Source organism: Natator depressus, chromosome 1 (assembly GCF_965152275.1).
Source record: "Natator depressus isolate rNatDep1 chromosome 1, rNatDep2.hap1, whole genome shotgun sequence".
NCBI classification, from domain to species: Eukaryota; Metazoa; Chordata; order Testudines; family Cheloniidae; genus Natator; species Natator depressus.
Window position 1 is genome coordinate 342,926,590 of NC_134234.1, and position 261,862 is coordinate 343,188,451.

The 261,862-nt window shown below is 46.2% G+C and overlaps 2 protein-coding genes across 7 annotated transcripts; both read right to left on the reverse strand.

The window, feature by feature from the left end:
• Positions 1–1,537: 1,537 nt before the first annotated feature.
• Positions 1,538–198,296, reverse strand: AHCYL2 (adenosylhomocysteinase like 2). 6 transcript variants are annotated; one of them, XM_074942741.1, is made up of 18 exons: positions 197,868–198,296; positions 63,819–63,927; positions 52,679–52,795; positions 38,062–38,205; positions 36,312–36,412; positions 34,610–34,712; positions 33,407–33,501; positions 25,794–25,900; positions 20,696–20,812; positions 17,839–17,902; positions 16,161–16,249; positions 14,463–14,533; positions 13,258–13,352; positions 12,155–12,253; positions 11,111–11,179; positions 10,946–11,024; positions 7,796–7,916; positions 1,538–5,632 (listed from the first exon to the last, which is right to left on the reverse strand). In XM_074942741.1, exons 1-18 carry the CDS (start codon positions 198,279–198,281, stop codon positions 5,626–5,628), a joined length of 2,001 nt encoding a protein of 666 aa, XP_074798842.1. In that variant the 5' UTR covers positions 198,282–198,296; the 3' UTR covers positions 1,538–5,625. The 6 variants fall into 6 exon arrangements, with proteins under 6 accessions (XP_074798842.1, XP_074798843.1, XP_074798844.1 ...); XM_074942742.1 differs by lacking the exon at positions 197,868–198,296 and adding an exon at positions 78,795–79,250 and having other exon boundaries at positions 1,539–5,632; XM_074942743.1 differs by lacking the exon at positions 197,868–198,296 and adding an exon at positions 69,826–69,958 and having other exon boundaries at positions 1,540–5,632.
• Positions 198,297–223,452: 25,156 nt separating this feature from the next.
• SMO (smoothened, frizzled class receptor) lies at positions 223,453–254,481 on the reverse strand. The gene is made up of 12 exons (XM_074942747.1): positions 254,133–254,481; positions 241,897–242,102; positions 240,025–240,234; positions 239,626–239,798; positions 239,035–239,254; positions 238,172–238,295; positions 234,548–234,640; positions 233,724–233,832; positions 232,667–232,852; positions 230,628–230,776; positions 228,734–228,868; positions 223,453–227,796 (listed from the first exon to the last, which is right to left on the reverse strand). Exons 1-12 carry the CDS (start codon positions 254,479–254,481, stop codon positions 227,174–227,176), a joined length of 2,577 nt encoding a protein of 858 aa, XP_074798848.1. The 3' UTR covers positions 223,453–227,173.
• Between the last annotated feature and the right edge of the window lie 7,381 nt (positions 254,482–261,862).

Sequence of the window (261,862 nt, forward strand, 5' to 3'; positions counted from 1 at the left end):
ACACGGATTGTTTTGCAAAAGGGCTGGGAAGGGAGGTGAGAGAATGGGAGCAAAACAAGATAATGGGTTTTTTTCAGACACAATTTAGCTTGTTTTCACCAAGGACAGATCAGGAACAGGAGAAAACCCAAGAAACCTACAACCAAAACAGTTTCCAGCTGCACTCAGACAGCTTCTCCACAGAATAATTGCAATCACTCCACAAAACACAGAGGGGATGGGAAGTTTAGTAGCCAGAACCCTCTCTCACAGGCCATCTCTGCAGAGACAGCTGCGGGCTGCTATATTGTACGGAGGGGTGGAAGCATGTCCAGAATTAAGGTTGCAATCAACAGTTCAGTATAAAACGACTATAACTTTGGCTTGGAAAATTGGTTTGGCCTGAGAATTGTCAGATCCACCCTGATGGCAAAGGAGAATATTTCTGCAAATCTTGAAGAAAATCAGCCCATCTGATTTTGAGTTGCAAGGACACTAAGATTTCCCTGATTTGAATTGTGTCGTTTTCCTATTAAACGACAATATTCTCCAGAAAAAGCAAGATGACTACTACAAAAATGGTCAATTTTACTCTTCTGCAGCTCTCCTAGTGCAGGTGACCCACCGCACTCACTGCTCCCCCAGTCCTGGGACAATAGCCCCCAATACATTCTTTAAAACAATGAACCACCAAGGCACCAATGTGGCCTTACTCTATGAATATCTCCAGACTGGCTGCTGTTACCCCACATTGTTTGTTTCTGATTATGAGAAGATGAAGGTATCTAATTTAGATGGCAAGCTCCTTGGAGCAGGTAGCCGTTGTTTTCATTTGCAAAGCCCCCTTCACACCAATGGTGCTGTCTACACTGAAGAGATGGCATTATGGGATCAGTGCACCCAGGGAGGAAAGGAAGGAGGGATATAGATGGGGCTGCTCCAAGTCAAGGCAGATCCTCTGTCAGAATCAGTCTGGAGGGCAAGTCCATGCACTGGGTAGAGGATGGAGTTGGCTGTGTAACACCTGGAGCAGAGGAATCGGGCTGGAAGGAGCAGAAGTGTCTGAAGAAACGAAAATCTGGGAGGAAGAATGTGACTGGAAATCTGATCCTGCTAAGCAGGGAGAGGAATCTGCCATTTCCAGCAGCGGAAGTTTTTATAAATCCACCAGTCCTGGCACTACAATATGTGGCTAGTGGATGGCTTCAACCCTTGGCAGAAGCAAGAGTGAACGGACCGTATACATTGAGGAATACGTGGACCGGGACAATACCTTAAGAAACAGATTGGCCCTGGAAATAGTCACAGGCTAGAAGAGAACATTAGTGGCCAACACAGTCATTAAAACTATTGGTGTGGTCCTGGCTGGTAGCTTGTAGTGTGACAAATAGCAAATGGAAACTTCAGAGACGACGACAGGCCCATTTTGGTACCTGGTTGTCACAAAAGCTGAGAGGTTCATAACCTTCCTTGCAACATACCATCCTGTTTCCAACCACTTCCAGGGTCTGCCGCATGAACACACTGCAGAGGCCAACTGAATTTTGCAACATTTTATTTGTGTTTTGAGATTACAGAGTCTTTATTGCTGATCTAATACAATCACTCAGACATTAATATTGAAAACATCCGTTTGAAAATGTTATAGCCTTAGTTTTTACTTCCTTACTGTAGAATTATGACAGATGATTGGGTTTCTTTTCCTGGCTTCTAAAGTTCAGAACAAAATTATTTTCCTTATAAGATTTTGCTGGTGTCGCCTATCTCCTTTTTCTAATATTTAAAAAAAATTGTTACATTTAAAAAAATCTGTTACACTAAATTTAGAGATGATCACGGAGTATGATTCCAGATTGATTAGGAAAAGCCAAGCAAGCAAAAAAGCTTACGAAAAGGCATAGCAACATGGAGAAAATCTGTAAAAGATCAGAGGGGAAAAAAGCCATTCAGAATGATTTTTTTTTCTTCTTATAGCTACACTGAAGATAAAATGAGCTTAAAATCAGCACAAACAAATTCACTGATGAGGACAGCACCACTACATGCTACACTAGTGACAGACTTGGAATAGGTAAGCGACCCTTCTGAGCTGCACCGTCGGGTCACCTGATGGAATGGTTATTGTCCTTGGGGCAGATTCCGCCTGATTTCTGACCCCATTTTTCCAAAGGGTGCCTGGATGAACATGTGACCCACAGCAGCATTTCCTAAGTGGCTTCACTCCAGAACACAGAGACAGACTAATGTTGTCACCTTCCTCATAAAATAAGAGAGACGAGAAGGCTGGTAGCGCCACTGTGCTGGTCTGGTTTTCTCGGGGAAAACTACGAACTGTTTCCACACATTAAACTAGAGGGTGCCCGAATGATGCCCAACAGCACTGGCCACTTGGAACTGATTACAATGCTCCATTTCTGTAAAGCACAGGGACTACACCTCCCAGCTTGCAATGCTCCAGCTTCATCTGAGCAGAAATCCATGCAGGGGCCTGCAGTCTCTGAGGCTGCACCTCTACCTAAAGGGAAAGAGTGGTCATGGGCCACACTTTGGGGTGCTCTGGTCTCCCAGTCCCTCCCCCAGACAGGCAAGTGAGGAGCCCAGTTCATGTTAAGCAATGACTGTCTCTGTCTGCACAGGGCATTCCCACCCACGCCACCTCACTTCTGCACAGCTAACTCTGTAAAAAGTGCACAAGTCTTGACTCAACTGTCTCTAGCAAATAAAAAGAGAAGGAACTTCCTTGTGTTCGTCAGTTTGGAACATTTGCACCCACTCTGTTCCAGCTCATTGATAGGAGTGTGCATGGAAAAAACCTCCCAAAAAAGATGGTGTCCTAAGATACCCTTAGCTAAGGCTGCACTTCGCTATCAGATTTCAAACCAGCATCATGGTGCTAGCCTGGGAACTCCCAGTAAGTGTACAGCAACTGCATGAATACTGTACTGCTCCCTATATGACTGAACTCAGGTCACAGAGGCGAGATGCAGGCTCACAGAGACAGTACGGCCTGGGCTGACGCCAAGCATTTGTCTAACAAGCAGTTTCACATGCCAGGCGTAACCACGTGAGATAAAGAACAGACTGATGTGTTGGATGCATCGTCATACATGGACACTGATACCACAAGAGATCCAAGGGAGGAGGAGAAGATAATGTTCCCAATTAAATCAAGGACCCGTGTTGCCCATCCCCCAACTCCTGGCTGCTGGGAAATGGTTCTGTGACTGGTTTAGTACACAGAAGAGAAAAGCCTCTCTTTAAGAAACTCTTTCCCCTTTATCCTTGGCCATTTGTGCAGCCCATGTATGCCAAGATCTTGAAGAGCTACACGGGTGGACACATTCCTGGGGCTTTTGCCCAGAAAAAGGCCCCATTCAGACAGTGCAATCTACAAGTGAAATCCTGGCCCTTCTGAAGTCAAAAGGGAGCTTTGCCATTGAGTTCCATGGGCCTGGATTTCACCCCACGCATCTACAAACAACCAAAGTGACTCCAGGATAAAGCTGGGTCACTGCAGAATAAAATAACTCAAACGACGTAAGTAATAAAAGTAATACACCCGACTGGCATCTTAACAATAATTCAGTGGTCTCTTCTGAAAATCTCAGGACCTGAATAAAATCAACCAAGAGTTGAAGATCAATTGATACATGACTGGGGATCATTCTATGATGCCTCCCTCAGACACAGCCTCATAAAACCTCCAACAGCTTACCTACAACTTTCTACCTAGGGCTCCATCCCTTTGGAGATTGAAAATTGGATTAAACAGCATACTAGAAAATTTGCTTTAAGAAACAACCGTGACATTGGACAAACTGACCCAGGAAGCAGTCTTCATCTCTAATTCTATGACTTGCCTGTAGACCACAATTTCTGTCTTTTGTGTGTGAGAACACAATGCCACAAAGACACCTCTCCCATTCATAATGGCCAAGGATTCAGAGAGGGCAAAAAACAAGGATCTTCACTTGATCAGGTGCCAGGGTGGTGAGCATGGTATATAAAAGCCAAGGCTGATAGGTCAATGCTTCACGTGGAAGTCTGGTATATACCACTTGAAGTAATTTTAAAAAAGAAACATGTCTTCAGTGACTCTGGGGAGATATGGCAACCTTAAAAATTACCTTGACACGCATGTCTGTGTTGTATGCAGCATCCAAACAGGACATCCTGGGCTAAAACAAGTAACAGGCATGTTTATCTTCCATCATTTCTGACTAATACAGCAAGACTTGACAAGATACTAATGTGACAGTGATTCTGAACTCTACTTATAACATCTAGATCTCAGGACAGAGCATACTCTATGGGATAATTACTGGCGCTTATTCATTTGTTCAGTGAATGAATTCTAGGGACCCTTATTTGGATTTATATTTGAAAATAAGACTCGAACAGCTCCGGCACTGGGAGTCTGGGAAACATTTCCCAGAAACAGGTGCTTTTATACACAGAAGTCACTTCCAGAAAGGACTGAAATACCAGTCGGAGAAAGACTGTGTCAAGAACGGTCCTCAGAACTGATCAGTTTTACTGCTTCATTCTGCAGCAGTGCGAACAACAAGCTTCTGAGTGTCATCTCGAAGACCTACCTTGAAATGTAAGCAGCATTTGTCGGCAAAGTCACAAGGCTGTTCCACAGGCATGAGCACAAGACGCCACACAACTGCTCCATGAGAAATACAGCTTTGGTTGAATTGAAAAACGTTGGCACTCATCAAAAACTGCAGAAAAATACTGCAAAGTTGCTGAAGAATGGTGTGTAATTGGGTCTTAGTCCACTGGTGTGAACCCTGCAGCGTTCATCGCTGACTGCTTTAGAGCAGGTGCATCTCTGCCTCATGGGCTCCTAACTCAGGCTGTGGGGTGTCCCCAGCTGATGCTATAAACTGGACTCTTGGTTACAGCTTCCCACAGTGCAAAGGCAAAGTTCATTTTGGCTTGTTGCCAAAGCCTGTCCTTGCACAATAATCAGAATTAGAGAGTTTTCCCCAGTGGCTGCTGGTAAGATTTAGTGTTTCACTACTAAGATAGCACCAGTCTCGTCAGCAATGTCTAGAGCAAACAGGCTTGTGCTAGTTTCATTTTAAAATGGCATGGAAACAAAATAACAGAGTGTGCTACCCTGCAAACTGACAGACAGTTCTGGGGACTGCCCCAGATTCTGCTTCCATGTAAGAAATGTTAAGGTACAAAGGAAATGTGCAACCTTGAAATTAAGTTCCTAGACATTAAGGTACTAAAGTAACGTGCAAGCTTGAAGTCTGATCTCAAATCTTGCCTCATGCATTGTCCTCCATTCCCTGTATATTAGAATAGACATACAGCGATAATGGATTACTTGAAGCTAACAGATACTTTGCAACAAAATAATTCAGCCAGATTCTTCTTTCCTCCCCTTGCTTCCCGCCCCCCCAAAAACAAAAACCAACTGTCTCACAGTCCCCTGGCAGTAAAAAACACCATTGGCAGAGGCCGCACGTACAGTACTCTAGTTTAATAAATAAATAACCTAACACACTGTCTACTATGTGAGCAAGTCCAGCTCTGATTTAAGAAGCTTGTACTATGTCATCCTGTACAATAGTTGAGAAAAGGCTTGGATTCTTGTTCCTTACTTCTTCGGATTACAGCTGCAGAAACCTAATACCTGAAAAAAGAAGAGAAATAATGTTCTCAGTTAGTGGTGGTGTATAAAACTGTACACTGTACATTGATTACTGCCAGGATTAGACAGAGTGTAATGATTTAGTGGGTATAAATCCAAAGGAGGAAGAAGAATGTTTAGGAGGGTATAACCTCTTCCTCCCTTAAACACCCCATCAAATTTAGACATCTTGTGCCACCCACAAGGCCCTTCAACTTTGCCCCAACATCCTAGACCCCTGGTACAATTTTCAAAAGTACCTAAGTCCCATTGACTTTTAATGACCTGATTGAAAAGCTTTAAGAGTGGATGGTTTAAAAATTGGAAAGAATGCCGAAAAGAACAAAGATTATTTCAGAGCTGGAGAAAATGCCTTACAGTGAGAGACTGAAAGAGCTCAATCTGTTAGTTTATCAAACAGAAGACTCAGAGGTGACTTGATTGCAGTGTATGAGTACATTTATGGGGAGAAAATACCAGGTATTAAAGGGCTCTGTAATTTAGCGGAGAAAGGCAACAAAAGCCAATGGCTGGAAGCTAAAGCCAGACAAATTCACAAAATAAGGCACAAAGTTTTAACAGTGAGAATTATTAACCACTGGAACAAAGTACCAAGGGAAGTGGTGGATTCTCTCTCTCTCAATGTCTTCAGATCAAGCCTGGCTACCTTTCTGGAAGATATGCTTTAGTCAAACACATGTTACTGGACTCGATACAGACATAATGGGGTGATATTTAATGGCCTGGGTCATGCAGGAGGTCCTACTAGATGATCTAATGGTCCCTTCTGGCTATAAACTTTATGGATCTAAGTGCTTACGTCACTGCAGAATATGCAGCATAGAAGTTTTTGAAAATTTCATCCCTTGTCTTTTGTGTGTGACCCCCCACGTCTCCTAACTTCTCTATATGCAAGGCTACCATAAGCACTTTGAGGCAAAGATTGTTTATGTCCTGTACAATACCCAGCACATTGTTGGTGCTAAACACATCAATCATATGTGAAACTGAGCAAAGGGAAATTTAGACTGAACAGCAGAAAATGGCTGATAAGATCTAGAAATGGTGAAAGCCCCGTAGCTTGTGACACTTAACATTGGACAGGAACACATCGCAGAATGGGAAGGAAGACTAACTGGCGTTTTGCAGGCCTTTCCCACCTCTAACTCTGAAGATAATTCTTTCTGTGTTTTGGGGCTGAGGGGTCCAAAGCTCCTATCAACACTCAAGTGTTGTGTATTGTACATTATTGTTAAACATTGGGGTTCCAAAGGAGCGTATTCCGGCACAACCCCATTCTGCAAGCTCACACTGATCTGTGGTGGTGCAAACCCATTCTCATCCCATCTGTAAACAGGGGCACAGGAACTTAAATGAATGAGATGATTTCCCAACAGTTTGACCTGGAAGAGAGATGATCTCAGGTGTCATAATGCAGCCTTTATTTTTTACTGAGCACTGTCAACCTATCCAGACCTGTACAGGCTCTGAGAAAGACAGTCCTTGTCCCAAGTGATTACAGTCCAAGGCCGACAGAAACAGCAGAGTTAAAACATTCTGAGGTACGTTTTCAAAGGCGCAACTGGGAGTTATGCATGTAAGTATGGCAATCTAGCCCACAGTACAATATATGAGGTTCCAGTGCTGAAGTCTGTACTTCAGCCAAGAGTCTTGCCACTAGAAATGCTTCCCAGGGACACTAGCAGAAACACTGCTTTGTACCATTTTGTGCTTGTCAGATTTTAAAAATAATTTGTCATTTGAGCTGGCTGGATGGTGTTACTTTGAGATTTGTCACTTTAGGATGACAGCTTCTGCCAGATACAATAGGCTGCCTCATTTCACACAAAGTGTTCTGTGCGTCAGAGCTGATCGTGCATTGTCTGATTTCCTTCATTCTGTACCTCCACCATTTTATATCATGTCTTGATGTACTGGGGCAATGGGCAATTACCAGGATTCCATGGTACCTGTGGAATTAGATGCTTAATTACGGTGATTCTTCTTGCTCATATATATAGGGTTGAGCTGATACCCACACATACATGTGTGCGCGCGCATATATTACGTTAAGAAAGAAAGAAAGAAAGAAAGAAAGAAAGAAAGAAAGAAAGAAAGAAAGAAAGAAAGAAAGAAAGAAAGAAAGAAAATGTTTGAAACCAGCACCTGTAGTAGTTTGGTTTGAAAGGCCCGTTTTTATTTAGTCCCAGGTATTTTGCTTGTTCATCTGTTAGTTCTGTCAGATGTGCATCGAACGTTGGAAGATGAAGACTTGCCACATACTCATCTGAAACAGATTCAACCCCTGGGAAATTAGCTTGAACACGGCAAATCCCCTGGGTCCCTCCCTCGCTGAAGGAGCTCTAATGTATAAAGCCCCAAACAGACTATGGGTCTGTCTACACTGCAATGGAAGCCCTGGCTTGAGCCTAGCCCCCTTTATATCCACACACCAATTATGTTAACCTAGGGCTTGAACCTAGGCTCCCAGGACTCTCCAGGGCTGGAGGGTGTGAGCCAGTGTTAAGCTGGAACCTAGGGTCTGAGCCCTATTGCTTTAGCTTGACTCTGATCCCAGAAGTCTTCTGAATGTACCCCAGAGTTCCTTGGGGCAACTTCCTTAGTCCTCTCTATGCCAAGGATCTGTGGTGCAGTCTGTTGCCCTCTCTTTCAAATGGACACCACATCTCCCTTTGCAAACGGCAGCAGCTCAGGTCAGCTGAAAACTGGTCTGCAAGCACACTACCAGACAGCCTGCAGGCTTTTCAATTGAGACTGATCAGAAGAAGCTTTTTGCAAAGAGAGCTGCTTCCTGGTCACAAGAGCACAGCCAGATTTTGGGGCATGCTGCCTGGGCGCCCTGCACGTCCAGCCCCCTGGAGGGCAGGGGTGCCCAGGAGTAAGAGCCAGAGAGCAGAGTGGGGACTAAGCATCTGCCCTGCAGAGAACGGGAGTGGCAGAGCTCATGGCTCAGCACGGCCGGGGAAGAAGGACCCCCAACACCTCAGCTGCTCCCCCTCCGTGCAGGCAGCTGCTTGGTCCTGCTCCGCTCTCTATCCCTCGCTCCTGGGCTCCCCTGCCCTCCTGGGGGCTAAGTGTGAAGAGGCACTTGGGCAGTGTGCACTGTGAGGGCAGTGAGTGGGAGCCAGCCCCAAAACTTCCGCACAGTCTCCCGAGAATCTCTTATCCTGGCCTCCCAAGGTGCGGTGGGGGCAGGGATAAGGGATCCCAAGGGGGTGCAGGAGCACGCTGCACCCCAAGCCCTGGGGACGCACTTCACCGCTCTGCAGCCAGGTTGGGGTATGTGTGTTTTTGTTCTGAAACCTACATTTTATGTCAAACTTCAAAACAGACAAAAATAAATTAAAAAACCAACCAACTAAACACCAAGTTTAGTGCAGTCATTCTATCAAGACAGGCACCAAAGGAGCTAATCATGCAGTTTATGTACTCGTGTGGGCACCAGAGTCCCATCGATAGCACCATCAGTTAGGAAACAGGGTGGGCAGTAGAGTTTTCCCATAATGCAACACATTTGTAGGGCTAGAGTGTCGACATGGGGTTAGGGTGCTATGCACTCGGGGACAAGGTTACTTTGACTCAGGTCTGTGCACTGCTATGTGGACACCAGAGCCCTAGGTTTGAGCATGGGTCAGAAAATCCTTTACCTAGGCTTAAAATGCAGTGTAGACGCTCAAGCCCAGGGTTCCCTGACATAGGTCAGCTGACCCGAGTCCCACTAACCTTAGGCTTACATTGCTGTGTGGACATACCCCATGTGGTCCATCCGGACCGCCAGTGGAGTTTTGGCCCTGTAAGAAGTGCAGTGTCTGGCCTCATGGGTGTTAACATACCACATGCAAACATGAAGTAAGAGAGGAGTTTTAAAGTATTTCTTTCTTCATTTATCTGCCTGAGTCAACTTTAGTGGGTGCATCAAGCATTGCAGGAGAAACGCTGGAAACTGGTGCTGGTGGCTTGGGCAGGGAAGTGAAAGAAGAAAGTTTTGGTTTTTTTTTAAACCAAAGCACTGCTGTTCACCTTTACAGGGAGAAGGGCTGTGTCATTTCCATAGATCTTGACATCAATACAAAGGACCTCCAAGCTGAATACAACTTATTATCCCTGAGAAAAATATCAGGTTTCAGAGTAACAGCTGTGTTAGTCTGTATTCGTAAAAAGAAAAAAGAAAAGGAGTACTTGTGGCACCTTAGAGACTAACCAGTTTGAGCTGTAAATCACGAAAGCTCATGCTCAAATAAACTGGTTAGTCTCTAAGGTGCCACAAGTACTCCTTTTCTTTTTTCTTTTTTTGAGAAAAATATGTGATTCTGCTAAACTCAGAAAAGAACTACACCCGCCTAGTTCAGCTGAAGGAAAAGAGTAAAAAAAAGCAGCTGCAAACTCTTACAGATCACACAGTGTCTCCACTGGCTACAGCAGGGCAATGGGAGGGTAGACTCCTGGGGTCTGCCATTGAATCACTGAGTGTCTTTGAGCAAGTCATTTGCCTCTCTGCCTCAGTTTCCCCATGTGTAAAACAGAGATAATGCTTCCCTACCTCACAGGGGTGAGGCAGCCTAATTCACACTTGTATCGATCGCCCTTGGAATCTCAGGTGGCAGGGGCTATAAAATGAAAAGTACGTTCCCCCTCGTTACCTCTCGAGCCTCCTAGTAATCCACACACAGGTTTTCCTGCTGAGATTTATCTTATTCTTGCACCACCTTCAAGCAGCGTTTATACACCTTTCAGATGACAGCAAATATTCATATCAAAACAAGAAAAGTTCTGGTGTCAGGAGACCCACGTAACGATGGGGAACTGCTCTGGGATTTCCAGATGTTTGGCTACTTGTGTAAGCTGTAGGATCGCTGCCATAACGAATGAAGACATGGCTGGATGTGGAAAATGGAAGAGTCTCTCAGGGAGACTGAATCCCACCCTGAAACTGAGTAGCTTCTTCACTACAATGAATGTGAATTAATTAGGTCTGACTCACTATTATAGTCAACCCATAACCTCACCCTGTTTTCTAACTGATACCCCTGTGAGGTAGGGAAGCGAGATACCATTTTATAGAAGACAGAGCAACTTGCCAAAATCACAGCAGCAGAGCCAAGAACAGAACCCCGCTGGCCTCCCCATTCCTGCTCTCACCACCAGACAATCCTCATCCCAAGTTAGGGGGAAAAACTACAACACAAAACCCACCAGAATGTGAGAGGACGAAGCCAGGTCTCCAAAAGCCACTGAGAGCCCCCACCCTGTTCCACCTCAGTTAAAGCAAAGACCAGGTGATGGGTATACCCTTACCCATTTTCTTAGGCAGCAGGTAGACGTCCTGTTTGTAGCGCCCTTCAGGGGCATTGTAGAGCTCTATCAAAGCCAGAGCCTGGGAATAAAACAACACATCTGGCTGAGTAACTCGAATGTACCATGGAGCAAGATACACCCCTTGCTCACCCAAATTCTGCTCACCTGAGTGGTTGCGGTGATGGACAATACAAAGGTGGGAACAGTGGAACAGCTCAGGTTCAACAGACGGCCCTGAGAAATAAAATAAATAAGCTCCTTAATTCACATGGTACCTTTCAGCCTGGAGGATCCCAAAAGAAGAATATAGAAACTGCTTCAAACCATCAATGAAATGCAGCCCTGCTGGGGTGGAGTGCAACAGTCCTGAAGAGCACATAGCAACACTCAACAGAAGGGAGAAATCCTGTTCCCAGTGGAACCTGCAGGGGGTTCTAGGGACACAGGTGGTAGAAAACTCAAACGGGACTTTCAATACCGAGGCCAAGCCCTGTACTTGTGTGAAAAGGGCCATGGAATTAGCTAACAGCCCGCACCGTCAGGAGCGCACCACTTTCCCAACCCCGTGCTGGGCACTGGCTCAGTGCCCGGGGGAGTGCCACCTGGTCAATCATCAACACCCCCATGGCGCTGCTGGAGCTTTCCCATCCAAGTACTGACTAGCCAGGCCCAGTTTAGCTTGTGAGAGTTGATGAGATCACAACCCGGTGGGAACAGAGTTAGGGAGAGAGAAAGACATGCATGGGAATGCAGCCACCTGTTCCTTTGTGAAAGCCACCGGAAATATTTGACAGGAGCTTGCTGCCTTTGGCAACTTTCTTAACAGTAGGTTGTAGCCCTAGGAAACCACCATATATATAGCTCATTGTCCCAGCAGTCCTCAACTGCATCTCTGCGGCTGAGCCATCAGTGATGGCTAAAAGCTCAGTCAAACGATTTCAGAAGAATGAAATCTGACAAAATACCAGCGGGTGGGCTGCTGCGGATCACAGGCAGAGCGGGAAAGACTGGAGCTGTTCGGACCATACAATATGCCAGAGGGACAGACACAGCAGGGCTTTAGGAGCTAACAAATCCTTCTACCCAAAGAGACACTGGTGAGCTGCTTGGGCCTATGCAGCAATCTCTAGAGGTTCTTGAGCTCCATGGCCCATTCAACCCTAGGCAGCCCACTAGGGTAACAGTGCCTGACCTTCATGTGCTACTTACCTCTGCCAGCAGCACTATCCTCTTCCCGTCTGGCCAGATGACATGGTCTACCTGAGATCTCACCCTTTCCCAGGTCAGCTCAGGCGTACGTAAGCTCGCCTGAAATATAGCATTTAAACAGTTCAAGCGTGGCAAAAATATCAGAAAATAGCAGTTACAGAGCAGCAAGGGAGCGGGGAAATAACACATATAATCCACTGACACTGTTCTCCAGGCCTGATCTCTGTCTCATATGTTATATGGGTCACTTATTAATTTATTGTAGGCTGGAGATCTAACAACAGCTGTAGTTTGAATTCTTCTGATTGCAAAGCTAGCTACAAAGCAGGATGAAACTGATTTACAATCATGAACATTAGGCCATCTTGTTGCGGGTGTCATCTTTCTTTCCAGCAACATGGTGGCTGGCAGCGGGGTACAGAGAAAAGGCGACTGTCACCATGTGTCTATGGGCAAAACAAGTCTTTCTCCTATGGGACTGCTTACAGCAACAAACACCTTCTGGACTGGCACCGCAAGGAAGAGACAGTCCTATTTTCCTGCTTAACTCCAAACACAGATGAGCAGATTTAAAGTTCTGAACAGTAATCTGCATAATTTGCACCTGGATTACAAGCAGCGTGCTGAATCCCACTCTGATGCAATTTTAAACCGACTTACAAGTCTCAGCAAGACCCTTAACGATTGAATAATGTGAAAGCAGACAGAGTCGTAGCAAGAGAAGTGCTGCTCTAATTAGCTTGCTACTGGGAAGGAGGAAAAAGGGCCATTCTACTCTTCCAGGTTTTATTTCTGAAGCTAAACTAGTGTGGGCTCAGCTCTTTTGAATCCTTTGAGGACATCACTGAAGTTACGAAGACATTTTTGGCAGCACAAAATAGTTGGTAGGGGTGGAGGTCTAGCTTATTATGCAGCCTTCTCATGCCAGCCAGTCAGAACAACGAGCACTAGTCAGGCACCGCTACTATTGACTGACTGATCTCAGAAGCTTTCGACACTATTGAATATGAGAGCGAGGAGGGATGAGGGGAATCAATGAAATGAATGTAAGAATGTAAGAAACCCCTCCCAGGACATACACCAGAAAACAGCCCAGTTCTTACCACATCAATTTCAGTGTTGGAATGTCCCATGTTACACACAATACAACTGTTCTTCATTCTGTCTAGATGTTCTCTTGTCACTACGTTCTTGTTACCTTTAAACCCAGAAATATATGGTAATACATACGAATGCTGACATAGCTACAGTAAGTTCACCAGTACAGCCCACTCCAACCAGCTGGGTTTTACTTGATGAGAAGTTTTGGAAAAAGGCATTCATTTTTTCATGAATTTTCCAAAAACTAGAGTAAAAACTAAATTTATTACATACATACACACAGAGACAGAGACAGACACACACAGTGAAGTAGGAACCTGGCTCTTTGGCCAGCAAATGAGAGGTATGCACGAATCTATTCAGATAAAATAGACTAAAAACCCTGCTCCCCAAGGAACTTCCACCCCAAATTCAAATTAAACTCTCTGGGGTTTGAATTAGCTCCCCCTCCAGTGCCTGCACACACTATATTCTGTTCTGCTGAACCATGGTACTTCCTGTTCCGAGCCACAGCCCAGAAGGACTAAAATAGTTTGAGCGTCCTCACTGTATTTCTGCAATGAGGAAGTACCGGGAACCTCTCAGAGAAGAGGATAGCAGTGAGCCTGCTCTCACAAAATGCCTAGCCCAGTTTTGCAGATGCACGAGCTTCTTGTTGTTCTAATGAGTGTCTGAACTCTTAGGTGCTTCGAGAAGACCAACTTTGTGAAGGTCTAGAAACAAGGAGGTCAAAGTCTCATGTACCGTAGCTGCTTATCACCTCATGTGAGCTAAGGTGTTCACCATACTGGACATACACAGCTCTCGGTTGTGGGAAGAGTCTGAAGTAGACTCAACAGCCTTCTGCAGTATTTACTGGGTGCAGGTAGCTGTGCTCTGGCCATTTTTCACAGCTCCATTGGCTGCTGTTCCCCAAGCTAAGCAAGCTAAAGGTGACAGATTAAGTGTGTTCCTGGACTGTCATGAGCAGAGCCAAAGCTCCAGCAGCCAATGACAGCGTATGGGTCTGTGACCAGCAACTAATGTGAAAGTGCCTCCTTGCTTGGCAGGCTATCATCGGCTGCTGGGAGTTAGCAACTTTACCAGTATCCTATCAGTACCCGTTATTTTTATTCTATCGCTGCCCAACTCCAAGGGGAGGGGTTTGACCAGCCTATCTGGTACACTTCACCTTACAGCTACTCCCACTGCCCTGTGATATACGTACCTGTACAGGTGATGACAATGTCAACTTGTCTGATAACCTCATTGAGTTTCACAAGGCGGAATCCATCCATACTGAGAGAGGACAGAGAAAAATGTATAGAATCTGAGGATTGGCTGAAACGTACCAGACTCAAACACCCCAATGTGAGTCTCAGCTACTGACATTAACCCTCTGGGGCCAGAGATTGGGAATGCCTGATGCAGCACACTGATGGATTTGTAGTAGCACCAAGAACAGTGCTGGCTAGAGGACCTTAAGTGGGGTTATGGGGAAAGTGACACTTTGAAAGTGACACTGTGGGGTTCCATGTTCTCTATCATTCCAGATCAAAGAGTTTCAAGTATATTCCAAGATGGCATTTCTAGCTGTCAACCCTGCAAACTGCACTTGGGATCTGAAAATCCATCTCTACAAATAATACAGAAATTAGGTCAACGTTTTCAAACCTGGCTGCCTAACTCCATACTTAGGCACCAAAATTAGTGGCCTAAACAGCTCTTACTGACTTCAGTGGCAATTGCAGGTGTCAGCATATCTGAAAACAAGGCCATATTTCTTTAGGATCCTAAATATGGATTTATGAATGTAACTCTAGGACTTCTGGCTTGAAACATCTGGGTTTAGATTTTTTCCCATGGTAACCACCCAATCCCCCTCATTAAAATCCCTCCTGCGATATTACTTCTATGATGCCCATGAGGTGTATGATCATAATTACAATAAAACACAAACATAAGTTGTTTCCTCCTCTGGGTTTCTCTGTGTCTCCCATCCTCTCTATGGCTGTCTTTTACAGGGTAAAAGGCTGTCTATCTTTGTGACTTGTACTGTGCTGGATATATTGTTGGTATGAAGCAATCAAATTAACAATAAATTGATGCATAAGACAGAAAGGTCACCAGCTCACTCCTTTACAGCTGGATCGTCTCTTGCAGGTTTGTGCATGTTACCAAGCAGATAGGATCAAAGATGCATGGATCAGCTCTGCTGAGTAAGCAAAGCCTATTAGTTACTTTTCTGACCATAACTGCACTTTGGAAGTTAGATGTTAGAAGGAAAGAAGCTGGTGTGTTTAACAAGGCCCTAAATCTCCTGGTACTTTGCAAAATGACTACCGTACCTTTCCAACCCCTTTTTGCTGCAGTTCTTAAGCATAAGTGGTATCTCCACAATAAGCCAGATTTCATTTGGAGAAAATGAGGCCAGAGATCATTGCAACACCCGCACATGAGAGGATAGCTCTGTGCTTTCAGCCCCAGTTACAGCACCAGGATTTGGAATGTATGATCTGTAACTGGATGATGTGAGAAACTGACATGTTCCTTCAGTGGACTCCCCCACTGAACACAAACTGGGGCAAAATATGATATTCAGAATTAAAATTCTAATATCATACAATCCATAACAATCTGGCAGTCTCACGGTCACTAAACCTTCAACTGCCTCTTAAAACGTCTGCTATCTGTCATAGTTGAGCTGGCTTATCAGTAGATAGAGATTAGCAGGCTGTTCCTGAGGAAAGTGACCCATTACTGATAGCAGCTGTGAGCAAGGGATCACCCTGAACCTGTGGAGCTGGGACAAAGTCATTTTCAGCACTCCTCCAGAGAGTGATTGACACTGATGGGATCCTGGCCCCAGTCTTACTCTGACTGAGTACAACCTATGGAAGGAACCAGACTCCCCACTGCCCCTTACCAGGCTTGCAGGGCACAGATGGGATCGATCTCTGTCACATACACTATGGAGCCCATGGCCTTCAAAGCAGCACAGCAGCCCTTTCCAACCTGCAGAGGGAGACGAGCACAAGGGCAGAGGATGAGATGCCAATAGTACCACAGGGCACAGTATAGTACAGCAAGCACAATGAAAATCTCCCCTTCTCTGTATTCAGCCAAGCCACACCCTGCTGCTGTATGATGAACTTAACACACGGGGGAAAAAAAAGTCCCTTGAAATATGGAGCATAACGAACTTTGCCGCAGTGTTGCCAGAGATAGGACCCAAAGCAAAACCCCAGAGCCAAATGCAACCCAACTTTAGATGAGGCTGGATCTGCCCCAAACTTTGTGGCCGGTACTAGAGAGCATTGCATTAAAATCCTGGATTCGGTTTAATTCCAGGAACGCGAGGGATCTGGATCAGGCCCTAATTTTAGTAACAACATAACCAGATGTTTGAAAAATTCCATTCTAGTACCACACAGTTCCTCTTCTTCATACCTCCCACCCCTAGAAAGCAGCAAGCCTGGTGCATTGAAAAAAACACCAAACTTCTCACTCTGGGAAAGTCTAAGGCCATGTCTATACAACTGATGCTACAGTGGCATCGCTATGTGGCCACCGCTATGCTGCTGTAACCGCATGGCATAGATGCACACTACAGTGACAAAAAGGGTTTCTCCACTGTTGTGGGAACTCCACCTCCACGAGTGATGGTAACTGGGTTGATGGAAGCATTCTTTCATACACCCAGTTGTGTCTACACCAGGGGTTAGGTTAACATTATTACAGTGCACGGGATGTGGATTTTTCACACTCCAAGCTCTGTGGCTATGTTGACCTAAGTTTTAAGTGCAGACCAGACCTAAGGGGTTCTTACAACCTTTAATCTATTTGGATAGCTCAATATCAATGTTTTAATTTCCCAGTGTTAACTAACTTTACCCTTTACACACTCAGGAAACCTCATAGTGGAATTCAAGGGCATGGCTGACTGGCCAAGAATTCCCCGAATATGTTTGATTGTGCAATCATTCCACAGGCTTATTGGAACATGTGATCACCAAGTGCACTCCACTTTTAGATCAGAGTCGAAGCCACCTGATGTTTGAATCATGTGAAATGATTTGGGGGTTCTCAGTCCAGATCAGAACACACCCCACTATAACAGCTACTAACTAGTCCACATGTTGGCAGCCCCAGCTGAGGGAGGGGTTGGAATATGGAGACCGAACTCCCCACTTTCATCTACAGAGATGATCCCTCCAGATCAGGTGTGAAAGCTCATTGGCAGGTCAACATTAAGATGGATTAATTGATCTTTCTTGACCATATTTCAGTGTGTAATGCCACAGCACACATCTCGCCCCCCGATCCCCCAGCATCAAATTTCTACGTACTTTTAAAAATCTATTGGTACAAGAAAAGAAAAATGCAGAGAAATTGTAACAGGAGAAAAACCCTTCATTATTGTCTAATTGGGCCCATTATTTTAGAAGCAAGTTTTAAGATAACTGCAGATGAAGACAGAAGCCACGGAGATACAAAGCACGCTAGGATCAAGCTACGAGAAGAGAAGCCCTAATTTTATGTGCAGCAACCACTCGATGTAACACACAAAGCAAATTCTGTGTGATGAAATATTAAAGTTTTACCTCTCCATAGCCACAGACCACCACTTGCTTTCCTCCAAACATCATGTCCGTCGTCCTTTTAAGGCTAAGAAAAAGTGCAAGAATTAAAACAACAGAGATTAGACGCAACCCCCAGTACCAGGGTATAAAACTTAACACAGGCCAGTATTTAATGGGCAATAATGATAACGTCTCAGAAATAAGACTAGTGCTGCTACAGACAGGGTTTTTGGGCTCAGCTGATGGGAAATTCCCTCTGTCAAAGCCTAATCCATGCCACAGACAACACTGCATTTGGTGGGCTGACCATGTTCCTTTGCAGGACCACTGGAAGAATCCCAGATTTCTGCGCCAAAGTATAATGGTCTAAATGGATACATGTGTAAATCCTTTGGATCTGAAAGGGAATTACAAGTGTGTATTTCACGGGCAAAATCTGGCCCATTGTTTCTTCTGGGGATGACAAAGTGGGAAACTCAAGGCCCCTCCAGAACCAGTCTTCCCCATGGTAGCACAGAGTGCTACCACCCAGGGCCTGGGGCTAGAACGAAGGAGAATTTTCTACACAATGGCACCCAGAACATACTTGCTAGGGAAGACAAACAGTGGTTTCCTGGCACAATCCTGATGATTTGTACAAATAAGACTCTTCCTTCCAGTCTGTTTCTTCTTAGCTCTCCCTAAGAGTGTCCTACATTACAGCCTATTTTTAGCATGAAAGTGAATAGGTTAGTAGTGTGGGGAAGGCAAAATTCCCTTACTTTCCCAATGAATTTAGACAGAAATCCCTGCAGATTTAGCTGCACTTTTGCACAGATTTTCTCTGGCCCAGTTTAAGACGTCTGAGAGAGGCTTTATCTTAGAGCTCAGTTTACTTACGTCTATTACAATACAACGTGACACAGCAAGATAATAAGGAGGTGGTTTTGAATGTCTACATTGCAAATAGTCACTGATCATTAACACATGCTACATACACACAGGTGCACCTAACTTCTCATTCTGTCATGCTGAAAATCTGGAAGCAATTCTTCCTTTGACTGTAAGACCCCTGGGGCAGGGACAGTGTTTTCATTATACTCATGTACTTTGTCCAGCACAATGAGACCCTGATCCCTGACTGGGCACCTAGGTGCTGCTACAATGTAAGTAACAGTAGTTATATAAAACAGTTGTATTAGCCCTAAGAGCCATTTAGTTTCACAAAACTACTTTAAAGGCACCCAAGAGACTCTGACATAAGTCATTCTATATCTAGTCACCTATATGCCCTGCATCACTAGAATTTGTAAAGGGCTCAGGAGAGATTGATTGTATTTGAACACCCTGGGAAGGCAGGGAAATATTATCATCCCTTTTTGCAATGGTGGATTGAGGCACAGAGATTCAGCAACCTGCCCAAGGCCACACAGCAAGTGTATGGCCAAGCTAAGAATTGAACTCACATCTTCTGAGTCTGAGCCAGTACCTTAGTCACAAGACCATCGTTCTCATGTCATCCAAGGAAAGAAAAAAACAAATGAAAGCACAAGATTCACTGATGCAGGAGGCTAGCGTCTACTGCTGGGGCTGGATTTGCAGTGCTGGACCCTAAAACTGATGGGAACAAATCTTCTGATTTAAGGCATCGGCTGATCACCACAAGATCAGAAGTGTTTCTGTCCCAGTTCCCCTGCACAGCGTGAGCGCTACTGATTAGGTACAATATTGGGGAATCTCTACCTTCCACTGAAACATTAGGTATTAGGCAATGAAGGACACGGGATGTTAGATTAAATGGAAAAATGGTCTGAGCCACTAAGGCAAATCCTGTGTTCTTACAAGAAATTAAATTTTAACATTTCCACATGACCCCTTAGAACATTAAGAATGGCCATACTGGGTCAGACCAATGGTCCATCTAGCCCAGTATCCCGTCTCAGACAGTGGCCGGTACCAGAGTTTCAGGGGGGTGTACAGGTCAGCGCAATTTTGGAGTTATCTACTCCTGTCTTCTCCTCCAGGCTTCTGGCAGTCAGAGGTTTAGGGTCACCACGTGCATGGGGTTACATCCCTGACCATCTTGGCTAATAGCCATTGATGGGCCTGTCCTCCAGGAACTTATCTAGTTCATTTTTGAACCCAGTTATACTTTTGGCCATCACAACATTCCATGGCAATAAGTTCCACAGGTTAGCTGTGGGTTGCGTGAAAAGGTATTTCTTCTTGTTTGTATTAAACCTGCTGCCTATTCATTTAATGGGGCGAGCCTGGGTTTTGAATTGTGGGAGAGGGTAAACAACACTTGCCTATTCACTTTTTCCACTCCATTCATGATTTTATAAACCACTATTGTATCCCCCCTTAACCATCTCTTTTCTAAGCTGAACACCCCTAATGTTTTTCATCTCTCCGCGTACGGAGCAGTTCTGTACCCTTGAGAATCTTTGCTGTCCTTTTTTTTTAAACCCTTTTCCGGTTCCACTGTATCCTTTTTGAGATGGGTGACCAGAACCGGACACAGTATTCAAAGGGTAGGCGTACCATGCATTTTATAGTGGCATTATAATATTTTCTCATTTTCTATCCCTTTCCTAATAGTTCCTAACATCGTCAGCCTTTTTGACAGTTACTCCGTGTTGAGCTGAGGTTTTCAGAGAACTATTCACAATGACTCCAGATCTCTTTCTTGAATGGTAACAGTTAATTTAAAACCCATCATTATATAGGTACAGTTGGGTTTATTTTTTCCAGTGTGCATTACTTTTCACTTATCAATTTTGAATTTCATCTGGCTTTTGTTGCCCAGTCACCCAGTTTAGTGGACTTCTGTCCATTCTAAACACACCCAAGCATGGAAGTCATACAGAGTGCTCTATTTAGTCAGGGAGCTACATACCCATCAAGAATGGATTCTCTGCAGCAGTAGAGGTTGTCAAACTTCTGTTTGGTGACAGAGTCATTGACGTTCATAGCTGGGACACAGAGTTTCCCAGCTTTAGATAACTGGTATAACCTGTAAGGAATTAGGGAGAGAACAGGAGAATGAAAAACAAACTGAGAAAGGTTTTCCTATGTTCTGCCTCCAAATGCTCTTACCTCTCTTGATTAGCTGGTAAGGAGTAGCACACATCTCCAAAGCCAAAGTTAGCATCTACCTGTGGACATCCTCCCAATTCTAGCATGGGAGGTACGTCCCTCATTTCGTAAATGCATTTATGCTTGTCCCCTCCAGAAAAATTGCCAGTACCAGATTAGAATCTAAAGCATGTTCTGTCCTTGGCTCCTTTACATTTTTATCAAGTGCATGACAGCATGCCTCTTCCAACTTCAGATCAATACCCTTTGGTGCCCTTTCAACGCAAAATATGTGTGTTCCTAAAGCCCTCCTCCCACATTTCTTACAATTTAGGTGCAAGTAGTAAGAGCTGGTCACAGCGAGAGACTTAAAACAGCCTTACAAAGTGCAACCACCAAGATGGGTATTTGGACCAAATCACTTATTTAAAATGGCACAGTCAGCACAGGTTTCAGAGTAACAGCCGTGTTAGTCTGTATTCGAAAAAAAGAAAAGGAGTACTTGTGGCACCTTAGAGACTAACCAATTTATTTGAGCATAAGCTTTCGTGAGCTACAGCTCACTTCATCGGATGCATACTGTGGAAAGCGTAGAAGATCTTTTTATACACACAAAGCATGAAAAAATACCTCCCCCCACCCCACTCTCCTGCTGGTAATAGCTTATCTAAAGTGATCACTCTCTTTACAATGTGTATGATAATCAAGTTGGGCCATTTCCAGCACAAATCCAGGTTTTCTCACCCCCCCCCCCCCCCCACAAACCCACTCTCCTGCTGGTAATAGCTTATCTAAAGTGACCACTCTCCTTACAATGTGTATGATACTCAAGGTGGGCCATTTCCAGCACAAATCCAGGGTTTAACAAGAACGTCTGAGGGGGCGGGGGGTAGGAAAAAACAAGGGGAAATAGGTTACCTTGCATAATGACTTAGCCACTCCCAGTCTCTATTCAAGCCTAAGTTAATTGTATCCAATTTGCAAATGAATTCCAATTCAACAGTTTCTCGCTGGAGTCTGGATTTGAAGTTTTTTTGTGGAACACAATGCCATCCACAGCCTCAGAAACAACTCTGACATCATAATCAAAAAGGCTGACAAAGGAGGTGCTGTTGTCATCATGAATAGGTCAGAATATGAACAAGAGGCTGCTCGGCAGCTCTCCAACACCACTTTCTACAAGCCATTACCCTCTGCTCCCACTGAGAGTTACCAAAAGAAACTACAGCATTTGCTCAAGAAACTCCCTGAAAAAGCACAAGATCAAATCCGCACAGACACACCCCTGGAACCCCGACCTGGGATATTCTATCTACTACCCAAGATCCATAAACCTGGAAATCCTGGGCACCCCATCATCTCAGGCATTGGCACCCTGACAGCAGGATTGTCTGGCTATGTAGACTCCCTCCTCAGGCCCTACGCTACCAGCACTCCCAGCTATCTTCGAGACACCACTGACTTCCTGAGGAAACTACCATCCATCGGTGATCTTCCTGATAACACCATCCTGGCCACTATGGATGTAGAAGCCCTCTACACCAACATTCCACACAAAGATGGACTACAAGCCGTCAAGGACACTATCCCCGACAATGTCACGGCTAACCTGGTGGCTGAACTTTGTGACTTTGTCCTTACCCATAACTATTTTACATTTGGGGACAATGTATACCTTCAGATCAGCGGCACTGCTATGGGTACCTGCATGGCCCCACAGTATGCCAACATTTTTATGGCTGACTTAGAACAATGCTTCCTCAGCTCTCGTCCCCTAACGCCCCTACTCTACTTGTGCTATATTGATGACATCTTCATCATCTGGACCCATGGAAAAGAAGCCCTTGAGGAATTCCACCACGATTTCAACAATTTCCATCCCACCATCAACCTCAGCCTGGTCCAGTCCACACAAGAGATCCACTTCCTGGACACTACAGTGCTAATAAACAATGGTCACATAAACACCACCCTATACCGGAAACCTACTGACCGCTATTCCTACCTACATGCCTCCAGCTTTCACCCTGACCACACCACACGATCCATCGTCTACAGCCAAGCTCTGCGATACAACCGCATTTGCTCCAACCCCTCAGACAGAGACAAACACCTACAAGATCTCTATCAAGCATTCTTACAACTACAATACCCACCTGCGGAAGTGAAGAAACAGATTGATAGAGCCAGAAGAATTCCCAGAAGTCACCTACTACAGGACAGGCCTAACAAAGAAAATAACAGAACGCTACTAGCCGTCACCTTCAGCCCCCAACTAAAGCCCCTCCAACGCATTATTAAGGATCTACAACCTATCCTGAAGGATGACCCAACACTCTCACAAATCTTGGGAGACAGGCCAGTCCTTGCCTACAGACAGCCCCCCAACCTGAAGCAAATACTCACCAGCAACCACATACCACACAACAGAACCACTAACCCAGGAACTTATCCTTGCAACAAAGCCCGTTGCCAACTGTGCCCACATATCTATTCAGAGAACACCATCATAGGGCCTAATAACATCAGCCACACTATCAGAGGCTCGTTCACCTGCACATCCACCAATGTGATATATGCCATCATGTGCCAGCAATGCCCCTCTGCCATGTACATTGGTCAAACTGGACAGTCTCTACGTAAAAGAATAAATGGACACAAATCAGATGTCAAGAATTATAACATTCATAAACCAGTCGGAGAACACTTCAATCTCTCTGGTCACGCGATTACAGACATGAAAGTTGTGATATTACAACAAAAAAACTTCAAATCCAGACTCCAGCGAGAAACTGTTGAATTGGAATTCATTTGCAAATTGGATACAATTAACTTAGGCTTGAATAGAGACATAGAGACTGGGAGTGGCTAAGTCATTATGCAAGGTAACCTATTTCCCCTTGTTTTTTTCTAGCCCCCCCCACCCCCTGACGTTCTTGTTAAACCCTGGATTTGTGCTGGAAATGGCCCACCTTGATTATCATACACATTGTAAGGAGAGTGGTCACTTTAGATAAGCTATTACCAGCAGGAGAGTGGGGTGGGGGGAGGTATTTTTTCATGCTTTGTGTGTATAAAAAGATCTTCTACACTTTCCACAGTATGCATCTGATGAAGTGAGCTGTAGCTCACGAAAGCTTATGCTCAAATAAATTGGTTAGTCTCTAAGGTGCCACAGACAGCACACTGACTGCAATGTAAGGCAAGTTACAACCATGCTGTAGTATGTGCTGTGTTGAACTTTTTTTACTGGCAATAGACAGAAATGCATCTCTCTATGGAAGTACTCAGCTATGATTAACTACTATGAGAGTGAAAACATAAACAAGATAACAAATCTAAATTCTAGACTACAAACAGGAAGAGAACCTGAAAGTATTCAATTTTTATGTGTAGGGCTTTGGAACAGAGCCCAGAGCTGGAGTGCAGAGCAGCTCCGGAGCAGTGGAGCTGCAGGTTTTTGCCTGGAGCTGGAGCGGAGCCAGAGCACAGCTCCAAAGCCCTGGTTATGTGTTCAAGAGTTGGCTGGTATCCTGCAATCCAGAATGTGAACTATCAGCTCTCTCACAAATATACACTGAGTACAATTATGCTTTCTCCAGAAGACTTTCTTCTTGCTCTCTACTGTTTACCACAACCTGGACAACACTTCTGTGCACAGACTGCCCAACTGTGTATTTCCTTCATTGCACACTCTGACCCATCTACAAGCCTCAAGTGTTAGCTCCCAGATACAGTGATTTCCCATACCAAATGCTTCAAAAACTAAACATGTCCTCTTAGATGAAGAGTTTTGTGTTCCCTGTGTGAGTCCCATCAGCATCCTTAACTCAGACCTTAGCCACTGAAGCAAGAATGCAGGGAGTTACCCTTAACCTTACTTTGCTCTCTACACATCTGCCTTGCCCATACATCTCTGACTGCCACTGATAGAATACTGTCAGATCAGGTCCTTTTCTTCACCCTGCCTCTGCTGAAATCTTAATCAGGTTTCAGCCAGCACTTCCTGTCTCCACAGTTTCAATTCCCTTTTTCACAGCATGCCTAGATCCCTATTCTAAACTTCAGCCAGTTTCGAGAGCTGCAGCCATACTATGCTCTCACTGCAAGGAAAAAAAAAAGACTGTCGCCCTCATCCTCTGCCACCTTTGCTAGCTTCCCATTCCTCCCTACTGTTCTGACTCACCTTCCCTACCTTGCAATCCATCGCCTCCTCCAACTGAAAACTGACTTGCTGATTTGCTCAAACCACACACTTGCTCAGACCTTCCTTCTGACTTTGTTAATCACTTCTCCCACCACTCCTCTGCTTCCATAGGCTGAGGTATGGGTGTCACGCATTTACGCTGACTTGTCTGTCTGGAATTCTCCCCCTCCCTCAAGCTATGGAGTCATTTCCTCCTACGATCTCACTCCTTCCCGTGCACTTCAGTTTGAGATTGACTCTAAGCTTCTCACTTTTGCCAAAGCCAACTACACTTTCCCCTTGCACTGTAACACCAATCCTCACTCCTCTTCTCACCGTCCCTTCCTCTTCACATCCCTGGCAAGGCAGGCACGTATTATTCCCATGTTACAGACGGGAAAAAGAGGTTAGATGTTTTCTCAAGCTCACACAAGAGTCAATAGCAGAATCAGAATGAGAACTCAGAAGTTCCTACCTCCTAGTCTCAGATTCAGATCATTAGACGTTTTCAAGTTTATTTTTAGATGGGGAGAGTAAATGTGACTTTTTATTTTTTAAGAGCTAATCCACAGCAACAGGAAACTACTGCAAGGCCGTATTTGTAGGATCCAAATCCAGGCAACAGGCTGAGATATGGTATGTCACAGCTTCTTGTGAGTGCTGAGTATGTGAGACACACACAGGATCCTTTGCCCAGAGGGCTATGTGCTTGCTGTGGATACAGCTCCATTACCTGTGGACCCCAGTCACGCTCTCTTCTACTATCCCCTTGATCTTCTTAAACATGTTGGGGTATTTCTTGTAAATCCAGTGGGTCAGGTCCCCTCCATCATCCAAGATCTGTAATGAGAAAGTTGCACCAAGTCACTGTACTGAAATCCAGCGAGGCCATTGACCTCCTTCGTTAATAACACCACAGGTAAATTATTCACTGAATTCCAGCTTCTGAAGCAAGTCCACATCTTGGTATCATGTAGGCCATAGGGCCGTTGCAACACCACAGACAAAGCCAAGACAAGGACTATTCAATGGAGCAATGACACTTTGGTTACATTTTTGTTTAATGAGGCTGGAGAGGGACTGCTCAGGCCCTCAGGATTTATCCTCAGATTAGGGACAGCGCAAACAGCAGCAGTGCAAGCTCCTCTCACTTGCTCCAGCAGGAGGGACCATCTCTGGAAGTGACAGGGAAATGTTTGTTGGCCACAGCCCAGTCTCTGGCCTTTCTGCTCCGACTGTGAACAGTGAGGCCAACTAATGACAACTGTAATAATAATTTTATATTGGGAAACCCATCATGTTTCACATAGGCCACTGAACAGTCTTTAGTCAATAACCTTTGGTCACACCGTACCCAGGCTGGATTTGAATTTGGAACCTAGAAATACCAGGCTTCCTAGCAGCTCACCAATCCCCTGAACCATCCAGTCCCTCCTAATGAACCACTTTACCAAAGGAGATAAAAGCCACACTATAAAAGACATTCCTTATGGAATGTGCTCCTCATGGTGCAATGTTAATAGCCAAACTTATTGCTTTATTAAAACAATTAAAATGAGCAGATCTGCTTATGCTGGTTTGATGCTAAATACAAGTTAAGTGCTCTCTGAAAAATTAATGCCTTACTACGGACCATAATTCAGCCTAGAATCCTAGAAATTAGAGATGGAAAGAGATCTCAAGCTTTCTAATCCAGTGAGCTATGGTTCCCTTGGGGACCCACAAAGGGTTCACAGGGGAGTGTTTGGGAATTTGTTTTTAATTGATATGCCCATTTTTGTTTTTTTTTTCTAATTAAGAAACTAATAAAATAAGCTTAACAATCACCTGTTTTACCTATGGGTCTGCGTCTTATGCTGCAGCTGCTGTGGTGCTGGCAGCCTCTCTCTGCCCTCCACTCCTACAGGGGGCTTCCAACAGGGAGACTTCCTGCTGTGGGACGCCTTCAGCAGGAAGTCTCCTGTCTGAAAGCCCCCTGCTGGAGAAGAGAAAGAAGGGATACTAAGACAGTGCTGCCTGCAGCACCAGCATCGGCCAACAGGGCAATGGGGCAGGGCAGAGGAAAAGACAGGTGCATTTTACTTTACAATGGGACAGTTTTTACTGAGTGCTAAGTCTACATGTCGCAAACGTTGGGCTGAAGATGATGATGATTTTAATGCAGTTAAGCAGAAAAGGAAGAAAAGTAGACAATACGATGATAACTAGAGGATGTTTGGATTTTCATGTCTTGTGTCCAGGGCCAGTTGCCAGAACAAGCTAAGAAGAATCAATATTTTGCACTGCAGCTACATGAATCCACAGACACAGCAAACATGGCTCAGCTTCTGTGTCATGTGAGATTTATTAAAGCAGGTGCAATAGTGGAAGAACTTTTATTTAACAGGCCCATTCTTGTCATTAAAATCTTAGGCTGTGTCCAAACAAATCAAAAATCCATATTTTCAAATGATAGCTTTAAAAATACTGATAAGATTATATAATTAAATAAGCTATGTAGTTGAATAAAGATGCAAAACTGTCTAGTGACCCTCTTGAAACTAGTGTCTGAACTCTTGTAGCTTCCTGAGTTGGTTAAAAAAAAAAAAAAAGGTATCTGGTACTGGGGAGCCACTCAATTTTAAAATATCTGTAGAGAAGCCACAGTACTGAAAAGTTTGGAAGCACAGTTCTAATCCACCCATGGCTGGTGTTATATAAACTCAACGTAAGGTAGCACATGAAAATGTAGTTACCAGGCAGTTACTAAGTACATGTAATCAACAATAATGATGTAGCACAGGCTACAATAAACTAGGGTGAATGTCCAGATACTCCTTGACATTAGTTGATTTTATTTTTAGGGTTTTCTGCGGCATACAATAGCATCTGCAAGATGGATCAAGGCTTTTCAGACAAAAATTTTATCTAACACAATGTGATTATAATCACTGTCTGCTGTCATGACTGGGACATGGGTGTGACCTTGTGGTCAAAGTAGGAGTCAGGCTGTGTCTGACTCCAGGGGATCAGAGTCAGAAATAGGCCAGAGGCGAAACAGAGTCAAGTGTCGGGAGGCAGGCAGGATCAGGTTACCAGGAGACCAGAAGAAGGAGACAAACTTGAGAGCAGAACCACAGATCAATAACCAGAGTCAGGTCAGTACAGGATTCCAGGAAGTGAAGCCAGGTGAGCAGGCAACACAAGGCACACAATCCAGAGCAACATGGATCCCAACTGCCCGGACAACTTCCTGTTCCTGTGCTGGGTTAAAATAGGGGCTGTGGACCAATCGGGGCTCCCCCAGTGTTCTGCCAATCATCTCCCAGAACTGTGTCTGAGCTCAGCTCCCATTCTGACAAGTTAGCAAGTCCCTGTGTGGCAGGCTAGACCCTGCTGGCACCAAAAAGCCCTAAAGACCAGGGTTCAAGACCCACGGTCCCTGATGTGTAGTGACTGGAGGGCCACAGAAAGGATTAGAAAAAGCCACCTAACAGAGATTCTCAAGTGGTAGATCCCTGTCTTTATGGTCCCCTTCCAAATACCCTGGCCCCAATCCCCACTACTTCCAATTACACTCTCTCAGCTAATCCTAACAAGTGCACAAAAAGGATGGAGAGCTCTGCACGCAATTCTGGGCTTGTATGTTGGGGTGTCTAAGGGATCCAGTATGTTCCACTAGCCCACAGCACCCCTCAACTCTGTGTGCTGAGTGCTCACGTTACATACAGCATGCCAATCACTGTCATCTCTGCATCCCAACAGCCAGGCAATAAAGAGCACTGCAGCACACTGTTACCAGAAAATTCTGCTTTGCTTGAGTCTCAAGATATGCAGCTGCACTCAGGTGTCTAGTCCCTTCTGTGATACTCCTGGGGTGAGTATACCTGGCTGGAATATAGAGCCATGACTGTCCTAAAGGATATTCAGGAAAAAGCCTTTTATTCCCAGGTTTATACTGCACAGGATTTCACAAGGTTTCCTCCCCCCACTGGGATCTAATTAAAAGGCTGGTTGCGGGGGGAATCACTACAGACAAAATTTGCACCTCCTTAACTCCTCCGCTCCCCTCAGCTAGCTCCAGGTAGGTAGCTGAAGTGACATCCCCAGCACAGCACATAATGAGTAACACATCAGAGTAGGAGACAGCTGCCAAATCGCAGAAGGAACACAAAGCGGGTTTTAATGAAAAGCGGATGATGTGCTGAGGGCCTGAAAGCCTGGCTCCCCACGCCCTCTACTGGTTCTGGGGCGTGCCCAGTTGTTTATTGGTGCTACTCTATACAGAATCAAATAATTGCTATACACTGCTTTGTTCTTTTTAACTCCATCCCAAGCACAAAATTCACTCCCAGCTTTTACAGACACAGCACACAATGGAATATCAGAAGAGCACTTGGCAATCTCCATCTAAATTTTCCTTCTGTGATAACATGGCTTGTGGTGTGGCTATTGAACCAGAATGCTGCCATCATTAGTTGTTTGTATAGTGATTTAGAAATGCGAAGTGCTGATTATTATTGGAGCCCATGCCCATAATCTCTCTCTCTCTCCTTTGATGATGAGCTCCTCAGTGCAGGGACCAACTGTTCCTTTCTGAATGTTTGGAAAGAGTAGCACATTGTCAGTGCTCCACAAAATATTACATAATAATAATAAACACCATCTCCTTTTCCTCTTCCAAGTGCTTTACAAGAAAACAAACTCCGGTGTGAACGGATATAATCTCCATTCTACATATGGGGAAACCGAGGCACTAAGAGGTTAAATGACTTGCCAAATCCACACAGGGTGGTGGCAATGCAGAGATCAGAACTAAGGAGTTCCTGACTCTCAGACCTGTGTTCAGATTACACCTTTCATTTAAAATCTAGAGATCTAATGGAATGAAGAAATTGACATGAGAGTGAAATACTAGAGATAAGACCCATTCTCCACTCTTGATTCCTTTCAAGCTACTCATATTTCACTGGGAGTACACACAACTACTGAATCTCTTGGTTTCATCAATCCTCATTTAATTGATAGGGCAGAGAGTCCTCTTGTGAAAATGCATACACAGAGCAGAATTCTGGCTTTTAGCAAGTTTCTCCTTCCTAGGAGAGTATAAGGTAAGAGGACATGAAGGCTCAAGACTGGGTCTCTGGAATGCCTCCACGGATGGCCACCTTCAGACAGCAGAATGTACATAAATTACTCTAAAAGCAAGATCCACCTCATGCTCATTTTCCTGTAGTTTCCTCATACATCTTCTTTATTTTGTTTCATTAGAATCCTTCCTAGTTATCATGTTAGCAAACCAATCTTCACCTGCATGACCACGCCAGGGAGGAGTTTTTCTTGCAAATCAACCTTTCTGAGCATTATCCCCATCCTGCCTTTCTGCTGCTACTTGCAGTCAATGCCAGACTTTTTGTTAGACCGGAGTGTTCGTATAGCTGCACTGTACCAATCCCCTCCTGATTTTAGTGCACTCAGCGTGGCTCAGAGAACTCTGAAGGGCCAAAACATGGTAACAGAAACATCACTGCATCTTCACTCTTCACTCTCTTCAAAAGGGACATTTATATCCTCTGGCACAGACAATTGCTGGGTCCACTATCCCAGCAGAGATCTAATCCACCCCCTACGTAGAAATACCTTCTCCTTTGATTTGAATTTTATGCCTCCAACAATGCAAACCTGGAATCCTGTTAGTCTCTCATTGCAGCTGCTTGTCAGACTATAAGGTTCTTTTTAAAATAGTAATTCCCAAATCTCCCCCAGATCAATTTGCTGTACCCTATTTCCCTTTCACATGTCTGTCCCCAGATGACTTATTTCACTTTGGTTCATGCACAGAACAGAACTGGTGCACTCTTGACTGGAGATTGTGAACAGCAGTGTCCACGGGTCTATGCTGATACAGGGTAGCATCTCGTGCTCCCATGTGAGGACATATAAGGAGATGCAGCTCCGCTGCGACTCCAATTCCTTTGCAATTGTGAAGCTGAAGACTGCCGCAGAAGGGAAGGAGGATGGGAGGTGGAGCACCCACAGGGACAAAACATCTCGAAGAACTCAAGTTAATGTGCAGGTAAGTAACCTCTCCTCCTGCACAACGTCTGCCCCTAAAGGTGCTCCACCGTAGGAGACTCCCAAGCAGTATCTGAACGTGGAGGTGGGTGCTGAGGAGAAATCCAAGACAGTGTGGAGGATGACATCACCAAAGGTAGTGTCAGCCCTGGAAGCAGGTAAGATTATGTAGTGCTTGGCATAAGTGTGAATGAAAGGCCAAGTTGCAGTCCCATTATGGGATGCGAGGTCTCCCGAGACTCAGCACTATAAGGTGACCTACCACTGTTTCTAGAGTTTGGTGGATGAGAGGGACTTCATCCTTTCAGAGATCTTGATCTCTGGAACTACCTCTAAGGCTCTGGAAGCCACCGGAGCAGGCTGAGAGACTGAGGGGGGAGGAGAAGAGACGGTGGGGGAGGAGGAAGCAGATCCCATTGCAGCTAGGGAGTGTTCTACTAAGAGAAGCTTCAACCTAGCCTCTCTATCTTTACAAGACCTGCCTTTGAACCCCAGGCAGATTTACGCTTTGACAGGATGTGTCTTGGAGACAACTAGAATGCCTGTCACTATGGGGAAATGGCACGTCTGGCAGGACTTGAACTGTGGGGTTTTAGGCATAACACAGGGAAATGCCGAAAGCACTAATGCAAGAAGTTTGTAGGAGGGGACCACCACCCCCTTCATGAACAAGCTGTGTTAAAACTGAGGAAAAATTAACCAGAAAATAATAACTAACTAAATAAAATAAAAAATAAATGATAAAGGGTAAGGAAAGCGGGAAGGTGTAAACAGCGGACACCACAACAGTGCTGTTTCAAGCTGCAGGCGGTTGAGAAGGAACTGGAGTGGCGGGAACTGGGTCTGTACCTCCCTCTATGCTCTCACATGGGAGCACAAAGCTCTGCTTTGCTTGAGTGCAGTAACAGCTATTTACAATTTCCAGTCACGAGTGCATGGGCCCATGCATATCCTATGGTGGAACACCCACAGGGGATATACTTGAAGAAGAATGCTCTGTTGTGTGGACCACATGAAAGAGCTCTGCAGATCCACAATGCCATCCTCACAAAGAGGAATTCTGAGAAGACATCAGACATCCTAACACATTGCACAGAACCAAGAAGCTGAGTCAAACTATCGTAGGACAAACGTGCCAGGTGCAGGAAGGGTTTTGATTTCTTGGACACCAACTCAGTGATTGCTGTCACTACTTATGGGAGCTTATTCCCCAACATAAGCCATTTATCATTTCTTTAATTGAATTTTCCATATGCAGATTTATGGCTGAGGGGATGGATTATCTGACTATTCCCCAAACCATCTAAAGGGGATGGAGAAAATAAAGTGAACACAGGTGTACTTAAAGAAAGAAAACTCTAACACATCCCAAATAATTCAATATGAGCAAACTTAAGCGATACAGATACATCACAAAATCCACCATCCATTAGATTGTGAGCTCCAGAGCCAAGGACCAGTCTCAAGTGTTGTAGGAATAAAACATCTGAGAACTGAAAACTATTCCACTTGCCAAGTTCAGGGTTCTGGGATTGCCCTACGCGCAAATATATCACAAGCCATTAAAGCAAGAAGCTATGCTTCTTACTGTTTTGCAATCTGATACAATGAGCCCAGGCTAGTTGTCAAGGTCTCTGGAGTCCTAACCCTGGCTCTGAAATGGAGGCCTTGTCTAAATGGGAAAGTTGCCCTGGTATAACCTAAGGTGTGAATTTAAGATGATCTAGTTGAACTGGTGCAAACTGCTGTGTGGACGCTTATTTTGTTTTGAATGGTTTTTTGCAGTTTAGCTTAACTCGACTGGGAACAGGTTTAAAAGTTATACTGAAATAAACTGCTCAAATGGAAATAAGAGCACTTATACAGGACTTCACACCAGTTTAACTACATTGGTTTAAAAACTGACTTAAGTAAAACTGGTGCAACCTTCCTGTATAGACAAGAACTGGACTGGCTCCATGTAAGGTCTCTTGCAAGTGAGTCAACCACCTCCTCCAATTCCCTACTTGTAAGACAGTGATAAGTTAATTCCCTATATTGTGAGGATCAGTTCATAATTGTAATGCACTTTGAAGATAAGTGCTACGTAGGTGGCAAGTAGAATGATTAGCTGTTGATGAAGAAACACAGAACTGTACATTCAAGGTTTAATAGGGAACATTTTAATAATTCCAAACCTTCTGTGGACCCTACCCCACCCTTCATCTCTCTAGACTATAGCTGAGACATCAGCCTTAATAACTTGTATTACATGTGCCAGATGTTTTAGTTCCTACCATGTTTTAGACCCACCATATTAGGCTGCCATCCTTCGACGTTGACACAGCGATCGATACACCACCAGAAGTCATCTTCAGACTCTCCCTTCCAGGCAAAGACAGGGAACCCTGACAGAGACAGGAAGAAAGTTCCATACTAATGCAACCTATGAAAGTGTCACTTGAGTGGTCCCCTAGCCTGGCAAAGGTGGAATGGTCAAGGTGATGCACTGCTTTTTGTCACCCTGAGAGTGCCCATATTGACAGAATCTGGCTGGAAGGAGCGCTTGCTCTAGGGGAGGTCTGGTTCTTGCCTCTTTTAGTTGCGGAGGTGCTGACATGGTACCATGGGCAGCAGACAGGAATGAGCCTTACTGGAGAGTGACTGTCTTGAAAGGGCTTTTCAAAAAGTCAAAGCTAAGCGTTCAGACCCTTCCTTTTCATTGTTGTTCTAGCCAGTCTTCAAATATACCATCTTGAGGGGGAGGACCCGATTCTTAATTCCTAGCTATAGTACAGAAAGCCATTTGCAGGGACAGTAATATTTACAGCATGTGCAATAGTTATTTACATATCAAAAGGCTGTCCCGGTAGCTTTCTTATACAGACTGCAGAGGGGGCTAGCAATAGGTATCAACTGTTAAGTACATTTACACTCCAGAGAAGCAAAATTTCTGGTTGTGATTTTCAAAGCAGAGCAGGGGATTGAAATGCATGAAAATTACTAGAAGATATGTAGTTCAATCCCCTGCACTGCTTTGAAAATCTTAACCTCTAACGCTAAACAAGCCACATGTCTTGCCAATGCTGCTTAGGCCAAAGTTTGATTTCCAGTTTCATTCCTTACACCTCAAATCCACAGAATTTTCTCTCCTTCTGAGAAGCAATATATTTGATTAAATCAGTATGAATGGCTAATACTCACCAGCAACCTTGCAAGAACAAAGCAGGGTGAATAGTCCAGCTTTCTAAGTAACTCTAATCAATAAATGAACATATGCAACCTTGCCTCATAACTTACCAGCCTACACACTTGTGTGAACATACAAGATGGAAGGGAGATGAATGAAGAAACACTGGAAAGATTTCAAGCTTCTAAAGGTTTATTTTACATTGAAGGGAAAACTATTTGAAAAAGAACACAGTACACTAGAGCAGTGTCCTCTTTTAAAGTATTAATATTTAAAGGCTGAAAGGAATCTCCCTAAAGCACGCTGAAGAAGGCAAAATCCCTTACCACTTTCAGCCAGGGCAGCAGCCACTTCATTGAGAGTAGAATAGATGTTGCAGGCAGCCCATCGGCATTGAGCACCCAAGGCACCAAGAGTCTCCATTAGTACCTGGATCAAAGAAAACAAGGACAGCCGTATTGGGTCAGACCAATAGTCCATCTAGCCCAGTATCCTGTCTTCTGACAGCGGCCAACACCAGATACTTCAAAGGAAATGAACAGAACTGGGCAATTACCATGTGATCCGTCCCCTGTCATCCAGTCCCAGCCTCAGAAGGTAATGAGTGATGTTGTTTTCACATGAATTGCACTGAATTAGGAGGCCTTTGAGCAAATATACTTTTACATGAAGCCAGATATCAAGCTCTGTAATTACTGTGAAACAGATTTAAATGGATTCACTGTAGTTTCTTTAAACATCGAGAGCTTGTCTACACGGTGCATTAGTCCTCCTCAGAGGAGTGTAAATTCCAGTGCTCACTATTGTGTTGTGCTAACTGGCTCACTTAATCCCTTGCTGGCATGCATTAAGAGCCCCCTCGTGTGCACTACTGAACTTTAGTGCATGCCAGCAGTGGCCACCTGGGCCAGTTAGTGCACAGCATGCCAGTGCACCCTGGCATTTAGTGCGGGCTAATGCAGCGCTGCGTAGACAAGCCCTGACAGAGCAGTCAGTGCTGTATGAAACAGAGACAGACAGACCGTGCATCAGAGAGCCTATCATTTAAAACAAATGAATACAAAAATAAAATAGTAATTCCAGTGCGCCTAGTCCATTTCATCCAGATATGGCAAAGCCCCAAATCCCAATCCCCTGCTCTAGTCATTAGAGCTCATTCCCTACTAGTGCTTGGAAAATTCAAAAATCCAAGAGTCCTGAATCACACAGTACCTTCACCTTTACCTTCACAATCACTAGATCCCACTTCCCTCTTGTTTTATTCTAAGATTTGTGGGGGGGTTTCTTAATCATCATTACTCACAGCTATGGCTCACAGACACACACATGCACTGCTCACATCTTAAAAGATGAGATACAGATAGACACACATCCTTATTAAATAGACCTTTACAGAAGTCAGCAAGTCTCCTTTTTAAAAAGCGATTTTGGTGAAATGTGCTGGATTGACATCTCTGGAGACTGAAGTCCTCTTTGTCCCCAAGAGCAGCTGCAGCACAGACAAAGAGAGCGCAAGATTCCCTGACACTGCCCTGCCAATGTGCTCCTGCCCCGCAAGGACAGAGAACAGGTTTCAGTCTTCGTGGCCTATCCATTCTTTGGCCTCCCTGCTGAGACTGCCAACAAGGGTATGAATTAGCGCCAATTGCATTGGTGTTTTTTGGGCTGTGGACTGCCATTGTTTGGGAACTGGACTGAGACCCACTAACCTGTCTCACACCGGTCACTGAACAGCCAACAGTAGGTAGCATTACAGTCACTACCGTCCTGGGCCAGACTCAGACAGGGGACCTGTCAGTCACTGGCAGCATATCCCTTCAGCTATCCTCCAAGTCATCCAATCTCTGGGAAATCTATTTTTCTCCAAACATGGCATTATGTAACTATGCCTATTTCAGGGAGACTATTTCCTAGGAGCACATGCTTTGTATACCAATGGAGTCACCCTTCAGTGGAATTTAAAGAGGCTTCTTGCTGAAATGCCCACTGCAAAGGGAAAAGAACTGAATAAATAAAACAGGGCCTTACGGCAGTCTGTGCAGTTATGTGCGTGCAGCCCACAATCTTGGCCCCAGCCAATGGCTTCTCTCCCTGAGCTCGCTTCCTTAAAGCCATAAGTGCAGGCATCTCTGGAAGGAAAGAAAAATCCATCATTAAAAAGCAAAGAAGAGTCAGTACAAAGAAGCAGACATCCAGCGCCGCTGCCCTACCTTGCCTTAGCATTTAAGATCTACGGTAATAAATCTGTGCAGTACTGCCAACCCCAAACCCTCAAAAGCCTGGAGTCAGGCCCCCCAAATCATGACATTGACTTAAAAATATTAAGATTTTTAAAAAAATAATTTGTTTTAGATTCTTTTTACTTGCCTTCTGGTGTTTAAGTGTTTAGGGTGCAGCCTAGTCATGGTTTCAAGCTTTTCTTTGCAGCCAGAACAGCTAGAAACGTACTGCACCCTCCCCAATGGAAGCTGAAATTTTCACATAATCACTTGTCTAAATGAGTTGGGGCTTGAAGAAAATCAAATATCACGAGACTCATGGTAAAATACAATAGTTGGCACTACTACTGTTATGGCTGTGTAAGAATTTCAGCCCCCGCCTAGAGAGCTGAGACTTGGATAAGCCCACTCTTTTTGTGACTACTCTCATCCTTGTGAACAATCTAGTAATTGGATTTGGTCCCCTTTCACAAGTTGTCTGAACTAATCAGCATTTTTACAACGTTGCCTATTATTTGTGAAGTATTTGATAACCGTTGTCTTCTGTTTGTAATAATGGGTCTTTGAAAATTCAATAATTTCTCTAGTGTGGGTCACTGAGATCACAGGATATGTTTTTTCTGTTCTACGATAGGCTAACCTAACTGTTATTAGCAGGAACAGTGCCAGAAGAAATCAGTGGGACACTGAACCTCCCAAGGAAAGGATGGGGAGCACTTTAAGGAGATGCACAGAGAGGAGATAAGGTAGCCTAAGAAATTTTAGGACACAAATATTTCCCTATTTTGTGTTAGCTACTGGAGCCTCTTGCCTTTTACACCTGGTTGGAAGTGTATCACGTAGCTCTGTTGTAATAGGGCAAAGAGAAGTTTCAGGTCATTTACTTGAACCCTTAAGTATAAAATGTTATGAGTAGAGCTGGTCAAAAAATGGACTTATTCTCTGCTCCATGGGAAATTTCAACAAATATGAAAAAATAGTTTGTCAAAATTTTCCCATGGAAAAATTAGACTTTTCAGGGAAAAAATATTTTGTCCAAAAACTGAAATATTTTAATTCAGAAACATTTCTGTGGTGTCACATGCTCTTATTCTCTGGGGTTCCTGGTCAGACTCCATTTCCCCATCATGCACCATGGTCTCCCTTTATGATGAGGAGAGGTAGTTGCATCAAGGGTGTATTGTGAGAGGTATAGTCTTGCTGGGGAAGCTGGCCCATAGTGGAGGATAAAGACATGAGGAAACACAACTGCAACTCCCATGAGGCACCAAGATGGAAAATCCAAACTGAAATATTTCTGTTTTTCACTGAAATATTTTGTGTTTAGAGCATTTTTTCTTTTTGACGAAAGATCAAAATGTTTTGCAGAAAATGGGCACTTCTCTGGGAAAGGTTCCTTTAGTCAAAAAACCCAATTTGCTGCTGAAAAACAGTTTCAATAAGCCCTTGCTATAAGCTCTGCAGGATGGGAAGGTATGAGGTACTCCGGATTTGAAGCTGTACAGGTGAGAAGTCCAGATCACAACAGCATCAAACTTGAGGAGCCTGCCTCCTTTTACCTTGTTCAGCAATTTCAATCTCTCGGCGCCCAAACTCTGCCTGCTTTATGTTTTTCACACAGAAATCGCTGCTGCCTTTGGAGTTCTTCTGTTGCTTGTCCCTAGGGGAGGTCTCATCATCAGAGCTGTCGGTGTATGAGGCAGCTGGAGAATGAGAGAATGAGGACACATAAGGCAGAATAAAATATCCCCGACCCCACCAACAAGCAAAAGAAGGGAATTTGTGGTGTGGAAGAAGTCAGACAATCTGCAATGGAAAGGGGGACACAGGTTCAAGTTACAGTAAATGTCCAAATACCTGGTCACTTGAGGGTAAAAATACTTCGCAATTATGCATCGCTCACAGACATGCCCTAGAATTTGTGTTCTTTCCAGTTTCGAGTTGATCAGCTAAATAGCCCAGATGCGTTTCTCTTGGGCAACAAGAGCATCTTTCTTCAACTGAGACCTCCCCTTCTGCTTCTACTGTCCACAACCTCAGGATCAATCTTCACCCGGAATTGCGCCCCCCCGCCCCCAGCCCCAGACCACAATTCCCATCACTACTTCAGCAACAGCTTCTCCTTGACTGTGCCAGTCTCTATTCATGTCTTCATCTCCTCTCACCTTGTCTACTGCAACTCTTGTCTATGGCCTCTCCAAGTTCCATCTCTCTACATTCTCCACCCACTTAGCCACTGGCCCCTCAGACTGCCTACAAGCCTGCCTATTATGTAGAGAGTTGTACACTAGGAACTGGACACAGACCCAATCTTATTACACGTTAGTCACCAAATAGTAGTTTGATAGTAAAAGTGCCGAGTCATGACTCATTTAAGGTGCCTACGTACAGTCCCTGGACTCACTTAGTTTGTAAGGCCTGGTCTACACTATGAAGTTAGGTCGATATAAATTTCCTTGTGTTGACCTATTTATGCCTGTATCTACACTCAAATTAATCTCCCTCCAACATAAGCGCCCGATTACAGTGACACAGTAAAACCACCTCCCCAAATGCCATTGAGCAATGGTCAATCTACTGAGATTGACAGAGTGTGAGTGCAAACATTGTGTGACCTGTATCAACCCTAACAGTTCTCCACGTCACATTCCCTGCAACAGTGATTGTTTTGGTCTCAATTGTGAACTGCATTGCTCAAGGTCATGCAGACCAAAAGCAAACCCCCGTCCCCCAAAAACCAGCCTGCATATTTTTGAAATGCCTTTTCCTGATTCCCTACCGTGGCAAGCACACCTAACAGCTCTCTCGTTGTGTGCAACGGCCCAATTGACCATGCTGGCTCCACACACTAGATGCACTCCTGCCTGGATAGACAGGAAGTACTGGATCTCCTGGGCCTGTGGTGAGAAGATGCTGTGCAAGCACAGCTACGGACCAGCCACAGAAAAAGATATCTACAAAAAGATTGCACCGGAGATGCAGGCAAAGGGTACAACAGGGATCAGCAGCAATGACAGGTGAAAGCAAAGGAACTGTGCCAGCATACCACAAGGCCAGGGAGACCAACAATCATTCTGGTGTTGAGCCGCAGACCGGCCACTTTTGCAACAAGCTGCATGCCATATTTGGTGAAGACCCCATCAGCACCCCACAAACCATTGTGGATACCTTGGAAGAGCCCAAGTCAGAGACTCCTGCTGTGAACAGTGAGAAGGAGGAAGAGGGGAGAGATTCCCCACAGTCTAGCCAGTCCAGCCTGCCGAGCCTGGACAAACCCGATGAAGGGGAAGGGACCTCTGTGTGCAGGCATTTTCCCTTACAGTGCTTAAATTTAAAGATGGCACCTGGTCCATCACCAAGTTGACATGACAAAGATACCAACTTGTCATTGCTTTACTCGCACAAGAAGAGGTAGCAGATCAACCAACAGAGGCAGAGTTGGTATCTGCTGTTCATTCCTCTGTAGGGTTAGGCATGGGGAGATGGAGGAGGGCCATGTGGAGTGTTTTGTTGATGTACACAGGAATGTCCCTTGTATCCTGAGAGATCTGAAAGACAACTTTCATGGAGGTACTCTGCAATTCTTTCCCAAAGGTTTCTTGGGATGGCTGCCTTATTTCTTCCTCTGTGGTAGGACACTTTCCCATGCTACTCCACAATGAGTTTGGCTGGCACCACTGCAGTCAACAAGCTAGTGGCATATAGGCCCCAAGGAGGGGGGGGGGGAAGGAGGGCCGGAAGCGAGCATCAGGACACCATTAACAGGTTAGCTTACTGTGCCTTTGTTACTCTCAAGAGTGAGATACCAGCTAAAATCACCACTGCTTGTGGAAAATAGTGCCAATATTCAGCTCCCCTGCCCTATACGCATATCCACGGAATAGGAACCAACACTGTATTGTTTCGTGCAATTGGATTTCCGTTCTTCCACCTTGCCCTGGGCGGGCAACACTCACCCTGGCTGGGACAGAGTGGTGCTGTGCAGAGTCACTCCAAAACTGAAGCGTCAATAGGCGTGTCTTATTAAACACTTTTATGAGAGTAACGGAAGGGAGTTTTGAAACATATCTTTTCCTTTTGACTGGATTTCCATTTTGGCTGGAAATCCAATGACACACCTGCCTGTTTTTATCAGCAGCTGCTGCCATTGCAGCCTTGAGGGGTGCTCCCTCCACAGCGATTGCATGCCGGCCCCTGATGAGGAGGAGAAGGAAAAGGACTAGGAAGGACATGTTCAGTGAGATCCTACAAGCCAGTGCTGCCTCAGATCATGATCAAAGGGTCTGAAAGGCCAACATGGCAGAGGGCATGGAGAAGGACGGAGCTGACAGGAGAAAGGCCCAGGAATCCCAGCAGGAAAAGGAGAAGGAGATGCACCAGGACACAATGGGGCTTCTCAGGTAGCAAACTGAAATGGTGCAGACCCTGGCTGATCTACAGAAATCCCACCCTTTGCAGTCCTTAGAGAACTCCATGGTAAGCAGCTCACTACATCTCCCAGCATGCCATGTGGCATCATGGGCTACGTCCTTATCCCTACCATTCCACACTAGGGGACAGCAAGGTAAACCACAGCTTCACATACACCAACCTTGGTTCTCACAGATCAGTGTATGTGTAAACCATAATGGACTACCGTTGTGCATTGAAACGGATAGAAATGTTTGCTGCCTTTCCAATATTAAAGTTTTCTTCTATTCATTCATGTTACAAGTTTGGGTTGCATGGCCTGGTGGTGTTTGCACATTGGTTTTATTGCACTGTTTTTGCTACTCCATAAATTTATATTTTTTGAAAATAAAATTATCTTTATTAGTGCACAATACATATTGCAGAATGCATAGCAGTACTCAAAGCACCCAGTACTTGTAAATGTACATCACCACAGACCTAGGTTCAAGAAAACACCGGCTCATATTTATAAAAGTAAAGCAAGCACTGCATAAATCGGTTCAGTAAAACACACAATCATCGTTATTAACGTACAGGAAGGACTACACAACTCCTAAAAGCATCCAAACCTTCAGGCCCAGAAAACACTCCAGCACAGAACACTGTTGTGGCTGACCATTTAAGTGCTCTTTCAAAGCCTCCCTCAACCACACAGCTCCATGCTGAGCTCTTGCAATGGCCCCGTTAAACTCACCAGACAGCTGTTCCACCTCCACCCTGCAGCAGCTTTTGCTCACAGACACTATGCAATACACAATAGGTAGCTATAACTATTGGGATATTTTTCTCACTGAGATCCAATCTAGTGAGTAAACACTGCCAGGGTCCCTTCAATCTACTAAAAGCACTTTCAACTGCCATTCTGCACCTGCCAGCAGTTGAATCTTTCTTAACAATCCTGTGTTCTTAAAGATGCAAGGGTCATGCACCTTCCCTAACCAGCCTACACTGATATCAGGGAAGTGTCCCTGGTGGTCCACCAACACTTGCACAACCACAGAAAAGTAGCCCTTTCTGATGATGTACTCATTGCAAGGTGGGCTGGTGACAAAACAGAGATGTGTGTGCTATCACCCCACCACAGTTCAGGAACCCCATTGCTGTAAATCCATCCACTTTGGCAATGTGCAGGACAAGACCCATAGTCCTGCGTGCAGGAGACAATTAATGGCCCCCACTTTGGATTTTCCACCTTCAAAATCATTTCCCACTGACCAGTAGCAATCCGGAGTTGCAAGCTTCCAGAGTGTGATCACCACTCACTTCTCCACTGTCAATGCAGCTCTCATTCTGGTGTCCTTGCACTGGAGGGCTGGGCCAAGCTCATTACAAAGATCTAGGAATGGAGTCTTTCGCATCCAAAAGTCCTGCAGCCACTGCTCATTGTTCCAAACCAGCTTTAGGATGCGATCCCACCAGTCAGTGCTTATTTCTCAGGCCCAGAAGTGGCACTCCACCGTCGCAACTGCTCCATGAATGCCACCAACACCCCTGAATGTTTTTCATTATGTCCCTTAGCAAACTGCCTTTGAAGAAATTGTCATGAACCCTGTTGTTGTGGTACTTCCTGGAGGTCTGCAAATACAGGAGAATTGTGTCCCATATTTGCAATGTTCATGAGAGCAGTGCAGAGCACTGCAGGCTCCATGCTTCTATCAGAGATGACTGACATGAAAAGCGCCATGCATGTTTGTGGGATTTTAAATGAAAGGCACGAAAATTATGAAATATAGATGGCATTACGGGACGGAGAAAGTTGCAGGCTGGAAATTTGACCCTTAGCTTTCAGAGATTCCTGTGCAACTCATTTCTACCTCCCATATTGTGAAAATTTCCCAAAAGGCATTGCACTGCACACTGGGATACCTACCCATAGTGCACCACACTTTGTATTGACACAAGCACTCCTGGTGAATACATAAGCAGCCAAGTACGCACACGCATGAGCAATATATTATCTTCAGTGATTGTACACTGATGTTACCTGCTTCAACCAAAGTTTGTGGTGTAGACATGGGAATGCGTTATCTGGAAGATAAATCCTCCTTAAGGAGATTTAAGACGGGAACAATGGACAGGAAGGTGATTGGATGTACAAGGGTTTTAAAGTAACTATGTTCAAAAGAGCAGGCATTTAAAAATGTCATACTCTCACTCTGCATCTCTGCTCCCCGTGTGTCAGTCTCAGCTGCTCACTTTATGGACATGAACAAGTGTTTGCTTCCTTTAGCTCTGCATAGCCCTTATAGCTACTGGAGAGCAAGCTTGAGTCTGTTTTGCCTCACGCATCAACAGAACTGTCCGCTCATTGGTGAGCCTTTGTCTAAGCACGGTAAGAGGCAGAAAGCCCCAGCTAGATTTTCAGATGCCAGGGGAATCTGTGAAGCTGACAGTTATTAAAATCACGTTTCGTCTCACAGCAAGAACACATGATTTCAGTGTTACTGAAAGAGAACCACTGCATCAGTACAGGATCCCACGATCCCATTAGCAAAATCTCCAAGGACTGGTAAGAGTCAGGGAGAAGTATTTCACCTTTCTATTTAATTATAAATACAAAACACCCAGTGACAAAAGTGTCACATGTTTCTTGTTTGCATTGTTTATACATTTTCTTTACTTGTTTTTCATTTTCTCTCCCTCACCCCAGTTCTATTTTTTCCTTTGCATCCAAACAATTTTCCTCTTCTTAAGTTGTTGATTCGCCTTCAAGTATTATCAGTGCAGGCCCCCTCCCCCACCTCTAGAGGTGCACCTGTGTTCTCCACAGAAGCTCAAAACCGTATGGAAAACTCAGCCGGGTGGAGTCAGATGCCTGACTCTGCCTGGAGCTCTGGAATACTTCATGAGAGGCTAGATAATGAGGCATGGCCCCTTAAAGTGCGCTCAGCTCCTTCCAGCTATTGAAGCAGCATGTTGGAACTCCCTCTCTTCTTTCCATAGCTCAATGAATATTGCTATGCTACTTATACTGTATAAGAAATAAGTATTATTATATAGAGTGGTCCTCTTGTGTTTCTGGCACTCAGAGGCACTCTTTATGATGCACAGGGCAAGGATCACAGACTGGAGTGTTGCCAGTGTTGTTCAGTCTATACGGGCCTTATGTCTCAGGCATGAAGAGACCATGAGTCTTGCCTCAGGTTAATCCTGATGGATAAAGCACTGAGGGCTTCAAGGATGAATATGGAGTCAGAATTGGTATCTGGTCCTTCCTGCCATTCCTGAATGCAGGAGAAGACAAAAATCCAGTGCCAAGGAATGCTCAGTGCTGACAAGGTCTGGACACTCAGGTGGGCTGCATGGTACCCCAGGTTTCTTAGGGCCAAGAGACAGAAGAAGAAAGATGACACACATCTTTCCCCTCATTCTCACTCTCAGAGGTCTAACGGGGATAGAAGACATACAATCACTGGTGCAAGAGGTGATGGAGATCAGAAACATCTGGTGCCTAAGAGATTCAGTTCCCCAGTGCCGAGGAACAAATCTTTGTCCCCAGTGACAGAATTCAAGACAGTGTGGAAATCATCATGGCTGGGGCCAATGACACACAAACCTTTGGGGGGGGTAGCTAATATTTTGAGCCCAGTTACTTGTTTGGCATCTAAGAGATTTATTGAGGACAACCCAGCTGGATCATCCCATCAAGGACAGATTTCTTTGATGACTCAGTTGGAGTCCCCCCCACCCCATCCCAATTACTAAGGCAAAACACGGGGTTCCACTAGCATCGAAGACTAAGATCTCTGATCCCTCAGAGCTGACCTTGCTGTCATATGAGGTGAAGTTTGAAAGCTGTGCCAAGAGCTCTCTGTTTCCCAAGCCTTACCCCGAATTCTTCTTGATTCCAACCTCGATGACAATTGTCTAAATACCTGGGTCGGTTCATCATAATTATCTGAGGGGACCCTTTGTATCATCTTATCGTTATGGAACGAGTTCCCTTGCACGATGCCAGGCTCCTTGAGCCCCTCAGCCCTAGGATCAACTGTCAAAGCAACATTCAGGGACCGGAAACCAAATGGAAGCCATCACCAACACATTCCATTCCAAAGACAAAGCATCTGGAACCTAGAACGATGGAACCTCCCCGCCTCATCTGCTCTATTCATAGCTAATACAGAGTTCTCTGTTGGTAAGAATGTCTTGGAGGGTATGTCTACACTGCAATAAGAGACCTGCAGCAAGGCCATAATTGGCCTGGGCGCACGGGGCTAAAAATTGCAGTGTAGATGCTCCGGCTCAGACTGGAGCCTAGCCTCTGAGACCCCGTGAATGGGTGGGTCTCAGAGCCTGGGCTTCAGCCCGAGCCCAAATGTCTACACTGCAATTTTTAGCCCAGTGAGCCTGAGTCAATTGACCCGGGCTCTGAGACTCAGTGCCATGGATATTTTATTGCAATGTAGACATATCTGATATGGACTTCTCAAGAACCTGATCCATACTGTTTGCCCTCCTCCCCTGATGGAATTCTCTACAGTTTCCCTCCAAAGAAATTTAAATCCTTTCAAGAGCTTTTGACAAGAATTGCAGGCACACTGGGCCACTGCCATAACCACCAGAAGAGCAGCATGGCTAAAGTGCTCTAGTCCCTCCACACAAATAACCCAGAGGGGAAGATCTTCCCTTTGAATGTTGGGAGCTTTTTAGTGCCTGCAACAATGAGAGCTTACAGAAAGTGAAAGATTCAAGGTTCACTTTGAAGACTCTGAATATATAAACCCTCCTTCAGAAGGAAGACTCCCTTTAGATACCACAAACAATATCTGTTGACTTCTCCGGACTGTCAAGAGGAAACCACACCAACGGTCTTCCTCTCTTCTGGCAAACACAGATCTCAGTCTTATTGTCAGATGCATGTGTCTTCATGCTGTGTTTCAGGCCCTCCTTCAAACACCAAGTAAAGTTTTGGAAGTATACTTGAGAGCCTCAGACCAGTCAACGTGGATGTAACAGACATCAACCCTGTCTCCACCTCGCTTCAGAGGCCACCTGTTCCCTGTTTTTGAAAACATAGAATAAAATTATCACAGACAAGTGGGTGTTGGAAAACTCTTGAAGTGGGTACACCATACAATTGCACTCCATAGTTCCGAATTATTCACTTTTTCCATCCCTCTTCAGGGACTGTTCTCGCAAAAAAACCCTATCAGAAACAAGAATTCTGCTCTGTTGCAGATTAGTGCAACCGACACACTTCCCAATCAATACTGGTGGAAAGTGGTTATTCCTCTTCTTTTCTTATTCCAACTAGACCTGGAGGGCTCCTTTCTATTATGGATTTTAGGGCATTCACTCAATACTTTAAGTTTTGGATTATGATTGTAGTCTCCATTACTTCCTCTTTAAATCTACAAGATTGGTTTGTAGCTTTCAGCTTCAAAGACACATATTTCTACAGATCCATCAGACCGTCACACAGGAAGTATTACTGTTTCTGAATCAATAAGGTTTGCTATCCATATGGAGTTCTACTTTTTGGCCTATGTACTGCTCAGCTGGTATCTACCAACTGCCTTGCACCAGGCTGTACAGCAGCACAGCTAAGACATCAATGTGACAGTGTATTTCTATACCTGGACATCTAATAAAGGCATTGTCACTACAAGAAGTTCAAGACCCCTTTCAAAAAACATACTCTCAATTTAGTCCCTGGGCCTCAGGATAAATCAGGAAAAGTTATTTTATTCCCATCTACAGGATCACATTCACGGACGCAGACACACACTCCACAACTACAAGGATTTACCTGACACCACAAGGCTTCAGGAGATACTCAGGACCAGAAAACTGTTACACGCTCCATCCCAGCATCAAGCCAGAACAATTGTACAATTGCTAGGATTGATGGCATCATGTATTCTGATTATTTCCTTTGCCAGATTAAAAATGAGACCTCTAAAAACCTAAAGAACATGGACTTGAGAAAAATAAACCACCTACGTTCAAGGGCTCTTTCAAGCCTCCAACTCCTGCTCCAGTTATCAGCAAAACAAGAAAGCAGACTGCACATACATATGCCGGAACTCAGATCAATCAGACTAACATAAAAGAAATTCCTCCCACATATACAAATACAATACTACAAAAAAACATAATAAATCACTCTTCTATGTCCGGAGGATTGTATTCACCAACACATCACATCACCAACTATTCAGCTCCCAGACAAGGAGAATACCTGGGCAGACCAACTCAGCAGAACAAGCAACATGACACACAAATAATCCCTAAAGACACACTACAGGCTTGTCCACACAATAGCTTAGTGTGTGGCAAACTAGGGCACTGTATGCTCACACCCTGGCTTGCTGTGCATTAAGGGTATGTCCACCTTCCAATTAAACACCCACTGCTGTCCCATGTCAGTTGATTAGGGTTATGGGGCTGTAAAACTGTGGTACAGACATTCAGGCTCAGGCTCGGGCTCAAGCTCTGGAACCCTATGGGTATGTCTACACTACCCGCCGGATCGGCAGGCAGCGATTGATCCAGCGGGGGTCGATTTATCATGTCTAGTCTGACGTAATAAATCGACCGCCGAGCCCTCTCCTATCGACTCCTGTATTCCACCGCTGCGAGAGTCGCAGGCAGAGTCGACGGGGGAGCGGCAGCAGTCGACTCACCGCAGTGAAGACACTACGGTGAGTAGATCTAAGTACGTTGACTTCAGCTACGTTATTCACGTAGATGAAGTTGCGTAATTTAGATCGACTCCCCCCCGCACAGTGTAGACCAGGGCTTAGTCTTCAAGACTTGTTCACTATTTCCCCATACCCCAATCTGTGGAACACGACAAACATCTTGTTGCAGCACAAGAGAATTGCAAATAAGCAGAATAGCGCTCCTGAGGAAGAACAAGTTGCAGTTCCCTGACAGTTATCTTCTCCCTGAATTAAAGCCATCAGTTTCTGCATGCCTTTTCCCCAATCCCCTTGATTCAAGTGTTATTAGAAAGATAAAAGACAAGGCACATGGTTCTACTGATAACATCAAACAGGACCAGATAGTTTGGGAATTCAGTGGAGTTGAGCCACCATTTTCTCTTCCACTGGTTCTGGATCTTTTAACATAACTGAGGTCTCATGCTTCACCCAGATCCAAAATCTCAGCAACTGGAGTTTTCATCAAACTTCTGCGAAAACATTTATCTTTCTTCCAAGGAGTCTCACAGTTGTTAGTGCAAAGCCTTCAACTAGTATGTAGCCAAGTGGAAAAGAGTCTCAGTTTTGGTGACCATCACAATATAACTGAATCTGCACCAGTGTTTCCCACGAGTGGGGATCTGTACTGATAAAAGGAGAAAGACGAATTACCTAAACTGAAAGTTGAGATCCACATTCCATACCCGCACTATTCTGATCTTAGATGGTCTGAGGAGGAACTTAGGTGACACAGGGGGTCCACTCCCCCTTATGCAGCCTCTCATGGAGTATCCCATGTCTCAAAGCATGTGTGCTGTGTCCTTCCAGTAGTCAGAACTTTCCAGAGGGATCCAAGCTTCAACGGAATGCTTGGTTATATCCCAAGAGAATATGGGAATTTGTTACTGATAAGCTACTCAAAGGACTCACGTTATAGGGATACAAACTCCTCTTTCCAGCGCTCCCACAGCCTTTCATTAGCATTTAGGTGTCAGTAAATCTCAACCAAGCAGTTAAAACCCTCTGTTCCGTACTGCCAGTATGCATATGGTCTTTTACACAGCACCCAGTGTGCTTGTAATTGACTTTTCTAGCCTCCCGCAGGCACTTTAGAACACCCCCAGGGGAAAAAGCTTAGTGCTGGTGCTGTCTGCGTGCCAGGCTCCCCAAGACCTGCTTGTGCCTAATCTGCTTATTAAGAATTATACATTACTGAAATTTCTCTGCAAAGGATCTGTCCCCTGCAAGGGTGTGAAAGGCAAGTCTGACCCTGCAAACAGCACATCGACGGCAAAACACATTCAAGGAGGTGAAGAACTAGAAGCCTATCTTTTAATAAAGAAAGCAAGTTATACAATATTGAACACTGGGATCAAAAATTTCAGAAGGATTAACTAGTTAATGCAGGATTATTTTCCTGAAAACAGCTAATCTGTCCAAAGGGTTTTTAAAACCGTATCTTGGTGTTACTCCTTGGGCTGAATGTACTTTTTGTAACCAAGCCTGAAAAACATAGGTAGTAACCAGATTTTCATACATGCTGCGTTCTTTCCTGTTAACAGCCACAGAGGAAGTTATGCTATGTGTGAGCCCTACTATCCTGTGGCACTTGACAAAATTACTGAGGTCAGGATCTCCCCAACACACATATTTTGGAAAGATACTAGAAGTCTGCAGGATCTATCTCCTAAATTTAATTTAAAGTTTAGGTCAGGACCCCCATTTAGCAATATACAAGTAAGCAAAACAAAGCTATGTGATGTCAAAGAAATGGCAGTTGCCAGGCAGTGTTATCCAATGGCCAAGAAAGGGGAAAACAGCTGCAGACTAGAAATGGTCTCAACTGGCAGGAACCAGAGGGGGATCGGAACTTTCCCAAAATTCAAGGATGCTCAGATTTAGGGTTTAGATCCAGGAAAATCTGATTACTGATACCACCAGACTCTTTTTAAACAGTGACAAAAAGAGGAACTAGGGTACATTCCAAAAAAGGGCACTTCCCCCACTAACCAATTAATCCCCCCTATGACCGGCACCTCCTAAAGATGCCTATTACAAGCTAATAGAAAATGTACCTTGTTCCTTTTCTGTTTGACCCCACTAAAGTTATGAAACAGCGTGAGAAAGAAATCAATCTCCTTTAATTAAAGATATTATTAACTTAATCTTATTTCAATAACCAATTTATGTGTGTAGTGTGCAGCACGTAAGCGCTTCAAAGCTCTGGACAAACATTAACTAACTAATCCTCATAACACCACTGCAAGGCAGGTAAGGATTATCCTGATTTTACAGAAGGGGGAAAACAGACACTGGAGATTAAATGATTTGCCAAAGGCCAAGCCACTTAGTCACTGGCGGAGACAGGATTACCACATGCAGACCACTAGGCTGTGCTGCGTTGCTACTGTGACTAATGCCAGGTCATACGGTTGCAAATAGCTGCCTTTCCCCCTCTTGCTGTGACAGCTAGCTGGGGAGACTGGCCGTGAAACTGTACTGTGAGCCTTTTGGCATACCTACAAGACACACAAGATGACTACCACAAGTATAAATACAGCCGCAACACTGAAAGCATTGCATGGGCCAAAAACTGTCTGAATTTTCTTTCAGTGAAATACAGGGATTGGATTTTTATATAAGTAGGCTTCGAAGTATTAGGTTTTTATTGGTAAATGTTGGTAAATGTCAATTTCACTGTACACACACAAACCGATAAAAAATATTTCAATAGATGATCATCTAAATTTCAAGATAGTCGAAGAAAGAAAAATGCTGCTGAGACTCAGAGTATGATTTAAGGATATTTACTTTGTATATTTTGACATTTGACATTGATAATGTGTTCTAAGAGTTATAAAGTTTTAATTTTTTACATCTCAAAGTCAACTGTCATTAAATTGTCTGCCCCTCCATCCCCCTATTTCCTACAACTCTTGAACATTTAAATAGATTAAGCATTTTTCCAATTTTTAACCCCAAAACTTTTTGCAACTGTGAACATTTTAATTGATAAAAATAAAAAAAGATTAAAAATAAACATCAATATTATCCATCATAATTACAAAAAAAAATCAAATTTTGCCAAGCCTATAAATAAGTGAGTCACTTGGCAAACAAACATATTACACCATACGCTGCTGGAGGTGTTTATGCTTTGTACTTGAAAGATACAGGAAAGCATCCTCAGATTGGATAACAAAGTGGGACGTGGGGGATAAAGAGGCAAATAATTGGCTCTTCAGAAGTATTTTAGGAGCCTCGGGGTTGAGTCACCTTTGTTAAGAGTTGGTTAGCAACAGCAAGAAAGCAGCAGACCCTAGAGGCAGGGAAATTCCCCCCAGACTTCAGTTTAGTGGTAGAATTTTTAACAAGGTACAACCATGAGACACGCCTATAGCACATCAGTGACCTATACAACTGGGAATCTTCTAAGGGATTTAAGGGAGTTAGGCACTCTGCTCAATTGCTGGGGACCTAACTCCTCAGGTCCCTTTGGAAATCCCAGCCTTAACTAAAAAATGATCATTTGATTAACTTGGACACAAGAGAGGTCTTTGCCACTTTAAAGAAAGCAGAAAGAATGATTATCATTGGTCATTAGTAATAGTGTAGTGACTGAAAGATGATATGTTGAGATGATTCTTCGGTGTTTTACACGAAATTAATTTGGAGGGTCTCATTCAGACCCATTCCTAGAGGGACTGGAGTTCACGTCACAAGAACAGCATAACTGCCGCCCATTCTGTGCAGAGGTGCCAGGACTCAATGGGCCTGTCAACTAAACTCCCCTTTTGGCTCTAAAATCCCTCTCTCCAGGTCAAGGATGAGGCACATTGATGGGAGTCTCCGCTACCTGCAAATGCAACTGTCCTCGGAACAGAGGGCTTCAGTCTCCAGGGCTGTCAACCCAGCACTTCACATTAGCACAAAAATGCACTGTTTTATTAATACAAATTAAAATGCTGATGCTGTAATGGGAGAGACTAAGTAAGATGGAGGAGAGCTCACAGGAAATCACTCAGAGCTCTTTCAACTATGGGTCTGGAGTACCGACAAATTGAAGAAATATTAGTTAGACTAATCAGACTAACATTAGTCTTTAAAAAATGACAGTCATACCAAATATTCACATTAGAATACTGATTAGCTCTCACAGATCTATATTAGAGAAATTCTAAACCTTAGTGCCAACTTAAAGCTTCAAAGGGGTAGCCATGTTAGTCTGTATCCACAAAAACAACGTGGAGTCTGGTGGCACCTTAAAGACTAACAGATTTCATAGAATCATAGAATATCAGGGTTGGAAGGGACCTCAGGAGGTCATCTAGTACAACTCCCTGCTCAAAGCAGGACCAATCCCCAAATAAATCATCCCAGCCAGGGCTTTGTCAAGCCTGACCTTAAAAATACCTAATGAAGGAGATTCCACCACCACCCTAGGTAACGCATTCCAGTGTTTCACCACCCTCCTAGTGAAAAAGTTTTTCCTAATATCCAACCTAAACCTCCCCCACTGCAACTTGAGACCATTACTCCTTGTTCTGTCATCAGCTACCACTGAGAACACTCTAGATCCATCCTCTTTGGAACCCCCTTTCAGGTAGTTGAAAGCAGCTATCAAATCCCCCCTCATTCTTCTCTTCCGCAGACTAAACAATCCCAGTTCCCTGGAATTTATTTGGGCATAAGCTTTCGTGGGTAAAAACCCCACTTCTTCAGATGCATGGAGCTAAATTAGACAAGCAATCAGAATTTTAGACAAGAAAAAACTTAAAGCTTGTGTTACCATGTGGGGTATAGTTAGATTTAAGAGTTCATTGAGACATACTTGTCCGTATAACTGGTATGGTGAACACTGAGTCTGGGCTAATATTTATACGGGAAGGATACAGCATGCATTGTTCCCTTGCACCTCCTAGGAACCCACTGTGAGGAAATACAGGCACTGTGGGAGAAATAGGTCACCCTCCCAGCCGCAGGGTGAGTGTTCACACAGTACAGGGGCAAAGCAGTGGATTATAGTATTGAGGAACGTGGCATCCCAAGTACAAACGTGTGGGTGAAAACCCTACTACACCTGGATGAGCTAGCCATATCTTCATTGCTTCCTTGGGGGCAGAGAGAGTTCCCTTGGCATTTGCCTCTGCTGAGTGTGGCAGGGAAGAGCCCACACTCAGCTGTTTGGGCCTCTCTTCTGCAACAATAGAAAGAGAGTCCAAGAATTAGAAAAAACAGCCTCAAGTCATTAATGATCAAGCCCACTTGTAACTAGGCTGCCCCCAAACTACAAGGTGAATTCTCCATCTATTATTTAGACAGTATGAAAAACACAGAGCCCCTACCCCCAAAACTTCGTAGTCTCATTCAGAGAAACTGAGACAATGGTCCAGATATGAGACACTGTCAGGGAGATCAGCATAGGTGGCTTCTCAGAGGAATGGGTTTTCAGGAGGGACAGGAGAGGAAGGACATTTGGAATACACAGCATGGGAGGATGTTCCAAAAGTAGGGGCAGCAAGACAGAGGCCATAAAGCCAAAAGTGGGAGAAGACAACGGGAAAGAAGTTAGTTATCCTTCTGTAACTGTGGTTTTTCAAAATGCTGTAGTCAGTGTGGATCCCACCGTAGATGCACATGCATCTCATGTATGCAAGCTCAGACTTTTTGCATAGCAAGCTGTCAAGGGAGTGTCCCCTGTGCCGCATCGCGCTTCTGTACAAGGGCATAAGGTGTGGGGCAGCCGCGACCCTATCTCAGTTCCCCCCAGTTCAAAGCCCATGTTGATGAGCACTCTGACTAGAAGGGATGGAGAGCCGGTTGTGGGACTTGCCCCAAAGACCATATCTCAAAGAACCAGTTACTGTAGGGTAACAATTCATTTGTTCTTTGAATACGTCAGTGTGGAGCCCACTGTAAGTGACTGGCAAGCAGTATCCTCCCTGGAGAGTGGGGATGAATACTTCCAGCTGCATTGGTCAAATAATGATTGAAGCACTGCCCTCCTCAACTTGGCAACAGACCTGGCTATCATGACACGGTCATAACACGGTTTAACAAAGGTCAGTGGGTTGCTCCATGGAGATGCCTTAGAGAGCTCAGATACTGGCACGGTTCCAAAGGAGGCTGCTGCTGCTGCCTGTGCCCTGAGGGAGTGCGCCTTCATTTTTGGAAGGAAAAAAACCAGTTACGCACCTTCTCGTAACTGTTGTTTTTTCGAGATGTGTTGTTCATGTCCATTCCAAGCAGGTCTGTGCGCGCGCATGTGCATGTTGGCCGGAAGATTTTTCCCTTAGCAGCATCCATCGGGTTGGCCTATATAGCCCTGCCGACCCGCCACCCCTTCAGTTCCTTCTTGCCGGCTACTCCGACAGAGGGGTAGGAGGGTGGGTATTGGAATGGACTTGAACCACACATCTCGAAGAACAAGTTCTGAGAAGGTGAGTAGCCTTTTTTCTTCTTCGAGTGCTTCTTCATGTCGATTCCAACCAGGTGACTCCCAAGCAAAATTAGGAGCTGGGGTCGGAGCTGTCCACTAACTGAAGTACTGCTCTACCACAGGCCACATCATCTCTGGCCTGCCTAGTAATCGCATAGTGTGCGACAAAGGTGTGTATTGATGACCACGTCGCTGCCTTCCAGATTTCCTGGGTGGGGACTTGAGCCAGGAAAGCTGTTGATGAAGCCTGCGCCCTTGTAGAGTGTGCCGTTATCAGGGGCGCTGGGATCCCTGCTAGATTGTAGCACTCGGCAATGCAGGCCACAATCCATGATGCAATGCGCTGTGTCGAAACAGGCTGGCCCTTCATCCTTACTGTGACAAAGAGCTGTACCGACTTCCTGAACGGTTTCGTCCTCTCGATGTAAAAGGCTAGCGCTCTATGGACATCGAGAGTGTGGAGTCTCTGCTCCCTGCTACAAGCATGAGGCTTGGGGTAGAAATCCATGAGGAAAATGTCCTGGTTGATGTGGAACTGTGATACAACCTATGGGAGGAAGGCTGGATGGGGCCTGAGCTGACCCTTGACCTTAAAAAACACGGTGTAGGGCAGTTCAGACGTTAGAGCCCTGAGCTCAGACACCCTCCGGGCTGATAAGAACATAAGAATGGCCATACTGGGTCAGACCAAAGGTCCATCCAGCCCAGTGTCCTGTCTACCAACAGTGGCCAATGCCAGGTGCCCCAGAGGGAGTGAACTTAACAGGTAATGATGTAGTAATCTCTCTCCTGCCATCCATCTCCACCCTCTGACAAACAGAGGCAAGGGACACCATTCCTTACCCATCCTGGCTAATAGCCATTAATGGACTTAACCTCCATGAATTTATCCAGTTCTCTTTTAAACCCTGTTATAGTCCTAGCCTTCACAACCTCCTCAGGCAAGGAGTTCCACAGGTTGACTGTGCGCTGAGTGAAGAAGAACTGATGTTATCACCACTAGGAATGCAACCTTGTAGGAAAGGTAGAGCAGGGAGCATGTTGCTAGAGGCTCAAAGGGATGCCCCATGAGCCTAGAGAGGACCAAGTTAAGGTCCCAAGCAGGAACTGGTTGGTGGGCAAGTGGGTACAACCTGTCGAGGCCCTTCAGGAAGCAACTGACCAGGGGGTTAGCGAAAACTGAGCGGCCCTGTACCCCCGGATGGAAAGCCAAGATGGCAGCCAGGTGTACTCTTATAGAAGACAAGGAGAGACCTTCCTGCTTTAAGTGGAAAAGATCATCCAAAATCTGGGGCACTGAGGCTAGCGCCAGGGGAAAGTTGTGCTGAGCTGACCAGATTGAAAATCTCTTCCACTTGGCCAGGTACATAGCCCTAGTGGAGGGTTTCTTGCTGCCCAGGAGAATCTGTCTGACTTGTTCTGAACAGCTCGAATGGATTCAGCCATGGAGCCTCCATGCTGTGAGATGTAGCGACTACAGGTTTGGGTGCTGGAGCTGCCCGTGATCCTGCGTGAGAAGGTCCGGGAAAAGTGGCCGGGTAATCGGGGCTTGCACTGACATGTCTAGGAAAGACGTGTACCAATGCTGGCGGGGCCAGGCTGGTGCTATGAGAATGACTCGAGCCTGGTCTCTGTGGATCTTGTGGATGAGTGGTAAGGGTGGGAAGGCGTATCAAAGTGGACCCCCCCAATGGACTGTGATTCTGGAAGGAGCATAACTGCGGACACTTCCTGTTGCGTCGCGTGGCGAAGAGGTCCATCAGGGGACAGCCCCACCTCTGGAAGAGCGAGGATGCAACATCCGGGCGAAGGGACCACTCGTGGCTGTGAAAAGACCAGCTGAGACGGTCAGCCAGCTCATTCTGGACCCCTGGAAGATACGATGCCTGTAGATTGACTGACTGCTCTATACAGAAGTCCCATAACCAGAGGGCTTCCTTGCAAAGGGGAGAGGAGCATGCACCCCCATTTGTTGATATAGAACATCACGGTTGTATTGTCCGTCATGACCGATACACATCGACCTGCCAAATAGGGGCAGAATGACTGACATGCTAGGCGTACTGCCCTGAGCTCCCTGACATTGATATGAAGACGGAGATCTGTCTGTGACCAGAGGCCCTGAGTCCTGTGGTCCCCCAGATGAGCTCCCCACCCCAAATCTGACGCGTCTGTCACTTGTGCTAGGGATGGTTGTGGGGCAGCAAAGGAAATGCCTGAGCACAGCTCCTGAGCATCCGCCCACCACAGGAGCGAGTCAAGGATAGAGAGAGGCAGGGTCACAATCCTGTCCAAGCTGTCCCTGGCAGGTCTGTACACTGACGCAAGCCATGACTGCAGCGGTTGAAGCCTGAGTCTGGTGTGCCAAACCACGTACGTACAGGCCACCATGTGACCGAGAAGTTTGAGACAATTTCTCACAGTGGTGGTGGGGAACTGCCTGAGTACCTGGATCATGGCGTCGAGAGCCTGGAATCTCGCCTGCGGGAGGAATGCCCTGGCTTTGGTTGAGTTCAGAACCACTCCTATGAACTCTATCCTCTGGACCAGGGACAGAGTCAATTTTGCCTCGTTCAGTAGGAGGCCCAGATTCTCGAAGGTGGCTCTGATGAATGCCACCTGAGACCTGGATCGGCCTTTGATCAGCCAGTCACTGAGGTATGGGAACACCTGTACCTGATGTCGCCGCAGAAAGGCAGCGATGACTGCCATGCACTTGGTCAAGACTCAAGGTGCTGCTGACAGGCTGAACAGGAGAACAGTAAATTGGTAATGGGAACTGTTGACCACAAACCTGAGGCACTTTCTGTGGTTTTGCGCTATTGCCATGTGAAAATACGTGTCCTTCAAGTCGAGGGCGGCATACCAGTCTGCTGGATCCAGTGAAGGGAAATGGAGGTCAGGGAAACCATGCGGAACCTGAGTTTCCTCATGAACTTGTTGAGGTCGCGCAGGTCCAGGATAGGCCTGATGGCCTTCGGTATTAGGAAATAGCGGGAATAGAAACCCTCGCCCCTGTGCTCCAGTGGAACCTCCTCCACCACCCCAGTGCTAGGAGTGATTGCACCTCCTGAATGAGAAGTTGCTCGTGAGAAGGGTCCCTGAAAAGGAACAGGGAAGGGGGGTGGAAGGGCGGGAGGGCACAGAATTGGATTGAGTATCCCCTCTCTACTGTGTGAAGCACCCAGTAGTCTAAAGTAATACAGGACCATGCACGGTAGAAAGGGGATAGTCGGGAGGAAAAGGTAAGGCGGTGTAGATCCAGTCTCTGGTCTGGTGCGCTGTCCTCGACCACACCTTCAAAAGGCCGATTTAGGGCCAGAGGGCTGCCTCCATGAGGATCACCTTCAGCCACTGTTCCCTTTCTTTAAGTGGTTCTTGGGCAGAACTCACAGCAGATCTTACAGTGATCTTTCTGATGGGTCTCCCGCAGGCACCAAAGACATGATGAGTGCGGGTCACTCTTCGGCATGCACTTGGCGCAAGCCACGCAGTTCTTGAAACCTGGGGACCGCGGCATACCACGGCATCAGGGCCGGAGGGAACCCCCAACTACTATACTAAACGATTAACTGGAGTACTACTAAGAACTAACTAACTATATACATGGAATAGAGAAGAAAACTTGCTGAGCAAGAGCCAAGGGAAGTTCCAGCCACTGTCACTGGCGATAAGAAGGAACTGAAGGGGTGGCGGGGTTGGAGGGCTCTATATTAGGCGCCATGAGGGCGTGACTCCAGGGGGCACCCAGGCCGACCCGACGGATGCTGCTAAGGGAAAAATCTTCCAGCCAGAGTACACGTGCGCGCACACACCTGACTGAAATCGACATGAACAAGCACTCGAAGAAGAACTATCTGATACCAGATAAAATTTGAGTGGACCATGCGATGTGTTTGTCTGTGATGAGATGGCTTGGCCTTTTGATGAACAGGATATAACCACGAATAGGTGAGGAGACAGGCTCAGTCATGTTATGGTAATAAAGCAAAGTTCTTGAACTATTCGGCGAGTGTAGCTGCTTCTCCTCTAGCATTGAGTGTTGTTTTGGGAGAAGACTGGCAGGTTAAACGGTTGATTCAAGTGAAATTTTCAGACCACTTTAGATATGAACTTAGGGTGTGGTCTCAACACAACTTTGTCTCTATGGAAGAATGTGTGAGGAGATTCAGCCATAAGGGCTTAGACTGGCTGACCTTCCTGGCTGAGGTGACAGCAACCAGAAAAAACTGTCTTAAGAGTAAGGTGGTGCATCAAGCAATCCAGCAGGAGCTTGAAAAAGAGGCTCCATAAATTTCAAGAGGCCAGTGGTGAGATCCCATGCAGGAACTGGGCCTCTAACATGTGAATAAGTAAACAGGAGGCCCCTGAGGAATTTTAATACCATTGCAGTTGATATTACTGCAAGGTGGACTTTGAGAGAACTAAATGTTAGTCCAGTTTGTTTTAAGTGCAGCATGGGGAGGGACAGCTCAGTGGTTTGAGCATTGGCCTGCTAAACCCAGGGTTGTGAGTTCAACCCTTGAGGGGGCCATTTAGGGATCTGGGGCAAAAAATTGGGAATTGGTCCTGCTTTGAGCAGGGGGTTAGACTAGATGACCTCCTGAGGTCCCTTCCAACCCTGAGATTCTATGTATTTCAGGATCCTTGGTATCAGGACCTCTCCTGGGTCCAGATTGTATTGGGTTGCCCAAGGAAAAGCCTTTTTCATTTGGAGGAGATCATCCTAGTACAGGGCTTAATGCTATGTATGAGAATTTCTTGAACCTGTCAAGAACAGTCCCTATCAGTAACGCTCAACCAGCTAACATACAAGAAGTCAGGTGCCACGACTACGGCTCTGGGTGCAACAGCTGACCATGATTCTGAGATTTCATGTTTGGGTGGACTGGGAGATGGATAGGAGGCTGACTGGACATTTGCAATAGGTCTAACAGCCAAATTTGCCTTGTCCAGTAGAGAGCTATCAGGGTGGTCCTGTCCAGTCTGATTTTGGATATTATCCTGGGTATCGGGGAATTGGTGGAAAGGCATAGAGGAGGCCTTGAGACCACAATAGCAGGAAGGTGTCTAGTAAGAAGCTCTCTCTGGAGCAGAAGTTCGGTCAGAAGTTCATGTCTTCTGTAATGAACAGATCTATTGTGGGAATCCCTCATTAGTGAAATATTGGTTCTATGATAGAATTGTATAGCAACCATTTCTGATTGGTTACTGCATGTTTGCTTATGGCAGACCACACCCAGTGGAAAGGGCGAGGTGACTTCCGAAGGTTATGCTTAGGGCCCTACCAAATTCATGGTCCATTTTGGTCAATTTCATAGTCATAGGATTTTAAAAATCATGAATTTCATGATTTTAGCTATTTAAATCTGAAATTTCACAGTGTTGTAATTGTAGGGATCCTGACCCAAAAAGGAGTTGTGTGGTGGTTGCAAGGTTATTGTAAGGGGGGTTGCGGTACTGCTACCCTTACTTCTGTGCTGCTCTGGCTCTGCCTTCAGAGTTGGGCAGCTGGAGAGCGGTGGCTGCTGGCCAGAAGCCAGCTCTGAAGGCAGAGCCACTGCCAGAAGCAGCGCAGAAGTAAGGATGGCATGGTATGGTATTACCACGCTTACTTCTGCATTGCTGCTGGCAGGGTGCTGCTTTAAGAGCTGGACACCTGGCCAATAGCTGCCGCTCTCTGGCTGCCCAGCTCTGAAGGCAGTGCAGAAGTAAAAGTGGCAATACCGTGACCCCCCTAAAATAATCTTGCAACCCCCCTCCCCCGCAGCTCCCTTTTGGGTCAGGACCCCCAGTTTGAGAAACGCTGGTCTCCTGCCGCGAAATCTGTATAGTATAGGGTAAAAGCATACAAAAGACCAGATTTCACGGTCCGTGACACGTTTTTCGTGGCCGTGAATTTGGGTCGGGCCCTAGTCATGCTCTTAGGACTGGCTCTGTTGCAGCCCCTGACAATCTCAACAAATTTGCTGATGCACTCTGGGAATGGGTGTGTCACCAATGAGGAAAGCTGGTGACGCCTGTCTCATTTGGGTTCTGCCTAGCATGATAGTGAGGCTACTTGGTGTGATAAAATCTGTTTCTCTGGCTAGGCTGGGGTTGATGACGTTATGGTTTGTGGTACAGGGCTGGGGTGCAGATCCCCAGGGAGCACAAAATGGCCTTAGAGTCCATTAAGAAGTGCAGAGCTTTGCCTGTCCACTTGTTGATTAGTTCCATGACTTCAGAGGGCAGTTCTTTGATTAAGGCCTGCACTTCCCTGGGCATGCCCAATGCCTGAAGCCATGATGCTCTGTGCATTGTCATTGTCATGACCCTAGATCTGACAGTGGTGTCTGAAGAGTCTATTGCCAAGTGTAGGGCTGCCTTGGCCACTAATGGACCTTCTAACTATTTATTTGAGCTCTTCCCTATTCTCAGATGGGACTGAAAAGGTGTCACCCTGTCCTAGGTCAAAATGTTATATTTGACCAGAAAGGCCTGAACTTGCCACCCATAGTGGGAGGAAGGCAGAGGAATAGAATTTCCTCCAAAACTGATCCAGCTTCTTTAGGCCTTTGTCCTTTGGGGTGCTTTTATTGGACTTGGATTGCTCATGCACAGGTGAGACGACCACAGAGCCTGTTTTGGGATGGATGTAGAAGTACTCAAACCCTTCTGAGGGGCTTGGTAATGCTTTGCTATCCTTCTTGGGTGAGTGGTAGGTATCATGGCAGGCATTTGCCACAAGACTTTACTGGGATCAAGCAGTCCTTCATTGGGTGAGAAATCCCCGCAGACCCAAAGATGTCAGTATGTTGAAAATTTTAGGAGATTTTTCTTGTATGACAGATGTCTCTATTTCTAGCATCTCTGCGATTGTCATAAGTAGTTCTTGAAATTATTTGAAGTCACACAGCACTGACAACAGCACTGATGACACTGCTGCATTGGGTGACGAAGATGAAAGGTTCTTAGGTGGTGAGGTAGAACATTGTTATTGCTTTTTCCCAAGACCCAGTGTTGATGGTCTGGCCAACAGTGCCTTTGGGGAGCATGATCACTCTCTCTCTTCCCAGAATGAGATGAGATTGGCTCCTAGAAGCTTACGAAGGCAGATCCCACCAAGCTCAACAGAGCCACAGCACCATGCCATAGAGTTATGGCAGGCTTATCTGATATTGGTCAGTCCAGTGACATTCCTGATGTGACGGTGGCTGAGTTCTGCAGGGAGAGCCAGAACTACCAAGGTCTTTCTATTATGTTACCCAGGGAACTCTGGAGAGAGGATTCTCTGCTCAAGGGAGGCGAGAACAAGCAGAGAAGAGGAACAGATCTCCTCTAGCGGCAGCACTGAGGAAAAGGACACTCTCAGTACCAGGGTCTGCTTCAATACTGCTTCAAGTATCTCAGTTCTAAGTTCTTCCAGGGGAACACTGAGCATCCTCAGTGAGTCTGCTGAAGGCATAAATGCCGAAGGTTGTGTCACTGATGCCAGTGAACTTTTCCTCTGTGCTTCAGTGGTAGATGGTCCCTCATCACTACCTCTCAATGCTGTCTGGGGCTCAGTGGTTTTCCTCCAAAGTCTTATGTGGCCTTTCCTTGTGAGAAGACACTGAGCTCCATCTGGAGTCTCTGTCCTTGTGTTCAGGGAAGCCTCTCTTGGTGCTGCACTTTGATTCTGGAGACGTTGGCTTAGAGTCTTTTCTCAGTGCTGTCTTCTCTAAGCTGGCTTTAGGCATTGTGTATCTGCTAGACAGGGTACTCAAGGAAGATGGTCGGTTCGTTACCTGGTGGGCTCTGGTACCTGTCTCCTCTAGGTCCAAAAAGATCTTCATAGTTTGTTCCAACAAATGACGCTTCTCTTGTGCAGTCCCACGGCTTGCACAGCTTGGAAGAGAATGAGCAGCACATCTGGCACCTACCAGGTATATGACTCTGTCACAAACAGAAGAGGCATCCACTGTGCGTATCTTAATGGAAGTAGCCTGCTACAGGAAGGGTAGGGCTTGAAGCCCACAGGTTTAGAGTCTGTCATGTTAAGGCATCCAGAACAGGGGACTCTCGCCATCAGAAATCACTCTAAATGGGCTGAGTTCATTCATAGCGGTTCTTCAAAGGAAGCAGAAGAGGTCTGATTTATTTATTTATTTTCAAGAATTCTGAGAGGCTTAGCTGGAGTTATAGATTAGTACACTGGAGACAGACTAGGTTGCATCTCACAGCCACGGACAGAAGGAACTGAGCCACTCCACCCTTTATGGCTTCATATGGAAGCACGTGCAGTTCCAATGGATGCTGCTGTTCATAACATAAGAACATACATAAAAATGTAAGAAAGGCCCTACTGGGTCAGACCAAAGGTCCATCTAGCCCAGTATCCTGTCTTCTGACAGTGACCAATGCCAGGTGCTTCAGAGAGAATGAACAAACCAGGTAATTATCAAGTGATCCAGCCCATCGCCCATTCCTAGCTTCTGGGAAAAAGAGGCTAGGGACACCATTTTTACCCATCCTCACTAATAGCCATTGATGGACCTATCCTTCAGGAACTTATCTAGTTCTTTTTTGAACCCTGTTATAGTCTTGGCCTTCACAACATCCCCTGGCAAGGAGTTCCACAGGTTGACTGTGTATTGTGTGAAGTACTTCCTTTTGTTTGTTCTAAACCTGCTCCCTATTAATTTCATTGGGTGACCCTTAGTTCTTGTGTTCAAAAGACTGATGTTGCACATGAGCGACTATAGTGGGATCCATGCTGACACATACTCGAAGAACAATTAGGACAGCTAATGTGGAGGAACACGATGAAATACAAGCACAGTTGTAAGCTGGGTGTGAAGTTGCACAGAGCCTTGGAGGGAAAGAGGAGGAGCTGGAAAGACACATGAGGGATTTGAGAGGGAGCAGTGGGGTTAGAGAGTCAGGGAAGCCTAAATCTGAGTTTTAAGCCAGACTCTGTGTAAGAAACCCATTTAGTGTAGCATCCAAGTGCCAATTGTATATGGAAAGAGGAAAACAGCAACACATTCTCTCTTCATCCCCTTTCCTAAACCTCATAGAGCAGAGGTGGACAAACTACGGCCCGCGGGACTCTCCTGCCTGGCCCTTGAGCTCCTGGATGGGTAGGCTAGCCCCCAGCCCCTCCATTTCTGTGCCCCCTCCCCCCGCCATGCTGCCAGCACTCTGGCCAGCTGCTCCTGCTGGGCAGTGCGGCGGCGGGGCTGGGGCTGGCTCTGGCTGGGGGGCAGGGCTGCGAGTTCCTGCTGCTCTGAGCAGCATGGTAAGTGGGTGGCGGGGGAGGGGAAGAAAGGTCAGGGGATAGGGGGCGGTTGGATGTGGGGGAGGTTAGGGCCCGGTCAGGGGCTGGGGAACAGGGGGGGTTGTATAGGCGTGGGAGTCCCGGAGGAGCCTGTCAGGGGGCGGGGGTGTGGACAGGTGTCAGGGCAGTCAGGGGATGGGGGGTTGGATTGGGGGTGGGATACGGGGGGGGGGGGTGGTTAGGGGTGGGGGGTCCCAAGAGGGGGCAGTCAGGGGACAAGGAGCAGGGGGGGTTGGATGGGTTGGGGGTTCTGAGGGCGGATGGGGGCGCGGGCCAGGCTGTTTGGGGAGGCACAGCCTCCCCTACCTAGCCCTCCATACAGTTTCACAACCCCGATGTGGCCCTCGGCCCAAAAAGTTTGCCCTTCCCTGTCATTGAGGTATGAAGGAAAAACTATGAGGCCCAGCAGACAAATGGACAAAAGAGCACTTGCAGCTTAAAAAGGCACACGGACAGAAGGGAGCCAGCAGCGGTACCTACCTGAGCTGTAGCTATCTGTAGATGATTGAGAGATGGAACGGGACAGAGAACGGCGACCGATTTTCGTTGGGCGCTTGTTAAATTCTTGCTTTTGGTCAGCAAACTGGATCTGTTAAGAAAGAACTCCAGTTACATGTGGTATAAAAAAATCCACTGCCTGACAGAGTAGTTGCCTAACGGCCTCAAAGACTACACTGGAGAGGGGCTACTTGCATTATTTCAGTGGAGACTGAGAAGCAGTTTCTATTAAATAATTGGGGGTGTTAATTTGGGCCTATCTTAGCACACATGGTATAAGCCCATTTGTCCTCCACAAACACTTCAAACTCATGTTTCAATCACTTTTACCAACAGGCGCACTAGTTAAAAGAATAAAGACATTTCTGTTCCAGTAACTAAAGTGCTTTTTCTAAAACTGAAAACAGTGCAGATTATTAATCGTAAAGGGGGCCCTCAGAAATCTGTAGAACTGAAGTGAAGATTATTTTATCAACTGCAGACCTGACAAGAAATATGGAGAGCATGACATGCTAGATACCTGCTGTGCAAAAGACCAAAGGTAGAAATAAAGCAACCCTCACAGCAATACATCATACACTGGATTATTTAAGATTTGCCATAGAGGATGTGGCTATCATAATTCTGGGGGTGACACTTGGAGAAACACCCAGCCTTTTGACTGCCTGGAAAGTTGGCATATCTGTATAAATGTGGTTGCTACAAAGTCAAAAAGGAGGACAAAGTAATAGCTGGATCACACAATAAAGTTGGTTTCAGAGTAGCAGCCGTGTTAGTCTGTATTCGCAAAAAGAAAAGGAGGACTCGTGGCACCTTAGAGACTAACAAATTTATTTGAGCATAAGCTTTCGTGAGCTACAGCATCCGATGAAGTGAGCTGTAGCTCACGAAAGCTTATGCTCAAATAAATTTGTTAGTCTCTAAGGTGCCACAAGTCCTCCTTTTCTTTTTACAATAAAGTTGGGATCACTTCATCTTCTCTAGGGTAGAACACGACAGCTGTTTAATAGTGTACAGGAAACTCTATGTAACAGGTCAAAAAGTGAAGGACACCACTTGCAGCTGAAAATGCCATAGGAAATTTACTTTGGCAAACTGTAATTATCCAAATTGGAATTTGGCCAGGAGACTGACGCTAACACTCCTAGAAACAATAAGAACGGCGATTCTGGGTCAGACCAAAGGTCCATCAAGCCCAGAATCCTGTCCTCTGACAGTGGCCAATGGCAGGTGCCCCAAAGGGAATGAACAGACGGGTTATCACCAAGTGATCCATGCCCTGTCACCCAATCCCAGCTTCTGGCAAACAGGGGCTAGGGACACCATTCCTGCCCATCCTGGCTAATAGCCACTGGTGGACCTATCTTCCATGAATCTATCTAGCTCCCTTTTGAAACCTGTTATAGTATTGCCCTTCACAACATCCTTTGACAAGGAGTCCCAGAGGTTGACAGTGCGTTGTGTAAAAAAATACTTTCTTGTGTTTGTCTTAAACCTGCTACCTACTAATTTCATTTGGTGGCCCCTTGTTCTTGTATTATGAGGAGTAAATAACACTTCCTTATTTACTTTCTCTATACCACTCATGATTTTATGGACCTCTAGCATATCCCCCCTTAGTCGCCTCTTTTCCAAGCTGAAAAGTCCCAGTCTTATTACTCTCTCCTCATATGGAAGCTGTTCTACACCCCTAATCATTTTTGTTGCCCTTTTCCGAACCTTTTCCAATTTCAATATATCTTTTTTGAGATGGGGAGACCACATCTGCATACAGTATTCAAGGTGTGGGTGTACCATGGATTTATATAGAGGCAATATGATATTTTCTGTCTTATAATCTATCCCTTTCTTGATGATTCCCAACATTCTGTTCGCTTTTTTGACTGCCGCTGCACATTGAGTGGATGATCTCAGAGAACTATACACAAGGACTCCAAGATCTCTTTCTTGAGCGGTAACAGCTAATTTAGACTCCATCATTGTATATGTATAATTAGGATTGTGTTTTCCAATGTGCATTACTTTGCATTTATCAACATTAAATTTCATTTGCCATTTTGTTGCCCAGTGCTCTAGTAATGAATGTAGTATAAATACATCACGGCAGGGCTCTGTATTTACCCTCTCCCAATGATTAGATGCTCAGTTAACTAATAAAATGATGGGAAGGGGGCAGTAACTGCCAACCTGCAGACTCAGTCTGGGATCTGAGAATCAAGCTGAGTTCTTTCCATATCAGGCATCACCATCAATAATCAAAATCCTACAGGCCAAGTTAGGCTCTTGACAACACCTTGGCAACCCTATTAACTTCAGTGGGTTTGCATAAAACTGACTGAAAGATGGAAAATAATTCTACTACACTGCACAGAAAAGCTTAGTCTCCAGTTCATTCTCCTAGAGTTGTCTTGACTCTACCAGGCTAACAGAAATCAAAACTTATTTTTAGTTCATAAAGTCAGCAGATCTGTTCTGAAAGCGTGTAGCAGACAGAGCTGCGAAGGTGGTGCCCGTTTTATACAGACACCGTGTACAGTAAAGCCACACTTAGCACCCTTACTTACAGAAGAGGCTCATTATCATCCTCTGCCAACGTGCTTCAACCCTTTCATGGATGTTACCTCCCGAAGAACACTGGAGGGGTGGGCGATGGGGAGTTTTTATTCCACCCTGTCCCATGTCTTATTTCACCCTTGATCTCTGCTGAAACGGACAGTAAGAGGGCCAAATATAACGGTGGTTTTGTGATGTGGCCATTTGCCTAATAGGGACTGACTGAAACCCCATTCCACACAGATGTTGGATAGTAATAGCTACCAAACAGGACCAGATTTTTTTTTACTGGCGAGCTACCAGTGAAAGCTCCATTGCCCACCGCCTATCCCCAGACCCTTCAAGTCCCTATAAAGGCATATCTTATAACTTTCAACAAAAGATTCTTTATTAAATAGAAGTTCAGTTCATTAAGAAAAACACAAAAGTAATTTGAACTTCTCATATTCCTAACTACACTTCTCTAGCAACCTTTCACCCAAAGATCACAAGGCACTCTGCAAGCACTGAGCTAACATCTGAGGTAGGGACTCATGTTTTAACAAACGGAGAAACTAAAGACATGAATTTATCTGACTCGTGCAAGGTTACACAGCAAGCCAGTGGCAGCATCAAGGATAGACGGTAGGCAGTCTACTTTCAGTCCTTCCCTGCTCTAACCACTATTACTATGCTGCAATTCAGCAAACATTTCAGCGCACATGTCTATTAGTCACAGATAAATTCACTTCCAATGTCTGAATTTTTATGCTAGCTAATTTTTAGCATTGATCCAAAGTCTTTTGTGTGTGTGTGCTAATGTGTTAGAACTCTCCCAGTGAAACTGGTAATAACTCTTCACTTGATAATTAAGAATAATGGGCCAGATTCTTTGCTGGTGTAAATTGGCAAAGCTCCATTGACTTCACTGGAATCAATCTGCTTCAACAGGGGATCTGGCTCAATAAGGTTAAGTATTTACACCTTCAGAACACTGTCAAACCATTAATTGTGATTATTAACCTCTTAGGATATTTTAAGTAGTTGGTTCTGTTTAGAGATTTCTCCTACCTGCCTGGAACTTGATTCCTTTCTGGGAGCAGCTCAAATTCAAGCACAGTAGCTTAAGCAGCAATGCTCTACATTGCCACAAGGGAGTCCTAAATTTACAGTCCTGATGTCTCACTCCTTGCATTAGCAAGTGCAGGGAAGCAGCACTACATCACTAAAAGTGACTCTGTCCAATTTAATAGGGATATTGACTAGGTCAGTCTGGACCACGTCATCCAGAACATGGCCATGACATGAAGCCTGGTAAGCAGGTAGGGATTATTGGAGCTGATTCGGTGATACCTCAAGTCTCCGGCAGGAATGCAGAGAACTGTTTTGGAACTTTGGCAAGGTCATTGGGCTAATAAAATTAGTATGCTGCAATCATGGCTATGGAAGAAAGGATTGCAAGAAGGTTTGCAACAGCAACCCAGGGTTTTCCTCTGATAATCCTAAAGCTGGTATTGCCTAGAATACTCAATCAACAATAAAATGTTACTGAACACCAGACAACAAACAGAAAAAGGCAAGTGGTCACTCAAATTAAGGTGAGAATCAGGAGTTGCACATCCAGCCTTCAAACAGCTCTACTCCTTGTGAAGCGGATTCCACGCACAATGGTCTACACATGCCCTTTTCTAAGAATGCTGTTTTTCTACAAGAATGCTCTTTTCATTTAAACAGATCACTCAATTAGTAGAAGAGCTTTACCCCACCAGATTATTGGCATAAAATGATGCTCTAGGAAAAGTTAGATATGCTGGAAGGCTAACAAGGATGAATAACTCTTCTTGCAGAATTCAGAAAAAAAAGCAACATTCTGTTAATATTCCCCTGTATCATCTGTTAAGGGATTTTCAATGCAAATGCTGTAAAAAGTGCAATAATATTTAGCATTTATATAGCATGTATAGAGATTTCAAATAACCTTTTTCCAAAGTAACACAGGAATGTAAGTGACTTGCCCAAGTTCACAGAGTAAACCAGTGACCAAGTTACGCAGAACTAGAACCCAGGTCATGTTACTACCACATCTCAGCTCTAACCACAGGAATGCCAACTCAAGCCAAGAGTGAGTAACTAAAACAGGGCACTGAACCCCAAGACACGGCACTTACATACCAAACCAACAGCAGCACTATATATAGCAATGATATGCCTTCCCAGTCGTGTTTTTAACTAGCATAATATTTCACTAAGTCCCTCTGATGAAACTATATCCTTCCACTCTCATTCACAGTCCTGTGTAGGTCAATAACTGGAATTTGGTTTCTATAGGACAATTACTATAACCAGCTCAGTCTGGTTGTACATTATATACATATTTCTTATGTATATGTATACACACAGTATGATGGTGATACACACATACATACACCATCATACTGTGTGTGCGTTTGTGTATATGTACAATTTTTTTATAATGGTACAATTTCTAGATCAGGACTGCAGTTCAGAATTGGAATCTCTGCAACAGAAATATGCCCTACCTAGAAATGTAAGAATTGAGATCTTTAAACGTCATTTATTGTCAGAACAAAATTCTCATTTAAAATTCTATTAATTCACACCTGTCCTCCATAAGGCTAAGCTACCCAGAAAGAGCTGTTTTCCTGCTGCACCCGAGACAAGCTACCACCATAACCTGTAATCAAGACTCTCCCTTGCTACTTGACACCAACAAAAGCAAGGATACTGATTACATGTAGAACCTGTTTAGACCAAGAAACAAAAGTCCCTCTGAAGGTAACAATCAATTTCCCAGGAGAGTTAGTTTTCAGGTGATAAATTCTAAGACCCTTAAAAACGACAAACACTTGGATTTAGGAGACTGACCTGCTTCGACCATCTGTGGCTATATATACACTGCTTCTAACAGCCATATAAATCTTTGGCAGGATGAAATGATTCAGGCTGGAATTCATGCCAGAGCCACAAGGGTTAATGATTTCTAAATGCAGGTGCATGCTCACTTCTTTTTAAAGAAGTGAGATACAGCTCCCCTCTTCCCGGGGAAGTTGCCCAGGAGCCCCAATTTAAGACCAGCTCTGCACAGATTTACAAAGCTCAATAGCAAGTATGGCCATCAGAAGTTCTGGTTTTCACATGCTGGTTTGCCCCATCCAACCTCCCAGCTCCAGATTTCCACTATACCTTCCCACAGGTGTGATCTGAAGAAAAACGACAGAACATCTCTAAAATAACCAGTTCAACTAAAAGCTGTGGCACTTAAACCCCTGTTCCTGAGAGGAAACAGCCAAACAAAGATGCGTTCTCTGGAGATTATGCTTCATTTACACCAGGTGAAGGGGCTTAGTCGATACCAAAAGTAAGTGACTGGGGAGAAAGAAACAACTGTACTTTGTTCTAGAAAGTCTACAATATGGTACCTAAAGGCTGCCCTCACCTGGGCTTTAATCCCTGAATCGCCATTCACATGGTACTTCTTCTTGTTCGGCATAGCGTTATTATCTACAGCTCTTCTGCAATCCTTCCAGTCCAGTGTAGTTGCTGGCCATTCATTTATACCTCCAGCATCAGAAATCCTGCCTGCTCTGGTTTCAAGTCTCTATTCTGTTGTGCAGGGAGGAGGGCAGGTAAGGAGCGGGCTACACTTGCCTGGGTTTCCAGCTCCCCCTCCAAAGGCCCATTTGGCAGGGAAGAACCCCGAGACTGAATGAGGCATTTCTGCTAGCATCTCACAAACAAGTCACACCATTTTCCCTTTTTTGTTTTACATTGAATGACAAAATGTTTCCCCGACCTCTCCCCCATTAGCAGCGGTTTCTAACATGGCCTGACTTGTGTGTGCATAACAATCGCTTACTTATCTAACCAGTACATTTTCTTGCTTGCTATAATTAACTTGCTAATTAGGCTCTTTTCAACTTGGGTTCTCCCCCACCTCCCTTTCCCAATGTCAGATGATTACATTAACAGAGCCTCATTAGAACAAAATTAACTCACGGGCAACTAAAACAATGAAGGCATTTGTTGGGTTGGTAAATGTTTTTCAAATGATGCCAACCCCCCATGGCAGCAAGCGCAGAGCTCTCTGTCCTTGGAAGGGTCAAGCCCTTTCAGAACACAGGGTCACTTGGGGGAATGACAAGACTAACACCTACCTCTTCCGACTACCTCTTTCTCCATATTACAGATACCCCCCAATGCAGGAGAGGGGAAAAGGAGAAGAAGGGACAAGACAGGCACAAAAAGGCACTGGCAAAGAGCACTCATACTAGTGTAGCACAGAGGGCACAGCTTTGTTACACATTTGCTAAGCAAGGATTGCCTCATTTGTAATAGAAGACTTGAAATGAGGCAGACTTTTATTTCTTACTTACTGGGTCAGATCATCATTCCACAGCTGGCTACTCTGAGCTGTTCACAGAACAATTTTGTCCCTTCTGGATGGGCTCAAGGCAATCTGCTACAGCGCTCAAGGCAGGGTTACTACAGAACTTCTATGTGTTTGTCCAGAACATTTTATACTGGGAGAGTCATAGTACATAATTGGATTAACTAATGGCAAAGTCTAAACAAGTGTGGCAAAATACAGCGAGTTTTCCACCTCCCCCCCACATCCTCTGCTATCACCAAACACTTCACTGAGTCACAATAATGGGAATTTGCTCTTCTATAGCACATTTCATCAGAGGATTTCAAAGCACTTAAACAGTATGAATCACAGCATCCCTGGGAGGTAAGGACATAAAGAATCCCCATTTTACAAGTGAGGAAACAAATATTCCCTGTCTCACAAAGATGATCTACAGTAGAGATGGGAATAGAACACAAGCATCCTAGCTTTAAGCATTAGACAACGCTCCACCACTATGAAATTTGGGTGTCATAATCTTCAGTTTCATTCATTGCTGAAAGTCAACTAATGTAGTTCTGGAGTGAAAAGTTACAGCTGTTTAATAGGACAAAGCAACACCACCCCACAGCTTATGACAAAGTGAAGAAATAGATTACATTCAATTGAAAATGCACAGGGGATTTGAGAGGCGCAAAACTATTACTCCAAATGGAAATTGCCAGGATATTGGGATTAACACCACTGCTGCATCTCAGGCTAGTTCTTCATGGCAAGAGAGGTGTGTTTTTACTATCTTACTGTAAAATCCTAGAGAAGACAGTTTTTTAACTTGACGTAGCTATTCAAGGTAAGCCATAAGTGGAGGGTATAAGGTTGACCTCCATTAAAGAGAGTGAAGTCAAAATTACCTCGTCTCCACTAAGATTTTACATCAAGAAAACTAACTTGAACAGCTCTTTCAATGTAAAAAACACTCCCCCCAGTGAAAAGAGAGCCTAAGGCGCCAAAGCTTAACAGACTATATAACCTACAAAGAAACTACTTAACAACTTGTCAGGAAAAAAGGTTGCAACACGCTTGTTCTTTGACGAGGTTAAAACGTAGAGAACCACATTCAGTCCTACTGAAGTCCAGTGCTGTACCACAGTTTGAGAACATGGTTAACACATATTTTGAATCATCTGTGCTACAAAGATTAAAGTGCCTTTAACAGTGCAATGTGCAGGAGGTCAGACTAGATGATCATGATGGTTCCTTCTGACCTTAAAGTCTATGAGTCTGTAAGTACAGGGGTTGTAATCTGGTCTTCCAACAATGTTAACATGGCCACGTTGTGTGTATGGAGTAATTTCTATTCCTGTTTGCTTTGTTAATTGTAAGTCTTAATATACTTATTATAGTATACCCATAAAAAACAGTAAGTAATATACAAAGGGGAATGCTGCAGGAAGAACTAACTTTGGAAATGTCTTGAGTGATTGATTTTGGAAACAGCGCCTGCAGGAATGCTCACTTTTTTCACTTAAAATCTCTAGTTTCTTTTAAGGAACAAAGGAAAAGAAACGGGGGCTACCGATTTTGTGCAGCCTACAAGTTCATGGGAATTTGCTAATGGAGCTTGTAAATTCCTTGCTCACAGCAAATGGACTTGTAGAAATAAAACAGGGCAAGCTCTAAATTACTCTACAGCTAATCAGAATGTAATGATCAGTAAGATCTCGATACATACCAATTTAGATGTTTCACAGTCTCACCTTTATTTTGTTATTCCTGTGAGAAACAAGGTGATAAGAATGTCTCTTTCCAATGGGAAAATTCCCAGCCTCTCAGAACACCCAACTGGGTTAAGTGATTTTACTCAAACTTCCCAAAAAGTTCCATCGAGAAGACAAACTTAAGGCAGAGAACAAGTAACTATCATCCAAAAATAGTTTAGAAAGTTACAAGGCTGTAAAAATAACAGGATTAAAATGGAAACTGTTTGGCAATCTCACCTATAGTGGTTATGACCAGCCTGAATTATGATAATACTTTGCCCTTTATAGCACTTCCTATCAGAGGATCTCAAAGTGCTTTACTTAATGCTCCCAGTGTTCCCATGAGGAAGGTATTACCCTATTAACAGATGGAAAAATGGAGGTACAGACAGGTATGCAACTTGCCAAAGCCCATAATGTGCAGAGACTGGAATTGAACCCAGGACTCCTAGCCCTCTGAAAACTCTGCTTTAACCAGTAGACTTGTGAAAAGTCCCCAGCCAAATAAGATCTCATCATTTTTCATGAAAGGAAAACCACATGACTGCAACAACACACAATAACCTGGTTACCAGGAGAGATGCTTTATATCCTGTTACACTTTCCTGCATGAAATCAGAGATGTGCGTATGGATGCCTGGTGCTAATAGCTGAGACACCTCCAAAACACACAGAACTGGCTTGCTGAGGTAGACACAATGCTTTTCCCTCCACTGTGACACAAACTCACTCCTTGCTTAGTGACAACAGCTGCCTTGCACAAAATGAGCTGTAAAATGTGAAGGTTAAGTTACTTCAGTTAACTTGTAACCCTGCCTCCTTCAACTATGTTCAAAAGACTTATGATTCATATCCTTTTTGAGGAGGGAGCTGTACGAGTGTTTCAAACTTTCTCATGCCTTAAATTAATGTGTAATCCTGACAACTCTACTTGTTGAGCCAAGGCCTATGCTAAAGCTTTAAGTGTTTAAGATTCCAGCCCTACAGCTAAAATGTCACATGGATTCTAACTCAGTAGATTAACGTGTAAATTTTAACCCTTTGCACTTCTGAAGCACAATTTGAACTTCTCCCAATAATGCATCTTATTATCCAGACATCTTGCAGTTGCCACATCATTTGCTGTCTGGGAGGCCATAGGCATCCATCTAGAGCAGAGGTCCCCAAAGTGTGGGGACCACCCCACTAGAGGGGCATGGAGGACCATCCGGGGGGCGCAGCAGGGCCCAGGCCAGCCCCCCTGGGGGCGGAGAGGGAGCGCCATCCAGCCCCTTCCCGCCCCCAGATCTATTCTGGTCCAGCCCCCAGCCATGTCCCCGGCTCCTGGCCCCATCCCTAGCCTTGGCCGCTGACCGCGGCTCCGTTCCCAGCCCGGGGCCAAGGCTGGAGGCAAGGCCAGGAGTGGAGCTCCTGCCCCCACTGCAGCCTGGCTGCAGCGATGCTCCCACCCCCAGCTGCGGCACCGGCTCCCGGCTCCACGTGCGCCTGGCCCCATCCACAGCTGTGGCTCTGTTCCCAGCCCAGGGCCGAGGCTGGGGGCAAGGCCGGGAGTGGAGCCACATCTGGCCATGGGCCCAGCTGCCCCCACCGCAGCCTGGCTGTGGCTCCTTCTGCCTCTGCCCCCAGATATGGCCCTGGCCCAACCCCACCTGCAGCCCTAGCCTTGATCCCCTTACTCCTCCCCCCAGCCATGGCCCCGCTCCTGGCCCCAGCTCGGGGGTGGGGTGGGGGAAGAGCATGCGGATAGAGGTATGGTGGGGGGGACCCGCAACCCTCAAAAGTTTGAGGACTGCTGATCTATAGTATTTCTAGTGTACCTAGAATCTCAGTGCAGTGATAAATGAAATGCAAATCAAATATTAGACCACTGCCTAGAATAGTAGAAACTCCAGCTTGAAAATTGAGTATATTCTACCACTTCACAGGAGACCCGGGATGGAGGTTGAATTTGGTTCTCAGACCTCTTGGATATCAGTGCCAACGGGGAGGTTGAATCGTGGTATATTTCAATCAAGCCCACCCTCACACCCAGTGGCTTGCTCAGACTACCTCTTGCCCAAAGAGGTCCTAGCAGACGAGGAGAACTTTCACACTTGGGTGCCAGGAAAATCCCTTCCCCTCACTGCCATTCCTAGGCTTCTTCACTAAAAAACTTCCCACCATGGCCAAATTGATACAGCTCTACTGGTGGAAGTGCTACTGGAGACAAGACTCCAAGCAGATACTAGAATTTTATCGCTATGTTCATACACCTGTTCAGAGCAGGCTCAAGTACCACAGGTAAAAAAGCTGCCATCCGATAGGCCCTGGTCTATATTACTGCTACCACCATAGCAACCGTGTTTGGAAGTGCACTGGTGGGAAATTTTTAATAAAACAGCTTTGTGTGGACAAGGCCAAAGAGAGACTGGGATGACGAACTACAAAAACATTTACAAATGGAGAAAATAGCTCCCCAAACTTGTTACCAGGTCTGTTTGTAGCGGCACTGTGACAGCTGAGGCCAAGTGGCAAGGTTCTTTCCATATTATTTCAAGTTGCTCAGGTAACAAAAGGGGGCTTTGTCTTCTCCAGTATAAAATCGTAAGATCATAGAAGTTAGAGAGAAAAACACCTATTGGGTCCTCTAGGCAGGATACATTTCCCCCAACAGTGAATGCATTTGATGTTGAAATGATACTACACTTGATCTTAGTCACAGGCCCAAAACCAGCAAGTTTTTCCACTTGTTTTGAAAGTGGTGGTGAAGTTCCTTTAATGCGCTTGCTACAGGCCATCTGCGTGCGTCGCCCGGGCACCTCTGCTCTTTGGACCCATATAGACACTATTCAACACACACTAGAGAGGAACAGCCTTTTCCCAGAGCAATGAGTTATCATTACAAGTGAAACCGGTTCCCTCTGTGTACTCTGAGCTATTGCCATGTCTTCAACATGAAACTGCTGAATTTTCAGAACGAATCCATTTGCCTGGTGTTGCTGGTGTCTCACCAGCATTACCACTGCACTGAGCATGTTTTTTTGCTGAAAACAAATAAGGGAACTTTTGCTGAATTTTAAAGGGCAGATCTGAAAATCCAATACTTGATTTTACAATTGCTGCAGGTCCCCAGCAGTACTTCTGATCCTGACCACACTGGGGTTAGAATCACATGAGCCACAACTGCATTTAAACAGGGTTTTTGCTAGCAGGATTCTTCTACCAAAATTTCCCTAGATTGGTGTGGACAGGGATTTGCTTAAGGCCAGTATTTAGACTAAGCTATAGGTTACCTGAGAGGTTATCTGCGATTAAGTCATGGAGGCTGCAGAAGTCCTGGAATCCACGACTTCCAGAGACCTCCGTGACTTCAGCTCATGGTGGCTGGAAGCTGCAGGGTCCCCCTGCTGCACACGGTGGCTGGTGGGGGGTACCGTGCAGCTCCCAGTTGCTGCGGGCAGCAGGGACCCCTGGAGCTCCGAGACATCGGTGACTCCAAACCGAGCAGCTCCTGGCTGCCACAGGCAGCGGGGGACCTTGGAGCTCCAAGCCTCCACAGGTGGGGGAGGCCCCGGAGCTCCGAGCTGGAGCCCCTGCAGCAGCCCAGCCTCCGTGGGTGGTGTGGGGACTCTGCAGCTCCCCATTTTGCCAAGGATATTTTTAGTAAAAGTCACGGATGTGTCACGGGCTTCCATGAATATTCTGTGACCCATCTGTGACTTTTACTAAAAATATCTGTGACAAATCGTAGCCTTATCTATGATACCATCTATGCACAGTCCAGATCTCCGCTTCATTGTAATTTCTACCATATTGAGGGTCACAGTTGTCCCCCAACATAGTTAACATTGGGTTCATTCTCCTCAATCATGTTCTAACCCTATTCCTGTTTTCTTCTTCAGCCCTGTAAAACTTCAAATGTATAGCACAATTCAGGGACACCTACATTACAAGACTGATTTAAATCACGTCAGGAGATTGCTGTGTTGCAACTGATTCCTCCAATGCAGTGAAAGTTATAATGTATGTGGGACCTTAAGCTTGGTTGTTGTACAACCAGTTTAAAATACAGCTTGGCTGACCCATGCGAAAGGGACTAAATGTAGGGTTAGTTAAAAATCAGTGCTTTATCCAATGTGGGGACCTGGGTTAGAACAGTGATTTTTTGTAATCCCCAAACTCCCTGAATCTTAACACCCCACAACTCTGAGAGGGGTAGTAGGTTTGAAATAAAGCACCAAACCAACATGTGAATTTTGCCGTTCAGGACAATCTTTATTTATAGTGTGGTTGGACCCATCCACATTGGCTTGGCAAATCATGTTATATCTGGGTTTAGCAGAGTTCAAACTGATTATGCGTGGCTGTTAAACACAACTACAAGCTCTTTGTATATGGGCCTTGTAGCACAGACTCTTTAAAATGTATTTTCTTCAGAAAAAATACATGTCCAGATAGCAAAGAGAAACTGTTAGAGCCCTGCTAGCAACCATCACATTTAAACTTATTTTTTGCTAGCATGGGTCAGATCCCAGTATGATTACGGCACTTGTTTCTTTGCCCTAAAGATCTAGAAATTATGAATGACCAAACTAAACCTAGTTCATAAACAGAAATCCCAATTTGAAGATATTTGAATCAGTATAAAATAGACACTTCTAAAGCGTCAAACGTTATGCCAAGTTTTATCAATGCTGACCTTCAAATGTAATAACTATTTCCTGACAGTGTGACATAAAATACAAGGTAAACTGGGGTAAAGTACAGTAGAGAATTTCACTCTGTAGAACACCAGCAGGCTGGGGAAAGAAAATGACAGGTTAATAATTACTGTAAAGCTTTTAGTGACTAGCAAAATGTGTAGAGAGGCTAATTAACACTGAATTATTCCAGAGGACTAACAAAGTTCAAACCGAACCAGAACAGATCCTCTGAAAAGGTATTTTTATAGCTTTGAGTATTTACATCAGACCAGTTCAAATACTGGGTTTTACCACTGGCTATTTGCAAAGCTTGTTGCTGCAACACATTTTGAAGTACCTACAGAAACCCAGATCTCTTGCTATAATGCTCTAAAACAAACCAAAGGCCTTTCTTAGGCTCTCTCTACACTGGCAACTGATCAACAAAACTTTTGTCATTCAGAGGTGTTAAAAAAACACTCCCTCAAAAGACACAAGTTTTGTTGACGAAAAGCTCCAGTGTGAGCAGTGCCTGCCGACAAAGCTGCCGCCGCTTGTTGAGGGTGGAAGTTTTTTGTCGGCGGGAGAGCTCACTCCTGCCGACAAACAGTGGCTACACTGAGTGGCTTTCAGCCGCACAGCTGTAGCGGCACAGCCCTGTCGCTAAAAGGTGCGTAGTGTAGATACAGCCTAAGAAGAGCTCATAAGAGTCAACTTTTCAAACAGAAAGAATTTTAGGTTGTAAAACATGAGTAGCAATCTGGGAAGGAGTAATAGCTCTTAATACGGCACTCTTTTGCACTAGGATGGCATAAGCATTTTTAAACCATGGTAGGTGCACAGACACTTTCTCTGGTGGAAGCTGTCCCCCAGACACAAGCTTTACCTGTTCAAGTGCTGGCTAGTTTTCAAAACAGAATCACTATGTTGTCAACCGTTTCAAGAACTCCTAGTGTCAAAGAAGCAAAGCAGAGAAAAGGTTATTTCAGTTCTCACTGTGTTTCCTCTCCTGCCCTCTTACTGGTTGAGGTGAGGTTGAGCAGCACATGTTGCTCTGAGGATCAGTTGCCTGCTTTAAAATTAACATTAGGGAAGGTAACACAGACATAAGCAACACAGATGCCATTTCAAAGATGGAGTCCTACTTAGTAATAAACATTAAGATTGCCAACGAAATAATAAAGAGTGTTTGCTATGCATATCTTGTTCTCAGAGTAGACAATGCAATGCACCCCAGAAGATTATTCTGCACTTCAAGTGGTTTTTCCTCCATGTATCTCAGATTGCTTTATAAACATTAAGTCCTTACACAATATTCCTGTGAAGTAGGAAAATAGTATCCCCATTCCATAGATGGAGACTATTTCTAGTGCCACTTGACCTTTTACAGTTAGACTGGACAGTATATGTACAATGAAGAATAATCCTGCATGGGCAGAGAGATGGGACTACTGGATCTTGCCTGCCTCTGACTTTAATGATTCCCATTCCTGGTAAATTTTATTATACTTGAGTACAATGCAGTAAAATTGAACCTGGCATAAATCCACCTGACAAAGAGAAAGTCCCTTTAGAAATCCAGTAGTGACCGATTTGCTATGTATTAACTAAAATAATAAACTATACGTCAACTCACCATCCACTCTGGCATGTGGAAAGCAGAGGTACCTGCGCTGCTGTCCCATTTCTCCATAGCTGAGACTTTTCAAGTTTGTTCTGTAGCAAAGGGAATTGCTATTTGGATGTGCAAAAAAAAAAAAAAAAATACACACACTGTACGCGCGCACTCAAACTCAAGAGCCAAGCTCCTAGCTTTTCAGGAGCTTCAGTGGCTGCACCCCCTTCCAGCACAGGCCTTCTATTCAAATCAACCTCATTAGTCAAGTGCTCAGACAGAAGATAGGCAGCTACACGGACTGATTCAATGCCTCGTTTCTGTTTGAAACCCTGGGCCAGATGACGCTCTCAAACACAGTTTCTCTTGTGGCTACTTCATACTTTCAGCTGGGCACTCCATGATGCACAAGCAATGAACCCCTCTCTCTACAGACTTTTAGCTCCAGTTGAGTGCAGAGTGCATGCCTGGCAGCCTTGCTTTTGTGTGTGTGATATCTATCAATGGCCTGCCTACGCCCCTAAGAATACGTCACCGAAAATGCTGATACCGTGATCAATAAGGATCAAGGTCAAGAACGCACTTCTATTTTTATAGCTCCTTTTTGTACTGTATTGTAAACATGTGTCTCCTTGAATATAGCTGGATACTTGATAGCATTAAAAGTTCATGTAACTCTGAACAAAATAGCATATGAGTGCCTCTAGCTGCTAAAAATGTACTCCTGGCAAACTAGCAAAACAGTGTATTTAAAATTAACCTCTAAGTGCCACAATTTTGTATAGAACACAGTAAATATTGTTTTTAAAGAATATATGCATTTATCAGACTCAGGGAAAAGCAGTGGAGTGTATTTACTTGTCCACAGCTCCCTCTGCTGGGTAACATGCACACCCTTCTTTTTGGAACTAGCTGAAAAACAGGTACTGTATAAACATCTAGCTGAAATGAATGATTATAAAGTGTTCTCATGTTCAGAAGAGCTATGGGGTCCAATGTTTGTTCACTCCACATTAAACTTGCTCAGTTCACAAGTAAAATTATGGCTTTGTGATCTGCTAATGCTGCACACTCAGCATGGGGTTTCTAAATTAAGTTGGGTCTTTCTGGTTCACTCACTACCAACATTTAAGATTCTGCAATCAGAATTTAGTGAAGAATCTATCTTCAATGCACAAATTAGAAAAGAATCCAGCTCATTATTCTGTAGCTGCAACGGTTCTGCAGGAGTAAAAAGTAGTAAAAACTTTCATCATTACAGTCTGGAGAGCCATGTCTGATTACACACAAAACAGATGTTGGAATAAGGTGTCAAACAACAGCGACATTAATATTTTATCTGTTATTGGCTTTTTATAAAAGAGAAATTTCATATAACAATGGCAATCTGGACTAACTAGCTAATCTTCTTACAGAAGCTAGTTTTCCAATTATAAGCTCCAAATTCCACCCAAAAGAAACTGATCCCCTTGAAAATTTCCATGCCATTTCTCATTCAGAGAGATTTATTTCTGGGAAACCCCCCAAAAAAGAGGTTTAAAGTTATGACGGTTGACTTTTTCTCATCTCTGAATTTTTGAACAATTTCCTAAGGTTTTTTTGGCACATCATCTCCAAAATGGCTCACACTACAAACTTACAAATGTGTTTTAGCATTGCTGATAAATGTCTTCCAGTGTTTGAACACATATTAGTATTCCAACAGCATACTTCCATAACAGAACAAAACAACGGGGCAATGTTAAGGTTGGATGGGAGCTGCAAATTGGTGGTGGGGGTGTTAGTGAATGATTATATGGCAGTGGAAACCTGGCTGGATATCTTTACTGTTCATACAGAGTTTAATGTGGATTTTTTTTATTTGATAGGTATAGAATTTTTGTAAATACAGTAATGGGGGCGGTGCCACCTTGAATCCACTGAAATGCTGTCAAATTTAGCTCTTCTATAACAAAGTTTTTTGTTTGTAAACAATACTTTAAGACAACTGGACAGCACTCTGGCTTCTCTCTTTCTCAGAGATATTGAGAGCTTCCCCTGCATGCCTCTTAGAAGTACCATGCAAGAGGATGAATACAGCACTTCACACTTACTCATTCCTCTCTCTTCCATCCTGCCCTCATTAGAGGGTATTTGGCTTCTGAAACCACCTTTTCTTAATTTTGCATTGCAAAGCTCACCTAAATGCCTGGGACAGTGTCCTGTAATCTACAGTAATTTTCCTCTCCTATCCTCCTAGTGTATCAACAAATTTTGAATGCCAAAGGTTTGGAGTTGCCAGGTCCTAGCTGAGACAGGGTCATCTGAGGCTAGGGGATAAAACTGAAACCCAAGCAGAGCATCTAGTATGTTTTGGACAAAGAGTTCTAATGAAATAGGGACAAATTCAATGCTGGGGTAAGCAGGGACAACTCCATGGAACTGGATGTAATCCTAATATGTCAGTGGTGAATCTGGCCCATAGACTAGATCAGGGGTCTCAAACATGCGGCCCGCGGGGTTATTTTCTGCAGCCCGCCAGCTCCCCGCGGCTCCCACGCCCCCAGTGCTTACCTACAGCAGCTCTGGCCCGGCGCACACTGGGGTCAGGGCAAGGCTCCCTGCCTGCCTGCCCCGCGCCGCTCCTGAGGGAGCAGGGGCACAGGGGTCTGTGTGTTGCCCTTGCTTCCAGGCACCGCCCCCCACCGCTCCCATTGGCCGGGAATGGGGAACTGCGACCAATGGGAGCTTCGGGGGAGGTACCTGGAGGAGCGGCCAGGGAATTAAGAATTAAGGAAGAATTAAACACTATGAGAATTAAGGAAACCCTGTCCTGACAAGTCTTGAGGAGCACCCTGTGTATGAAGGGGAATGGCGGGAACACGTACAGCAGGTGACCCATCCACGACAAGTGAAAGGCATCCACGATGGAGCCTGGGCTGTGGTTCAGGAAGGAGCAGAATCCCTGGCACTTCCTTTTGCCCCACCTCTGGAAAATTGAGTGAGCGATGTCCCATCTGAGGGACCACTCGTGTCCATGGAACGAGCAACTGAGGTGGTCTGCCAGCTTGTTCTGCATCCCCGGAAAATGCGACACCTGCAGGTGTATGGAGTGGGCAATACAAAAGTCCAACAGCACAAGGGCTTCCCGACAGAGGGGAGAGGAACGAGCACCACCGTGTTTGTTTATATAGAACATTGCTGCAGTATTGTCTGTGAGCAGCAATATACACATGCCGTGTATATTCAGACCGGCCTGAAACACTTGGCATGCCAGGCGAACTGCCCTCAGCTCCGTCACGTTGATGTGCAGCGATAGCTCTGCATGGGACCAGAGGCCCTGGGTTCTGATATTGCCCAGATGCACTCCCCAACCGAGCGTGGCCAAGGGAAAGCGTGAGGTGGGGTTTTGCGAAGGGTACTCCCACACAAACCAGCTGAGGTTGCAGCCACCATTGGAGAGAGTGGAGAACTTGAGGCGTGAGGGTCACGATTGAGTCCGATGGGTCCCTGCCTGGTCTGTGCACCTGCGCTAACCACGTCTGGTGCGCCATCCTCGTGCGCATCTTCAAAAGTTGGGCTTGGGGCTGGGGGGCTGTTTGGTTGAACCCTGACCTTGGCCCGAGGAGGATTGTGGTGGGCGTTTCCTGTTATTTCTGCCCCTCCTCCTAGGTGGATCCTGCCTAGAGGGTCCCAGGTAGAAACGGGACGGGGGCTGAGGTCTAAAGGGCTTTCTCTGAGGCGCTGGGCTGTGTAGCCCCAGAGACTTCAGAGTTGCCCATGAGTCCTTCAGGCTATGCAGACACGTGTCCGTATTTTGAGCAAACAGGCCCTCACAGTCAAAGGGGAGGTCCTGAATTGTATTTTGGACCTCAGCTGGGATCACTGAAACCTGAAGCCATGCACTCCGCCTCATAGCGATGGCGGTGGCCATGGTTCTAGCCGCAGAGTTCGCTGAGTCCAGGGCTGCCTAGAGGACGGTCCTAGAGACCACTCTACCTCCTCAAGGAGCGCACCGAACTCCCTGCGAGAATCAGCTGGGATTAACTCCTGGAATTTAGCCAACGAGCTCCAGGAATTGAAAGTGTAACAGCTAAGCACTGCCTGCTAATTTGCTACTCGAAGCTGGAGCCCCCCAGTCAAATAGACTTTACAGCCAAAGAGATCCAGCTTCTTGGCATCATGTGACTTAGGTGCGGGGCCTGGTTGACCCTGCCGCTCCTTGTGGTTTGCCACATCAACCACCAGAGTCCCCAGTTGGGGGTGAGTAAACAGATGCTCATAGCCCTTTTGTGGCACAAAGTAGCATCTCTCGACCCCTTTAGCCGTTGGTGGTATAGAGGCCAGGGTTTGCCAGAGCACCTTCGTGGTGTTCTGAATTGTCCTTATGAAGGGCAAAGCTACTCTGGAAGGATCCTCAGGGGTGAGGATGTCCACTATCGGATCTGAGTCCTCCATAACCTCCTCTGCCTGGAGGTTGAGGTTGACTGCTACCTTCCTAAGCAGGTCCTGGTGGCCTTGGTATCCATTGGTGGTAGAGTGGTGGAGGTGCCCGCCACCGCCTGGTCCGGCGAAGAGGAGGAAGAAGTTCCCAGGACAGGGTCTTCCTGCTCCTCGGGTTCTCTGGAGGCCGAGTCAGGTACCTTGGAGCACCCCGCAACCGGAGGTTCAGGGAGAGGAGAGGCCGTGCTTGACTGTGGCCACTCAACAGCCCTGTCCTGTAAGGGATCCTCAGGGGCCCTAGGGGTGTGGCGTGCCATCGACGTCGCTGATGGAGGGGCACCAGGGGCCGATACCATCGACACTGGCCTAGATCCCTGACCTTGAGCCTGGTGGTAGGCCCGGGGGGGGTCCAAAAAGGCCATTGCACTGGTCCCTGCCACTGCAGTGGCCAAGTGGAGACTCGTGCCGGTTATTCCACCGACCTACGGTGCCGGGACCGGGAGTGGCTGCATCGGGACACAGACAATTCCGCGTCTGACTCTGACAAGTATTCTGTACCTGACCATGGGGGAGTGGAGCCCGACAGTGCCAGGGAATGCTACCAGGGAGATGGAGATTGGCGCCGCAACATCATGGGCTTCCCCTGATGATGAATCAACGGCGGCGCTGCCGCCAGTGCCACCGGTGCCACCATTGGGGTGGGAGGGATAGCTCAGTGGTTTGAGCATTGGCTTGCTAACCCCAGGGTTGTGAGTTCAATCCTTGAGGAGGGATCTGGGGCAAAAATTGGGGATTGGTCCTGCTTTGAGCAGGGGGTTGGACTAGATGACCTCCTGAGGTCCCTTCCAACCCTGATATTCTATGATTCTATGATCGGTGTTGCGGCCAGTGTTGTAATCACCCGCGATGCTGTGCACGACGCCACAATTGGTGCCATCGCCATCACTACTGGCGGTGCCTGAGTTTGCGGGGCCAGGTACTGAGCCGTCATATCAATGAGGTCTCGAGCCGCCTCATATACGTCTGGAGTGGAGAAGAGATCAAGCTCTTCCTCCAAATCGTCATGGGTAGGAGAATCTGTTCTCGCCGGACTCAATGGCTCTGCACCTGGGGCCGGAGTCAACCGTGCCGGTTCTGAGGGACCAGACCTAGGGTGTCCCGCCAGAGGATGCACCCCTCTGGAATCCCCCCTCGGCTTCCTGCCCAGGGAACGTCCCCTGTCTGGTTTCTTTTTCTTATGCGGCACTGGAGATTGTAAACGGTGCCGCTGTGAGGCACTGGCCTTGCGGGCTGGGGAGCGGTGCCAGTGCTCCCTGGTGGAGTCCTTCCTCGGTGCCGGGACATCCCGCACCGAGGGTGCCAGCATCGGCTCAGGCTGTGGCTGAAGGGCCAACTCCAGCAAGAGGAGCTTCAGGCAATAGTCCTGCTCCCTCTTAGTCCTGGGTCTGAAATAGGGCACTTATCTGTCTGATGGCCCTCCCCGAGGCACTTGAGACAGGCGGCGTGCGGATCACTTGTTGGCATAGGTTTTGCACACCTCTCGCACACTTTAAACCCCTGCGACCGAGGCATGCCCCGGAGCCGGGGAGAGTAGAACGGGGCGGAAACCCCCCAAAGTACATAAACTAATCTAATCTACAACTATTAACTACTAACAAACAACTATGTACACTAGAAACCAGGGAACCACTAGGTAAGGCACTTGTAAAGCAAGAGACTAAGCTGTTCCAACGACCGTCACGGGCGGTAAGAAGGAACTGAGCAGGTGCCGGGTTGGCAGCGACATATATACACTGCCATGAAGGCGCCACTCTAGGGGTCTCCACAGCCGACCCGACGGGTTCCGCTAGGGAAAAGCTTCCAGCGAACGTGCACGCAGCACGCACACACACCTATTGGAATGCACATGAGCAATCACTCGAAGAAGAACCAGTGCTTCCAGCCCTGCTAACGCTTGCAGCTATTTCTCAAACTAATGCTCTCTCATTAGCCTTCAGAAGATTTAATTGGAAACTGATAATTGATTGCTCCTCTCAAACAGTGAAACAAAAAGCATCGGTTGAAAAGTTTAAAAAGAAATTAATTTTTAAAAGTCACTTGCGGGCTGACTATATGTATTAGTAACTCCAATAAGGAAGTCAGTATTATTCCACTGTGCTCAACAAACTAATGAAATATTAATTCAAAGAATTCTGAATCTGCTGCAAATCTTGACTTCTGCAATCATTACATTTTTGAATCATTAGTATCTGGTGTGTGTTTTTATATATTCTTGTACTCACAGAAAATATAACTCACGTAAAAACATCATACTTGGAAAATACTTCCAATATCAGATGAAATAAAATGGATTACTTCCAAGCCTTGTTAGGCTAAGATCTTTGTGCCAGGAACTTCACCTCCACATCTGTCTGTAAAGCACACAGAACACATTTTAAGCTAAATAAAAATAGTTCTACCACCATTTTCTTGCATGCTGGACCTACTAAACTTGCATTGCTTCCTATACCCTTATTTTAGCTGAGGAAAGGCATCCCATGATAGGAAAAGGCAGATAATGAATCCTGGTCCCCTAGATATCCTAAAAAAAAATCAGACCTTGAAATCTATAAGAAATGAACTGGTCTTAGTCCAGTTCCTACTGCAACATATCATAAATGACCACCACAAAATAGGTACCATCTTAGACAGCGTGAGCAAGCAGTTCAGTATGTTGGCAAAACTCCCATTGACTTCAAGGAGGGAGTTTTACCTGTTTAATGTACTGCAGGAGCCCACAGAGTAAAAGGAACAGAATGAGTAAGAATGCACCATGTTCCTCTTGCCCCAGGTCAAGGATAAGGCATTAAAAAGAAACTTGCCCTGCTACAGAACTATTCTGTGGATAGAGAGCTCCAGTATCCAGGACTCTTAATTTAGCATCTTTCATGAGTGAAATTCACCCCTGTGCAGAGAGCTACCACAAGCCCTAAAGTGCCCAAGAAACATCACTTTCTTTGTCACTCTGATCATCAGAAAGATGCTGAACCATATTCAGTAAATAGCTCTCTCAGTTAAATGAGCCTTGGACTAGCAGAACAGCTGAAGGCTTTAAAAACATTTGGTAAACAAAATTTAAACAGAGAGGTGAAATGCTCACTGGGAAGGACACCCAAGGACAGGCTTTCACCTAGTAGTAACAAGTTTGAGAGAGGAGAGGAAAAGTGATTCCAAAGCCTTATGTAAATAGAGCTTTAGAGCCTGCTTTAATAAACAAACACTTTCCCTGAAACCACAGAGGAAGACACGGCCTGAAAAATTAGAAATATTAAGAGGTCTCTGCTGGAGCTCATAGAAATTCTTGGCTCTACAGAATAACGGATCCAATCTCTGTTGAAAACTTGAATAAAACTTAATGACAGACAGAGTCTCTTCAGTAGAACAACCAAACAAGGCAAGCCTCAGTAAGAGATGTTTGGCAATTAAACAAGAAGGAAGTTTAACGTGAGAAGACAGGCAGTGAAAACTCTACACGGACACTAGGGGGTGCTGAGAGTCTGCAGAACAACAGCATTTATTCCTTATTTAATACATTCAACTTGATGGTTGCAAAAAAACTTCCAATTTACACCTTTCTGTGGGAACTCTGGCGTTAGGGGACAGCAAGCTGGGCAACTGACTGGGGCCCCATGCCACAGTGGTCCTTGCAAAGCTACAGAGCTCAGACTCCAGCTTCAGCCCCAGGTGGCAGGGCTCAGGGGCTGGGGTTTCAGCCCTATGCAGTGGGGCTTCAGCTTTCTATCCTGGGCCCCAGCAAGTCTAACGCTGGCCTTGCTTGGCAGCCCCCCTGAAACCTGCTCACGGCCCCCCAGGGGGCCCTGGTCCCCTGGTTGAGAACCACTGTCTTACACCATACAGCTCCACTTGGAGACATTTATCATTATGAACAGCACTGCTTTAATGAGAGAAAGGAGAAAAATTAATAAGGGCTCCCTCAAAAGCAGGCCATTACTCTGGTGCCAATCTACAAAATGAAGCAGGAGTGGGAAACTTAGTACCCATTGTGCCAACTTTAGAACGAGCCTGCATTATTTCTATTCAACAGATGAGATCCCAAGAAAGAGTACATTAAATGCTCAAACGCACACATTGTTTTCCCACCTGTTTGAGCAAGGTATTTGCTGTTAAATGGACTGGAACCCTATTACACATTTACTTTTAAATAAGTACTTTCAGTGTTTGTAAATTAATGATCTCCATGTACGCCATGCCAGTTCCAAGCTCTTTGGAACATTGTGGGTGAGGGCCTAGCTCAGAGAGCAACCTTCTTTAGGTGGGAAGCCTGAACGGCAACACTTTTCACAGAAAGTCCCACTTTACGTGATCCTGCTAATGGTGAGTTTGAGAGTCTATGTAAGACATTCCAGTAACTAAAATACTTAAAAGAAGTGCAGCAATTGCTTGCAAGAACATGTATGCAGGAGAATAGAGAATGGATTTTCTCTGTCTGTAGAGTCCTCTGCAGCTCATCTTCTGGACTCAGAAGGCCCACCACTAAACACAGTGGGGTTCAGCATAAGGAAATGCCTTCTACCGGTGCCAAAGACTTCCTCAATTAGACGAGCTGCCAAGCTAATGAACAGTTACATTTAGAAAATTAATTCTATTATAACTGAATAAATAAATAAATGATAAAGCCCCCACCTAGCTCTCCTGCAGTGCTTTTCATCCCTAGATCTTCTAGCACTTTACATAGGGGATAAATATCATTCCCATTTTACAGATGGGAAACTGAGGCACAAAGGTGAAGTGGTTTCCCCAATGTCACCCAGCAAGCCAATGGAAGAGCCAGGAATTAGAATCCATGTCTCTTAAGCCCCAGTCCAGCTAGCCCTACAATGAATGCATTTTGATAAATTACTAAAATCCTAGGAAGTACAACAGAAATTCATATGATTGGTTTGTCTATATATTCACCTTAAATACTTCATGACAATGAGTTTATAGACCAAGTCCAAATGCCCAATGAAAATCTAGGGAATCTAAGTGTATGTCACCTTTCCAGGGACATAGAGCATAGCCTATAACTTCTAATCACCAAAAAGGGCATTCAAACTCACCTTCCACCCATTCAAAACACTCTAACAAAATGATTTCAGAGGCCGAAAGAGGGCTAGACACAAAAGCTGTACCTCTCTAACTGGTATAGTTAAAGCAGCATAACTGGATGGAATTATATCAGTATAAAGGTGTTTATATTTGTGTAGTTTAGTCCCATATAGGAAGGGGAATAAGCTATGCTAGTATAACTACTCTGGTATAAGACAGTTTTATAACAATTTATCCACATTCGCATTACGGGTTGTACCAATGTAAGCATTTCACAAAAAATCCCACAGCCCTAACCAAAATAATTATACCACTATAAAAACTGTATAAACCAGAATTTATACACTAGTTACATTTAGGGCTTTCTAAACTTGAGGTTTTTTAACCTGAGGTTTACTGATTGCCATTTAACTTGAGGTAGTTAACACATTTTCAGAGTCTGGCCTGAATTTAAGCTAAGGGCTGGTCTACACTAGAAAATTAGGTCAACAGTTAAGGAGACATAAGTCCCCAGGTAGACAGTGCTAGGTCGATGGAAGAATTCTACCACCGACTTAGGGCATAGCTACACTACAAAATTAAGTCGACCTAATTTACATCAGCATACAACCGCCACAGTAATTACATCACTTGTGCATGTCTACACTTTGCTCCTTGTGTTGGTGGTGTGCGCCCTCATCAGGAGCATTTGCAATGATTGAACTGTCAGTGTGGGGCATTGTGGGATGGCTTCTGAAAGTCAGCAACAGTTGATGCCAGCAAGGCAGTGTCTACACTGATAATGCATTGTCCTAACCAGATTGACATTGACTCCATGCCTCCTGTGGACGTGGACTTAAGAACATAAGAATGGCCATACTAGGTCAGACCAAAGGTCCGCCCAGCCCAGTATCCTGTATACCGACAGTGGCCAATGCCAGGTGTCCCAGAGGGAGTGAACCTAACAGGTAATGATCAAGTGATCTCTTTCCGGCCATCCATCTCCACTCTCTGACAAACAGAGGCTAGGGACACCATTCCTTACCCATCCTGGCTAATAGCCATTAATGGACTTAACCTCCATGAATTTATTCAATTCTCTTTTAAACCCTGTTATAGTCCTAGCCTTCACAACCTCCTCAGGCAAGGAGTTCCTCAGGTTGACTGTGCGCTGTGTGAAGAACAACTTCCTTTTATTTGTTTTAAACCTGCTGCCCATTAATTTCATTTGGTGGCCCCTAGTTCTTATATTATGGGAACAAGTAAATAACTTTTCCTTATTCACTTTCTCCACACCACTCATGATTTTATAGACCTCTATCATATCCCCCATTAGACTCCTCTTTTCCAAGCTGAAAAGTCCTAGCCTCTTTAATCTCTCCTTATATGGGACCCATTCCAAACCCCTCATCATTTTAGTTGCCCTTCTCTGAACCTTTTCTAATGCCAGTATATCTTGTTTGAGATGAGGAGACCACATCTGTACGCAGTATTAAAGACGTGGGCGTACCATGGATTTATACAAGGGCAATAAGATATTCTCCGTCTTATTCTCTATCCCTTTTTAAATTATTCCTAACATCCCGTCTGCTTTTTTGACTGCCGCTGCACACTGCGTGGACGTCTTCAGAGAACTATCCACGATGACTCCAACATCCTTCTCCTGATTAGTTGTAGCTAAATGAGCCCCCATCATATTGTATGGATAGTTGGGGTTATTTTTTCCAATGTGCATTACTTTACATTTATCCACATGAAATTTCATTTGCCCTTTTGTTGCCCAATCACTTAGTTTTCTGAGATCTTTTTGAAGTTCTTCACAGTCTGCTTTGGTCTTGACTATCTTGAGAAATTTTGTATCGTCTGCAAACTTTGCCACCTCACAGTTTACCCCTTTCTCCAGATCATTTATGAATAAGTTGAATAGGATTGGTCCTAGGACTGACCCTTGGGGAACACCACTAGTTACCCCTCTCCATTCTGAAAATTTATCATTTATTCCTACCCTTTGTTCCCTGTCTTTTAACCAGTTCTCAGTCCATGAAAGGATCTTCCCTCTTATCCCATGACAACTTAATTTACTAAGAGCCTTTGGTGAGGGACCTTGTCAAAGGCTTTCTGGAAATCTAAGTACACTATGTCCACTGGACCCCCCCTTGTCCACATGTTTGTTGACCCCCTCAAAGAACTCTAAGAGATCAGTAAGACATGATCTCCCTTTACAGAAGCCATGTTGACTTTTGCTCAACAATTTATGTTCTTCTATGTGTCTGACAATTTTATTCTTTACAATTGTTTCAACTAATTTGCCCGGTACTGACATCAGACTTACCGGTCTGTAATTGCCAGGATCACCTCTAGAGCCCTTCTTAAATATTCACGTTACCTTAGCTATCTTCCAGTCATTGTGTACAGTAGCTGATTTAAAGGACAGGTAACAAACCATAGTTAATAGTTCCGCAATTTCACATTTGAGTTCTTTCGGAACTCTTGGGTGAATGCCATCTGGTCCCGGTGACTTGTTACTGTTAAGTTTCTCAATTAATTCCAAAACCTCCTCTAGTGACACTTCAATTTGTGACAATTCCTCAAATTTATCACCTACAAAAGACAGCTCAGGTTTGGGAATCTCCCTAACATCCTCAGCCGTGAAGACTGAAGCAAAGAATTCATTTAATTTCTCTGCAATGACTTTATCGTCTTTAAGTGCTCCTTTTGTATCTCGATCGTTCAGGGGCCCCACTGGTTGTTTATCGGGCTTCCTGCTTCTGATGGACTTAAAAAACATTATGTTATTACCTTTTGAGTTTTTGGCTAGCTGTTTGTCAAACTCCTTTTTGGCTTTTCTTATTACATTTTTACATTTAATTTGGCAGTGTTTATGCTCCTTTCTATTTACCTCAATAGGATTTGACTTCCACTTTTTAAAAGATGCCTTTTTATCTCTCACTGATTCTTTTACATCGTTGCTAAGCCACAGCGGCTCTTTTTTAGTTCTTTTACTGTGTTTTTTAATTTGAGGTACACATTTAAGTTGAGCCTCTATTATGGTGTCTTTGAAAAGTGTCCATGCAGCTTGCAGGGATTTCAATCTAGTCACTGTACCTTTTAATTTCTGTTTAACTAACCTCCTCATTTTTGCATAGTTCCCCTTTCTAAAATTAAATGCCACAGTGTTGGGCTGTTGAGGTGATCTTCCCACCACAGGGATGTTAAATGTTATTATATTATGGTCACTATTTCCAAGCGGTCCTGTTACAGTTACCTCTTGGACCAGATCCTGCGCTCCACTCAGGACTAAATCCAGAGTTGCCTCTCCCCTTGTGGGTTCCTGTACCAGCTGCTCCAAGAAGCAGTCATTTAAAGTATCGAGAAATTTTGTCTCTGCATTTCGTCCTGAGGTGACATGTACCCAGTCAATATGGGGATAACTGAAATCCCCCACTATTATTGAGTTATTTATTTTGATAGCTTCTCTAATCTCCCTTAGCATTTCATCTTCACTATCACTGTCCTGGTCAGGAGGTCGATAATAGATCCCTACTGTTATATTCTTATTCGATCATGGAATTACTATCCATAGACATTCTATGGAGCATGTGGATTCATTTAAGATTTTTAATTCATTTAATTTTACATTTTCTTTCACATATAGTGCCACAATTCCCCCCCCATCCATGACCTGTTCTGTCCTTCCAATATATTTTGTACCCCGGAATGACTGTGTTCCGTTGATTGTCTTCACTCCACCAGGTTTCTGTGATGCCTATTATATCAATATCCTCCTTTAACACGAGGCACTCTAGTTCACCCATCTTATTATTTAGACTTCTAGCATTTGTGTGCAAGCACTTTAAAAACTTGTCACTGTTTATTTGTCTGCCCTTTTCTGATGTGTCAGATGTTTCTCGTCTGATCTGGCACATACTTTATCCTCTTCCATCCTCTCCTCCTGACTAAAACCTAGAGAATCTCTAGCAATAGATTCTCCTCTAAGAGAAGTCCCTATCTGATCAACGTGCGCCTCTGCAGCAACTGGCTTTCCCCATCTCTTAGTTTAAAAACTGCTCTGCAACCTTTTTAATGTGAAGTGCCAGCAGTCTGGATCCACTTTGGTTTAGGTGGAGCCCATCCTTCCTGTACAGGCTCCCCCTATCCCAAAAGTTTCCCCAGTTCCTAATAAATCTAAACCCCTCCTCTCTACACCATTGTCTCATCCACGCATTGAGACTCTGAAGCTCTGCCTGCCTACCTGGTCCTGAGTGTGGAAGCATTTCTGAGAATGCCACCATAGAGGTCCTGGATTTCAGTCTTTCCTAGCAGCCTAAATTTAGCCTCCAGGACGTCTCTCCTCCCCTTCCCTATGTCATTGGTACCTACATGTACCACAATCACCGGCTCCTCCCCAGCACTACACATAAGTCTATCTAGATGCCTCGAGAGATCCGCAACCTTTGCACCAGGCAGGCAAGTCACCATACGGTTCTCCAAGTCATCACAAACCAGCTATCTATGTTTCTTGTCACTCTCTTGAGGGCACAAAATCACCAGCAGCCTCAGCCCCATGCCATCAGTCAGCTTAAATCTGTCCCTATTTTGGGATATAGGAATCTTAACAGATATTCCAGGACCAGTTTAAGCAGTGTATTTTCTCAGCAATAAAATTAATATGTTTTAAATGTGCATTGAACAACCAAAGTAATTTATCCATATAATGCAAGCCAGTAATTTCCTCCAAGCAGAAACAGATATTTAACTACAGCTATTAGCCTGTGACTGTCCACGTAATCCATTCTCTCATTCTTTGCTTTCTTGCCAAGTTTGCTCTGAAGGGTCTTGGAATTGCAGATTCTTCCCTTTCCACAGATATGGAAGCCTCTTCAGGGACCCAGTCTTGCCAACTCTTGCAATTTTATTGTGAGGTTCATGATATTTGGTGCTTATAGCCTCAGTTCCGGGAGTCATGTGATTATGTAAGAATCTCTTCTTTCGGTTTTTAAAAATTAAATTTCTAGCCCTCAGGGTTGCAGAGAAAAGTTTGAAGAAAAAAACCCAAAACAAACAACACAAACTCTAAAGGGATCAAAACCAAGAGGGCAAATAAAGAAAACACATTTTCAAGGAAATGTATCATGATTTTTTGGCAGGTTCAAGGCAGTTCACGGGAAGCTTTCTTGGACATAGTAAGATTTGAGGACAACAGGTCTAGATCTTGCATGACTAATCCAAAACTGCATGTCTTTGAAAGTGCCAGGGTATATTCAGTGCATACTTATAGAACTAACAGTTTATTTTATCCATTGCACAGTCTCATTTTAGAATTTTGTTATAAAGCTGCAAAATGGCACATGAAATAACTGTACAAGAACATGAGGAGAGCAGTTATTCTCCTGGTTGCTTCAAGAGTGATTAAAATCTAGGAGTTAACACAAAAACAAACAACTCCACCAGGCTTTTCACAAAACACATATCTACAGCAATAATTAGATTTCCAGATTTAATTTCTGGTGTGCTGAGACCACTATTTATCATGATGTCCTGTACTGTCTTGTTCCTTGAGTCCCACTTGTCTGTTATACTCTCCTGTTGTCTCTTGTTTTATGGATTATAAACTTTTGGGGGCAGGGACTGTCTTTTTGCTCTGCGTATGTACAGTGCTTATAAATGGGGCTCCTACTTACTACAACAATACAAATAAATAATGATCGTGATAATTTATAACATGATCTGGAATTCCCATGAGTTCCAAATTCCCAATCCTGACCCTGTTCTCCAACTTTTCCACCTTCCTGTAGAGTCATTTTACTCTCAGGTTTCAGAGTAGCAGCCGTGTTAGTCTGTATCCGCAAAAAGAAAAGGAGGACTTGTGGCACCTTAGAGACTAACAAATTTATTTGAGCATAAGCTTGCTCCTTTTCATTTTACTCTCAGTTACTACTGTAAATATATCCTCAGGGCCAGAGGTATTTTCCAAATCCACTAGTCTGCTATCTGGCTCTTGAAGTTTACAAACTCAGCCTCCAACTTGCTGTCAATTGTGAATAATGCATAAGAGTGCCCACCTTTTTGTGCTGTAGTTCCAGTCTCATTGTAACTGCCTTTGTAAGTGTTTCAATCCTGAGCAAAGACCTGATCTTTAAGAATACCAGGAGAAGCCACGCCCCCCACAGTTCCTGGTTTCTTGACCAAGCTGCTAAAGGTTTCCCGTTGGGCCTGAATAAGTGCCCATGCAGTTTCCTCTGACGCCAGCAATTCCAGTGAGCAAGTTTCCAGCCGCACACACAAAAGGGATCTCAGCACTCCACCCTTCGGAGTGAAAGTCTACTGCCACACTAAGGAGAACATGTCCAAAAGAAAAAAAAAAAAGTTTGAAGCACTCAAGGCAACCACAAGAATCCCCAACTTGAATGAACTTGGCCATGGACAGGCTGCTTGATTTAATGGAAAGCAAGGAATATTGCTGCCAAGGGCCAAAGAATTGGGAATTCTCCACAAGTATGACAAAGAAACATCCTACCTCAGAGAAGAAAGTGGCTGGAAAAGCAAGCCTGGGCCTAGTGCAAACCATATAAGTTTGGATTAGGGAGGTCTCAGCTGACATGGAAAGTGGTTATCCTATTGAATTTTATTTCAGGACAGCTTCCCCAGTGGTCGGATCTGTAATATATTAATTTTGAAACAACTTTAAAATGAAAAACTAAAGCTCAAGGTAAATGCATACAATTTGGCAGACGTAGGCATCATGGTTTTACATTCCTGCATAACAATTCTGAGCACTTGGGGAGGCATCAATTACTATACAACTGACTGCTACTATGCATCCTTATCAGGATGAGATTGTTCAACGGGTCAGTAATATCAAGGTCAATAGGGCTGGCCACCAGCAGTTGGAATGCTCTGCCAGGACACAAGTAGAGATGGGCCTGACTCAATGACCCTAGATCTCTAGGGAAATTTGGGGACCTGGAACCGAACATTGCATCAGGCCCATTTCTGTAGGAATGTAATGGTACAGTGATTAACCAAAAGTTAGAGAGGGGTATGATGAAGATACGGGACCTTCACATATAATGACATCTAAGGTATACAGAGTAATGCTATTGCACCCTTATGAGCAATAAGAGGACTGCCACCTGCAACCCTGGGAGCAAGGTGATCAATTCTTAAAATCCTTTTTGCAGAAAAAAGGAGATCAAAACAAGACTGTCACCATCCTGTACCTTCGTTCTTCACAGAGCAAAATTCAGCAATTAACAGGGAAGCAGACAGATCTGGCAAATACTGTGCAGTGGAATCTGAATTCAGTCCCTCACTCCGTAGGCTTGCAAGGGCTAAATGTGCTGCATGGAACATGTGCTCAACCCCTACAGAGAGGAAGAAGAGATTCACATCACCCGAGACACATCCATCTCCCACAGTCAACCCAAAAGCTTAAACTGACTGGATTCAGAAAGTCACAGCCAGTTCTGACCCAAAAGGACAGAGAGCAAATGGGGAAGAAATAGGGTTTCTGGAAGACCCCAAATCTAGGGGCAGTGAGCATATTTTGAGAGGGGTCAGAACCTTCATGTCGTCTTGATCCCAATTAAAGAAACTGAAGTTACACAAGCCAACACGGGTGGCATTCAAGACTCCATAAGTAAACAGCCAGCTAGTTTGAATTCTAAGGTGCAGATTTGCAGGTTCAGGGGTCCTACATGATGGTACAAAGTTGAGTAGTTTTGCTATTTCCCCACAAGTTGTGTTAACAGGGGGCTGTGAGAGACTGTTTCAATTCTTTACCGAATTGCTAAAAACAATGGTCAGCTCTGAAAGCTAAATATAGGCCTGGCTCTCAGGCAAGTCAATTATATATTTTGCATTTATTTTTCCCATAGTAAAAGGAGTAAATCTGAGAACAAAAGTCCTTCAGACCCGCACAGAAAAAGTCAACTTTCAATATTCTTCTGTTCCTACATGCAACGAACTACTGTACGGGTGCACATTCCAGTTAACCAGGATCGTACTGTCTCTTGTAGATGCACATTCCAGTTAACCAGGATTGTACTGTCTCTTGTAGATGCACATTCCAGTTAACCAGGATCGTACTGTCTCTTGTAGATGCACATTCCAGTTAACCAGGATCGTACTGTCTCTTGTAGATGCACATTCCAGTTAACCAGGATTGTACTGTCTCTTGTAGATGCACATTCCAGTTAACCAGGATTGTACTGTCTCTTGTAGAGGTTTACACCTCAGTACTACAGTAGCAGCACCAGGTAAGAACAGAGGGAGAACCAGGGTTCTACTGTGTCTTCCACAGAGGAGTTCTGTTCATGTAGGAATCTCAAATTCACAAAGCAAAAAATCAAGGACAAGAATTTTGCTTACTTAAAACTGAGAGAGTTTTTAATGGTAAAATAAAATGGCATCTATACCAATGCTTCACTGCAGGTTTCATTCTAATGCATGGGCTAGCTGTGGATTAAGTACGCTCAAGAAAGGAAATTAGCAAGGAGGTTAAATAAAAATCATTTAAATATTGTTGTATTACATCATTGCCTTCAAAGGTTTCAAAATGCTTGGTGTATCTGATGTTGGAAAAAGTAAATTGCTTCTGCACGCTGCTTGATTGCAAGTTATTTATAATGCACCTGTTCCTGAAGCTGAAACTGGTAAATATGTGCTTAAATACTCACCTTCTCTCATCAGTTTGTGTAAACTACTACATTGTATTATAGATCCCGGGTAGGATAATACTCTATATTATACTGAATGTGTCCTGGAATTAGCTGCTTATTTGGAGGAGATATATGATGGGAAAGAAGGATGTATGCTTGAATTCTGTATAGCACACAGTAATATCTTGTCTCTCTAGATGTCTGAGGTGACTCCCCAAACCTTCGGATATATGGCATTTCAGATGAACTGGGGAGCTGACTGTAAGCAACTGATACCGCTACATGTTGAGTTTTCAACCCAAGAGCACAGCGAAGGAAATGCTGGCCAGCTTTTTAAAACACTACGCACAGAGGCTGCAAATGCCGGGCATGACGTATTTAAAAGCTGATCAGCAGCCTTTTTAAGGTGGAGAGTCTTCGCACAGCCCCAGGGATACAGCCACAGGCTGAGACGCTATTACTACCATTTACAACATTCAATTCCCATTTTTTTAGATTCCCAGTTCTACTGATCTTGGCCAGTTTTTGTTTGACAAGTAGTAGGGTCTTGGCATTGTTTGGAGTTCACCCTTTTCTAAATGGAAAATGGTCTTGTGATGAGCCCTGGATTTGGACTCAGAAGACCTAGGTTAATTTCCTAGTTCCCACAGACTCACTGTGTGACCCGGGGTCAAGAAGTATAATCCCTCTTTTGCTTGGAAACTCATCTGTGTAATGGTGGTAATACTTCCATCTCCCAGGGCAGGGGTCTCCAAACTTTATGAGATGAGGGCCATATTAGATTTTTGAAGGGGCTTCGAGGGCCAAAGCGACTGTGAAAGAAATTAAATGTATGCAAATATATGCAAAATATATGCAAAATCGTTAAAAAAACAAAACTACTCTACTCATTTGGTTGGGACTGTTTGGTTCTATTAGTGCTGGAGTTAAAATTTAACCATTATGAAATTGTTAATTTCCATCTTCTTTACTCCATTTATTGGAGATGTAATCAAGAGTCTGGCTTGTATTTTTACTCTAAGGCAGGGGTCCGTGCCTGCTCAGCTGCAACTCTCCCCTAAGTTGGCTCCCCTTTTGGGGGGACACTGGCTCCCGGGGGCATTCACCCCTCCGCACAGCTCAGCTGAGCTACTCGCCCCCCACCCGCGCAAGCTGCTCCCGGCAGCCCCTCCCCCTGCCTGCTCGGCGTGCCTACTCAGCTGTTCGCTTCTCCCATTGGGAGGGCCGGACAAATGGATGCCCCAGGCCGGATCCGGCCCATAGGCCATAGTTTTGAAGACCCCTGTCATAGGGGAATACATTCATTAGCGTATGTGAGGTGCTCAGATACCACAGCGAGGAGCACCACAGTAAAGCCAATAAAGAGATATGATATCTTAAAAACTGAAAAATATAAAGCTGCCAAATGAGAACTGTCAACCTTAATTGCAATCTTCATCCTCAACATGGAGAAGTCTGCGGAGGAGGGATAGGAAGGAGTCAAGTAATACAGAGAAACTAAAGCAAAATTTGAGAGATGTCATGAAGAAATGCACGCATGCATAAAGAAAAATTCCTGAATGCGTGGAGCCAGCTTCCAAGCAAGGCTGTTGAAGACTGAATGAATCACTAAGGGCATTCAAGAACACGTTTGAGATAATATCCTCAGGTATACGAGTATTAAATAGACGATGAGCCTTGCTTGAAGAGCTAAACAGCCTGTTTATTAACTAAAAACAAGGGTGAAAACTGTTCTTTCTTATATGTTCCTTTTTTGAAAATAACAAGATCAACAAAAAGGAGTTTAACATCATGTCTGCATGTTAAGATAGGAACGTTCTCCCTATTTTTTGTTCATCTTCACTATGCACTGTTGTCTTTTTTACTATTCTTAGCACCATGGGCTTTAACCAAGAAGCTTATGTCAATTAAGCTATCTCATCTATGATAAGCATTACTGCCAAAAGTGGCCAAATATTCTAAAAGTCCAGATTGCACATTACTCTGAACAGTTCCCAAAAATCAGAGCAGAGAGACCTCTTTCCATTAAAATGAAATAGAGGGGCTGGGAGAGAGGGGAGATAATCAATATTGCTGCAACACAGCAGTGGCAGGGGGTAGTGGCATATGTAAGTACCAACAGTTTCATGTAAGAATGGATTATCAGTTGAGTAATCCTGCTGAAATGCATTTCCCCAGTGAAAAATTTGGTCATAGTAGCAAAGTGACTGCAGAATCCCAAAGGTCACTAGAAAGAAATCAAAGGAACCCCACCACTTCCATTGAGCAGTGAAATTTATCAAGGACTCAACATGCAGAACAATTGCCAGACTGGCCAGTCCTCCTCCAACGTCCTGCCCAACAAGCTGCTTCTACAATTATGCGAAAGAAACAGACCAAACATTTGACTTCTCCTCTGTTGCAAACCTCACCACAGTTCTCCATGCCTTTATCTCTTCCGGCCCAGACTCTTGAAATACACTCTATTTAGGGCTATCCAGGGTAGACTGCTTGCAGGCTTCAGCTACAACAGAATGCATCCACAGCAGGGGGGGCTGCTACCACCAGCATATAACACAGCACAATGGGCCCCTCCACTGTTTTTTTTCTTCTGAAGACAACTCAAGGTATCAAAGCCCCAAGAGGTACCTGGCAGCCTGAGAGATCCCATCTCTCCCTACATCTTGTGGCGTTAGTTAAAATCAGACAGGGTGCTCTTGTTGTCTAGTTCTGGGAGTAAAACTTCAGAGGATTTGTCAAAAACGGTTATCAATAGAGGGTCTTTGCCTGTGTAATTCACTCCATCTGACTGTCTTCCAGAACTTGGTGGCCTAAAGCTTATTTGTTAAGGCAGGGCTTTGACGATCATCGTGTCTGTAAGAGGATTCTTTGTGAGAGAGGAAAAAGGCAGAATGGTGCGTTTAGCCCATCCATCTGGCCAACTTACATACTTTGTTTGTAATTTGTTATGCACCCAGATGCTTGGTAGTAATGGTGTGTTAACCAATATGATAGGAGTAGACAAAGTTGCACATGATTTACTGAGATAAAAGTTACTGTCTTAGAACTGCACCACCCAGATATGAGCTTCTCATTGGGCAGCAGTACAGGATTAGCAATAGGTTCTTGGACAACCCACAAGAGAAAAGAGGGAAGGAGAATCAGTAAATGTCTACCCAAAAAGGTGGGCACAGCAGCCCCAATTATGCCCAACCTGAGACAGACTTCCTGAGAGTGGCTATAACATTTTTGAAGTTGGTAAAAAGACAAAAGTAAATTCTGTCAGAGGTCATAATGGGTTTATGCTAAGCCTGGTCTGTGCCCATCACAAAGGCCCATCACAATATGGCTTTTGTTCAGAGAGGCCAAAAACTAGAACAGCACAGAAACTGCAGGTCAAGAGTGAGGAACTATGACAGAGCTATGCACAGAAATTTGCTAGACGTGGGTCAAACCAGGGCTATTAGCTTTTTGTACAAAGTTTTAAATAAAATAGAAAAGAAAGTTAAAGAACTTTTCATCAAGGTTTTATGAACACACAGATTGCTAGGCTGCATCAGACCCAAATTCGATCAAGTGTAGGATCCTCTCTCTCACAGCGGCCAGTACCAGATGTTTCAGAGGAATTCGTAAGAATCCTACATTAGGTAGGTGTGTGGTAATCTGCCCCCTACATGAGGCTTTATCCTGATCATTAATTGTTAAGAGATTGGCTTAAACCGTGGAGCATGAGGTTTTAATGCGTGTTCTGGAAGCCTTCTGAGATCATAGTTAGCAGGTGCTTATAGAGGGCAGATATAGCACAGATGAAGCTAAAATAGCTACAGTACTCTCCACTGTACCTTTGTGAGCTGGCTAGAGTGGCCAGCTCCTGAACAGTCCTGGTAATTAACATCTCATTTGTATCCAAATCTCCCTCTTTGCCATGAAGTACTGATACCTTAAAAAAAACCAAAACCCTGCTTTAAGAGGACTCTCCCACTAGATGATCCAAAATGGCAGCAATATGGATTGCAAATTCCCTTAATGCAGCTCCTGTAGTCTTACAGCCCTTTAATCTTTTTGCAAAGCCTATGCTCCAATCTGACGGCACCACATTATCATATGACTTACACAAGAATTAAAGATGAAAACCTGAAGTTTTGTTTAGTTTTTTAATCTACCCTTACCTGGTAGGATTTCCACAAGCCATACCATGCCAAAAGTAGCAAGTAATAAGAATGTGAACCAATGATTATATCTGAAAACAGTGAGCTCCATGTTTTGAGGAAAAGGACTTCTACACAGTCAACAAGCCCACATGAAATACCTTTCACAGTCAAACTAGGAAGTAGTGAATCTAATATGTCATCATCAGGAACAAGCTCTTGATTAGAAAACGGTGTTTTCATAAGGGCCATAATCATGCTGGAATAAAAGCCCAGAACTTTGGGATAAAAGTGGTATGTGAGCTGCAGAAGCCTTAATACTTGCTAAGTACTATCTAGTTAGGAAGTCTTATATCTATCCCAGCCCACATTTGTCAGTGGCTTGTCATAAACTGAACTGAAGTCTATTTTACTTGGTAAGGCAGCAAATAAATACAGGCAGAGGCAGGTTTCTCCTTACCCATGGGAATTCTTTCCAATCAGCAACAAGATGACGGAAGCAAGCTGAGGTAGTTGGCTGATTGCAAAAATCACTCTTCGGTTTTACAAAAAGAAAAGGAGTACTTGTGGCACCTTAGAGACTAACCAATTTATTTGAGCATAAAGGAAACTATTTGAGGAAACTACTCTTTCCACAGGATGCATCCGATGAAGTGAGCTGTGGCTCACGAAAGCTCATGCTCAAATAAATTGGTTAGTCTCTAAGGTGCCACAAGTCCTCCTTTTCTTTTTGCGAATACAGACTAACACGGCTGTTACTCTGAAACCTGTCTTTGGTTTTAAACATTCCTGAGCTAACCCTCATTTCCCTCCTTCCCTTCCAGCACCTCCTGTGCAAGTTGCAAATATTCCAAGACAATGCAGTAAACTAATGATATTTTCTCTCTTCAAATTGTGCAAATCACTCAGCTGTCAATGGACAAGGGAAAATGAAGTTAATGAGCAGGGCTTTAATCAGCGGACCTTGTTCTAATCAGAAAAGCAATCTTTCAAAGAGGTAATGACAAGCAGTCTCTCCAGGGCATTCCATTTTCCCATGGGAATAAAGTTAGTGTCTTAAATTAAAAAAATCAGCCTTCAAAAAAAATTGAAAGACCCTGCTGAAAACCTGCACTAATGTATGCAAATAAAAAAGTCATTTAAATACTTGTTCAACACACATGCCTTCCTGTGTTGGGAGATGGGGGCAGAGGAAGGGGTGGGAGGTAACTAGCTACAGGGAACCCAAGTACAGGATCACCAACAGTGGCCGTGTCACACCTTCACTTAAACCAGTAAAACTCTGCACCTAGGCCAGGCCTTAGAGTAGGCTTGTTCTCTGAAAAGGGAGTGTGTAAAAATCCCACCTTCTTATTCAACACACATCTGCTTTCAAGTTCACACATTTTACTCCGGCTGGCATTCCAAAGCCCATCTGGAATAGCGAGTTGGACAGAATTGTTAACTCCATTCCAGTTACAGAATCTTTATTGCTGGTGATATGTGATCCACCAAATGCCAAGCTTCACATTCAGATTTCAGGTTTACATAGCCAGTCAACAGCATGCTCACTCCTGATGAGATGTTAGAAAAAGCCACTATTCTACCTGTAAATTGAGCACATTAGGTCAGGAAGGTATTGGCCCTCATCTAAGCTCAGAAAATTAGGAGGTAGGTAGCAAAGGAATTAGGCAACATGTTTTAATCTACACATTTTAATCACTTAACACATAGTTTAAACTGACAGTGGTACTAAAAAAACATTAGCTGGTCATGATACACCAGGGGGGAGATAGTTAACATGTGTTAGCCAACATTTTTGCTAAACATGTCTCATTTTCCTAGTCAAGACAAAGCCTTTGAGAGACTAACATGGAACCCCACACCACTGTTTTTATACATTTCAGAACAGAACCACACTTCCAAGCATGTACACATTTGAACTTCAGACTTTCAAACATGGAAACCTTCTCCTACATTTCCCCTCTTCCCCTTCTAGCTACTAGACCAGGAGTTCTCAAACTTCATTGCTCCGCGACCCCCTTCTGACAACAAAAATGTCTACATGACTCCAGGAGGGAAGACTGAAGCCTGAGCCTGCCAGAGCCCTGCTGCCCCCAGTGGGATGGCCAAAGCCGAAGCCCAAAGGCTTCAGCCCCAGGTAACTGAAGCCCTCAGCCTGTAACCTGAGCCCCACCACCCAGGGCTGAAGCTCTCGGGCTTCGGCCTCAGCCCCAGGCAGTGGGGCTTGGGCTTTGGCCCCGAGCCCCAGCATGCTTTTTTTGCCTCTGTCTTCACTAACAAGGACAGCTCCCAGACTGCTGCGCTGGGCATCGCAACATGGGGAGTAGATGGCCAGCCCTCTGTGGAGAAAGAGGTGGTTAGGGACTATTTAGAAAAGCTGGACGTGCACAAGTCCATGGGGCCGGACGAGTTGCATCCGAGAGTGCTAAAGGAATTGGCGGATGTGATTGCAGAGCCATTGGCCATTATCTTTGAAAACTCGTGGCGAACGGGGGAAGTCCCGGATGAGTGGAAAAAGGCTAATGTAGTGCCAATCTTTAAAAAAGGGAAGAAGGAGGATCCTGGGAACTACAGACCAGTCAGCCTCACCTCAGTCCCCGGAAAAATCATGGAGCAGGTCCTCAAGGAATCAATCCTGAAGCACTTACACGAGAGTAAAGTGATCAGGAACAGTCAGCATGGATTCACCAAGGGAAGGTCATGCCTGACTAATCTAATCGCCTTCTATGATGAGATTACTGATTCTGTGGATGAAGGGAAAGCAGTGGATGTATTGTTTCTTGACTTTAGCAAAGCTTTTGACACGGTCTCCCACAGTATTCTTGTCAGCAAGTTAAAGAAGTATGGGCTGGATGAATGTACTATAAGGTGGGTAGAAAGTTGGCTAGATTGTCGGGCTCAACGGGTAGTGATCAATGGCTCCATGTCTAGTTGGCAGCCGGCGTCAAGTGGAGTGCCCCAGGGGTCGGTCCTGGGGCCGGTTTTGTTCAATATCTTCATAAATGATCTGGAGGATGGTGTGGATTGCACTCTCAGCAAATTTGCGGATGATACTAAACTGGGAGGAGTGGTAGATACGCTGGAGGGCAGAGATAGGATACAGAGGGACCTAGACAAATTGGAGGATTGGGCCAAAAGAAACCTGATGAGGTTCAATAAGGATAAGTGCAGGGTCCTGCACTTAGGATGGAAGAACCCAATGCACAGCTACAGACTAGGGACCGAATGGCTAGGCAGCAGTTCTGCGGAAAAGGACCTAGGGGTGACAGTGGACGAGAAGCTGGATATGAGTCAACAGTGTGCCCTTGTTGCCAAGAAGGCCAATGGCATTTTGGGATGTATAAGTAGGGGCATAGCGAGCAGATCGAGGGATGTGATCGTTCCCCTCTATTCGACATTGGTGAGGCCTCATCTGGAGTACTGTGTCCAGTTTTGGGCCCCACACTACAAGAAGGATGTGGATAAATTGGAGAGAGTCCAGCGAAGGGCAACAAAAATGATTAGGGGTCTGGAACACATGACTTGTGAGGAGAGGCTGAGGGAACTGGGATTGTTTAGTCTGCGGAAGAGAAGAATGAGGGGGGATTTGATAGCTGCTTTCAACTACCTGAGAGGTGGTTCCAAAGAGGATGGTTCTAGACTATTCTCAGTGGTAGCAGATGACAGAACGAGGAGTAATGGTCTCAAGTTGCAGTGGGGGAGGTCTAGGTTGGATATTAGGAAAAACTTTTTCACTAGGAGGGTGGTGAAACACTGGAATGCGTTACCTAGGGAGGTGGTAGAATCTCCTTCCCTAGAAGTTTTTAAGGTCAGGCTTGACAAAGCCCTGGCTGGGATGATTTGATTGGGGATTGGTCCTGCTTTGAGCAGGGGGTGGGACTAGATGACCTCCTGAGGTCTCTCCCAACCCTGATATTCTCTGATTCTATGTCTAATGCCAGCCCTGGCGACCCCATTAAAATGGGGTCCTAACCCTCAGTCTGAGAACCGCTGCACTAGATGAACAGGAACATTTACCAACTAAGGGGCAACATCAGGTTAAAAATCTGTTTAAAATACAGTTTCATTGCCGGGGCTGCAACCCAACCGCTGAGGTAAAAGTGAAACAGATTTTAATAAATCAAATTGACTTTTCACCGTGACATCTGCATGCTCCCCAGCTTTGACAATGAAAACAGATTAGCTAGTTTCTCTTTGGTTTGCCATACTTTTCTATTCTGCTTCTTGTTCTTACGCGCTTGCATATGGCCGCAAACGTCTGGGGTGCAGACATGTACATGAAGACTTGTCTTAAACATTTCCACTGTAATCTTCCATGACATTAACCAATAGAAGAAAATACTAATGGATAGGAAGTTATTTTTACAAAATGTAAAGTGAGCCAAATTTGACCTAAGGGTGTCCCTTTAACTTTATTTTGTACCATTCAGGAACTTTTATAAACTTATATAGTCAAGAGTTGTTCCAATGAATCTCTCATGGAGAGCTCACCCTGGTAGGCAAGAATTTAAGTTCGGATTCCCACAGGTGCAGTGAAGAGAACAGTTCTTAAAATGTAGATGAGATTAACAAAACTGGCATAAGAACAATACAAATAAGAAATAAACGTAAATCAATTAGGCATTCTTCAACGTGTATTATAGGATCAAGAAGAACATTTCAATGCAAGTGATATTTAAAAATTAGAATAATGAGGGATTACTAACAGTTTCTCTCTCATAAAACCAGAACATTCTGACAGCTTAAAAGGCAAATGATTTATTTCATTCGTGAGCTTAGTAAGAATTTAACACCCACACTTGGGACAGAACATACATAGAGGTGACTGGCTTTCTGTTCATGTACAGTACACTGTGTGCAGATGGAGGATATTGTGAAGACTAGAGTGGGTGTCAACAATGGATGAAATAACCAGTTTTCTTTAAAGGGCTGGGGGGAACAAATTGCATTCAAAGATTAGGTCATCCTTTCTAGTATTCAGTAACAAAAGTGAGCCCTTTAAAAAAAATCTTATTATAAGGGTTACTTTAAAAGCTTCCTGTTGCAACATTAGGAGCAATAAGAGTATATCATCTACACAGCAAACAAGGCAGCAGGATACAATTGTAAATTTTGCCAACACAGCTATGTCAGTTAGGTGGTGTGAGGAGGGAGGGCAAAAACCCTAGTATAGACACAACTGTATCAACAAAAATGTCTATTTTCAAGTTTAGCTTATTTCATTCATAAGGGCAGCTACCAGCTGCCACTCACTCTCCTTTTGATTCACTCAAGAGTACAAACTGTATTTGTCCCAGCTACTAAGATCCCTCTAAAGTCATTCATTTTTGTTACACAAACTCTTACAATTGATCTTTGCCATACTGGTGGCTCATTTTATGAGTATTACATACACACTCATCCTACTTTAAAAATAAATGTTAATACAAACAACAACGGCATCACCACCACCATCTCACTGACACCCCTGGAATAACTGAAATTATAGAGTGAGGGTAAATTTTCCAAAGGCACCTAATCCCAGGATTCAGGCTCTTACATTATTTACAAAAAGAAAAGGAGTCCTTGTGGCACCATACAGACTAACAAATTTATGTGAGCATAAGCTTTCGTGAGCTACAGTTCACTTCATCGGATGCATCACGAAAGCTTATGATCAAATAAATTTGTTAATCTGTATGGTGCCACAAGTCCTCCTTTTCTTTTTGCGGATACAGACTAACACGACTGCTACTCTGAAACCTACATTATTTAGGCATTTTTGAACATTTTACCTGAAGCAACAATTTGCCGCCCAAGATTAACAAAGGCTGCACAACTAACCAAAGGATTTCCAAGTTATGAAACTAGGTAGAGACCAGGAGTCACGTAATGAGCTACAACAACTTTCCCCTGTCGGTCACCAGTTCAAATCCAACTCAAAACTCATTACCACTAGCAAACAGTTTGGTGGTTTACATGAAACAAGATGGTGGGGGTCTCAATCAACTCCCAGCAGACAAAAGATTTATACCTCAAAACCACCATCATGACTGACACTAATTGGCTGCCTCTTAATTACCAGGTCAGAGAGCTGCTAGTTTTACTAGAAAGGAGAAGACAGCAGAGAAAGAACCTTGCGTGAGAGTGGTTATGTGGATGCGTGTGGAGGGAAGGGAAGAGATCCAAGTGTGCAAGCCCCAAATTCCTGGCATATTAGAATTGTCCCTGGCAATATTTTTCACATCCTGGCAGCCAAAAATGGATATTGGATCTAAAGTCCCATATTTTAATTGAACTTAAAGTGCTTCTGAAATACCAAAGTAAATTCTAAGAAACACTGGAGCCCTAATTTATTAGACTGTGAATTTAATTAATGACAGGTTTCAGAGTAGCAGCTGTGTTAAAAGGAAAAAGAATTCTTTTATCCTGTATCCGCAAAAAGAAAAGGAGTATTTGTGGCACCTTAGAGACTAACAACTTTATCTGAGCATAAGCTTTCGTGAGCTACAGCTCACTTCAAAGCTTATGCTCAAATAAATTTGTCAGTCTCTAAGGTGCCACAAGTACTCCTTTTCTTTTTGTGAATTTAATTAGTGACTTCTGCAAACTATTCCCCCAGCTTGAGTTTATACTATCACCTGGTGTATCCTCAACTAGATTTTCAGTTTACTGAGGTAGGGACTGTATTTTGTCTGGGTCCTCATTCATCTCACATCTTGATTTCTGTAAGTGCCTCCTCTCTACCTCCCCAGTGCTCACACTGTTTTCTTAACCAGCTGGTGTCAGATGACCTTAATTGCCCCTCATTTAACAATCTCTCCTGCCCCTTTTTAATCTCCATTTAAACTCCTCTTCCAATGCAAATTAAACCCTGTCCCCACCTTCAAAGTCTTACACAAGTCTGATATTCCCTACTTATCCATTTGTGTCTTAGGGCTTGTCTTCGCTACAAAATTAGGTTGATTTAAATTTAGGTTGACCGACAGCCACCACAGTAATTCAACTGGCTGTTGGTGTCCACACTACCTTCCTTCTACTGGTGGAGCGCGTCCTCACCAGAAGCGCTTGCACTGACTGAAGTGGGGCATTGTGGGGCCCAGACAGCCAAATGTGGGGCACTGACAACCATGCAGGGCTCACAGCTGGAGCCTCCCACCCACCCCGGTGACAGCCCCAGCTGTGAGCCCAGGCCTGCTCAATTTCACAGCAGGGAGACTACCACCAGCCGTGAAATTGACATTCTTGTCAATTTCACAGCCATTAATGTCTCCAACTCAGAGCAGGAGCACTTAGAGAACTCTGACAGCTCCAAGACAAGCTGAGAACCCACACTCTGAGTGCCAGGCACCCAACCAGGTATCCTGGTACAGGGCTCACAGCTGGAGCCATGAAATTGACAAGAAGAGAGAGTTACTCACCTTGTGCAGTAACCGGGGGTCTTCGAGACGTGTGTCCCTGTGGATGCGCCACTTCAGGTGTTGGTGCATCCCGGCGCAGTCAATCAGAGATTTACAGCAGCAGTGTCCACGCGGGTCGTGCGTGCGCAGTAGGCATCTTTGCAGTACGGTCGGTGACGTGTCTAGCATGCACACAACCTGAGCCCTCCAGTTCCTTCTCTACCGCAGAGTCCTAGCAGCGAACTCCGAAGTAGAGGGGAGGAGGGTGAGTAGTGGAGTACCCACAGGGACACTATGGATGGGTGTTCCTGTTGGAACGGGATGCCCACGCATACATTTTCTCACCAGTGTAAAGAGTCCAGGACACGGGGTGGTACTGTAAGTCATTTCTGAAGGCACTGCTTGCTGGGTATATATGTCAAGCTCAACCAGCCCTGTAGGCAGTGCATATGTAGTCTTGTGTGTCGTACCACAAACCTTATGGCTGCCATGTGTCCAAGCAGTTGTAGGACAGTGTGAACCGGTATTTGGGTAGTACTTTGTACTGAAAGCATTCAGGTCCCACTGTGAATCACAGAAATTTCCTGCGAGCAGGGTGTATGGTCATATGAAAATAAGCATCTTGGAGGTCAAGGGCTGAAAACCGGTCCCCCTTTTGCAGCACTGGAAGTACCATGCCCAGTGTGACCATCTTGAACTTTGGAGTGCATACAAACTTGTTGAGCTTCCTGAGATCCTAGATAGGTCTCCATCCCCCATTCTTCTTCTGGGTCAAGAAGTAGTGGGAGTAGAGCCCCCTCCCCCTATATTGCGAAAGTACTCATTCCATGGCACCTAGTAGTAGAAGATGATCGACTTCTTGTCATAACAGGTGCTCATGAGAAGGGTCCCTGAAGAGGGACGGGGCGGGGGGAGAGTAGGTGTTCGGGAGGTGACCCTCATTTACAACAGCCTGATATTGTGATTGTTTCTCCTCAGGGAGGTCTGCTGTGAATGAGCTAAAATTGCCATAATTATCATAATCGTATTTGGCCAGCATGACTGGATAGTTGGTGACTTGGAATAGTAATGTCACCGAGGAGTAAATTTTTGTCCGAAGAGTGTTCTTGTGTTCTTTGTCTTGTGGGGTCAATCTAAACTGTTGTTGTTTGCCACATTGATTAGCGGCATCGACCACCAAGGAGTTGGGAGGCATGTGCGAGAAGAGGTAGTCCACCCCTTTGGCAGGAACGTAATACTTTCTATCCACCCTTCTGCATGTCGGCAGAACTGAGGCTGATGTCTGCCAGACTGTCTCTGCTGGTTCCAAAATCGCATAATTGATGAGCAGAGTGATTTGGAAGTAGATACAGGTTGTAAGATTTGTACCAGCTTGTGTTGGTTTGTCTGCATTTCCTCCAAAGGGATGTCCTGGCTTTGGGCGACCAGCTTAAATAGTTCCTGGAACTGTTTGAAGTCATCCACTGAGGTAGGCGGCGGTGGCATGATTGCCTCATCTGGGCAGGAGGAAGAATTGTGAGCAGGAGATGTAGCTTCCTGATCTGTGCCTGTTTCTGTGTCATCCCCAACATCTTGAGCCTCCGTTGGCTGCGGGGTGCAGGATGTGGGATTAGACCTCAGCTCACCTCTGTGAGCCGTGGGTCGCCTGGAGTGAGGGTCCCGGTAAGTTGCCCAAGGTTCCCAATGTGCCCATTGCATTGGGAAGGTCATCGGATACCACGGTTGAGCCAGCTCATTGCAAGGATATATAGGCTCCTTCTGGCTCCAGGGTGATCATCGGTCTTCCGGTGATGAGTGGTGCATTGAGAAAGTGCATGGTTCCTGCACATCATCGTTGTCTTCACTGGACGAGTGTACTGCGCCATGAGAAGTATGGTGATCTCTTCTATAACTTACAGGAGACTGCAGTGACGATGAGACAGCCAAGTCTGTCTGTTAAAGTAGATTCTGTGGCAGTTCTGATGTCAGTACCGTTGGTGCCGATGGGGGTGCTCTTGTTGGTGCCGACACCGGTGCCATCAGATGTTCCTATTGGTTAAGTCAGTGTGGTCAGTGGTGACTTGGTTTTCTCAACCAGTGCCAACTGCGATGTCAGTGCCGGGGCGGAGGCATGGTGCCTGAGGATACGCTCGGTATTGGGTCCCTTATGGGTGAATTTGGTGCCATGGAGGAGGCATGTCACCGTCTGTGCCTCTACTCCATCTCCTTCACTCAGGACTCAGCAGTGCCAGAGGTGCCCGGGGCATCGTAGGTGTTCGTCCGAGCATGTGTCGGCATCGTGGGTAGCAACCTGGCAGGAGACTGCCTATGTTTCTGCGGTGCTCTCTGCAGAGATGTCTGCGCCCTCTTCCTCAATCTTTTAGAAGAAGGCATGTCTCCTGTCCTTGCAGCCCAGAGAGGAGGTCTATTGGTCTGATTGGAGAGATTTCTTCATCAGCGTCATCTTCAAGTGGAGATTTCGGTCACACCGGGCTCTCGCTTTCAGTGGGCACTGCAGTGGGCACATTTTTGTGGGATATGTGCCTCCCCAAGACATCGGACACACAAAGAGTGTCTGTCCGAAATGGGCATTGCTTCGCAGCAAGAACAGCATCGCTTAAAGCCTGGGAAGCCAGACATCTCTGACAGTTAACAGACCCTGGTGCGGGGAACTACGGGGAGGGTAAACTGAGACAGAAAACTTTTTTTTTTTTTTTTACTGAAACTATCACTAACTATAACTTTGAAAAGACTAACTAACTTAAACTAACTACTGCTATTTTTAAACGTTTGGCGAGAGTGATGAACACTGCCCCTGAGCTCCGTCTTCAGCCGAGGATGGTTGAGAAGGAACTGGAGGTCTTGGTTCGTGTGCGTGCTAGACGCGGCACCAGCGGCACCATGAGACGCCTACTGTGCATGCCCACGTGGACACTACTGGCATAAATCTCTGATTGACAGCACTGGGACACACCGACACCTGAAGTGGAGCACCTACAGGGATAGCACTCAAAGAAGAATATCAATTTCACTGCTGGTAGGGTCCCTGCTGTGAAACTGAACCTCCCAGGGACTGTTACCCAGGTGAGAGGAGTGGGATGCTCAATTTCACAGCAGGAAAACTACCAGCAGTGAAATTGACATTCTTGTCAATTTCACGGCTCCACCTGTGAGCCTCCACTACTGACAGAAGGACAGCGAACAGCCGATATAAGTAATGCAGTGTCTACACAGCCACTGCGTTGCCCTAACTACTCCAACGTAAGTTCTATGCCTCTCATGGAGGTGGAATTATATCAGTGTATTTCCCACAACAGCCTTTGGATTTTTTTTCTTCCCTGCCTTTTCTCACTTGGAGAGCCTCATCCACAAGTCAGTCTTTAGAACCACTCCCCTGTCCTTCAAATCACTACTTAAGACCCACTTCAGCTGAGATGCCTAAAAACTAATGGCAGTATGTCAGGGCAAACATATAAAGCAATACTTTTTATGATTCACCACCACTGAGCTATGAACATTGCTAGCGTACATAACGGTATAACTTTCTGACAGTTATCCTCATCCTCCACCAATATCTCCATCCCTCTTACTGTTTCAATCTCTTTTTGATTCTTATTTTACATTAAATTGACTGTAAACTCATTGGGGCACAGACTGTTATCTTATACATTTGTGGAGCACCCAGGAAAATGGGAGCATTCTAGTCAGGTTCTTATACTGCATCCATTACTGTGGGGTCTGAGAACCTATGATCCTGATTGGGACTTTTGGGCACTAATGCAACACAAGTATTTGTTATTAAAGTATCAAGAGTAATTTTGTGTAGCACAGACACTGTTGACATTCAGTTCATCAGCACATAAGATTTTATATTGTTCAATCTGAAGTAAAACCTTCAGGTATGGTTGTCAGAAAAACAACCAGGGCACTCAACGTAGTAACTTCCTGTGTGAATCATATCCACTCATTCTAATGACACAAATGTTTTTTTTTTTTTTGGTAGCCCCATAGAGAGAACTCAGACGGGTGGTGTGAACTGGATTCTGTTCTGCCTTGTACATCAACAAAACTGTCTAAAATTAGATACCAAAAATCTTATTGGGGACTATGCAAGAGGCAGAAAGATCACAGGTGAAGTTTGTGACTGAGAGTCTTAACTTGTAAGAAAAGCCCCAGCTCTGTTGTCATTTGGTTTTGACATGGAATTGTTTGGTATCATATTTAGTCATTTTTCTGCCTACAGCTGTCCTTTAATTTCATTTTCACACTGCTTCCTATTTGCTGTCCCTAACTGTGTGGTTCTCTGCTTTTCACTCCAGTGGAGTGGTAACCAGGGAACCAGCTGAATGTATATTGACAAAGAACCAATAGTTTGTTTTTTTGGGAGGACAGAAGGAAAGTAGCCAACAAAGCATCAGCTGCCCTATACAGGCCAGTGGCTTCTCAGTGAACCAGACATTTCTGGAAGAGGTGGCCTTTCATTAGCTCCTGAACAATCATGTCAACAAAGCAAGAACCACCGGCTCAGCTGCAGCAACAAGTTACCTTCTGAAGCTTCAGAGCCAATTTTTTTTTCAAGCCCATATTTCATGCCTACTAAAGTCTCTATGAAATGAGCAACTTTGACAAAGTTGTCGTCCAAAACAAAGTTTTTAAAAACTGAGCATTTGGCCCCTAAGGAATTTTCACAAACAGGCCAGGAACAGCAATTGCAGATCACAAGAATGCACAAAGCTCTGACCTTATGCAACTTCTGACATTTATATCAGCTTACCAGAGAGTCATCTGTCACTGCTGCAGCATGTTGCAATTTTACCACTGCACCGTAATAGGTGATCTGTTGTAATGCTTTTGGCCTAAAGAATGGAGTGGGCAACTGCAGACTGCACAAGAGCAAGCAGCAAGTTATTTAGAGATGTTCTTTTATACTTAGAGAGCAGCAGGCTGTAAACCAAGGGCTCATTTCCATAGACTGACAAGGAGATGAGATCAGTTAACTCAGAGGATAATCTTGCCCTCACACAATGTATAATATATGCAGTTGCTGGTTTATTTTTTGGTAAGCGGACACTACAACAAAACATGAGATGCCAGAGCTATAAATCTTGTATGAATCGCAGGATATTTTGTCTTTAAATGTTGTGGTTTTTTTTAAATGCTTACAGCACTGCAAGAAGTAAATCAGAAGCAATAATTGGCTTAAGGGAGTTCTAATGACATTTACAAACCACTTAACCTTTACTCTCTCGGTTTAAGAGACAGTAAACTGATCCCTTCAGGTGAACATCACCCAGAAGTTAAATTTATATTGTTCAATTTGAAGTAAAATCTTCAAGTGTGGTTACTGTCAGAAAAGCAACCATGGCACTTAACATACTAGCTCCTTCAGTCATCAATCAATACTAGTAAGTTTTAGTTTGGAGATAGTATTTTATTGATATTGTTGAGCGTTCCTCATAACATAACATATACGGAGGCAATTTAACATGCAGTAAAAACCAACATAAACCCCAAGTGACTGTGACACTGTATAAAAAGGAAGGTGACCGTCTCCACTAATGTTGTCACCAGTGTTACACAACTGTGATAAATCTTATACAAACTGCCTTGTAAGGTATCACTGGAAAAGTTGTAATCTGTTGAAATTTAAATGTGTGTATCAACACTGGGTATGAAGTTATTCAAATTTTACTGGATGCTTGTTACGAAACATGCTGTGTTCCGAGGTAACACCACAAGACAGATTTACATCAGGACTAGCCAGCCATGTGTTGATGGGCCAATAAAGAGAATCACCTCCTTCAGCAGGCCCACCCCGAGGACGCCTCAGGGAACATATGGACAATGGATTCCCCCCTGACTCAGCAAGGCATGTAGACCATGTGATGCACAGCTCTATGTTTGAGCCAGTACTTTTCCATGCACGTGGACTAGGAGGCATAAATTGGAGATAGTGACATCACCTCCCTGCCTATTCCTGCCCCACCTCTCTGGACTCCCCTTTCTAACAAGGGGAGCTTTGAACAATGGACCCCCATCTTTTGGGTGAACCAGAGAGACTTATTGCAAGCTAGCAGATTTAACATCACTGCTGTTATTCTGATCTACAGACTCTGAAATCAATTGTAATGTATGTTTAACTTTAATCTTTTAATGCCTCTCTTTTCTTTTTAATATTAATAAACCTTTCATTTTAGTTTACTGAAGGATTGGCTACCAGCATAGGTTTTGGGTGAGATCCTGAAGTATATTTTGACTTGGGGTAAGTAGCTGGCTCTCTGGAGCTGAAATAACCTAAGGTGTGATAAAGTTTGGTTTTAATAGCCTTTCATCATAGTCTGGTTTGTCTGGGTGGTGCATGAGGGGCTAGAGGGCCTGAAGGGGACTGTAACTGGCTTCATAATAACGAGTATAGTAATTTTGAAGTACACATTTGTTACAGGCTTGGGGAAGTCTTATGATAGAGTATACCACCAGTTTGGGGGTACATACCCTGTTTTCAGGCAGTCTGACCTGAGAGTGGCACTCTTAGCTGTGTCCCATATCAGGCAGTGTGACAGTTACAATGCACATTTATCTAGGCCCAACAGTATTTCAGACTCTGCAAGGTGTACACGGAGGGCAAACAACCTAGCAATCTTACCCTGATTGAGGAATTCTCCCCCCCCCCCCACTTCCTATGCTTTTGATCAATTTTCTTAGATTAACCTACCAGGCAGGTGAACTCTCACATCACTCTCATGTCTCTCTCATTGTCCAGAAGAAATTCTGGAGGTGTTTAAATAAGATATTTTCTCTAAGGAGAGGGGGATAGCCTCCTGCACAAGGTGCCTTACAGAAAGGGAATTACAAGATACGTGGGAGATGCTATGCTACTTATACCACTAGGCTAGAGGCATGTGTGTCTCTCTGTGCCCTTATACCTCCAGTCCAGATGCCACAATTCAGTGGTCTGAAATCCAAGCTGCGTAAATCCCACCTCAAGGAGATACTGGTGTATATCCAGAAAATTCCTTAAAAAGCAGAGAGGGAGAAACTTTTCACTTATCTATTTTCTTTCCCTAAATGGGGACACTCAAAAACATGCCAATAAGGGGAGAGAAGTAGGGAGAATCTGCTTTATCATATATTTGTTCTAAAATATCAATATGTACGTACTCCCGCCACTGCACACACCTACCCACCATGAGTATATTGATAGCAGTTTTCAGTTTGTACTATTTGAAGTGTGAATTCGGGATGAAGACCTTGTAAGGGTTCCAGGGGCATGCGCCCAATGGAAATTGTTTTAAAATTTACATATCTGCCATTTGGTGCAATCTGGTCCCTTTCAAAGTTTAAAAAATATACTCCCCAGCTATACTTTCATGATCCCCAGGGACGTGTATTTCTGTCAGGCACGATTCACTAACATCCACAAGGGATACGAGAGAAGGGTGAACTCCTGAGGCAGGAAATCCGCCAACCTCCCTTTGTTGACAGAACATTAACAGAGGAACTCCTGAGAGTCCCCAACAGCATCATCATGGAGGGACTGGACCATGATGATTAAAGTATCTCACTGCTAGAGGTCTTCCCCCACAGCTCCAAACACCAGCCAACACAATACAGAAGAAGCTTGAGCTGCTGCTGTTCGGTAAATAAAGAGAGGAAGTCATTACGTAGGGCTATTTAATCCCATTCCTTCTACCAGCACTTAAGTTAAAAAAAAAAAAAAAATCAGTCAATACATGTATTTTCTAATTATAAACAGTGTTGGGACTGCAGGCTCTCCTGTGCTGTACTGAACAGCAGCACAACTCAGGTAAGGAAATAGGGAAGCCAGAGTTTACATTTCTATCAAAATTAAAATGGAGTTTGCTATCTCAAGTTGCTTTCTCCCTAGTATCCATTATTATCCTAGTGAAGTCCAGAAATACACTGACAGGACTATACTTGTTCCTGCTGCTGTTCAAAGAAGTAATCACTGCCTTCCAGCCTCACACGTACTGGGTCAGGTTGCCCAGCCACTGCAATCTGATGCCCAGTGTCAAGGACTGCATTTTCAAACTCCATAGCAGCTGGGGGCATTAAGCAAGGTCATCTTGGCAAGTGGAAGTTTTCTTTGGCAATGGGGAAAGGAGGGGGAATAAAAGCATTCTGTGTGCTGCAGACTGGAAGAAAGGGAAGTGTTACAGCTGTGTAAACATGACTAAGAAAGACCTAGTGATATGCTGCATTGTTTACTTTGAATGCTACAGTTCAGAACACTCTCAAAAAAAGTTGAGTACCAGTTTTAATTCTTTAATAAATGTAATACTCTAAGCATGGTTTCTGAACACATGAAACAAGCTACTTAACTGTCAGTGCAACGTTATCAGTTCTTTACTGCACAGCACTTTATCCAGTCACCTTGATACTTTGGCCAACCTTGCCTGGCTTTATAAGATTTGAGGATAATTCATATTACAGTAGCTCCCAAAGGTTTAAATGAGACTGGGGCCCCATTGTGCTGGGTGCTAGATAAACAGTTAAATACTGGCTGGATAATTTTATGGCCCATGACATCTGTAGTTCTGCATGCTAAGGTGAGGCAATTAAACAACATGCTTTAGGGCATCAGTAGATTCTTTCTGGCTCCTGCAGAAAATCCCCAGAATTTTCCATTCAGCATAAAGCACTGTATAATTGGCCAGGCACATTATGGGTTACAGGTGGAAGGAGAATGTTGGATGTGATAAATCAATGGTTTGATGTAGTGTGGTAAACCCCTCTGTTCCTATATACAGTAATAGATTGTCAGCCCAGACAGGACCATTGTGATCATCTAGTCTGACCTCCTGCATAAACACAGGTATTGGGACTTCCCTAATTTAATTCCTGCTTCAAGTCCAACAGTAGTGGTTGGACTAGATATATCAGTAACACTAGATCACATCTACCCTAGAAAGTTTCACCACCAGAACTTTTGCTGGCTACAGTTGCTGATATGGCAATGTTACTCGAGTGCATGTACACTTGGCTGCTTTTGCTAGTGCCACGGGACCTCATTGCGACTGCTACATCCCCCCCACCAGTGTCCAGCACAATGCCTTATGGGACATTTTTGCAGTGCACTGAGGGTTCCCACAATTCCCATTCCCCCAATCCATTGTGTTTCTTCTAGCCCATAATTTTCATGCCTTTTAAAAAAATTCCCACGGCTTTTCTTTCTCTGGCTTCTCACAGGCAAAAGTAGATCCTGAACAGAACCAGTGGAGTTCTCAGGTCTGTTTAAAAACAGGGTGCATAATTCTGTATTTGTGAAACTTCACTGACTACCACTATACTAGTGGTCGACGGTGCTGTGATGAAAATGAGACAGGACACACGGAGGAGGAGTGGATGGTGCAAACAGTGCATTTAAAAAAAAAAAAGGTCACAGGATGTTGCAAGCATTCACTGCTCAGCACTATATGATGGAGGGGCACATGTGGGCCTGAGAAATGAACAATGAATGGTGGAGATCGGTAGTGGCTACAGAACATTCAGATGCAGACTGTCACATTCCTGGATCTGTAGGCAGAGACACCAGAAAGAGAGCTATTTCGACAGTGGAAAAGTGGGTGGTGATCGCTTTCCGGAAATCTGCAAGCCAGAACTGCTGTTGATCAGTGGGTAATTAGTTCAGGACTGGAAAATCCATGGTGAGGTAGTTGTCATCCAGCTGTGCATGGCCGTTAGCACCTCCTGCTGCACGGGATTGAGACGCTCCAACAAGGCGCAGGAAATATACAGATTGGAAGAAAGGGTCTTTCCAAACTGTGGTTGGGTAATTGATAGGACACATCCCAATATTGCATCTCCCTCCCCCCGTCTTAATTCCAAATACTTAAATAGCAAGGGGTACTATTCCATCGTTATGTAATAGCTGGAGAATCACTGAGGACAGTTCACTGACATTAACACTAGCTGGTCAGGAAAGGTGCATGATGCTCGCATCTTTAGGAGTACAGGATGTTTCCAAAAGATGCAGCCAGGGACATTCTTCCTAAACCAGTATGTTCACACTGGTGAGGTTGAAACACCAAACAGTGATTCTGGGGGCCCACCCTACCCTGTGCAGCTCTGGCTCCTGAAACCATACACTGGACTTCTGGACAACAGCAAAGAGAGATTTAATTGAGTGGGTGCAGGACAACTGTTGAATACACATTTGGTAGACTGAAAGGACATTGGTGATCCCTCACACCAACCGTGGATTGCAGCCAAGTAAATATTCCTATTGTTTTTGCTGAAGGTTGCAAATTACAACATATTTGTGAAGCAAAGGGGGAAACATTACCAGCAAGGTGGAAGGGTGAAGTGGCAAGACTGCCTGCTGATTTTGAACAGCCCGACACACAAGCCTGGTGAGGAGCTGTATGGCTGAAGGAGGCCTTAAAAGATCACTAAGGTATGCCATGGTATTGCAGTGTGGTGCTTGTGTGTCATTGGTTTAATTTTTTTTTTTAAATGATTTATAAATGCCTATTATGAATTTAGTGGGAGGGGTAGCCCTTTAGTCCTAAACCTTACCCAATAGACTGGTTTTCAAAAAATAATTTTACTGAGTGGCACAAAAATTGAGCATTATCAACACTTATGAAACCTTAAATAAAAACCTCATTGAGCTTTACACTTTTATTGTATACTGTATATTAAAAAATAAAGAGCTAGGTGCTTGCTGACTGATCCTGCAGATCTGGGTATGTATAGTCATAGTTTTCCTTGTTTCCACCACTGTTGAGTAGTAGGGATAAGATGGCAGGCTATGCTCGTGCCTTGTTTGGTGTGTGGTATTATGAACATCAAATTGTCTACTGAGTGCAAAAAGCTGATAGGGAGGTCTTTGGGCATTTTGCTCCATAATATTCTGCAACATCTGTATTTGTTGTTTGAGCAGAGTCAATGTCCTGGGGCATTTCCTGATGCACCTCTCAGTCCCTCTGCCTTCTTTGAGCATATGATCATCCCAGTTCTGGTCCTTCTGCCCAGTCTCCATCATGCATTACCCTCCAATCGCTACTCTCCCAGTCAGCAGCCTCAGAGTTGGAGAAGCTCTGAAAACATATCCTCCCTTGTCCGCTTCTTTCTTCTCCTGATCAATGCCAGCCTTTCAGCAGCTGTGCAAGGGGTGCTTCTTAAGGATAGTCTGGCCAAGAAGGCTGATAAACAAATAGACACATTGTTACCACTGTAAATCTATCAAGGAAAAATAAATGTCTCAAAAACTCCTAAAACTTTTCCATTAATGATCTTTTATAAAACATGCAGAGCACCAGACTAGCTCCAGGACACCTTGCTTCAGGACTGCTCTGTAGCTCCAGGCATGAGGAGCAGCATGGGAGTCCTGTTGTAAGCCCATCTCTGTAAGGGGACAGGATGGGGATACTGGGTGCCTCAGGGGCTGAGTGTAGGGATACTGCAGTAAATATTGCTAAAATTATTGGTGATAAAGGCTGATACATCGCTCCAGGCAGTGACAAAGGCCCAGAGAAGGCAACTGCTCCACGTGGCTTGAGATCACCCCGGTCCATACACCACAAGGCTGTTTATCGCCATGGTGCCACTGGAGCTCATTGCAGAGTGGCATGGCAAGGTTTTTGTTGTTTTGTTGTTTTTTTTTTGGGGGGGGGGGGGGGGGGAGAACAAGGCTGCCATTCCTAGAAATGTCTGGGTAAGGATCAGAGTATCTCCTTGAAAAAAATGTCCTACAAGGGAACAAGGGCTGTCCCCACTGCCTAGCGCTGCAAGTGAACCCCCCGAGGCAATACCACCACCTCCACCCCTGTCCGAGCACAGCATGAACATATTTTGTTTTGGGCTGGGGAAAATGGGACTTGTGAACCAAATCTCTATCTTTTCCAACGTTTATATTACATGTTTACTCTTAAAAACAAGGCATCCTGACAAGATAGTCACTTGATTGCTTGCAAGGGATATTTTTAGTTTCCTATGTTCTTTATGTTTAAGCTCAGGTTTCAGTGTCAGTATCTTTGTTTGTAAAGAACTGATTTTTCTAACAGGTTAGTACTTTACGATAGCTGAAATTCTAACTTGATGCCAAAACACGTTGGCTATTAAATGATTCTAATAGTCTTATTTTATTGCTAATATATATATATTTTTTTTTAAAAATCAGGCAGCAATACACCTACCTGTGCTCCATTCCCCTTCCTCGCTGTCGCTTGTCTGAATCATGTCCTGGCCCTCCATAGGGTCTGCATCCCCCTCTTCTATGAGTTCATCCTTGCAGAGCACTGCCGAGGTTCTCTCCTCTGGATCTCACAACATGTCCAGTCACATTGGAGGTGGCGGGGGGGGGGGTCCCCGCCAAGCAGGGGCAATGAATCCAGAGGGATAGTGGGGTGAGGGGGAAAGGACTGTTTTACCAGCACAGGTAATGTGGTGTCCATGCTGGCATTTTGCCAGTGGAAGTACATTGGCTGAGGACTTGAGTTGTCCAGGGAGGTGGTTTTATTCTGGTGACAAAGTCTGGGTTATGGTGGTAGGAGTGAAATTTGGGTGTGGACATATGCAAGCCTGTGGTGGAAAAGGCAACTTTGACACAACTTTGTACTCTAGACCAGGCCCTAGAGTATGTAGGTTCAGAGCTTTGCTGTGATTGCAAATATTCTGGAGGGTCTTTCAGGACCTAATTCAGACTCCTTTTTTCAACTTTCATAGCCTCTCAGAACTAAGAAAATTATGAAATGGACAAATAATGGCCCAAAACAGGGGCAAACACTAAGATGAGACATAGCCTATTAGTTTAACTGGCTTTCTCACACCAGGAAATTACTTAGGGAGTTGAGCAAGGAAAATCAGTGGGAATTTTCCAAATTAAGCATTTTAAAACCCGAATTATATCTGTGAAGGCAAGAAAATTATCATGGGTAGTGAATTGCATCGTGTTGCTCTAGAACATATATAAGAATAGAGGGACGAACCTTTCTGATTAGGAAACCAAAACAGACACTTGTTTTAACAGCAGCACTAGCTCAGTAGAGATAGTTAGTACTAACACAGAAGTCTATTGCTGATGTTACTGTTCCAATTTGCTCAGATCATTTTATTCCTAAACTATAAGGAGACCAGTGGAAAACCCAGGAGAGCTCAAAAGAGCAAGAGAATTCAAAGAAAAAACACTCAGCTAAAATCTCTCCCCTACCCTCAAAGATAGAGAATAGAGGATTAAATTTTGTGAACTCCATCCAGTCTCAAATGCACACACAAGCATTACAGCACATTGCTCTGTCCTGCTGAAGCAGCCATAATTTATACATTCTTTGTGTAAACCCAGGAGGATGGACACAGAAAAAATGTTTAACAGTAAGGCTCTGCAATGTCATTTTAATCGCCTCAGTTACATTGAAAACTATGGCTTCAGTGCTTCTGGGCCCAAATCCTTGCAGGAAGTAACACACTACCAATCTCTTCACCTATCAGACACTGTCTTCTCCCATTTGCATCTCTACACCTTTTCCTACATTCCTCTCTATAGTTGGGGTGTCCTCTCTGATTCAGTGCACCACTTTTACCCTCTCTGCCTTAACAGCTCACTTCTTTCAGCTTCCCTTCTTCCACTACTTGTCTCCTTGCATTCCTGTCTATGTAATTTTTTTTTTAATTGAAAAAAAAAAATCAAAGTTGTTATAGGAAAACCATTTAAAACAAATCCAGTACATGCTATGCATGCCAAGCCATAGCAATACGTACTCCATGATATTGTGTTGATCAGGTCTCTTCACTTACAGCTCTTTCACATGACTATTGTGTGTGCTGAACTTCAGGCACACAAACAGTCCCATCAAAGACAAATTAAGTTAAACACGTTTCTAAATTTTTGCAGGATTGAAGCCTGGGATTGCAAGCTCCTCGGAGCTGGGACTATGTCTTCTTTTCTGTCTGTTAGCTGCTAGAGAAATAATACATATTTATACTGGGGAAGCCCCCACAATGTTTTAGGCACTGAACTAGGCACCACAGTAATATAAATAAAAATAAATAATGAACTTATAGCAAGACAATCCCTACCCTAGTGATACTCAGACCTTTACTATAGTGCTTTATAATCATATTTAAACAGGATGAAAAGGGAAATATCTGGTTTATATAGATATATCGATAGAATCCATAGAACTGGAAGGGAGCTCGAAAGGTCTTCTCGTCCAGTCCCCTGACTCAAGGCGGGCCTAAGTATTATCTCTATCCCTAAATATATACACAGATTATTCTCACAGCAAAATGACTGACCAAGTATTATTTTATCATCTACAATAGGTTAATAATGTAGTAAAAGCATCCTGATTGGTTAATAATTAAATCACACAGTGTTTTACTATCATGTGCAGCAAGGAGCCACAGGAGACACATTAAAGAACCATGTGCAGCTCGAGAATCACACTCTGCAGGCTAGTCTACACTAGAATCGCTGCAGTGGCACAGGCTGTACCGACGTAGCTGCACTGCTGTAGCGCTGCTAGTAACGATGGGAGAGCGCTTTCCCATCAGCGTAATTACTCCACCTCCTCAAGCGGCAGTAGTTATGTTGGCCGCTGTTCACATCAGCGCTCAGGTCCGTGTAACTTGCATTGCTCAGGGAGGTGGTTTTTTCACACCCTTGAGCGACTTAAATTATCCCCGAGGTAAGTGCTACTGTGTACAAGCCCTGAGTATCACTGCCCTACCTCAAAGAACTTCAAATCTATAAAACCAAAGAAGGGTGGGTGAATGGGTCACTACATATAAACCGAATGGCCAACATGATGCGTGATACACACATTGTTAATTCCATCATCTATGAGAGATTATTAGCTGTATTTTTTTCCTTTGTATGTATAACCTATCCCCAACTGTTCTTCTACTTAGCCATAATTGTCTAATTTCTTGTAGCTTTGAACCAGAAGTGGGTCTTCTAAATAAACAAACAAACAAACAAACAAACAAGTAACATACAACCCTAAGCCTACACCATTTTAAAGCTTATTAGAATTTGCAACCAACAGGGCATTACTACATAATTAACTGGATAGTTCAGTGGATAAGAGGGAGCCCTTTGGAGATATCTATTATAAATTATTTGTCAAGTGCAATAGCACGCTCAGAACTCTGCAGAACTATACTTCCCGCCATAGAGGGATTATAATCTAAAGGACAGGTTCAGAAGAGGGGGCACCCTGGGAAAACCAGAAGACAGAAGAACTTGCAGTATGTTTATAGAATGATTTATTTAACTATTATTACTTGGAGTATTAAAAAGTGGAAAGCATTTCAATAATGCTAAATTTTGAGTGTAATCTAGACTGACACCCAAAAGCTGACACCACCTTGAAAAGCTTTTCAGTTTAGCAGGGCAGCAGGGATCAGAGGTAGTTTTTAACACTAGGCAATTCTCCACCTCCTTTCACCTGTGGATCCCAAAACACAATGACAAGCCATTAGGTCTGCGAGGTGGAATGGTTATTTTACAGAAGGAGGATACCAATGTAGAGAGAGGTTAATACATCTATTTGCCCTTGCCTTGCTGTGGTCTAGGGCAGAGTCAAAAGTCCAGACTCTCCATCCCCTGCTCAGAGACACTCCTTCCTTTAAAATCCCCAGACCCTTGATTAAAGGCTAATTGAAAGACAGTGACCATAGCAACAGATCTTTTGAGTTCAAATTTGAAGAACCTACCAGAACAAATTCATTAAGCAGGTTTCCTTCATACACAATTTCAATAAAAACCCAGTTAAAATTACAATACATACTTTCCAAAACTGTAACTTTAAGAGTTTTCCTAAAACCCTCAAGTCAGTAACATTCACTTTCCCTGTTAACAGAAGCCTACTGGACATTCCCCTAAATCTTGTAGAATTACTCTACAGAAAAGGCTTGGATAGGGTGACCAGATGTCCCAATTTTATAGGGACAGTCCCAATATTTGGGGCTTTGTCTTATATACGCACCTATTACCCCCACCACAGTCCCAATTATTCACACTTGCAGTCTGGTCACCCTAGGCCTGGAACTTCATTTTAAAAGGTGACACATGACTCATAGTCTAAAGGTTGCTGAATATTCTAAAGGCTCTGCTCCCCCTGAGCTGTCTTCTCACATTTAGAAGGGCTATAACAGGACAAGATTTGTCACTGCTGACAGGCTTGCTTGAACTGTTTTTCAGCAGGGATGTAATTCTCAATACAATGCATATCAATTGATTTGGCCAATTAAGTCAAAAGCTAGGAGGTGACTGCATCAACTCTGAGTCGATCTGAAAAGGCTGTGTTTAAGGGTTATATTCCAGATTTTGAGAGGATCAGAGATAAATGACGGACCAGAGGAAGACCAGAGCTCAGATATTGGCTCTCTTTCTGATAATTCTGGAGCACATTGGATTGCAAATCATGAAGGTTTTTCATTCTCTTTACTCCTCAATTCAGCAAAGATGACAAACCTGAGACCCTAAGCCCCAACTCTTCCACTGCTAGAAAGGACATAAAAGAATTCTGGACTGATAAAATAAAGGACGCCTAAGTGTATCATCTCCTACTCTTTCTACTGACTCTTTCCATGAGATCGGCAGAACTGCAGCTGCTGGGATTCTACTGAAGCAAAAATTCAGAGCAGGCAACGTGATTATATAATACCTCAAGGTGCCAAGAAATAGATTTCTTTCAGGATACCTGAGAGCAGACAAATCCAGATTGGTGGATTAACACAGAGGCTGCAGAATATTTATGATTTGGAAGTCTGGTTCTCCGTATGTGTGACAAGAGGTGTAACTGCTTTAGAAAAAAATGTGAAAATTAGATACATATTTTTAATAGAGAACTTCCCGAAACACATTGCCAAGAGATAAAAAGGAACAAAATGTCAGCCGCACTAAAATTCAACCGCAAGAGTCTTTTAACATGCAATCAGTATGCATCTTCTTCTTACATAAATACTTCCTAGGAATTAGGAACAGAAGCCTATCAAACCATATGTTTAATATGTAAACTTAATGAACACTGGCCATCTGCATGTCAACTGACAACCTTTTAAACACTGATCAGCAACAAGTTTCTCTTTTGTTTACATTTGTTGAACAAATTTACAGCTAATTGAGTCTGAATACTTTTACAGCTGCTAAAAAGCACAGAAAAGGCCTCTCAGTATTCCCTTCATACTGGTTCCTCTACAAGACATGACAGGACTCCTCACAGAATGGTAGGCCTGGTCTACATTAGGAAATTAGGCTGGCATAACTACATTGCTCAAGGGCATGAAAAATCCACACCTCTGAGCAATGCAGTTAAACTGACCTAAACCCTGTTGTAGACAGCGCTAGGTTAATGAGAGAATTCCTTCCGGCTTGGCTACACTTACATTTTATAGCGCTCTAACTTGCTGGCTCAGGAGTGTGAAAAGTCACCCCCCTGAGGACAGCAAGTCAGAGCATTTTAAAGCGCTAGTGTAAACAGGCTCCGAGCGCTGAGAGCTAATCCCCTCGTGGAGGTGGATTACCAGGAGCGCTCGGAGACCTCTCTCCCAGTGCTCATGCACGACCACACTCGCACTTCAAAGCCCTGCCGCGGGAGCGCTCCCATAACAGCGCTTTGAAGTTTCCAGTGTAGCCATACCCTTCATAAACTTAGCTACCGCCTCTCAGAAAGGTGAATTACCTATGTCGATGGAAGAACCTCTTCCGTCAGCGTAGGTAGTGTCTTCACTGAAGCACTACAGAGGCACTGCTGCAGTGTTTTAAGTATAGACAAGCCCCTAGGAGCTGGACACAGAAGAGACCTAGTGGCCATCTGTACCACCCCTCCTTATGATAATTCAAGTGTTGCCACACTGTATTCTCCAGGTCTTTTCCCAATCTAGTTATAAACGACTTGAACTATGGGACTTGCCACCATTTCCCTTGGAATATTTTTCAGTCTAATATTTTTAAATTACTTTTTTTTTCCTTTTTTGTTTTTCAAGGTCTTTAAAATACAGACTCTGGCTGTATTCAAGATTATTGCCTTGACCCAATACACAGCTGCAGTCAGACACCACCCACTTCTTGGTGGTATATAAGCAAGCCTTCCTTGTCTCAGGGCCTGGGGTGAAGAACTCACTTCCCTGAGAAGTTTTTCTCATTTCCTTTCTCCCGACTTTTAAAAGTTTTTAAAACCGCACACAGCTGAACAACGTATTACCTTTCCTTCTCTTCCCCAACCCTCAACTTGTAAAAAAAACAAAAAACAAATGCTGTTTTACGTTTTTAGAGGTGGGTTTTTTAAAAAAATACATCTGACTACCAGAAAGGGTCTTGCGGTCTAATTTTTGCCCTTCATACAACCATAACTGATTATTTTTTCTTACATTTGCTTTGGAAGAACTGATTAAAGAGCTATACGACAGACTAGCAGTGAACTATGACCTATGTTCTGGGAATCTAGATTCAGTTCCTGGCTCAGCCACTCAGCATATGTCTATACTATACAATTAACCTGAGATTCCCATAATTGTCCACACTGAAAAGCCTCTGACCCAAGACTGGAGAGGTGCTATAAACCTGATCTGGCTTGTGTGGCTGGGGATATGGGTTAAAGCCCAGACTTCATTTGAACTCAGGCTGGAAGCTGCGTTTCCAGTGAGGATGCAGGCAAAGACTTCCTGTAGGACCTGGGCCAATTCACCTCATCTCTCTGTGCCTCAAGTCTTCATCTGTAAATGGGGATAATTTCCTTAACTCAGAAGGGCATTAAGATGATAAGTTCTTCAATGCTGGTGACATACTCTAAGACATGATGAGCACTACAGACAAGCCTCTCTTGCAGCCCCACATAGGGTCAATCTGTATTTTATGATATTCAAAAGAACCGGTTTGGAGAAGGGATTTAAGGCTTTTATGGGTGTGTTGCAATAGTAAAGTACATTCACAGGCATAATTTTAGAAAAAAGGCCTCCTAGTATGTAGTTCTGGTTCTAACTAGTAAAGAGACTGCATCTACGTGGCTTGTGACCTATTCAGTTAATAATAGAAATGGAGTCTGAACAATCAGCTGTGGGTGGGGGGTAGGTAATGAAATGCCTAGTGAAAGTCCATGCTAATGAAGAACGTGGGCAGGAAGGCAATTAGACTGCCTTCAACTACCTCTGCACAGAAATTAATAGCTGAACCATTTGGAATCCCATAATGAGTTTCCATCTATATCAATCTATTCCATCATGAAAATACCTGACATTTATTGCCCCTTACTGGTATCAATGCTTAAGATAAAGACACATCCGAACAGACCCAAGGTCCTTAAACAAAAGAAGTTTAGAAAACAGCTATTGAATGGTTTGCAATCTAATATATACTAGACAATACTGATATGCAAGCAATGTATCTAAACCAAGCATTGACTGAGTGCGGCTCATGGAGTTTTAAAACATGTGCCTCCATCTTTATTCTGGAGCTGCAACACCCACAAATCCCAGCATATACAGTGCTCCACCTTGAACAGATTGCACTGCTTTTAGTCTCCACACAGTTATACTAACATATTAAAGAGAAAAACAGCTGTGCAGTGACTTTTATTGACATGGGGAGGACTCCTGCTAAGTTATCAATGCAACACTCAAGTTGGGCAGTTACATACCATTAATCTAAGAAAGGAGGTAGGGCCATTTGCCTTCAACCAGTGCAAGTCACCCAGGAAGTCCCTGGCCAGATTTATCCTATTCACAACCAGAGCTCAAATGCATGCAGAGTTTGAAGAATGGGGTTAAAAAAGGGATGGTGGAAACCTCCTAGAAGTTCCAGACAAGGTTCTAAGGGATAAAACTAAAACAGAGGTTATGGTCTATACTGACACTTTTAAGCCCGGTCTGCACACAGTTTTTGTACCAGTCTTGGTTGGTTGGGGGGCGGGGAGGGGGGTGTCAATCAATATAATTACACCAGTACAACCCACCTAGTGTAGACACAGTTATACATCTGAAGTCTTTAAATCAAGATTTGAGGACTTCTGTAACTTAGCCAGAGGTTATGGGCCTACTACAGGTGAGGATGAGTGAGGTTCTGTGGCCTGCAATGTGCAGGAGGTCAGACAAGATGATCATGTTGGTCCCTTCTGGCCTGAAAGCCTATGAGTATGTATAAAGTTGCCTTATACGGATACACCTCTATTCCCCTTCCCATATAAAAAAGCTATACTGGTATAAGCACCTTTATACCAGTGCAACTATATCCATACTAGGGTGTGGCTGTACTGCTTTCATGTTACCCGTCTACACACAAAAGTTTTTACAGCTTTACAAGGTTTTAGAGAAATTACTTGCTGGCCACATGGTGCTGGCTCTCCTCATTTCCACCTGTCGCACTGCATTAAAAGACAGCTAAACATGAATTAAATGTTCCCCTAGCATGACTTATCCAATGTAGTTGCCACAGAGATGTTAGGAGATTGCAAATGGGGGCGGGGGGAAGATCACATTTTATTACAAAGGGTATCCATACTGAACATTTGAGACCCCTGTTTATATCGCACAATAAGGTGCTTTACAATAGACAGGTACATAAATGCTTAATACATATACAGGGCATTGATAAAATAGCTAATCCTCCTAAAGTTTACCCCAACAAAGTAATCCTACTTTTAATTCGATTCGGAAAGCTTGATCAAAACTGACACCAGTTAGGGTCCTGCAAGCTGGCGTGTTCCTGTGGAAAAAATTGTTATAAATACCACTATTCCTAAAATTAGACAGATGCTATTGCAGCTTCTTCTGACATGATCAATGGAAAGCCTGAAAGCTCTGGACACAGCAGCACTTAGTCTCTTGGGACAAGTGAAAAGGTTAGTTTCTGACCCCTGCTAACGAACACAATCTCCAAGGAGTCTGAAAACAGTCAGTAAGAACAAAAATAGAAATTAAAATCCACTGTAGTGACCACAAGTCTTTGACAACTGCAGCAAATGAAGGAAAACAGCACTATTAATTAAGGCCCTGATTTAGGAAAACATTCCTGTTCAGGACTGCACTTAAGTGACGTCCTAAGTAGGGGTAGGCTTAGGCCCTTTGCTGAATCAGTACTTGAAACAGAAAGAGACTCACTGATTCAAACAGCAAACATCATTAGAACGAATAATGGACATGTACATTCTAAATCCATACCCACGTTTTGCTCTTCATTTTACTGTCCATTCATCTCTTCTATCGCAGATCATGACTTAACACCAACAAGTTGTATTAAGGATATGCCTAAAAACACTAAAAATTTAATCTAACAGGAGTACTTCATTCACCAAAGCAACCACATGATCAGCGTGCTACAAGCCCTGTATTCCCTTCTCCTCCCCACCACAACGTTTACCAAACTTCTCGATTTCTTCTGGTCAATTCAGATAGTAAGCTCTTCAGGGCAGGGAAAATGTCTTATTTCTCTGAAGTGCCATGCACATTTGGGGCACTGTATAAATAAATTTGCAAACTATTCCTGGGAAGGGCTGAGTAGTCCAAGAAAATGAAAAGAGGATTGAAAGAGTCAGATCACCTGTTCAAATCTGACTCAGGTCAGTAGCAAAAAATATAGTTACCTGAAAGCTGTTCCATGCCCTATGCAAATTATTTATCATTTATATTACTGTAGTGCATATGGAGCCCTAGTCATGGACCAGGACCCCACTGTGCTACACAATACACAAACAGAGCAAAAAGACATTCCCTCCCCCAAAGAACTAAAATGTAAGTACGAGACAAGAGACAACAGATGCATACAGAGAGCTGGGAGAGTACAAGGAAATGAGGAGACAATATTGGTCAGCATGACCAGCACTGGTCTCAGCACACCTTGGTCACGTCACACTTCCTCTCTGCACTTGATGCAATATTCACCCACTTCTTAACCATACCTGCTCAGATTCATGAATGATAAGTATTCATTTATTAGGGACAGCATTCATTAAGTTTGCATAACTGGATTATTTGACAAGTGGTGGAATTAAGGGGGGCAGAATTGCTTTATTTAGAGGCAAAATTTCACTCATTTTTCAAAAAACATGAAGTAAAATATGCAGAGTTTTGTGGTAGGAAGTGAGCATGGCAAAGCAAGCATTTTTAACAAGGGATAATAGACTACCTATGCAGGAGGCATCACAACTACACCAAGAGTCGTGAGTAGCATCACTTAGTTCCATTCTTCCATGTCTGTATAGTCCCCCTACTCCTCCGTCAGGCACCTTTGGTGGGTCAGAAACCAGAACATCCACCAGCATCTCATGGATGCTCTGCCCATTTGCTGAAACAGGAGTAAAAGAGCAAGGAAGAGAAGCTCTTCAAACGGTGACTCCTCCATGATGTTTGCCGAATTGCCGGGATCATGAAAACCCAAAAGATGGCTGCTTAGCAGGGTCTGTTGGGAACTTGGTAGGTTGCAACAACTCCCCTTATTGAGCGGGATAAACAGTCAAGTTTCCCACACACTGAACCACAAACCAGGGGCTAGAGCAGCCATAGATGGGGAAGGCCCGGTCCAGAAATTCTAAACCTTGGGTCAATATGCAGCGTGGATGCTCAAGCTCTGGGCCTGCAATCCCAGGGTCCACAGACAAGTTGCCCTAACCCTGTGCTTACACTGCAGCCAAGCTTTAATCCTTAGGCAGGTAAGTTTTAAGGAGGCTTTTTCCAAGTCCTACCTACTTGCTTCTTCCATTCCACAGGAACAATAAGTGTAATAAAAGGTGTAACTGGGCTCAACAATATCTAAACAGAATTGCCAAAACCCAAGTTAAAACTAAACAAATTACATACTAAATCGTTGAAGTATACTTTGTTCTCCCTGACTCCATGCAAACTTCAGACTAATGCCATCAGTTAGAATAGCTCCAGTCACCAACAGCAGGACAGGACAGGAGTTGGACATTCCAACTCCAAGCACAGGAAGAAGTAAAATGTAACTTCTGCTAGCTTGCTGAAAATCTGGCTTCTACATGAACTGCTAAAACGAGGCAGGGTGGACTGATTTAAAACAAAATTATTTAAATCACAATATTAAGTCAGAATTTAAATCAGGAAGCAGGAAACCTTGATTTAGATCATCAATTTTAATCTTGTTTTGCATTTTGTACTTTTTTGGTTATTTTCCTAACAAAAGTTTGATTCTTATTGGTAACCATTCATGTTGATTTACAACTAAATATAGCTTTTACGTTAAATTTGGTACATGTTTTTGCTAATCAGGAGGATACACTATATCTATACACATTTATCTAAACAATTATAAAGCTTAACATACATTTGTTCAGATTCTTAATTTTATATTTTGTAAGAAAAATGGTGAATGATGCATTTCTTATTTACTAGATTAATTTTACTTGTGATTTGTGTCAAGCTGCATTTAGGTGTAAATTGGAATCCAATTAAAAAGGCACAAAACCAGCATTTTAGAATTGTTTTAATAATTAAATAAAACTACCTTAAATGTGCTGGATATTTAAGAAAATATCATTTTATCAAAACATATTTTGTATTTAAAACTAACTGATTAAGCAAAATGAAGTGTTATCAGTAATGAGTGAATCAAAGTGTGTTTCTGTTCACCATGTCCTTCAAGATTTTAGGAGTAGATCCCATTCTCTTACACTTGACTTTTATTTAAAACTTTGGCAGCAAACAGGTACTGCTTGAATATTTAATTAATAGATTATAGTAAATTTAGGACTCAGCATGGGTAATCATAATTTCAAACAGATTTTTAAAAAGAAAAATAATTAAATAAAAAGTCTGTTTGGGTTTTTTTTTAAGTCACTGATCTTTAGACATCCTGAAAAGAGCTCAGTAATTATCCAATCCCTGGTGACGGTGCCATTCTGCTAGAGAACAGAGGGTTACACAATTAATACATAAATCAGATTTGAAGGATTTTGCTGTAAAGCATGGATTACAAAGCCACAGGTGAAATGCAGCAAATAAAATTTAATTTTTCAGCATGTGTTATTCCATCAGGCCAAGATTTTCAAAAGCGACTTGTGATTTTGGGTCCCTCAGTATCTGAGAGTACCCAACCCAAGAAACTTAAAGGAGACTAATTCTCTGATAGCAGGTGTTCATCACATTCTGAAAATCCAAATACTCTCAAATTGGGCACCAAGCAGTTATTTTTTAAAATCCCGGCTCAAGCTTTTCTTCTGTGAAGCTAGAATGAATGTTGCTGTCTACAAACAAAAGCCCAACTCATCACTCCCAACATCTTGCTTTATGCTGGGAGTTACAGGTCAGTTACCACTTGGCTCCAAGTAACTAAGGAATGGAAGCAAGCTACACACATGGCATTCACCTCTAACCTAGCATGGCTTGTTGTGCAGTATCTTTGCAGATTATGCCACTGGATTCTTGTGCTCTACCGGGGACACAGGTTTTATTAACTAGGGTTATGCTAGGCTATTACTGGGCATCCTTTGAATAAAAGCTGACAGGTTTTCTAAATTTACCCTTAAGTGAAGTTCACTTGATAGACAGTTACAGAAGCCAACTTTTTAACATGTCACAGGTGGTCAAAGAAATGGGACCACAAAGCAATTTCACATTTGGCCCTCTGAACAGCAGCTGATCCACAATGCAAATCAAGTGTGTGAAGATTGTGGACAACCAAGCAAAAATCATTGCAAGAAACCATTGCTTGCAACTCCTTGAGCTTGCAACACTTACCCTGTGTACCCAACTCAGAAACAAGCATTCCAGGCTGCAGCATCTGGAAACAGATGTGGCTGAACCAGTGCTGTCTACATTTTCTCACAGTGTACCCCCTCCCCTTACAATCTGTGAGAGATACAGAAGGTACATACATGGAAAAGTAATGTTAGAAAAGCATTATGTATTCTGCGTTGTGTTTTAACTTTTCTCCTTTAAAGATGATACTCTTTACGCTTCATTTTGTCTCCCATTCCTATCTGACCTTGCTTCTTTGCAGCCTGGCCCCTTCACCCCCAGGTTTCTCTCTCTTCTCCAGCACATGCTGCCCTGTTCCTTGATCCACTGTATGAGCTGCTCAGCCCCTGGTCCTCTTTTCTGCATGCTCTCTTAGATATTCCTCCCTCACTGGTGGCTGCTAGTGCCACCTCTAGTTCCAGTGGTAGCTCAGACCTCTGACAGCAGTCAGCCCCTAATAGATGAAGCGAGGTTGCCACCTCCCCTCCCCCGCTTACTTCCTGCCGCTTGTATGTGCCTGAAGGCTCCGCTTTACAAAGAAGCTGTAGAAACGAAGTATGGCATATCATGTGGTGACTAGTCAGCTCTGCAGACTATCAACAAGTGCTCCATAGACCACTTTTTGGGAACGAGGCCAGGCACTGTTTTCACTAAGTAAAAGGGCATATTCTTAAAATTGAGCCAAGCTACACTTTTTAAAAAACAAAACAAAGCAAAAAGCCTTTCACTGTATATATGTTCAGTGACCATAAAATATTAAAAATCAGTCAATAGTGGGGATTAGCTTCAGAGATTGGTAAGGATACAAAATCTCATCTCTATGCTAAACTACAGCGCAGTAACTATTTTATTTATCTACCGATGGGATAGATATATGCCATCATGTGCCAGCAATGCCCCTCTGCCATGTACACTGGACAAACTGGACAGTCTCTACGCAAAACAATAAATGGACACAAATCAGACATCAAGAATTGTAACATTCAAAAACCAGTCCAATCTACCTGGACACTCAATAACAGACTTAAAATTGCCATTTTTCAACAAAAAAACTTCTAAAACAGACTTCAATGAGAAACTACAGAATTGGAATTAATTTTCAAACTTGACACCATCAAATTAGGCCTGAATAAAGACTGGGAGTGGCTGGGTCACTACAAAAAATAATTTGCCCTCTGTTGATAGTCACCCCTTCTTGTCAACTGTTGGAAATGGGCCACATCCACCCTAACTGAATTGGCCTCATTAGCACTGACCCCCCACTTGGTGAGGCAACTCCCATCTTTTCATGTGCTGTGTATTTATACCGGCCTACTGTATTTTCCACTCCATGCATCTGATGAAGTAGGTTATAGCCCATGAAAGCTTATACCCAAATAAATGTGTTAGTCTCTAAGGTGTGAGAAAGACTCCTTGTTGTTTTTATTGACCAAAAGTCATTACTATCTGGGGGTTGTTCAGCAACCTATATGAAACAAGTTGGCAGTTCAGTCCAGTGGACAACAGTTTACATCTCAAATGCCACTACAAGTGGCCTCTTTGCAGTCTCAACAACTGCAACAAGGACTGATGGGTCAGAGACAACTACTTTGCTTGGCTCCCCATTACTCCCCTTAGGGCTTGTCTACATGGGAAAGTTTCACCAGTTATACCAGCATATAGTTAAATCATTATAGTTATACCAGTAGAACTCCCAGTGTAGACACTTACTCATTTTAGGCCAGGTCTACACTACCAACTTATATCGATATAACTACGTCACTCAAGGGTGTGAAAAATCTATACTCCAGGAGACATAGTTATACCGATCTAACCCCCAGTGTAGACACCACTATGTCAGCAGGAGAGTTTCTCCTATCACATAGCTACCGCCTCTCACAGAGGTGGATTAACTACACTGACAAGAGAAGCAGTCCCATTGGTGTAGGAGCAACTTCACTTAAGCACTACAGCGGTGCAGCTGTGCTGATGCAGCATTTTAAGTGTAGACCTGCCCTTAAGTTTAAACTGCTTCCAAAGCAACGTAAGCTGAATCAGTAAAGGAAATCGTGCCAGAATAAGAATGTCTACACAGAAAGTTACACTGATTTTACTATAATAATTTACAATCACATCCAGTATAAAACTTTCCCATGCAGACAAGCCCTTAGAGATGGTCCTTACAGAACAGTGTTGAGGTATACTCATAGGACAGTATAGGGGAAGCTTGAGGTGCAGCTGCCCACGCAGATCTGTGGGGATTCAGTCCCCAGCAGTGTTGATATGGCTCCTTTAAATCCAGCTTAAAGTCCCACAAATATGCTTTCAAACCAACAATTTACATTTAAAAGTGATCATTTTATTTATGGATGCATAAAATAGCTGGCAGTTGTCAAGGTCAACAACAAATCAGAGAAATTAGCAGCTGAGAAAAAACCATAAAAGTAGAGCAAAAGGAAAAACATTTTACTTGAAACTACTTATTAAAACAACAAGCCACGCATGAGACGTGTGCAATAACGTACCTAATAATTATAATAATACAAATGCTGGCTGGCAAGACAGTTGGCCAAGCTCTGAAAGGTGGGAACACTAAAAATTGTCCAGATAACTTCCCATACACACCAGTCAGATCACAGTGAGGCCTGATCTATGTTTATAAGTTTTGTTGGCATAGTTATGTTTGGGGGGGGGGGGGGGCCAAAAACAACTCACCCCCTAAACATCCTTATGCCAGCAAAATCATCAATGCAGATACAGTTATAGCAGTAAAAAAAGGTCTTTTGCTGGTATAAGCTGTCCCCACACTAGGAGAGTGTACCCATATAGCGATATCATAAAACCGTTGTTAGTATAGACAAGGCCTTTGTGACTAGAGCTGGTTGGAATTTCTCAGAATTTTTCCATCAGAAAATATCAATTTGATGAAACCAAAACTTTTAGCAGGAATGTACCAGTTTGAGAAATGGTTTCCTTAGGTCCAGGATGGAACTCGTGGTCAAAATGAGCAACACACGGATGCATGCACACAAAATAGCCAATTGTCCAGTGGTTCAAGTCCCTGCTGTGGCTGATATGGGACTTGAAACTGGGTCTTTCACATGAGTGCCCGAATTGCTGGATTATTGGCTGTTGTGAGGGTGTGTGTCTGACTGGGTACATCTCTGTTTTCATTGAAAAATTCGGAAAGGTCTGTTTCGTCTGATGAGGAACGAAATATTTTGAAGTCTTGAAAGTTTTCATAGGATGGGAAAGCCACTTCCTGCCCACCTCTATTAGTGACTCAGTTATTCTCTATGTAGGGGTCAGCCATGAAAAAGGGCAGCAAAAATTTCATCTACAAGGACTGCTCAGTATAGGCTGTGCAAGAGCAGTGAATTATTTTTGTACAATGCCAACACTGTGAGAGGCACTTTAGAGATCTCTGTGTATGTCCAAGCCCTGCACAGTCTAAACAGACAATTTGTAAGGAAAGGGGAGCAGTGACAACCCAAACCATCGAAGTGGTAAATTATTATTTGTACTATGGTACTCACAATGGAGAGAGGTTTCTGCCCCAAAAAGCTTACAATTTAAAGTTTAGAGGAGACATAATAGTGGATACAACCAGGGTGGATAAAAATCAATGATTTTTTTTAATTTAAATCCGATTTTTTTGATAAAGTGCTTTTTGAGGAAAAAACCTATTAAGATACATTATAGCTCAAAAGATATCTCATCATGGAATAGGGATTATAAATTCTAATTCTATAGTATGAGAATATATTCATGTTATGTTTAAAAAAAGTTTTGTAAATGAGTTCCAATAGTTCATGAATTAGGGACCCAATTTTATGGGGTTCCAGGGACTTCTGTATAGATTATTTAGGTTAATCTTTCTATCTACCCAATGGGACTCAGTGCTCAGTCTAGAAGATACCATCAGAGATGCTTAGTTTTGCAGTTCTCAAACTGTGGATTTGTGTCTCCAGAGATAACATGCTTGTTAACCACAAAACTGTTTTAAAATAAATAAAGAGAGGTGAGAAATAACAGACCTCAACCCTATTGTCCCTCTGCAAATTTGTGTACACAGAGTCAATCCCTTACCTCTTTCTAAAAGTGCAAAGTTTCAAAAAGTTCAATGAATAGAAAATTCTCGGGGGCAGAATAGATCTGGATAAAGAGAAGTCTAGAAATAAATGTGAGAAGGGAGGGACAGGCAGTAGAAACAAAAGTGAAACTGTCTGAGCAGCATATTCCAGAAGTCTTGAGGTCTTTCTGAGTGTAGCCTTCATTGATTTGAGATCTGCTATACCATTCTCTCAATAGAAGGGAAAACCTATAATGGCAGCTATCTCAGAGTTGTGAAGAATATGTATTAAGGTTATAACAACCAACAAGAATGCACTTTTATGTAGAAATCCATGATTAAATCGAGTCTTCCTGACTAGTCATTTAAATCAAATCCACCCTGGATACAACAGACAGGGATATCCTAAGGCAACAATCAGACAATTACAACTGATATAATAAGTGCTCAGAGTACAAAAATTGCCTAGCCATTGTAGAGTGTTTTGTACGCATGGCAACAGATTAGTTAAGCCAGCATCTTCTTAATTCCAATATTTTTACGTTTTTCCCCAGTAAGTTACATTAGCTAGTACCTATGCAATGATGGGCAGAAGGAGAGGTTACTTACCTTGTACAGTAACTGGATTTCAAGGTATTCTGTTCCTATGGATGCTCCACATCAGGAATCAAGCGCACCAGTGCACTCTTCATCGGAGATTTCTGTCAGTAGTGTCTGCACCCTACACATCCACATGGTGTAGTAAAAGGTTAGATAGAGGGTCGTGGACCTGCCACTTCTCCAGTTCCTCCTCAATCATGAAGTCCAGAGAGAATGACTCCAAAGGAGAGGGGAAGGAGGATGGGGAGCTGAGAAAGAATAGAGACAAAACACCTTGAACTCCAGTTGCTGTACAAGATAAGTAACGTCTCCTTTGAGATATTGCCCTATGGGTGCTGCATGTCAGGAGATTTCCGAGCATTACCTCAATTACAGAGCAGAGTGCTGAGGAAGTGGATTCACTGCAGACTTTACAACAGCCACACCAAAGGCCGTGTCAGCTCTAGAAGCATTCACAAGAGCATGGTGTTGGGAAAATGTGTGTACCAACAGTGGCCTTGCAAACATCAGAGATGGATATATTCTTCAGTAAGGCCATAGAAGTAGACTAAGCTTTGTGGAATGGGCAATCACACTAGCTGCAGAATGCACCCCCGAGACTTCGTAACAAGTCAAGATACATCCCAAAGAAATCCATTTTGACAGTCTTTGGGTAGAAATTGGATGCCCTTTCATTCTCTCTGCAACAGAAAGAGTCTGGGAGAAGCCTTGAAAAACTTAGTCCTATTGAGATAAAAGACAAAGCTTCTTTTTACAGCCAGCGTGTGGAAACTGGCTTCCTCTCTCAAGGAGTGAGGCTTGGGATAAAAGACCAGTAAATTAATGTCCTGATTAATGTGAAATTCTGATGAAACTTTAGATAGAAAGTGAGGATGGGATGTAACGTCACCTTATTGTGAATCAGCCATATGAGCTCCTAGTTCCTGTACCCTTCTAGCCAAGGTGATGACTATGAGGAACAAGATCTTAAAAGACAAATGAAGAAGGAACAGCTTCCCATTGGTATAAATAAGGTTTCCCCAGGACATTGAGGACTAAGTTGCGGTCCCAAAATGGAGAAAGTTCTGCGACAGGAGATAAAAAGGTTAAAACACACCATTAATAAATCTTGCAGTGGTTGGGTGAGTGAAGGCCAAAAACCCCTTGATTGGAGGGGGACGGGGACGGACAAGGGCTATGATGGCAACCAGACGAACCTTAACTGAGCTCAGCCATAAACCCATACAGTTTAAAATTTAGCAGGTAATCAACAACGTGCGTGAGGAGAGGCTCAAGAGGAGGTATGGATCATTGGGCACACCACACATAAAAGCTTCCATTTCTGCAGTTCAGTTATCCTTGTGGTGAGTTTTCTACTATTCAGCAGTACTGCCTGAACGTCCGGAGAGAAATCCTGTTCTATGCCAGAGAGCCACTGAGGAGCCAAGCCTTAAGATGGAGCAACTAGAGGCTGGGGTGGGTGACGGTGCCAGATTCCTGGGTCAGAAGGTCCACTGTTGGATGAAGGCAAAAAAGCGGCTGTAAAGACAGATGGAGAAGATCTGGGAACCATATCTATCTTGGCCATGATGGAGGTATAAGGATGGCCACCAATCTTTCATTTCAACTTGTTCAAGACTTTGAGAAGCGGCACTGGGAGGTGAAGGGGGATCAGTACACAGCAGGACGCAAGGCCAAGGGGTACAGAGTGTGCCTCTAATGAGTTCTGACTGTGCCCTCCCCTCGAGTAAAAGCACCAGATCAGAGGCAAATTTGCTGAAATATGTCGTTCAGCTTCCACTTGTGCCTTGATGAAAATGCCTGCTCAGGGAGTCTACTACTGGCATTCTGTAGCCCTGGTAGATAAACTACTAAGATCTCTATGTGGTGGGACATGCACCAATTCCCTAATTTTATGTACTTTGTGCAAAGAACTAGGATCTTGCTCCTCCTTGGCAAATTATAGAATACATTTCAGCCCTGTTGTCCAGCATTACACATCAAGAGTGGCTCTTGATGTTGGACAGGAAGTGATGGGCAAACCTATCTGATTGCTCTAAGTTTGAGAATGTTGATATGAGGAGATATCTCCTGGGGAGTCCATTTGCCTTGGGCTGCGAAGACCTGGAAACAGGCACCCCAGTCTAGAAAAGAAGCATCTGCCATGATGATCTTTGTGGGGATAAGATGTGAGAATGGACTTGCACACCGACCTTTAGAGGATCCTTTCCCCCCGCTGAGGGATTTGAGGTCTCTGAGGTATTGACCCTCACTTGAACTTGTTTGTGTTTATTGCATGCGTAGACTTGAGCCAGGGTTGAAGACATCAGAAATGTAGTCTTGTTAGGTGTGTTATGAACATTCAGGCTGCCATATGGCCCACAAGTTGAGAAAACACCCTGTGGTTTGTGGTCCCTATTGCAGCATAGAAATGAAGCTGGCCATTGTAGCAAACTTGTCCATGGGCAGCTATGTTCTGGATGTAGTGGACTTTAGCACGGCTCTGGTGAAGTCTATTGGTTGAACAGGCGGGCAGAGGAATAGGGCCTTGATGGTTGCTGACTGCATCTCAAGAAAGGAGCAACCCTTGAGGAGCCAGTCATTGAGGTGAGGAAAAACTATTATTCCCACCTGACAAAGATATGCTGTGATGGCCAAGTGCAGCTTTGTAAAGATCCTTAGGGCAGTGGAAAGGCCGAAGGATATGAAATAGTATTGGTAGTGGTCCTTGCCCATGGCAGATCATAGGAAACGCCCATAGGAAGGGTGCGTTATATGGAAGTATGCATCCTGGAGGTCAAGAGAGACTAACCAAGAGGGAATTGTCTCTGCCATGGTTACCATTCTGAACTGCTGAGAAAGAGCAAAGATGTTCCAAGTCTGAAGTCCTGAATCAGTCTCCACCATCCTCTTTTCTTGGAAACCAGAAAGTACCTAAAGTAGAACCCTTTCCCCACAAAGTGCAGTGAAATGGGTTTGATCACCCTCAGGGGTAAGAAGGATTGTACCTCCTGTCTGAGACACTCGTGAGAAGGGTCCCTGAAAAGAAAACAGGAAAGGAGGACGGGGGTGGGGTGAAGCTGAACTGGATGGAACAGCCAATCAAAACCATCTCTAGAAGCCTGAAACTGCTCCCTCTGGTCTTGTGGCAGATACTCAATAAAATGAGAAATTTGTAAAGTCACATTTTGCCATCAAGGCCTGATAGTTGGCAATTTTGAACCGTAGAGTGACTGAAGAATAGCTTTTGCAGCCGAGAAGGTCCAGGCACTTAAAGCTCCTTGTCAGAAGGGGTTGTTCTAGATTGATTCCATCTATTTCTTTTGTTGACAGCACCATCAACCGTAGAGTTAGGGGCAGGGTGGGAGAAAAAGATACTCCAAACTCTTGGCAGGAATATCATGCTTTTTATCAGCCCACTTACAAGCAGGTGGTATGGTCAGTGGTGTTTGCCACATCATACACGCTGGTGACAACCAACAGTCACTGATGGGCAAGGCAATCTTGCCCTGGGAAGAAGAATATAAGATGCCCAGCGGGAAATGCTGGGGTTCTTGTATCTCCTGTAGCAGAATCTGTAAGGCCTTTGCAATCTTTTTCATGAGGTCCTGAAAGACCTTGAAATCATCCACATTGGATGGCAAGGGGGGCAGAGGGGAGATAACAGCTTCATCTGCGGAGGAGGAGAATTTCTGAGAAAGTGGTGTCTTCTCCTCTCTACCTAGCTCCTGCTCTTCTGGGGGGTTCTACCTGAGGAAGAGGACACACAGGTGCCAGTGACAGCTGTTCTTGGTGGGACTTCTACAGGGTGCTCTTGTGTAAGAACTATTCACTGCAGGGGGACAAAGGGTTCCAAAAAGACCACTGTGGTGGGACATAAAGCAGTCGGCCCCATGGGGTGCCCTTCCCAGGGTTGATGGATCAGACCTTTACTGGGGTCCTCCTCCTCAGGATGCACCTTAAGGGAGGTTGGAAGGGGAAGATGGTGGAATCATGGACAGACAGATCTGAGTCTGAGGAAGCATCCTTGTCCAGCAGAAGATCAACAGGTTTTGGTATCGGGGCTCACATTGCTACCAGAGGCTGGGGAGGGACCAGCAACTGCACCAATACTGGAGGCCGTATCTTTATGGAAGGCTGCAGTAGTACCTGAGGGTATGTCAGTATTGGCGGGAAATCCTTTCAGCAGAGGGATTCAGCCTCTTCCAGGATTTGAAGATCCTCGTGAGAGAGGAACGTGGATGGTACTGGAGAATTTGGGTACTCTTTCTTGGGAGTCACTACATCAAGAGATACTGGGCTAATAAGTAAGAGCAAGAGCAATAATCACACCAATTCACTATATGACATGGATACTTCATTCAACCCATATTAACATAAGCCCAATATTAAAGGTGTTTCCATAACTCTTTGCTAAGTATTGAAAGGAAAAGTTATAGAAATTAAGACGCAATAAATTTTCAAAATTTGAAATTGTCACTACCTTCCTCAGAACTTCAGAGAACTGAGCTGCAGACTCCACAGTTTCTCTGAAAAAACATGTCATTCTAAACTCCCTATGTTCCTGCCCATTGTTTACGGTACTTGCAATGTCATTGGCTCTGAAAAGGAACCCACAATGTCTGTATCTCAAACTTCTCAGGATCTTAGGGAGGTCATTTTGCTAAAATATTGCAATAATTACATTTCTGAACAACAGTCATATACTAGATTCCTCTCTTATCTTATAAACAAGATTTGAACTGTAGCAAAACTTTACAGTTCACCTTAAAAAGCAAACAGACTTGGCCTGTCCGCCCACATCCATCAAGACCAGGGACTGGAAATAACCCTGAGTTTACTTGAGGGGTTTGGCACTGTAAGCCCTTAAGAGCAGGAATATTCTCTTGTGTGTGTCTATATAGTGCAAAGCATAAGTAAGGCCAAAATTCCAACGTGGGCCCTTAGAAGCTACCATTATACAAATATCTACTATTACTACTGTATTATAGTGGAAGCAACACAAATTGGTGTTAATCCTTTATGACTAGCAGAAAAATTAGCAAGACTACATTTATACAGTAATTTATCTGAGACTCAAAGCTTTTTACAAGTGTGTCTGGGACCAGAAATCTCCATAAGGTTGCAAGAAAGTAAACCTTGTTACTGCAGCTTAGTCTGCTAAACTGATCTCCATTAGGTATGCCTATATTTTCCCTCTTCCAGGGTACCATGCAGTCACAGTCTCCTCCTCCAAATGCCCCCTTAAAATGCACTTTGACTAGCTTTTCACCATTGATCTTCACTTCAGCATTATCAGCTCCCTAACATTCAATTAAATTAATAAATTACAAGAAATACACGAAAAGGATGTTTTTTCAAGAGTAGCATTATTTCCCTCTTTTCCACCCACATTCCCACCTGCCATGGTCTGCCGTCATCTGGCAGCTTAATGGCAAATAATGACAAAGAAAAATGTCCTCTCTCTTTTATTGGACCAACTTCTGTTAGTGAAAGAGACAAGCTTTCAAGCTTACACAGAAGCTTCTCTCTCTAATATCCTGGGACCAACATGGCTACAACAGCACTGCAAACAAGTCTCACTCTCTCTCTCTCTCTCACACACACACACACACACACACACACCCACCCCTCTGTTTCACCAGAGCTCTGCTGGGACTCTGAAGATATTAATTGCTCACTCTGCTGTTTCCAGAATCAAAATCCAAACCTGAAAATTATCTTTCAGACTGCTGTTTGTAAAAATCTGTGAAATGCTGCCTCTGCAAAACTTTGTCCACCACTGGAAGCCAGTCGAAAGAGGATATTCATTTTCAAAATCTCAAAGCCAGAATTCCTCCTCCTCAGCAGTAGCAGCTGGTCAAGAATAGCAATTTTGCCTGGGATTATTGTGCCAGAAGATGCAATTTGGTAAACTACAAATGCAATTTCTGATCTGACCAATAGGCAGAGCAGATGAAGGAAATAAGGTCATAAAAAGATATACAGCGAACTCCTGTTTATTCAAAACCCTATTATCCAAATCTCTTCCTTGTCTCCATATATCTCATGCTGGGTGACAAGGCAGGGATTTGGATAATATGGAAATTTGGATAATAGAGCAGACACCCCCCCCCCAGGTCCTCCCTCCCCAAACAGGACAGCAAAGAGGAGGAGGAGCTGCCCCTGGCCATGTAGGAGGCCACCCTGTTGCTGAATGGCTCCTGTGGCAGCACAGGGAGTCCTCTCCAACCCCACTGTCACAGGAGTAAGTGAGTATTCCCATGACAGCAAAGCTGCAGAGAGCTCCCGGCAGGGCCACAGGGCTGGTGAAACCTGATCCCTGCAGATGCTAAGTGCAGAGAAGCCTGCAGTCTTGGCAGGACAAAGCAGAATCCTGACCAGGAGTCTTTGCTCTGCTCCACACTTTGCACCTACGCGAATTGGGTGCCACTGGCCCTATGGCAGCACAGGGTGCATTCTGCAGCCCTACTGTCACAGTAGTGAATGACTGAGCAGAACCCCGCCCCCAGCCAGGACGGCCAAGCCCGCAGCTCCTTCTTGATTATCTGAACTCCCAATTATCCGAATAAAATCCATGTCCCCCGTACTATATGGATAATGGAGAGTATACTGTAACTGTCGCCTAGCCCACTTCCTTGATTATATATTTTCTAATGATTTGTCTTCTGTATTTAGGTGCCTAAACCGACAGGTCTCTCTACCACTTCACTTGGGAGACTTAGTCCACAGTGCAATAACTCTCACAGTCAGGAGGCTATTCACTGCTACAAAGCTCAGATTTTTTTTCCCCCCTTTATTTCATCCCATTACTTTTAGACTCCCCCGACTCTCTCCAAACAAGTCCTCTCCTCCTCGGTGTTCACAACTTACACTGACAGTTGTGTTCCTTTTTTAGTCATCATCTAGCCAATATTCACATTTAATTTATTTAGTGTTCCCTTATAAATTAGCCCCTGCTGCTCCCTAATTTGTTCTCTTTTCTGAGCTTCCTCAAAATAGATTTACATCTTTCTGGTATGAAGATGCTCACATTTTAATGCACTATTCCATGCGAGATCTCAGAGCCATATTGAGAGGGATTACTACCTCACTGCTGCATGACAGGATACTCACGTAACACCTTTTAAAAATGTTTATTAAGTACAATTCTGAAAGCAGCTTTATTCCATTCGTACACAACCTTATCCCTCTTCTTCCTCCAAGTGTTTTGTTTTTTTAATTAACACTATGAACAAAGCAGCTGCAATCCATAATTTGGAGTCATCTCTCTAGGTTCTTACCCCAATCCATCAATGATCTATCTTGCTAACAGCATTACACTTATGTACATGGATTGCATTGCAGTGTTCAGGCCACAAATACAATTAGAAACTGTTAAGACAACGCATATCCCCAGATGTTGAAGCCAGGATTTTGGTTGCTAAGCAACAAGATGTTGGACTTAAACTTCCCCCATACTCTACTGAAACTGTGCACAGTATCAGCCCACCAGAGCTCTTTTAAAACTGGCATCATAGCTGAACTTCTGAAAAGGATTACACCACAATCAGCCAACTCATACCGTTCCAAGTGGCTTAGAAAAAAACAGGAGCACATGCGGGACTCATGATCAGCCTGTGAGCTCAGTTAACAGGCCAAGTATGCAAGTCACTGTTGTGTTCCCCAACAATTAGCATCATCATCAACCTGCTTACAAGTATCTCAGTCTTGTAGGAAAATCCACCATGCAGCAAAGCAGCACAGAATTGGGTGACAATTCACAGCAATTGTTGCAACATGAAAAGAAGAAAATGTCAATTTGCAGTTAAACATTAATACATGCAGCATTAAAATCCAACCCACTGCAAATAAATTCATCTCCAAGAAGAAAGCAAGCAATTGTGCAGAACTGACCATTAAAAAAATCCCCACAAACCCAGATCCAGATATTCTTTTCCAAACTCACATTTCCATCCCCCAATAAATCATCTATGGCCTTTTCTGGAGTTTCTGTAATGGTAAAAACTAAAGGAAATGCAATGAAACAATGTGAAAATGCAGTACTGTATTCCCAGAGAAGCAAAGAAAACAAGCACCACACTAATAAGAGAGGAGGCATTTATTAAAAGTCACAAGAAGAGATATTGTCAGCACCATACTACAATACGCATCAACTGCACCATAAATGGCCTTTTCCTCTAATCAAAGTTTTTCAGCCTTCTCACTGGGGAAATATAATTGATCCTTGGATAAACAGATGAAACAGCCTGGCCACAAAGGAAATGGAAACCAAAGAATCCAAGAGCACTGACTTTCAGACAAAAATTACAGAAGAAGTCAATGACTGAGGGAATAGTGCTCTATATAATGATTATTTTCTTGTACCCTGAGGGTAATAGACAGTAGTTTAAAAGTAATAGTAAAAATGACTGTCACTATCAATTTAGGCCAGGCCCCTTACTTAGATTGTATTTTAAAAGGGGCTGTTAAGGTAGTGATTTTTTTCCAATTTCCAGTGAACAATTTTAATTTAAATATTCCCTAGATACAAGGTGTTTGAACCCAACAGCTTTGTGCTAGCGCAGAATGTGGGACTGAACCATACCACAACCAGTCTAGTTTCATGGTGAGAAGTAAACAGGTGCAAAGACCATCAGATTTTTAAAAATGCTTTTCAAGCTTGCTGTGATTATTAGAATTTGTACTGTACTTGGTTATAAAGGGCTAACAGGGCTAAGTGGAGAGGACGATGGTCTAATACAGGGATTTCAACCTTTTTTCGTTTGTTGACGCCTAAAAATTTTCAAACAGAGGTGCAGACACCTTTGGAAATCTTAGACAGTCTCCAGACGCCCAGAAGTCCATGGACCACACAGGTTGAAAACCACTGGTCTAAGAGTTAAAGTATCAGGGTCACAAGATTAAGTTAGGAAACAAATTCTACTTACAGTTCTGTAACAGGTCTCCTGTTTGACCTTGGGTAAGTTTAACAAAATGTTTAAATTCATCATTCTGTAGACAAGAGATAATATCTACTTCATAGTTGGGAGGGAGACTGTCAATTTTCTATAGAAGGCACTAGAAGGGAATATTTTTTAATAATCAAAGGTCTTAGCAGCATAGATCATTACAATTTTATTTATAACAGTGTCACCTTTATACTTAAAGACGACATAACTTTTAGGGCTTGTCTACACATGAAGTTATTCCAGATTAACTATTCTGGAATCCTCCATGTGTGGACACACTCAGGAGTAGCTACTGCACTTCAAATTCACTCCCTACCTTAATCTGACTTAATTTTCAAGTGTGGATAGACCCTCAAATTAAAAAAAACTAGGTTTATTGATTTAAACATGAAAATTAGAGCTGGTTGGAAAATTGCCCCATTTCTTTGTGAACATAGGTCCTGTTTTCATAGAAATTTTTATGAAGAAAGTTGTTGAAATTTTGAATTTTTAAAGTTTTTTTGACCAGCTTTATAGCTGATCAGAAAAAGAACATTTCTGGAAAACTTTTCAAAAATTTATTTTTAATCAAAATTTCAATTTTTTTAATCAACCCTACTGAAAGTGTACTATCAGTACAGAATTATGTATGTTATTTAATGTTCTATTAAATTCAATTTTACACTGCCCCTCACCCAAATTTAAGTTTCAGTTGTTGGCACTTGGGAAGGTGTGGAAGGCAACTGATTGGAGGATATGCGGATTGTGGTGTTTCTGTTATAGAGCAGTAGTGAAATAGTTAAGTGCTATCATTTAGAGTGCCATAACTGGGTTTTAAACCTAATGAACATGTGAACACCTGCTACAGCCACTTTTTCAGACTGTGTGCAGATTCTGATTTTACTGTATTATTTCAAAAAGAAAAGGAGTACTTGTGGCACCTTAGAGACTAACCAATTTATTTGAGCATGAGCTTTCGTGAGCTACAGCTCACTTCATCGGATGCATACTGTGGAAATTGCAGAAGACATTATTATATACACAGACACCATGAACCAATACCTCCTCCCACCCCACTCTCCTGCTGGTAATAGCTTATCTAAAGTGATCATCAAGATGGGCCATTTCCAGCACAAATCCAGGTTTTCTCACTCTCCGCCCCCCCACAGACAAACTCACTCTCTTGCTGGTAATAGCCCATCCAAAGTGACCACTCTCTTCACAATGTGTATGATAATCAAGGTGGGCCATTTCCTGCAGAAATCCAGGTTCTCTCACCCCCTCACCCCCCTCCAAAAGCCACACACACAAATTCACTCTCCTGCTGGTAATAGCCTATCCAAAGTGACCACTCTCCTTACAACGTGCATGAAAATCAAGGTGGGCCATTTCCAGCACAAATCCAGGTTCTCTCACACACACCCCCCCCACACATACACAAACTCACTCTCTTGCTGGTAATAGCCCATCCAAACTGACCACTCTCCCCACAATGTGCATGACAACCAAGGTGGGCCACTTCCAGCATAAATCCAAGTTTAACCAGAAGGCCGGGGGGGGGGAGGGAGGAAAAAACAAGGGGAAATAGCCACTCCCAGTCTCTATTTAAGCCTAAATTAATAGTATCCAATTTGCAAATGAATTCCAATTCAGCAGTTTCTCCCTGGACTCTGGATTTGAAGTTTTTTGTTGTAAGATAGCGACCTTCATGTCTCTGATTGCGTGACCAGAGAGATTGAAGTGTTCTCCAACTGGCTTATGAATGTTATAATTCTTGACATCTGATTTGTGTCCATTTATTCTTTTACGTAGAGACTGTCCAGTTTGACCAATGTACATGGCAGAGGGGCATTGCTGGCACATGATGGCATATATCACATTGGTGGATGTGCAGGTGAACGAGCCTCTGATAGTGTGGCTGATGTTATTAGGCCCTGTGATGGTGTCTCCTGAATAGATGTGTGGGCACAGTTGGCAACGGGCTTTGTTGCAAGGATAGGTTCCTGGGTTAGTGGTTCTGTTGTGTGGTATGTGGTTGCTGGTGAGTATTTGCTTCAGGTTGGGGGGCTGTCTGTAGGCAAGGACTGGCCTGTCTCCCAAGATTTGTGAGAGAGTTGGGTCATCCTTCAGGATAGGTTGTAGATCCTTAATAATGCATTGGAGGGGTTTTAGTTGGGGGCTGAAGGTGACGGATAGTGGCGTTCTGTTATTTTCTTTGTTAGGCCTGTCCTGTAGTAGGTGACTTCTGGGAATTCTTCTGGCTCTGTCAATCTGTTTCTTCACTTCCGCAGGTGGGTATTGTAGTTGTAAGAATGCTTGATAGAGATCTTGTAGGTGTTTGTCTCTGTCTGAGGGGTTGGAGCAAATGCGGTTGTATCGCAGAGCTTGGCTGTAGACGATGGATCGTGTGGTGTGGTCAGGGTGAAAGCTGGAGGCATGTAGGTAGGAATAGCGGTCAGTAGGTTTCCGGTATTTCCAGGTTTATGGATCTTGGGTAGTAGATAGAATATCCCAGGTCGGGGTTCCAGGGGTGTGTCTGTGCGGATTTCATAATCAAAAAGGCTGACAAAGGAGGTGCTGTTGTCGTCATGAATAGGTCGGAATATGAACAAGAGGCTGCTCGGCAGCTCTCCAACACCACTTTCTACAAGCCATTACCCTATGATCCCACTGAGAGTTACCAAAAGCAACTACAGCATTTGCTCAAGAAACTTCTTGAAAAAGCACAAGATCAAATCCGCACAGACACACCCCTGGAACCCCGACCTGGGATATTCTATCTACTACCCAAGATCCATAAACCTGGAAATCCTGGGCACCCCATCATCTCAGGCATTGGCACCCTGACAGCAGGATTGTCTGGCTATGTAGACTCCCTCCTCAGGCCCTACACTACCAGCACTCCCAGCTACCTTCGAGACACCACTGACTTCCTGAGGAAACTACAATCCATCGGTGATCTTCCTGATAACACCATCCTGGCCACTATGGATGTAGAAGCCCTCTACACCAACATTCCACACAAAGATGGACTACAAGCCGTCAAGGACGCTATCCCCGATAATGTCATGGCTAACCTGGTGGCTGAACTTTGTGACTTTGTCCTTACCCATAACTATTTTACATTTGGGGACAATGTATACCTTCAGATCAGCGGCACTGCTATGGGTACCCGCGTGGCCCCACAGTATGCCAACATTTTTATGGCTGATTTAGAACAACGCTTCCTCAGCTCTCGTCCCCTAACGCCCCATCTCTAGTTGCGCTATATTGATGACATCTTCATCATCTGGACCCATGGAAAAGAAGCCCTTGAGGAATTCCACCATGATTTCAACAATTTCCATCCCACCATCAACCTCAGCCTGGTCCAGTCCACACAAGAGATCCACTTCCTGGACACTACAGTGCTAATAAACAATGGTCACATAGACACCACCCTATACCGGAAACCTACTGACCGCTATTCCTACCTACCTGCCTCCAGCTTTCACCCTGACCACACCACACGATCCATCGTCTACAGCCAAGCTCTGCGATACAACCACATTTGCTCCAACCCCTCAGACAGAGACAAACACCTACAAGATCTCTATCAAGCATTCTTACAACTACAATACCCACCTGCGGAAGTGAAGAAACAGATTGACAGAGCCAGAAGAGTTCCCAGAAGTCACCTACTACAGGACAGGCCTAACAAAGAAAATAACAGAACACCACTATCCGTCACCTTCAGCCCCCAACTAAAACCCCTCCAACGCATTATTAAGGATCTACAACCTATCCTGAAGGATGACCCAACTCTCTCACAAATCTTGGGAGACAGGCCAGTCCTTGCCTACAGACAGCCCCCCAACCTGAAGCAAATACTCACCAGCAACCACATACCACACAACAGAACCACTAACCCAGGAACCTATCCTTGCAACAAAGCCCGTTGCCAACTGTGCCCACATATCTATTCACGGGACACCATCACAGGGCCTAATAACATCAGCCACACTATCAGAGGCTCGTTCACCTGCACATCCACCAATGTGATATATGCCATCATGTGCCAGCAATGCCCCTCTGCCATGTACATTGGTCAAACTGGACAGTCTCTACGTAAAAGAATAAATGGACACAAATCAGATGTCAAGAATTATAACATTCATAAGCCAGTCGGAGAACACTTCAATCTCTCTGGTCACGCAATCAGAGACATGAAGGTCGCTATCTTACAACAAAAAAACTTCAAATCCAGAGTCCAGCGAGAAACTGCTGAACTGGAATTCATTTGCAAATTGGATACTATTAATTTAGGCTTAAATAGAGACTGGGAGTGGCTAAGTCATTATAGGTAGCCTATTTCCCCTTGTTTTTTCCTACCCCCCCCCCCCAGCCTTCTGGTTAAACTTGGATTTATGCTGGAAGTGGCCCACCTTGATTGTCAATGCACATTGTGGGGAGAGTGGTCAGTTTGGATGAGCTATTGCCAGCAGGAGAGTGAGTTTGTGTGTGTGGGGGGGGGGCGGAGGGTGAGAAAACCTGGATTTGTGCTGGAAATGGCCCATCTTGATGATCACTTTAGATAAGCTATTACCAGCAGGAGAGTGGGGTGGGAGGAGGTATTGGTTCATGGTGTCTGTGTATATAATAATGTCTTCTGCAATTTCCACAGTATGCATCCGATGAAGTGAGCTGTAGCTCACGAAAGCTCATGCTCAAATAAATTGGTTAGTCTCTAAGGTGCCACAAGTACTCCTTTTCTTTTTGCGAATACAGACTAACACCGCTGTTACTCTGAAACCTGTATTATTTCAGCTCAGTTCACCTTTTGAAGATTCTCTTCGCAACCATATGGGCTGAAATTATGGGGATGGGATTTTTAATGAAAGCTTAGATTCTTTTAACAAGGGGAGAATTTTATGGCCAAGGAATCAGAGTACACAAGGTCCTGTTTCATAAAAGAGCACTCCTATCCTAGCAGTATGTGAAAGAGTATGGGACACAGGACAACTGAACATAAGGCCATATTGTGTCAGACCAAAGGTCCATCTAGCCCAGTATCCTGTCTTCCGATAGTGGCCAATACCAGGTGCCCCAGAGGGAATGAACAGAACAGGTAAATCATCAAGTGATCCATCCTGTCGCCCATTCCCAGCTTCTGGCAAACAGAGGCTAGGGACACTATCCCTGTCCATCCTGGCTAATAGCCATTGATAGACCTATCCTCCATGAACTTATCTAGTTCTTTTTTGAACCCTATTACAGTCTTGGCCTTCACAACATCCTCTAGCAAGGAGTTCCACAGGTTGACTATGCCTTGTGTGAAAAAACACTTCCTTTTGTTTGTTTTAAACCTGCTGCCTATTAATTTCATTTGGTGACCCCTAGTTCATGTGTTATGAGAAGGAGTAAATAACACTTCCTTATTTACTTTCTCCACACCAGTCATGATTTTATAGACTTCAATCATGTCTCCCCTTAGTTGTCTCTTTTCAAAGCTGAAAAGTCCCAATCTTATTAACCTCTCCTCATATGGCAGCCATTTCATACCCCTAATCATTTTTGTTGACCTTTTCCAATTCCAATATATCTTTTTTGAGATGGGGCGACCACATCTGCACACAGTATTCAAGATGTGGGCGTACCATGGATTTATATAGAGGCAAATGATATTTTCTGTATTATCATCTATCCCTTTCCTAATGATTCTCAACATTCAGTTCGCTTTGACTGCTGCTGCACATCGAATGGATATTTTCAGAGAACTATCCACCATGACTCCAAGATCTCTTTCTTGAGTGGTACAAGCTAATTTAGACCCCATGGTTTTATATGTATAGTCGGAATTATGTTTTCCAATGTGCATTACTTTGCATTTATCATCATTGAACTGGGTTCAAATCCTCAGTTCTACCACTGAATTCATGTGCGCATAAACAAGTCACCACTCCAGGGTGAGGAGTATAAATGCATTTTAAAGCATTTTGAGTTCATGGGATGAAAAACCCTTCAACTGCCCATTATATTTTATATTAATTTACACCCTAGCTTTTGAATTCTATGTATTTGTGTCAGAGGCTGTTAGCTCCTCATGAGGGTTTATTAACTAATATGCACTGCAGTGAACCCACTCGTCCCCAGAGACACACATTTAAAAAGATTACTGCTGTGAAATGTGAAATCAGATTTTAATCACAAAATATTTAGATTAAACCCAGTTAAAACCAGAGTCCTTGGATCCAAGGAATGGATAAACAAACAACTCATGATTTGGCAACTCATGTCATCCTCACAGGAAGAGGAAAGCCTGAAGCCTGGCCCTGGGCTGCAGAGATGTTTGTAAATTACAATTTCAGTTTTACTTTCAGCGTTCCAATTAATTTTGGAGTCAAGGTGACTGAAGAAGGTCACGACAGGAAATGAATATGAAGATACAAGTTCTTCATTCCAAGGAACAGCAGCAATTGACAGTAAATCCTTTGATTTTTCCTGGCAGCCTGCCAGATGTCAGCAAGACAGATGGCATTCTTGTTTAATGGGATGGTACTATCTTTTCATTACACTTTACTGTCCCAGTCTCACATACAATCAAAACCTGCAGACATATCTCCACTGCTACAGTGATGAATACCCCCCACACAACAGATCTTTAAAGATCGCTGGATCCTACACATGCCTACCACATGTGGTGTACCTCATCTAGTGCACTAAATGAGCCAAGAACTATGTGGATGAAACCAGACAATCACTATACTCTCGAATAAACTCGCACAGAAAAATAATAAAAGTCAAAACACCAGGGCTGTCAATTAATCGCCATTAACACCTGTGATTAACTGAAAACAAAATTAACATGGTTAATTTTTTTTAACACATTAATTGCATACCTCTGGGCCGGGAGGCAGCCCTGCACTTGGAGGGCAGCTGGAGCCCCAAGTCCATATTTGAAAATACAGAAAACCTCCAAAAATATTTAAATAAATAGCATTCTATTATTATTTGAAGGTGCAATTAAAACTGTGATTAATTGCAATTAATTTGTTTAATTGCTTGACATCCCTAAAAAACACCATATCACCTGTGGACAAACACTTTTCAGAAAACAATCACTTCGTATCTGACCTCTCAGTCCTCGTCCTCATGGGAAACCTTCAAAAGATGAGCCTGGGAGCTTAAATTAATAACTTTTGTGATAGGGTCGGGCCCGATGGCTACAGGAGAGTGATAGAAGGCAGATATATTAGCCCCAGGTTAAGTAGGTCCCTTTTCCCTGGGTAAGGTAACATGGAAGGTTCCAGATCAATCAGGAACTTTCTGGAAACAATTAAGGCAGACAGGCTGATTAGAACACCTGCAGCCAATCAAGAAGCTGCTAGAATCAATTAAGGCTGGCTAATCAGGGCACCTGCGTTTTAAAAAGGAGCTCACTTCAGTTTGTGGTGCGTGCAAGGAGCTGGGAGCAAGAGGCGCAAGAAGCTGAGTGTGAGAAGGCATACTACAGGAAGACTGAGAAGTACAAGCATTATCAGACCATCGGGAGGAAGGTCCTGTGGTGAGAATAAAGAAGGTGTTCAGAGGAGGCCATGGGGAAGTAGCCCAGGGAGTTGTAGCTGTCACGCAGCTGTTACAGGAGCCACTGTAGACAGCTGCAATCCACACGGCCCTGGACTGGAACCCGGAGTAGAGGGCGGGCCCAGGTTCCCCGCATCCCTCCATCTCCCTACTTGATACCGGAGGAGTTGAACTGGACTGTGGGTTCCACCAGAGGGGAAGGTCTCTGGCCTGTTCCCTGATCCACTAGGTGGACCAGCAGAGACTGCGGGGATTGTTGTTCTTCCTTTCCCTATGCTGGCCAGCGATGAAGCTAACTGAGTGAACGGCAGATTTGAGCCACGAAAGTGGCCAAACTGAGGGCTGCCGTGAACCTCTGATGTGAGAAAATCCGCCATTAAGTGCAGGACCCACCAAGACAGAGGAGGAACTTTGTCACACTTTGCAAGACACTACAAATCATGGTCTTAATAAAGGTACCAGATTTATGGCTTATTACAACAATCTGTAATCCACTCCATTTTTTGGTCCTATGACTACAGAGGTGTTAATGGGCCAATTCACTTTGCTCTCTTACAATGTGTGATCGGTGGCAATCCCTTGAGGATAATTTCTTTCACAGATTTTATTTTTTATGGGTCCTGTGGTGACTGAGGAGTCCAATCCTTGAGCCACAGGCTCGTTGGCAGACGTTGCTGGACGTTAGGGTTGGGCCACAATTGCTGTGTGACAATCATGTGTCTTTTCTTTTCTGGCATTCTTCTGTGACCAGGACAAACCAATTTTCTTAAAAGTGAATGTTCCTTCTCTGACAAGTCTTCACCAGTTGTCCCTATCCTGGGCTACTGTCTCTAGTGTGTGATGTCGATGCCACATATCTTGATGTTTATCCTCTGTGAGGACACTGACATTAGTGTGGTAATCCTCCCACTTTATGCTAAGGATCTTACAAAGAAAGTACTGGTTCTGGCATTCCAGGTGTTTTCTATAGCAACCCAAGTCTCACAGCAGTAGAGGAGAGTTGGGATTACCACCACTTTATAAACTAAAAGTCTAGTGTGTGTTCTGATGTCACGATTGTTGAACACCCGGCGAGACAGTCTGCTAAAGGCAATTCTGGCACAGCAGATTCTGTGCTGAATCTTCAGTGTGCGTTCACTACTTATGCTAAACAATCTGTTCCATCTTGTATTTAGCTGTGACACTCTGAGTATCTTTCCCAGACTTGAAGCTTGTCTCTTTCACCAACGGAAGTTGGTCCAATAAAAGATATTACCTCACCCACCTTATCTCTCTAATATCCTGGGACCAACACAGCCACAACACTGGAAACATACAACCATTTACTTTGCCAGGTATTTATGGACAATACTCATTGCCAAGAGTTAACTGGAGACGCAAGATAGTCCCATATATTTGTTTGCAGGGACTGCAGTTCTCGAATAATTGGTCCAGAACCAGTGATCAAAAAGTTATCCAAATTGGTCCAGCAAACCAAATCTGTAAGTCTTTCCCAAATGATTTTCATAACATAACTATATATTTATCTTTTTTGAACCATTGGAGTTAGAAATGCTTTATACCAGCTGAAAAATAGGATTCTCAACATGAGGATTCCCATGGAGCTCTCCCGGAGTCCACCGGTCTGCTTTTGTCTCCAGTATTGTTAACAATGGATTCATCATGCTGCTCAAGGCACGTGGGGCTGCACAGGCATCACGGAGATGCCTGTATTCTTCCTAGCTCTTCTCAGAAAACAGTAAAGGGGCACACACACACACACCTTTCTTACAGCTGCTGGGGCAAGAGACACCTTCTCGTATAAAGGTAGGAATGGAGGAGTAAGAACTTAAGTGGGGAAAAAAAGGAGAGCATCAAATAGAGGACCAAAATTTTGTATTGTGATGGTGTCAGGACATTACAAAGTATCTCTGTGAGATGATCTACTACAACATAATGTCATGGCAAACTCTGCAATAAAGAGCCACAATAGGGAGTACTGATTATTTTGTATCTCTGCACTTCAACAACAAAAACTCTCACCAACTTTACAAGACTGACTGTTGTATCACGCTAGATTTTAGCACTTGGGGCTTAGGATGGCCGCTGCTAAAGTCTTGCTAAAGAAATCAATTATGAAGAATATGGTAATCCGAATTATTCAATTTTAAGGCCTGATCTTGTGACCTGCCAGGAACCGAAACAAATATATTGCATCACTGGAAACCAGGGAATGGCATAAAGCATTTACTCCATGTGGTAGAAATTTGCAGAACATCAAACCTTAATCTCATCACTAATCCCTCAGCCTAACAGTGCTTTTTTGACACTGGTGCTGGACTGAATATAGCAAGTACTGGGGCATAGACCAAGGTGATCTGCAACATGACTGAAAAATCCTGCGGCTAAAATCGCGCAGTTTCTTCATATATAACAGCCCCCAAATCTGCCCATTGTAAGATGCACAGGCACTATGCTTCGCTATATTTTCACAGTGCATAGCATAACTGGGCACCCAATCCTGATTTGAAACTCTGGGAGCTGTCATAATGCAAACAAGTTCTTCTCCATCCCCACTGCCAAAACCCTTCTCCAGCCTCTTTGATTATCTCCTCCCTCCACCTCAGCATCCCCATATAATCTGGCCTCCCAGACAAACATGTTATCTATCAGTCCACTCAAAATGTTGCTACAGTCATTCATCTTGCCCACTGCTGTGACAATATCAAGCCTCTAGTTCAGGGGTCAGCAACTTGCGGCACGCGAGCCGATTTTTACCGGCACATTGCTGCCAGCCGGGGTACTGGCCGCCGCCCCCGCTCAGCCCTCTGCTGGCCTGGGTGAATGGAACCCCGGGCCGGCAGCAGGCTGAGCGGGGCCAGTGGCCGGGACCCCGGCTGGCAGGAGCTGGCGGACGGAACTTCAGACTGGCGCTCAGCCAGCCACCGTTCTGGGGTTCTGTCCACCGGTGCAGTGTATTAAATTTCTCCTCGTAGGAACATGTGACTTGTGGAGCATGAGGACTGGCAACCGTAAGTAGTATACCATAAGTAGCACATTCCTACAGAGAGAAATGTAATACACTACACCTGGATAGGGAAGACTGTGCCTCCCCAAACAGCCTGCCCCCTATCCGCCCCCTCCTACTTCCTGCCCCCCTCATAACCCCCTGACCCATCCAACCCCCCCCCCCACTCCTTGTCCCCCTCCCGGGACCCCCCACCCCCTTAGTGCCCTCCTCAGAACCCCCCACGCTCCTTGTCTCCTGACCACCCCCTCCCAGGACCTCCCACCCCATCCACCCCCCCATCCAAGCCCCCTTGCTCCCTGTCCCCTGACTGCCCCGACCCCTATCCACATGCCCGACCAGCCCACACCTATCCAACCCCCTGTTCCCCATCCCCTTACCATGACGCTCCGAGCACCAGGACAGGCAGCTGTAAGTAGTATGCTGTAAGTAGCACATTCCTATGGGGAGCAGTTTAATACACTACACCCAGCCCTGCTCAGCCCGCTGACTGTCTGGAGTTCTCAAAATATGTTCTCGCACCTTTATCAAAAATTACACTACAATTAGGTTAAAAACTTGAAAACTTAAAAACTTTGTATATTACAGTAATCATTAAAAAATGTATAATGTTAATAAATACATAGGTTTGATGAAACTAAGTAGTTGTACTTATGTGCCTGTGCTTAATTTGTTTTTTCGACCATTTACCTTCTTAAAAAAATCTCGCATGTCTTACTCCCCCAGAAAGGGCATCTCACACCCCTAGGGGGTGCGTGCACCCCAGGTTAAGAACCACTGCACTAAGCTGATAAGATCCACATTTTAATTTAATTTTAAATGAAGCTTCTTAAATATTTTAAAAACCTTGTTTACTTTACATACAACAATAGTTGAGTTATATAATATAGACTTATAGAGAGAGACCTTCTAAAAACATTAAAATGTATTACTGGCACACGAAACCTCAAATTAGAGTGAAAAAATGAAGACTCAGCACACCACTTCTGAAAAGTTGCCAACCCATGCTCTAGTTTTTCTCCTCCCTACCCCCACCCCTTTGCCTTTAAAAAAACCACACTGTTTACAACAAATTATGTGTTGTATGTATTGTGGTATCACCTAGGAACCCCCAGCCATGGACCAGGAACCCACTGTGCTAGGAACCAAACACACACATACACACTCCCTACTCCAAAGAGTTTACAACATAAGGCCAGGTCTACATTAGATACAGTATAGCTATTGGCAAACCCCTTCTAGCCCTGGTCTACACTAGGACTTTAGGTCGAATTTAGCAGCGTGAAATCGATGTAAACCTGCACCCGTCCACATGATGAAGCCCTTTATTTCGACTTAAAGGGCTCTTAAAATCAATTTCCTTACTCCATCCCTGACAAGTGGATTAGCGCTTAAATCAGCCTTGCCGGCTCAAATTTGGGACACTGTGGACACAATTCGACGGTATTGGCCTCCGGGAGCTATCCCAGAGTGCTCCATTGTGACCGCTCTGGACAGCGCTCTCAACTCAGATGCACTGGCCAGGTAGACAGGAAAAGAACGCGAATTTTTGAATCTCATTTCCTGTTTGGCCAGCATGGCAAGCTGCAGGTGACCATGCAGAGCTCATCAGCAGAGGTGACCATGATGGAGTCCCAGAATCGCAAAAGAGCTCCAGCATGGACCGAACGGGAGGTACGGGATCTGATCGCTGTATGGGGAGAGGAATCCGTGCTATCAGAATTCCGTTCCAGTTTTCGAAATGCCAAAACCTTTGTCAAAATCTCCCAGGGCATGAAGGACAGAGGCCATAACAGGGACCCGAAGCAGTGCCGCATGAAACTTAAGGAGCTGAGGCAAGCCTACCAGAAAACCAGAGAGGCGAACGGCCGCTCCCGGTTAGAGCCCCAAACATGCCGCTTCTATGATGAGCTGCATACCATTTTAGGGGGTTCAGCCACCACTACCCCAGCCGTGTTGTCTGACTCCTTCAATGGAGATGGAGGCAACACGGAAGCAGGTTTTGGGGACGAAGAAGAAGAAGAAGAAGAAGATGATGAGGTTGTAGATAGCTAACAGCAAGCAAGCAGAGAAACCGGTTTTCCCGACAGCCAGGAACTGTTTCTCACCCTGGACCTGGAGCCAGTACCCCCTGAACCCACCCAAGGCTGCTTCCTGGACCCGGCAGGCGGAAAAGGGACCTCCGGTGTGTGTATCTTTTAAAATACTATACATGGTTTAAAAGCAAGCATGTGAAAGAATTACTTTGCCCTGGCATTCGCGGCTCTCCTGGATGTACTCCCAAAGCCTCTGCAAAAGGTTTCCGGGGAGGGCAGCCTTATTCCGTTCACCCTGGTAGGACACTTTACCACTCCAGGCCAGTAACACATACTCGGGAATCACTGTACAACAAAGCATTGCAGTGTATGTTTGCTGGCATTCAAACAACATCCGTTCTTATCTCTCTGTGTTATCCTCAGGAGAGTGAGATTAATTCATGGTCACCTGGTTGAAATAGAGTGCTTTTCTTCAGGGGACACTCAGAGGAGCCCGTTCCTGCTGGGCTGTTTGCCTGTGGCTAAACAGAAATGTTCCCCACTGTTAGCCACGGGGAGGGGGGAGGGTTGAGGGGGTAGCCACGCGGTGGGGGGAGGCAAAATGCGACCTTGTAACGAAAGCACGTGCTATGTATGTAATGTTAACAGCAAGGTTTACCCTGAAAGACTGTAGCCACTGTTTTATAAAATGTGTCTTTTTAAATACCGCTGTCCCTTTTTTTTTCCTCCACCAGCTGCATGTGTTTCAATGATCACAGGATCTTCTCCTTCCCAGAGGCTAGTGAAAATTAGAAAGAAAAAAAAAAGCACTCGAGATGAAATGTTCTCCGAGCTCACGCTGTCCTCCCACACTGACAGAGCACAGACGAATGCGTGGAGGCAAATAATGTCAGAGTGCAGGAAAGCACAAAATGACCGGGAGGAGAGGTGGCGGGCTGAAGACAGGGCTGAAGCTCAAATGTGGCGGCAGCGTGATGAGAGGAGGCAGGATTCAATGCTGAGGCTGCTGGAGGATCAAACCAGTATGCTCCAGTGTATGATTGAGCTGCAGCAAAGGCAGCTGGAGCACAGACTGCCACTACAGCCCCTGTGTAACCAACCGCCCTCCTCCCCAAGTTCCATAGCCTCCACACCCAGACGCCCAAGAACGCGGTGGGGGGGCCACCGACCAACCAGCCACTCCGCCACAGAGGATTGCCCAAAAAAAGAAGGCTGGCATTCAATAAATTTTAAAGTTGTAAACTTTTAAAGTGCTGTGTGGCATTTTCCTTCCCTCCTCCACCACCCCTCCTGGGCTACCTTGATAGTCATCCCCCTATTTGTGTGATGAATGAATAAAGAATACATGAATGTGAAGCAACAATGACTTTATTGCCTCTGCAAGCGGTGATCGAAGGGAGGAGGGGAGGGTGGTTAGCTTACAGGGAATTTAGAGTCAACCAAGAGGGTGGGTTTTCATCAAGGAGAAACAAACAGAAGTGTCACATAGTACCCTGGCCAGTCATGAAACTGGTTTTCAAAGCTTCTCTGATGCGCAGCACTTCCTGCTGTGCTCTTCTAACCGTCCTGGTGTCTGGCTGCGCGTATTCAGCGGCCAGGCAATTTGCCTCAACCTCCCCCCCGCCATAAACATCTCCCCCTTCCTCTCAGAGATTGTGGAGCACATAGCAAGCAGCAATAACAATGGGAATATTGGTTTCGCTGAGGTCTGAGTGAGTCAGTAAACTGCGCCAGCGACCCTTTAAACGTCCAAATGCACACTCTACCACCATTCTGCACTTGCTCAGCCTATAGTTGAACAGCTCCTGACTATTGTCCAGGGTGCCTGTGTACGGCTTCATGAGCCAGGGTGGTAGGCTGGGTCCCCAAGGATAACTATAGGCATTTCAACATCCCCAACAGTTATTTTCTGGTCTGGGAAGTAAATCCCTTCCTGCAGCCATTTAAACAGACCAGAGTTCCTGAAGACGTGAGTGTCATGAACCTTTCCCGGCCATCCCACGTTGATGTTGGTGAAACGTCCCTTGTGATCCACCAATACTTGCAACACCATTGAAAAGTACCCCTTGCGGTTTATGTACTGGCTGCCCTGGTGGTCCAGTCCCAAGATAGGGATATGCGTTCCATCTATAGCCCCACTACAGTTAGGGAATCCCATTGCAGCAAAGACATCTAGTATGACCTACACATTTCCCAGAGTCACTACCTTTGATAACAGCAGCTCAATGACTGCGTTGGCTACTTGCATCACAGCAACCCCCACAGTAGATTTACCCACTCCAAATTGATTACCGACTGACTGGTAGCTATCTGGTGTTGCAACCTTCCACAGGGCTATTGCCACTCGCTTCTCAACTGTGAGGGCTGCTCTCATCTTGGTATTCATGCGCTTCAGGGCAGGGGAAAGCAAGTCACAAAGTTCCATGAAAGTGCCCTTACGCATGCGAAAGTTTCGCAGCCACTGGGAATCACCCCAAACCTGCAACACTATGTGGTCCCACCACTCTGTGCTTGTTTTCCGGGCCCAGAATCGGCGTTCCACAGCATGAGCCTGCCCCAGTAACACCACGATCTCCAAATTGCTGGGGTTTTAGAGAAATCTGTGTTCATGTCCTCATCACCACGCTGCCGTCGCCTCCTCGCCTGGTTTTTCACGTGCTGGTTCTGCATAAACTGCACGATAATATGCGAGGTGTTTACAATGGTCATAACTGCTGCGGTGAGCTGAACGGGCTCCATGCTTGCCATGCTATGGCATCTGCTCGGGCAATCCAGGGAAAAGGGCGTGGAATGATTGTCTGCTGTTGCTTTCACGGAGGGAGGGAGGGAGGATTGACTGACTACATTTACCCATAACCACCTGCGACAAATTTTTGGCCCCATCAGGCATTGGGAGCTCAGCCCAGAATTTCAATGGGCAGCGGGGACCGCTGGAACTGTGGGATAGCTACCCACAGTGCACCGCTCGGAATGTCAATGCTTGCCACGGTACTGTGGACGCACACAGCCGAATTAACGTGCTTAGTGTGGACGCATGCACTTGATTTTATGCAATCTGTTCCCAAAAATCGACTTCTGTAAAATCAGAGTACTTTTGTAGTGTAGACATGGCCTATGACTGAAAGGACTGAAATATGTAGTACTTGATTTTGCTCTAATTTTACACTTTATACTTCCTGTTATCTGCTCTGAATTTCATAGTTCTAATGCTTGTAGATAAATATTGTATCATAGACCTTCATACCTCCTGCTTAAATAATTAGTGATAGAACTTTAGCTGGCTTTTTTTTTTTTTCCATGTCTATTGGGGTTGAAGCCCATAAGAGCTGTGGTTTGTGTATTCCTGATCTAAGCCAGTGTTTCCTGCCTCCATGAAGAGGCTCAGACTAATGCAAGCAAAACTCAATTATACCCTGATAAATTCTCTTTGTGCTCAGGCCTCACCAAACCCAAAATTGACTATTCACTATTGTGTACCAACATAACCCCAAAAAATGGTTCTGAGAGTATAAAGTGGAAACAACACATGAAGAAAGAAAATCATGCAGTGTACTCCTGGTTCACAATACTACAAAATATACCCTAAAGGCATATGCCTCCCACCCAAACAACAAATTGTTCCTTAAATAAAATATTTCCATTAGAGGAGGCCCAGGTACTTTCCCTCTGTTTAGGGAAAGAATTCTATGTGCCAAAGCTTGTAAAATCCTGCTACATAGCTATCCCAGGAGTGTATACTTTATCTAATTCCACGGCCCAAATGCATCTAGCCCTGCAATAGTTTTGGAAACAGGTATCCTTTCAGATGTGTCTTTGCCAGAGGAAGCTGGTCATTTCAGGACACTGGCAAAGGCTGATTTCCTTGGCAAGTCACAACGTGATTCTCTTTCCAAGCATCTCTGCCTTGCATTGTAATTTGTCTTGCTCACACTTTTATGAGTTCCAAAATAAAAGGAAAAGAACAGGAGGGGAGAAGAAAAATGAAGTGTGGTTTCTGTGATATCAAGCTAAGTCAGCTGGAACAAGTAAAATGTAGCAATTCAAGTGCTCCCTAGTATTCTGGAGATTCAGTGCTGCCCCAGCTCCAAATGAAATATTCCCTTTACCCTTCCCAGTTTCTTTAATAAAATTTTAGTTACCCTGAAGGCAGGGCTGCACACAAAGATGGATGCCTCATAATTGATGTCACTACTGTCTGGCAGCATTCTGTGCATCTGAAAAGATTCTATTGGGCAATATGTTCTGGCAACCATGACAACTATTTTAGTGGGAATATAAAATATCGCTACAAGTGGCAGAAAATGAGATTCTTCCCCCCTAACCTCTGCCTCAGTAGAATCCAATCTGATACTAGTGCAAAGTTCTCTTCTAATTAAAAATTTATTTACATCAAGCTACATTTGTACCTGCACACAGATTACCCAGAAATGGAAGAATCCTGGATGGCTGCTCTTCCATGAGGCTGCAGAACAGTACCTACTGTAAGAGCCATTTTATACCTTCAGACCTTACCAACAACAAAACAATTGTAAAGATTATTATTGATCAAAGGTTGGAGGATAATCTAGTTAGGTAAAGAACTCTGGAAGTAGGGGAAGAGTTTGTTCAGTGGCCTGGTGATATGGACTCTAAAGTTTTGTCTTGTCATTTCCATTCCAGCTTAGGTTCGCAGCAAGTGAAAGTGGCTACCATTTGATGACTGAACGGTAGACATGTCAAATGAATTAGGTCCAGGTCTCAGTGATGCATTCACATCGTAAGACCTCAAGTACCATTAATTGGCACACTTGTTGGTAGCTTTGGAGAGGCTGAAGACTAACTGGGCCTGGAAGTGAACTCCGCTGTCCCACTAGGTTCACCAAGCTGAGGTTGAGATAGTGTGAGGGAAGCTTGTACTACTGCTGCCACTCTGTTCTGAGGTCATCTTTCTGCCTGCAAGGATGTAAAATGCTGCACCAAATTCACTTTATATTTGGCATAAGCTTGACAGGAAACCAGAGCAAAAAAAAAAACCCTCCTAACATTAAGAATGAACTTCAGATGCCCCTACTCAGTAGGCCTGAAGCAAAAAAGTCATTACAGCTGACTAAGAAGTTCTAAAACTTTTGGATAGCTATACGTCAGGTGATGAGAAAACTTAGACACAGCCCTTTAGAGTTTAGATGTTGCTGTCATCTTAAGCGAGTTTAGTCATTTCAGTTTTCTCCTTATAACAGAGTCCACACCACAAAACCACCAGATGCAATCTGGCACAAGGATCAAGGGGGTATCAGCAGTCACTTGTGGTAAAGCTGGAGCACTAAAAGTTGAAATTGCCCTTTCACAGCTAACAAGCTATGTAGCTTGTCTGCAAACTCAGGCCCAGACATTTCTAGAGAACAGGCTCCATGAAAATACTGACATTTGCTTTAATCAGTAGGGTTAGCCTGGGGGCAACGATCTAGCAGGCCAGACCCAGAGTGGAAAAAAGCAAGCTACCCAGACAGCCCTGGGACACAGTGGGTCAGAAGGCAGACAGGGTGTCCCACGTTAACAAAATTTCAATCAGCTCTGGATAAAGTGCAAGTTTATCACCCCATTGATTATACTGGATGCACCTTCAAGGGAAAGAATAGTTCAGCTCCTCTCCCATAGCTTTAAGACTAGATCAGTCAAGGAAAGACAGCAGAAATTATTTGTGTTATGGTAGTGATAGGTAGCCCCAATCAGATTGGAGCCCCATTGTGCTGAGAACTGTACCAACACATAATGAGTCTCCCTGCCCCAAAAGCTTAGGGGTGAGACAAGGGGCGAAGGACAAACGGAAAGATGCAGAGAATTGAGAGAAAAAGGGAAAACACTAGCATTAAATCAGTTACTGAACAAATCTCCTAAACTGTAACCCCTCCCTTCAAGCAGGGATTACAATTATTTCAAGTCCCTCCATGCCCTAACCAGCTTCTACATTTCTGCAGATTAAAACCAGCAGAGAGCTGTGTGTAAGCAAAACATGAGTGGACAGATTCTTAATTTAAGGTGCAGTTAAGACACAACAAAACAAGTATAAATCATCAAAAGAGCTAAATTGATGCAACTGGTCCATGAAACACCCACTGATCCCATCTGTGCTTTGCACAGGCCAGCTCAGGTAGCTCATTTATAAGTTAAAAGTTAAGTAGGGTGAAATACACAGATTGCAAGGGGGGGGGGGGAAATCAGACAGTGCTGCTTAAAAGTGTTGTTCCCATTTGGCCCTCTGAACAAACCACATCTGAAGAGACAAAGGAGAAGGGGGAACACTGGGGAAAGGTGACATTAGTTCTACTTCTGCTGTCATCACATACAACATTCTACCTATCAATCTATAAAAAGTAGCTTCTCTCCAGTTCCCATACATGAACACCTCTTGCTAGTCAGCTGTGGAGAGATCTTTGTATTCAGGCATTAACTAACTTTTCAGAAGCCCAGAGCAATGATATCTAATGATATATATGCTTCTGGTCACAGCAGTCTGCTGCACTTCCCCTTCCACACACAATATTCATGGACACAGGAAGGGACTGAAAGCCTTTAGCACATGGCTGTAGCTGGAGCTGGCTGGTCTATTCATGGTATGGGATACAGCCCTACCAGTTTAAATAATTCCTGAACGGCAGCATCCCATGCTATCCTTGAACACCCCAAAACTTTGGTGATGGACCTCAATCCCTGCCCTGCAAGACCCCTCCCTGCACCTTCTATTTTAGACCTGGGCTCCCCCCACAGCTCTGCCAATGCACCTCAGTCCTGACCTCTAGCATCCCTTGAAAAAAGTTAGGATAAGTCTAGGTCATGCCCCTTTCTTTAAAGGGGCAGTATATGATTTTAAGACTCAGATCCTGGAAACATTACAGATATTATGGTGGTGGCCCAGGTCCCCTGACGTTGATCAGGGCTCCATTGTAGCAGGTACCGTACAAAGAATAAAAAAACGGTCTCTGCCCTGAAAAACCTTACAACCTAAGTAAACTTATATTTTATAAATTTAAATGAGTGAACTTGGTTTTGTCTGATTTAAGAGGACAAGAGTAGCTCTATTAGATACAATTTCGGCATTTGGAAATTGGTTAGTCTCTAAGGTGCCACAAGTACTCCTTTTCTTTTTGCGAATACAGACTAACACGGCTGTTACTCTGAAACTTGCAGAGGTGGATATTTGACAATTTCAATGCATTTCTCAAGAGGAAAAAACAAACAAACAGAGGATGTCTGAGTGATAAGAGCTTCAAGGAAAAACAGGTGGCCAAGATCTTTACTATGACTAATGCAATTTTCACTCTGCATTACAGAGTAACTGTTTTAAAAGTAACCATTTTAACGCTTTTCTACTCTGGCTTTCTCCATCTCACGTATCTGAAATATGTTCCACTTATAACATTGATTTTTCTCTGCTTGAATAGCTTTTAAAATTGATTAAAGACATAGGGAGACTGGATGACTCAGGGGGCTGGGAATGCAATATGAAGTCTTTCACATCTAGAACACTAGGTCAAAATTAACTAAAGTAGAACGCATCTGGGGTTTTTTTTGTTTTTTTGAAGGGGAAGGTGGGGCCAGTGGTCGTTGTCAAATATAGAGTTTAAATTCTGGTATTTCAAAACAGGCATTCACTCTAACATGTTTGGCTCTTAACGCCAAAGTGACTTTGCCTAAAACAAAGCGTCCTGTTTTGTTGTCCTTGCTGAGAAGTGGCCTTTAATGTATTTTGTGGCATGGGGTAGTAAACTGCTTTAGAATATAATAAACCCATACTAAGGTGAGCAGGGAAGGGTTCTGTAGAAAGACTGGAGACTGAAAGTGCAAATGCCCATGAATGCCTTCTGCCAGTGCTATCATCGCTCCATCTGCTCCCATAGACTACTGGAAGAAGTAAAATGCATTTGTCTGGGATCTGTTTTTCCCAGAAAGTTCAGCTCAGATGTAGCACCTGGTTTGAAAGGAGATGTCTGCTTTGTGCTCAGTTTTGCATTTATATTATCTGAAGCATGAGGTCATACGATTTGTACAATATCACATAGTGAGTCAGTGACACAGGTAAGATTAGCGCCCCAAGTCTTCTCCATGCAAGTTCTTAAACCATACAGCCTTGGTATATTTGTCCCTGCGATAGGATATAAACCAGATCTGATCATTTCTGAACCAATGCATTGGCAGCAAGCTACTTAATAGGTTTTAGACAAAAGAGAAGAGAGAGAAAACAGAGAAGAGAAATGTATCACCATCTAGGAGCCACACTGTGCAATAGTTCAGTGTTTTTCAACTTTTTTGATACAGGAACCGGCTTGCTGCCTTCCTAAACTGTGTCAGGGAGACCTCAGGGACCAGTGCTGGTCCACAGATCAGCCATTGAGAAACACTGCAATAGCTCATAGCAAGAAATTCACATGCTCAGGATGCCCAATGATTCATTTATGGTCATCTAAAGCTAACATTTGCTGCAGAGAAACCAGAAAGACATTTCAATTTATTCATATTAAAAACATAAGTAAGAATGGCCACTAAATTAAAAGGAAAGTACAGTATGTTCCTAGTATTCATGGTTACCCACCAGACTCTATATTATGCTAACTAGATAACTAACTTCCAAACCCATAAGCCTCCTGTGGTCAATGTACAGGCACCATCCTGCTGTAGTCATCAGACAGCACGTGAAACCCAAAATAAATCTTAAATCAGTTCAGCAAAGAAGTTTATTACATAGCAAATTTCATTTTCAGAGGATCTAAGCTGCCTCAAAGAAATTGGTTCCATTTTAAAGTAGCATCAGAAAAATTACAACGGCAATGAAATTGGAACTTCAGAGCTACCAGATGTTTACAGTAGTTTTCATGCTTGAGTAAATTGGCATTGCTCCCATTAACATCTGCTTTTCATCAATAAAGTGCTTTACAAACATTAATTCATCCTAACAGCCATCTTGTATAGACAGGTATTTATTCCTCATTTTACATACAAGGAAAAGGTACAGAGAGGGTGAAATGAATGGCCCAAGAACATACAGTGTCTCAGAGCTGGGAGAACTCTTGACACCTATATTCATAGCACAAGACTATTTGTCTCCTTCCCTACCAAACCCTGATTTTACTTAACTAAGAGATGCATAGGTACAACAATATCCAACAACAGTACTATATTATGTCAGAACAGAGAAATTGCCACGGCAGATCAGACCAGGCTGGCATCCTGTCTCCAGTGGCCAGTACAAGATGATTCAGAGAAAGGTACTAGAAGAGACGACAGACTGAACAGGGAGTTAAGGTGCTAGCCTCAGACTTAGGAGACCTAAATTCAATCCCCCTGCTCTGCCACAGACCTCCTGTGTGACCACGGACAAGTCACTTTGTCTCTCTGTGCCTCAGTTCGCCATCTGTAAAATGGGGATACATAACACTTCCGCATCTCAGAGGTGTTGGGCGAGGATAACCACGAAGATTATGAGTGCTGAGATACTACAGGGATGGGGCTATATAACGTACCTAAAACAGAATCCCCATAATCTGCCCATAAAGGATGTTCCTTCCTAACCCCAGACAGTTAGTGGTTGGGTTAATGCCCCCAACTGTAAGAGGGTTCTATTCTTTATTTTTCCCCATTGCATGCAAGTGTGGATGGTCTCATTATCCACGTATATAGTTGGATTTAAAGGATTAGACCATAAACTCCCAGCCTGAATGATTTCTGGCACTGCATTCCATAGGTCAATTACACATAACTGAAATATACTTTCTACATAACAGACCACAGATTTCTGGCACTGAATTCCATAGAGTAAGCTCCTTGGAACAGGGACTTTTGTTGTTCTGTTTGTACATTGCCTAGCACAATGGGATCCTTGTCCATGACAAGGGCTCCTAAGCACTGCAGTAATGCAAATAACTGTGTAAAATATTTCCTTTCAACACTTTTTAATTTGCCTTTGTGGGTCATTGATGTCGCTTTGTTCTTATGATATGAGGAAAGGTCAATAGGAGCCCTCAATTTATCTTCTGTGCACAGTTTATATTATTTAGTGTTCCTTTAGAACTTCCCCTCAACCTTCTTTCTAAACTGAAGAGTCTCAATCTTTTTAAATTTCTCACTGAATGGAAATATTCCAGGCCACTTATTTGTTGCCCACTTCTGGTTCCCCTTCTATTTCTGCTATTTTTCTTTATTTATTTCAAATATGGAATGACTGGGCAACTTAATGAAAACAATACTGTCAGCCCTTTAGCTCTTCCAACAAAAACAGGAAGGGACAGTTAATTTACAAACTCTGAATACGAAACCTATAAAGTCTACATTATGCATGGGTGATTCAAAGGTCATAAACTGACCTCAACAATCCAGCAATGGATGTAATTGGAAAGACTAAAAGTGAACACATGCAGCACAGTGGGGAAAGTCAGTAGGATCATCTTGATGATGATCACTCTGGAAAAAAAAAATACCCCAAAACTGGCACTAAAAATCACAAGGGTCAAATGAGGAAGCTGGCAAGATCTCAGCTTTCCATATTGCATAAGCATGTTTCTGTCCTTTCTAATCTTGTCCCAAACACACACTGCAGCTCACTTACTTCGTATTTCTTCAGAATGCTTTGTGCCAAGATTATTCTCCTCTCAACTCTATGCCTCTGTGATTCCTCCCAAGAGTTTTACACCTATTCTGCAGAAGTTTGCAGGTGGGTCTTTATCCACATAAAAATGGTGTCCCTTTGGAAAGTCACAACATTGGACTAAGCTGCCCAAGCATCCAAGGCACGGTTTATCCTGCTTTCTCATAACAAAGAGCAGTAGCATCCCCTGAATGGGCCACCCTATACCAGGTTGGGAGGCAGAGGAAAGGGAGGCGGGGGTGGGGGGGGGAAGGAAGAGTCACACCTGGATCTCCTGAGAACCATGTCTACTACAGTGTGGGGACAAAATGAAGCAGTGTTTCACTCACAGTAGGAAGGCTGGTTATTGATTGAGTATATCGTGGTAAAGAGTACTCAATGGCTCAGAGTACTGGAAATAAGATACAGAGAATTTCACCTCTAGACTTAAAGGTTCAAATCCAACCTAGTAAAATAGCATCCTCAATTATTAAAACCTTAGTGGGTTTTGTGATGGGACTCCTGTTCCACTAGGAACTGACACTCCCTCACTGACATTCTTAGAATTGTAGAAGCATGAATATGCCATGGAAGCCACAGTACAGAACTGAAACTGCTTTAGTGGCACTGATTGATGATTTCCTCCTGTCAATGGATAGAGGACAGACACCCATTCTCATCCTCCTGGACCTCATTGCAGAGTTCAACAATGTTGACCATTAGATAATGCTGTCTCACCTGAGAGGCGGCAGGAATCCAGAGTAATGCACTAAAAAGTTTTGAGTCCTTCCTGGAAAGGGGGACTTAAAAAGTAGTGATGGGAAACTGCACCTCCACCCCTAGACCCCTCAATTGTGGAGTTTCACAAGGATCAATTCTCTCTCTGGTCCTTTTCAACATCTACATGCAACCACCAAGCAAATAGGTCAGATGGCATGGACTCAAGTGCCAGCAATATACAGATGACAAACAGCTCTATCTATCCTTCACCACATATGAACACACCACTACCACCAAGACGGCCCAGTGCTTGGATGAGATCAGCTCTTGGATGAAGAGCAGCCAGCTAAAGCTGAACCTGAGCACAACAGAGGTGATGCTGGTGGACAGGGAAAGTATTTGGAGGAATTTGCAGCCACGGTGAAGTCTCCTTCGACTGAAGGTTCACATCCACAATTGGTCAGTTCCATTCCTAGTCTAGAAGGACTCTTGGATTCCTCGCTGATGCTGAGCTCTCCCATCGCAATGGCCACAAAATAATGCTTTCTGCTCTCTCCGCTTGGCTGGGAGACTCTGTCCCATTCTGGAAGATGAAGACCTGGCCTCAGTTATTCCTGCCTTCGCCACCTCTCCGCTGGACGACAGCAATGCGATTTACCTGGGCACGAACACGTCAGCACTTTGGAAGGTCCAACCAGTACAGAATTCTGCCATTCATTGCCTCAGGAACTCATGCCTAGGTGTGATGTGCTCACCTATCTTCCACTCCCCACCCTGGCTTCCCATAGAATATGCACATTAAGTTCAAGACCTCGATCTTTATCTTCAAAGTACTCCATGGGCTGGGCCCAGGGGCATCTAAAGGACCATTTAAAGATCTGGGTTGAAAACTGTGGTGGAAATCTTCACTCCTATGACCCAGTGAACTCTCAACAATAGCAGCAAAGCTAGTCTGTGCAGGAGACAGAATCTTCTCTGAAGGTGGTCTGAGACTGGCATGAACTCCCCCGGGAAACAGGGACAGCCACAAATGTCACTACTTTCTGCTCCAAGTGCCAGGTGCATTCCTTTGACCAGTCTTCTCTAATATAAACACACAGCAACAGGTATATTTAACAACAACCACCAACATAAGAATGGCCATACTGGGTCAGACCAAAGGTCCATCCAGCCCAGTTTCCTGTCTGCTGACAGTGGCCAGTGCCAGGTGCCCCAGAAGGAGTAAACCTAACAGGTAATGATCAAGTGATTTCTCTCCTGCCATCCATCTCCACCCTCCGACAAACAGAGGCCAGGGACACAATTCCTTACCCATCCTGGCTAATAGCCATTAATGGACTTAACCTCCATGAATTTACTCAGTTCTCTTTTAAACCCTGTTATAGTCCTAGCCTTCACAACCTCCTCAGGCAAGGAGTTCCACAGGTTGACTGTGTGCTGTGTGAAGAAGAACTTCCTTTTATTTGTTTTAAACCTGCTACCCATTAATTTCATTTGGTGGCCCCTAGTTCTTATATTATGGGAACAAGTAAATAACTTTTCCTCATTCACTTTCTCCACACTACTCATGATTTTATAGACCTCTATCATATCCCCCATTAGACTCCTCTTTTCCAAGCTGAAAAGTCCTAGCCTCTTTAATCTCTCCTCATATGGGACCCGTTCCAAACCCCTAATCATTTTAGTTGCCCTTCTCTGAACCTTTTCTAATGCCAGTATATCTTGTTTGAGATAAGGAGACATCATCTATATGCAGTATTCAAGATGTGGGGGTACCATGGATTTATACAAGGGTAATAAGATATTCTCCGTCTTATTCTCAATGATTCCTAACATCCAGTTTGCTTTTTCGACTGCCGCTGCACACTGCATGGACGTCTTCAGAGAACTATCCACGATGACGCCAAGATCTCTTTCCTGATTAGTTGTAGCTAAATAAGCCACCATCATATTGTACGTATAGTTGGGGTTATTTTTTCCAATGTGCATTACATTTATCCACATGAAATTTCATTTGCCATTTTGTTGCCCAATCACTTAGTTTTGTGAGATCTTTTTGAAGTTCTTCACAGTCTGCTTTGGTCTTAACTATCTTGAGCAGTTTAGTATCATCTGCAAACTTTGCCACCTCACAGTTTACCCCCTTCTCCAGATCATTTATGAATAAGTTGAATAGGACTCGTCCTAGGACTGACCCTTGGGGAACACCAGTAGTTACCCCTCTCCATTCTGAAAATTTACCATTTATTCCTACCCTTTGTTCCCTGTCTTTTAACCAGTTCTCAGTCCATGAAAGGATCTTCCCTCTTATCCCATGACAACTTAATTTACTAAGAGCCTTTGGTGAGGAACCTTGTCAAAGGCTTTCTGGAAATCTAAGTACACTATGTCCACTGGATCCCCCTTATCCACATGTTTGTTGACCCCCTCAAAGAACTCTAAGAGATCAGTAAGACATGATCTCCCTTTACAGAAGCCATGTTGACTTTTGCACAACAATTTATGTTCTTCTATGTGTCTGACAATTTTATTCTTTACGATTGTTTCAACTAATTTGCCCGGTACTGACGTTAGACTTACCGGTCTGTAATTGCCAGGATCACCTCTAGAGCCCTTCTTAAATATTCACGTTACCTTAGCTATCTTCCAGTCATTGGGTACAGAAGCTAATTTAAAGGACAGGTTACAAACCATAGTTAATAGTTCCACAATTTCACATTTGAGTTCTTTCGGAACTCTTGGGTGAATGCCATCTGGTCCCGGTGACTTGCTACTGTTAAGTTTCTCAATTAATTCCAAAACCTTCTCTAGTGACACTTCAGTCTGTGACAATTCCTCAGATTTGTAACCTGCAAAAGATGGCTCAGGTTTGGGAATCTCCCTAACATCCTCAGCGGTGAAGACTGAAGCAAAGAATTCATTTAGTTTCTCTGCGATGACTTTATCATCTTTAAGTGCTCCTTTTGTATCTCGATCATCCAGGGGCCCCACTGGTTATTTATCGGGCTTCCTGCTTCTGGTGGACTTAAAAAACATTTTGTTATTACCTTTTGAGTTTTTGGCTAGCTGTTCTTCAAACTCCTTTCCGGCTTTTCTTATAACATTTTTACACTTAATTTAGTAGTGTTTATGCTCCTTTCTATTTACCTCAATAGGATTTGACTTCCACTTTTTAAAAGATGCCTTTCTATCTCTCACTGATTCTTTTACATGGTTGTTAAACCACGGTGGCTCTTTTTTAGTTCTTTTACTGTGTTTTTTTAATTTGGGGTATACATTTAAGGTGGGCCTCTACTATGGTATCTTTGAAAAGTGTCCATGCAGCTCGTAGGGATTTCATTCTAGTCACTGTACCTTTTAATTTCTGTTTAACTAACCTCCTCATTTTTGCATAGTTCCGCTTTCTGAAATTAAATGCCAGTGTTGGGGTCTTGAGGTGATCTTCCCACCACAGGAATGGTAAATGTTATTATATTATGGTCATTATTTCCAAGCGGCCCTGTTACAGTTACCTCTTGGACCAGATCCTGCGCTCCACTCAGGACTAAATCCAGAGTTGCCTCCCCCCTTATGGGTTCCTGTACCAGCTGCTCCAAGAAGCAGTCATGTAAAGTATCAAGAATTTTTGTCTCTGCATTTCGTCCTGAGGTGATATGTACCCAATCAATATGGGGGAAATTGAAATCCCCCACTATTATTGAGTTCTTTATTTTTATTACCCCCCTACCAAAACAAGCCACTGCACATACTTCTCCCTCTCAGGAGAGGATGAGAAAACAAACAACAGGACATTGCTTAATGCACTACTGGAAGGTGCTCAAATACTACGGTAATTGAGCACAGTATAAAAACCTAGATAGGACAGAACAGGCTCTCACACCTGGAAGAAGTTCCTTTAAAAAAAATGTATCCCTTCAAGCACATTAGCAGGGGAAACTTGCACTGTTCCACTTGGTTTTTCAGGAAGAAGCAAAAGATTTCAGCATTCAGAGCCATCAGTACAACACATCATTAGCACGAAGTTAAGCAAAAAAGAGTTTGCAGCACCTACTCAAACTCCCTATGAGCAAGTCTGACCAAGGGGTATGTAGACAGGAATGTGGAATGGCAGGAGAGTGGGGGGACAGCTTGGTTAGGGGAACACTGAGTATGTTTTTGTTTCCCCAGCACTTCTTTAGACCTTTGAATCATTATCAGAAGGACTCTAAGCATGTATACATGGGCAAGTCATAATCTGCAGTCAAAACAGCTCTATTATAGCCTAGGTGCACATAGGCTAACCACCAAAAGGCCTTCTGGGTTCTATTATCTATATGTGATTGCAAGATCTCTGTCTGATTTTGTTTGCTCTAGTAACAAATAGTGTTAAAAACTAGACGGCAAAGACAGGACCTTCAGAGACTGAAGTATCACATTGTTTCCATTTAGACTGACATTTGTACATGTTCATCTGCTTTTTTCCTCCATCGACACAGGCCTGGGAAGTACAGACTTGCCTTCCAGACACTTCTTTTGAACCCCTTTTATACAGTCACCAGACCTACTTATGCTTAAAGGCAAAGAACTTTTTGGACTCTGATGTGATTGCTACTCAGCCTCTTTGAAGGCAAATCACTATAGTTCAACTTCTCTCAATTATAACAGCTTCAGAACATATCCTAACTGATATTTTATAACAGCATTTATTAAAGGGACCTGAATAAGAGCCAACACAATGACTGCATCTGGTCCCTACACACTACAGTAATGGGTACATTAGAACTGCAGAGTTAAAGTGAGGCTCCTTTTTGACTGACTCCTATGAATTTCTTTAAGTCCCAGCTCTGGACTTCGCCATTTGAAAAATGCTGCTCTCTGCTGTTTTACTAACCTTCATCTTCAAAACATCACCAGTTTTTCACTTCTTTCAGGATCCAGCTCAAAATTGCCAGACAGATTCGATAAGATTCACCATAGACAGACTCCAGCCTTCACCAACTCCCCACTAGCTTAGTGACCTTCTTGTTGTCCTTCACACAACCAGGCAACTATTGTTACAATTGTCTTCTCTGCTCCTCCACTATAGAAAACCATTTCTTTGGATTTCCCCACCACATGAAGTCTCTCATTTTAAAAGTCTCATTTTAAAAATTCCCTTGCTCATATCTTTTAGGCCATGTCTACACTACAACTTATGTCAGCAAAACTTATGTCACTCAGGAGTGTGAAAAAACAAACACCCTGAGTGACATAAGTTTCGCCGGCATAAGAGCTCATGTGCACTATCTCGGTGGCAGAGCTTCTTCCGCGACATAGCTACCGCCACTCATTTAACTGGTTTTATTAGGTCAATGGGAGAGAGCTCTCCTGTTAGCATAGAACAGCTACATGAGCTATTTTATAGCAGTGTAGCTGCATCGGAACACCTGTGCTGCTGTAACTTCGCTAGTGTAGACATGGCTTTAATTTCACTTCATCTGCTATTTAAGTTTGCGACTATTTAATTGAAAAGCAGTTAGGGCTATAGTTTGTACGAAAGATGCTTCGCAAAATAAAGTTCTATTATGTGAAATTTTTTCTGATAATTAAAGTTTCATTACTGATCCTCATTCTGTCTGGTCACCAGAGATAGTGTTCTCAGTGGAAGGTTAAAGACAAAAATCACTCAGAGAAAAGTAAATGTGACTGTGTGTTAAAACATCTATATGCACTACTCAGGGTAATCGTTCTTACACTTTATGACCTGGTACCCACTACAGAGTTACGTCAACGTAAGGCAGCTTACGCCAACATAATCATGTCAGTGTCTACCCTACAGTGTTCCCTACGCTGACACAACTCACCTAAGTCGACTTAAACTCTACGGCCTGGTCTGCATTGGGGGGACAGGGGACGATCTAAGTTACACAACTTCAGCTATATGAATAACGTAGCTGAAGTCAACGTACTTAGATCGACTTACCATGGTGTCTTCACGGCGGTGAGTCAACTGCTGCCGCTCCCCCATTGACTCTGCCTGCGCCTCTCGCCGAGCTGGAGTACAGGAGTCGACGGGAGAGCACTCGGGGGTCGATTTATCACGTCTAGATTAGATGCGATAAATCGACCCCCACTGGATCGATCACTGCCTGCCGATCCAGCGGGTAGTGAAGACATAACTCCACCTCTCACAGAGGTGGAGTTAAGTCGATATAGCTAGCTTGACGTAGTGGCACTGTAGACACTGCATTGCTTACGTTGACTTGACTTGCCTCCAGGAGCTGTCCCACAATGCCCATTGTGACTGCTCTGGTCACCATTTTCAACTTCGCTGCCCAGAGCAGTCGCTCTGGTGCAGAGCTGCAGACACATTGCTTTTACATGGAGCTGCATGTTATCCTCTGCAAGCGTACCTCTTGCTATCATCTCAAAATGATATCCCCCCTTTTCCCCTGTGCTTTGAACTTTGCAACACCTTCTCAAGACACCCTGCGCTAGAGTTGCACAGTGGGATAGCTACCCATGGTGCACTGTGCTCTGTGTCAATATACGTGCCGCTAGTGTGAACACCCTCCGCCAACACAAGGAGCGTAGAGTAGACATGCACAACCGACTTAGTTACTGTGGTGACTGTATGTCGACTTAAGTCAACTTAATTTTATAGTGTAGATTATGCCCTATTTAATAGATCAAATAGACCTGGCTACCTGAATTCCATTGACAATATTACCCTTCCAGAAGGTTGCTCAAAACAAATCTTTCACTACAACGATTTAGAAGACCAACATACAGGTCCTCTAAATAGGATCCAGGCTAAAAAATGTATTCTTATCCTGGGTGCCAGAGAAACTCAAGCCAGCAGGAAAAATACTGAAGAACTGGGGTGGTTGGTGAAAGATAGGACCCAGCAAGGACCACACCCCCAACAGTGCCCTCACAGACCTAGAACCAGGACTTCTAAATTTGCAATCTAGTCAGTTCAGATAATGCACTGATTTTTGTGGTTTTAAAACTCACATTTGTCTATTTTTAAAATGTTGTTCTCTCCCTTGTGGCTGTGTGAAGGATCCACACAAACAGGGAAGACTGGCTGACTATGCAGGGGAAACAATCAACTGACTACACAAACAGCAGTCACATCCACAAAGTAAATGAAAAAGAGATCTTTCCGATCTTTCACAGTAGTTATAAGCAGCTTAGGTGTTACTTGTAACACCATCAACAGGTAAAAAATTCAGGCAGAAGTGTGATCTTAAAATATAGTACTACTTCAACCATGTGCCCCAACGGGCAATGCAGTTCAGACTCCTACTAGTTGTGTGTCATAACTTTGGTGTTAAGGTTACTCCAACTCTACTCTTCTGCTTCCCCACCTCCCAGTGACACACATACTGAAGAAACAACTGCCACCCCCCACAGAGTTATAGAATTAACAGAAAGCTTCAAAATTGTATGCCCTTCCTTCCATAAAAGGGGCAAGAGTTCGGAGAATTAGACTGAAACATGGGAATTAGTTCATAGCTTGGACTGCCATTAACTACGACAATGTACAGCTGTGTTCCACTAAAGTATACTGAAGATATGCACCTGGGCATACACAGTCATAATTTCTCAGAAAAGCTTAGGAGGCTGGTGCGTAATGGAGAGAGATGGATTCAGTACTGTGCTGCAACAGCAGAGCTCAAGAATAGGACTGTCAGAGAGAACGAAATATCAGAGTCCAAGGACACAGTGATGGGAGATAACAGCTTCACGTTATACAGAGGAAAACACTAATGCCATCATTTCAACTCCATAGGAAATAGACGCAAGAACTAGTCGGTACAGCAAAAGCTCACAAGACACTCTCAAAACCAGCATAGTTGCCCTTGGTGCTGGAGTATTAAATTGCTGCAGCAGCATGATGTTATGTAAGCTAAAGCTATGAATGAATGCAGCAAACGTGGACACAGTCTTACGTCTCAAGGAGGCCTATTTTATTTATAATGGTTGCCAAGGTTACTTTAATTCCATCATAGCTCCAAGTAGTCTCTCAGCTCAAACCTCCACACCACTGATCAGGAATCTTGCATAACATTAGCACTGAATAAGCGAATTTAGACAAACTTTAAATCCTTGCATTGGTGATCTTCCAGAAAACACCATCCTAGCCACCATGGATGTAGAGGCTCTACACAAACACCCCACACACGGATGGAATACAAGCTGATAGGAACAGTATCCCTGATGATGCCACAGCACAACTGATTGCTGAGCTCTGTGACTTTATCCGCACGCACAATTATTTCAAATTTGGTGACAATATATACCTCCAGACCAGTGGCACTGCTATGGGCACCCACATGGCCCCACAATATGCCAACATTTTTATGGCTAACCTGGAACAATGCTTCCTCAGCTCTTGTCCACTCACGCCCCTTCTCTACCTACGCTACACTGATGACATCTTCATCATCTGGACCCATGGGAAGGAAACCCTGGAAGAATTCCACCATGATTTCAACAACTTCCACCCCACCATCAACCTCAGCCTGGATCAATGGGAGGTCCACTTCCTAGACACCACGGTGCAAATAAGTGATGGTCACGTTAACACCACCCTATACTGAAAACCCACCAACTGCTATGCCTACCTTCATGCCTCCAGCTTCCATCCCAGACACACCACATGATCCACTGTCTACAGCCAAGCGCTGAGGTACAACCCCTCAGACAGAGACCAACACCTACAAGATCTCCACCAAGCATTCTCAAAACTATGATACCCGCACGAGGAAATAGGGAAACAGATCAACAGAGCCAGATGTGTACCCAGAAGCCTCCTGCTGCAAGACAAGCCCAAGAAAGAAACCAACAGAACTCCACTGGCCATCACATACAGTCCTCAGCTAAAACCTCTCCAACACAACATCAGTGATCTACAACCCATCCTGGACAACAATCCCTCTATTTCGCAGGCCTTGGGAGGCAGGCAGGTCCTCGCCCACAGACAACCCGCCAATCTGAAGCATATTCTCACCAGCAACGACACACTGCACCATAGTAACTAACTCAGGAACCAATCCATGCAACGAACCTCGATGCCAACCCTGCCCACATATCTACACCAGCGACACCATCACAGTACCTAACCTGATCAACCACACAATCACCGGTTCAGTCACCTGCACGTCCACCAATGTAATATACACCATCATGTGCCAGCAATGCCCCTCTGCTATGTACATCGGCCAAACTGGACAGTCCCTACGTAAAAGGATAAATGGACACAAATCAGATATTGGGAATGGCAATATACAAAAACCTGTAGGAAAACACTTCAATCTCCCTGGACACACAATAGCGGATTTAAAAGTAGCCATTCTGCAGCAAAAAAAAAAACAAAAAACAAAAAACAAAAAACCCAAGAACTTCAGAACCAGACTTCAAAGAGAAACTGCTGAGCTTCAGTTCATTTGTAAATTTGACACCATCCGCTCAGGATTAAACAAAGACCGGGAATGGCTAGCCAACCACAAAAGCCATTTCTCCTCCCTTGGTGTTCGCACCTCAACTGCTAGAAGAGGGCCTCATCCTCCCTGACTGAACTAACCTCATTATCCCTACCCTGATTCTTGCTTGCATATTTATACCTGCCTCTGGAAATTTCCACTACATGCATCTGACAAAGTGAGTATTCACCCATGAAAAGCTTGTGCTCTAATACGTCTGTTAGTCTATAAGGTGCCACAGGACTTTTGCTGCTTTTACAGGTCCAGACTAACACAGCTACCCCTCTGATACTTTAAATCCTTGGTTATTACAGAGAATGTTGAAGCAAATTAAGGATACTGTTTTGCTCTGGGGAGTGCTACTGCTGCATGTTCCCCATCAGTTTTGCTTTACTCTTACCCATACAAAAGCATCCAGCTAGACCCAGTCCAAACGAGGTCAGACCCAAGTTAGGTAAAAGCGTATTTAGGTTTTATTTTAAACATGGTTTCCTTTCTTAACAGTGTAATAGACATGACACTAAAGGCTGCTAAGGGAGTTGTCTATAGCACTGTTTAATTAGCAAAGTTCTAGGAAAAATATTCTTAACATTATCCTCTAAAAACAGCAGTAGTTTGTACAGTTATGATCCAAGTGAAGACAGGGCCAAGGAGACTCCCTGAGATCTGCAGCAGTCTGCATCTTAGTCTCACTGTTCTACAAAACCAGATAACAGTAGTAATCTAACTAGCTCAGTCTATATTCCTCCTAGGATTCAAATGCAAAACTTAAGTTTATGACAGCAATTAAGTTTAGGACAAGTCATTTGTCCTATATATTCTATAAGATAGGATATTTGCAGGTCGTGGGTGGAGGAAGGGTAAAGAGAAATTCCCCTCTCTACTCTCTTTCAAATAGCACAAATAAAATTTTAGAAGTGGGGTGCACAGGAAGAGGAGGTTTATCTCTTGGTTTATTTCAGCTACTAATGCACTCAATTATTGGGTCAGTGGCAAAAAAATCAAATACAATCTTGCCCCTACTAAAATTAAGATGTTACCTTTCTGCCTCCCTTTTCATGTCATTGCCACTCTCCCTTTCTTAGATTCCCTATGTCAGCCTTTAGTCCTGTCCCTCCCTGACTCACTCAGAAGTCCACATTCCTCTGACTGAGCCTATAATGCTGCTTCTTCAACCAGCCCGAGACCATGATTGAAGGACGAGAGAGCTGCCTCTGAAGAATCGCTATCCTTTGCTGGCATTTAACGTAAAGAATTGAACTTGGTTTGGCACTAATGCTGCCACGAGATATGCATCACAAACAAAAGGGAAGTAGGACAGGATAGCTTCTCCATTCCTCCCTCACCCAGCATGATACAGCAGTAGCTCCTTTCTTCAGGAGTATCAGAATGGAACTGACATGACCCTGAAGTCCTCTCCCATGTGGGTGTAGAAGAGGTCAAATTTCTCTTCTAAATGGAATGCCCCAGTGGCAGCACAGGATCATTTCTATGATGTTCCTGTATAAAACATTTTCCAATGACCCAAAAAAATCAGTAGAAACTGATCCTGATGGCATCCCCTTTGCCGCACTTGCTCCTGCAGAAAGCCACTTGGTAACTGCAGTATGATCTTGCATCAAATTTAATTCACATTTTAAAACATTTTCTATTGTTTGTAAATACCCACTTAAAGATAAGAGTAGCTGCAATATCCATTTTAGGCACAGTACATAGAGTCCTCAGGCTCGTGAAATTACAGTATGGCCCTCAACTGACAAAGTTGGGCACCCTTAACCTATCCTGTATTACGCTACATTTCCAAGGAACTCTCTTCCCTTTTAATCCTCGAAGACTGAACCCGAACGAGTCTCAATAATATTAAGCTAATTTTCTACAGCCTCTCAAAAATCTTATTCTCAAAATTACATTTTTTAGTTGGCTCACATATGGAACCATGTCACATGGATCAACAATTGGATGAAGAACTAAGTGATGATGGGAGAGCCACAAGAGTGTGTGTTGAACAGATCTGATCTCATTTAACACCTTCAATGAATGGATTTAGAAGAATAAAAATAGCATATAAATGGACTATGCAGATAACACTAATGTGGGAGGAGTTATGAACTCCAACAAGGCCAGAGAAGTTACATAACAGGGAATGACCCTGTTCTGGCTGAAAGATAAACTAGTGTCCCATAGGCTTCTCCCCCCACCCTAGATGCTATAATTCCAATGCAGAAGCCTAATTTATTCTATTTCTACTATGCTCATCTCTGTGGTATCTAAATGCCTTACAAATTACGTAGTCATAAAAAAATCTGGTGCTGTGTGGCATTCTACCACTTTTTTTCCCCACTATACTTGAGTTTTTGTTTGTGTTTTTTTGGTCTCTTGTTCATCTCGCTCACCATTTACTGATTCTGTTACTCTAGTAGGAGGCAGTGGTTAATGTAAAAAAAGCTAAGGTGAAGCAATGAGTCTTGTGTTTCAGCCTGAACTAGAAAGATTCATTATCTCACTCACAGTACTGTAACAGTACTTAACCTAAGTGACTTAAAACCCACCCTGTGAAAAATCCTGATTCTGAGCTGCAATTCTCCTGGCATTAGTCTTAGTGGCAGCAAGTTAGATTACATCATCCATCAGAGCCTAAGGAAAAGATCACCAGTGATGTAGCAGTTTGTTCACAAACCCCTAGAATCAGATTAAGGCTTTAATGTAATTTGATATCAGGGATTCCAAGCTCTCAGGTGGTGTACAGAATTGGTTCTAGCTCTAACAGTTTGCAACCATTAATTAATTAATTAGCAACCATTAATATCAGATAATTTAAAAGTGGAAAGCAAGATGGTAAACGGAATAATGTGATTTTACTGTTCTAGATCTTCTGATCCAATGAAAAAAACAAATGGACACCACTTGATGGCTGGAATTCTCAGCATTTCTTTCTACCCTACTAGTTTAAAATATATAGGGACTTTAAGACAAGTCACTATTTATTTTGTTTTATACACATTCATTGGAAGAGTTTTGCTCTTTTGGCACTGGTCCAAAGCTATAGGTTTCATGATTATACACATTACAAACTTATTTTTTTTACCATACTTCCACAGAAAAAAAATTCACCTGCTAATCCTTAGTACACCAGGCTACACACATCTCTGTTGTACCTGCTTCCCTTCACGATATTTGACAAGACTGACAAAGCGATGCCTACAATTTAAGTAATATCAAATAAGAGTGGCCACGAGGACACCGAAAAGGCAAGCATTTCTTTCTTCCCATTGCTACCAGTGTGGCACAGAACAAAAATCAGTTCACTCTAAAGCTTTGACAGATAGGTTACTCACTGGAGTCCTCACTAGCTCCTACAGGCAGCCTGAAAATATCACACCATAAAGAATCCAGCCACCATGGCATACAAACACACAAAGGAAAAACACAGATCCACCATGAGTTTCTGCTTCTTGATATTTTCACGCCCTTCCACACTCAGATTTTCAGAATTCAACACGTCCTTATGTGCAGAAGCAAAATACCAGGAGTAGGCAGTGGGATTATATACCAGTTACAAAACACAGTATTAAATTCCCTTCATTTTCAGGTCAGTGTGACAGTGACTCAGACAGTAAATGCCTGGTTCAAAAGTGTATGCAACCCAATATTAAGGGTTTGTGGCTCAGACCGTCGTAGCTGAGTCAAGTATTGTAAGTAACCAGGGACTCAGAAACCAGCTCCAAAAAGAAAACCAAAAGCACCACTAGGGTTAGAAGTTATGCCCAGGAGCCAGCCGTTCTAAAACTCTAAGTGTCAGACAGTGGACACTATTAAAGCCTGTTGGACTGATTTGCTGGATTCCTCTTTTGACACGGTCTCCCACAGTATTCTTGCCAGCAAGTATGGGCTGGATGAATGGACTATAAGGTGGATAGAAAGTTGGCTAGATTGTCAGGCTCAACGGGTAGTGATCAATGGCTCCATGTCTAATTGGCAGCCGGTATCAAGTGGAGTGCCCCAAGGGTCGGTCCTCGGGCCAGTTTTGTTCAATATCTTCATTAATGATCTGGAGGATGGTGTGGATTGCACTCTCAGCAAGTTTGCAGAGGACACTGAACTGGGAGGAGAGGTAGATACGCTGGAGGGTAAGGATAGGATACAGAGGGCCCTAGACAAATTAGAGGATTGGGCCAAAAGAAATCTGATGAGGTTCAACAAGGACAAGTGCAGAGTCCTGCACTTAAGACGGAAGAATCCCATGTACCGCTACAGACTAGGGACCGAATGGCTAGGCAGCAGTTCGGCAGAAAACGACCTAGGGTTACAGCGGACGAGAAGTTGGATATGAGTCAACAGTGTGCCCTTGTTGCCAAGAAGGCCAATGGCATTTTGGGATGTATAAGTAGGGGCATTGCCAGCAGATCGAGGGACATGATCATTCCCCTCTATTCGACATTGGTGAGGCCTCACCTGGAGTACTGTGTCCAGTTTTGGGCCCCCCCACTACAAGAAGGATGTGGAAAAATTGGAAAACGTACAGAGGAGGGCAACAAAAATGATTAGGGGACTGGAACACATAACTTATGGGGAGAGGCTGAGGGAACTTGGATTGTTTATTCTGCGGAAGAGAAGAATGAGGGGGGATTTGATAGCTGCTTTCAACTACCTGAAAGGGGGTTCCAAAGAGGATGGATCTAGACTGTTCTCAGTGGTAGCAGATGACAGAACAAGGAGTAATGGTCTCAAGTTGCAGTGGGGGAGGTTTAGGTTGGATATTAGGAAAAACTTTTTCACTAGGAGGGTGGTGAAACACTGGAAGGGTTACCTAGGGAGGTGGTGGAATCTCCTTCCTTAGAAGTTTTTAAGGTCAGGCTTGACAAAGCCCTGGCTGGGATGATTTAGTTGGGGATTGGTCCTGCTTTGAGCAGGGGGTTGGACTAGATGACCTCCTGAGGTCCCTTCCAACCCTGATATTCTATGATTCTCTTAACTCCTGGCTCATTTAAAACCCACCACTACAGCAGAAGCATCACTGTAATATCTGGGCTTTAAAATCAGTTGAAAGAAAAGGAGTACTTGTGGCACCTTAGAGACTAACCAATCTATTTGAGCATAAGCTTTCGTGAGCTACAGCTCACTTCATTGGATGCATTCAGTGGAAAATACAGTGAGGAGATTTATATACACACAGAACATGAAAAAATGGGTGTTTATCATACACACTGTAAGGAGAGCGATCACTTAAGATGAGCTATTACTTAGCAGGAGAGTGGGGTGGGGGGGAAGAAAACCTTTTGTAATTATAATCAAGGTGGGCCATTTCCAGCAGTTAACAAGAACGTCTGAGGAACAGTGGGGGGGGGGGGGGAATAAACAAGGCGAAATAGTTTTACTTTGCGTAATGACTCAACCACTCCCAGTCTCTATTCAAGCCTAAGTTAATTGTATCCAATTTGCAAATTAATTCCAATTCAGCAATCTCTCGGAGTCTGTTTTTGAAGTTTTTTGTTGAATAGCCACTTTTAGGTCTGTAATCGAGTGACCAGAGAGATTGAAGTGTTCTCCAACTGGTTTATGAATGTTATTATTCTTGACATCTGATTTGTGTCCATTTATTCTTTTACGCAGAGACTGTCCAGTTTGACCAATGTACATGGCAGAAGGGCATTGCTGGCACATGATGGCATAGATCACATTGGTAGACGTGCAGGTGAACGAGCCTCTGATAGTGTGGCTGATGTGATTAGGCCCTATGATGGTGTCCCCTGAATAGATATGAGGACACAGTTGGCAACGGGCTTTGTTGCAAGGATAGGTTCCTGGGTTAGTGTTTTTGTTGTGTGGTATGTGGTTGCTGGAGAGTATTTGCTTCAGGTTGGGGGGCTGTCTGTAAGCAAGGACTGGCCTGTCTCCCAAGATTTGTGAGAACGATGGGTCGTCCTTCAGGATAGGTTGTAGATCCTTGATGATGCATTGGAGAGGTTTTAGTTGGGCGTTGAAGGTGACGGCTAGTGGCGTTCTGTTATTTTCTTTGTTGGGCCTGTCCTGTAGTAGGTGACTTCTGGGTACTCTTCTGGCTCTGTCAATCTATTTCTTCACTTCAGCAGGTGGGTATTGTAGTTATAAGAATGCTTGATAGAGATCTTTTAGGCGTTTATCTCTGTTTGAGGGGTTGGAGCAAATGCGGTTGTATCGTAGAGCTTGGCTGTAGACAATGGATCGTGTGGTATGGTCTGGATGAAAGCTGGAGGCACGTAGGTAGGCATAGCGGTCGGTAGGTTTCCGGTACAGGGTTGTGTTTATGTGACCATCGCTTATTAGCACTGTAGTGTCCAGGAAGTGGATCTTTTGTGTGGACTGGTCCAGGCTGAGGTTGATGTTGGGATGGAAATTGTTGAAATCATGGTGGAATTCCTCAAGGGCTTCTTTTCCATGGGTCCAGATGATGAAGATGTCATCAATGTAGCACAAGTAGAGTAGGGGCATTAGGGGACGAGAGTTGAAGAAGCGTTGTTTTAAGTCAGACATAAAAATGTTGGCATACTGTGGGGCCATGCGGGTACCCACAGCAGTGCCGCTGATTTGAAGGTATACATTGTCCCCAAATGTGAAATAGTTATGGGCGAGGACAAAGTCACAAAGTTCAGCCACCAGGCTAGCCGTGACATTATCGGGGATACTGTTCCTGACGGCTTGTAGTCCATCTTTGTGTGGAATGTTGGTGTAGAGGGCTTCTACATCCATAGTGGCCAGGATGGTGTTTTCAGGAAGATCACCGATGGATTGCAGTTTCCTCAGGAAGTCAGTGGTGTCTCGAAGATAGCTGGGAGTGCTGGTAGCGTAGGGCCTGAGGAGGGAGTCTACACTCTTTACCTTAATATGCAGCACTGAGACAGTTTACAGTAAAACTAAGCATATGTTTATTAATAAAAAATACAAATTTATGTGATACTAAACAGAAAAAGGCAGGTATGGTTACAAACAATAACAACAAGTTTTAGTCACTAAAACTTAACTTTCGCAAGCTACAATCTTTGTCTAAACAGTTTACATCAAGTCATCAGCATCCCTAGCCCTTCAGACAAGAGCACCTACCATTCACAGAATCAGAGGGTGCTGTTTCTTTTGTTCCCTATGTGAGGGATAACAAGAGAGGCCCCTTTTCTTCCCCTCTTATAGCCCAGAAAGCCTTTAAAATATATTCTTTGAAAAGAACCCAGATAAAGTTCCTCTCCCCTGCTGCTTGTTCTCTGGTGTGCAGGTACTAAGCCTGTTCTTCATCCTGTGGTTAATTTGCTTTTTTGATTGGCTTGATCACTTTGTTTACTTTAGATGCAAATGTACTTCTATTGACCTTTGCTCGTAATCAAGCCATGCTGTTTTCTCATCTGTCTGTTAACTTTGTCCATGCTGACAGTTAAATCCACATTCCTTTGCCTAGGGCAAGTGTGTTTATCAGCTGTCTCGAAAACACATTTTAAGAACATATTTCAAACACACATACATAACTCTGTATACACAACCCCTACATACATCGCACAATGATATTCATGACCAGCATGTCACCAGTTTTCATATGATACCTTACAAGGCACTGGCTAAATATTCTGACAACAATGTACAGGGTGAGCCTTTTGCCAGCTGGCATAAAACAGGCTCTTAGGGTCACAATAGGCGAGTGGGTTTTTTAAGCTCTGCCTTATAGCTCTTTAAATTTTTCCTCTCCCTACTTAAAAGACATCCCTTGACTCTGCCCTAACCACTGTCCTGCCTGTAGCCTTTCCTTTCTCAATAAAGAGCTTGATGATCTTGATGATCACTTTAGATAAGCTATTACCAGCAGGAGAGTGGGGTGGGAGGAGGTATTGTTTCATGGTGTCTGTGTATATAATGTCTTCTGCAATTTCCACAGTATGCATCCGATGAAGTGAGCTGTAGCTCACGAAAGCTCATGCTCAAATAAATTGGTTAGTCTCTAAGGTGCCACAAGTCCTCCTTTTCTTTTTGCAAATACAGACTAACACGGCTGTTACTCTGAAATAAAGAGCTTGAGACCATCACCTTCACAACTCCCCAAGCACCCTTCCTCAAAATATCCTCCTGAGGTTTGGCCTGGGTATAGCACAGAATTCCCATTCTGTCACTGAACTTCCAAATTTTCACTGAAGACTCCTCCTCTGCAGGCTCTGTACAGCCTCTGACACTGGATAATTCCAGGCTCCTGAACATCCAACATAGGTTCCATCCAGCCATGGTTCCACACTTATATCTAATGGCTCTCTCCTAATAGTGACAAGTCCTCTGCACCTCTTTCACTCCCCACTCACTGTCGTTTCCTATCTAGCCCCCATTTCTTTCATACATCCCTTAAACCTTAACCATTACTTTTATGCTCATAATACTAAACAGTAACATTTCTTGAAAAATTGATTACTCTTCTTTCTTCATCCTCTCTGCCTCTTGACCAAGGAAAACTTGTCATTACCCCTAAACTTTTCAGTTAAATGCCTCAGACAAGCAGTTCTCTTGGGCAAGAGCATCATCAAACATGACTCTCTCTCCAGTCATCCCCTCAACTCACATCTTCCATTTCCTGCCTTTGGATGTAATCATGGTATCTTCCTGACCCCAAACTTTCCTCTTACTAGTCATCTGACTGGAGCAGGAGCCCACTGGCCAAGGTGCTGTACAAATACAGACCAAAAAGACATTCCCTACTCAAAGAGAGGTAATTTCTTCCTGCATCACCACTTCCATGTTACCCAGCTACGCTACTGCCTTGACTCCACTTCTAGGCCTTCATCTCCTCTCACTGGTTCTTCAGCCTCCTTCAAGTGTCAACTCTCCAAACCCAAGCATGTGCAGCAGAATGCCCTCCTTCTCATATGTACAAATAAGCATGACCATGTCATCCCATCCTCAAACAAGTCCATTGGTTCCCCAATCATTTTAGGACACAACTCAGTTAATCTTTGTTATAAAGTCTTCTGTGGAGTTGCACCAACTTCTGCTCACTCTCTTATAACACCTGCTTCATCTCTTAATTTTACTATTGTTGGTGAAGGGTTTTTTCCTCTGCAAATCCAGCTGCCTGGAACAACCTTCCTTTATACTTTGGGGACAGCTCTCCGATTTGGAATGTAGCAAGGAGGCATGGCCTTCCTGAGAGGCGGACACGAACGGAACACCGCAAGCCAGCTGGTGGGCGGAGCCAGGAGGACCATGCCCTGCACACCAGAAGCAGACGGGCTGGACAGGAAGAGGAAGTATAAAAGGCCAGCCCCGCAGCTCAGTTGGGAGGGAGCTGCCAAGGGAGACAGATGTATCTTCCCTGTTGCTGGAATGGGATCCCAAGGAGAACCGTGGCTGACCAGGGCGTCTGCACGAGCTTCCCAAAACCCCGGCCACTCCCAACACTGAGGAGCTGCTACTGCTACCCTTTCCAGTATATCCCGGGGAGACTGAGGACGACCCCTGGACACTGGTACACCCAAGGGGGAGAGTAGGAAGCAGTCCAGGAAAACCAGACAACAGTCTGGTTGAGAGCTGACCCGATACAAGGTCAACGTGTTGCGGGCGGATCCCTGCTGACCCAGTGGCAGACCACGCCACCACCGTTAGGGCCCTGGCTGGGATGAGGTGAAATCAGGCGGGCTCGCGACCCCCCTGCCGCTCCCCCTCCTTAGGCCAGGAGGCCTGCACTCCTCGGACACCTCTGCCGGAGCCCCAGAGCCTGTGCATGGTGCTCAACTCTGCCGGAGCCTCACAGATGGAGTTTGGGCTACAGCTCTGCCTGACTGCAGGCCAGAGCCCGGGCTGTTTACTGTCTCGCCCCACTTGAGGGCTGGGCTTCTAACTTAGTACCACTCTGTCCTGACCACTGGCCAGAGCCCAGACTGTTTGCGGCCCTTCCCTGTTTGAAGATCGGGGCCCACTGAGCACTGCTAAATCCCCCTTTCTTTGTTTTGGAGTGTATTCTAGCAGACCAGACTGCAAGAAGGCATGGCCCCCCACTCAGAGGGACGGTCATGACCACCTACATGGACACTGGTTCATCCTGTCTCCTACAAACTTCTACATGACTTTCTGATCAACAATCATCTTCACTTACAAGAACTGAACATGTGATATGATGCACATGTGTTTGAGCAGGATTGCAGAATAAGCAAGTGTCTGCTGCAAAATCAGAGAAGTCTCAAAATCATGCCTAGCATGACCGTATCTTCATTATATCAATTTATTTGGCCATAAAGGGCCACTGTTTTCTTTTAACCACTTGCATACCATGTCTCCCTGATATATGACCACTCCAGTTAAATAAGTGAAGCAGCACTGCTTTTGATATATGGGATGTCAAACCACAGCCTACAGCAGGGGTAGTCATTAGGTGGACCACAGGCTAAATCCGGACCACCAAACATTTTTGAACAGACACCAAAATCTTTTTATTTACTTATCATTATTGGGTTTTTTTTATTATTTTCTTCTCTGGAGTCTGGACGTTGACCAAGAAATTTGGACCTTGACAAAAAATGACTACCCCTGGCCTATGGTGTTCAACATCAGTGACATGGCCAACAGCTGCCCTCATGTTTAATACTGAGATGAGAAGATTCCAAGACTAGATGTCTGCATGCAGTGCTCATCTTGAGATGCACAACCAAGAATTCTTGCATATTGAGATCTGTAGTTTCCACAGGCTGCACTTCCACATTGAGAGGACAGCTGCAACCTGTTAGTTTATGCATGTGACATTTGAGCTCGTCAATGCAGCCTTCGACGGGATAAAGTTTGGATACCCCAATGTACATCCAAAGGACTAAACAATTATACTTTTTCTTCTGCCCTCAGACCCACAGGGCACAAGAATGACGGCAATTTACTAAGAGAAAAGCAAAGCTGCAAGCTGTTGCTTCAGGGACTTAGGCAAGGAGATGGCCAATGGAGTTGCTACAGCAAGTGTTCCCAAAACAGATTTGGTTTTGGAAGTCTTTAAACGACTTTACACATCATGAGAATTGCTTGAGGAAATCAAATCTCAAGTTCTTCAATCTTATTTCTACACTTGCCAAGTCTCAACATTTCAGAGCACCAGACTGACTTTCGAGAGCCCAGAAAGGCTTTGCTGAAATTCAATATATTGAGTTTATTTATATTGAGTTAAGCGTTTGGTGAATTTGATTTTGGTTTCCTTCACTGTCTTTATAACGACACCTGTTACAGACTGTACGGCATTTCTATCAAGCTTTAGGGTACAAATCAGTAAAAATTGGAGTTTGCTAAACCCTTATTCCTTTTTATAGCACTCCCATCAACCACTCTGTCTTTATCTTAAAAAAAAAAAACACACACACACCACTACTGCAAACAGGGGGCTGGATGGCTCACACTATTAATGGGACACAGTTTTTCACCTCTAGGCTGCTGGTACAAATCTAGATCAGTAGCAACTAGCAACTCTATCTGACAAATGTTTAGCAAATTATGAAAATTAGTTTAGAGGGCACTTGGGTTGAGAACTCATCACAAAAACTGAGCCACCAATGCTGTCATTTAGTGACAGTTTTGTGGCAGAAATCGCAGGAGAGAGGAAAACATGAATGGGCCAGAGAGAGTGAGCTCCACTCTCCCCACTACAGATGGTTCCTTCAAGTCAAGGTTGAGGCATTAAGGAGACGCTTGTACTGCAAATGCCTATGCTATGCCTCCCCACAGAGGACTTCACATAAGAGATTTAAAGCTCACATTACCTCTTTTCTTAGATTCTTCTTTAGTCTCTTATTGGGTCTAGTGTGCTTTGGATACCTTGGTCTAAATTTTGTGGGTGTCTCAAACAGCCTCCAGCACTCTCACTGTGAGACTGGATCTTACTTCTCTTCCATGCCTAGTCGAGACTTTACATCTCCCCCTCATCCTAATACAAATTGCCTCAGGTTCCCAGTCTTGATCCACTTCTCCATATCTTACCTCCCTACGGGAGAACTCAACGCTAGATCAGAAATCACTTTTCAGAGACGACATTTAACTTTACATCTCCCTCAGTTCATTCTCTTCATTTACCTTATGCTTGGCCTGTCAGCTCAAATCTACAGCATAAGAACAGCCATACTGGGTCAGACCAAAGGTCCATCTAGCCCAGTATCCTGTCCCCTGACAGTGACCAATGCAGGTGCCCCAGAGGGAATTAACAGAACAGGAAGTCATCAAGTGATCCATCCCCTGTCACCCATTTCCATCTTCTGGCAAACAGAGGCTAGGGATATCATCCCTTGCAAATAGCCATTGATGAACCTATCCTCCATGAATTTATCCAGTTCTTTTTTGAACCCTGTTATAGTCTTTGCCTTCACAACATCCTCTGGGGCAAGGAGTTCCACAGGCTGACTATGCGTTGTGTGGAAAAAAAATACTTCCTTTTGTTTGTTTTAAACCCGCTGCAGATTTTCATTTGGTGACCACTAGTACGGTGTTATCGGAAGGAGTAAACAACACTTCCTTATTTACTTTATTTTATAGACCTTTAGCATATCCCCCCTTGGTCGTCTCTTTTCCAAGCTGAAAAGTCCCAGTCTTAATCAATCTCGCCTCATATGGAAGCCATTCCATACCTCTAATCATTTTGGTTGCCCTTTTCCAATTGCAATTTATCTTTTTTGAGATGGGGTGACCACATCTGCAAGCAGTATTCAAGGTGTGGGCATACCATGGATTTATACAGAGGCAATATGATATTTTCTGTCTTATCTATCCCTTTTAATGCTTCCCAACATTCTGTTCACTTTTGACTGCTGCTGCACATTGAGTGTAAGTTTTTAGAGAACTATCCACAACTCCAAGATCTCATAATTTCCTATTAAATGTTTTCAAGACTAACTTCTTCCTTGTGAGCAGAATTTCCTCTAATCTCTCATGTCATGCATTTATTCCCCTCTGCCTTCTTTATATATATACAAATCAACCGTATGTCTCTTTGAGGCTATCACCTTAACTTATGCTCCCAAAAAATCACAAAATTTGGAAACATCCTGGACCATTAACCTTTTTCTTCTCATCTGCAAGTCATCCAGTACCATCCTCAGAATACACTCACTGCTGAAATCTTTACTTACACTTTCATCATTTCTTGTCTCAATATTTATCACGTCATTTTGTAGACTTTTGGAAGGCTTACACTCAACTTCACAGGGTCAGAATGTTGCATCCAGACTATTCTCTCCTTTCAGGAAGTATGACTATATTACCCCATCTTTCACTATGGTCACTGGCTTGAAGTCCATCACCAACTGAAAACTCCCTTCCTAGCTTTCATAACTAGGGACTTGTTGCACCCTATCACCGTCATAACCACTTCAAATAATTCCGCTCCTCCAGTCTTTGCTACCTTTCAGTCCTCTCTTTAAAACTTCCCAACACTGCAAGTGACTCTCACTCAAGTTGACCTGTGTCTTCCCTTTACAACACCTCACCATTTTTTAAAATCTTGCCTTCAACACTTCCTGTTTGACGTAGAACATTGTATTACAGATGCTAGAGTGCCGATGCTCAGAATACACCCCAAGAGGCAAAATACGCTTTCTAAAGTCTTAAATATGGCCTATGGCCCATTTCTCGACTGCTTGGTGAGGATCAAAGCTGATCAGCTATAGGTTTTTAAATCACAGGTAAATTCAAAACATGAAGTTTCTATTCCTTTGTCAAGGAAGTATAAATATCATGTACTTAGAATTTATGTCAATTTTAATACAAATTGGGTGTGGGCTTCAGACTCCTTGCCAACTGATACTGTTTCACTCATTCATCAGAGTTTAGGTACCCTTAATTATACTGCATTTCCTCATTTCTGCACTTTCTATGCCCTTCACTGTGTTAACATTTACTCATCTTTACTGCTTTTATATTTTACTATTGTTTTTCTCTTTACATGTCACTTTTCCTTTTCTACCTGCAAGAGTCTCTGTATACAACTTAAGGTATTGGTCTTTCAACAAAGGTCTGAATATATCATTCAGAAGGTGCTACCTAAAAATAAATTGCATACATGCTGAGGGAGAGGGCCCAAGTGTATTATAATTATAACACTGCCTCCAAATGGTTTGTATGCCAGTTAGTAAAATCCTATCACACTCATTATGAGCAGCAGTTGGGAATTCAGCCTAAGGAGAAACATTTATTACCCTGGTATAACTGATCACTATAGATTAGAATGAAATTGAGTAAATGGCAAACACACACGAGTAAAATAAGATAGTCTGTGTTCCATTCAGGTTATCTAAAAATCCTCCTATACAACAAGTGAATAAAATGGTGTGAGAACCTCACACCAAACAATTGAATTTATTATGGAAAAGCAGCCATTTCAACCCTTATGTTCCCTGATACAATCAAATTAGCGAAGAGTCAAGGTCAAAATCACCATTTAAACATGCCACATGAGTGTCATTTATATGCTGCAAAGTAAAATACCCAACTGCAGCTCACTTGTCAGGTGATGCGCCAGTCTGGTGAGCCTCAGGCACATATTTTGATTTATTCATTTTACTGAGGAATTTTATAGTTACAGTGAAGTTACACTCAGATGAGTGACACTGTCATAAGATGCACCTTGCTACCCTATGCGTCTGTACCCTCTGTTTTCAATTTTAAGCCCACTTAGTTTACAGACAAAACCTACAGCTTTTACTGCCATCAATATTGCAGAGGCGGACTAGCTATGGAGGAGCAAGCTGTATTCTACTTTGCTTCATGAATCAACAGGATTGCCAGCTCAGTTCTGATTCCAGAACCTTTATGCTGATAATGTTAAGAAGCAGAAAGAACACAGCTTGACATTAAGAAAGCAAGCTTTGCTTTCAGTGCTGAAAGCTAGGAAAAAAGTTCACTTTCAATTTGTAAAGTGAGCATATATATTAATATAAAATTCTGCAACTGTATAGTGCCTTTCCTCAGAAGAGCTCAATATGCTTCATAAACAAATATGCCTTACCCGTAGGGCAGGTGAGTATTAAATTGCTATGCTATGCACACCTGTGTAAGTAAGTGTACACTCATTTTACAGATTTTGAAAACAAGTTGTAGCAATAAGCCCAAGGACACATAGTAAATCTATTGCGTAGTCTTGATTTTCATGCCCCTACTCTTACCAACTTACCACACCACAGTCACTAATGCCAACATTTCCAAAGTTTTCTGATTTTGGATACCTCATTTTATGACTGTCCAATGTCAATTACCTTAAGCCTGATTTTTAAAGCTCTCACTCACTTCCAACTGAAGTCAAGAGGAGCTCATCTAAGTAGTAAGTTGCAATTGGGAATTTTAATTTGTTAAGACTAAATGACTGATGTGAATTGTCTAAATGACTTTGACCTCTGAAAGTCTGGTCCACAGTATCTTAAAAACTGACATTCCCATAATCGGCAGCCACTTTTGAAAATTTGGGTCTACACACAGAATTCTAAGATGTCAGAGAAGTAGGTACAAAAACGTTAGCATGCAGCAACTCGGTATAGTGAAAATGAGGACAAACATTAAAGCACCAGGCATGAGAAAAGGTTCTTAACTTTACTTACTCTTGTCCCAATTAAGTTAATGTGATTAAAGTTAAGCATGTGCACACAACTTTGTAGGATCAGGACCTAAATGTTCATCATGTCATTTTGCTATTGATCAGATATTACAATCCCATCATTAAACTAACACAGCATTACAAAATCACTGAAGTTTACCAATTTAGGCACATTTACCCACCCAGCCTTTACCATGGTGATGTGTGTGTTAATAATTATATCCTCATGCAAAGGAAAAATATTTGCCTATGCAACTAGAATTTTGCAAGACCAAATTAATATATACTATTAACACTTTTAAAACGAGAGAATAATAGAAGGGGGGAAAAAAGCATTGGCTATTAATCCTCAGAGATCATACCTACACTACGAAAAAGAAGTATTTTAGGCATGTTACATAATGTGTTAACACACGTTAAAATCATAGTGTAGACAAGGTAAATTGCAGGTTTAGCAGATTAGTCAGTCAAGATAAATCTTAACAGAGAGCATACTTTTTTCTTGACCAGCCAACACACTAAAACTATAACTTATCCTGTCTACAACAGGATTTTAACATGCATTAATGATTAGTTAACATGTTTAAAATATGCTTTTTCCCTAGTGAAGACAAGGCCTGAAAGTCTTAAAGCCAAGCAAAGATATGTTTTACTTCTGTATATTGCCTTAAAAGTTGCATACATTTGCTTTAAATTTACTACTGTACCAAAAGGACCGTGGATGTGTAAACCTAGTTTAAATAAATGCAGAGACAACCCTTCAGTCACTGGAACAAACCCACGCACTGAAGCAACTGGAAAGCAATAGCATTGCAGAAGGAGAAGGAACAGCATGTACTCCCAGACATCCTCATTCAACACATTTTACTTCCTATAGCAACCACACAGATTCACAGCCTATAAACAATCCCACCATGCTAGGCAATGGAGGTGGTGGTTGGTTTTGCTCCATGAATACTCTGCTCCTACTGCACGGAGGATCAGCTCCCTCTGGTTGGGTATTGTTTGTTTCCTTTATCTCAGGCCCTGTCTCTGCTGAGTTTAGAAGTACCTGGAGACAGGGATGAGAACTGTTCCCAGGCAGAAAATCATCACCGACATCAATATTCCCCCTCCACCTGGGAGATTTAGAAGGTCAAATATGTCATGATCCTTGACACAGAAGATCCATGACCATGCTTTTTGTCTGGTCAAGCAAGCACTGGTCCTTGGGAGAAAATATGAAGGAAAACAGGTGTCCTTCCCAAGGATGGCAGACTCCAAGAAGGGGATGAAGGAATAGGGTGATATCACATGGTGGGGATATAGATAATGTGAGGTTACCTAAGAACAAAAAAAAAAAAGGAGTACTTGTGGCACCTTAGAGACTAACCAATTTATTTGAGCATAAGCTTTCGTGAGCTACAGCTCACTTCATCAGAATGCATCCGATGAAGTGAGCTGTAGCTCACGAAAGCTTATGCTCAAATAAATTGGTTAGTCTCTAAGGTGCCACAAGTCCTCCTTTTCTTTTTGCGAATACAGACTAACACGGCTGCTACTCTGAAACTTAAGAACAAAGATGACCAAGGACGCAGTAGTATCAAATTATGGGTACTCCACTCTTTCTCCAAGAGAGGGTGCCCATAGTGACAGCACATGGCAAAGTCTCAACCTGGGTACTATGGGGTCTCTCCAAGGGCTGGATTAGTGGGTTTATCTGGCATCTCTCTCTTCAGGGAGTTCAATGTCTCAGGTTCTAGTGCTTTTGGTCTCTCTAGGGAGACATCAGGTGGGGCAGGTCCCCCAAACACTGGGTATGCTGTCAAGGGGTCACAAAGAAGTTCTCTCCAGAAGAATAGGAGCTTTGACAGACAGAGATGAGCCCCAATCTTTCTTGAAGAACCCAGATTTCCCCCCCGCCCCAATCCCAGCAGGCTGGCAAGGGAGGATCTCCAAGGAAAACTGGGCTCTCTTACCTAAGAGGCTTGTGGGAGCCCCTTCATGGGGGCAAAGAGATACCCATAGGGTAAGAAGAGTTTCCCTCTCCAAGGATGAGAGTCCCTGTCCCACAGCATGCCTATAAAGGGGTCCCCCATCAAGGGGACAGAGGTGCTTCTCCCAGGGGTCTCTGTAAGGGGGGTCCCACCTGAAGCAAAGGGGGATTTTTGGTATGCAGGCGGCTCTGCCTGAAGGGAATGGGGGTCTCCTCCCCGCAGGGTCTCAGTCACGGTGAATCCCCTTCCCTTTGGGGTCCCGCATTAAGCGGGTCAGGGCCCCCCCCCACGTTCAGGGGAGCAGCGCTGCGGCGGGGGCGGGGGGGGTCGTCCCCGGGCTCCCCCTCACGTTACCTTCTTGACGGTGCGGGGCGCCTCGGTGACGGTGCCGTCGGGGCTGACCAGCGCCTCCCGCCCGGCGCCGCCGCCGTCCCCCCCGTCCCGGTGCCGGTGCTGCGGGTGGTGCGGGTCGCTCCTCTTCATGGCCGACGCCTGCGGCACCTTGGCGGCCCCGGGGGGGAGCCCGGCCGCGGGGAGCCCGGGGCAGCCGCTCACGGGAGGCCGCTCGGCCCCGCACCCCGGGCCGGGGGCCGCCGCCTCACGCTCCCCGGCCGGGGCCGGCAGCGGGCAGGGCGCCCCGGCCACGCCGAGCCCCGGCGCGGGGAGAAGCCCCGGCTCGGCCGGGCGGGAGGGGGCGGCCGCCCCCTTGTCCCTGGGGCCGCCCAGCTCCTTCAGCTCCACGGCGGGGGCCGCCACCTGCACCGACATCGCCGCCGCTGCTCGCCGCCTGCCTGCCTCTGGCTCCCTCAGACCCGGCCGCCGCTGCTCGCCGCCTGCCTCTGGCTCCGGCTCCGGCTCCGGCTCCCTCAGACCCGGCCGCCGCCGCCCCTCACCGGCCGCCGCCGCGCGGGGCACCCCGGGACATGGAGTTCGCCGTCAGGCGCGCGGCGCGCCGGCCGGGCCCCCCAGGACTACAGCTCCCGGCGTGCTGCGCGCCGAGCGCTCCGCCTCATGGCGGCGGGGAGCGCGGGGGGGCATGGGAGATGTAGTCCTCACCTGCCCGGCGCGGCGGCTGGGGTTCCGGCACAGCAGGGATGTGGGCGACTGGCGCAGGTCCCATTGCACGCGCCTGTTTCCCCAAGCCCCAGGTGCATCCACTCAGCCATCCCCCTCGGCCTGGCTCCTAGGTCCCTCCTTTCCCACGGCTGCAGCTGCACGAATTCCCACCAGCCCCTAGGCTGGTACCTGTTTTACAGCCCCTTTTCGTGGTGGGTTTTGCTTTTTTTTGCGGGGGGAGGATTTGTTTTTCTGTTGAGCAGCTTGTAAACTCTTCAGGGCCAGAACTACACGTGCCTGTAAGGCCCAGATCTTGCAAACACAAAGCACGTCCGTGCAGTCCCGTTACAGTCCGACTATTCAAGTGAGTAAAGCTTGAATATTTGCTGAATGGGCCCTACATCACAAACAATATATTTTTTAAAAACACATCGTTACTTGTTTCAGAGGGGTAGCCGTGTTAATCTGTATCAGCAAAAACAACGAGGAGTCCTTGTGGCACCTTAGAGACTAACAAATTTATTTGGGCATAAGCTTTCGTGGGCTAAAACCCACTTCATCAGATGCATGGAGTGGAAAATACAGTAGGAAGATATATATACAGAGTACACAAAAAGATGGGAGGTCAGTTCTCACGAGACAATTCAATTAAAGTGTGTTGCAGTCATGCTTAGAGGCCTCAACCACAACTGAGAGAAGCACAGTCCAGACACACATTTCCTGCCTCAAGCAGCTTACAGGCTAAATAGATAAGACAGTCAAAGTATAGGAGGGGAAACCGAGGCACGCAAAGACTTGCCCAAGGTCACACAGCGGAGACAGGAAGCCATCGCACAATATGCTGTGCCTCCTTAGCAGTTCTACAGACTTGGAGCCTCCTTGCCTGCAACAATATATCAACAGCTGTTGGTGTTTTGTACAGAGGCGGGAACATCTGTTTTGAGGGAGACCCTGGTGACCTTCATATGTCTATAAGGATACAGTTAGCAGAACAGACACTTTTTTTCTTTTCAAAACAATTGTATTGGCTTTGTAAAATATTAGACACCCAAAACTTTTACTAATGGAGAGTCAGGGCTTCCTCATGCCTTTCCAGAAGGGTCAAGTTCGGCTACAATTCAAACCTTTGAAAACGAGAAAATGAAGCATTAAGGTAACACAAACTTAAACTTCTGAAAACCACGAAATACAAAGTTAAGGCACATGCTACAGCCACTCTGTCATTGCTTCTTTGCTCCCAGAGAGCAAGCGTCTCTTTGAGGATGTTTAACAAAAACAAAAACTTGCATCTTTGGAGACCCAGTTCTTTGTCAAAGCTGTAGTCATTGAACTGGGTTTTCAAAGTCATAATTTTATTATTATTAATTGTTATTATTATTATTATTAATTTGTTTGTATTTCCACAGCCCTAGGGGCCAGAGTCATGGACCAGGACCCCATGCTGCTAGGCATGTACAAACATAGAACACAAGAGCGGCCAGACTGGGTCAGACCAAAGGTCCATCTAGCCCAGTATCCTGTCTTCCAACAGTGGCCAATGCCAGGTGCCCCAGAGGGAATGAACAGAACAGGGAATCATCAAGTGATTCATCCCCTGTCGCCCATTCCCAGCTTCTGGCAAACAGAGGCTAAGGACACCATCCCTGCTCATCATGGCTAATAGCCATTGATGGACCTATCCTCCATGAACTTATCTAGTTCTTTTTGAACCCTATTATAGTCTTGGCCTTAACAACATCCTCTGGCAATGAGTTCCATGGTTGACTGCATTGTGTGAAAAAAATATTTCCTTTTGTTTGTTTTAAACCTCCTGTTTATTAATTTCATTTGGTGACCCCTAGTTCTTGTGTTATGAGAAGGAATAAATAACACTTCCTCCACACCAGTCATGATTGTATAGACCTCTATCATATCTATTGTAGACATGCCCTAAGTCAAGTTCCTGCAGACTTGTGGTAGGAAAAAAAGAGAGAATGTATACCATTTATAATGTTGTGACACACTCAGATACCATGGTGATGAATGCTGTATAATGGATATAGATGCAGTAGCCATCTTGCTGATCTATACTATATATATTCTAAACACTGGAAAAGTCAATACCCTCCTACAGTATTTGCTTTTTGATGGCACCCAGTGCACTATAGACATGAACTCAAGATGATTCAGACTGTCTCTGCTTAATAGCATGTGTGCATTTGAGATGAGCAATCTGATTTTCCTACAGCTATTGATTTGTTCTGGCAGTGTTTCTGGGCCAGCCTGTGTGATCATAGGTTTCATTCGTTTAATTAAAGAAAAGGAGACCAGATGGCCGGAGAGCATCGACATTTGTCCCTGGGGATGGATATGGTTAAATGTATTCACTGCCAATATTTCTCAGATTCCTTGAAACCTCTCTTCCGTGACCAACAAAATGCTCATGTGGTTATTCAGGTAGCTTGGGGACCCTCTGCATATTTATCTCCTTATCCCTTCCAAAACCACTTTAATTCAAAAATGCTTTTGATGAGAACATCTATGGATCTCTTCTTGAGCCCAGTTCCATCCATCTAAGGTCCTTATATTGTTCCCATTACCACAGTATCTGAGCCTCTCTCAGTCTTTAATATATTAATACTCACAACACACCTGTGAGATAGGGACGTATTATCCCCATTTTACAGATGGGGAACTCAGGACAGGGGATGAAGTGACTGGCCCAAGGTCACACACAGGCAGTCTGTGGCATAGCAAGGAATTGGACCTGGGTTTCCTCAGTCCAGCCTAGCACTTTAGTCCCTGGACTATCCTTCCTTCTGCTCTGTGCCTCAGTAAAGTAGGAATACAATGCACACTCCACTTGCAAGGTTAAAAATAACTAATAATTATGGATCAGTCTGCTCATCCTCCAGCAAAATATTACAGCCACCTCATAGAAGGGTAAATATCTGCAGATTGGAGACGCAGCCCTATTTAAATTTTCTTAGACATCTCTCATTCAGGTCTGATCTAGGCTTAAAAGTTTTGCTGCCATAGCTATGTTGGTTAGGAGCGTGAAAAAAACCACACACACCCTAACTGGCATAGCTATACCAGGAAAAAGCCGTACTATATATTCTATTATACCACTCAAAAAGTCCTTTTGCGGGTATAGCTTGTTTCATTCAGAGAACTTGTATAAGCTGATTCTCTGCTAGGAAGGTTTGCCAGTATAGCTACAGCACAGACAAGACCCTAGATATTGATCTACCATGACCTCTTTAGCTTGAGAACTCCCACAAGTCCATAGACCAAGGAGGCGTTAGGGCACTTCATGGCTATTGGGTATCTTGAGTAGTAACAAACAAGGGTGGCATTTGCTCCCTTTTGCAATTTCCTACAAATTCTAAGCCTCCATCTTTAAAAGATTGTTTCTCTCGGTCCTGTAAATGACTCCATTAGCTGCCCTCTAAAGCCAGCCTTGCAGAAAACTCTCTCTCACAAAACATAGTGGCAAAGGTATATCCAACTTCTCCCTCAGACAGTCTTTTCAATGAGGTATGAATGCCTAGATGAGCCATTTAAATGCAAATATTTTTGAGTATGGGTGATCTAGGGAGCAAACACTTGATGGAGTCAAAGCACTTTTTGGAAAGCACTGGATACAATGGGCCAGGTTCTGCTCTTGTTTATGCCATTGGAGTGCCAGGGCTGCCACTTCATTGTCTCTGTGCTCTTCCCCACCTCTTTTCCCCTTGTGTTCTTCACAGTGAAACATATTCCTGGCCCCCAGCCTTGGCTGCAAGGAATTTAGGTTTCTCCCTGTCCTTCACCCATGTCATGTTTTCTTTTAGGCCTTGTCTCTAAAATAGACATGAGAACTCCACTGATCGGTTTAGCATCCTCCATGCTTCTGAAATCAAGATGGCAGAGGGAGAGCTTGGAAACGGGTGTGAGGAAGAGCAGTTATGGGATGTAACAGAGGAACGGGGGGGATTTTTTAAAAAAGCATGAAAATAGCAGTTTCCAGGATGAAGCAAAGGGAATTCCCACAATTCCCTGAGGGGGGAGTGCTGTTATCGCACAAGGCGCTGTGAAAACATCCCACAAGGTAGGGTGCTGGACAGCTGAATGGGGCACACCGGGATGCTTATCCATAGTGCAGCACGTCTTTTGCTGATATGGCCTTTCGCAGTGAGGAGTCACTGGCAAAGGCAGATGAGTGTGCATACGTTCTAGTGACATTGAAACATGGGCAGCTGTATGCCAGCAAAAATGCTACCCTTAAAACCTTCTAGCATAGTTGTGATATAGATAAATGCTACGTTGGGGATTTATTCCAATATCATGCCTTGATGGCCTTCCCCAGATGTAGTTCCACCAGTACAAAGCCCTAGCATAGACGAGGAAAGCTGTGATTCACACTGGTGCAGCTTACCCCTGCTAGAAACCAGTTCCATTCCCGTCACTAGTTAGGCACCTCACTGTGGTCTTGTGTGGACAAACATTCCTAACCAGGCCTTGTAACTGGTAAGGCCAATCCTGTATCCCACAGCACGCAGGAGTGGGACTCTTCCTGTCCTTTCCTTTCACAAGTACCTTCCTGCTTAATAGTTAAGTCCAAAACAGACTGCAAAGAGTTACAAAGGGATCTCACAAAACTGGGTGACTGGGCAACAAAATGGCAGACGAAATTTTAATGTTGATAAATGCAAAGTAGTGCACACAGGAAAAGATAATCCCAACTATACATACAAAATGATGGGGTCTTAATTAGCTCTTACCACTCAAGAAAGAGTTTGCAGTCACTGTGGATAGTTCTCTGAAAACATCTGCTCAATATGCAGCAGCAGTCAAAACAAAAAAAAACCCCTAACAACATGTTAGAAACCATTAGGAAAAGAATGGATAATAAGACAGTAAATATAATGCTGCTATGTAAATTCATGGTATGCGCACACCTGGAATACTGCGTGCAGTTCTGGTTGCCCTATCTCAAAAAGCTACATTAGAAATGGAAAAAGTACATGGAATTTCAACAAAAAATGATTTGGGGCCTGGAACAACTTCCATATGATGCGAGATTAAAAAGACCAGGACTTTTCAGCTTGGAAAAGAGGCGGCTGAGGAGGGAGGATATGACAGAGGTCTATACAGTCATGACTGGTGCGGAAAAAATGAATAAGGAAATGTTATTTACTCCTTCACATAACACAAGGACCAGTTAATAGGCAGCAGGTTTAAAACAAACAAAAGACACTACTTCGCACAATGCACAGTCAACCTCATTGCCAGGGGATGCTGTGAAGGCCAAAACTACAACTGGGTTCAAAAAAGAATTGGATAAGTTCAGGGAGAACAGGTCCATCAATGGCTTTGAGCCAAGATGCTCAGGGATGCAACCCCATGCTCTGGGTGTCCCTAAGTCTCTGACTACCAGAAGCTGGGACTGGATGACAGGGGATGGATCACTCAATAATTGCCCTGTTCTGTTCATTCCCTCCGAAGCATCTGGGTTTGGCCACTGTCAGAAGACAGGATACTGGGCTAGATGGTCCATTGGTCTGACCCAGTATGGCCATTCTTACGTACTTGGAGTAACTAGCAATGAGCACGTTTCAAATGATAAACTGGGCCCAGGTCTAATAAGCACCACAATTTTTTGATGTTTGCTTGGAGCTCATCAGTCTGCAAAATTGGGTTGGTAAGTACAAGGGAAGGTCTTCTTCGGTGAGGTTGCTGATCTGATGAGGCCCACAAGGTCAAGACGACATTTGCTCCAGGGCCCAGCTGTGTAACCCCTCTGTGTGTGACATGCAGCTTCACCGGGCGTTCCATGTGCAGAAGAAACCCCACAGGTCAGGCCCTTTGTGCTGTTGTAATCCTGAGCTCAGCTGGCCCAGAAGCAGCAGCAAGGCACACAAAGATGAAAAAATAATTTGAAGAGATTAAAGGTGGTTGATTCACAAAGGGGTGATGTTCTTTGGGCTTGGCTACACTTGCGAGTTGCAGCGCAATAAAGGAGCCCCGGGCGCACTAGCTCACTCCCCGCCCACATGGGCAAGGCGTGTAGAGCGCTCTGACTCCACGGCTACAGCGCTGCTGGTACTCCACCTCGGCCAGCGGAATAACGTTTGCTGCGCCCCCGCTGGAGCGCCATGGCGCCAGTGTGGACGAGGTGTTGCATTACTGCGCTCTGACCAGCCTCCGGAAACGTCCCATAATCCCCTTAAGTCAAGTGGCCTCTCTTGTCATTGTTTTTGAATTGCTGTAGGAATGTGGATATGCCCTTTGAAAGCTCCGTTTCTGACAGCCGGCTGCTTATCTGCTCCAAGACAAAGCAACCATTACTGTGGAATGCTGGGTGTGAGAGATAGAGGCGGGGCGGGGTGGGGGTATCTGCTGCTGCCCGAACTTACAAGACAGCATGCTGACATGCTCTCAGCCCCCCCAAAACCCACTCTCTCCCCCCCACATACACACAACACACTCCCTGTCACACTCCACCCCCCATTTGAAAAGCACGTTGCAGTCACTTGCATGCTGGGATAGCTGCCCATAATGCACCGCTCCCAATGCCGCTGCAAGTGCCACAAATATGGCCACGCCAGTGCCCTTGTAGCTGTCAGTGTGGACAGACTGCAGCGCTTTCCCTACTGCGCTCTCCAAAGGCTGGTTTAACTCAAAGCGCTCTACAACTGCAAGTGTAGCCATGCCCTTTGTTTGCTTCTTTAGGATGTAAAAAGGAGGCCAGGGAATTGGTTTTAACTGAAAGTAAAAAAACAAATACATAAGAGTGTGTTGTTTACATTATCAACTTTGGTCTCCTCCCTTTCTTTTCCAGGAGGACTCTCTGTGCAACTGGAAAACTTAATTGGAGTTGACATCCAAGAAACTGTGTGGGTGAAACCTGATTAATTGAGCAGAAGTGATTTTTGATTCAGGCTGTTTACAGCTCTTGTTTTAGTTGACACTTAATTAATGCAAATGCTTAGAATAAAAAAAACCTCTCTTTGTTAAAATGCAACAACCCCAGTGACATGCTTAGTAATCTGACAGTTCACATCCCTGAAACCTCCAATGAGTCCTTCACCAAAGCCAGAACTAACAAAATGTAACACTCCTTGATATTTCAAAAGGTAAATCCAAACAATTAAAAAACAAACCAAAACCGCTTTCCAGGCCTTCATAATACAGGGTACATGCAGGGACTGGACTAGATGACCTCTCAAGGTCCCTTCCAGTCCTATGATTCTATAATCATAAGGAAGCAAACAATAGGGCACAGATTCATTTCCACTGCTCATTTCCATCTTTCAAGTCACCTTTAACCAAATAGCTTCAGACTACAAATCAATCAATACAAGAAAGGATTCAGCCTGAAAATGAAGACCATGTTGGGGGAGGGGAATGTTATTTTAGCTGAACAAGCCTGAGCATCGCTAGAAATGGCCCCCATTTTATTCAATGGGATCACTGCAAACCCCTGGTACCCCTCCCCAGTGAAAGGGTGGGAGCCTACTGTAATGATGCTGAGAGTGGCCACATGTGTTCACAGCTACAGTCAGTGGTTTCCTAGGTTGTGGTTTGTTTAATAGCAGCATAGGCCAGAGGAAACTGAATGCTCCCACTTACATTAGTGAAGGGAGGACGTGTTGTGTGTATTGGTTAGAGGACAAGGTGGGTAGCTAGGACTCTCTATTCCTATTCCAGTTCCTCCCAAGACTTGCTTTGTAACCTTAGCTAAATCACTTAGGGTCAGACCATGGTCGCAAGTGCAGTAAATGTCCCTGAAGTGCTTGTACAATCTGCACTGGGATGCCGTCCCTGTTTATCCTTGCTCGGGGACTCCAGATAACAGTTTCTCAGTTTCTTTTTCTAGTTGCACGCCCTGCAAATTCAACCTGGGATCTGGAAGTCAAGATGGGTTTTGCTGGCAATAAAGACGCTGCCATTGGAACCTTGTAAACCATACTGCAAGTTATGCAGGTTGGAGGGGGGATGGAGTCCTGCTCTTCCCCCAGCACTGTGCTGGCTCGGCCAAGTAGTAACAAGGTATTTTTGGCACTCCAGGCAATACCCAGGAATCTGCGCATGCATGGGGGCAGCTCCCCTCAGGAGGGAGGTCGTAGTTTTACACACTTTTTTGACAACAACAGCACAGTAATCTCTCTCTGCCTCCGTTTCTCGTCTTTTAAATGGAGAAAAAAAATAAAAGAGAGTGATGTAAGGAGACTGCCTTAGCGAATGTTTACAAGGCATCTTACCTCACCATCATGGGAGAATGATTATCCCCTACAGCTGAGCTCTGCTTGGCATGACAGAATAGCAGGAGGGGCACACCAGAAGAACCCATTAACACAAAAGTTAGAGCAGCCTAGGGGCTTCTCTAATTTATGTCACTGGTCTAGGGTCCCTAAAAGACCTTACATAAGTGGAGCAAAGCTGGGGAAGGAGGGCAGCTAGCAAAGGAGCCAGCTCTGCTGGCTTTGCATGAATAGAGAGTCCCTCTTCATTAGGAAAAAGAAAAAAGAAAAGGAGTACTTGTGGCACCTTAGAGACTAACCAGTTTATTTGAGCATAAGCTTTCGTGAGCTACATATATAGATTCTCTTGATATATGCCATCATGTGCCAGCAATGCCCCTCTGCCATGTACATTGGTCAAACTGGACAGTCTCTACATAAAAGAATAAATGGACACAAATCAGATGTCAAGAATTATAACATTCAAAAACCAGTCAGAGGACACTTCAATCTCTCTGGTCACTCGATCACAGACCTAAAAGTGGCAATTCTTCAGCAAAAAACCTTCAAAAACAGACTCCAACGAGAGACTGCTGAATTGGAATTAATTTGCAAACTGGATACAATTAACCTAGGCTTGAATACAGACTGGGAGTGGATGGGTCATTACACAAAATAAAACTATTTCCCCATGTTTATTCCTCTCCCCACCCCCCACTGTTCCTCAGACGTTCTTGTCAACTGCTGGAAATGGCCCACCTTGATTATCACTACAAAAGGTTTCTCCCCCCTCCCCCACCGCTCTCCTGCTGGTAATAGCTCACCTTAAGTGATCACTCTGGTTACAGTGTGTATGGTAACACCCATTGTTTCATGTTCTCTGTGTATATAAATCTCCCCACTGTATTTTCCACTGAATGCATCCGATGAAGTGAGCTGTAGCTCACGAAAGCTTATGCTCAAATAAACTGGTTAGTCTCTAAGGTGCCACAAGTACTCCTTTTCTTTTTTCTTTTTACGAATACAGACTAACACGGCTGTTACTCTGAAACCTCTTCATTAGGGGAATTATCCACTGGACATTTGCAACCAGAATGGAACAAAAGGATTGGATTGTAAGGGAGAATGTGTCAATATAAGTGCAAAGTATTTGGTTCTGCAGTGATGCCAAGTAACAATTTCCTGTAAAGTACTTTAGGACTCTGGTAGGAAAGACACTGTAGTCAGGTCTGCACTAGAATCTTTTGCCAGTGCAGTAATGTTAGTTAGTTGGTGTGATTTTTTTTTATTTTTATTTTTTTTACATTTCTGTACTGGCAACAGCCCTAGTGCTGACACAGTCGTACCAGCAATAAAAGTGCTTTTGGCACGAAAGCTTATTTTGCTCAGGGAACCAATACAAGCTACGCTGGCAAAAGCTCTTTTGCCAGCATAAGCTGCATCTACACTAGGATGCCAGTGGAGGGTTTGCCAGTGTAGCTGTACTGAGAAACCTTTTCTAGTGAGACATGGCTGGTCTGCCTACTTATGTGACCCCCATCACCACAGCACGAGGTGCCAAAGAAAAGTAAGCTACGATTGGGCCCGGTTATCACTCACATCCTACAGTTCACTCCAAGTTTGCAGTTCACGTTCAGAACAACTAGCAGAACCAAAAGACAGCATAATTCTTGAGCCAGAAGAGTCCCCAGAAGTCACCTGCTACAGGACAGGCCCAACAAAGAAAATAACAGAACGCCACTAGCCATCACCTTCAGCCCCCAACTCAAACCTCTCCAACGCATCATCAAGGATCTACAACCTATCCTGAAGGATGACCCGTCACTCTCACAGATCTTGGGAGACAGGCCAGTCCTTGCTTACACACAGCCCCCCAACCTGAAGCAAATACTCAACAGCAACCACACACCACACATCAGAACCACTAACCCAGGAACCTGTCCTTGCAACAAAGCCCGTTGCCAACTGTGTCCACATATCTATTCAGGGGACACCATCACAGGCCCTAATCACATCAGCCACACTATCAAAGGCTCGTTCACCTGCACGTCTACCAATGTGATCTATGCCATCATGTGCCAGCAATGCCCCTCTGCCATGTACATTGGCCAAACTGGACAGTCTCTACGTAAAAGAATAAATGGACACAAATCAGACGTCAAGAATTATAACATTCAAAAACCAGTCGGAGAACACTTCAATCTCTTTGATCACTTGATTACAGATCTAAAAATTGCAATTCTTCAACAAAAAAAAATTCAAAAACAGACTCCAACGAGAGACCGCTGAATTGGAATTTATTTGCAAACTGGATACAATTAACTTAGGCTTGAATAAAGACTGGGAGTGGATGTGTCATTACACAAAGTAAAACTATTTCCCCTTGTTTATTTCCCCCCCTACTGTTCCTCACACATTCTTGTCAACTGCTGGAAATGGCCCACCTTGATTATCACTACAAAAGGTTCCCCCCGCCCCCCGCTGGTAATAGCTCACCTTTCCTGATCACTCTTGTTACAGTCTGTATGATAACACCCATTGTTTCATGTTCTCTGTATATATTAAATCTCCCCACTGTATTTTCCACTGTATGCATCCGATGAAGTGAGCTGTAGCTCACAAAAGCTTATGCTGAAATAAATTTGTTAGTACTTGTGGCACCTTAGAGACTAACAAATTTATTTGAGCATAAGCTTTCGTGAGCTACAGCTCACTTCATCAGATGCATGCAGTGGACACTTAGGCCTCAGTGCCTGGGACTGAACTAGATGACCTCTCGAGGTCCTTTCCAGTCCTACATTCTACGATCCTCCCTCTGCGGGGAGGATGATATAACAAACAGCATATGACAGATATGTAGTCATGTTCCTTAATACACTGGTAGGCCCTCAGGTACTACGGTGTTGAGTGTGGTATAAAAACCTATATAGAAGAGAAGAGAAATAGTGCTCAAAAGTGCGTGTGCACTCAGAGTTGCAGATACACAAATGGAGGGCAGGTAGGGTCCCTTTTGAAAATGTGTCCCTACGTTGTGTGACAAAGTTCCTCCTCTACCTTGGTGGGTCTTGCGCTTATTGGCGGATTTGCTTGCCTTGGAGCTTCACAGCAGCCCTCAGTTTGGCCGTTTTCGTGAACCCACAGTCCTGGACACTCCTCCTGTGTCTGACCAGGAGTTGGGAGGTTTGGGGGGAACCCGGGCCCGCCGTCTACTCCAGGTTCCAGCCCAGGGCCCTGTGGATTGCAGCTGTCTAGAGTGCCTCCTGGAACAGCTGTGCGACAGCTACAACGCCCTGGGCTACTTCCCCATGGCCTCCTCCCAACACCTTCTTTATCCTCATCATAGGACCTTCCTCCTGGTGTCTGATAATGCTTGTACTCCTCAGCCCTCCAACAGTCCGTGTTCTCACTCTTAGCTCCTAGCACCTCTTGCTCCCAGCTCCTTACCCGTGCACCACAAACTGAAGTGAGCTCCTTTTTAAACCCAGGTGCCCTGATTAGCCTGCCTTAATTGATTCTAGCAGCTTCTTGACTGGCTGCAGGTGTTCTAATCAGCCTGTCTGTCTTAATTGTCTCCAGCAGGTTCCTGATTATTCTGGAACCTTCCCTGTTACCTTACCCAGGGAAAAGGGACCTACTTAACCTGGGGCTAATATATCTGCCTTCTGTTACTCTCCTGTAGCCATCTGGCCCAACCCTGTCACAGTTGGCATAGGTGTAAACAAGGAGAGAATATGGCCAGCAGGTTCTCTGTTCTTGGTGAAGCTGCAGACACCAGGATGAACCCAGTTTGTGTCAGAGACTGAGTTGTAGGTAATCAGGCCTAATGGTCAAAGCAGGAGCTGGGAAGGGGATCCAATTTCAGGGCCAGGGCTGAAGTCAAGAAGCAGTAGCCACAACCCAGGAATCAGTAGCAAAGGATTAGAAACCAGTAGGCACACCAAAGGTCAGGCCTGGAGTCAAGAACCGGAGTCGGGGAGAGGAAGCCAGAGCCAGGAGCAAGTTGGGGTAGCAAAGACTTACAGGAGGAAGGCTGGGACCGGACTAGGAGCAGGGCTGGAGCCAGGTGAGGAGCAGCAGGCACAGGGAGGATCGCAGCCGTGAGGATGAACACGTTGAGCAGCTAGAGAGAGCTGCTGCTGAGCTAAAAGCCAGCCAGCTGCCCTCCCTAACTAATCAGGTGGTGCAGTCAGTCAGGGAGCCTGCTGTAGCCCAGCTGCGCTTGTTGGGTTGCCAGGAGAGTGACTGTTGCAGGGCCTGATCCCTGACAGTTTGATTCAGATCCCAGGGAATCCGTGCAGGATGAGCGGGTAGAACAATACATCTTTCAAGCTGCGAACAGAGCACATCGGATTTGAGTGAGTGGGCGTGGAAGGTGCTCAGTACCTCTGTGGATCAGGCCCAGTATTTGCAAACTAAGGAGGTTTCACTCGTTCACATGAGATGTGAATAACAGTTTATCACCCTCCTCTTTATAACAACTTTTTAGTACTTGAAGACTGTTATCAGGTCCCCCCTCAGTCTTCTCTTCTCCAGACTAAGCAAAACCATTTTTTAAATGTTTCCTTGTAGGTCACATTTTCTAGACCTTTAATCATTTCCATTGCTCTTCTCTGGATGTTTTCCAGTTTACCCACATCTTTCCCAAAGTGTGATGCTCAGACCTGGACACACTACTCCAGTTGAGGCCTTATCAGCGCAGAGTAGAGCGGAAGAATTACTTCGTGTGTCTTGCACACAATACTCTGGCTAATACAGCCCAGAATGATGTTTCCTCTTTTTTTGGAAAAGTGTTTGTTACCTTGTTGACTCATATTTAGTTTGTGATCTACTTTTCTGCAGACTCCTTCCTAGCCAGTCAGTTCCCATTTTGTATTTGTGCAATTGCTTATGCCTTCCGAAGTGGAGTACTTTACATTTGTCCTTATTCAATTTCATCCTATTTATTTCAGATGACTTCTCCAGTTTGCCAAGATCATTTTCAATTCTAATCCTGGCTCCAAAGCACTTGCAACCCCTCCCAGCTTGGTATCATCTGCAAACTTGACAAGTGTACTACCTCCACCATGATCCAAATCATTTCTGCAGATATTGAATAGAACCAGACCCAGGACAGATCCCTGTGGGATCCCACTCGATATGACCTTCCAGCTTGACTGTGAATGACTGATAACTACTCTCGAGTATAGTTTTCCAACCAGCTATGCACTCACCTTAGAATATGTTTGCCTAGGCTATACTTCTCTAGTTTCCTTTTGAGAAGCCTTACTAAAGTAGAGACATATCTCATCTACTGCTTTCTGCACTATCCACAAGGTTTGTTTTCTTGTCAAAGACAGATATTATGCACAGGAGCCGGCTTCTAATTTTCCCTGAGGTGCTCAACCCCCGCTTAGCCCCACAGGCCCTGCCCCCTCTCCACCTCTTCCCCTATGTCCCCACCTCTGCCCCACCTCCACTCTACCGCTTCCCTTAAGGCCCCACCCCGCCTCTTCCCACTCCTGCTGCACCCCCACCCCGCCTTTTTCTGCCCCCTCCCCCGAGTGTGCCCTGTCCCTGCTCCTCCCCCTTCCTCCCAGCCCCTCCTTCACGCTGCAGAACAGCTGATCCGCAGCCTTCAGGAGGCGCTGGGAGGGAGGGAAGGAGTGGATTGGTGGAGGCCCCAGGCGGGATTGGGGGAAAGGAAAGGAGCTTGGCTGCCAATTTTTTCTCCATGGGTGCTCCAGCCCTGGAGCACCCACAGAGTCGGTGCCTATATTAGGTTGGTTTGACAGGATTAGTTCTTGACTAATCCATGTTGACTGTTACTTATCACCTTCTTTTTTCCTAGGTGCTTACAAATGGATTCTTTGATTATTTGCTCAATTATCTTTCTGGGTACCACAGTTAAGCTGGCTGGTCTATAATCCCCTGGGTTTCCTTATTTCCCATTTTTATAGCTAGGTACTATATTTGCCTTTTTCTAGTCCTCTGGAATCTCTCCTGTCCCCCACAACCTCTCACAGATCATCGCTAATGCCTCAGAGATCTCGTCAGCTCGTTTATTAAGTATTCTAGGATGTATTTTGTCAGGCCCTGCCAACCTGAAGACATCTAAGATCTGATCTACTCTAAAAAGTTCGGCTGGCCCAGTTATGTCGCTCAGGGATGTGAAAAATCCACACCTGTAAATCATTAGTTAAGCTGAACTAACACCTGGAATAGATAGCACTGGGTTGACAGAGGAATTCAACCTAGTTCCTGGCTCTTGGGAAGGTGGATTACCTACACTGACAGGAGAACCGCTGTAGCGTTTCAAGTGCTAAACTTTTTTGATGAAAACTGAAACAAAAAAAGGCAGTTAACACTTCTGCCATTGCTACATTTTCTGTGATTGTCTTTCCCTCCTCATTGAGCAATGGGCCTTGGTCTTGGTCTTCCTTTTTGTTTCTTAGGTATTTGGAAAATGTTTTCTTGTTACACTTTGTCCCTCTCTAATTTAATCTCATTTTGTATTTTGGCCTTTCTAATTTTGTCCCTACACACTTCTGTTGTTTTTTTATATTCATCCTTTGTAATTTGACCTAGTTTCCATTTTTTGTCTGACTTCTTTTTTTGCATTTCAGGTCCTTACAGATCTCCTGGTTAAGCCAGTGTGGTCTCTTATCATACTTTCTATCTCTTCTACGCAGTGGGATAGTTTGCTCTTGAAACATGTACGGTGGAATGTCTTGTTTTGTTTTTAAAAATAGGAATATACCTGTTGCTATGCATTTATATTAGAGAAGGCAGGGTCACAGAAATCTCCAATGCACTTGGAGTGAAATGTGGTGAGACTTGATGAGGCAGAGAGGCCCTACACTGGCAACAAGTGGGTTAAGGAGGCAGACAGGCTCTCCCCTGGCAATGAAAGGGTTAGGGAAAGCCTGTGGACCCAGCTGGCCCTGCCTCGCTACACATGCAGCCAATGGTGGGCATGTAGAGAGGAGATTAAAGGAGAGGGCCTCACCCAGTTGAGTGCTGACCAGGATGGAGGACAGAGCTTAGCTTCTCTTGGTGGGAGAGAAGCCTGGTTATAGACCTGAGACTGAGCTTTCTTGCCAAACCAGATCAGCCTCCCTGGAAAGAACAACCGGATGCTGGGAAGGGAATTGGTGGAAGCACAGACTATTTGGGAGACCAGCCCTGAATAGAAGGGTGGGGCTCCTGTCATGCTGTCTGGAGTGGCTCACAACCATGAGTGCCAACCTCAGGGCAGACACCCCAAAGGGGTGGTATATTCTGTAATGAGATTTCACTAACCCTGTACCAAGTGTCAACTCCTAAAGTACTAGAACAGTCTTACCATGGAGTCACAGAGGGTCCCTTTGAGCTCTCCGCCTGTCTTGCCACCCCGGCTACTTGGTCTTAGTGACAGATGGTCCCTTACACCAACAATCACGGCAATAGTCAGGTTACTCTCAGTCCCAAAGGACCAGTCACTTACTCCAGATCAGCTGTACTCAGATCTCAAACCGAAGACAATGCTTGTAGCCAATCCTGTAACAAACTAACTAAGGGTTTATTAAGGGGACCGAGGGGGAAGAAATGAGAGTGATTTACAAGGTTAAAACAGGAAACACACACACACACACAAATGAGTTACAGTCTTAGAGTTAAAAAGGTAATAGAAGTGTCTCTAATAAGCAGCTCTACATACCCTTTAGGGCTGACTCAGGCCAAGCTGCATGGGGATCTCTTGCTTTTGTTTAGGAATCTTTGCCCCTCAGAGTCCAGACAGTGGAAAGAACCCAGTTTCTCCTTGCCAGGGATTTTATCCCCTTCACCCCAGAATCCAAGGTGATGGGATGAGTTCATGCACAGGTCTCCCCTTCCCAGAGGGAGTGAGGAATGCAATCAACAGGGTCTCTGTCCTTTGATGCTACACAATGCCTCATTTGCCTTCAACGGACCATGTAGGGTGCAGGAGGAGCACTTTACCTTATTTAATGCTTCTTTTCCTGGTTGGTGAGTGACACAGTTAGAGGTTTACAATGCAAACACTCCATATAACCGTATAACATGGAATACAGATGTTATAAAGTAGGATTAATACATGCAGCATCCTACAAGCAGTTCATAAAGTCTAAACACTAAAAACATGCTTATAACACTAATATCTGTTTTAACCATGCTAACCTACAGGTGACTCGTTTCCAGCTATGCATTTGTCAGAGTTCAGCAAGGTCTGGGGCTTTTGGCATGAGCTGGCACCTGGTCTGCCCATGTCGCAGCCTTACTGAAGGTTTGTGGGACGATCCCAATTTTGAGTTACATTTATTTTTGTTTCTGATTAACGTTGAACCTTAACTGCCCTGAAAGGGATAGGACTGAAGGTTGCTCTGGCCGGAGGGACGGGGGTGGGAGGGGGAGGGTGAGAAAACCTGGATTTGTGCTGGAAATGGCCCAACTTGATGATCACTTTAGATAAGCTATTACCAGCAGGAGAGTGGGGTGGGAGGAGGTATTGTTTCATGGTCTCTGTGTATATAATGTCTTCTGCAGTTTCCACAGTATGCATCCGATGAAGTGAGCTGTAGCTCACGAAAGCTCATGCTCAAATAAATTGGTTAGTCTCTAAGGTGCCACAAGTACTCCTTTTCTTCTTAGTGGGACAGAGACCTGCAGCTGGGTGAGTTGTGTTCTGAAGAGCCACAAGATGACACCACCAGGCAACCCACTCTCCTGCACAGACTAGCTTTGCTCTTATTGTTGAGAGTTTCATTGGGCCAGAGGAGTGATGCTTTCAACCACAGTTTTCAACCCAGAGCTTTAAATAGTCCTTTAGTTAGACACCCTTGGCCCAGGCCATAGAGTGCTTTGAAGATAAGGACTGCGACCTTGAACTTGATTTAAAATTCTGTGGGAAGCCAGTGCCGAGAGGAGGACAGGTGAAATGTGTTTGCAGTTGCCTTTGTTACCGAGGCGATGCATGGCCCCACAAGCAAGGGGTCTAGTGGGGGAGGGTAAGTTTCCCATCACTGCTTTTTGGGGGGCATCCCTCCCAGAAGGACTGAAACCGTTTCAGCGCCTTCCCCTGGACCCTGCCACCTCTCGGGCGAGCCAGCGGAAGCTCCTGGCCCACAGTGTGGATCGCTGCAGAGAGGTCCAGGGGGCTGAGACCGGATGGCTGCCCCTCTCTCCACTGACAGGAGGAGCTCAGCCATCAGGGCAACGAAACCAGCTCCAGTTCCATGTCTGGGCCTGAAGCCAGGTGGTGCCGGGTCCCACCTGCTGGCTACAGTTAGAGGAGCCTGGAGCTGGCCTTTGGCTGGCTTCTCTCTGAGCTTGCCTAGGAACGGGAGGTCTGACGCCGGGAGAGAGCTGGCCAGGCCTGACGTGCCCAGGGTGGTTTTGGAATTATAGGATACCACCATGACACCAATTTAACAGTACATTCCTTTATTAAATTCGAAGGCCAAATGGTATTTGTACAGCCACTGCAAACGTGCCGTGAATGCCTATGCAATTATTACAGGCCTAGCCCCAGGATGCTGAAACCCATGTTGGCTGGTTCCAACAGGACCGGCAGTCACGAGTAACAAAGCCTCTAAGAGTCCACCCTTTTGTACCTTATTCATCGGGACCTACGTGAGCATGGTCACTACTTCTTGAATCCTTTTTGTTGCTAAAACTCGTCCGAACCATTCTTGATAATTGAGGTCTCTTCTTCCAAGACTTCCTTCCAATCTTATCAGCCACATTCCAGGTCCAGTGTTTCCAATCAAGCATACCATCTTTCAAGGCCTTCCCACCACCACTAAGAACCTGCACTTTGCACAGACTGCAACACATATGTATATACCTTTTAGACAAGCTAATTTAACCCTTTGTCTCTATCTAATCCCACATGTGGGTTTCTTCAGTGTTGGTCTGATTACTGCATGCAAGGGCTAAGGTTTCAAAATGTGCATGCAAATATTTGTATGTGCAAAGCTGGCAAAGTGTCCTTATTTGGCCTTTGGTGTCTATGGAGTTGCCTCTGGGGGTTCCAGGTCCTTGACTTAGGCTTTACAATGTCTCTATCCTCTCCTCTCCAAGGTGGGGGAGAAGAGGTTTATGCCCCTTCCACAAAGAGGGTGGGTGGTAGTGGAACCCAGATCCTCTGTCCCCATCAGGCTCCGACCCACGGCCTTTGAGAGGCAGTGATTGCAAATACTCTGGAGTGCTTCAGGCCTCCTCCCTGGGCCACTCACTTCTCCATAAGGCCTCAAAAGTCCTTCCCCTGATGTCCAACAGAAAATAGCAGAAACAACAGACTCTTCAGCCTAGCGGGGTTTAGCTGGCAGCCTTCTTCTTTGTGGCCTTGCCTCCCAGCTTCACAGTGGCCCAGGTTCCTGGGTTTCACTCCCACCGCCCAGGATCTGTCATGCTCTCCCTCTGCCCAGGGCTTCCGGCAGGCTGCAGTCCCTGATCAGCCCCTGTCTCCAGCCAGGCTTCCAGCTCAGGACTCAGCCCCAGAAAGAAAGCTCTCAGCTGGGTCTCTTCCCTTGCCCCACCTCTAGAGCCAGGGGTGGCTGCCGCCGCTTACAGGTCCCTCCCTTGCAGTCAGGAGCAGAGTGGGTTGGGTAGGATAGGTCATGTCTCCCCCTTCTGAGCCATCTGGCTCCCTGTTAAGCTCCTTGTCCAAGCGTTGGAGCAGGGCCTACAGCAGGTGCAGTGTTGGCTGGTCCCAGAATTGCTCCTTAACCCCTGTGGGGTTTATACACACCACCACAGACCCTAAGAAAGAGAGACCACGGCACATTCCCCGCTGTATGCCAAACCCACAGATCATTGCCATTCACCAGCAAACAACGGCAGAGCATCTAAAGACTAGAAGTTCTGGCCTTAGGAATCTCTGAAGGGAATATTAGATCATCTAGTTTGACCTCCTGTGGTAAGATGGGCCACTGAATTTCACCCAGTCACCTGCCCCCCCCCGCATATTGAGCTCAATGACTTGTGTTTGAAGAAAGCATCTTCCAGAAAGGCAGCCAGTCCTGATCCAAAGACATCAATAGAATCCACCGCTTCCCTGGATAGTTTGTTCCAATGGCTAATCGCCTGCGCTGTTAAAAATGTGTGCCTTATTTCCAATTGCAATTTGTGTGGCTTCAGCATCCAGCCATTGGTTCTTCTTCTTCTGTCTTTCTCCGCTAGATCGAAGAGCCTTTTAGTACCTGGTATTTCTCCCCGTGAAGGTCCTGATACACTGTGATGAGGTCACCTCTCCATCTTCTTTTTGATAAATTAAACCAGCGGTTCTCAAACTGTGGGTCGGGATCCCGTTTTAACGGAGTCACCAGGGTTGTCTTAGACTTGCTGAGGCCCGGGGCCAAAGCCCAAGCCTCACTGCCCAGGGCCGAAGTCCAAGGGCTTCGTCCCTGGGCGACGGGGCTCAGGTTAAAGGCCCCCTGCCTCAAGCTGAAGCTCTTGGGCTTTGGCTTTGACCCTCTCTGGCATCCAGGGCAGTGGGGCTTGGGATTTGGCTTTGCTTCCCCGCCCCCAGGGCAGTGGGATTAGGGCAGGCTCAGGCTTTGGTCCCTCTCCTGCCCCTGGGGTTGTTTAGTCATTTCTGTTGTCAGAAGGGGGTTATAGTGCAATTAAGTTGGAGAACCTCTGAATTAAACAGATCAAGCTCTTTCACTCTCTCACTATGAGACATTTACTCCAGCCCTGGCATCATTTTTGTGGACTCATCTTCTCTGCACCCTCTGCAATTTTTCAGCCCCGGGTTGCTGGGAACGTGATCACCAGCAGTACAAAGCTTCCTGTGAAAACACAACCCAATTGTGGAGGAAGCCAAAATAAACTTTGCAGCACAGGACGAGCAAAGCAGAGCTGCAGACTCAACCTCAGACACAAGCATCTCTCTTCCCTTCTGCTCCCACCCCCACTGGCAGATTGTGCTTCACTGAAAAGATCCACTGAAGACTGAGAAAGAAAGACACCACAGAGCAGAGAGAAGGGCTCATCCCACCGGCCTTCCTGGAGTTTGGTTGGATCATACAAAAGCCCAGGGCAATGTCTGGGCTGCTCTGTGTGAACCTGACCCCTGCACCTCCTGGCTGGTGAATGCCTGGCAAGGACACCCACACACATCATTGGATAAGACCATTCAAGCTTCCTTCAGAACAGGCAACCCACCTGCCAGACTCGAACCCAACTACTTCTCAAGGAACCAAACGTCAGGTGTCAATGTGACGGTTGCCATCTTGGCCAGCACCAGGGATCTCCAGAGCTAGGAGCATGAATCTCTGCAGCTTAAGCTAAAAAGCCAGGCCGTGTAACTGAGGGCTGGAACAGACTCAAATTTCTCCAGGGACTTGGGACACATAAACACATCCTGAGCTGTGATTTCCATAGATTCTAAGGCCAGAAAGAACTAGATTGACCTAATGCATAACACAGGCCAATAATAATTCCTGTTTGAACTAGAACAGATCGTTGAGAAAAACAGCCAGTCTTGATTTGAAAGTGTTCAGTGATAGAGAATCCACCACGACCCAGTAAATTGTTCCAGTGGTTAAAATCCCTCATCTGGCTTGAGCTAAGGCCTTTCTTCCTACACCCCAGAACTAGATAAGTTCATGGAGGATAGGTTTATCAATGGGTATTAGCTGGGATGCTGTCCCTAGCCTCTGTTTGCCAGAAGCTGGGAATGAGCAACGGGATGGATCACTTGATGATTCCCTGTTCTGTTTGTCCCCTCTGGGGCACCTGGCATTGGCCATTGTTGGAAGACAGGATATTGGGCTAGATGGACCTTTGGTCTGACCCAGTATGGCCACTCTTATGTTCTTATGTCCTTTTTCTAAGCAAACACCCTTGAGATGGCCATGAAAATCCACTAACATCCTAAACCATTCACAATCAGACTGAAAAACGTGGCTCTGGGTTGTGTGCTCTCAGGGCTGGACTCTCGACTTGAGAGCTCCTTAGGATGAGTCACCAAACCTGAGCGAATTCAGAGCACGGTGCAAACTCAGCCCTATCTGCATGGGCCTTTCCCCTGCTAACAAAGGCTGATGACTCTGAGGATCATTTCAGGGGACAACGGGAACAGCAATTTAAAGAGCAGCAGCTGGAGCTGAGAGCAGCAAAGGCAGCATATCAAGTTGAGGGTATTGGCTGGATACTGTGGCAGAGGGCAGCATTTAAAATGATGCTCACGAGGAGAGAGAAGACCGGCTGCCAGTCCCCAGGGAAAGGCCACTGGAGTGGGAATCCAAAGACACCTGTTGTATCTTGGCTTTCAGACAGCGAGCTCTTTGGGGGAGGTGTTGTAATGTATTAGATGCTTGTACAGCTCCCAGCAGAGTGGGGCTCAATCTGATGGAATCCTCTAGGCGCTACCTCAATATAAATGTTTAACCACCACTACGACTAACGAGGTCTTGAACTTGACCTCCTCCATGTGCTTGATATCACAAGATACGAAAGCTCACTGATGCGGGTAACACCCAGAACACTTCTCGAGGGGAAGATTTTCTAGAACCTTATTACTCGGAGAGACTCGGGAGAACTCCTGTAATATTGTGGAAAGCGGAGCAGCTCTAGAGCTCAAAGTCCTGGATTCAAAACCAGCAAAGCACGTGGCGTCTCAGAGACAGCTTCCACCGTATGCCTCAGCCCTGATTTGGAGACACTAGCCCACTGGGGGAAGAGGGGAATTCAGGCTCCAGAGCCACAGCTGTGCCTAGCCCCTCTGCTGAGGCTGCCAATAACATGGGATAATCGATGCCAGCGGGTTTCAGAAGCAAACACCTGTCTGCCTAGGAACGGGACTGCAATTCCCGTCACAAAGGCTGAGAACTGTTGGCGGGAACAACCATCAGCCTCTCTCGATCAAGCCTGGATTTGAAGCAGGGATGGAGCACGAATTATACTGACTGCCCCTCAGGCCGGCCGCTCCTCTCGGGCTGCTGCTGTTCATCCAACATGCGTAGAAAGGCCACCATGCCACAGCTTTCAGCAGGAAATATTTACAAGTTTTTCTCCTGGAGGGCCTGCTGTGGGGTGGGACGGGAGCTGCTGGCCTCACTCCCAAGCTAAATAAAGAGGCGCTTTGCAGCAGTTGCCAAAATACATGCGTCTCCCCCTTCGACTCCCCGGGCCAATGGCTGCCGTGACGGGAATGCAGATTTGCTCCTGCCTGGCAGGACCAGAATAACCAGGCAGGCACTTCGAGCCAAGCCAGCAAGCGCAGGACAGACTGTTCTGCTAAACCTACGGCCTAGCACAGCGCCCAAAAGCTGCACGGAGAACTGGCCCTATGCTGGGACCACCTTGGAGTTGCAATGGTCATTAATGACAGCTAGGCCCACAGCGCCATCTCGTGGCAAAGGGCTGCTCCAGTTTTCCCTTGTCTAGACTGTATAAACCCCTGTGGAATATTTAGCGTCAGCGGGCCCCACCAGCTGCTGTGCCCCCCCATGCAGGAGAACGGTTGCTGGATCGTGGCATTGTCACCCTTCCAAATGAGCGCAGGCGAGGGCGTCTTTGATCGCTCTTTGAGAAAGACCTAACTTAAAAATGGTGTGAATTTAGGAAAAATAAAGGGTTGATGCTACTGTCTTGAGTGTTACAGGAAGGGAGGTGCGCACAGCTCTGGTGATACCCCTCAATCCCGACCCACAGCCCCTTGTTATTCCAGCCCTGCCCCCCAGCTCTGCCAGTGCCCCTCAATCCCGACCCACAGCCCCCTGTTATTCCAGCCCTGCCCCCCAGCTCTGCCAGTGCCCCTCAATCCCGACCCACAGCCCCCTGTTATTCCAGCCCTGCCCCCCAACTCTGCCGGTGCCCCTCAATCCTGACCCCCTGCTATTCCAGTCCTGATCTCTCCTGATGCACACTTCTGCTGATGGCCCTTAATTCAGCATCACAGACCCTCCCCCAACATTCCAGTCCTGGATCCCGCTCCCCTGCCCAGCTCTGCTGCTGCTCCTCAATTCTGACCTGTGCCCTGCCCCAGCCATTCCAGCCCTGCGCTCTCCCCACCCGCACAGCTCAGCTGGAGCCACAGGTGGGGTATGGCAGGTGGTGGGGAAAAATGCTGCCTGCTTCTTCTCATCCCACATCTCTTCAGCGCCCCCTTCTCCTTCCCCCTGACCTCAGTAAGGCCTCCTGGCCGCCAACCTAAACCACACCTTCCCCTGGAGCATGTGGCCACCATCAGACAAGATGCTGGATCACATGGCCCATTGGTACACAGGGCCAGGACAGAGCTGCCCTGCAGCTCAGCGGGGAGCAGGCAGACTAATGGGCAAACTCAGGGAGGTGAATTTTCAGCAGGGTTCGAGCATGGATGCCCCCAACCAACTCCCGTAAACTCAGGCACCAGCCAACCCTGTTGCGTAGCAGTAACACAAGGAGCAGGGCTGTCCAGTGCATCCGCTCCACCTCCGGCATGTGGCCATTGCAATGCATAGTCCCCTCCCCTCCTCTGCTGCAGCATGGACTCCTCCAGGCAGCCCAGGCTGCAAGGATCCCTGGTTCTTGCCAAGGGGGACAATTCTTCATCCCAGGCCCCGCACATACACTCAGGCCTGCCCTGCACTCCCCCACCACTTGGAGAAAAAGGCTTCAGGTTAACAAGTATGTAAAGCTAAGGAAGCAATCCGCTCCCCCGAGACACATTTGCTGCCCTCCTGCGAATGAGTGATTGGAACTATAGCTAACAGAACTGGGGATTCCCCTGTGCACCTCTCTATTCTATATGCATCAGGCTGACAGGTGCCAGCCTGGAGTAAGGGGGTAGGGTAACAGCCTGTTTTTTCCCCGCATTCTAGAGGCAGGTGGAGTTTGATGTAGCCAGTTTAAAAGGGACGCTGTCCACCCAAAAATACTTTGTCCCTGTTATTCATTGTCCTCCTTCAAATCCCTTAAAACTCTCCTTTGCTGTGATGCCTACACAGAAACTTGACAATGATTAGGCAGCTGATGTGCTGAGACCGCTGCTGATCAATAGTGTCTCATGGTTTCCTTGTACTCGCCCACCTGTCTGTATCCATCTGTTGTCTCTGCTCTTAGAGTAAGTTCTTTGCGGCGGGAACCATCTTTTTGTTCTGGGTTTGTGCAGCACCTAGTGACATGGGATCCGGGTCCTGGGTATTATCATAATACAAATAATAATGAGTTATAAGAAATACCTGAGATCGCAGGAGCAGAAAGAAGTTAGCAAAGAAAATCCTCTTTTTCCAACCTGGTTTCCTTTGTGCATTCGGCAGCATTTTATTTAGGGTCAATTTCCCTGTTTTCCCTGGATAGCTGGCTGGCCAACTTCTCTCTTGCTGAAACTGCCTTTGTAAATTTCAACAAGGGAGCAAAAAAATCCCTTATAAATATTTTTAGAAGAATTTTATGAAATCAGGACATGATATTGAAAGGGATTTTAAAAAATTAGTTAATGTCAAAAACTATCTAAATTAACACCAGGCCTTTAAGTATAGTGTCCAATTGGCTTATAAACAGGAGTAAAATAATCCATTTAGATCCATTTACACTGACTGATGTGCATTGTTAGAAAATAGGCCGGTCTCCTGGTTTTAGGGTGTTCTGTGGGCAGTGATGCAAGGGCAGAGTTAAGGCTGTTTGGGTGATCTCATCTGTGCATTCCCAATGTTTAACTCTGTCAGCATTATCTCTCGACCTATGATATTAACTCTTTTGCTTGTTAAAAGAAAATAATTCTTTAAACCCAGTTTGTCACTCTTCTTGATCTTCATTTTATTTTTGCATGACTCATGATTCAGATGATGAAAAATTCCTGACGTCAGTTTCATTTTGGTCAGAGGCAGTTTCACCCAGAGATTCTCTGTGCTTTGGGTTCCCAAACGCTACAGGTGAAAGTTTGTGCATTTAAAAAGCCAATTGTTTCCACTGAAGTTTTTTTTTTTTTAAAGTTGGGCAGACAGTCTACTGGCCTTCGGTTTTATAAAACCTCATTTTTACACCATTTAAATGTTGCCTGATTTAAAATGGAAATGCGCATTCACATGGACTTCTGATAGGATCTCTGGGCTTTATAACATTTGGGTCTTTTAAAAGAAAAAACTACCAAGCTTCTCTCCACCTGGTGGTGCCGGGTTATTTTTCATTACATACAAATAAGGGGGCAGACAAATTGAAACGTAGCAAATTTAATACTGATAAAAGCAGTTTTTTTCTTTTAGACAGAAAAATTAACCTGTGGAACTTGCTGTCACTGGATATCATTGAGACCAGGAGTTAGCAGGATTCAACAAAAGTTTAGACATTTACATGAATAATAAACACTGACAGATAGAAAACATGTTAGAAAGGATATGAAACCTCATGCTTTAGGGCTTAGTCTGCTTAACACTGCCAGGGTCTGGGAAGAAACCCCGTGGAAGGGCTGATTATTCTATAATTGACCACTAGGAGGAGTCTTACACCTTCTTCCAAAGCATTTGGTGTGGACCACGGTCAGAGACAAGACAGTGAACTAGATACACCGGGGGTCTGAACCGGTCTTCCTAGGATCCAAAATTCCTACGTTCTTATGGAATCATTTATCACCTTAATTCCAGCATAAAGCCGCAGCATTTTTCCTGGGCATTATATTATTTGGAGAGACCCACTTAGCAGTGTGTGCATCTGCCAGCCTCTGTATACTGGGCCCTGTACAGGAATTTGCAGTGCAGAGCCCTCAGTGAGATAATTAGGGTCAGGAGAAACCAAAGACACTTCGATGCTTCTCCAACCCCCTTGCACCTGCAGAGCCAGGCTAGGAGTTTTGACAGGACTCAATGAGAACGCCAGCTCCAGTCCCCCCAGAACTTTGGGGGAGTTCAGATCTGGCTACAATGGGCCTGGCTGCCCCCGTCCTTACAATGGGCCAAACTGGAACCCTGGGCCCAGATCCGCCCCTGCAAACTCTATATCTTCAGCCCGACTTTTCAGCTCAGCCCCTCCAGTGGGAAGAGACTCCCTGCATGCCCAGAAATGCCACGAGGCGAGACTTCCTCCTGGGTCTGGGGCATTGCCAGCTGGAACCCGGCAGCTCATGAACATGGAAAATGAGCGGTTTGGGGCAGCCGGACTTTTTAAACCTTCTGGAAGTTCCAGGTTTGAGTTCTGGGTCAAAGGTCGAGCGGGTTTTTACCTGCGTCTGGAATAGCTCCCCTGACCCCAGGAGGTCTAACAATTCCAACAGACAGACCCTCAGACTGAGGGGAGGGGGTAGCACCAGCAAGTCTCCACCCCTTACACCCGAGAGGTGGGGTTAGCCCTTGAGAGTCTCCGCCCCTTACACAGAAACAGTCAGATGGGGCGGGGCTTGCACATGAGAGACTCCGCCCTTTAAGTGAAAACAGTCATGACACACGTCCCATTTAACCACCAACTCTTGAGCAAAAGGGGATTCCAACCACCTGGCAGGTTCTGAGGGCGCAAGCGCACCAGAAAAGAAGTTTTATTTGCCCTTTACATGCCCCCAGCTTGGGGAACACACCTCCTCCAACACCGTCCATCCAACACAGCTGCTTCTGTTTCGCCTCAGGCCAACTGCTCTGGTTTGGAGCACAGCTGCTCTCGGCCATCACTGTCAGCCAATCAAAAGCCACTTCCCTACCGCTTGGGATGCTGGGACACAGGAGGAATAAGGCCCTCCTCAGCAAGAATACATCCTCTGAGGCTGTGTCTTTGTGAAGGGGATCCCGGTGACCAAAGGGAACAGGAGCGCGCAGCTCTGATACAGATGAAGGGTCTCATTCGGTTCTCAGTTATGTCCTTTTCAATCCACAGTAACTCCACTGACTTCAGTGGAGTGAAACTGGCGGGATGGGGGGCAGAACGGGGAGCCCCGGCTTAGAACGGGGCACATTTTGGGTGTGGGAAGGGCGACAATGTTTTATATTCCACAGTGAAAAGCACAGTAAACAAGATCTGGGCCCAAGGCAGGCGACATGACACGCTCCTGTAAGGGATTTCTAGCTGGGACATCCCTTTTATGGCCTTCAGCACCAGTAAACGTCTCTGTGTATTATACAGATACATTAAAAAACCAGTAGCACAACAGAAATATTCAAACCCACTAAGTAACATCTAGCCGGGCGGGGCCCAGTTAGCTTCCTCCGCACACAGGGATGGAGCCTTCAAAGGGGAAGGCTGAGTGTGTGCTTGTTTTGAACTGGTCCCATCTAGCAAGCCAGGAGGATCTCCATCAGGGGCATTAATAGACATAGATCAGAGAGGACGGCAAGTTCCAAAATGCAAGGGACTACTAATCCCAGCATGCAATGCTTCGTGAGAGCCGCACGGAACACTACAAGCTGGGACTCCTTGCCCTCCAGCCGCTCACAGTCTGTCCCGTTCATCACAAGCCTGGCCCAGGCCCCTGGTTCCAGGGCTGGGTAACATGTCCCCGCCCCCAGATGTACGGGGAACTATTAGATGCGCCCCAAGGAGGGTTGTGCTGATTGGCTGAGTCACTGAAGTTGATGCTGGTGACCTCCCTGTACAAAGTCTCCACCTCTCCTGGCAATAGCGAATGGGCGAAGATCCGGGAGCGACGCGGCCCCTGCGCTTCGGAAAGCTGAATAGGCAGACCCCTAAATAAACTCTCCCGCTGTCTATTACAGCTGCCGTGGCAAAGAGCCACCATCCCCTTCCTTTCAGCCCCCAGTGTGGTTCATGGGACAGCCGGAAGCTCCTGGAATAAGGAAGCCACAGGATCTTATCTCTGCCCTCGGAGAGGCTCCTCTCTGTATAGACCCCCAACCTCCCTGACACCAGGCCATCAAGGGACGTTTCTCTCCTTCTCCTAGGCTCATCCTAACCCCCAGTCCAAAGATCGGGGAGCAAACACAGCACCCAGTTGGGGCAGAGCTGCCGATGGGGGAGTCCTCAAAAAACTCCATGCAGCAGGGTGAAGAAAGGAACAATCCACGACTCCATCTGGGAGCTGGGGCATCCTGGATCCATCCCACAAGCCCCGCAGGAGCCCGGCCTCTCGGGGCATCACCAGCAAACATCCGTTTGGTTTTGTTTCCGTCACCCGCGGAGCAATAAATAACAATACCTGGTAGGCCATGTCCAGCTGCTGTGAAACCAGCTGAGACGAGGGCTGGTGCCCTCCCGCAGGCAGGACGAGGACTGAATGTCTCGGGTGGGAAGATCAGCAGGGAGGTGCCCGGGAAACCCAGGATGGGGAAGGAGTTCAAAAGCAGCCGCAAAACTACCAAGGAAGCATCAAGGTTTGCAGCAGAGAAGAACCTGCCTCTGAGCGAAAACCGTACTTGGTTGGAACCTGGAGTGTGAGCTTTAAACCCGTGTCTGTATGCCGGGGGATCTGCAGGCTCCTCCACAGTCTGTCTCCCGATGAGGTGGTCTCCAGGGCTTACCCAGGCAGCAGAAAGGGTCTGGGTCCCTCCTGGCCTAAAAGTCTGAGTCGGCATCCAGCAGCTCGGCATCCATGAGATTTGTCTGGGAGTGGAGGGGGGCGAAGCCTGCCCTTCTGCCATGAGTCCTTGGCCCGCAGGGGACGCTCCCACCTGGCAGGGCACTGGGATCCAGGCCCGCGGCGGGGGGCCGGAACGAGCTGTTGTACTGCTGGTGTGCCAGGAAGCACCTCACGCTGCCCTCGAGGGCCAGATCTTCCTGGGGCCCGGTCTCGGGGCAGAAGGGGTTGCTGATCAGATGGAAGGCATCGTGTTTCCGGGAGCGGGCGGGTTTGTCCCGGGGCCCCTGGGGGAAGAGGCCTTCGTGCTGGGAGACGCTGAGCCCCAGGCCAGGGTAGGAGCCCAGGGGTGGCACCTCTTCCCCAAGCTGAGACTCCCTAGGGTTGGAGACCAGGCACTTCTGCCTTGGCAGCTTGGGCAGGCGAGGGACGGCACTGCGGGCCTGCGGGGTGAAGTAGCCCACATCGCAGATGGCGGGCCCCAGGGGGCAGACTTCCTTCTTCTTCCTCCTCGTCTTCTTCTTGCGGCTGGCTCTCTTCTCCAGCTCGGGCGAGATCTCTGCGTCCACCACCCACAGGTTCGCCCTTTCGTCTGGCGGCACTAAAGGCACGAGAGAGGGCAGATGGGGTGAGAGGGGCCTTCCCGGGTGGGTTCGCTGGTAAAACGCTGCGGGCAAATTCAGTGACCGGGACGGCAGGAGATGGACCCGAGTGCGGGCACAGCATGGGCAAGTGCGATGGATCCTTGTCCTCACCCAGCTCTGTCACTGCCCCCGTCCCAGCCAGAGATTCCCAGCTGCCCCAGCCCCGCCAAAGGCCCTCAATCCCAACCCCTGCTCCTGACTGTTCCCATCATGGGGCCCCTTACATGGCTTTGTCCATTGACCTCAATCCCAACCTGCAGCCCCCTGCTATCCCAGCTCTGAGCTCCCCCGAATAGCTCCCCACCCCCCTCAATCCCGACCTGCAGCCCCCTGCTATCCCAGCTCTGAGCTCCCCCGAATAGCTCCCCACCCCCCTCAGTCCCGAGCTGCAGCCCCCTATCCCAGCTCTGAACAACTCACACGCAGCTCTTCAGTGCTCCTCAATCCTGACCTGCAGCCCCCTGCTATCCCAGCTCTGAGCTGCCCCCATTTTACAGGTGGAGAAGTGACTTGCCCCAGGTCACGCACCAGGTTAGTGTCAGGGCGAGGAGGAAAACCAAAGTCTCCTGACTTCCAGCCCAGTGCTTTCCATCTAAATGTGGAGAGCAAAGCTGGCCTTCTGGCTAAGGCACTAGGACGCAGGAATCCTACATTTGATTTCTGGCTCTGCGGACATTCATCTTTCTGCCTCAGTTTCCCAGCTGTCAGAAGCTAGATTGCAGGGCGTGTCTCTTGCTGTGGGGCTGAGCAGCACCCACCACAAAGGGGCCCTGACTTCAACAGAAACCTCTAGGTGCTACCGGGACAAAAAGTACCTGGTGCAGACATGCGTGATGTCATGACCTCATCGCCTGCCCGCCTCCCTCCCCGCCCCATGCTTTCCCAGGGACTCACCGGGTGTCGCCACGGGCGTGACGGAGATGTCCTGCGGCAGGATAGCCCCTCTCCTGGCCACCATTTTGGTGACGTGCTGGGCCCAGGCCGAGGACATGTCAGCTGAGGGCTCGTTGATGTCGAAAGCCAAACCAGCTGGGATGAAAGCCACAGAGGAGATTCTTACAGCCTGTTCAGCGGAGGGGGGAATCCCGCGGCCTGAGCCGGGGTGCGGGGGATCTTCACTGATTCACCCCAATCTCCCGCCCCTCCAGCTGATCCCACAAGCAGCCCATGCCGGAACCAATGCCCTGCGTTCCCGGGGCGACCAGGAGGCCCTCCCATTCCCACACGATGTCCCCAGCCCGCAGAGGCTGGACCCTGTGCTAACGGCCCTGCACAGCGTGCTGACACAGTGAGGATGCCTTTTCCAGCTGCCTAGGAGCTGAGAGCCCAGAGGCTCTTTGCCGGGCTGTGACATCACCAACAGTAACGACGCGACGGCCAAACAGGCCAGAAGTCAGCCTGAGGGGTGCCTGGATGATGGCGGGGGGGGGAGCGCAGGGTCTGGCCCTTTAAATGGATCTTTGGCCACAGAATGGCGAACTGCTGCATGAGTTGGGCTAGAATCCGGCTCCCTCTTCTGACTAACAACATACTGTAGTCACTTAATTAATTATTACTCTGTACACAGACAGGCAGGATGAGCCAGTGGTTACAGCACATCTGGGTCCAATTCCCTATTCTGCCAGATTTCCACTGTGACCATGGGCGAGTCACTTCGCCTCCTTCTGCCTCAGTTTCCCTTCTTCCCTATGGGGATAAGAGCCCCGGCCACTCAGGGACAAGCGAGGGTAATTCCACTAAAGACTCTGAGGCACTCCGATACTGGGCCGCACAAGTAACTTAGCTAGACAGAGACGTGCACCTTCTGAGGTAACTTCCTTGGACTCATGGAATTACGCCAGGAGGGAACTGGGTCCAAGGAGCAGATCTGTTGGGTAGGGCGGGGCCATTTGTAAGTCAGTCGCTTTTCCGACAGTGCTTTTAATGTGTAAATAAATCCTGCAGCTTGCCGGCTCCCTGGCACAGGACTGGGATATTGCTCTAGGGCAGCGGTTCTCAAACTTTAGCAACCCGAGGACCCCCATTTTGATTTTAATTTTTTCATGGATCCCCAAGCCTCATGCTCAGTCCCAGGCCCTGCCCCCAACTCCACCCCTTCCCCCAAGGCCCCACCCCAACTTTTCCTGTCCCCGCTGTTCGCCGGCGTGCAGGAGGCGCTGGGAGGGCGGGGCAGGAGTTGATCAGTGGGGCCCGTGGACCTCCTGGACCCCAGTTTGAGAAACACTGCTCTAGAGAGATAGGATCATCAATGGCTATTAGCCAAGTGGCCAGGGATGCCACCCCAGGCTCTGGGTGTCCCTAGCCTGTTTGTCAGATGCTGGGAATGGATGACAGGGGATGGATCACTCAGTGGATGCCTGTTCTGTTCATTCCCAGCGCCTGGCACCAGCCATTGTCGGAAGACACGATACTGGGCTAGATGGACCATTGCTCTGGCCCAGTCTGGCCGCTCTTCTGTTCTAGCTGCTGGCCCCTTTCAGGGACGCAGGGATTCAGCCACACACTTAATAACAAGGCAGCGCGATGGGCGCAGTCAGACTGGGCGTTACGGGCCGGTCTCACCCTGCGGCAGCCTGGGGTGCCCCCAGGCGCTCTTGGCAGTGCCCTCTAGTGAGGGCGGAGGGAGGCGCCTTGCTGAGAACCACGGCCCACGTGCCCCACAACAAAGCTGGGACCACAGAAGCGTCTTGCAGTGGGGGCTGCAAACCTGCCACCGAAGAGGGGGCCTACCGCCAGGGGCGGTGGCATGTGAAAGCCCCCGTGGTCCCTGCCCCTGCCCGGGACGTACCCACGGGCCCGTCGTGCGAGACGGTGTGCATGCTGAAGGACAGCTCCTGCTCCGGGTTGTGCAGCAGCTCCTTCCGCTTGGAGAAGGCCTTGGCGATCATCTTGCTTTTCTTGATCCTCTTGGGCTCGTCATCGCTCTGGCCGGTCAGCCTGTGGGGGAGGGAATGGGGGGCGGGGGAGGGCTGGCTCAGCGGGGGAGGGCAGGGCACTGATCCTCTCCAGCAGGGGGCTGGAGATCCCCCGGGGTGGGGCTGAGGAGTGCCAGGACTGCTGCTCCTGGGCTGCCCCCCTCCGCCCCTCTCCCACTGAACCAGGAAGCCATCTGTTCGTCTGTTACCAAGGGAATCCCTCCACCATCCCAACCCAAAGGACTCGGTGTCCCGCTCCTTCCCTGCACCACGGTGGGGAACACGCTGGCACCAAGGGCTGGGTTCTCCAGGGCCCTTCTCGCCACTCTGGCTGGGTGATGGGTCTGGAAAATGGGCATAAAATTCATTTCCAGAGTGGTGGCCAGGGCTTTGGTGTCCATGAGACTGGGGCCCTAAGCCCCATCCCTGGGATCACCCCTCCAGGAGCCCCAACCCCTCGGCACAAAAGGTCTTGGGGGACTCGCAGCAGCTCCCCTGCAGCCGTAGGTCAAACTCACGCAGGCGCCCCCACCACCTGGCACCTCCTAACTCCGGGATTTGCCCCTTCTTCGCAGCACCACGCGGCTCCCCATGCAGCTCGGCCGAAAGGGGAGGACTGCACAATGGGGTCTCAGCCCCCCTGCTCTGGATGGAGAAATCCCTTCCCCGCCCCCACCTCTTTAATGGGCATCTAGGGCTGGAGGGGCAGCCTGGGATACCAATGCCCCCGACGGAGCCACATCCAGGTACGACAAAGGAGGTGCTGGCTGCACATGCTTCCCTCCCCCCTGCAGACGTGCGTCGCTCCCGAACCAGAGGGGCCGTAGCTAGGGGGGCCCAGGGAATTCAGCCTCCAGGCTGGGAGCTGATGAGCCATCCCTGAACTAGCCTGGGGAAGTCACATCTGGTGATGGGTCCGTCCTGCTCTAGGCTCCAGCCAATCCACAAGCGGGTCTGGTGACCCTTGCTCCAGCCCTGCTCCGACTCCAGCCTCGTTCCCAATCCTGCTCCAGCCCTGCTCCGACTCCAGCCTCGTTCCCAATCCTTCTCCAGCCCTGCTCCGACTCCAGCCTCGTTCCCAATCCTTCTCCAGCCCTGCTCCGACTCCAGCCTTGTTCCCAGTCCTGCTCCAGCCCTGCTCCGACTCCAGCCTCGTTCCCAGTCCTGCTCCAGCCCTGCTCCGACTCCAGCCTCGTTCCCAATCCTGCTCCAGCCCTGCTCCGACTCCAGCCTCGTTCCCAGTCCTTCTCCAGCCCTGCTCCGACTCCAGCCTCGTTCCCAATCCTGCTCCAGCCCTGCTCCGACTCCAGCCTCGTTCCCAATCCTTCTCCAGCCCTGCTCCGACTCCAGCCCCGTTCCCAATCCTTCTCCAGCCCTGCTCCGACTCCAGCCTCGTTCCCAATCCTGCTCCAGCCCTGTTCCGACTCCAGCCTCGTTCCCAATCCTGCTCCGACTCCAGCCTCGTTCCCAGCCCTGCTCTTGCTCCAGCCTCGTTCCCAGCCCTGCTCTTGCTCCAGCCTCATTCCCAGTCCTGCCCTTGCTTTGTTCCAAACCTGCTCTTGACTCGTGACTCCAACCTTTGGCTCCAGGGCCTGGTCCGGTTGCCACCGCACCCACCACTACCACTGCTCCAGTCACTAGGCCTGACCCTCCCCATCTCAGCTTCTGACAAACACCACTCTGTGCCTCTCTGTTGGGAACACACCCCATCCCCTAGGAACCGGCTGAGACCCGCCATATGCATTGCACATGGGCCACCAGACAGCTGCTGGATGAGAACAGCTACAGACCTGGGCTGGACTGGGCCTTGGGGGTGATGGGCATGTGGTCCCGCAAGCTGAGCCTCAGCTCCTGGGGCTCAGAGGATACAGGGCCCTGAGACCCCAGCAGCTGGGGGCAGCGCTGCTCCTACCTGCACCAGGTGCGCTTCCAGATGAGGAGGGTGGCTTTGGTCCACACCCAGGTGCTCATGGAAATGCCAGTGCCGAACATGGCAAAGAGGTTGATCTTCTCCACCAGCAGGCTGGGCCGGTTCTTGATCTCGCAGTTTGGGATCGGCTTGTTGGTTTGGATGGCGATCGTCACATTAGCTTCGCACCTGCGGCAGGGACACGGGGCATGGCAGCGGCATGAGGCACAGGGGCTAAAACCCACCCTTGGCAATGGGCAGCTGGGGCACCCGGGAAGCAATCTCCCACCCCCCATCCCCTGCGACGAAGCACTCTCCCCTTAGCGCAGCCAGATAAAGGGCAATGACATACGCCCCCTGCAAGGAGCAGCTGCTGATTAGATTCAGGGGCTGAGTCCCCTGCCCACAGCTCGACGACCCCCAACAGCTGCCCAGATACCACGGTGATGGGGGCCCATGCGAGGGCAGGAAGCTGATGGCAGCCACAGGAGCGCCACGTGATGGGCTCTCTTCAGAAAGTTTCAGCAGAGCTTCACGGGGCGCGGCAGAAGCCCCCCGGTCTGAGCCGCGGGACCAGCCTGGCAGGGAACGACCCGGCACCAACCAGAGCGATGGGCAAATGGGCCCATCTTGGGTTCCTCCCGATGCATCTCACCGGGATCAGGCATGGCAGGGTGCCCCCGGTCTCCGTGCCGTAGCCCTAGGCTTTGCTCCTCGCTGAAATGGGAACAGGCCCGGGGCCATGGATGGCCTGGGCAGTCATGCCACAACGTGTCTGTGAGGGGTGACGTGGCACCCCCAGGGATTGCTGTTCCCCCGGCATCAGGCGACGCCAGGGCGGGAATCCACACGAGCAGCCAGGCTCCTGCGTGGGGAAAGGGAAGAGCATCATCACAGGACCTGGCAGCGGAGGGGAGGTCATGGAAAGCGTCACCTTCTTCCAACACAGAGCGAGGCGCTCTACTGGAATCCCCCTGAGACTCTTCCCGCCCCACCAGGTGGGGGCTGGGGGTGCCTGTTAAAGGGGCGGGGGGAAGAAACATGGCCTGTCCCCACTTACAGGACATACTCCCGGAAGCTCCGCTCCCACTCAGCCTGGTTGAAGAAGTCGTAGAAGTGGCAGGCGAAGGTGATGAGCACGAAGCCGAAGGCCAGGAAGCCAAAGATGCCTGAAAGGAAGCACAGGAAGGCCCGGGGGTCATTCCCACAGCCCCAGGGCCAGGACGCGGCATGCTGCCGGCCAGAGAGAAGCCCTGATGGAAACACAACAATCCAGGAAAAGTGAAGGGAGGGGTCAAACCAGGGCTTGGGCTCCTTCCACGCCTCTGATGGGGTCCTCGTCAAAATCAGCTGCACCCGCTTTCAGCACGCCTTTCGTCCCAAAGAGCTTTACATACCGTCTACACAGAGGTCACGTTACCCGGGAGTGAAATGCAGCCACCTCTGGGGAGGACCGTGGCAGCTGCGTAACAGTAGCACTACACAACAGTTTCGGACCAGAAAAGGAAGAATATATCCAACCTTCCCAGGGACTCCGAGGGAGGCAAAATGCACTCACTCAGGCTGGCGTTTGGCCAGGAGGCCTGGGTTAACTTGGCAGAGAGGCTCCGGGAGTGGCCAGGACTTGGCTTTCATGCCTTATCTGAAGGGCGGCCCCAGGCCAGGCTCGTGTTCACAATGGACTCAGAGGCGAGAGCACCCTCCGAGAGCCACGCATACCCCTCCCCGTGTCTTCTACTGGCCCCGCACCACCGCTTTGTGCAGGCCCTGGGTTTCCCCGGGAGGCTCCTACCCAAAGCTAGCCCTTTGGGACGTGTGAGATCCTGGCCCGGGGTAACATGCCGGCACCAAGGCACCAGCTGAACCCAAACCCGCCCGGCTTACCCAGCCGTAACATGGTCTCGTTGATTTTGCTGGCAGCTTTCTCGCTCAGCAGGCCGGGGTGGTTGCTTTTGATGGAGAACAAAGTCATGACACCTAGGGTAGACAGACAGCAAGACAGGCGCGTCAGCCGGGACTGGGGCTGCCGGATCAAGCAGCTAGGCAAGAGACCCCGGGATCGCCTGAGGTGGCCTCTGAAGCCCCAGAGAGACGGAGCAGGGAGGCTGAGCCGGGCTCACGGGCGGACGCAGCATCTGGCTCTGGTGTGGTCGCTGGCGGTGTGACCTCAGGGGACATGGCCAAGCGGGAGCAGGCAGCTGAGGAGCAGAGAGGAGCCTGGGCAGGTGCAAGTTCCCGCTGGCCGAGCCAACCCTCCCTGATCAGCTCTTCACTGGGGCGACACTCTGGGGACAGACCCCCCCGACCCTCCCGTGGGCTGCTCCAGGGTGTTGAGGAAAAGTTAGCATATGTGACTCCATTTTGGTTTGGGGCCCACCATTGTCTAAAAGCAAACACATCATGCACTAGGAGGAGTGTTCCTTAGATACTGCATTCCTGTGAAAACCCTCCCCCTTGGCTCCAGCCTGTCTCGACTCCCGGTTTCTGTTCTTTGTCTGTTCCTAACTCCCTGCCTCCTGGCCTTGATGTGAGCCTCCCATCCTGATAAGAACGGTTACTGATGCATTGCTTTAGGACCATGTTGTGTAGTTGAAGTAATGGTCTAGCACGGGGAATGTACCTAGCAGGGACAGGTGGTAGATAAGGGAAGGGTTTGTCTATTGGCTAAGGTTTCCGATGCACGAGGGCAACATGCTTTGCTAAAAGGTATATGATCTTTGTATAACCTGCATTCGGGGTCCCCTTCTGACTAGCAGGGGGGCACCACGCTCGAGCGTAATAAACTTAATATCTTTGGGAACGCTGCAGTTGTGGACTTTGTTCGTGTGCCTCAGCCTAGACTCGAACTGCGCGTGACCTATCAGGTATAATTCGCAACAAGGGCTAGAGGAGAAGAGCTGTTTAGGGTGCGGGGGAGGAGATGGGCTACACCCGGCTGATTTTCAGTACCCTGGCTGCTGGCCATTCAATGAACTACAGCAGCCCCCCTCCACACTGGCTGGGGAAGTTTATCCCAGCCTGCACTGACCTTAAAACTCAGCAGGGTTCAGGGTAGCATCTTCCTTTCCAGCCACGAACCAGAGCCCACAACACACATCACCCCCTGGGCAAGGCCCAGCGTGTGTCACCCACATTAGAATATGGTTTCTGTGTCTCCCTCTAGTGGCTGGTCCACGTAAGAGGATAACAGTCCACTACAGCTGCCAGCTGAGCGACCGCATGCAGTGTGGCTGTAGTGGTGTCTGTCCCAGGATATGAGAGAGACAAGGCGGGTGAAGTAATATCTGTTATTGGGCCAACTTCTGCTGGGGAGAAAGACGAGCTTTCGCGCTGCACAGAGCTCTGCTGCAGGTCTGGGAAATGTACTTAGCCTAGGCACTGAGTTTTTCTTTTCCTCCACCCCCTGGCTCTTCCTCGAGGCCCCGTCCCCACTTCGCACCCTCCCCCGAGGCTCCACCCTTGCTCCGCCTCTTCCCATCCCTGCTCCGCCCCCTCCTGGCTTTCAGCTAATCAGGGGTGCTGCCAAACAGCTGTGGCTGGTGGGTACTCAGCACCCACTATTGTTTTTTCTGTGGGTGCTCCAAGCCCGGAGCAGAGGTCAGACCAAGGGTCCATCTAGCCCAGTGTCCGGTCTTCCGACAGTGGCCAGTGCCAGGTGCCCCAGAGGGAATGAACAGAACAGGGAATCAGCAAGTGATCCATCCCCTGTGGCCCATTCCCAGCTTCTGGCAAACAGAGGCTAGGGACACCCTCCCTGCCCATCCTGGCTAATAGCCATTGATGGACCTATCCTCCATGAACTTATCTAGTTTCTTTTTGAACCCTGTTACAGTCTTGGCCCTCACAACATCCTCTGGCAAGGAGTAGCACAGGTTGACTGTGCCTTGTGTGAAGAAATACTTCCATTTGTTTGTTTTAAACCTGCTGCCCATTAATTTCATTTGGTGACCCCTAGTTCTTGTGTTATGAGAAGGAGTAAATAACAATTTAACAATCCAAGTAATAATTCCTTATTTACTTTCTCCACACCAGTCATGATTTTATAGACCTCTATCATATCCCCTCTTAGTCGTCTCTTTTCCAAGCTGAAAAGTCCCAGTCTTATTAACCTCTCCTCATACAGAAGCCGTTCCATACCCCTAATCATTCTTGTTGCCCTTTTCTGAACCTTTCCCAATTCCAATATATCTTTTCTGAGATGGGGCGACCATACCTGCACACAGTATTCAAGATGTGGGTGCACCATGGATTTATAGAGAGGCAACATGATATTTTTGGACTTATTATCTATCCCTTTCTTAATGAGTCCCAACATTCTGTTCGCTTTTTTGACAGCCGCTGCACATTGAGTGGATGTTTTCAGAGAATTATCCACAACGACTCCAAGATCTTTCTTGAGTGGTAACAGCTGATTTAGACCCCACCATTTTATATGTATAGTTGGGATTATGTTTTCCAATGTGCATTACTTTGCATTTATTAACACTGAATTTTATTTGCCATTTTGTTGCCAAGTCACCCAGTTCTGTGAGATCCTTTTGTAGCTCTTCGCAGTCTGCCTGGGACTTAACTGTCTTGAGTAGTTTAGTATCATCTGCAAACTTTGCCCCCTCACTGTTTACCCCTTTTTCCAGATCATTTATGAATATGTTGAATAGGACTGGGCCCAATACAGACCCCTGGGGGACACCACTATTTACCTCTCTCCATTCTGAAAACTGACCATTTATTCCTACCCTTTGTTTCCTATCTTTTAATCAGCTACCAATCCATGAGAGAACCTCCCCTCTTATCCCATGACAGCTTACTTTGCTTAAGAGCCTTTGGTGAGGGACCTTGTCACAGCTAAATACAAGATTGGCTGGTTTCACTCACATGTAATGCCCCAATAACAATTATGTGAGTGAAACCAGACAATCACAACACTCTCAAATGAATTCTCACAGGAAAAGGATAAAAGACAAAAACACCCTGTCACATGTGGGCAAACACTTTTCGCACAGCGATCACTACACAGCTGATCTCTCAGTCCTCATCCACAAAGGAAACCTGCACAACACCTTCAAAAGATGAGGCCGGGTGCTTAAATTCATAACTCTGCTAGGCGCTAAAAATCATGGACTGACCAGAGACAGTGGATTTATGGCTTATTACAACAATCTGTAACCCATTAACAACCCCGCACCCCGCTGCCTTCCTTCCCTCCCATGACTGGAGGGGCATGAATGGGCCACTTCCCTTTGAATGGTCCCTTAGAATATGTGCTAACTACTTATGCTGAACTATCTGTTGCTCTTGTATTTAGCTGTGACCCTCTCAGTATCTTTCCCAGACCAAAGAGCTCTGGATAGCTCGAAAGCTTGTCTCTCTCCCCAGGAGAAGTCGGTCTCATAACAGATATTGCATCACCTAGCTAAGGGATTGACTCCCTTGGCTCAGGGGACAGCATTTCCTGCTTTTAGCGCTGAAGGTCCCCAGACCAAACCCCGCTGAGTTGTTAGCACCCACCTCGGATCAGGAAATAGCCTCCCACGATCAGCACCAGGCCGATGGGAGCCAGGACGAAGCCAGCGCGGAACCGATAGTTCTTGTAGCCCACAAAGCAGATGCCGCTGACGGAGTCTCCGTCCACCTGGTTGGGGCAGAGTCATCAGTGTCCGTCCGTCCCCAGCCTGGAGATTGGGCTGGAAATCTCATGAGAACGGGCTGGCCAACGAGGGGCTGTGCTGTCCCTTTACCAGGCAAACGGGGTGCCCATCCAGTGATGTGGCAGCCGATGGCTCTGCCATTTGGTAGACCCAGGTTTTGTAGCTGACCCTGGTGTCGGGTGCTGACTGGGGAGGGAGTGGGATGGAGATGGTGGCTGGTGCCCCCTATGGGTCAGTTCGAGCAGCCTGGGTATGGCCTTTGGGAACATAAAATCATAGAATCTCAGGGCTGGAAGGGACCTCAGGACGTCATCTAGTCCAACCCCCTGCTCAAAGCAGGAACACCACCAACTAAACCATCCCAGCCATGGGCTTGGAAATAAGCGGGGCCCCATGCAGTCTATCAGTGCAGGGAAGGCACGAAGTGGGGAGGGAGCCAGGAACACGGGGGGCTGGGAAATGCTGACCCTCACCTGGAACACCCAGAGGATGTTCACAGATACAGGGAGCCTACAGGAGGGCCACAGGCAGTGGGGTCAACAAATGGACGAGGAATGAGATGAGACGCTGAGCTGGGATGGTTCTTGCTCACCAATGCAGGGTTAAACTGACCACCCCCAGGGCAGAGTGGCGGGACCTTCCCCCTTCCACTGAGAGGGGAGCGTCCCTTAGGGTCCCGAGGGTGGGGTGGGCACAGAGGTCTCCATGCCAGGCGCCCCGTACCTGGGCGACGGCCAGGATGGCGACAGTGAGGACGAAGGGGATGGACCAGGTGACCAGGTGGAAGTAGGAGGTCTTGCCTAGCAGGGGTTGGTAGGTGGTGCCCAGTGCTTTGAAAGAGGTGTGCCAGGCGTAGGTCAGCATGACGAACCAGATCACGCCCGACATCAGCGAGTAGTAGACGATGACGAAGATGATCACGCAGGAGAGCGTCTCGTTGGAGCTGGGGAGGCGGGACGGGATAGGACTGGAGGTGGGAGGGGGGTCTCTCCCCCATTCCCCACTCCACTCTGGCTTGTTCCTGACTGACAGGTGCTAGCCTGGCTCAGCACCCAGAGCGTGCCCACGCCCCCGGATAGAGCACCTTGCAGTCTGCAGGATCCCATCACCTTAAGGGGCTGTGAGCCAAACCCTGATCCTGTGTGAGTCAGTGGGAGCTTTGCCCAGAACCCCAGCCCTGTCCCCAATCCCACTGGTTCCCTGACCACATCTGCTGGGACTGCTGCCTTTCGCACTGCCCCTCCCATAGCGGGCAAAGGCAAAGAGACGGGGGTGGGAGTGGGTGCGCCTGCCCTGCGGGGCAGAGGTACCTACGTCGGCTCTCCCAGCCGCATGGTGCCGTCGGCTCGGCACACGATCTCACCGCGGGCCCCGTCCATGAACTGCGCCAGCCAGCCGATGCTGCCCACGAAGAAGCAGGCGTTGACGTAGAAGAGGATGACGGCCGGGTAACGGTTCGAGTTCTTCCAGTCGGCAACAAAGGTGGCCTGGGGCGGGGACAGGAGAGAAGAGCCGGCGGATGGGCCAGGGTCTATGGCTGTGCATCACCCGTTCCTGGCTTTGCTCCGGAGCCCTACTGGTCAGCCCCGCAGCCAAGAGCGGCAAAGGCCCACGCCAGCCACCAGGAGGTGCTCTGAGCCAATGCAGATTTCACTCCCCCCCTCCGCCGGGGATCAGCTCCTATCCGGCAGCCCCCCGGCTTGCTCCGCTCACCAGGGTGAAGAAGGTGCAGAAGATGGTGACGGAGCTGAAGGCGGCGATGTAAACGTGCATGTCGCGATGCTCGTGCTCCGTGAAGAGGGGGTTCTGGCACTGGATGCCGCAGCCCTCCACGTCCTCGTACCAGCTCTTGGGGTTGTCCGTCTGCACCAGCGGGGCCTCGCAGTGGCCCGAGCTGTTGAACTTTAGGTTCTGCACCTCATTCTGGGGGTGGGCGGGAACGAGGGGCGGGACCAGAGAAGAAAGGAAAGGGATCGTTAGGGGTTGGAGGGACACCGTCATGAGAGGACGACCCACGCTGAGGGCTGGGAACCAGGACTCCTGAGTTCTTAGTCCAAGACCTGCCACTGACAGCCTGCCTGCCTTTGGGGGAACTGCGTACCCAGCCTGCCTCAGATAGGGATTACTCCACACACCCAGGGAGGTGTGACACTTAATCCACTGGGTGAAATCTGGCCTCGCTGAAATCAACGGCAGTTTTGCCATCGATTTTCATGGGACTGGGATTCCAACCCAGAGTCTGTAAAGCCCCTTCCAGCCAAAGTCCTTCTTGGGGGACCCTGCACTAACCCAGCGTGGCGTGGAAGCATTTCAGTTCTCCCAGTGCGAGGACGGGTTCCTCTTCCTTTAGCTCTGCGAGGGGAAGGGACATGGGAGGAGGGCTGGAGAGGGGTCGACCCAGATGCTCTGAAGGGAAGAGGCCAGGGGCAGATAGCATTGGGAATCTCCCACCCTCCCCCGGTCAGGGTTAGAAGAAAGCCAGTCTCGCTGCGGTTCTGTACCAGTCACAGGACGCTCGAAAACTGACTGTCAATAACCCTCATCTTGGTCTTGCTGAAGCTGTAAAAATCCCCCCCCCCAATATTTCAATTGCCACCAAGTTTTCTAAAACTCTTCCCCTCACGAAACACACAGGTTGGGCCTAAACCTACGCGACTATGCCTCTAGAGGGAGATTTTGTATTTCCTGTCCTCAGAGCAGGGGCAGGAATACCTGGTATCTCACATTTATACAGCACCTCCTAGGGGACCTCCAAACTACTTTACAAGGATCTCCCAACCACTGCTGAAATGCGGCCTCCTCTGGTGTGGAACAGAGTAGCTCAACAGTGCTGCACAACAGCCCTTTAGGGAGGGAAATCCAGAATAACTTCTCTGAGATTCCAGGGGGGATCTAGCTGTAGACAGGAGATAACTGTCCACTTTGTTTTGATGTCCCGGGCACAAAACAACCCCTCTCGTAGCACAGCGCCCCCTAGCACCATGCAAGGGCATTAATTCAGTCCCAACTCCGAAGGAAGAGCACCCACTCCGCAGCTAACACCACTTCCTGCAGCACCAGGGTTTTGCTTAAGGGCTTCCCATCCAGATGAATTTAGAGCCTGCGAAAGGGGCTGGACTGACAGCCCTGGAACAAGAGGCCTCTGTTTATCTCCAGAGCAGGCAGACCAACGTGTTTCAACCCTGCACAGGGAAGGGCAGTTGCTATGCTCCAGTCCGTCCATGGGACCAGAGGAACCGCCGGATGGAATCGGATCGGGGGCCAGAACTGTGGGTGGCCCTCCTGGCTATATAAAACGTCTGATCCGTTGATATTTCTGTGGACAGAGAACTTGCGGTAACTCCGGTGATGTGACCACCTGTCTCCTAGGAATTGAAACGAGACCCACCAACTTGTGGCCATTGAAGAGCCATCAAATGACTCATCACCACAGCTAACGCTCCCCGCTCTGGCCAGGATCAGCACCCCCACCCCTGGCTGCATGGAGGGCGCTGTTTCTGCGGCCTGGAAGAGGCACGGGGACAGGACGGCGGTGCCGTCGGCTGGACACCGGGCGCAGCGGCGAGGTGTCATACGCCTGCTTACCGGGCAGCCCTCGGGAAAGCGGTCTGTGGTGCACTTGAGGAAGTCGGGCCAGCCCCGCTCCCGCTCCACGATGGTGCAGGGACCCCGCGTGGCCTGGCACAAGGTCTGGCTGGGCAGCTCCACCTGGCCGTCCTCACACTTGGGCATGTACACAGCGCAGAGCAAGGGCTGAATTGCGTCCCAGCAGCGAGGGGCGTTCCGCAAACCTGGCCGAAGGAAAAAGCAGCGGTGGGAACTCGGCACGGGTGTAGCACGCTGGCTCGGCACTGCCCCCTAGTGGCTGGGCCCACTGACTACAACAGCCAACCACCTACAGCTCAAGGAGTTATTTCATTAGCTCAACCAGGAAAGGCCTGGGTTTCTGATGCTGAAACTCCCAGTTCAATACCCGAGGGTCACCACGGTGTCTGCACATTAGGACATGTAACGGAACCAGGTGGGTCTGACATGCTCCATCCAGCGCTAGATAATGGCGCACACACCCGCAGCCCCCTGTCTCCCAGTCACAAAAAACGGGATTTACTTTTGGACCCGCTCTGTTAAACGGTACAGGGAAAAGATCAAACTCCCAGCACGCATGTCCACACAACACTCCTCCGCTCTTCCTCTATCCCCCTTCATCAACGACTAGCTGTCAGGATGGGGTGGGGTGGCTGCACGCCCTGGCACTAATAGACCCTCCGTTCCCAGATAGTTCCTGTGTCACAAATCCACCCTATGGCGAGTCCTTTGGCTATTATTTTTAACGTCACGCCGATATGTTGCCTTTTATAGCACCTTTGTGAATGATCTCCACATGCTTCACAACGCACAGACATAGCGCACCAGTGGAAGGCAGCCACCTCTGGGGTGGAGGAGGACAGCAGTAAGAAGGGCATTTTGGAATGAGATCACCAGGGTAACCTTCCCTTCTTAGGAAAAGGGCCATGGGATGGTCAGCCTCCCCCCCACCCGCCTCCCCCCCGCAGCACAGACAGAGCTTTTGAACTGACACCTCCTGCTAAAGAGCCAGGCCCAGCTGGTTGCATGGAGCAGGGGCGGCCAAACTGACTGACTGTCCGAGCCGTGTACGGCAACCTGCAGAAGTTTGAGAGTCGGGGTGCACCTGCCGGGGCTCGGGGCTTCAGCCCTGCTCCAGCTGAAGCCCCAAGCCCCAGCAGTCACGTCCTGTGGGGCTCAAGCCCCTAGGACCCCCCCCCCCGCCCTGCTGGGCAGAAGATGGAGATGAGGTGACACATGGGTGGGGTCATGTGCCCGCCCCCCCGATTTTTGCCAGGTTCACATGGTGCCACCAGGCGCCCTCCCTGCACGGCAGCGGCTGGAGCCGGCAAACCGGGAGCTGTGGCCGTGGGGCGAGGCAGTGGCAAACAGCTGGGAGCTGCTGCTTTTTGCTGTTACCCCTCCCCAGGGAGCTAAAGCAGAGACCCCTCCCTGCAGGTCCCAGCTGTCTGCCACTGCCTGTCTACGCGGCACTAACACTGGGAGATGCAGGGACTAGGGGCCGCTGGGGGTGGGGGGGCCCGCACGCCTGGGTGGGGGTGACTCAAGCTGTTGGGGAGGGTGAACATTTACACTGTGCTCCCCCACTCTCAGCAGGCACCAGTCATCTCTGGCAGCAGCCCCTCGCCCCAGCACCGCGCCGGAGGGCATTAGCCCCGAGCCTCCCCCACCAGTGGAGAATAGAAGGGACATGGGGGCACTGCAAGCTGCACTTTCACTGTAAAAGAGCCGCAGGAGAGTCACGAGCCCCGGTCTGGCCACGCCTGGCATAGGGGTCCGTTGATCTAGCCACGGAGGAAGACAGGCTAAGCTGACTCTGCTGGGATTTGAACCTACAGCTCCAGGGAGACGGGCAGAGCACTGAGCCGGTTATGATCGAATTCGCCCTTCGTTGCCAACAAAAGCCCTACTTTAAAAAAAAGCAGTAAATGTAGCGAGTGGTCCCATGGCTTCTCCTCTAACCTGGGCCCATGCCTAGGCTGGGAGGGCAGCTTGGCCCCTGAGCGGGGACGACCCCAGGGCATTCCTCTCCCCAGGAGCAGCTCTTCAATCCTCCGGCTCCCTGTCATCTTGTGTCAGTACCGTCTGCCGCACCGAGTTGGCCCACTGGGCCATCGTGTTTGAAATCCATCCTCCCTTAGTGACCAATTACTGAATCTCCCGTGAAAGGCCGAACAAATCCCCCACAATGCGCCAGGGCAATTGTGCCAACACTGGGGGGTGGAAAAACTCCTCCGCCCCGCCGTAGTGATCAGAGAGCTCTTCCCCAGCAGCATCAAGGCAGCGGTGCTGAGCCTGCAGCTGCTTACACAGTATTTGGCTTCCCGGGTACCCCAGGTCACTCGGTATCATCTCCGATCACAGGGCCGTTCCCTGCTGTCTCAATACCCACTGGCCACCCTCTGATGGGAGCAGCGGGCGTTCACTGCTAGCCTAGGCCACATCTGGGCTGGTGAGGCGGGTGGCAGATTCTGTATCTCCTTCCCGGTCTCTTGAGCTCGGTGATTGATGCCCTGAACCTCCCAACCAGCCCCGGGGCCAGGCTGCTGAGTCATCGAGGGCAGCCCCTGCAGGGACATGTCTCCTGCTGCCGCGTTGTTTGCAAGGGTTCGGTAACGAGTGGCCTGCTTGCAAACAGGCCCTGTGATTATCCCGGGTCCGCAACCCTCCTGCTAACGGGACTTTCTGAGATCAATAAGTGAGCGGTTTGCACAGACACTGGCAAAGCAGGTGAAGCATCATAGACACGAGCTCGCTGCAAAAGCACACGGGAGTACGTTTAATACCGAAGTATCCACAACAGGACGACATCTAAACACATGTTCCCTCAGCAGCTTCTTCTCTTTGCCTGGCCTCTCTGTAGTGAAGTATTGTTCCTTATGGAGAAGGCAGTCTGGTCTAATGCTTAGAGCACTGGTGCAGGAGTCATGACTAAGGCTCCGTGTTTGTCATGGAGGTCACAGAAGCCGCAGCAGGAGTTTGGGTGTGGGGGGCTCAGGGCTGGGGTGCAGGGTGATGCTTAGGATTGGAGGGGCTCCCCAGAAAGGCGACAGGAACTCCCCTCCCTCAGCACCTAGCTCCACGAGCTGCCCCCGCCCCCGCGGTTCCCAGCCAATGGGAGCTGCAGAGCCGGGGCTTGGGGCAGCGTGGAGGCAGCACGTGGAACTAGGAGCTGGGGGTCCCCACTTCCCAGGAGATGGGTAGGGAGCCTGCTCCAGCCCACCAACTCCCCCCCTCCCAGCACCCACAGCGCCCCCCAAGGCCGCAAGCCCCCCTCAGCACCCGCGACGCCCCCCTGGGCTGCGACTCCCCCCCCGCCCCGAGTGCCCATGATGCCCCCAGCCTGCGACTCCCTCCCCAGCACCCACAGCGCCCCCCAGGCGGCCCTCCCCCCCAAGTTTTAGTCAAGGGGTGTATGGTACAAGTCATGGACAGGCCACGGGCCGTGAATTTTTGTTTACTGCCCGTGACCTGTCCATGCCTTTTACTGAAAATACCCACGACTAAAATGTAGCCTTAGTCATGAGTCCTGGGTTCGCGTCCCAGCTCCGTCATTGACGCACCGTGTGATCTCAAGCAAGTCATTTAGACCAGTGGTTCTCAATTAGGGATACATATACACCAACTCATCTCGATATTGGCCTCGTTTTACAGCAGGCTACATAAAAAGCACCAGCGAAGACAGTACAAACTCAAATTTCATACAGACAATGACTTGTTTGTACGGCTGTATACACTGACATGTGAGTACAGTATTTACAGTCCCATTGATTTATTTGATAAGTCTAGGGCAGAAAGGGAGACAGTCCGTACATTTTCGGTAATAGTGGCTGTGACTCTTTTGTATTTTTAGGTCTGAATTTGTGAGCAAGTCGTTTTTAAGTGAGGAGAAACTTGGGGGTACGCAAGACAAATCGGACTCCTGAAAGGGGACAGTCATCGGGAAAGTGGAGAACCCCTGATTTAGACCTCTTGGTTTCTCCACTCCCTCCTACACAAAGTGGGGATAATACTGCCACCCCTCAGAGATAAGGGGTAGCACCATGCCTTGGGAGCTCATTCAGTCCATAGCCTCCCTGCTGCAACTGCAACCAGGCTAGTTAGCGAGTGCCAGGGGTGACACTGTGGACACCTGTTCACGAAGAACATATTGCAGTTATTTCACTCAGGCCACTAAACTGCCATCCCTGCGAAGACAGCAGCCCCCCAAGCCAGCCAGTCCTCCAGAAATAGAGATCTTTGAAACACACCACACACCGTTCATCCATGGAACTCACTGCTTCAGGACAGAGACAAATAGCAAGATTCAAAATAATAATGAGACATGCATCTCACCGAACCAAAAGTCATTAAGGCACCATTAACACTTTAACCATGTCACGCTAGCAAAGCCCTTACTTAAGAGAACTCTCGAGTTGAGAATTTAAACATAAATTAGGCAATTCTAAGTTGAAGGGATATGACACGGCCAAATTTCACCCAAAGCTTATACGCTTTGTAAAAAACCAACCACAATCTCAAATGCTAAAGTTAATAAGTATTTTTTATTAAATGTAAAAATAAAATAAAATAAAATAGAGACCACCTACGAGCAAAACTCCTTTTCAGCATTTGCAGAGTAACACCGTGGCGTCATGCTAGCACCCCAGAGCTTGGAAGTGAAAGTGACAACAAGTTGATGAGAAAGGGGGAGGTGGAAGTGAAATGGATGTGAGCAGCTGGCATAAGAGAAGCAAATTAAAATTTTAAATCATTTCCATGTTCATTATCTCACCTGTTGTTAGTAGAACAGGAAAGGCCATTTGTTTATTAAAAACATTTGGATTTTTACCCTGACCAGCATTTCAGCATCAGTTTTAACTCTACCATTGGTGCTCCTGCCAATGTTGGTACATGGTACATATCCGACACGGCCCTGGTGTCCTCACCCATCCCCCTTACAGGTCTGAGTCCTTCCCAGACCCTGCTCGCTTCTAAATATGGATCAGAGACTCCCTCACAACTTCACCCAGCAGCTTATACAAGCAGAAAACACCCCAACCATCTCGCTGTGGGCCTGGAAGGTCAGTGGATTATATCACCATGTGATAAGATGGGGCTATATTCATGCATATTGGCATGGAAGCAGAGTTAGTTCCTGGAGAAGCGAGCATTTCCTGTCTGTATGTGGAGGGTTGATAGGGGACACGTGGGTCTATGTACTGGAAAGTTACGCGTGAAAAGAGTGTGTGTGTGGGGGGGGGCGGGTCTGTCTCTGGCTACTTCAAGAGAGTGGATGGCTCCAGGACAGCAGCATGGGGGCAGAGTTAAGGTTAATCTGGGAACCACAGCTGCATGAACACTGCTGGCTCTGCATCCCACTAGATTTAGCTGAAGGTCCCTTCTAAGGATTACCACATCTTTTGCATGAAGTCCCTGGTGTTGTTTCAGAGCAAGCGGAGCTTTTAAGGGGTCTGGGTTTCATGCGTATTTAGTGAGCGCGGTTACTGAGCTCAGAAAGAAGCAGGTGCGGCTCCCAAGGAGCTGCAGTGTGAGACACAGACAGTCTTGTACGTGCAAGCTGGCAGAAGGCTGTGCAATGGCTGAGGAGCATGCCTGCGTCTGGCTGATTAACAGCCAGCGTGAACGAGCCCTGATGGGTGCTGGCCTCATGGACTCGTACACCAGAACCAGCTTTGGCAGAGGGTTTGGACATGGAGATGGAGGCTGCCTGGTGACTCGCGCAGGAGAGGGAGGAGATCCAAGGGGGAGAGGCCTGGAAGAAGGTGGGAAGAGAGATGGGCGGACAGGAGCTGAGAACAGGGACGGAGGGAGGAGAGGGTGTTGCCGCGTGGGGACTCGGAGGGGAGGCAGCCGCTGAGGCAGACGGCAAAGTGAACACAGAGGACGAGGGGTGCAGCTCACGGGATGGGAGTGGAGGAGGTATCAAGGCTGGGCGCAGGGAGCTTTTCAGCAGCAAATGGGTGCGGAGGCAGAGGGGAAGGTTTAGAGGAAAGTTCAGATCAGGCGTCCTACCTGAAACGTGACAGGGGGACCTCCTGGAAGGGGATGAGAGGTGAGAGTGAGCACAGACTGGGATGGGAAGCCGCTTATTTGGGGCCGAACTGCTGAATCCTGCTGTTCGAACAAGAATGATCTGAGGTCTGGGAAACCGGCCTTACAGCGACAGGCCAGAGAAGCTCAGTCTATTTAATTCACCCAAGATAAGGCGAAGAGGTGATGATGATGGTAGGGGGAGGAGATTTGTTAGCAGAGGGCTCGGCTGTCTAGCCGGCCTTGATTCTGCAGCCTGCATTAACCATGCACCGGCCACAGAAATGCTTAGGCTCTTCTACTTACTGTCTGTGCTAAATGAGACACAAACACACCCGAGAGCTCATCTCTCAGACACCGAAAGCCGCTCTCCTCTCTCACTCCTAGCAACAAGCAGACCACGCATTCTCTGCGGAAAGGGGAGTCTGGTCCAATGGTCAGAATATGGACCTGGGTGCCAGGACTCCTGGGTTCTATCCCCACCTCGAGGAGCGGACCTGGTTCCACTCCCAGCTCTGCCACGGATTCTCTGTGTGACACGCTGCCCGTCACATCACCTGCCCAACAGGGATAACACTTCCCTAGCTCACCGACGTGCCTGTAACATGGGATGAGATCCTCAGTCGGAAGTCACTAGAGCAGGCCCAAGCCTTATATACACCAAAGTCCGATATTGATCTTGGGGAGCGGGGTTCATCTTATAGGCTGGCCACTGGGCTGCCTCCATGCTGGAGAGATCCTTTACCCTCTCTGCATTCACTCCAGCTTTCCCGCTCCTGCTCTGTTGCAGGGCCGTGGTCACAAGGCTGGGGGTACAGCCGGGGCACCCCAGTAGCTCAAAGAGGAAAGAAAAAGGCAGCTCCCGGGCCACCCTGGGAAAGAGCACGTCTTCCCTCCGAGTACGGGGAGCTTTTTAGTACAATGTATGCCTGGAGTAGGAGCCCTCTGGAGAATGCCCCGGTGCACCGAGCCACCCCTCACTTCATCCGCCAGCCCAACACGCTCTGTGCGAGCCGGGGAATGCAGGGGCCCCAGCACCCCTTTGCTTCCCAACAGGGGCTCCTTTCCTCCCTCCACACAGGCTCAGAAGAGAGGACGGGGGGAACCTTCCCCTCCCAGCGGGCACCGAGGGCTGGGGAAGGGATCCTAGAACCGTTGCCAGCCAGGAGGCAGGGCTGGCTCCTTTCCAGGCAGTTGCGAAAGCACCGTTTGCCTGCGCCTGTTGGAATCTGCGTCAGCTGATGCCGTAGGCCCCAATCTGCTGCAGCTGACCGACCCCTCCACAGAACGTCACAGTCCCTGGAGGATATCAAGCCTCTGAGAAAGGCTGGCATTGCTGGAAGGAGTTTTCTGTGGCAACCCCATGCAAAGTTTTCCAAAGGGCTCAGCGCTGGTCTAATTCTGCTCCCGCGGAAGTCAATGAGACGCTCATTGGCATCTACAGGAGCTGAGTTAGGCCAACGTGGAGGGTTTTTGAAAAGCCCAACCCGACAGCTTCTTCAAGAAGCGCAAGCTGCAGAAAACCCTGCTGCCCGCAAAGGAGTCATGAAGTCGGCTAAGGAGACTCACCCCCACCGCCCCAGTGACCAAGCTCCAGCCAACAAATCCTTTAATGCTTTTTGACAGGTTTCAGAGGAGCAGCCATGTTAGTCTGAAGTGAGCTGTAGCCCACGAAAGCTCATGCTCAGATAAATTTGTTAGTCTCTAAGGTGCCACCAGTCCTCCTGTTCTTTTTTTAATGCTTTTTGTATTTAGAGATTTAAAAAAAAAAAAAAAAATCAAATTAAACCTATTCCCTACTTTGCATTGAAACCTAAAGACAAGTTAGAGGGGGATCCAAACAGGGCTGGGAGCGGAATGGGTCTTGCTACTTCACTAGCATCTGCAGATCTCAGCAGTGAAGGAAAAAAAAAAATGACCGGGGCTGTCAATGCTTCAGGCCACGAATTGAGGGAATCAGGAATAAATGTCTTCCCGTGATACAGTGTTGCTCTATGGTCACAGAGTTCAAGGCCCGAAGGGGCCATTAGATCAGCCTGCCCTCCTGTGTAACTCAGGCCACAACATTTCCCCTGGTTTCCCCTGGGCTGAGCCAATCACTTGCATTTGACTTAAGCGTATCTTCCCGACAGGCCTCCCTCCAGGTTTGATCTGAAGACAGCAAGAGCTGGCGAATTCACCATTTGTTAAAGACAACGTTAGGACCCTGTATTTCTTCCCCACGGATGCTGCCATACACTGTCATCAAGTCACCTCTTGGGCTTCTTTTGGAGAAGGTAAATGGACTGAGCTCTTTCGGTCCCTCATTGTGAGGCATTTTCTCCATTTCTGCGGCTCTTCCCTGCACCCGCTGCAATTTTTCAACGTTCTTTTTCAAACGCGGAGGCTACGCCTGGACAAGGTATTCCAGTATTTTGCCATTGACACAGGTAAAATCACCTCCTTTCTCCTATTCCCCACCCACCCCGTTTACACATCCCACGACCACGTTGGCCCTTTTGCTACAGGATGGCACTGGAAGCTCATTTTGAGTAGCTTGCCCACTTCCACAGTCACTGCTTTCCAGGATGCAGTCCCCCACACTGCGGCAATGTCCCATGTTCTCTGTTTCTAGGTGTAGAACTTTGCATTGGTCTGTATCAAAACACATATACAGAGGCAGGTTCTCATGCTGCATCCATCACCATGGCATCGGAGCACCAGGAATACATTGTGTGGTCCTTTTCGTCTTCCTCTAGAGCACACGGCATGCCAGACGAACCACTGGTTGACTCAGATATGGGCACCTCTACCTTCCTAGAGCTATAACTCTCCCCCCGCCTCCCCGATATCATCCTCGTGTTGAGGGATCGCCGACGACAGCTCTAACAACTCAGACTAATTTGGGATACAGAGCCCAGTGGGCACATCTAAAGACGGGTTCAATCACACCAACTAGGCTCTCCAGCCCAGAATCAGAGAACCCTAGGGTTAGACGGGACCGCAAGGGTCATCTGCTCTAACCCTCTGCCAAGAGGCAAGATAAACCACCCAAGACAGATGGCGACCCGGTCTCTTTTCGAAAACCTCCAGTGAAGGAGATTCCCCGACCTCCCTAGGCGCCTGTTCCATGGTCCGGCTGGTCTTACAGTTAGCAAGAGTTTCCTGGGATTTAATCTAAATCTGATTCCTGGTAGCTTTGTCTACACGCACACGGTCCAAAAAGGAGACTATGCCAATAACAGCAGTGCAACGTGAGTTCAGGCAGAGACAATATTCGCCACGTATGACCCTCATACACTGCAAGCCAGTTGGTGCTGTTGGTTTCCTCCATCTAGGATACAGGGACCTCTTCCGTCTTTAACAAGGAGGTGCATCCTATGGACACTGCTTGCCCCGCGTCCAGTGCCTGGTCCTGTTGCATGCAGGGCTCCGTAGTTTCAATGGCATGCACACAGATACAAAAGATGTGGCCAGTTTCAGTGCGCTCCAGCTAATGCAAATTAGATTTGGTGCATGGGATCCTAGCAGATTGCTCGTGCAAGTGTCGGCTGGGGAAAGGTTGGCTGCCCCACGCCTCAGGGCGTGCTGATAAATGCTCCGAACAAAAGGGGCGCCCCAGACCACCGGGGCAGCAAAAGCTCATTTCGTTTGGTGTGCCCTGATTTTATCACGGTGAAACCCGCCAGACGCACTCGGGGAGTGAAGTTCTCCATTCAGCCACCCCCCGGGCACAGCCAGAGCAACAGCACCGTTCACAGCCCCAAACGAGTACGTCCGACTCCTGACACCCGCCCCCAGGAGGCTTTCACGGCCCGCTCTCTTGGGAGTTCTAACGAGGGGGCCAACCCTGGTTTTGTTTCCTAGGAGTTAGGCTGAGACCACCGTCTCATCGCAGGTGGTGACTTACAGCTCCTCCTGACACAGGCCGGGTCAGAACTGGCATACTAGAGATCAAGGAAAGAGACAACGGCTCATTACCAGTCTCCTAAGCCAGTGACTCTCACCCTTTCCAGATGACTGTCCCCCTTTCAGGAGTCTGATTTGTCTTGCGCACCCTTGCTTCCACTTCATTTAAAAACGATTTGGCTACAAAATCAGACAAAAATACAAGGGTCCCAGCACACTATTACTGACAAATGGCTGACTTTCTCATTGACCACGTAACTACAATAAATCAATTGGACTGTAAATACTGTACTTACATGTCAGTGTCTACTATATAGAGCAGTCTAAACCAGTCATTGTCTGTATGAAATTTTAGTTGGTACTGACTTCACTAGTGCTTTTGATGCTGCCTGTTGTAAAGCTAGGCCAATATCTAGATAAGTCAATGTAACCCCTGGAAGACCTTTGCGTACCCCAAGGGGTACGTGTACCCCTGGTTGAGAACCACTGTCCTAAGCCACCCAATTCCCCCAGCTCCCTCATTTGCACCTGACGAATTCCCTCCCCATCTTTCTACCCTCATCCTCCAGGGCAGGGCTTTGGAGCGGAGCCCCTGGAGCAGCTCCGGAGCACTGGAGCTGCAGGTTTTTGGCTGGAGCTGGAGCGGAGCCGGAGCCCAGCTCCAAAGCCCTGCTCCAGGGACAGTGGCCTTTGGAGGGTTCCCCCTCCGGGGCTGGGAATCAGCTGCTGCTGCTGCGATCAGGATTCATTGAAGCCCCGGAGAAGTGGCTCTATGGAATTGCCCCTGGTAACCGCCGGCTCCTACCTGTTTAGATTACAGACAACAATGGAAGGCTGGTCCTGGCCCTCCTGGCTGCACGGAAGAGCAACAGATTTACTGGGGAGAAGCAAAGCAACCCCCCGTTCTGCCTGCGGATCAGCTGCGAAACTGCCCAGTCCTGAGGGCAGGCAAGCCGCAGGAAAACACCCAGACCCTGGCTGGAGAGCGCAAAGAACCAACTTTCCCCTTTGCACTTCCAAGTGCAGACCTGCTCAGGGAAGCCACCAGTGGGAGTTACCCGTTGCTTTCCTGGCCACCTCTGCACATCCGAGCGCTGCGCCCAGCGTGCCATCCACAGTCCCACATAGCTGGGCACCGTATGAACCTAGGGTCACCGTAGGGCTGGTGTGAGGACACATTGCACGCTGTCGGTGGGGCCTGAACCCTGGACCATCAGTACCAAAAGTACAGACCGGTGACGCTTGAGCTAAAGGAATCCCTCTGCCATCTGGCAGCAGTAGAAGGCTCTCACCACTAAGGTAGGCCCAGCCACTTTAAGCTGGTGCATTACAGCCAAGGGAATAAAGGGAGCCCAGGATGCATCTGTAAGGAGAACTACACTCCCCTGTGACCTGCCCCCAATTCCCCAAGCCCCCCGTGAGCTTGGCTTCTTCTCTCCCCATTGCCACCTGCGCTCACCCACCCACTGCCCAAGTGATCTACCCCTGTATGGTGTGCCCTGAAATACCCCCTCCATTTGGACCCAATGGCCCCGTAACACCCTGTATGGCCTGTCCCCATGCTCCTCCAGGCTCCCTTGTCCTTTGCCCTCCCTGCACTTCCCCCCAATACCTCCTGCATTTGCCCCCAGCACCCCATGATGTGCCCCTTCCTCCAATGCCCCCTGCGGGACATGTACCCTCCTCCCAGTGTCCCCTTCCTCCTGCATTTCCCCTCGGCCTCCCCTGATGTGCTCCTTCCCCCCCATGTTCTCATCATGATCTGCCCCCTCTTGCTGCATTTGCACCCCAGTCCTACATGATATCTCCTCTCCCCCAAGCCTCCTGCATGACCTCCCCCTCCATTTGCCCCCAGCCCTTCCCCCATGCCCTGCCCCTTCCCACAGTGCTCCCTGCATGACCTGCCCGCTTCCCCTGAATTTGGCCCCATGCCCTGCCCGTGCATTTGGCCCCTGGCCCCATTACCTACTCCCCTGCATTGGCCCCCAGCCCCCTATGTCCTGCCCCCTCCCCCTGCATTGCCCCCCATACCAGGCCCCCTCACCCTGCTTTGGCCCCCAGGCCCCATGCTCTGCCCCCCCGCATTGGCCCTCGGCCCCCTATGCCCTGCCCCCCTACACTGCCCCCCATATCCTATCTCCCTCCCCCCTGCACTAGCCCCCAGCCCCCCATGCTCTGTCCCCCCTGCATTAACCCTCAGCCACCTATGCCCTGCCCCTGCATTGCCCCCCCCCATGCCTTGTCCCTCCCTCCCCTGGCCCCCCATGCCCTGCCTTCCTCCCCCTGCATTAGCCCCCTGCCCCGTGCCCTCGTACCGGACCAGAGCAGCAGCTTGTCGTGCGCCTCCTCCTGGGAGCCCGAGTCGGCGGCCAGCAGCGTGGAGGTGGCGGCGTAGGGCAGCGCCGAGCCCAGGCAGGCGCTGGAGCGGAGGCGCTCGCAGGGCGCCGCTCGCTTGCAGCGGTCCCGGGCGGCCGAGGCGTTGAGCTGCGCCCCGCGGCAGGCGGGCGGCCCCGGGCCCAGGCCCAGCAGCAGCAGCAGCCCCCAGAGCAGGGGGTCCCGGCCCCAGCCCCCCGAGGCCATCCCCGGCCCCCTGCGCCCCCCCTCGCCTTCCCTAGGGCGAGCCGGGCCCCGGGGCCGCGGGCCACTCTGCAAACTCCCAGCCATCTTGGCCAGCCTCGCCCCGCGGCCCCCCCGCGCCCAGGATCATCCTAGCGCCCCCCTCCCCTCAGTATCCACCCCTCAACCTGCCCCCCTCGCTCCCGCAGCCCCGGGGGGCATTCCCGGGGCAGGCTGCCCTGCCCCCAGCACCGAGCTCCCCAAAATGTCCCGCGGGAGGGAGGGACGGGCCTTGAAAACGCGGCTCCCCCCCCTCCCAGCCCCCGATCCTTGCGCGCACAACCCAAAAAGTTTGCAAGGGAAAAGAGGAAAGTTGGAAAACAGGCCACCCCCCGCCCGGAATCCTCCGCCTCCCCCCGCGGACTCCTCCACCTCCCCCTGCTAGAAACTTGTCTTGCGCCTTCTCCTTCCCTGCCTCCTTTGTTGTCCTTGCTCCTTTCTCAGGAATGCACAGGCTGGAGGGAGCCAAAAAGGGCGAGAGGGAGCGAGGCCCTCCCCCTGCTCCGCACGGAGAGCGGCAGGAGAAACGTGGGGAGCAGAAAGGAAGCCCTGCGCCTGGCTGCCTAGCAGCGGGGATCGGTCTGCAAGTAAGGGGGAGGCAGCCCCCACCCCCAAATCGGGGGCCGGTCAGCCGCCCGGGAGAAGAGAGCTCCCCTGGGGCTCGAGCTTTTAGGGCACATTTTGGGCAGGACAAAGGGACCGCACAGTGCCCCGGCGCAGGGGAGAAGTGCGTGGGGATGCGTGTGTCTGAGTCCAACTCCAGGTTGTTCCACTTCCAGGCGCTGCCCTTCGGCATCCGAGCCCGATCCCGCTCGCTGCCCTCTGCAAGGGAAGCCAGGTTCATAGGATCCTAGCCCATGAGGGTTGGAAGAGACCGCAGGAGGTCCTCGAGTGCCCTTCTGGAAGCGCCCTGCTTTGGAAAAGGACTCGCACCCCGATTTGTCAAACGCGGCTGGGAGCCACAACCCCCGTCTGAATCCGCCCCCCCTTCAAAGCCTTTGTCCGCAGACCCTGGTTTGGATCGCAGAAACCTTAGACACAGTCTGTGGACCCCCAAGGGGCTCACAGACCCCCCCTGGGCAGTGGTTTTCAAGCCGGGGGGGAGGGGGGGGGTCTGTGAGCCCCTTGGGGGTCTGCAGACTGTGTCTAAGATTTCCAAAGGGGTCCGCTCCTCCATTTGAAAATGTTTGGGGGTCCGCCCATGAAAAAAGGTTGAAAACCCCTGATCTAGGGCAGTGGCTCTCCCCCTTTCCAGGCTACTGTCCCCCTTTCAGGAGTCCCATTGGTCTTGTGTACCCCCAAGTTTCTCCTCACTTAAAAACGACTTGCTTACAAAATCACATAAAAATACAAGTGTCACAAAAAGAAGAGGAGTACTTGTGGCACCTTAGAGACTAACCAATTTATTTGAGCATGAGCTTTCGTGAGCCACAGCTCACTTCATCGGATGCATTCTGATGAAGTGAGCTGTAGCTCACGAAAGCTTAGGCTCAAAGAAATTGGTTAGTCTCTAAGGTGCCACAAGTCCTCCTCTTCTTTTTGCAGATACAGACTCACCCGGCTGCTACTCTGAAAAGTGTCACAGCCACACTAGTACTGAAAAGCACCGGACTTTCTCATTTTTACCATATAATTATAAATCAATTGGAATAGAAATATTGTACTCACATTTCAGTGTATCGTAGATACAGCCGTCTAAACAAGTCATTGTATGAAATTTTAGTCTGTACTGACTTCGCTAGAGCTTTTTACATAACCTGTTGTAAAACTAGGCCAATATCTAGATGAGTTGAGTACCCCCCGGAAGACCCCTGCATGCCACCAGGGATATGTCTACCCCGGTAGAGAACCACTGACCTAGGGCAGTAGTTTGGGGCTGCTAATGCCCCTCCCCCATCCACCCCATCCACCTAAGGTTTTTGGAAGTTCCCCGTTTCTGGCCCAGATCTGTGATCGTTTGTTTTCAGTAAATCCTTTCAGTGGATTTTGTATCACTCCAGAACACATTTAAATATATATTACACATTAATGATATATATTATTATTTAGCTATTGCTCACCTATAGAAGAACTACCTATTAGCTCATTTCATGGAATATCAGGGTTGGAAGGGAAGGGACCTCAAGAGGTCATCTAGTCCAACCCTTTGGGGCAGGACCACCGATCCCCAATTTTTGCCTAAATGGCCCCCTCAAGGATTGAACTCACAACCCTGGGTTTAGCAGGCCACTGCTCAAACCACTGAGCTATCCCTTCCCCCTGTAGATTCTCCAAGCCACTTTTAAGCCCCATTGTGTAGATCCTGGACAAACTAAACATAAAAAACCACCAGTCCCTTTGCACCAGAATTTACAATCTGTATTTCCCCGGCTGGTTCCAGGCCTGTCTTTGCCCCAGTTTTTGTTCTACATGCCCACCAGTGCCCTCCCCGTGGTGCAGACCCCCTTGTGGTGGCACTCACGTTGAAGACGGCACGGATGTTTTTACCACTGGCTCCAATTCAGAGCAACTGTCAACAACGTGGGGATAAAAATGCCAGCAGGGCTCGGTCCCCGCTAGTTCCCCGGGGGGCTGCCTGGGGAACACTATTCATGGATAGGGTAGACAAATAGCAGGGCCTTCAGCAACCCAGCTGATGCAAAACTTAGTGGTGGGGGGAGGGAGGCTGGACCCAAATGCACCACCCCTGAAACAAGCCTGTGACCTCAGCTACATGCTGGCGCTCCAACCACCTGCTAACCTACAGTGCCAGGCAGCAAGCTGCCTGCAAATTCCCCATCAGCATGGCTACTGGGAAGTGGGTCCCAGCCAGCATCAAAGAGCAGTCTACTGGCCCAGTCCCAGACAGCGCTCCCCTTTCAAGTCGACTTTTAGGACAGTGAGTGTACATCTGTATGAAGAGAGGCAGCACAGGTCTAATAATTAGGATGGGGGAATGGTGCCAGATCACCTGGGCACCCCATTTAAACCACCCCTACCTCAATTTCCCCCTCTGTAAAATGGAGATAATAAGCATGCTAGTAAAGAGCTTTGAGCATCTTACATGACAGATATGAGTACAAAATTATGGTGAGCCCCTTTGTGCTAGTGGGGGAGGCTGCTGGGATTCAACAGCTGGGGTTCCAAGGTCAAGCCTCCCCAAAATTAAGCCCATTCAATGTTTTGTATTTAAATATACAGACACAGCTGCTTAAATAACAATCTTAGGTTCTTAACCTCGCAAACGTGTTGCTTTAACCCAAAACCATCCTAGGAAAGAAGGAGGATGTGTTGTGCTAACCTGTCCAAGGTTTTAGGGACTTTTTAAAACCGAGGAATTTCAGCTGAGGTACTGCCCAGCTAAGGGTGAGAACGTGGCCCCCTCACAGAGTCACTTACTACTTCGTATCTGAGAATTTCGATGATCTGCTTTTAAAGTAGTAAAGAGATTCCCAGGGAAAGATCCAGGGGGTGCTGGAAAAGGCCATGGACTGGGACTTGGACTCTATTCCTGGCTCAAGCACCAACTTCCTGTGTGACCTTCACTTTGCTTCTGTCTTGTCTGTTTAGACTGTGAAGCCAGCTCTCCACTCCAGACTTACATCGGTCTAACTACGTCGCTCAGGGGGGTGAAAAATCCACGCCCCGGCAGGATGTAATTTACTGACCTAACCCCCAATGGAGACAGCAAAAGGAGAGCTTCTCCCATCAACATAGCAACTATCGATGGGGGCTGGATCACTTGGCGATTCCCTGTTCTGTTCATTCCCCCTGGGGCACCTGGCACTGGCCACTGTCAGAAGACAGGACACTGGGCTAGATGGACCTTTGGTCTGACCCCACATGGCCGTTCTTATGTTCTCTCGCGGAGATGCATTAACTATGCTGACAGGAGAGCTTCTCCCATCGGCCTAGGAGCATCTCTGCTTAAGCGCTACAGGGGCCTAGCTGCATTGGTGCAGCTGCGCCGATGCCGCATTTTAAGTGTAGACCTGCCCTAAGCGTGACGCGAGCAGACCAGGCGTCAGCTCGTGCCAAGGCCCCGAGGCCTCCATGGAACACTGGCAAACGTATGGCTGGAAACCAGTCTGGCTCATGTGTGCTTACATGCTGGTAAAACAGAGGTTACGTTTAGAAGAACATGTTTAGTCTTTATGGAACGCCTGTCGGATGCTGTATGTAGCAATCTCACTTGTAAGCTGTAGCCCACGTTATAAGGGGTTTGCCTTGTAAACCTCTGCAACTCACCCTGCAGGAAAGAAGCATTAACTAAGGTACGATGCTGGTTTCCTACAAAAGGTGTTAGTCCTGCCCCCCAAGAAGGCCCATTGAAACCAAACGAACCATTGTGACTCATCAATGAACAAAGATTTTAATTGCGTTCCTCTCTGCCCCCCTGAAGAAGAAACCACCATGTGAATTCATCCCAGCAGCTCCAACTCTGGGAGGAAGGGAATAAAAATCGCCAAGAAGAAACCGGGGCTACATCCACACTAGAGAGCTTACAGAGGCACCGCTGTAATACTCTCATGCAGCCGCTTTATGCCAACAGGAGAGAGCTCTTCCACCGACATAACTAAAGCACCCCCAACGAGCAGTGCTGGCGGGAGCAGCTCTCCCGTCGACACAGCGGTGTGCACACAACCACGTGTGCTGGCAAAACTTATGTCGCTCAGGGTGGGGTTTTTTCATACCCTTGAGGGACATAAGTTTTGCCCTCGTAAGTGGTAATGTAGACTGGGTCTCTGTGCTGCTTGGACTTCAGAAAGGGCAAGATTTCTAAGCATAAGCAAGGGATCCCCAGCTGCTTGGCCTGGGTTAGCCCTAAAGGTCATGTAGAGCTTGCATATTACAGCAGCTTCTAGTACCTTTGAGTCACTCCAAGCAGCTTGACAAACTCTTTGGGAGTGGAACAGGGTCTTACTGTGCATTCATACAGCTCCTAGCACAATGGGGCTCTGAGCACAGTTGGCCTCTCCAGGCACTATTCATACAAACAGCAGATCAGGCTGCTCCTTACAGGTGATTAGTAAAGAACAACAGCTGGGTTGTGGCTTCTGTGATGTCTAATGAGAGTGTGGAAGATTTCTCCCACCCCCCTCCCCTCCCCTTCCCCCCCCGCCCCGCCACTTGGTGCTTGCCTAGAAACCTCCAGTCTGGCTTTCCCCAGTTTTTGCTGGAGGTCTCTTTGGAGAGCCAGATAAGCAGGGTAGGGCCCTTCTGTGCCTTTAATTGACAGGACAGTAAGGGTACTGGTTCAGCAGAGATCTCATCTCCTGCCTGTCCGTGTTTGAGTTACAGAGACATTAACAAGAGAGACATGTGCAGCGCTTGGGGGTGGGTATCTTTGCTGCCCCCCATGTCTGGTCAGGAGCTATACCCCTTATAACACTAAACTAGGCCTTCCTTATCTCACTTGCCAGCCATGTCTCCAGCCGTTCAGGGGTGGACTCTGAAGGAAGTCCCACGCCTGTCCAGCTAGGTTGGAGGGACAAGGGCTATGATGTGGGGAGACAGACAGCTGCTCCCCTGAGGGAACACAAGAAAATCCATTGAAGGAAGTTTTCCTCCTTAAAGGAGATTGGCCAGTGCTATCAGTCAGAGCTGATCCTCGTAGGGCTCAGCCCTGATTTATGACAGTCCTTGAACCAGCCCAGTTCTACTGTCTTGGCTTCGGAGCCAGGTCTCACCCAAGCAGAACTTGGAAAAGCAGACTGCTTGTATTCTCTACCCCTGGGCTGCTCGTCTGGTGGGACATGACCCAGCTGGGATGAGGGGGGTACTCACCCAGAACAAAGCCCACATCCCAAAGTGGCAGAAAAGAGACGGCCAGGATGCAAATCCCTGCTGCAAAGGATGGGGGGAATATGGAGGCGTGCCGGACAATTTGGTGGCTCCAAAGGGAGTTGAGAAGCGCAGCTCTGTTTCTTCATGCCAGCCCTCCTCCTAGCCCCCAACAAAGCCCCCTGCATTAGCACACCGGGATAGGTGTGTGCAGTGTGACTCAGCCATTCCTTGCCTTACTCACACACAGTGTGTTTGGTCTGCACGCCCCAGGCCCACCCCAGTCATTTGCACAGAGATGATCTAGCTTTCTCCAGCAAGAAAATCTGCTCACAGCTGGGCCCTCCAGCCGTAGGGCCGGACTGGACACTGCTCTTTTACTCGCCCCTGGAGACATTAGCGCAGAGTCCCTGGCTCAGTCTCTCCCAGCCCGTGGAGCCGAAACATAGCCAAGGCGCTGGGGTGGGGGTGGGGGGGGGAAAAGAGGAGACACGCAGGGGGACCACACACCGAGCCCAAAGCTGGCAGCTCCAGCCAGGGCTGAGCCCTCCCTGCCTTTCCCAGCAAGCTGAATGGAGCCAGCCGAAGAAAACCCCACCCCCGTTCACAGTGAGCCCGGCCTGCTGAAAAGCTGCAGCAGGGCCATCAGAGCTGGGGGAAGGCACCGGGGGGCCTGTTTCCAGGGAGGGAGCCCGGGGCCAGCTCCAGCGGCTGGAAGTGCAAGGGGGGCGGATTCGGAAGCAGCAGAGATGGAGCCCATGCAGCTGCTGGCCCTCTTCCAAACAGCCCAGGGCCCAATTTGTGGGGACGCTAAGGAGCGATCTCCGCTCAAGACCCTGAGCCCCTTCTTATCCCCTTTCAAAGAGGATGGGGCAGGAGAAGGGGCGTGTGGGAAGAGAGAGTTGTACCTCTGTGACCTCACGGTGCCGTCGTCACCCAAACCCACACGGTGCCTGCATGGAACCAGTAAAGGAGGAGAGGGCCCACTGCAACCCAGCAGGGCAGCGAGCAGCACTGGGCTGCAATTAAAAGAAAGCTCGGCTGCCCAGAAGGAAGAGGTCCCTGACAGCGAGGGGTCTGCTGGGCTGGGGGCACTTATGAGTAGACAGGACAGCCTCCTCAATGGTACAATTCTGTCCTGGCAGGTGTGCTGGAACAATCGGTGCTGAGAGCCACCGCACCAAACTGTAAACCCTTCATATAATGGAAACCACTTCAAGCCGAGGGGCAAGGAGGTGGTAGGACCCCTAGTTCCAGCACCCATATGCACAGGTCAAGGAGCATGGCAGGATGGATTCAGAGCCTGGAAAGGGACCATCACGCAGATCGAACATGACGTGCATCACGCTGGCCTCGAATTTCACCCAGCCGTTCCTGCATTGAGACCAGCAGCTCAGCATCAAACCAGGGCAGGAGCTGCCATCTTGTCCCCAGCACGGTTACCAAGTTGCATTCCCCTAGTGTGTAGGAGTCCCCCCGTCATCAACCAGGCCCCTGCTGTGCTCGATGCTGTGCAAACAAGACAGACAGATGCATTAGGAAGGGAGAGATTCTCCAGCAGGCACAGCTCCAGGCTAGCAGCCAATTCCCCTTCCCAGAGTACTGTTCAATCAGGCCAGGGGCGGGGGCCTGAGCAGCTTCTACACCTTGCCCCTGCTACACCCGG

Excerpts from the sequence above, each read along its gene's own strand:
- SMO (XM_074942747.1), bottom strand. The coding sequence starts at position 254,481 with ATGGCTGGGAGTTTGCAGAGTGGCCCGCGGCCCCGGGGCCCGGCTCGC. Across the intron at positions 242,103-254,132 it reads CAAGCTGCTGCTCTGGTCCG|GTTTGCGGAACGCCCCTCGC; the intron begins GTACGAGGGCAC and ends TCCTTCGGCCAG. Across the intron at positions 234,641-238,171 it reads AGGCTATTTCCTGATCCGAG|GTGTCATGACTTTGTTCTCC; the intron begins GTGGGTGCTAAC and ends TGTCTACCCTAG.
- AHCYL2 (XM_074942741.1), bottom strand. The coding sequence starts at position 198,281 with ATGTCGGTGCAGGTGGCGGCCCCCGCCGTGGAGCTGAAGGAGCTGGGC. Across the intron at positions 17,903-20,695 it reads AGAGAATCCATTCTTGATGG|CCTTAAAAGGACGACGGACA; the intron begins GTATGTAGCTCC and ends ACTTTTTCTTAG. Across the intron at positions 7,917-10,945 it reads CCTGCTGCCTAAGAAAATGG|ATGAGTATGTGGCAAGTCTT; the intron begins GTAAGGGTATAC and ends AATCTGTTTCAG.